The sequence below is a fragment of the Pongo abelii genome, chromosome 8, assembly GCF_028885655.2.
Source record: "Pongo abelii isolate AG06213 chromosome 8, NHGRI_mPonAbe1-v2.0_pri, whole genome shotgun sequence".
In the NCBI taxonomy this organism is placed as follows: domain Eukaryota; kingdom Metazoa; phylum Chordata; class Mammalia; order Primates; family Hominidae; genus Pongo; species Pongo abelii.
Window position 1 is genome coordinate 26,925,586 of NC_071993.2, and position 288,358 is coordinate 27,213,943.

Consider the following 288,358-nt stretch of genomic DNA (forward strand, 5'->3'; position numbering starts at 1 on the left):
ATCATGTCCTTTGCAGGGACATGGATGGAGTTGGAAGCCATTACCTTCAGCAAACTAACACAGGAACAGAAAACCAAACACTGCATCTTCTCAGTTATAAGTTGCAGCTGACTGAGAACACATGGATATGTCAGGGGGAACAACACACACTGGGCACCTGTAGGGGGGTTGGGGGGAAGGAGAGCATCAGCAAGAATAGCTAATGGATGCTGAGATTAATAACTGGGTGATGGGGGCTGGGCTCAATGGCTCATGCCCATTATCCTAGCATTTTGGGAGGCCAAAGCAGGCAGATCACTTGAGGTCAGGAGTTCAAAACCAGCCTGCCCAACATGGTGAAACCCCGTCTCTACTGAAAATACAAAAAAAAAAAAAAAAATTAGCCTGGCATTGTGGTGCGCGCCTGTAATCCCAGCTACTTGAGAGTTCAAGATAAGCCTGGGCAACATGGCAAAACCCTGTCTCTACAAAAATTAGCCAGGCATGGTGACACGTGCCTGTGGTCCCAGCCAATTGGGTGGCTAAAGCAGGAGGATCACCTGAACCCAGGAGGCAGAGGTTGCAGTGAGCCGAGATCGTGCCACTGCACTCCAGCATGGGTGACAGAGCAAAGCTCCATCTCAAAATAAATACATTAAATAAATAAATAAACAAATAACTGGGTGATGGGATGATCTGTGCAGTAAACCACCATGGCACACGTTTACCTATGTCACAAACTTGCACATCCTGCACATATACCCCTGAACTTAAAAGATGAAAAGAAAAAGAAATTATGTTCAAGTTTGTCACAGGTGACCCTTAAAGTCCTCCTAATGGCTTGATTACTTTGTCTTTTAGTCTACAGGACTTTGAAGAAGAAAGGATATAACTAACCCAGCAAACCAGAACCTGATGCTATAATAATTGTAATAGTTAACATGTTAAGCACTTTACATATATTTCCTAATTTAATCCTACACCAACCCTACGATACTTTACTATTTGTCTTAAAAATTGTTCCTGAGCAAACCAGCATTACCAAAAAGCTCCCAAACCACCAGAGAGTGTTAATTTTATCTAGCTTACAAGAAAGTCACAGTCACAACAATTGGTCCTATGTTCCCGTTTCCGTTTTTAATTAGTCAGATACCATACCCTGAATTTGTTGCTTAATTTCTTGCTTAACATCTTGCTTAATTTCCAGAATGTTCCTTAATTCCTTCCTGATTTCTGCAGCACAAATAACACCCCCAAGGAATCTTGATTTACTCCCATTCTAGTAGTTGTACATTGTTCTATGGCTATCTTGATATAATTATAATCTATTTGTCCTTCTTTTTATCTGTTTTATATTAATTTATTTTTTGAGACAGGGTCTCACTCTGTCACCCTGGCTGCAGTGTGGTGGCACAACTTCGGCTCACTGCAACCTCTGCCTCCCCGTCTCAAGCGATCCTCCCACTTTAGCCACCCAATTGGCTGGGACCACAGGCACGTGTCACCATGCCTGGCTAATTTTTGTAGAGACAGGGTTTCACCATGTTGCCCAGGCTGATCTTCAACTCCTATGCTCAAACGATCTCCCTGCCTCGGCCTCCCAAAGTGCTGGGATTATAGGTGTGAGCCACTGCACCCGGCTTGTCCTTTTATATTGACGCATTGTACTACTTCATTTTGCCAAAAATGCCAAAAGTGCACTGAATGAGTTCTCTAGCAATAATCCACAGAAATTTTATATTTATGCTGACCCAGTATTCTCAATTCCATTCAAAGAATTAGGCTCTAGCTTTAGCACAGCAAGAAATCACATCAGCTAATCTGTCAACATCTTCTGATGGCATATTCCTTTAGACATATCTTGTTGAACTCCCAATGCACTAATTTAAAACTTAATGCAAAATAATTTCTTTAGTAGGACAGCATTTCCATCAAATAATTCTATTTGCGTAAGGGAAGTTATGATGTTGCTACTCTTACCTGGTTGCCCCCATATCGGTGAGCCAGTGGAATGGATCCAAACACTATCTTTTTTCCACTTACAAGGTGGATAAAATCATCTGTTTCTGAAACAGATAAATCAAGGTCCAAAATGTTTTCTAGAACTTCCTGAGGCAGGAAAAACAAATTTACAAACCGACGTCATCTTTCAGTATTTTTTTTTTTTTTTTTTGAGACACAGGCTCACTCAGTTACCCAGGCTAGAGTGCAGAGGCACAATCATGGCTCACTGCAGCCTTAACCTCCTGGGCTCAAGTGATCCTCCCGCTTTGGCCTTCTAAAGTGCTACGATTACAGGATGGAGCTAGGGCACCCAACCTAATAATTTTTAAGAATAGAGACTTAATGGAAGAAAATTCAAAGAATAAACCTCTTCTGAAAATATATTATTAATTTTTTTTCATAAGAGATGTACCATACTGTCTATGTTTATGCTATTTGGGAAAAATTAGTTCTACTAGATGGTTCTAAAACTTTTATGGCTTTCTTATGATGCATGGTAAAACAATATTTTTCCTAGGACAAATTCACTTAAGAAACTACAAAAAAAAGTCCTATTTTTAGCCCAAATTCATTTATGTCATGAGAGAAAAATTTAGAATTTATTAGAGACCATTAGATAAAGGATATGTAAGATAACAATTTAACTCATTTTCCTCTTTTTCACAAAAGCATATTTTTCTTGTAAGACAACTTTAAGTTGAAACTGAGTAAGTATCAGTGTGATTTATAAGAACAACATCTCCAAGTATTTGAATTTTAAACACAGATAGTCATTTATAATTAGACTAATAATATTAACTCTAAAAAATTATTTTAAACAAATATTTTAGTGAGTTAAGTATTTTTGTTGTGAAAAACTAATGCCTAACCTTTGAAACTGCTACAAGACATACTCTTGATTTGAAAGGAGTTCAGAAAAAGATAGATAAAATATAGTTTTCCACTTTATGAACATAATTTTCTTTAACAGGATCAACAGGCAACATAGCTGATAACATAAAACATCCTTCTTAATGTTCTCATTTGTTGCATATACAGCACTAATATCCCTTAGAAAGTCTATGGTTCTTCAAGAAACTCAAGTCACTATTTTCTTCATTCTTTTCGAGATGAAGTTTCTCTCTTGTTGCACGGGCTAGAGTGCAATGGTGCGATCTCGGCTCATTGCAACCTCCGCCTCCCAGTTTCAAGCAATTCTCCTGCCTCAGCCTCCCACGTAGCTGGGATTACAGGCATGTGCCACCATGCCCGGCTAATTTTGCATTTTTAGTAAGGATGGGGTTTCATCATGTTGGTCAGGCTGGTCTCAAACTCCTGACCTCAGGTGATCCGCCCACCTCGGCCTCCCAAAGTGCGGGGATTACAGGCATGAGCCACCGCACCCAGCCAACAAATATATATTTTTAAATGGAGGTAAGCTGCATCATAGAATTACAAGTATTGTACTAGATAATTCAATGGAACCAAAATCCATTAGGCACATAATCACATGCATTCTCCCCTTTGGAAACACAATTAGCTAAAGGAAATAGATAGACAAGAGACAGAAATACCTTAAGACCAGGCAATACATGGCTTACTAGATGCACAAAACTGCTGTAGATCCCACATATGATAGATGCCCTCCCACAAAGCTAAAAGTTTAGAAATTGCCTCTGCAGAGACAAACTATGTCTCATAAAGTCCATACACTGAAACACATGTACCATATTTTAAAAGCTGTAGAGGAAAAGAAAGCTTTGAACACACTTTAGATTCTCAGAACATATTTACTCTTATTTTATAAACAACACCTAAACTCGTCATCTGTTTTTCCAATCCAAAGCAATTAAAACAAAAAAAAAAATAGAAGAGAGTAGGTGTATTAATAAAACTATAAGACTAAGGGACAAAAAAAGCTGTTTCTGGATACAGATTTATGGTCAAAATGTGTCACCAAATTATTTAATAAACATAATAGGAATCCAATTAATAGCCTAGCAGGATTTTTTTTGAAGAAATAGACAATCTTAGTCTGAAAAAATAAACAGATAAATCTTTTAAGAGAAACAAGTTTGCTTATATTAAAAATAAAAGAATACAATAACAAAAAATATTGCTATTCTAAAAATAGATGTAAAGATCAATAGAACTTAATAAAAAGTGCGGAAACAACCAAAAGCTATAAAAGAATTTCCTATATAGTGAAAATAACATTTCAAATCACTGGAGAGAGGTAGCATTAGGATAATTTGCTCCACTGTCTGGAGTAACGCCAATTTATTCCATCCAGGCTTAAGTGAACTAAATATCAGTTACAACAGCAATTTTCTATCTTATTCAAATGAGTAATAAAAACAGGATAATATGGGCCACATTTAGCCCTTTCTATGTTCCCTTAAGTCCATGATGTATTATAAGGTAGCATCCTGGGAGAATAAATGTGTAGTCAATCAAAAGTGGCAGATTTTAGCATTCACACCAGAAAACCAGACAATATGATTATAAGTGGAAGAACCAACAGTATATTTTCTGCTTTTGTGGGAGAGCTTCTGTGTGGAATGAACTAGATCATATAATTAACGCAATCTCCTTTATGATGCTCTCACATTGGTAGGGCAAGAGCAGCATATCACGTTCCATTAGTAGTTATAATTTTGTACCGCTTGATGCATGTCCCGGCAAGATAGCTGCTGGTCAATACATGTGATCACCAGCCATGGAACAAAAAAGGCTATTTCAGGCATAGTCAATCTTCACCCACTTGATGCTTTAACAGGCTAATAAGTCATAGACTAAAAACCCCAGAGAAAATTCCAAAAGCATACTAACCCCTTATCTTAAGATCTCAGGAAAATCAGTACTGGCAACATTAAATTCTTTAGAATTCAGTTTTGCATAAGACTATGAAATCCACAAAAACTAACAACAACGAAAAAAAGGTTAGTGAAACTAACCTTTCACTGCAAATGTTTGAACCTTTTCTCTCAATAAATGTGCTTACCAGAGTAGATAATTTGGATAATTCATTGATCATTTACTTAGTAACATCAGGATGAGATGTTTTACACAGTACTGTAAATCAAGACACAGTAATACATAGGATTATTTATTTATTTATTTATTTGGAGACAGTGTCCCACTCTTTCATCCACACTGGAGTGCAGTGGCATGATCACAACTCACTGCAGCCTCGAACTCTCGAAGTTCTGGGCTCAAGCAAACTTCCCCGCCTCAGGCTCCTGAGTAACTAGGGCTACAGGCACACATCACCACACCTGGCTAATTTTATTTTTTGTAGAGACAGGGTCTTGCTTATGTCGCCTAGGCTGTTCTTGACATCCCGACCTCAAGCAATCCTGCCTCCTCGGCCTCCCAAAGTGCTGTGGTAACAGGCATGACCCACTGTGTCTGGCCTGGTGCTATATTTACAATCTCTTTGGCTATAAAACCTGGTCCTATTGTAGATATTATGTTTTAAACAGTATCATCAATATGGCAAGAAAATGTCTTCGAGGGTACCTAACACTCCAACATCAATACGACAGCCTTGATCACTTTCAGTTACACATAGGCCATTTTGATCCATCTGTACTGGCTCTTTTCATTTGTCTAAGGGCAGCAAAATAGACTAAAGTTGTTTTCAGACTGCACAAGAGAAGTCTGTTCTTCAGCAGTTACCTGCACAACTCATATAATGTTTCTAACTTCCTCAACTCATGCTTGGCCTAGTTGGGTCAAAAGAACTACTTGTGAATTCCACATGTCCAGTTGGTAGGTTACTGTTTTTTCTCAAGAGTTTAGCTATACAGTAATGTTGGAAGTCTTGAGGAACTTCATCTGCTGTCCCTACTTAGCCTTGCAATACTACAGCATCTTTTTTTCTTTTTTTTTTTTAAAGACAGAGTCTCACTTTGTCACCTAGGCCAAAGTGCAGTGGCACAATCTCGGCTCACTGCAACCTCTGCCTCCCAGGTTCAAGTGATTCTCCTGCCTCAGCCTCCCAAGTAGCTGGGATTACAAAACAGACACCACCATACCCAACTGATTTTTGTATTTTTAGTAGAGACGGGTTTCACCATGTTGGCCAGGCTGGTCTCAAACTCCTGACCTCAAGTGATCCACCTGCCTCGGCCTCCCACAGTGCTGGGATTACAGGCTGAGCCACTGTGCCCGACCTACAGCATCTTTTTAAGAGCAATGTTTTCTGTTTTAATGTGGCCAAGCAATCTCTAAATGAACATGGTCTGACAAAATTGTGTAGTGCCATACTTGACAACTGGGTGAGCTTGAGTGTGATACTTATTTGACCATACGGTATTTCCTCTATGTTTCCTTAACTTTATATACAAAAAAGGGGAAATGATAATGTATTAGTCATAGGATCAAGTACAACCCAAGTGCTTAGTGCTACACTCTACTTGGCAAATTCTACCTGTTGAATGTTTCTTAATATACACGTCTAATCTAAACCAAGATAAACTACAGGTGTATATTAACAATCTTTACTAGTAAAGCACTTCGCATATTTTTACATACTATTCTTCAAGATGGAAAAAACACCATCAAACTGGCTTATTTTCATAGATGTCTTTATATAGTCTATGATGTCTTCATTCCATAAAAAACCCACACGATTAAATATGAAATTAATGTACCCAGCTATGAGGCTACCGCATTCTTTAACGCAAGAACAAGAAAATACATGAATCAGAAAACTGCAATTACCTACTTGCTGGTCTATTTCCTCATTAGAGTGAATTTTTTGAGGACTAAATTGCATTTCTGTATCTCTAATGCTTACCCTCTATCTCACTGGCTCTGTGTGTTTGAGTGCATGCGCTGAATGTTTATATCATTTAATTTCTGTTCGGAACACGCTGTCTCTTAGCACCAGTAGATCTGGCCTTAGAGCTAAGGAAAGAAGGCCTTTCTAACCCATAAGGGGTACTAATCCTGTACAGACTCCAATATCTCCCGGGCTGGGTACACGCAGGTTCACATCCAGGTGTGAGCAAGATTGCCAAACTATACCTATAAGGCGTTTGGAGGAGAGAGTCCAAAAGTCACGAGACCCGGCTAATTAAGCTCCTATTTCACAACAACCCTGATCGTGGTTGGACTTGTTCCTAGGAAGATGCGATGGGCTGGAACTTCCTTCAAGAACAGATTGCAAAAGGCAGCCGACCAGGGCGTGGCAGGTCACTGCCAAGGGAAGCAGCAGCGGAAACCGCCGCCTCCGGCTTAGGCTGCGGAGCGGGAACCAGATTCTCTTATGTTTCTGCCTAAACACGCAGAACAAAAGAGTTAGTGGCTGCAAGGGTGACGTGCGGTACTATTTCTTGCTAATAAAAGGTCCCCAGAGGGACATTTTTTGCTATGACTGCAGGCGTGGCCAGTACCCCTGCACAGCTTCCGGGAAGGGGTGGGGATAGGAGGCTCGCCCCGGGGAAGGTCACGCTCGGGGTCCCCAGACCAGGTCTCCGCACGCCCCTGCCCCGTCGCCTCCCGGGAGCTGCCGCCGTCCCCGTTGGCTGCGAACGGGCAGGCACCAGAAGTCTCCGCGCCCGGCAGCCGGACCGCACGCGGGGAAGAGCGAACCGCGCGCCCGGGCGTGGCCGAAGCGCTTCCTGTGCCAGGTTTCCGGCTCCGGGTCCCGGGAGGAGGCTCGCGGGCCAGAGGCGGAGCCGCCGCCCTGCCGCCACTTTCAGACTCCGACCATGGCCTCGCGCTGGTGGCGGTGGCGGCGCGGCTGCTCCTGGAGGCCGGCGGCGCGGAGCCCCGGGCCAGGCTCCCCCGGCCTTGCGGGACCGCCGGGGTCGCGTGCAGCTGCCGACGTCCGCGCGCAGGTGAGGTTGGGAGGCGCGCGTCCGGCGGGGCTCAGAGGTCACGGCTCCAATGACAGCAGTGGGCGGAATGAATGGGAGCGGGGAGCACGTGCGTCGCGACGCGGGGGCTCACGGGGTAGCTCCGGGGTGGGACTCCGGTGCGGAGGGGTGCCCGCAGTGGGACGGAGCCGCGCGTTGGACTGAAGTAGGGGCGTCCCCTACACGGGGTTGCAGAAAGCGGTGTCCTGGGGACCCCGGGAGCTTTTGTGGGGGTGGAGAAAGCGGTGGGAGCCGTGTCCTGGGGAAAGCGCAGGAGCGATCAGATTGACCACTACTATATGGACAAGGCTAAGCCTGGAGAGCGACTGCAGCTATTTACTTTGGAGTTGGAGGAAGACGGATCTTGCCTGAAATTTTAGAGCCAAAGGTGCTCAGAGCTCTCTCCGAGAAATGGAGGATCGAATCGTCCTCGGAATAGTCCGAAAAGGTCTTGTGGAGAATGCAGGGCTGGTGCTAGGGTGGACCGGACCTTAGTTGTCCAGCAGTGGCTTCGGGAGGAGAGCACACCTGGATGGGGCTGGAATGACAGTGGAAGGAGAAAGGCCCGAGGCTGTCAGGAGGAGAGAAACCCTGGAGTCATCTAAAGTCGGAATCTCAGCGATAGCCCATTCTTTCAGGGTCTCTTCTGCTGCCTTTGGGTTCCAATCTCCTTTTTCTCCCTTTCTGGTCGGTTTAGCCCCTGTAAATGGACACTGTGAGCCCTTCTGCGCTTTGTAATGATTCTCAGTGTGCCATGGGGTAGGCCCATGCTATTAGCATAACCGTGCAAAATCTATGGACTCACTGTTATTTAAGTTTATTTGAATTTAGTACTCTTTTAATTCAGATTTGGTATACTTTATGTGTCCGTGTTCTCATCAAACATCATTTCCCAGTATGAAATATATAACACTTATAAATATCTACTTTGTACCAAAGTGGATGCATATCACAAATTATCCAAAACAAGGCTTGGGCCAGGTGCAGTGGCTCACACCTGTAATCCCAGCACTTTGGGAGGCTGAGGTGGGAGAATCGGTTGAGGCCAGGAGTTTGGGACCAGCCTAGGCAACATAGCGAGACTCTGTCTCTACAAAAAATAGAAAAAATTCACCAGGTGGGGTGGTGCATGCCTGTAGTTCTAGCTACTCAGGAGGCTGAGGGAGGAGGATCGTTCGATTCCAGGAGTTCAAGATTACAGTGAGCTGTTTATTATGATAGTGCCAATGCACTCCAGCCTGGGCAACAGTGTGAGACCCTATCTCTAAAAAATCTAAAGCAAAAAAGACATTTGGAGACCAAATGGCAGCTGGGCAACTAGACAACGCTAGACAGTAAAGAGAACAGAATATGGGGGGTGAGGGGCACGTGGGAGAAGAGGCTTAGAGGAGGAAGGTGGGCTTTGCTGTGATCCATTTCAGGACTGTTCTCTCCAGACTTCAGATATTTCTAGTTCCACAGATGAAGCCAGTATTTGAAGAGATGGGTGCATCCACCCTCTTATGCCACTACATGCTTCTTCTTTTTTTTTTTTTTGACGCAGAGTCTCACTCTGTCACCCAGGCTGGAGTGCAGTGGCGGAATCTCGGCTCACTGCAACCTCCACCTCCCAGGTTCAAGCGATTCTCCTGCTGCATACTCCCAAGTAGCTGGGATTACAGGCGTACACCACCACGCCCAGCTAGTTTTTGTGTTTTTAGTAGAGACCGCGTTTCGCCATGTTGCCCAGGCTGGTCTGGAACTCCTGACCTCAAGTGATCCGCCCCCTCCTCGGCCTCCCAAAGTGCTGGGATTACAGGCATGAGCCACCACGCCTGGCCTGACACTTCTTTTTAAAAAAATTTCATGCCCACCAAGCAACCTTAGCCAGGGAAAGTGTGCTTTTCTGGAGAGAATATGCTTTATGGCCTCCCTGTCTGCCCGAATGACAACAAGGAGGGATTGTGTGGACTCATGATGCCAAGACCATGTATTTCTGATGTGTGTGTCAGTGATGCTTTTCACTATACATTAATATGTTAGCATTCTGGTGTCTGCCTCAAGCATGTGTGTTTTGGTTACTTCAAGTCTCTTAGGGCCTGATAGTCCTTGGGGATACAGAACTACAATAACTAAGCCACAGGGACAAAGAGCAGCAATAATTAAGCCACATCTTGCTCTCCACCAGAGTTGTACTACCTCGTAATGGATGTACATTCTTCTGACTTCACTAGTAGTGTGAACAAATATTGTAATAGGATAAAAACCAGTGTGCATGTGATTGTGCCAAATCACTTCTCAGTATATCTTTGATTTTTTTTTTTTAATTTTTTTTTTTAGAGACAGGGACTTTCTGTATTGGTCTTGAACTCTTGGACTCAAGCAATCCCCCCACCCCCTCACTTGAGGATTGGCACATGGCCATGTATTTGATTCTTACCCAGTGCTTTCTCTTTGGCTGAGCGTGGTGACTCACGCCTGTAATCCCAACACTTTGGGAGGCGGAGGCAGGAGAATCGCTTTAGCTCAGGAGTTCGAGACTAGCCTGGGCAACTTAGTGAGACCTCCTGATATGGTTTGGCTCTGTGTGCTCACCCACATCTATCTCAAATTGTAATCCCCAATTACATTTGGGACCAGGGAAGGTCAAGGGAGGGACCAGGTGGAGGTAATTGGATCATGGGGGTGGATTCCCCCATGCTGTTCTTATGATAGGGAGTTCTCACAAGATCTGATGGTTTTATAAGTGTTTGATAGTTCCTCCTGTGTTCATTCTCTCTCCTGTCACCTTGTGAAGAAGGTGCTTGTTTCTCCTTCTTCTTCCACCATGATTGTAAGTTTCTGAGGCCTCCCCAGCCATTCAGAACTGTGAGTCAATTAAACCTCTTTCCTATAATCATAAATTGCCCACTCATGGGTAATTTCTTTATAGCAATGTGAGAACGGACCAATACAGATAATTGGTACCAAAGTAGTTGGCATTGATATAAGATACCTGAGAATGTGGAAATTACTTTGGAACTGGGTAACAAGCAGAGGTTGGAATAGTTTGGAGGGCTCAGAAGAAGAAAGGAAGATGTAGGAAAGTTTGGAAATTCCTAGAGTCTTGTTGAATGGCTTTGACCAAAATGCTGAAAGTGATATGGACAATGAAGTCCAGGCTGAGGTGGTCTCAGATGGAGATGAGGAGCTTCCTGGGAACTGGACAAAGGTCACTCTTGCTATGCTTTAGCAAAGAGACTGGCGGCATTTTGCCCCACCCTAGAGATCTGTGGAACTTTGAGCCTGAGAGAGATGATCTGAAATTGGAACTTAAATTTAAAGGGGAAGCAGAGCATAAACGTTTGGAAAATTTGCAGCCTGAAGATGTGATAGAAAAGAATTTTCTGGGGAGGAATTCAAGCTGGCTGCAGACATTTGCATAAGTAACAAGGAGCCGAATGTTAATAGCCAAGAGAATGGGGAAAATGTCTCCAGAGCATGTCAGAGACCTTCTCTGCAGCCCCTCCCATCACAAGCCAGGAGGCCTAGGAGGGAAAAATGGATTCATGGGCTGGGCCCAGGGCCCTGCTGCTCTGTGCAAGAGCAGCCTTGGGACTTGGTGCCCTGCTTCCCAGCTGTAGCTAAAAGGGGCCAATGTACAGCTTGGGCCATTGCTTCAGAGGGTATAAGCCCCAAGCCTTGGTGGCTTCCATGTGCTGTTGAGCCTGCAAGGTGCACAGAAGACAACAATTTGGGAACCTCTGCCTAGATTTCACAGGATGTATGGAAACACCTCAATGCCCAGGCAGAAGTCTGCTGAAGGGGGGAGAACCCTCATGGAGAACCTCTGCTAGGCCAGTGCAGAAAGGAAATGTGGGGTTGCAGCCCACACACAGAGTCCCCGCTGGGGCACTGCCTAATGGAGCTGTGAAAAGAGGGCCACCATCCTCTAGACTCCAGAATGGTAGATCCACCAACAGCTTCCACCGTGCACCTGGAAAAGCTGCAGGCACTCAATGCCAGCCCATGAGAATAGCAGTGGGGGTTGAACCCTGCAAAGCCACAGAGGCAGAGCCACCCAAGTTCTTGGGAGCCCACCCTTTGCATCAGTGTGACCTAGATGTGAGACATGGAGTCAAAGATCATTTTGGAGCTTTAAGTAATGACTGCCCTGCTGGATTTGGACTTGCATGAGGCCTGTAAGCCCCTTCGTTTTGGCCAGTTTCTACCATTTGGAATGGGAACATTGAACCAACGCCTGTACCCCCCATTGTATCTTGGATGTAACTAACTTGTTTTTGATTTTACAGGTTCATAGGCGGAAGGGACTTGACTTGTCTCAGGTAAGACTTTGGACTTGGACTTTTGAGTTAATGCTACAATGAGTTAAGACTTTTGGGGACTGTTTGGAAGGAATGATTGGTTTTGAAAAATGAGGATATGAGATTTGGGAGGAGCAAGGGGCAGAACGATATGGTTGGTTCTGTGTCTCTACCCAAATCTCATCTCGAATTTTAATCCCCATGTGTCAAAGGAGGGCCTATGTGGAGGTAATTGGATCCTGGGGGTGGATTCCCCCATGCTGTTCTTGTTATAGTGAATTCTTATGAGATCTGATGGTTTTATAAGTGATTGGTAGTTCCTTCTGTGTTCATTCTCCTCCCTGCTGCCTAGTGAAGGAGGTGCCTTGCTTTCCCTTTTCCTTCTGCCATGATTGTAAGTTTCTTGAGGCCTCCCTAGCCGTTTAGAACTGTGAGTCAATTACACCTCTTTCTTTTATAAATTACCCAGTCTTGGGTATTTCTTTATAGCAATGTGAAAACGTACTAATACACCTCATTTCTAAAAATCAGCTACGCATTGTGGCATGTTCCTGTAGTCCCAGCTACTCAGTAGGCTGAGGTGGGAAGATAGCTTGAGCCCAGGAGATTGAGGCTGCAGTGAGCTATGATTGCACCACTGCACTCCAGCCTGGAAAAATAAAATAAAAGTAAATTCATGAGAGGCAAGGTTGACTTTCAGAGAGTGTGTGAGGGAAAGGTAAGGAACAAAATCGGAATTAGAAAATGACTGTTGCCCCTCTCTTTTCATTCTTCACTGCTTTTCTGAGCACCTCTAACCTCCCTTTGGAAAACTGCTCTAAAGTACTTTTAAAGCAGAAAATAGTAGCTTGATTGAATAGATACTATATTAAATGCGTACTGTGTACTAGGCTCTGAGCTAAGAGCTTTACATATGCTCTCTAAATTAATCTCCACCTCTCTCCATGAGTAGGTATTATCAGAAAGACATCACAAGGTAACACAAATGTTGAGATTTGAACTGAGATCTGTCTTCCAAAGTCCATGCTACTAATAATTGTTAGGCCACTTGGTGGTAAAAAGCGTCCCCTGTATTAATTAGCTATGTAATTTTAATCCTTCAACCCAGATTAGACGTCTCTAACTAAATAACTTTTTAGTTATTCAGTTAGAATAGTTCAGTTAGTTATTATAACTAATCATAGTTATTTGGTCAAGTGCAGTGACTCACACCTGTAATTCCAGCACTTGGGGAGGCTGCGGCAGGTGGATCACTTTTGCTCAGAATTTCTAATAATAGTAACTATTACTAGAGACCTGATAATAATTATTAAGTCTCTTACTGAAGAAGTTTTACTCTTCCATTAAGATGCCCTTATTTATAAGTATTATAATAAAATACTGAACTCATATGAATTAATTACCCATGTAGACTGAAAGACATAGGTTGTCATATAATGGTTGTCATATAAAGCATGAGGGAGGATTGTCACTTTGTTTTCTTGTTACATTGTAATTGCCTGGGACATGATGAAAGTTCTTACTGGTTTAATGAATATGTAATGCTGTGGGGGAAAGAATGAAACTCAGGCCAACTCCTTTGACTGGTGCCTGGCAAAGTCAACCTTCATTGTCATTTTAATATGGCTAGAGCGATACATGTTCATTAGAGAAGAATCAGAAAATATCTACCAAAAGAAGGAATAAAACAAAACACCCCCACAATCCGCTTCATTCCAGAATAACTACTTTTAACACCCTGATTTATGTGCTTTCAAACTCTGTTCTCCCATGTGTAATATCAAAATGTCCTGAGGTGGGTTGGTTTTTTTGACAATATTTATCCAAAAGTACCATTTCCAAAGTATGTTGAGGAACAAGAACTTAAAATAGACAGTGTTTGTATAAATATAAATTCCTTCCTTGCTACTGAAATCTTTTTCCTCTGACCAGTCTTAGTTAAATGGAAGGAAGTTGTTTAAAACGAATTTTCAGGTCTGGAAAGATAGATATGAATATGGAAATTGGCTTTCTTTGGGGGAAGGGATGGACTGAAGATGGTTTTTATTTTCTCCTTTTTTCTTGTGTTTTCTGCAATGACAAGTATTTTGTAATAACAAAAGGAAACTTTTTAAATTATTCTTCCTCTAAAGTTTGCAATCTACCTATAAATGGGTGATTAGAAGATAAAGATTATAATTATGGGGATTTTATCATCCATTGTTACAGTTTTTCAGGAATATTCTTACAGGTTTCTTGACATTTTTATTTTATAGATACCCTATATTAATCTTGTGAAGCATTTAACATCTGCCTGTCCAAATGTATATAGTATATCACGGTAAGTTTACAGTCCATACTGCAACTACTAAAATTATCCATTTTTAAATTTATTGTTATTTAAAAATTTTTTTTGTAGTGATGGGGAGCTCACTATGTTGCCCAGGCTGGTCTTGAACTGCTGGCCTCAAGCGATCCTCCCACCCTCAGCTTCCCAAAGTGCTGGGATTGCAGACATAAGCACCTGGCCTAAAATTATTAATTATATTGCCTGTAAATTTCTATTCTAAATTGTAGATCTCTGCCTGTTCAAAAAACAGGAATGTAATAAAGTTTGAGCTCAACCCAGAACACAATGAACATAGTTTAGTTTATCTTTGATTTTGTGGGTTCTCAAGGTCCTATTTATAAAAGTGATCTATTGATCTGTCATTTAGCAAGAACGGAATTCTGTATGTTTTTCCAAATTATAATGACCTTTTCAGATTCATGATTAATTTCTAGCAAATATTTGGGCTGAATTTTCCATATCTGAATCTACTAAATATATATGTATATAAAACTTACTTGAAAATGAAGTCATGTGCATTTTTGCATGTCCCAGGTTTCATCACACAACCTCAGACAGTAAAACACACAGTGGTGAAAAATACACCGATCCTTTCAAACTCGGTTGGAGAGACTTGAAAGGTCTGTATGAGGACATTAGAAAGGTGAGTTTTTTATTCTGCTGTGATGTAATGTTTTAGCTTACCAAAACTTACTAAAATTTTATTTTTTATTCTTATAATTATTATTTTTGTTTGAGCTGGAGTCTCACTCTGTCTCCCAGGCTTGAGTGCAGTGGTGCAATCTAAGCTCACTGCAACCCTCGCCTCCTGGGTTCATGCAATTCTCCTGCCTCAGCCTCCTGAGTAGCTGAGATTATAGGCGTGCGCCATCACACCTGGGTAATTTTTGTATTTTTAGTGGAGACGGGGTTTTGCCATGTTGGCCAGGCTGGTCTTGAACTCCTGACCTCAGGTGACCTACCCGCCTTGGCCTCCCAAAGTGCTGGGATTACAAAAAAACAATGCAGGTTTTCAGATCTGTACAATGCAGTTTGCAATCTTGATTCACGTATGGTCAAGTTTCAAATGTTTCTTGAGCAAGAATACATATGACCCAGTGCCAGGCAATATGAAGAATGCAATATGTATTTATGTCCAGAAAGAGGTTATGGCAGGGTTGGGAACCTGAAGAAAAAAAATAGTCCAGGTAGCTCATGCTTGTCCAATGAGTTATCTCACCTTTCTTCTTAAAACCCACCACCTCCCAGTGACTCCAGCTGTCTCTTCCTTATCTAATTCTGAATGTCATTGCCAGTCTGCCCCAAATATGGCTTTCTTCATTCAACTCTTTTTCCTGAAAACTTTCAGTAGTTCCCAACCTCACGTGGTTGGACACCATGGTCCGTGCCTGTAATCCCACCAATTTAGGAGGCCAAAGCAAGAGGACTGCTTAAGCCCGGGAGTTTGAGGCTGCAGTGAGCCATGATCCCGCCATTGCACTCCAGCCTGAGTGAGAGAGCAAGACATTTTTTCTGTCTTTAGAAAAAAATTGGCTGGGTGCGGTGGCTCACACCTATAATCCTAGCACTTTGGGAGGACACCACTTCCTGTTTCACAGACAGTAGGGGCTGTGGAGGAAGAACTCCTTCAGCTCCTGCTCTGTCGCAATTGGCCAGCTTGCCTGCGCCTTCTCTGGCGATTGCCTGCTCTCCTCCCACCCGTGGAAGTCATGTCCCTTCCCTCTTTAGGGGCAGTCCCTTAGCCAACCTCCCCAGTTCCTTAGGAACTCCCCCAGACATGGCCTCTCCCTCTGTCTGCAAACTTTCATTGGCATGGTCTCTTCCATATCCATTGGGTGTTCAGTTTCTTCACCTGCGTTTTTAAAAGGCCCGTCCACTGACCCAGTGCTTCACTCCCTCCCTTCCCTCACAGTATCCCCTGCCCTCTGCCTTTCTCCAGCACCTTCATGTTCCCTCCACTATTGCACTAGGGCCCCCTTTCCAGCCTCTCCTCTGAAGCTGGTTTTGCTTGGGTCACTGATAGCTTCCGTGTGCTAAATCCAATAGATGTGTTACTAGCAGCAATCTGTACAGGTCTGCAGCAACCTCAATTCTTGCCTCCTCAGAAGAAAGAATTCGACTGAGGGGCCTAAGGCAGAAGGAAAGACGGAGGCAAGTTTTAGAGCAGGAGAGAAAGTTTATTATAAAGTGTAGAGTAGGAAGGGAAGGAAGTAAAGTACACTTGGAAGAGGGCCAAGCTGGTGACCTGAGAGAAAGTGTGTGGTTTGACCTTGGAATTTGGGTTTTAGATGTTGGCATACTTCCAGGGACTTGCATCCCGTCTCCCTGGATTCTTTCCTTGGGGTGGGCTGCCCGCATGCACAGTGGCCCACCAGTGTTGAGGAGGGGAGCATGCTCAGTGTGTTTACCGGAGTTTTGCGCATGCTCATTTGAGGCATTCTTCCCATACCAGTCCCAGTGTTCCTAGAAAGACTTAATATACCAATTAAGCTCTGCCATTTTGCCTCTTAGTGTGCATGGTTGAGCCGACTCACCCAACTCTTGAGATCTTATTGGGAAGCTGATCACCAGTTTCAGGTTTTTGTATCTATTGAGAGACTGCTGTCCCTTGGCACCAGCTGTGACCAATTAGTATTTTAGCCACACAGTTAACAACTGCCTGACCATCACGTGATGGTCGCCTCCCTGTTGTGGGTGGGGGAGCCCTCTCCTGCCCTGCTCATGCCTGACTAGCTATCTACTGTAACAGACACTTCCTGGTTTTCTGACCATCGGGCACTATTGACTGTAACCCCTCCTTGAAACATGGTTCCCTTGACTCTGCACTTTCTTCCCCCTCCTTATCCTGAGGCTGTTCTTCGGTTCATCACCTCCAGCTCACTTCCTTTAATTTTGCCATTCCCTGGGGTTCTGTGGGCCCCCTCCTCTCTCTCTTCCTTATATACCTGTGTCCATACTTACGTCTCCCAAATAATATCACTACTCCAGGTTGAATCACATCTCCCACACCCAGGTAGCTAACTGCTCACCAGGAACGCCATGGGGCGGCCATGACGGTCTCAGGCTTAACTCAGCTGAGACTCTACTTTTCCCCCACGAGTTGTTTGTTCTGCTGTTTTCCTGTTCTTTGGGGAACCTGGGAAGAACCCAGGACTTGTCCCTCTCCTTCCCCTCTATGTCCTTCTAGTCTGCCTCTTGTCAGTCCCCACTGCCCCAGACCAGGCAATTCCATGCCCGTGGTCCTTTCATTCGTGCTCTTCTCCTGCCTGTCTCAGCTTTCGAGGTGATGGCTTACCTGGGTGACAGCACCACACCCATCACACTGTATTGTGTCAACGGCAATGATCGTTTTACTTCTCCCCATCTAGACCCTGAGCTCCTTGTAGGCAAGGCTTGTCTTACTTAACCTTTGTGACCTCTGTGTCTGTTACAGTACCTGGCACTAAGTCGGTAATTTACTGAATTAACGATGGGCCCACTTTGTTGTGTTCACTTGTGCCATGCTGAGGTTCATTGACTCCCACTGCGTCCAGGTGATAAACTCTGACTTAGTCCTGGAGTGGCAGATACAAGCGACACACACCCGTCAGCTGGAAGGCTCTCGTCCTCTTTGTGAATCAGAACCCTGTTTAGGCTTCTGATCCCACATCAAAGCCCATCTCCTCCATGAAATACTAGGTTTTTCTAGCCTGCACTGATCTCTTCCTTCCCTGAACTTTTAATGTATTTAATGTACAGCATTGTTCATGCTACCACTGTATTTGTCATTGATTGTTTCATATTTGCAAAATGTTTCTCTCTCCAGTTCAGTTGTAGGCGCCTTATAATCTGGCAGCCCATGCCTTATATGGGCTCTATGCGCTTACATGGGCGTCTGTGAACCCTCAAAATGTCTTTTGCCAAGTAAAGGCCAAGCCGGATGGACTGAGCCCTGCTTCTCCTCCTTGGCTGTGGTCTTACTATGTTCCTGCCCCTCGTAAACAGCTTTGCCCCTAGGAGTTTGAGGCTGCAGTGAGTTATGATCGTGCCACTGCCCTGAGGCCTGGGTGACAGAGCAAGACCTTGTCTCTAAAAAAATTAAAATAAAAAATTTAAAAAAACAACTTCGCCGCTCTACCCAGGACACCCCACCCCCGTGACCTGCTTCACAGGCTCCCGACGGCCACTGGCTTCCACCTTCCCCATCTTTCTCTTCCCACCTCCATCTTTCAAGCTGCGAACCAGCCCCTGTTCCTTTCGCTGTCCAGCTGTCAATGAGCCCAGAGTCCCTTAGCCACCTAGTGCTTTCTTCCCCCTCCTGCTGTCTCTTGGAGTCATCTGGTGTCTGATGCTGTCAGCGGGGGCAGGTGGGAGTGCCTGTTCTAGCACTGAGGCCACTCGGGGCTGATCCAAGCATTGTGTATGTTCTAGCCTTCAGGACAGCCAGGTAGATGGCCCTGCACTGTGGGAGCCTTGCCCACGGAGTGTTGAATTTCTCAATTGAAATGAATACACTTAAATCAAACCAAAGTTTTGTAGAAGAAATCCTGGCCAGGTGCGATGGCTCACGCCTGTAATCCCAACACTTTGGGAGGCCGAGGCAGGTAGATTACCTGATGTCAGGAGTTTGAGACCAGCCTGGCCAACATGGTAAAGCCCCGTCTCTACTAAAAATACAAAAAATTAGCCAGGCGTTGTGGCGGGTGCTTGTAATCCCTGCTACTTGGGAGGCTGAGGCAGGAGAATCGCATGAACCCGGGAGGCAGAGGTTGCAGTGAGCTGAGATTGTGCCATTGCACTCCAGTCTGGGAAACAAGAGCGAAACTCCGTCTCAAAAAAAAAAAAAAAAAAAAAAAAAAAGAAATCCTGTTGGCTTTCTGTGCAGTTTTGATGCCATTGTGACACAGAGAAACTTTATTTCAGGAACTGCTTATATCAACATCAGAACTTAAGGAAATGTCTGAGTACTACTTTGATGGAAAAGGGAAAGCCTTTCGACCAATTATCGTGGCGCTAATGGCCGGAGCATGCAATATTCATCATAACAACTCCCGGTGAGCTCTTTTTTTCATTCCTTTCTTGTTTTTATATTTGGGAAGTCTTTCTTCCCAAGGTTACTTACTGTTTCATTTCCCATTTAAGAATTAGCATATACTGGCTGGACGTGGTGGCTCATGCCTATAATCCCAGCATTCTGGGAGCCTGAGGCGGGCGGATCGTGAGATCAGGAGTTTGAGACCAGCCTGGCCAACGTGGTGAGACCCCGTCTCTACTAAAAATACAAAAAAAAATTAGCTGGGCGTGGTGGCAGGTGCCTGTAATTCCAGCTAGTTGGGAGGCTGAGGCAGGAGAATCGTTTGAATCTGGGAGGCGGAGGTTGCAGTGAGCTGAGATCACACCATTGCACTCCAGCCTGGGCGACAGAGCGAGACTCTTGTCTTAAAAAAAAAAAGTAGCATGTACCTAAAAATTCACTTTGTGATGTTTAGATTCTGACTTTAAGTCACTAAAGTCACTCTGGAATCTAGTCTGGCACCTTTTTTTTTTTGAGACGGAGTCTTGCTCTGTCGCCCAGGGTGGAGTGCAGTGGCGCGATCTCGGCTCACTGGAAGCTCTGCCTTCTGGGTTCACACCATTCTCCTGCCTCAGCCTCCTGAGTAGCTGGGACTACAGATGCCTGCCACTGTGCCCCGCTAATTTTTTGTATTTTTAGTAGAGACGGGATTTCACCGTGTTAGCCAGGTTGTGGTCTCAAGGTATGAGCCACCATGCCCAGCTAATTTTTTTTTTTTTTGTATTTTTCGTAGAGATGGGGTTTCACCATGTTGGCCAGGCAGGTCTCAAACTCCTGAACTCATGTGATCCACCCACCTTGGCCTCCCAAAGTGCTGGGATTACAGGCGTGAGCAACTGTGCCCAGCCCATAAAGCTCTTTTTTCATCTGGGTTCTTTAATAAAATGAGCTTGGGTTTTGCTGAGCTCTGTTGCAAGTTAGGTTCTCCAGGAGGCAGACTCTGAGATGAAGTTTAAAGGACAGGATGTTTATTCGGGATTATCCCTTGGGATTACTGACACCTGAGGGAGGGGGAGAGGAAACAGGACTGGGTAGCAGGGGAAGCTGAGCTGCAATCAACAGCCTGAAACGCCCTCTAGGGTGTGCAGGTAGAATGGCCCTTCATCTATCAGTCCCTGGATGTGGGTTGCCTCCCGAAGGGGCACAGCCTAAGGTGAGAGGACTCTTTGTAGCCAAGGCAATCCTTGAAGAGGCTAAGGAATGAAAGCCAACAGGTACCAACCATACCTGGTACAGCAGCTGAGGCAGAGTCGTGCACGGACGGGGGATCTGGGGACATGTCTCAGAATCCACCACAACTCTGTTTTCTGGACTTGTCAAGTCTGAGTTATCTGTTGCGTGGACTCAGTCTCAAAAAAAAAAGTTTTTAAAATAAATTAATGAAATGTCTTCACAATTACATCATATAATCTATTGATGGAAATTCCAGTAGACCGTAATATACTAATATATCTCCCTAGTGTTGAACATTTGTATTATGTTTCCCCTTCTCAGTAGATATTTAAGGAATGCCTAAGATTTGTTAGCACTGAATTTAATGACGCTGTAAGAATGAGTGTCAGATATTGCTTGTTAGTGGCTGCTCACCTCTGCCCTGCTGCTGGCCCTGCCTTGTCCAGCACATCCTGCCATGGCCAGGGCTGGCTGCCACTTTAGCTGGGCTTTTCAAAGAGCTCACAGTATATTTGTAGCAAGCAGTGAAATCTCTGGCATTGACCTTTAACCATCGTCAGGACCACTTTCACTTTACCGGAAGGCAGAGCAGCAAAAACGCTCCCTCTGAGCCAAACTTGAAATAACATCTCCTGCAGTCCAGAGCAGAGTTCCACAGCCTCGGGACTGTTGAAATTTTGGGCCAAATTGTTCTTTGTTGGGGGTCACTGGGGGCTGCCATGTGCATTACAGGATGTTTAGCAGCATCGCTGGCTCTACCCACTAGATGCCCCCAAGTTGGTAACAATCAAAAATGCCTCCAGACACTGCCAAATGTCCCATGGTCCCATGCAGTGCAGAATCGCCCCTGGTTGAGAATCACTGGTCTAGAGAATGTGTTTATATTTTTAATTTCTCTCTTAATATGTAATACAGTTCATTGCTCTCAGAAACAAACATGGGAAGGAAATTTTTTTTTTTTACTGCTCTAAGTACTATCACCCACTGTCCCCATAATTGGAAGTTTTTCTTTTTCTTTTTCTTTTTTTTTTTTTTGAGATGGAGTCTCGCTCTGTCGCCCAGGCTGGAATGCAATGGCACAATCTCAGCTCACTGCAACTTCCACCTCCTGGGTTCAAGCAATTCTCCTGCCTCAGCCTCCCAAGTAGCTGGGATTACAGACGCACGCTACCATGCCCAGCCAATTTTGTGTTTTTAGTAGAGATAGGGTTTCGCCATGTTGGCCAGGTTGGTCTCGAACACCTGGCCTCAGGTGATCCACCGGCCTTGGCCTCCCAAAGTGCTGGGATTACAGGTGTGAGCCACTGCGCCCGGCCAATTTGAAGTTTTTTCAGTCTGCCTTATGGAAACTATATAAATTGTTAGTTGCAGAAAACATGGGAGAATATAACAAAAGCCATTGCTAGTTTAAATAGTAAGGTCACTACTGCCCTCTCCAGGGAATGTCTGAGCTGCAGCCTCATTCTCCCTATGAGTGATTGGAGCAGGGCTTAGGAAAGTCACAGTGCAGAGACAGTGTCTGGCATGGGAACAAGTCTGGCATGGGGACAAGTGTCTGGCATGGGGACAGTGTCTGGCATGGGTTGTGGCGTGGGTTTGGGTGGTACAGTACCCTAGCAATTCTGCTCTCCAGGCCCCAACTTCCTGACAATACTTGCTTTCTGTGGACTCTTCTGGATCGGGCACTTAAAGGACTAAATATGTAGGTATTATTTCCATACCACTTAAGAAGAAGGGACGAGGCTTCTGGAGAGCTGGGCCATTTGTGATTTTGCTTTTGCTGAGAAAGGCTTAGGACAGTAGGGGGAAATGGCAGCTAAAGATTCAGGAGCAGCACCATCCATGTTCAGTGCCAAGAGAGCCTCTCCAGCTTCAGTAGCCCCAGATCAGTGAACCTGACAGTGAACCTGACAGGCTTGCTTGTTGGTGATGTCATAATGGAGGGAGACTATTTTAAACCTTTAAACCTTTGACAATCAAAGTTTAGTGGCTCTTAGGAGGCTTATCAGGTACTGTGTGTTTTTTTTTTTTTTTTCTTCTTCTGAGTTATGTATTAAATTGGGGATTTTTGCCAGGTGCAGTGGCTCATGCCTGTAATCCCAGCACTTTGGGAGGCTGAGGCAGGTGGGTCACAAGGTCAGGAGATCAAGACCATTCTGGCTAACACAGTGAAACCCTGTCTCTACTAAAAATACAAAAAATTAGCTGGGCGTGGTGGCACACACCTGTCATCCCAGCTATTCCGGAGGCTGGGGCAAGAGAATCGCTTGAACCCGGGAGGTGGAGGTTGCAGTGAGCCGAGATCATGCCATTGCACTCCAGCCTGGCAATAGAGCGAGACCCCGTCTCAAAAAAAAAACAAAACAAAAAAAATGGGGGATTTTTAAAACAAAACTTTGGAGGGGATTTTAATAAATGATAGAAGGTATATCTTAAGAAACAGAACAAGAGGGAGAAACTACTACTTACTGATTTTTATATTTTCCTTTATTAAGCTTTTCAGTTGTCCATTAAATGTTCCCTGCTAGATTACGGGGAGTTTTTAACTTGAGGTTCACGGGAGTTGTGGGGTGTCTGTAAACAACTTGACATTGTATGCAAAATTTTGTGTATATTTGGATTTTTCTGGGGAAGGATTTCTGTGGCTTACAGTTTATTCTCAAAGGGAAGTAGGGCCCTGAAAAGCTCAGGACCCCGTGTTTGTTTTCTGTCTGAATCTTGCTAACCATGGTGTCTGGGTAGAGAAAGTAGGAATCCACACAACAGATGACTCAGACTTGACAAGTCCAGAAAACAGAGTTGTGGTGGATCCTGAGACATGCCCCCAGATCCCCCGTCCGTGCACGACTCTGCCTCAGCTGCTGTACCAGGTATGGTTGGTACCTGTTGGCTTTCATTCCTTAGCCTCTTCAAGGATTGCCTTGGCTACAAAGAGTCCTCTCACCTTAGGCTGTGCCCCTTCAGGAGGCAACCCACATCCAGGGACTGACAGATGAAGGGCCATTCTACCTGCACACCCTAGAGGGCGTTTCAGGCTGTTGATTGCAGCTCAGCTTCCCCTGCTACCCAGTCCTGTTTCCTCTCCCCCTCCCTCAGGTGTCAGTAATCCCAAGGGATAATCCCGAATAAACATCCTGTCCTTTAAACTTCATCTCAGAGTCTGCCTCCTGGAGAACCTAACTTGCAACAGAGCTCAGCAAAACCCAAGCTCATTTTATTAAAGAACCCAGATGAAAAAAGCTTTATGGGCTGGGCACAGTTGCTCACGCCTGTAATCCCAGCACTTTGGGAGGCCAAGGTGGGTGGATCACATGAGTTCAGGAGTTTGAGACCTGCCTGGCCAACATGGTGAAACCCCATCTCTACGAAAAATACAAAATTAGCCAGTTGTGGTGACACACGCCTATAAATCCCAGCTACTCAGGAGGCTGGGGCAGGAGAATCGCTTGAACCCAGGAGGTGGAGGCTGCAGTGAGCCGAGATTGTGCCACTGCACTCCAGCCTGGGGGAGACTCTGTTTCAAAAAAAAAAAAAAAGAAAAGAAAAAGAGCTTTATGATAGATTTCTATAAAATTGCTTCACTCACTGAATGCAGCACAGTTATAATGTCTGCATGTTTCTCAGACAAGCCAAACCTACCTAGCCTGCTCAGCTGCCTCACTGAAGACACTGTTATCACTGGCACCTGGCTCTTGGCACCATCCATTCCCGTGTGAAACTCTTTTAGTTCTAGGAAGTGAATATCATTGCCAGCAATCAGGATAACAGACTACCCAAGTTGTGCTGTACAGAGATCTGTTGATATCAATTTTGCAAATAGACGATGGCATTGGATTACATTAGTCCAGTTTTCAAAGCTGAACTAGATGTTTAGAGGGTCAAATTATAAGACACAGTTTTCACAGTAGATAACAGGTTGAGAGTCCAGGTGTGATAACAATCCTATATTCAGAGGAGGTAACTTTTATAGCACTATAAAAAACTAAGGAAATTACCAAAGCCTATCCCTGGAAAGACTGTAATAAAACAGCCATTTAGCACTGATTGGCTCCAGTGATTCCAAAGGTCAGGCCATTAGCAACTGTAGAGCCATTCCTGGTTTCTGTGTGTTCTGTGTCATTGAGCCAGCCACTGCTGCTGCTGTTTATGGGATAGGCAAGAAGATTGCTACCAAAGGAAATGGTTTTGTCTTTGACCTAGGAGATGGCACTTTGGATATGTCCGTAATCACTATTAAAACGGATCTTTGAAGTACATTCTACAGTAAGGGACACCCACTAAGCTGGAGATTTTGATGAGCAGATGGTTATCATTTCATGCATGAGTGCAAGGTCAAGCATAAGAACCTCAGTGAGAGCAAGAGGGCTGCAGGGCTTGTGACTGTGGTGTGTGCACCTTCTTCAGCACCCTCCATGCCAGGATGAGGCTGATTCTGTCTGCAAAGGAATCAACTCCTAAACTTTTTTGTTGTTTTTGTTGTTGTTTTTTTTTTTTTGAGTCTTGCTCTGTCACCCAGGCTGGAGTGCAGTGGCACAATCTCAGCTCACTGCAACCTCTGCCTCCCAGGTTCAAGCGATTCTTCTGCCTCAGCCTCCCAAGTAGCTGGGATTACAGGCACGCACCATCATGCCCAGCTAATGTTTGTATTTTTAGTAGAGACGGGATTTCATCATGTTGGCCAGGCTAGTCTTAAACTCCTGACCTCAAGTGATCCACCTGTCTCCCCCTCCCAAAGTGCTGAGATTAAAGGCATGAGCCACTGCGCCTGGGCACTCCTACACTTTCCTTACCCATGCCCAATTTGAAAGAACTGAATGCTGGTTAGTCCATAGTACCCTGGACTCTATAGAGAAGCTCTGCACAGAGCAACCTGGATAAGTTGTAGATCCAGGTATCATAGGGGTCTCTCTCCACATATCCCAAGATTCAGAAGCTCTTGTAATTGCTTCTTCAGTGGCAAGCAAATAAGCAATAGTGTGAACCCTGCACCATTTATGATGCAATTTTGCAGACATCCATTATATCCACAGCTAAATCTGAAAATATTCAGGGGTTGCTGCTTTTAGATACCAATTATTTTCTCTTGACATTAAAATGCTAACAAATCTATGACTGTTATGATCAAGTTAAAAAAATTCCCACTGAAGAGAGACAGACTTTACTCTGAGCCTTATGTGTTTCTTTAGGTTTAGAAGGTGAATGAGCAGTGGCTGAGGAGGAAGTTGGAGCTCACAGGCTTCCTCCCTGCACTCTGCCATTCCTTAGATTGGAGGCACCCTTGATACAGATCCCTCCCTACACACTGGGGGTTTACTTGCAATTTAAGACTTCATATTTTATATTAGTATGAACAGGGAAAATATATTTTGTAAAACCACATGTAAACCTCGTAAAGGATTCACTGGTAGGGTCATTATATTTGTCTATCTATTTTTAGGTATGTTTGAAACTCTTCATTATTAAAAAAAAATGTTTTGGCCGGGTGCGGTGGCTCACGTAATCCCAGCACTCTGGGAGGCCAAGGCAGGTGGATCATGTGAGGTCATGAGTTTGAGACCAGCCTTGCCAACATGGCAAAACCCTGTCTCTACTAAAAATACAAAAATTAGCTGGGCGTGGTGGCACACGCATGTAATCTCAGCTACCTGGGAGGCTGAGGCAGAAGAATCACTGAAACAAGGAGGCGGAGGTTGCAGTGAGTCAAGATTGCGCCCCTGCACTCTAGCCTGGGCGAAAGAGCAAGACTCCATCTCAAAAAAAAAAAAAAAGATAATTTTTTAAATCTAATGAAGGAGGAAAGAAAAGTCCTGAGAGGCATGCTGAATCATAGCATACTCTTACAGGTGTGAAGTACAGAGGACGTAGCCAACTTTCAAGACCAGGGGCTTCGTTTTCCATGCTACCTTGCCTGGCACCTCTCCCAGATCCCAGGAAAATGTGACCACTATTTCACAGTAGGAAGTAGAAATGGTGCCCAGTTTTTTTAAGGCTTGATTCAGTTTGGCATTTTGGAGATGTCATCTTAAGGACAGCGTGAGGTTTTTCTGTAATCTGTGCATTTCGGCCATCTGTCCCACCCTCATGTTATGAATAAGCAGTGGCAGCATTTCCCAGATGTAAGCTGACACACACTAAAGCTGAACTGTATAAAAAATACATCAGGTAAAACTGTGGAACATCTGAAATACGATGTATATTCTACATAGAGGCTGTGTTACAGTACCAAATAACATTTCAGTTTCATCCTGATTTCATCAGTCAACAATTTAGCCATGCAAAGTGACATTTTTTATTCTATTTATTTGTTTATTTGGAGACAGAGTCTCACTCTGCCCCCTAGGCTGGAGTACAGTGGTGCAAGTCTCGGCTCACTGCAACCTCCACCTCCCAGGTTCAAGCGATTCTACCGCCTCAGCCTCCCGAGTAGCCGGGATTACAGGCACCCACTACCATGCCTGGCTAATTTTTGTATTTTTACTAGAGACGTGGTTTCGTCATGTTGGCCAGGCTGGTCTCGAACTCCTGACCTCAGGTGATCCTCCCGCCTCGGCTTCCCAAAGAGCTGGGATTACAGGCATGAGCCACCGCGCCAGGCGCAAAGTGACATTTTTAGATGGATATATAGTAGTCTATGAAATTTCAAAATATTTTAAGCAATCTTTGTTGTAATAATAGCTTCAGATTACCAAAACAACTCTAGTATCTTGGTGAGTGCTGCCAATTTCATTGCAACTTCTCAGCAGGAGCCCCGTCTGCTGATGTAATTTATGATAATGGAAGCGGTGTCCAACTTCTGAATGCATGAGAAAGGCTAGACCTTACCTGTTGTTTTAAGGTAAGGTCTACTGCTAACTAGTAGGAGGTATCTAATTTATTAGACTGAAATTCACTTGCAAAAGTATTCTAAAAGCCTTATATTTAAAAAAAAAAACGGTAAAAGTTTATATCTTTTCCTGTGCCTTCAACTCAAAGAAGATAGGGCCTAGTAAATTTACCTGAAAAATATTTGAGTATTCTAATATAAAAACTGAATCTCACTGAGGGATTCAGGTGGCTTAAAACTCACCTGAACCCTGAACCTCTATTTTCTCATTTACTGAAGTTTATTGGGGTTTTTGGTTTTTTTTTTTTTTTGAAACAGAGTGTCTGTCACCCAAGCTGGAGTGCAGTGGCGTAATCTCGGCTCACTGCAACCTCCGCCTCCCGGCTCAAGTGATTCTCCAGCATCAGCCTCTCAAGTAGCTGGGATTACATATGCACACCACCATGCCCAGCTAATCTTTGTATTTTAAGTAGAGACGGAGTTTCACCATGTTGTCCAGGCTGGTCTCCAACTCCTGACCTCAAGTGATCCGCCCACCTCAGCCTTCCAGAGTGCTGGGATTACAGGCAGGAACCTGTAACTGTGCCTAGACTACGGAAGTGGTTTTTATATGCTAATTTGTCCGTACCCTCCACTGCTTTTGTTTTAATACTCCCCCTTGGAAGACTCTATTGTGATCTAGACATATTAAGAAGTTGTAACTGAAATATTAATAAAGAATGAGGCCAGGCATGGTGGCTCAGACCTGTAATCCCAGCACTTCGGGAAGCCGAGGTGGGTGGATCACCTGACGTCAGGAATTCAAGACCAGCCTGGTCAACATGGTGAAACGCTGTCTCTATTAAAAATACAAACATTAGCTGGGTGTGGTGGCGTGCGCCTATAATCCAACCTACTCAGGAGGCTGAGGCAGGAGAATGGCTTGAACCCGGGAGGCAGAGGTTGTAGTGAGCCGAGATCACGCCATTGCACTCCAGCCTGGGCAATAAGAGCGAAACTCTGTATCAAAAAAAAAAAAAAAAAAGAATGAGTAACATTGTAGACACGATTTCCAGGCTGAGAGCAGTTGGAAGGGTCTAGTTCTAAGGCTGCTAGTAAGAGGAGCCAGCATGACATCATATTTTAAAATTATATGTAAAGCAAGATCAAAAGCTTTTCTCATGCTGATTTATTGTCGTTAGTTAAATTCCAGCACCTTTTATGTAGTTACACTTCAGTTTTCATTGCTTTCTGCTGGGTCTGAGGAATTGGAATGAGCATTACCTTGTACAGATGTTCAGATTTGATTTTTAAAGAAAAAGTCATATTTCAGAATCCCTCTCCCTTTTTTCCCCTCTAAGATGTTACCTGATGATATTTGAAAATAAGCATTTGGAATAAGTGCAACATTTGGTTAGTGTGTGTTTAAATGAGGCATATGTTTTAGGTTCCAAATGGTTATTTCCCCAGTTTGATTTTCTTGAAATTTAGTTTTTAAAAATTCCCATAGATGATGGTGGTAATAATGATTAAAATGAAATGGGGGATATTCCCTCTGAACTGTAAAATTCATATCTGTACTATCTTCTTGAGCCTACTTATCCTATAGTTTGTGTTAAACTTGGGAAATAAAAGTTTAAATTTCTAATGAGAAGGTTAAATGTGAGTTGGAAGAAAGTTTTACAAATATCTTCTGTTGGTTACTGAGGTTGTCATACTAGACGTTTAATTTAAGACATTACTACGCGGGGCGCGGTGGCTCACGCCTGTAATCCACACTTTGGGAGGCCAAGGCGGGCGGATCACTGGAGGTCAGGAGTTCGAGACCAGCCTGGCCAACATGGTGAAACCCCATCTCTACTAAAAATATAAAATTTAGCTGGGTGTGGTGGTGTATGCCTGTAGTCCCAGCTACTCATGGAGGCTGAGGTGGGAGAATCACTTGAACCTGGGAGGCGAAGGTTGTGGTGAGCCAAGATTGCCCCACTGCACTCCAGCCTGGGTGACAGAGCAAGACCCTGTCTCAAAAACAAAAAAGACAGTATTAAAAGCTTTGAACATTGAGACAGTTGAGTCTTTAAAATACTTTAAAAAAATGCTTCTCACCTATCTTCCCTATCCACCCCAAAATTTAATTGGAAACTTATAAACTTTAAACACCTGACCAAGAACACTGTTATAAAGATGATTCTTCAGCCCAGTAAGATCAGCCAGACTTCTGATCGTTTACTGTTTTTTTGGCTAATGGTACAATTTCTACTTCTTTAATGGGGAATTCATAAAATATAGTTGTGGCAGGGTTTCTCATACATTTGTAAATGTGTAGAAATGGCTGTGTTGTGAAGCCAGAGTTTTTATACCGTTTCTCTTAGAGAAATAACATTCTTTATCCTAGATCCGATGTCCAGTTTTCACAAGCTGATTGCTGAGAAGGTTCTAGGCGGCGTCTGTTAAAAAGCATTGCTTTCTGTTAATTAGACATGTGCAAGCCAGCCAGCGCACCATAGCCTTAATTGCAGAAATGATCCACACTGCTAGTCTGGTTCATGATGACGTTATTGACGATGCAAGTTCTCGAAGAGGAAAACACACAGTTAATAAGATCTGGGGTGAAAAGAAGGTATGGTTTTTTGGTTTTTTTAAAATCTCTCTTACTGAATCATACGCTTTTCGGACCACATTTGATTCTCAGATTTGTCTCATTAAAAATATGCTTGCTCAAATGTAATGTGGTCTTCTGAATTTCAAAAAAGTATTCATGTCTTGTCCAAATACAGATATTTGATAAATAAATAATAAAAAATACCATGGAAAAATAAACTTAGTATTTCTAATAGAATTCCTTTGGTTATAAGGAAAGGGATTTTCATGGGTGTCCAAAAAATGTATTTCATGAGGAATCATACGTTTTACTTTTGGGCTTAGATTACCCAGATTCAGTTTAATTTTTTAAACATTTGTATAATTGAGTGCTGCATATAAATGCCAAAGCAAACAAATAAAACTAATAAAAGAAGAAACCTCAGAGAGATACTGTTCTACCATGAAAATTCTATCTTTTGAAATAGAAGTTCTGTAATTGGGTTTGGTTCATATATGTATATATTAAAGCATATTTCTATATTATTAGCATTGGGAATATGGGAAACAGGGACTTTGGTTTGAGGATGCATAGCTCCTGTGTTGAAGGATGAGAATAAAGTTGAACAGATGAGAATGAAAATGCACAGGCATCCATCACCATCACCACACACGTACTCTACAAACAAAAAGTTTGTGTAGGCCAGGCACAGTGGCTCACGCCTGTAATCCCAGCACTTTGGGAGGCTGAGGTGGGTGGATCACCGGAGGTCAGGAGTTCGAGACCAGCCTGGCCAACAAGGCGAAACCCTGTCACTGCTAAAAAAGCACAAAAATTAGCCAGTGTGCACCTGTAATCTCAGCTACTCAGGAGGCTTAGGCAGGAGAATCACTTGAACCTGGGAGAGGGAGGTTGCAGTGAGCCAAGATCATACTACTGCACTCCAGCCTGGGCAACAGAGTGAGACTCCATTTAAAAAAAAAAAAAAAAAAGTTTGTGCAAACAACTACCCCACCCTCACCTCCTTTTCTCTCACAGATTTATAGTATTCCTCATTCATTCCTATTTAATTCTCCTTATTAAAAGAAGAGATATATGTATACACACACACACATACATATATATATATGTTTATTGTTATCTTCACATGCTGGTTATTTGAACATAAATGACTGTTTTGAAATCGAGTCTTGCAATTTCATTTATATGCCTTTTATTTCAAATTTTAGATTAAAAGGTTTTACATCCTGTTGACTAAATTCTGTACATCAGAATGTTGGCCAAAAAGCAGATGGCGTTTAGATTTGGAGAGGACGTGGGTAACTCTGTGACCCGTCCCTGCAGTCAGCTATGTCTGTTTTCAGGCAGGGCCAGTCCTAAAGCCTTATGTGGAGCCTTGGGCGGGGGGAGAGGATCAAGAGAACAAATGGTGGTCTCCATCTTGGCTAGCCCCTGTGTGTCTGCCTCTGCCATTGGGGGCCTCTTTCTGAGGGCAGGCCAAGGACACATGTGCTGCCCTCACCTGCCTCTTTCAGTTCTGACAGCCATCTGCTTAGCACGGGGCTACTTGCCAGTTCCTACCTGTTTCTGCCTCTGACCCACAACTGCTGTGTTACCGGTACAAAACCCCCCACACACAGTGCCCTCTCGGTGAGCCCTTGTCAGGCCTCCTAGCACTTCTTTCCTTTAACCCCCACCCCTGGCCATCAGAGTCCTGTGGCTTCCATGTCATATGCTGGACCTTTTGGTCTCTAGGATCTCCCCGGCCAGGTGAAGAAAGAAGTAAAGGCCAATGGATCCCAAGCCCTCAGCTGCTAATGACGTAGGGGCTGGGTTGGGGAATATAAGTGGGTACCTATAGATCATAATTTGTAAAATGACTTCATAAGCATATACTTAGATCAGGATATCTTACATAATATGTATATTATATAAAGTGGTGATTAATTGGTAAACACACTGAACATCACTATTTTAGATACTGAAGAACTAAGACAATAAGTACCTAAATAGTTACGTTGAAAATTCTGTGAACTCTAGCCTTTATGACTAATTACTACAGAATGTAACACCTACGGCCGGGTGTGGTGGCTCACGCCTGTAATCCTAGCACTTTGGGAGGCCGAGGCAGTTAGATCACTTAAGGCCAGGAGTTCGAGACCAGCCTGGCCAACATGGTGAAACCCCATCTCTAGTAAAATCACAAAAATACCTGGGCATGCTGGTGTACACCTGTAGTCCCAGCTACTCATGAGGCTGAGGTGAGAGGATCGCTTGAACCCGGGAGGCAGAGTCTGCAGTGAGCCGAGGTCATGCCACTGTACTCAAGCCTGGGCAACAGAGCAAGAATCTTTCTCAAAAAAAAAAAAAAAAAAAGAATGTAATATATATCTTTAAATATGCAAATTAATGTGATATATAGGGTGTATTTGATTATAGCATATAATTCAACTATTTATGCAGTAATTTATAACTAGCTGCTAATACAGTGTAGACATCCATCACGGTCTAAAGAAGACTGGAAATATGTTGATTGCTTAGTGTTCAATGGAAAAACTTTTTTTTTTTGTCTAGGAATGAGGGGCAGTGTCACATAGTACAAAAAGCATTTCACTTGGAGCCAACATTCTTTGGTTTAATTTTTATTGAAAATAACATGTATCGTGCCATGCTCTGGGGTGTGCTCAGTACTAGCTGAGATAATTCCTAGTCTGAGCTCCCACTCCACCCCACCCTCCCCACTGCCCTGGGAGCATAGAGACTAGAGCATCACTGACTGTATGCAAGGTGTGATGGTTGCAGCATGCACGGGTGTTGTACTCACACAAAAGGGAGGCATCTGACCAGACTGAGGGATCAGGGGGAACTTCTTAGAGGTGGCATCTGAACCAATTATGCAAATAAGTCCACTCAGTGAAGAAGGGGGCAGAACTTTTTGAGCAGAAGGAACAGTAAGTGGAAAGGCACAAGGGAAGAATGAACGTCCAGTGTAGTGAAACTGAAGGCAGCTGCATTTTGGTGGGGCTGGTGGGTGAAGCTGCTGTCCCTCTCCAGGCATTGATTTCTTCAGCTGTCAACTGGGGAGATGGACATGGTCATCTCTGAGAGCCAGTCCAGTTCAAGCACTGTCCCAAATCTGTAACCGATTATTACGAACTGGGAAGAGTGACATGGTCATCTCTGAGAGCCAGTCCAATTCAAACACTGTCCCAAATCTGTAACTGATTGTTACGAACCAGGAAGCGACATAGTCATCTCTGAGAGCCAATCCAGTTCAAACACTGTCCCAAATCTGGAACTGATTGTTACGGATTCCTGTTGAGGAAGAAGAAGGTAAAAAAACCTGCATCCAAGATGAACCCCCACTTCCACGAAGCTCCCTTCCAGTCAGTTTCATCATTGGCTCTACTGCTCTGATGCATTTTTCTGAACATTTTGTTTTCCCCCTGTCTTTTTCTAGGCTGTTCTTGCTGGAGATTTAATTCTTTCTGCAGCATCTATAGCTCTGGCACGAATTGGGAATACAACTGTTATATGTATTTTAACCCAAGTTATTGAAGATTTGGTGCGTGGTACGTTGATTCTGATTTTTGTTCTTTGTTATTCAATCCTGGTGTTTAGCCAGGCAATAAAACGGCCTCTCAAATGACTCCTTTCCTTCTTTATAGGTGAATTTCTTCAGCTCGGGTCAAAAGAAAATGAGAATGAAAGATTTGCACACTACCTTGAGAAGACCTTCAAGAAGACCGCCAGCCTGATAGCCAACAGTTGTAAAGCAGTATGTACGTTCTGTCTTTCTTCAAGTTAAAGCCTCATAGCTCTTTTTTGGGAGCTAATTTTCCTAGAAAATATTTCAGTGAAGAATCTTAAAATAGTATCCAAAAATCCCAAGAGGTTAATGAGGAAAAGAATGACATCCCCAAACAATAGAGGACTTCTGCTGTGTTTTCATTTTTGCCATCTTCTTTTGGTATGCAGGCGTTGACTTTTCATCTTTTCTTCCCAAGAATTGAATCAAAATAAGCTTTCCCACACCTTCCCCAATCTGATTGCCAAACTGTATCATTTTGAACAATTTATCATAATTTCTCTAATGATTGATATCATACACACTCTTTCTGACACTTCACCTTTTAGAAATGATGTGCTCGTTCTTTAATATAATATTTACCCAGGAAAAGATACCTATTAGATTGTACTAGCATTCTATGTACTTTTTTTTGTGTTTTTTTTTTGTTTTTTGTGTTTTTTTGAGACAGAGTCTTGCTGTGTGGCCCAGGCTACAAAGCAGTGGTGTGATCTTGGCTCACTACAACCTCCACCTCCCAGGTTCAGGCAATTCTCCTGCCTCAGCTTCCCTAGTAGCTAGGACCACAGGTGTGTGCCGTCACACCTGGCTAATTTTTGTATTTTTCGTAGGGATGGGGGTTTGCCATGTTGGCCGGGCTGGTCTCAAACTCCTGGCCTCAAATGATCCACCCACCTTGGCCCCACAAAGTGCTGGGATTACAGGCATGAGCCGTTGCACCTGGCCAATCCTTCTAATATTTTTACATGAAATATAAACAAGTCCTATTTCTTCAGAGTACAAATTGAGTATAAGCCATAACTGTTTTTCCCCTTGCTTTCTCCCTCCCTCTGCTGTGCATACACATGTATACATTTTTTTTTTTAATGAGTAATACCTTTAATCCGTAGACAAATGTGTGGTATTCGTTGTTAGTCCAAGAATGAGAAACAGTCTCTCCATAGAATTGTTTATCTGCCCATCTCTAAGCCTGACAGATACAGAGACAAAACCTGGACAAATGACATTCCCATGTAATTACAGCCACAAAATAAGGAAGACCTGTAAGGGTCGCATGTCAACTGCTGTCATGATAGACTCCTAACATAATTAACAGGTAAAGAGAGCTTTTGCTCAGACCTCTCCGATGAAAAAGTCTCTTGCTGTTAGTGTCTCTGTTTTGAAAAGTGTCAAGAAATGTATAATTGCAAGCCAGAAAAGAATGAGGATAATCTTTTCTTCCTAAAAAGACCTAATAGAAACTTTAAGGAATGTGAATTATGTAGAACATGCCAGCCACAGTCTCGACCACTTTTGTCTTTTTATTAAAAGGGCTATTATGTTTTTATTTCCAAGAAATTATGTGGGTTTTTTTTTTAAAGTGAGATGGAAGAAAGTATAGACACGAGATGCTAAATAAGAGAATAGCCTATTTTAAATGGGTGTGCTAACATTTTTACAGTAATTATATATTACTGCATATATATAATATATATAATATATATATAATATATAATTACAGTAATTATATATTATCATGCTCTTGATGGCCCAACTCTCCCTGAAGGTCAGGATCCATCCTCTTAACACATTAGGGTGCCTTAATATTACTTACTAATATTTATCCTTAAGAGGATGTGTTAAGTGAGGCTCATTGATAATTTCACAAGTTTGAGACTGCAGACTTAGAAGCATTAGCATGGTCAGGCAAGGTGGCTCACACCTGTAATCCCAGCATTTAGGGAGACTGAGGCGGAAGGTTTGCTTGTGACCAGAAGTTCAAGACCAACCTGGGCAACCTAGCAAGATCCCCATCTCTACTTAAAAATAATATTTAAAAAATAAAGTCTTAGAAGCATTAGTAGTAGTGAGACTATTGGAATTGGAAACACCAAGACTTACTGTGTGTACCACGCAGACATCCCGCAGGCACGGGGTGGGCGGCACCAAATTGGAGCTAGCACAGAAATTCACTCAGTGATGGAAGCTTACAAAGGGTCCAAAGAAATGGACCTGAGTCATGATAGAGAGGTTTCCTTGTGGTCACTGTTTTCTGTTTAAGAAGCCAAAGATAATGCACAGGAATTCTTTTATAAAGATATGCACATCATTCTTCAAAGATTAGCAGCTGAACAAACAGTGAACATGTTAACGTGGCTGGACCCTTATTAAAAATGAAATGTTTCATGCTGCCCACTAGGGGGCATGCTGGCATCGTCCCAGCACTACCTCCTTTTCATGTGATTTATTCCTAAACTCCAGAGCTCTTAGAATAATAAAGCAAAATGATAGTGTGAGCTATTTGAATAGAAGTTTCTATATTTAAGTGCCTATGGGTGGAAATATTCCAGAGGTGTTATGGATTCAAAATGGCTATTTTTATGTACTCTTGGTATTTAAAATGCAAAGCCATGCGAGCTCCAAAGAAATGCATGCAAAGCAAATTAGACACACCAAAAAGAGGGGAGGAGGAGAACTGAAAGAGCAGAATTATTACAGAAGAAGAACTAATGGGATTGCAAAATGTATTGAGAATTGGAGGGAAACTTACAAACTGCATTCTACTAAGGATACCATTTCTTCATCTCCCTTCCTTTTTTTTAGTGAAAATAATATTAAAATCTAAGAGAGAGCTGTCTAGGGGGATTGTTTTGTGATTGACTGATATTAAAATAGAATCCATTTTAGGCCGGGCACGGTGGCTCACACCTGTACTCCTAACACTTTAGGAGGCCGAGGCGAGTGGATCACTTTAGTCCAGGATTTCAGGACCAGCCTGGCCAACATGGCAAAACCCTGTCTCTACTGAAAATACAAAAATTAGCCGGGTGTGGTGGTGCACGCCTGTAATGCCAGCTACTTGGGAGGCTGAGGCAGGAGAACCACTTGAACCAGGGAGGTGGAAGTTGCAGTGAGCCAAGATCACTCCACTGCACTCCAGCCTGGGTGACAGAGCTAGACTCCTTCTCAAAAAAAAAAAAAAAAACAGAATTCATGTTATTATCAAAAGAAGACTTATTTATTTACATACTTACTCTTGCAAAATACATTTTGTAGCTTGCTAATGAACGCTGTGGCTTATTCCCCAGAAAATCTGGTGGGAATGAGACCTGAGAGGTCAGGGGGCCTGTCCAGTTGTTGTTTAGCCAGACAGTAGCTGAGCTGGGACTTGAACCCAGAGCTGGATATGGTAATCCTGCCTTGTTTCTCTCTTTCTCTCTCTCTCTTTTTTTTTTCTTCTGAATTTCTGTTCTCTCCAGGGCTGCTTGTGGCCTGGAATTAATGGGCTCTCTTCCTATTACTTGATTTTCAGAGCCTCAGAGTACCACTACAGAATTGCGTGTTGTGGGTCACATTAGCAGAACACTCTTTTTTTTTTTTTTTTTTTTTTTAAATTCAGTTTTTTGAGACAGAGTCTCGCTCTGTTGCCCAGGCTGGAGTGCAGTGGCACGATCTCAGCTCACTGCAACCTCCACCTCCCAGGTTCAAGTGATTCTCCCACCTCAGCCTCCCGAGTAGCTGGGATTACAGGTGCACACCACCACATGCCACACCCGGCCTCTTTTTTTACAATATTCATATCTATCTGTAGGCCTCATTCAGATCTTGCCAGTTGTGAACAGTTATAACAAAAGGGAAAACATATTTTTCTGTTCCAGCATCCAGTCCAGGATCTCACGTTGCATTTTGCTGTCATGACTCTGTAGTCTCTTGTCATCTAGAACAGTCTTTCTTTGCCTCTCATTACCTTGGTATTTGGAAGAGTGCAGGCCAGTTATGTTGTTGAGCCTCTCAGTTGGGCTTCTCTGATGCTTCTCAAGATTTGATCCAGGTTATGAATGTTTGGCAGGAATACCACAAGAGCGGTGCTGTCTTCAGCTCCTCACACCAGGAGGCACGTGCTATCTGTCCCGTTACCGGTGATGCGTGCCTGGATCACTTGATTAGGATACTGTCGGGCCGGGCACAGTGGTTCACGCCTGTAATCCCAGCACTTTGGGAGGCCAAGGTGAGCGGATCACCTGAGGTCAAGAGTTCAAGACCAGCCTGGCCAACATGGTAAAACCCTGTCTCTACTAAAAATATAAAAAATTAGCTGAGCATGGTGGTGGGCGCCTGTAATCTCAGCACTTTGGGAGGCTGAGGCAGGTGGATCACCTGAGGTCAAGAGTTCGAGACAAGCCTGGCTAACATGGTGAAACCCCGTCTCTACTAAAAATACAAAAATTAGCCGGGCGTGGTGGCAGGCACCTGTAATCCCAGCTACTCTGGAGGCTGATACAGGAGAATTGCTGGAACCAGGGAGCCGGAGGTTGCAGTGAGCCGAGATTGCACCATTGCACTCCAGCCTGGGCAACAAGGGTGAAACTCCATCTCAAAAAAAAAAAAAAAAAAGGATACTGTCTGCCAGGTTTCTTCAATCTAAAATTACTATTTTAACCTATTTTGGGCAAAGTATTTTCAGATTATGTAAATATTATTCTGATGGTTGTCAAATAGCTGTTTTTCTATTTTCATCATTTCTTCTATATCACTCTTCTACAAGACAGTTGGTATTCTATTTTTTTAAATTATTATTTCATTCTCAAAAGAGGTGAAGAGTTGGTATTACATTGTAAGGAAGCTCTTAACTGTATGGGCTCTTGGATTCTTATTTTATTCTGTATCTTTTTTTTTTTTTTTGAGATAGGGTATCACTCTGTCGCCCACGCTGGAGTGCAGTGGCGCAATCTCGGCTCACTGAAACCTTTACCTCCTGGGCTCAGGTGATCCTCCCACCTCAGCCTCCTGAGTAGCTGGGATTACATGTGCCTGCCACCATACCCGGCTGACTTTTTTGTATTTTTAGTAGAGACAGGTTTTTGTCATGTTGCCCAGGCTGGTCTCAAACTCCTGGCCTCAAGTGATCGCCCACCTCGGCCTCCCAAAGTGCTGGGATTACAGGCATGAGTCACCACACCCAGCCATCTTATTTTATTCTGTAGATTACAACACTGTCATTATTTATTTTAATACTCAATTATCTAACGTATGGCCAGTAGGGGAGGCCCTTTAACCTGGCTCTGTGCCCTCCATCGTTTTTTCAGCACCCCATTTCTGGCAGGAGATATTCAGCCCTGTTATTCACTGTTCTCCAAGGAGCCCACGTTCCTTTTGGTGGAAAATGGTGTAAAGAAACCAGAATTTGAGTACTGGGTGTCATCGTTTCTAGACCCACTCACTGGACAGAGCTAGGAAATGCATGTATGTATTATATGTAATGTAGGTAGACACATGTATATCTTTCTGTACCCATCCATACTTATGCAAAACCATGAGGTATCAAACAGATAGTTCTAAATCCATCTAACACCACAGGATTTGTGGTTTATTCCAGGATTCCATCTTTCCATATTTGTAACCCCCTTCCCAAACAGTGAGAGACCTGGCTCCTCTTCTCCACGGTGTATTTATTTGCACAATCCGAGAATATAACATAGGAGTTTACAAATTCATGACTCATATCTCTGTGAGAAACAAACCCCGTAGCTGGAGTTCAGTATTTGTTTAGCATTCCTTTTGTCTTGGGCCTGAGGATAATAGAATCAAAGCACTGTTCAAAAGTTACCTTTCTCTATGTATCAGTGTGGTTATGTTATTATTTGGAATATATTAACCCATTTATGCCTAGTGTTCCATTATTGGAATGCTAAGCTTGTGGAGTTATTTCTATCCTACTGCTCAAGGTCATTACCAAGGTCTGATTTTTCACAAAACAAATTTGCAACCTCCAGCATAAATGGGTTAATAGTTGGGTTCATTTTTTTTTTTTTTTTTTTTTTTTTTTTTTGAGACGGAGTCTTGCTCTTTCGCCCAGGCTGGAGTGCAGTGGCGCTGTCTCGGCTCACTGCAAGCTCCACCTCCCGGGTTCACGCCATTCTCCTGCCTCGGCCTCCCGAGTAGCTGGGACTACAGGCGCCCACCACCACGCCCGGCTAATTTTTTGTATTTTTAGTAGAGATGGGGTTTCACAGTGTTAGCCAGGATAGTCTCGATCTCCTGACCTCATGATCCACCCACCTCGGCCTCCCAAAGTGCTGGGATTACAGGCGTGAGCCACCGCACCCAGCCTAGTTGGGTTCATTTTTATTCAACTTTAGGGATTCCCTCTCATTCTTGCTGATTTGGTGTTTTGGTTTTGAGCGTTTTGTTATTGTTGCTGTTGTTTTGAATGTTTGAAACAATGTGGCTGGGCACAGTGTCTCATGCCTGTAATCCTAGCACTTTGGGAGGCCAAGGCAGATGGATTGCTTGAGCCCAGGAGTTTGAGACCAGCCTGGGCAACATGGCGAAATCTCTGTCTACAAGGAATACAAAAATTAGCTGGGTGTGATAGTGCACACCTGTAGTCCCAGCTACCTGGGAGGCTGAGGTGGGAGGATCACCTGAGCCCTGGGAGGTCGAGGCTGCAGTGAGCCGTGATCATCTCACTGCACTCCAGCCTGGCAACAGAGTGAGACCCTGTCTAAAAAATAAAAAAATAAAAAACATTAATTTAGTTCCAAAAGTCAGAACTATGCAATACAGTAACTCTCCCTTTTGCCCTGTTCTCTTCCCCTACCCCCTTGTAGGTAAGCAGTCTCGTTCGTTTCTGGTTCCTCCTTCCTGGGTTTCGTTTTGCACAAACAGGCAGACACAAGTATGCTATCTTCCCTTCTTTCTTACAGCAAGAAGTAGTACCCTAGACTACTCTGCTTGCCTTTTGCATTTCTTCAGTTAACAATTTATTAGGAAAATGATTCCACATTGGTTTGCAGGATCTTCCTCATTTTTAAAACCACTGTATCAGGGCTGGGCATGGTGACTCACGCTTGTAATCCCAGCACTTTGGGAGGCCGAGGCGGCCAAATGACGAGGTCAGGAGTTCGAGACCAGCCTGGCCAACATGGTGAAACCCCTTCTCCACTAAAAATACAAAAATTAGCTGGGCGTGGTGGCACACACCTGTAATCCCAGCACTTCGGGAGGCCAAAGCAGGCGGATCACTTGAGACCAGAGTTCAAGACCAGCCCGGCCAACATGGTGGAACCCCGTCTCTACTAAAAGTACAAAAATTAGCCAGGTATGGTGGTGTGTGCCTGTAATCCCAGCTACTTGGGAGGCTGAGGCACAAGAATAGCTTTAACCCGGGAGGTGGAGGTTGCAGTGAGCCGAGATCACATCACTGCACTCCAGCGTGGGCGACAGAGTGAGACTCCATCTCAAAAAAATTAATAAATAAATAATTTTAAAAATGTTTTAAAAGCCTCTGTATCAGATCCCATTGTGTGAACATAGCATGGTTTATTCAACCAATCTTCTACACATGGGCATTTAGGTTTCCAGTTTTACAATTACAAACACTACTGCAAGGGCTGACCTTGCAAAAACCTATTTTTGTGTTGTGAGAGGAGTGCCTGCAGGGTGAATTTAGGGGTAATTGCACATGTGATTTTGTTAGGCACCACCAAATTTCCCTCTGTTGGGTCTGTACCAGTATGTGTTTCCACCAGCAGCTTTTCAGAACCTCTTTTCCCACAGCCTTACTAACTAAATGTGCCATTACACGCTTGAGTTTTTGCCAGTCCAGTAGAGGAGAATGTATTGCAGTGGAGTTTTAATGTACATCTCTCCTTTCTGAGTGAGGTGGAACATTTTTCAGATGCTTAAGGGCCATTTATTTATTTGTTTATTTATCGGAGTCTCACTCTGTCACCCAGGCTGGAGTACAGTGGCGCGATCTCGGCTCACTGCAACCTCCGCCTCCCAGGTTCAAGCAATTCTCCTGCCTCAGCCTCCCAAGTAGCTGGGACTACAGGCGTGAGCCACTGCGCCCAGCCCTTCCCAGTCTCGTAAGGATGTGATGCAGGGTGTGAACCTTCCCCAGAAAGAAGTGCATCTGCGCAACACAGCCTGGCTGCAGCATCTGCTTCAAACAAAACAGTCAGCCGAGCTCCACTTTCTTTGACTTAATCATTCTTCATGCTCCACCCATTTCCGGAAAGATGTGAGGCATCTCTCTGATGCTGAGCGCAAGTCTGTGCACCTCTTTGCCTTCTTGTATGTTGTGCTATGTTGCATCTAATTTCCGGCAGTTTTCTGTTTTCCTGCCACAGATCTAGGCAGTCCTGACCTGGGATGGGGAAGCAGGACTCTCTGGCATGGTCTTTATGCTACCCCAGGGAAATCTGGGATAGTTGAAATCTGAGCAGTAATGTCCCTTTGCCATGTGTCAGGCAGAAGCTGCCCACTAAATAAGCTCTGTGTCTGCATGTGTGGCACAGAGGGGGCAGTGCAGACAGACTGCAGCTTTGTGCTTACTTGGACACATTCCTTGACCTCTTGGAGGTTCTATTTTGTTGCCCAGCATAGAAGCAGCACAGCAAAGTGATGAAGAGAGCAGTGTCTGGAGCCAGACCGTCTGGATGAAATTCAGATTCCAGCATGTTGGAGCCATGTAATGCCTGGTACTGTCTGTGCCTCAGTTTCTCGAACCTCATAAGTGACTTAAAATGTGAGAACTCTCAGAACAGTGCCTAGCACATAGTGGATGCTCAGGAATTGTTAGCTTTTATCATCACCAACCACATAATCCATATTTGTGGGATATTGTGAGGTTTAACTGAAATCATACAAAGTGCTCATCATATGTGCTCCACACATTTTAATCCATTAAAATGTTCACTAATAGATTTTTAGGCCAGGCACGGTGGCTCATGCCTGTAATCCCAGCACTTTGGGAGGCTGAGGCAGGCGGATCACCTGAGGTCAGGAGTTCAAGACCAGCCTGAAACCCCGTCTCTACTAAAAATACAAAAATTAGCTGGGCATGGTGGCACACGGAGGTTGAGGCAGGAGAATCGCTTGAACTTGGGAGGTGGAGATTACAGTGAGCCCAGATCGTGCTGCTGCACTCTAGCCTGGGTGACAGAGAGACTCCGTCTCCAAAAAAAGAAATAGATTTTTAGAAAATCTTTTCACTTTTCAGGAAGAAAGCTTATATTCTCTGGCTCTGTGTTGAGGAAACAGCATTAATCTCACTACAGGAGACTGCTTCACTATCAGTTATTTCTACCTAGGAATATCTTGATTCCCAGTATCATTCTGTCCTGAGCCCAGCACATCCCAGGCTGCCCAAGTCTTGCCATGCTCTCCTTTGAGCCAAGCTGATCTTAGCTTCTCTCAAAAGTTTCTGAATTGTCCCCCATGTGGTCTCCCAGACTCTTCAGTTGAAGAAAGGAGCCCTCCCTGACAGCCCAGAGGTCAATGCCTGCTCGGGGGAAGGTGTTTGCTGTTGAAAGCAGTTATGAGCTTACTGTTCACTCCACTCAGTGGCCACCTGACCCTTTATGGTGCATGCAATTTTACCATGTACTTATGGCCAAGCACTACACAGTCAGCAGACCTCATTAAGTTGTCAAAAAGCATTCTCAGGCTGAGAACATTATGCGACCTGGCTTTAGTTGGCAGAGGTGCGTGGACACTGCCAAGGCTCCTATTTCTGGTTCCAGTGGATGAGGAGGAGGAAGATTATTTGTAATAATGGCAAACAGCTGGGTGCGGTGGCACACACCTGATAGTCCCAACGCTTTGGGAGGCGGAGGTGGGAGGATCACGAGCCCAGGAGTTTGAGGCCAGCCTAGACAACATGGTGAGATGCCATCTCTACAAAAAAATTAAAAATTAGCTGGGTGTGGTTGTGCGTGCCTGTAGTCCCAGCTACTCAGGAGACTGAGGCGGAAGGAACCCTTGAGCCTGGGAGTTCAAGGTTACAGTGAGCTATGATCACACCACTGTACCCCAGCCTGGGCAACAGAGTGAGACCCTGTTTCTAAAAAGAGATAATAATAGCAGACACACATTGAATTCTAACCAGGCGCCAGGCATTATACTGAGGGCTTCAATGCAGCATCATGTCTGTTTCTCACAGCAACCCTACAAGGTAAGTGCTTGTGATTTCTACATTATACTGAGGGCTTCAATGCAGCATCATGTCTGTTTCTCACAGCAACCCTACAAGGTAAGTGCTTGTGATTTCTACATTATACTGAGGGCTTCAATGCAGCATCATGTCTGTTTCTCACAGCAACCCTACAAGGTAAGTGCTTGTGATTTCTACATTATACTGAGGGCTTCAATGCAGCATCATGTCTGTTTCTCACAGCAACCCTACAAGGTAAGTGCTTGTGATTTCTACATTATACTGAGGGCTTCAATGCAGCATCATGTCTGTTTCTCACAGCAACCCTACAAGGTAAGTGCTTGTGATTTCTACATTATACTGAGGGCTTCAATGCAGCATCATGTCTGTTTCTCACAGCAACCCTACAAGGTAAGTGCTTGTGATTTCTACATTATACTGAGGGCTTCAATGCAGCATCATGTCTGTTTCTCACAGCAACCCTACAAGGTAAGTGCTTGTGATTTCTACATTGTATAGATGAGGAAACTGAAGCGAGAGAGATTCAGTAACATGCCGAGGTCACGCGGTACTTGCAGAGGGCACAAATGCAGCCCCACAGTCTCACGGCAGAGCCCGCAGCACTGCACCACACTGACGCCTGAGCGAAGTTCGCTCCCTGACTGGAGAGTCACAGAGGCAGGACCGAAGGTCGGGGACAGGGTTTCCTAGCATCCGCGAGCCTTACAGAAAGGCAACTGTGCAGTGCTCCAGCTGGCTTTCTCATGGAGAGTCAACAGAGACATTTCCCCTCCAGTAGAACACAGACCATCTCTCCCCTCCCCCTTGTTGGTTTTACCCAGGCTTTGTTTTCTGAAAATGTGGCTGGGCCTGCTTAACATGCTTAGCAGGACACTGGGAAATGCACTTCAGTGGCTGGTGCCAGCTAGCTTTTCGGAGTTTTAAAAAGACTTTCAGAAGTCTTATTTCTCCCCAATTGAAAGGAGGGAAAAGGATTTTTATACAGTTACTTCTTTTGAGAGAAATGTGGAAACAGTGGGACCAGTGAAGTTCCTTTTGATAATAAAAGAGCGGTATCTGTGTCTGAAGCAGGAGGCTTGAGATGATTTTTATGGACATACCAAGAAATAACTGCATTCAGAAACAGGTGAAATTCCCAAAGATGATTAAAAGAAAGGACTACAGATGGGGAAATTGTGTGTGATTACATTAGTATCTCTTCCTGAAATGAGGGATACATTGATAGAGATGATTAAAGCCAACAGTAATCGGGCTAGCTTGCCGAGTGCTAGAAGTCAGTATTTCACAGATGGGAGTCTGTTTCTTTTGCATGTCAGGAAGGTTTACTTAGCATGTTACCAGCAGAACTAGTCCAGTTGTAGCTCAGTTTTTCCTAAGCAGTGGGAAAGGCTGCTTATCCTGTCTGAAAGCAGGGGTTGGAGAAGGAGAATTTTCTTAGAATTTAACAACACAATCTGAGACTGAAATTCTGTGATTGGAAATGCGGTTTTGTACATGCTTGGTGTCCCTCTGATGTCAGCGTCTCCTGACTGTGTATAATCTAGCCCCGCTGCCTCCTATTTTAAGGAATTCCTTCAGCCAGGGGTCAGCTGCTTTGTTGCTGCCTGGAAGCAGCTTATCTCAGAATGCTCTTTCTGTTTCAGGTCTCTGTTCTAGGATGTCCCGACCCAGTGGTACATGAGATCGCCTATCAGTACGGAAAAAATGTAGGAATAGCTTTTCAGGTTAGTATGCTTTTTATTTGTAAGAATGGTGGCGTAGTGATACAGTCAGCATTCTCCCCTAGTGTGTAATCGTCAAAATAGTAAGAACAATGGCAGCAATGTTGGCATGACGGTGCTCCTTACATCCCATTTTTCCTTTTGCCAGCTAATAGATGATGTATTGGACTTCACCTCATGTTCTGACCAGATGGGCAAACCAACATCAGCTGATCTGAAGCTCGGGTTAGCCACTGGTCCTGTCCTGTTTGCCTGTCAGCAGGTAGGTTTTACAAACTCCCTTTGACACATCACTGCATAGCCCCACAGAACTGATGTCCCGTGGCACAGCTGATGGGAAGATTGCATAAAGGAATAGATGGGAAGGCATTCAGATAAGAGATCACAGGTCTGCATTTGATCCTGGCTGAGTGAGATGTTGGGGCTGGTCATTTCACCTTGCTAAGACTGTTTCCTTATCTGTAAAATTGAGAAGATCACCTTTCTCCCAGGGTGGTTGTGAGGATTAGCTAAGATCCTATTTAAGATCTTTGTGTCTTGTGGTGTGCCGTAGGCATTTGAGGTAGCATCGTGATTATTTCCATATATTTTGGCCACTGGCAAAGTGAATGGTTTCTAAGTCTTGATTATAGGACTGGACTTTGGTGGTCCTCAGAGCCCCTTAAAAGGCATAGGAAGCATCAAGGTCCTCCAAGCATAAGGAATTCTCCAGTTGTAGAAGTTTAATGAGACTCTGCTGCTCTGAGAGGCTTTAGAACCTCGCCATTGCCTCAAAATGTCAGGAAGTCAGTGGAGTGCAGCAGACCCACATAGTTCCTTCTTTCTCCAGATTGAGGGACTGAGTCCCCCTTAATGTGAATGAAAGGCTTAGGAAGCTTCAAAGATGTTCCCTCGACTGACAAAGCAGACATTCTCACAGCCCCCTCCAGACCGTGGCCACATGGCTTGTGGCTGTACTGAATGTTACTTGAAATAAGTGAGACATGAGCTGGTGTTGGAACATCTTGTTAATAGATTTTCATCTTAGTAGTATTTAATTTGTTATGTTACCAAGCAGTAAGATGTTCATCACCATGCCATGAAATTCAACATTAGCTCTTTGGTCTAAAATTATAGTAACTTTTGGTCTTTCAGAGATTTTGCCTCTATTCTGTCCGCACGTTTACAAAGGTCAGTCATGTCCTCCATAAAATTCAGTGATTCCACTGTGATACAGAAACCACAGCCCTTGCTTTTGGTGGGTTTCTGATTGGAGAGAGGAAAGGTCATCTTTCACCCACTATCTAGCATAGCCATTGGCAGTGTGATTCTTCCCAGGAGGGGCTGATGTTCTGGGTGGCTGGGCCACGCTACTTTGCCAACTTGCTAGGGCTATGAATGGAGATGTTGGGGCACTCGGTAGGAACACCCGCCCTCATTATTACCAGGCTTCCATCCTCTCAGACTTTGGAGGCTGAGGTAAGAAGTGAAAGGTATGCTGTAAATAGGTCCTCTCTCCCAGTGAGATTTACTTGCCAGCTCAAAATCAAAGAGCATAACACATGTGCCCAGTTTTGACAAAAATTCATAAGACCTCCTTTTGTACATTAAGGCATGAGTGAGGAACATTTGAGCCGTGTAGATGTTATGCTGGGGATTAGAAAAATGAGGCACTGGCTACCACCACCTATATAACTGCGAACATTACTGCTCAGATACTTGTTAGTAAACATGAGTGAAGGACAGTAAGATGGACTGAGTGTGCTGAAATCCAGCTAGCTTGGTAAAGATTCCTTTACCTGGCTCAGATCATCGGCATAAAAGGAAAAAGCCTTTCCCTGGAGAAGTCTATGAGAAAGTTTTGGTTGCTCTATTTGTAAAAATCTTCAAATTGTTAAGTACTTGTTATGAACCCCAGGATACTAAGTTACTGGTTGAGTCCTACTTAAACCTTAAGGTGACTGGGTGAGAGGAGGCTGGCCTCTTTGGACTGTGTTTCAGTCTGAATATATTTCAGAAGAAACTAACTTACTTTCCCCTACACACACAACGGAGTAATGACTATCTCTGCTTTCATATATAGTGGGGGAAAGGGGAGATGGACCTCTTCTACGTAGTATCTGTCAGTAATCTACAAGAGACTGAAAAATGCTGGTTAAGGCCAGGCGCAGTGGCTCATGCCTGTAATCCCAGCACTTTGGGAGGCCGAGGTGGTTGGATCATGAGGTCAGGAGTTCAAGACCAGCCTGACCAATATGGTGGAAACCCCGTCTCTACTAAAAATACAAAAATTAGCCAGGCGTGGTGGCGCATGTCTGTAATCCCAGCTACTCAGGAGGCTAAGGAAGGAGAATCCTTGAACCCGGAAGGCAGAGCTTGCAGTGAGCCGAGATCGCACCACTTTACTCCAGCCCGGGCGACAGAGTGAGACTCCATCTCAAAAAAAAAAAAAAAAAGAAAAATGCTGGTTAAAAAAAGCAAGCAAAAGGAAGAAAAAAGATTACTGTACCCCAAGCCATGGTTTTATGTGTGCTTTGCTGGGAAATCCCAGTCATGAGGCACCTACTCATGCTCACCAGACAGCAGTGTTCTCATCTGCCCATAAGGCAGTGAGTTGAAAAGGCACATTGCAGCCTCAGAAAAGGGAACACAGGATGGAGTCCAAGCAGGAAGTGACTCTGGACAGGACTCATTTCAAAAGTAGACTGATGTTTCTGTCTTGTGGCACACGGGCCAGAAGTTAGCCAAATATGTATTTATAAGTTGCCTTCTAATCAAACAGCAAGGTTAAGCTCTTTTGTGGAATACACTGTAAAACAAGAGATTCTTAGCAAGAAATGTGTCAAAAGATGTATGGGACTAAGATTAATTCGGGTAAAAACAAGTTCCAAAAATAACATAAGAATGTGCAGTATCTCCACTTAATGAAAATGTGTTTTTAGTTTACAAAGGATTCCTTCATACATTATCTCTAATCTCACAACTCCTCTTTGTGGTAGATATCATGGTGTTTATTCTGCAAGTAAGAAACTGATGCTCAAACCTTGCCAAAATTAAACATCTGGTAAATGGCACAGCAGGGAACTGAACAAGTCTAAGACCAGTATTCATTTTATTACATCATACATAGTGTTATTGCCACTGGTAATGCTGAGAAGTTAGTAGCTATGATACCACACAGGCCTTCCCACAGAGCAGGTAACTAACCCACCTGGGCACTGATGATACTCAAAGAATCATCTCTGTGTCATGTCTTTGCTATTGTAAACAACATACCTACTTAGTGGAGTAGTTCTAAGACGTCTGTAATCCTTTCCCTTTGGTAGGTGAATTTTGTTTGCTGATGAGATGGTCTTTGAACTTTTCCATTTGTGAACACTGGACCAGCACAAGCATTCTTGGGAAACCACCTTTTCCTTTTTAACTTGGTGTAGTGGGTTGTCTTGGAGTTTAGTCCAGCCAGCACTTGACAGAAACTCCCTCTCTTTGGAATTCCTTTATTTTTAACATCTCTCTTAAGGGGTTTCCTGGTAACAGTTGGTTCAGAGGATTTAAGAAGAGTTTTGGGGATTTCTGGAGAAGTCCCGGGGGATGACAGCGTCCTCCCGTGTATGTACGCGCACATATTCTCTTTAAGAACAAAAACCTCATGTTAATTGGATTTTGAAAGCTTCAGAAACAAAATGGAAGTGTTTTACTTTCTCTGGTGAAACTTTATTAATTTTCAAATATCTTTTTTTAAAGAAACCAAATCTTTCCTTTCTTCTGCTTCTCTTCCTTGTTTGATAAGTCACTAGACCCAAATGTCAGCTGTAGCCATGTTTCCAAATGCCATCACCAGCCCCTGCACCAGCTGCACAGGCCTTATGCTATCGTGGTGACTAGTTGGTGCCTTAGAGTTACCCAGTTTTGTTTGGGTAGACTCATATACTGATCACCTTGGCGGTTTAGTTTATGGATAGGTTTCACAGAGTTACAACCCGATTTATTCACAGGTGGTTTTCCTAGTCTTAAAAACAGCACCTGAGCAAACAGAATTTTTATTTGTCACTAAATCTGCAGGCAACTGTTCTTCCTGTTGTGTTTCTCTTTTCTTTTCCACATACACATTAAGGGGACTGGGGAGTGCCCAGGGAAGAGTTTGATATTTTGCATATTAAAATTGCACACATGACATGTTTGGAAGGAAGGATGTAGTCACTCAATGCAAATATTTTTTTCAAATTTTGCTTTCTCGATGCTTTTTATAGTAAAAGCATCAGCGAAAACACCCAATCAGCATATCTTACCACACTTGCTGGTACTGTAGAAAAAGCTTATACATCATAAACAAGGTAATGTCACCAGATGCCTACGAGAGAATCACATCAGTGTTAACGATAAAACCTTCTAGATATCCAGTATTGGTGTGTGGTATTAAAAAACTAAAACAGGCTTTGTGTAGTGGCTCACGCCCATAATCCCAGCACTCTGGGAGGCCCAGGCGAGAGGATCACTTGAGGCCAGGAGTTTGACACCAGCCTAGGCAACAAGGCAAGACCCCATCTCTATAAAAAATTTAAAAATTGGCCAGGCGCGGTGGCTCATGCCTGTAATCCCAGCATTTTGGGAGGCCGAGGTGGGCGGATCACGAGGTTAGGAGATCAAGACCATCCTGGCTATGGTGAAACTCCATCTCTACTAAAAATACAAAAAATTAGCCGGGTGTGGTGGCATGCGCCTGTAGTCCCAACTACTCGGGAGGCTGAGGCAGAAGAATCATTTGAACCCGGGAGGCGGAGGTTGCAGTGAGCCAAGATCGTGCCACTGCACTCCAGCCTGGGTGACAGCGCGAGACTCCATCTCAAAAAAAAAAAAAATTTTTTTTTAAATTAGCCAGGTGCGTGCCTGTAGTCCCAGCTATTCAGGAGGCTGAGGCAGAGGATCACTTGAACCTGTAGGAGTTTGAGGCTGCAGTGAGCTATGATTGCACCACTGCACTCCAGCCTGGGCAACAGAACAAGTCTCAAAACAAAACTAAAACCTACTTGATTTGGCTTTTTTACCATAGAAGTTGATTTGGGCTTTCCTGATTTCTAGTAGCTTGTTTTCTTCTTAAAAGACCAGCAACTAAAGGAAATTACTGGTTTTCATAAGAGCTAACCAGTTGCTGGCTCTATAAATTCTGTAAACACATTAGCAGGCTCTACATGTTTAGAGCTTTGTTCTGACACATATTTTGGTCTGAAAAAATTCTTTCTTCGTCTGCGATCACTTGGCTGCGGCTTTTCTATGTATGCCCTATTTTTTCTTCTAGGATTACTAACACCATGGTCATGGTTACGGGATAACAACTTATTTCATCCTTCAGGTTCACTGCCAGGGAAAAACTGGCAACTGCCGTAAGCACCGACGTGGCCAAAATCAAACACATCTTACCTCTTCCGTGGAGCCATAGACTGTTAGAGCTCAAGGGCTTCCAGTCATGAAGATGAGAAGCCTAAGACCCCAGGGGCTAAGGAAGTCACTCAGCTGTGGCAGCTGGTAGCCAAACCAAGACTAGAGCTCGGATCTAGGAAGTGAAGTGATTTGGTGTCCTGGCTTTTGTATTCTGTTAATGGTGACACTTCTAAATAGTTGCTAAGTATTGTAGAATATCGATTTTACCTTCAGTTCCTTTTTTACCTATTTTTTTCCTCTCTTCTTGCTATCATCTTAATTCAGGTCTTTTTTATAACCTACTCTAGTAACCTGTTTGTTCTGTCTGCCTCTGACTCTTTTCATTCCATGGTTCTCAACCTTGGCTGCACATGAAAAATACCAGGGTGGGCGGGAGGGGGTTGAAAATCCTGGTGCCCAGGCTAAACCCCAAGCCAGTATAACCAAAGTCTCTGGGAACAGGATCTAGGCAACTGTATTTATACCTCCCCAGGCCAGGCGCGGTGGGTCACACCTGTAATCCCAGCACTTGGGGAGGCTGAGGTGGACAGATCACCTGAGGTCAGGAGTTTGAGACCAGCCTGGCCAATATGGCAAAACCCTGTCTCTACTAAAAGTACAAAATTAGCCGAGTGTGGCGGCGCACACCTGTAGTCCCAGCTACTCAGGAGGCTGAGACAGAGAATTGCTTGAACCCGGGAGGCAGAGGTTGTGGTGAGCCGAGATCGTGCTATTGCACCACTCCAGCCTGTGTGACGGAGCAAGACTCCATCTCAGGAGGAAAAAAAAAAACTCCCCAGCTGATCCCAGTATGCAGTCAATGTCACGCACCACTGCTCAGATCCACTCTACACACTGCTAAAGGCAGAGCTCTGCACATAATGCTCTCTGCTCAGAAACCTCAGTAGCTTTCAGTTGGTAATCAATTTAGTACTTAGAGTAGAATGCCTAATTCCCATCCTCATCCTAGGCCAGTGACTCTCAAAATGTTGGCAGAGACCAGAGACACTGGTGTCACCTGGGCATCTGTTAGAAATCCATGCCAAGGCTCCATCCCTACTCAATCAGAAACTGGAAGAGAGGCCCCACAAGCAGTACAGGTGATCCTGATACGATTTAAAGTTTAACAACCATGTTGTTTTTTATTTTTTATTTGAGATGGAGTTTCACTCGTTGCCCAAGGTAGAGTGCAATGGCGCAATCTCGGCTCACTGCAACTTCCACCTCCCCAGGTTCAAGCAATTCTCTTGCCTCAGCCTCCCGAGTAGCTGGGACTACAGGCGTGCACCATCATGCCTGGCTAATTTTTTGTATTTTTAGTAGAAACGGAGTTTCACCATATTGGCCAGGCTAGTCTCAAACTCCTGACCTCGGGTGATCTGCCCACCTCGGCCTCCCAAAGTGCTGGGATTACAGGCATGAGCCACCACGCCTGGCCAGAACCATGTTGTTTTAAAGATGTACTTTATTCCTCCTGCCTCTCTTACTCAATGTTGGACTAGGATAAAACATCAGAATAAACAAGGACTAATGTCTCCTCCTCCTGTACACCACCACAGTGCCTAGGCATAGACAGTGGATGTCTCTTAGCTCAGCTTTTGTTGCCACAGTTTACTGCTCCCCCACATCATCTAGACACTTAATTACATTTTTGTTGTTTCTTGTTATTTCCTATTGTTACAAACTAGTGTTAGAACACTTGTCTCTCCCAAGAGAAATAAACAGATTTTCTCTCTTTTTTTGTTAGTTCCCAGAAATGAATGCTATGATCATGCGACGGTTCAGTTTGCCGGGAGATGTAGACAGAGCTCGACAGTATGTATTACAGGTAAGACTGTTTTTAAAAGAAAGGCAGCAGCAGGAGCAACGTGGCAAAATCCTTTAATCCAAAAATGTAACATTAACTAAACATTAAATTATAGATACAAGACTGTTTGGTCAACTCTTGATGTGACAGAAACTGAGAAGGGAAAACTCATTTTTCTGATGTTTTATTTTCACTTCTCTTCTAGACTACTTACAAAATATTTTGTTTTAACTGGTCTTAGGTAAGGCACAGACATTAATATCTTTTAAAAGGTACCTAAGTGATTGTGGTGAACTGTTAGTGTTGAAACCCAGTGGTATGGAACCAGCCTTCCCTGTGTCCATCAACAGAATCACTGGGCCCCCAGTCACCCAGCCTCAGCTCCAGCCTCATCCATGTCCCCATCCACGACCCCATCCGGGCTGCAGCTGGACTGCTGCAATAGTCTACTCATAACTGGGCTTTCCTAGTGCATCCTACCTGTTATAAAAGTGTGACTAAAGAAATGATCACTGAAAACAATTAAACCAACATAGGCAAACTATACATTTATATAAATGTTTTTCTTTTAAAGGGAGAACCATTTAACCCTGTTCAGGGGCTAGTGGCTTGCTTTAAATATATTGCCACATATCTTCAGAACTTTTCTGTGGAAGCCAGATCTCTTTGCATGATGTGAGTTTTGGTGACTGACTCCTGTGAGAATGAGCCATTTCCAAGTTCACTGTCATTTGCAGCCAACAGATCTACTGGATGAGTCGGAGTGAGCAAAAAATTGTTACAAAGCAAGTGTGGCATGAGATCTGTACTTAGTGTAGTACCTGAAAGACTTCCAAATAATTAACTTTCAGATTCTTAAAAAATTTAAAAAGCAACCCCCAACCCCTAAAAGGTTATTTTTCTCTCTTAACTGACTATACTGTTAAGCCTCATTATTCACTATGGGTTACTGCCTTTTTTGGAGAATGGTTTAAAAGTACTATTAAAAACTATGGGAGGGAGCTGGAGCTGATAAAGAAGTCAATATTCCCTGGGAGAGGTTCTGGCTTCAGAAATAATGGTATTATTGAAAGCTAGAGTGGGAAGTGGAACTGAAAAGAGGGAAATTAATAGTAGCACCTATGGAAAATAGCAAAGTTCCAGCAATCCTAGCCAGAAACGCATTTAGAGAAAACAAAAATCCACGGGAATGTTCTCTGAACAAATTCTCCAAAATTCTAGCTCCCTGTTCACCCACAGAGCTTCTAGGCCTATTCCCTCATTAAATGTGAATAGACAACTCAGGGTTACAAATGAGTTGACTAAAGCTTGCTGAACAAAAGAGTGGGACCAAAATAACAGGGGGGAAAAAAAACTCAGGAAAAACATAAATAGGAGGATCCAAAAAGATACGACATTCACAAAACAATACAGGATCATACTTTTTAAATGAGTAAGAGCAAGTTTTAAGAAACTGAAAATGACTGAAGAACAAACTCCAAAGAAGGGCTGCAATGTGAAATTGTGGAAATCCTCCCAAGTGTAAAACAGAAAGGGGGAAATAGTGAAAAATAAGAAGAGCTACAAGGACTAGTACCATCATGTAACAAGTATTTCAGGAAGAAAATAAACAAAAAAGTGGTCACTTATGCTAGAAAATGGTGTCAAAACTGGCTTAATGAATAGCAAAAATACTGGATGCTAGAAGGCAGTGGAGGAAGGTCTTCCAAATGAGGATGAAACATTTTAAACCTAGGATCCATTAAATCTGAAGGCAAAAGAAAGTCACCACACATCAGGACTAAAACATTGACGGAGTCTTGCTCTGTTGCCAGGCTCAAGTTCAGTGGCACAATCTCGGCTCACTGCAACCTCCGCCTCCCGGGTTCAAGTGATTCTCCTGCCTCTGCCTCCCGAGTAGCTGGGACTACAGGCGCCCACCACCACGCCCAGCTGATTTTTGTATTTTTAGTAGAGACGGGGTTTCATCATGTTGGCCATTATGGTCTCGATCTCGACATCGTGATCCACCCACCTCAGCCTCCCAAAGTGCTGGGATTACAGGTGTGAGCCACCGCACTCAGCCCCCACGAACACTTTCTGGGTAGGTTATGTGCAGATGTACTTCGGGAAAATGTGTGGAAAACACTGAGAGAAGGCAGGCTTCTGTACAAAAAGGAACAACAAACTAAAATGTGTCATGTTTTGAGCAATTGGTATAGAAAATCAGATATATTTCAACCACAGTGTTAGGAATATTGCATTTCTAAATGTCAGAGGGGTCCGGGCGCAGTGGCTCACGCCTGTAATCCCAGCACTTTGGGAGGCCGAGGTGGGTGGATCACTTGAGGTCAGGAGTTTGAGACCAGCCTGGCCAACATGGTGAAACCCCGTCTCTACTAAAAATACAAACATTAGCCAGGCGTGGTAGTGCACGCCTGTAATCCTAGCTACTTAGGAGGCTGAGGCACGAGAATCCCTTGAGCCTGGGAGGCAGAGGTTGCAGTGAGCCAAGATCACGCCACTGCACTCCAGCCTGGGCGACAGAGCAAGATTCCATCTCAAAAAAAAATTAAAATAAATAAATAAATGTCAGAGGGATCATGAGCCATGGAGAAGGAAATAGAATTATAGTATAGGACTTGATTCTGCAGGAAATATTTTTAGATCATAGAAATGATACTTTATTAGTATTTGGCTTTTAGAAAGAACCAATATTTTAAAACATGGTTACAGAAGAGAATATAAACATCTATAGTCTAACAGTATAGTTCAAGGAAAGGACAGGAGCTCATACAAGATAAAATCTGAAGTTGATGCTACCTAACAGAAGTAATCAACAAAACAACTAAAGACAGCAGTGTAATGATGAGGCGGCACAATATGGGTGGGCTAAATCCTCATCTTAACAAAAAGGTAACAGATAATAACTAAAATTGGTAATCAAGAAATAAAAACTAGGCTGGGCATGGTGGCTCACACCTGTAATCCCAGCACTTTGGGAGGCCAAGGCAGGCGGATCATTTGAGGCCAGGAGTTCGAGACCAGCCTGGCCAACATGACAAAACCCCATCTCTACTAAAAATACAAAAATTAGCCGGGCATGGTGGCATGCGCCTGTAGTCCCAGCTACTTGGGAGGCTGAGGCAGGACAATCGCTTGAACCCGGGAGGTGAAGGTTGCAGTGAGCCAAGATCACGCCATGCACTCTAGCTTGGGTGACAGAGTGAGACCCTGTCTCAAAAAGAAAAGAAAAGAAAAGAAAAAAACTAATGGATAAAGTGAGTGCCTTTGGAAGAAAGGAAGCTGATTTTCATCATAAACCCTCTGTACTTTCATTTTGTTATGTCTTTATTCTTTATTTTTTAAGTTAAGTTTTACTTGTGTTTTTTTTACGTTTAAAAATGTTGTATAAAGATACTTTGTACGTAGAACTTTTGAGAAATTCTCGTAAGTAAAAATTAGGGGAAAACTGATGACTATGTAATATTGATGAGCTAGTTGCTTTGCATGCTAATAGAATAAAAATTTGCTTCAATATGAGAAAAAGGCCTAAAGGAAGTTAGCACTGGGGAAAAGAACATTAGAGATGTAGTTTGACTGTTAACTGTAACCCTCAGCTCATCTGATCTCAAAACTGTGTGTTCATTTATTATAGCAGGAAGTTAAAACGCTGATTCAGTCAGTGACAGGCATCTGTTCTGTTTTGTTCTGTATCTTGTAGAGTGATGGTGTGCAACAAACAACCTACCTCGCCCAGCAGTACTGCCATGAAGCAATAAGACAGATCAGTAAACTTCGACCATCCCCAGAAAGAGATGCCCTCATTCAGCTTTCAGAAACTGTACTCACAAGAGATAAATGACAACTCTTTCTGTTCTTTCTGGCAGCTATCTTACCAGACTGTGCCTAAAGAATTTTGTGGAATACACTTTGTTTGCTTCATGTGCAGATAACCAAAAATCATTTTAAAAGATATCAAACTTATTGATGGGCAATTTATTTTTTTTATTGCAAAAGTTTTTTCAGAAAACTTTTTAAATGTAATTAAACCATCTAGTCCTATAAATTCTAGTCCTATAAATTATAATCAAGGTATCTTGATGGTTATATGTGGTATTGTTTACACTGTTAATATCCACATGTAAGGCCATTACACAAATAAATAACCAATGTTAAAATTCAAATGGTTTGTCTTGATTTACCATAGGAGTAAAGGTCAGAAAAAATGTGAAGTCTGCATTGAAGTCCACATCAGTTATATTTTAACAGTATCCAAAATTTCATATAGGAGAATGGTTTATTATAAAAGACTGTACATAAAATTTAGACAACAGGTTATATACAAATTAAGAGAACAATCCACTTGAAAAATGGAAAGTAGAAGGTAGCTAGCTGATCACTAATGATAACTTTGTTTAAAATTAACAAAGGCAAAATGCATATGAAATAGTCACATTGATTTGGTAGCAATAATGGTCTTTAATTTTCAGAAGTAACTGTTTTGCACTAGTCTTACCATTCACTATGCTGTTATAAGCCTGTGGCATCCAGTACATAACTGTAATTTGAATTCCAAACAAATCCTCAATAACACAGAAACCCACACTTGAGTGCTCTACTTTAATATCCTAAGCAATAGAGAATTATACACAAGACAAGAAGAGAAAACATCCCTCAGCCCTCCCTTAAATTAAGAGGAGACACACAAAGTGCATGTGTTGCATTTCGATTATGTCAAAAGACAATACAAGTCCGTTGGTTAGGTAAATCTCTGTTCACTGATTAATACATGACCCACCTTCTTTCCCAATTATTTTATTTTAAAATTCTAATGTTGCTAGTGCCAGGTAAGGGATTAAAGAGTGGCTACTCACAAATCAACTGTATCCACTTTTACAATATGTAAAAGGTACTTTTAACTTCCTTTCATTGAACCAGTGTACAACAGTTCACTGTAAAACTGAAGGACTGACATAGCAATCCTTAAGAATTTTACCTACAGAATGAATGCACACAATTTGACACATTTTCTTAGCTTCAAAAGATTCTTTAAAAAAGGAATTCAGTAGATTGACTTGTAAATAACCATTGCAGATTTTGAATCTGCAAAAATCCGTCACATTGCTGTTGGGACAGATTAAGATAAGGCTAAAATTTTTTTCCAAGTTAACATATTGAGAAAATAGAACCATAATTCTGCAATAAATCATTATCTTTTATTTTTTTTTAAAGCAAACCAGTGAAGGAAAGGACAAAAACCTTTGGTTCACTTATGTATTTATGAATGGAAAAATTTTATAATGCAAATTTCACTCATTAAAAAACTTAGGTACAAATTACAACATTACAGATAATTCTCTTTTTGCTTCTTTTGTTTCACATGGAGACCTTGGAGACTCAATTCATGTTAAGACACCTAAGTACGAGTCCTCCAGGTAAATATTACACAAATGGGAAGCATCTTGAATTTTTAAGTATATTTCAATACATAAATTTTTATGCATGCTTTAAACAAACAGTATTTTTTTTAAATGAGAGAATCTAACAAAAAAAGTCTGACCAGCACCAGCATTTAAATTTTCTGATTTTAATATTAGTCTGACATAGCGTTAGTAACCATGCTGCACTGAAACATGTAATGGTACAATCTGAATCATGATTCGTTAAATATTATACCCCACTTCCCCCAGAATATTTAGGCTGGTCAGAAAGTTAAAAATGTGTAAGTAAGTACATAAGCATCATCAGTTATGGACAGCTTCTTGTATAAATTGCTATTCAGCAATACACGAACTGCCTCAAAGATTTATGCTTACAGGTAGACATTCAATTTACCAATAAAACAGCATGTTCTGAAAATATGGGCACATTTTAAAACATATTAAGACAGTTCTGTTAACCATAATAGTCCCACAGTATGACTGAGTAATAAGAATCTACTTCAAAAGCAAAAAAAAAAAAAATTAATCAGTATAGTGCATGATTGATTCAACATAGTTCCCAGGGAACAGACCAGTCACTCGATTGCAGACTCCTTCATACCAGCCATCATCATTCTTCTTTATAACATAAATGATTGCACCCTCCATAAATGACAGCTCATCATCCTTGTCTTTTGTATAATCATATATTGCAACAACTATGGAAAAAACAGTTGAAATATCACATGAGTGCACTATATCCAACATTTACTTGAATTTTAAGACAAAGCCAATTAAATATATAGCACAGCAAAACTAACTTTTTATGAAGATTTCTTAATTTTTGTATCTATCAATATAAGTAGGTCAGTGGCCAACCATGTACTTAAATCATTGGCTTAATCTTAGAGCCAAATGACAATCTGATTAGACTGAATAGGTCAATAGGTTCTGTCAATCACTTTAAGAAAGCTCTCTGAATTTTAGAATTTATTAGATGTTTCAATTCATTCAAATACCAAGTGCCTATCATATGCAAAGCACTGGCTTTTCAAAATAATTATCAGGCAAAGAAAGCTGCATAGCCATTCAGTAAACCAGGTAACAACCCAAGCTATCTAATTTGAAAAAAACACAGTTACTGGAAGGTAAATCACATCCTACTCATTCAAGAACCCATGCTAATTTAAGGGACTGTCCCCAGATCTTTTTTTAAAGAATATTTACTTGAAAGGATTTTAATTAATACTTAGAGAACTTTGCAATTCTGTGGTGTCTGTAATTTTCTCAGTTCAAGATGCAGGTTGAGTAGCCCTCATCTGAAATGCCTGGGATCAGAACTGCTTTGGATTTGGGATTTTCAGATTTTGGAATTTTACATATGCGTAATGAGATATCTTGGAGATGGGACCCAAGTCTAAACTCAAAACTCATTTTTGTTTCACATACACCTTATACACATAGCCTGAAGGTAATTTTATTTTTCCCTTGGGAACACTGAATAAACTGTGTCATGTGCCTGCATTTTGATTGTGACCCATCACGTGAGGTCAGGTGTGGAATTTCCCCCTTGCAGCATCATGTTGGAACTCATTTTGGATTTTGGAGCATTTTGAATTTGGGACTTTCAGATAGGGATGCTCAGCCTATATTCACTTCCTTTGCAAACTGCTATGGAAAGAGAAAGTAATCCAAAATGTATAAAACGGCCCATGGACAAATCCAAACCACCACATTTTTTGTAAATAAAGGTTTATTACAATATGGCCACATCTACTTACTCACGTATTGTCTATGTCTGCTTTTACGCTACAATAACAGGACTGAGTAGTTGTGACAGAGACTGTATAGCCAGCAAAGTTTAAAATATTTACTATCTGGCTTTATACCAAACAAAGTGTGCTCACCCCTAGTTCTTGGGAATATACTTTTTAATCCTCCTCTACTATCAAATATATTACCCAATATATCATGCCAAATTTGTCAACTTATATAAATATGGTCCCATTTTCATAGTTAATTTGCTTTACCAAGTAAGAAAATACGGGTAAAAACACAATTCAAGGCCACTCAAGTTTATCATCCTCCTAAGTAACAACAGCTCTCTACTTGAAGGTATATGGGAATCTAAAGTAGAATATTTAAGACTTTCTTAACAATATGTAAATTATTTACTGTTTAAAAATATAAGGCCACGCTTAGTGGCTCATGCCGGTAATCCCAGCACAGGGAGGCTGAGACGGGCAGATCACTTGAGGTCAGGAGTTCAAGACCAGCCTGGCCAACATGGCAAAACCCTGTCTCTACTAAAAATACAAAAGTTAGCTGGGCGTGGTGGCGGGCACCTGTAATCCCAGCTACTTAAGAGGCTGAGGCAGGGGAATTGCTTGAACCCGGGAGGCGGAAGTTGCAGTAAGCCGAGATTGCACCACTGCACTCCAGCCTGGGAGACAGAGCAAGACTCCGTCTCAAAAAATAAAAAAATATAAAAGGAAAACAAATTTACTTTTGCCACATATCCAAAACTTGGGCAGGAAAGAATGCTGCTGGTCTCAAGAGCTACAGCTACTTGCTTAAAGTCCGTTAACCCAGTAAAGTCAATAGAAGGAAATATATTTCAAAGGTAACCAAAAGTGTTCAACTAAATCACAAGCATTTTTCAGAACTCTATAGAAATACAGATTTTATTTTTAATTGATTCCCACTTCTGCAAGAAGAAATACAGATTTTAAAATAGCACAGAACTGGATGAAAAAAAAAACTAGAAACAGGATTTGTTTCTTCCCCACCTATATTTCTTAATAGATGATTATAGTGAATATCGGGTACTGTAGGTAAATTAGACTTTAGAGTAGTTCATAATTTCATGAAATACAATCCTGATAATTTGTCTTCTGTTTTATAAAATCACCTAATTGAAACCTTAATTGAGGCTTTTCTCATGATAGTACTAATATATTTTTAAAGACAGATGCTGCTCCACTTACATACAATGGGGTTATGTCCCAATAAACCCACTGTTTAGTGGAAAATATTGTAAATTGAAAGTACATTTTCAACTTATATTTTTTTACTTATAACAGTTTTATCCAGGCAAAGCTCCATCATAAGTTGAGAAGCATACTGAATGCATATCATTTTTGTACCATCATAAAGTTGAAAAGATCCTAAAGTGAACCATCATAAATCAGGGACCGTCTATATTTAGATATGAAAGGTAATCAATAGAGCTTGACAGAACTTTTAAAATCTTTACTAATTACATATAACTCCATTTTTGTGCCTTAGCTGTTTCATCTATAAAATGCCGTCCAGCAAGTTAATCTTCAGCTGAATGCTTACATAGTTTGAAAGCAAATCTAACACTGCAATTTTAATTTAAAATACAAAGAATCCGCCTGTACACTGGAAATAATACAAAACTTAGGAAGTAAGGTTTAAGTAAATCATCTTGGTTGGTAAGGCAGTTTAAAAGGTTGAGAAACATTGGATTAGATGTTCTTTATAGTTCTAAATTTCTACAATTAGTTTATTTTCCTTCACATCAACTCAATGACTGTAACTTACCTTTCTCAATATAATTCTTGGGGGCCCAAGCAGGATCCCCATCTGCATATGGATCATTATACTGAACTACTGCAGCTTCCTCATCTTCATAATCCACTGGAGGTGGTGGTGGGGGAGGTGGAGAGTCATCAAACATAGGAATGTCATCTGGTGGAGGTGGTGGCGGTGGAGTTGGACTATCAGCAACTAAAAAGATTCATATGATTGATTTGAATCAAAAATATGTCTAGATGGAAACTTATAAGTTAATAGAATTTAAGAAAGCTCTAACTTAAGTACAGCATGCACTATAATAAAACATGCAATGATTAGAAATAAAAGCTTGGTGTGTTAAAATTTATGCTACTCAAGAATCATTTAAAAATAACAAAATGAGCTAAAAATAAGGGTATCTGGAAGTACTACAAATTAATGAATGCAGGGTGTTAGGAGACAATGTCTCTTTTTATAAGGATTATAGGAGTAGTTTCCTTATTCCAAGGTTCAGATCGGGACAAATGTTAACAATCAACCTAAAATGAATCTATGTCACTTTTGTCATTTGGACTGCAGTAAATGATATGAGTAACATTACATTAATGGTTTGATCACTTTTCACTCTGCTCATTCATGCCCCTGATTTTGGCTTGAAACAGCTTTGGTTCCCTAAAAATTCAGTCTCCTGTGGACAGATTTTTGTTTCTTTGTTGATTATTGTTTGTTTTGATGGAGAGAAAAGTAAAGTTGGTGGTATTAGGTCTGCTTCTGTGTGCAGATTTTCTACTCTGTTATTTACATTTTACAAGTTGAAAAAATGGAAAAAGAATCCCCAACCAGTAGAAAATCTAATTATTTTCAAAAATGTTTATATTCATAATCAGTTTTTTAATGTAGAAAGCAAGCTAAAATTTTGCATTATTGCTAGTAAAACATAAGCACGGGATGAGGGAAAGCCTAGATCCTAAAGATTCGATTTTCTAAGAATACATCAACAATTAAGATTTAAACATAAAGTGTTGAAGATGTAATTAAAAAAACCAACAAAAAGGAACTTACAGTAAACAAAACAATAAAAATGACTCATACCTCAAACTCTAGATGGTCGTGGTCAGTATATATGTGTGTGCTTTACATAGTCAAAGGTGTAAACAGGGAAATGGGAAAATGTCAGGCTAGAGCTCTGTTCAATGAACTAGTATAATAGCAGGTAAAAATGCTCCTAATATTTAAAGAATTCAAAGCTGGAACCCAATTAATGCTTAACTTAAATTTCTGACCAATAAATTTCTTTAAAAGTTCAAAAGACATATGAAAATGTTTTCATACAAATTGATACAGGAATTATATAATTCCTGCAGGGGAGAAGTTCATAATACAAACATACTAAATCAAATGCCAATTTTTGGGGCTATTTACGTGACCAAAGAAATCAGCCATAATCTTTCTGTCATACAGGTTTAAACGTTTACTCTGCCCTCCTTGGAATAATGTGCTGAATATACAACCAAGGGATCCAGGTTTAAAATATTTGCAGATAATGACCCTATTTCCATAACCATTTCAATGCTGTGATTTCTATTTTATCCTCTTGAGGGATGAAAGGGCTATTAGAAAACAAACCCTATATGGTAATGCTCACTCTAACACCTATCAAACGGGTCTACAATTAATTTTTCTGCCTCATTCCTAGATCCATTTTATCTTTGCCCATAACTTCCTCTATAAAACTTCTTAATATTATTGAGGAGAGGAAAATGGGTACAGACCCCTCCTGACATCAAACAGCCATAGTTCATATCCTTAATTTGGCTTAATGTGTAAATTATGTATGTGGGTACCTTGCATTTACTCTTGATTTATCATACTAGTTTAATGTTTTCACGAAATTGTCTTTATGTCCAACTGCTGTAAATCTACATGTCTTATCTTCAAATTATGGCAGAAGTCTTGGTTAATCTAATTCTCTGCATAATCATAAAGAGATGTAAACACACTGCTGACTTTTTTAGAGGCTCATATCTTAAACTGAAACACTTATTAATAGGCTGCTACATGCATTCATTATCACCCACTTTGAGTGTCATAAGAAACTGGGTATTTAAGAGAACACATAAAATTTGTACTTCATAAAACATTTAAAGTACTGATACATATTTTAACACCAATCTTCCTAACACACTTTCAAAGAAAACAGAAACCAAATAAAGTTAGGGAATCTGTGGCACAAGGAGAATCACTGACTGACCCAAGTTCATATGTTTGGTAAAAAGAACTAATATAGTATCAAGAGCCTCTTTAGCAAAGACCACACATGCCTAGAATAATGTACACTAATACTGGATTTCTATATAAAGAAAAGATTTACCAAATAGCTAGTCAGTCACCTTTGGACCCACAAAACTGATGTTCATTATGGCTATTTTAAATTATTTCCTAATAATTCTTAGTGATATGGCAGTTCAAAAGTTCACACTGGCCTTGTTTTTAAACTCTGCAGCATTAATGACTAGCAGTTTACCCTTACTCATTTATTTTTAAAAATAAGATTCACATCTATCTATCCATCCATCCATGCATTTATTTATTTTTGCACTCTATTTATTTTTGCACTTCTAGGCTGGAGTGCAGTAGTGCGATCATGGCTCACTGCAGCCTTGATGGCCTGGACTCAAATGATGCCCCAGCCTCAGCCTCCCTAGTAGCTGGAACTACAGGCACATGCCACTACACCTGGCTAATTTTTTATTTTTTGTACAGACAGAGTCTTTTCGTGTTGCCCAGGCTGATTATTCATATCTTTTTAAATGTTTGCACACATTAGGGTTTTCAAACACATATTAACAGTAAGGATGGCTTACACTCAGAAATTTCAACATTACGAAACAACATTTTATAACAAGCCAATTGGATCACACATTTCCTGAAGGAAGAGGCTTTTGTCTTAAACTGCTGGTATTCTTCCCAGAGTCTGGCACGTAACATCGGGTACACAAATATTTGACTGGCAGAAGGGAGGGAATGGGGAGAGTAACACAACAGGGTCAGCAAAAGCTGAAGAATGGAATTTGCCACAATATATTCTCTTGGAGGATAGGCTGGGCAAGTGGGTTATTCATTTGTTCAAACCATCCTGAGATTTATTTTCATGGTGATGGTCCAAATAAAGTAAATTAAAAATAGACCATATTACCATCAACAGCTATTCTAGCGTATTATAATTCAGTAATAGTGGTATTTTTCACTTTATAGAACATTCACTGTGATCATGCAGTTAAGATTACACATCTTCTGGAATTTCAAAAGTAATCAGGCAGTAATATAAACTAGCCTATCCTGATTAAAACCATATATCCAAAATAACTTCCCAAAAAAAAAAAAAAAAAAAATCCCTGAACTTCATTCAAGAGAAGATCTAAAAAAGTTAACTGATTTTCATATTCAGAAACAATCTTCGTGGGCCTGGATGTAGCCAAAATGTGAAAAGAATGCTAAATTGCTTATCACTCACACTGAAATGGATAGCATGAATGTAATTTACTTATTCTTGGTCATTCAATCTTATCCTAACAATGAACCTTTACGTAGGTTCAATATCATGTATGTACGAAAATCTAAGGCTACAAAGCTTTCCCTAAAATTTTGAAATTAAGGGGGGAAAACCTGTTCCAATTTCATATTAAATTTAATCTTACAGTATATCTACCTATATCTTGATAAATTTATTAGAATAAAAAATGTCTTCTAACTCTAGTAACTGTTAGAAGCTAAAAGTTTCCATATAATTTGAATTTTTGTGTTTGATTATTCTTTCCTTAAGAATATGTAAAGATCAGATCTCCTGTTTTAGATCATGTAAAGACATAAGAAAATTGCAGCTTTCAAATTTATATGGGTCAGTAACCATGCACACAAAGAGAAAAAACTGAAGACCGTGCTCTTCAGTTTCAGTAACATATCTGCACCTATTTTCAAGATAAGATTAGCTTCTCAGTAAAAGTAAGGAAAACGACGACTCATCGTCAGCCATGCATGCTATAAGGAGACAGCCTCTACTCTTCCATAGCTCAGTTTTTCCAAACTTACTGTTTTCCTGCACCCTGGCCACGAAGCCTGTGAGAGGTATCTGTGGAGTCAACTGAGGCATAGGGGGAGGGGGTGGAGCAATAGAAACTGGTAGCAACAACACAGTATGGGGGAAGTAAAACAGATAAAGGAAAGAAAAGGAAACAAACAAAAAGCAGAAGTCAGTTACAAGGACCACAAACGTAAGTATGCAAAGAACAGTTTGCAAATGAAACAAAACAAAACAAAAAACAAAACAAAAACCTGCAGAACCTTGAGTACATTTCCCACAAGCAAACCTAAAGGCCAAGTTGTGCTTAGCCAATTAATTAATTTTATAAAAGAACAAATATACTTAATTTAATCCTAATGTTATATTGTTTGGGGAAGATTTAAATTTACCATCACATTCATTTTAGTAAAATAAAATTTTCAAATTCTAAGGAAAGACTTCTAAAATAGGTAACAATGAAATACCTACATAGGTTTCCAGAATATTGTGTCTTTGCCATAGCTATAACAGGTTTGTCTAGCTTTAAGGTAATGTTGTAAATTAGGACCCACATAAATAAAACAAATACATAATAGCTGTTTATTTCATATATCAATAAAAATATTAATCACAGGTTTCCTTTAAAGACAGTTCTTATTATATATCTAAATTCACACACAGCTCTCCAGGAAAAACTCTTGTTTGTAAAACAAGGTTGTTATTTTTTTAAGTTGGCAATTTTATTTTTAAAAATATCAGTCCTAAATTTACAAGGGAATATATCATGTTAATCATTCAGAGTTTCATGGGATATCTCAAAAGTGACCTTTTTATCACTGTTCTGAAAAAGGAAACCTGATCTCCAATAAGTTAAAATATGTAGTTCTTTGCATTAAAGCAATTTTTAACAACTCATTGGATAGCTTGAAACACATTCACATGTATTTGTGGAGATGACATAATTGACAGGAAATTAATACCAAATACTCATGTATTAAAAATTATAACATACACTAGAAGTAAACATTCATATGTTTGTGACTTTGTCTCACTTTAACAAGACAGTAATTGCCAAAGATTGCTTAGAAAAAGTCAGTAGGACTAGATAGCAAAATTTAGTCTATTGGTGGTCACCAAGTAGTAACACTAAATTGATAGAGAAAAACAATTTATTGGTTACCAAGGATTAATCAAAAGGTTGTTTCAATTAATCCAACATGCAAATTCTGTTGGTAAGCATAAAAATTTGAAAGAAGTTCAGTGTTCAAAGAAGTAACAAAGCAATTATGTGCATTAATATTCACTGTATAGCTAAAGATAACATTCAATTCACTATGAAAGCAATCCTATTTCATTCTAATACTCTATAGAAGGCTCCTAAATAAAAGGTTAGAGGTTTTGACTTAAAAAACAAAAAACTCTCACAAACCTAAAAAAGTGTTTAGAAACAACTCTTAGCAACTAGCCATGCTGGTTAGTATGTAATGAAAAAGAAACGCTATGCTGCGAAGATACTAATCATTACTACATTTAGACAGAAGGGAAAATGTGCACATCGAAACACTAAAAACATTCACATACTACTACTACTATTACAACACCAACAGTAACTCAGATTGAAGGATAATTAATTTGACAAAACATAATAATTTATTTAAAATCTGAGGCCAAATTTGCTTTCCAATATTCAAAAGAATGTGGTCATTAATTAAAGTATCCTGTTTGAAAATAATCCACACAAGCATTGCTAAAATAAAACTATGTATTATATAAAAAAGTCACCAAAAATCCTATTTGCAGAGTAAATTAAATGTCTAAGTGGGGAAAAGAAAAATAATAAACAAAAAGATGGGATCTAAAAATTCAGAATATGAAAAAAATAAAGTTGATAAAATAAGTGAATTATTAGATAATCTGGAATATTTAGACAGACACTGGCTACCTTTTGATACCAAATGTTAGGTAAAATCCTATTTAGTGAAGTTTAACACTTCTCAGTAGCTTTAATATTTTAGTCTGGAAAAAAAGCTATATAAATTTTGGGATTATTTGTGAATTTTGATTATTTCTGATAAAGTGGTTTTCAATTATTAGGAATTTTTGCTATAACATAATTTATCTTTCAAATTTAAACAAAAAACTAATGAGAACTTTCAGCTGGGAGCAGTGGCTCACGCCTGTAATCCCAGCTCTTTTGGAGGCTGAAGTGGGTGGATCCCCTGAGATCAGGAGTTCGAGACCAGCCTGGCCAACGTGGTGAAATGCTGTCCCTACTAAAAATACAAAAATTAGCTAGGTGTAGTGGCAGGCACCTGTAATCCCAGCTACTCAGGTGGCTAAGGCAGGAGAATCGCTTGAACCTGGGAGGGTGAGGTTGCAGTGGGCCGAGATCGCGCCACTGCACTCCAGCCTGGGCGACAAGAGCGAAACACCATCTCAAAAAAAAAAACAAAAAAAACTTTCCCCTAGCTCTGCTTTAAAATACATATACAGGTCATTCATTATAAATAAAAAGAACTTAAAGCAACCTCCTATGTAAATATGGAGAATTCACTGAGTATTAAGTGTTTTTACATAAACTAAAATAACATGTGGCTCTAGAAAGAGCCACAAAAGCCATGTAGGAAAGCTTGTCTCAGTCTATGCCCAGTGGGCACAACTTTTTAAGCTAAAAGCAAACAGTGGACAACAGGTTCATTTCTAATTTTGTTTTCTTTTTTTCCTTTTTGCATTGAACATCTTAATATGGAAAGTGATATTAATGACTACCTACACTATTCCAACTTCCTAACATTATATGCTAAAACTATTTTCTTCTCTTACCAGCTTTTAAACACTGACTGCAATTAGTGTTGAGATGTGCAATTTGAGGTAAACAGAAAGATACCAAGAGAAATTCCCACCATTAGAATTATTCAAAGACAGAGTAATTAAGCAGGCATCACAAACAGTTTTAATCGGTTTTGAACTCATTTCTGAATAAGTTAATGACCTTAAAAGTGATAGCCAGCAATTTCATTATATTAATTTAAAGGAAAACTTTGACAATGTTTGTGTCTTTTATTTTACCATTACTACGCTGTCTCAAACATGCCAATAAATTCAGTTTATTTCTGCAATGTTTTTGTTCTCTAGTTCTACTTACGTAATAAAATAGCATATTAAAGTTAAATTTTAGTATACTCAATATAGACATGTCTCGATAAATTTAGTTAAGTATACTTGGTAAGTCTAAATTTTGGAAGAGAAAGTGGTAAGCAATTACTCTTAAAATGGTATGATTCAAGGACTAATATCCTAAAACAAAAATAAACATGAAACAGCATGGTTTTCAATTGTTGTCTATCACTGGCAAGAATAACAGTTTCAAATAATTTCCTTCAAAAGGAGCTCCACTGTTGCTGTATGCCTGCAAAGCACAAGCTTACTTGAATTTTGAGAATAAAGTGGACCTCCATTAACATGAGGCTGAGCAGAAAATTGAGCAGTCACAGAGGGAGTTCGTCTGTATCCACCAGAAGATGTCGAAGAAGTAGTAGAGTTGTGTCGAGATATCTGCCTGGTCATTGTGCCATACTGGGAACCAGGAGCTGAGCCCGGGGCTGCTGAAAAGCATTAGTCAAAGGCAACCAACAAAGAGACTTGAGCATTGTAATCACCTTAGATGGGAGAACAAAGCGGGAGGGGGCCTCAGTAAGAAATATTTATTACTTTTTCAAGACCAAGGCACAAAATAAAGAGAAAAGTAAACATAAAAATCAGTAACTTTATCTCCAAAGTCAAAAACAGAGAGAAAAAAAACAGCTGCATGGAAAGCTGCAAAAGTAAGTAATATTCTCAAGCTTTTAAAAAACATAATCCCAAATGGTACTTTGCTAATATGATATATAAGTTGTTTGTGCATTTTCAAATATATAGCTTTTATATGTAAATTGTCTTTCCAATAAGTACCAAAAGACGGTGTGAGGTAGAAGGCATCAGTCTTTAGACATAAGTAGATTCATGTCTGGTTTACAAATTTCTTCCTTTCCACTGACAAAACTTTCAGAATTTTGATTTGGCTAGACAGAGTCTTATAATGATAAGTCTCTGTCTAGCCAAATCCAAGTTAAACAATAAATTTTTATTTACTAATATTTTTGAGTTTTTATTGAATTAGCAGTTATTAGTATCAATACATATTAAGTAAAATCATTTTTAAGAAAAGTGCCATTTCTAGTTTCAAAGCACTTTCATGTAATGTCAGATTTGTTGTAGATCTCCAAAGTTTTAAGATTAACATACATTTTCCCTATTAAATTTTTATAACTGACAAAAGCAGAAAATTTTTTGACTCTATAAAATATGGCATTTTAAGGTAGTTTTGTCTAGAAAATCTATTCTCTTTCTCCATGCTTGGAGGGCTTCTTTTCCATAGTACATCCAAAAAATCTGCTTTTTTAAAAAAAAAATTAGCATGCTCATATATATATTTTCATCAGTTAATATCAAAACTGATGAAAATATTAATACTTAACATTGTATTAAGTGTCATCTTTCCCAACATTTCAAAAGTTTCATATTTAAAACGTTAGTAGAGTTCAAAGCCTCTAAAGTTAACTATACTTTCCAAAGTTAACTTTGGGATTATTATTATTTTCCTTGCCCCATCTAAACAACAAACAATGACAGAGTAAGTAAAAAGCCAGCATCCTATTTATCTTCATTCAGTTGTCTAATCATTCTTAGAGGTCACACAAGGTATTAGATAAAACCATACAGCAGAGGTTGTTCATTAAGAGAAGTGCTGATCTAACATTTTGGAACTCCCAAGTCATAGGCAGTCACTAATTATTTGAATCATCCACATGCTCATTTTCTAAATAGAAACAGTTTAAAAATAATTGTCTATTCAAAAGCCTTTGTGAATAAGTAATTTTGGACAGCTAGGTTTTTCCAGAGAGCCAAGAAATAAGCCTTTAAGGGCCAGGTGCGGTGGCTCATGCCTGTAATCCCAGCACTTTGGGAGGCCGAGGCAGGCGGATCACCTGAGGTCAGGAGTTTGAGACCAGCCTGGCCAACATGGCAAAAACTCGTGTCTACTAAAAATACAACAATTAGCCGGGCATGGAAGCACGTGCCTGTAATCCCAGCTATTCGGGAGGTTGAGACAGGAGAATCACTTGAACCCGGGAGATGGAGGTTGCAGTGAGCCAAGACTGCACCACTGCATTCCAGCCTGAGTGACAGAGAAAGACTCCATCTCAAAAAAAAAAAAAAAAAGAGTAAGCCTTTAACTGTTTTTGTTTTATTTTTTTATTTTGGGTAAAGAGTCTGACTCTGTCGCCCAGGCTGGAGTGCAGTGGTGGGATCACAGCTCACTGCAGCCTCAACCTCCTGTACTCAAGCAATCCTCCTACCTCAGCCTCCTGAGTAGCTGGGGATATAGGAGTGCACCACCAAACCCAGCTAATTTTTTATGTTTTGTAGAGACAGAGTCTCACTATGTTGCCCAGGGTGGTCTTGTCCTGGGCTCAAGCAATCCTCCCACCTTGGCCTCCCAAAATGCTGGATTACAGGTGTGAGCCACCACTCCCAGCCAACCATTTTTAATAGAAATCTCTGTAAAAGGATTTTACATTTCTCTGGCTTGTATAAAAAAGTGTATAGAAATCGAGTTATTTTTATTGGTGATTCAAGAACAAAAGCCAATCATTTAGCAATTCTGAGCCTATTTTAGAATTTAACATTTTATCATAAAATAAATAATGCCAAAGGGTGTGTGACTTATACGCATAATTATATGTTATACATGTGAATTATACACAGACATGTGTGTATAAAAAAATTTAAATAATATACAGCTCAAGAAATCGAATATTAACAAGATCACTGAGGCTTCCTGTGTGCTCCTCTCCTGGATTCCAACCCCCACAAGGTGTATGTTAAACATACTCTTTCTTCTGTAAATAGTTTTTATCATATAGATATATATATACACACATACACATATATAACCTTAAACAATACACACAGTTTTTACAAATTTATAAACTTTTGTAATGGAATGAATCTGTACATATTGTTGAATTGCTCTTTTTCCTTGATAATATTTTCAAAAATTCATCCATGTGGCTATGCATATCAATGTCATTCATTTTTGCTATTTTATTTGTATGCAAATATATCATAATTTATTTATCCATTCTACCACTATTAGACATTTTGGTTTCATTGAGATTTGTGTTATCAATACTACTACTACGAACATTCCTAAATATAATTCCTGAATCTCTAGGACAGTGGTTCTCAAACTTCATAATTGATCAGTATTTCTTCTTGAGGCCTTGTATTTTGTTTAAGATGGGGTCTCACTCTGTCACCCAGGCTAGAGCGCAGTGGCACAATCTCAGCTCTCTGCAACCTCTACCTTCCAGGCTCAAGCCATCCTCCCACCTCAGCCTCCCAAGTAGCTGGGGCTACAGGCATGTATCACCATGCCCGGCTAAATTTTTTGTATTTTTTGCAGAGATGAGGTCTTGCTATGTTGCCCAGGCTGGTCTCAAACTCCTGGATCAAGCAATCCGCCTGCCTCAGCCTCCCAAAGTGCTAGGATTAGAGGTGTGAGCCACTGTGTCCGACCTGACAGCTTGTTATAATATAGACTGCTGTATTATAACAGCAGAAACTCTCATCCTCAGAGTTTCCAGATTGAAGTAGGTCTAGAAGGGACCTGAGAATTTGTATTTCTAACTAGTTCTCAGATACTGATTTTCTGGGGATGATACTCTGAAAACCACTGCTCTAGCACAGCAGTTTTCACACTTTTTGGTCTTAGGGTCCACTCTTAGACAACCCCAAAAGCCTTTTGTTGACTTGGGTTATAGCTGTAGATAATTACCATATTAGATACTAAAACTGATATATCTTTAAAACATATGACTACACAAGTACACATTTCATTAGGAGTCAAAGCAATGACTTTATCATACTTCATGCAGCTTCTAGAAAATTCTACCATATAGTTATAACAGAATGAGAATGAAAAGGACAAATAATGAATAGAGCTCTGACCTCAAAAACTTCATGAAAGGATCTTGGTAATCCTCAGGGGTCCCTTAACCATATTTTGAGAACTAGTGCTCTAGGGTAAATGTGTAGAAATGAAATCTAGGGTAGGTACATGTTCAACTTGACTAGGTAACAATAAATTACTTTCTGAAGTGAGTATATAAATTAATAAACTCCCACCAGCAATTTGCTTTCCTCACCAACACACATCCTCACCAACACTGGTACTAGCAAACTTCTACCTTTTCACCTGTCTGCTGGATATAAAATAGTATCTCACTGTGGTTTTAATTTTAATTCTTCTGGTTATTAATTGGGTTGAGGCCATTTTTTTCTCACAGATTTTCTACCAACAATTTCTATTCTTAGGGTCTTCATTTTATTACCTCCTTTCTCTCTTTTCCTTGGTATGTGCAAATGTTTGGAAAAGATGTTGTTAGACAGCTTTATTTCACTTAACCTGAAACTCAGCTCTCATTATTTGAAACACCTCATTATCCATTTCTACCCAGATTACTGCGATTGTGTATTTCTAGACTCAATGGTTTTTACATTGACATTTAAAAATATTTAAAATTCCTTATATGCTCAGTTCAGTCATCCCCAACTTGTGAACAATTTAAATGCATTTTATCGAGAAAACTATTTCATGGCATCCTGAGATGTCATAAAAACTGGGCCATATCAGAGTTTTTCAAACTATGGTCCACAGGAAAGCCTCAGAGTACCCCCATCCCACACATATCATTTGCCTTTCAATTTTTCTCCTCCTGTCCCCACCTTCACCCTGATCCTTTGACTGTTGTATATACCAGAGAGTTCCAAATTAAGTTTCACTTGTGCGGGGCAGGGGGGATTACACTAGAAAAATCTAAACAAACAACAAATTAAAAACACATTAAGTTGGTTATAAACCAAGCATTTCATATTACAGAAAAAGTTGTTTTATATTTGTTTACTGTATAAGTGCAGAAGCCTTTCACCAGAAGTTAGTGATATTAGATTTAATACTTTAATCTTTGTATTATCACCTGCAACCTAATAACTATAAAAGCCAGCACTCTACTAGCACAGAGGAGTTTATTATGATTATGTAAAGTGAGTTCAATGGCTCCAATGGCTATGCAATCTCACCTATCACAGTGCTCACTGGGAGAAGTGGTGCCAGAGGTGGTGCTGGTGGAGCTCCAGAAGGAGGAGGGACAGAAATGTTTTCTAATAAAATAGTTTGTAATTCAAGTCAGAGTACAAGAAAAGAAAACTCAACATTTTGAAACAGCAAGAAAGTACAATGTATCGGAAAAAAAAAGAAAAAAGATACCCACATGTAAAGCATGCTCAAATGAGTATGAATTTTGTAGGTAAAGAGGCTACCGAGTTTATACCTGCCTTAACTATCAAATATGCCTATGTTTATAAGTGGCTTTTTCTCCTTTTTTCAAAAATATGCTTTTTTTTCCTAACATTTTTCATTATCATACTTTAAAAATATACATTTTTAACAATATAAAAAGTCTCCATTTCATTTACTAAAAATCAAGGGGCTAATTTAATGCTCTCCAAGGATTTCTTAAATTTTCATACTTTCTAAAAGTAAAATAACTTTCCTATCTTAATTTTATTTTACATTTATTGCATTTTACTGAAATATATATTGAATATCATCGATAAATGTAGTAAAGGCACAAAATAAGCAAACACCAGAGTAGTTACTGGCCTGCAAAGCAACATTAAAACTCTTAGAAACATAATTCATCTTTATAGACACTGATTCTCCAGCTGGAGTATCGTACAACACTGGTTTGCTCTTGAAATAATAAATGTCATTCTTGACTAGCATGCGAGGCAAATACAGTCAGCCCTCCATATCCATGGGTTCCTCATCCCTGGATTCAATCAACCATAGATCAAAAATATTTCGGGGAAAAAAATGGATGGCTACATCTGTCCTGAACATGTGCAGACTTATTTTTCTTGTCACTATTCCCTAAACAATACAGCATAACTATTTAAGTAGCACTTATATTGTATTAGGTATTACAAGTAATCTAGAGATGATTTAAAGAATATGAGAGGATGTGTGTAGGTTATATGCAAATACTACACCAGTTTATAGAAAGGACTTGGGCATCCATGCATTTTGGTATCCGCAGGGGACCTTGGAACCAATCCCCCATGGACACTGAGGAATGAATATATTTCTAAAGCAAAATGGCCAACAAAAGTTATTTAACAAAACTACTTAATATGCAGTACATATAAGGAGAAACAGCTGGTGAAATCCTAAAGACTTTGTGAAAAGCAATCTAAAAATACTGTTAACTTTGTTATCAGCCTTTATTCTAGCAATGATCACAAATTTAATTAATAATTTTACTCAATATGACTAATTTATTTCAGCCTTCCACAATAAAGCTCATAAATATTATCATATATTAAACATAGATTAATAAATAACACACCTGGTCCAATAGTGGGTGGCGAAGGTGTAGGCACAGCAATGGGAATGCCAATACTACTGCTACCACTGTTTTCTCGACTTCCACTTCCTCCACTACTTCCACTGAAAAGAAAAAAAAAAAACTGTGAAAAACCAATTCTAGAGACATATTTTTAAAAAAACCGTAATCACCCAAGGCCACTAAATACTCCTTTTATGTCATATAGTCATCCCTCAGTATCCTTGGAGGATTGGTTTCAAGAACCCCCTTGGATACCAAAACCCATGGATGTTCAAGTCCTGCAGTTGGCCCTACAGAACCAGTGGATATGAAATGTTGATCTTCCATATCTATAGGTTCTGCATCCCATGAATACTGGATTTTCAACCCGAGGCTGCCTTACTCTGGGGATGCAGAACCTGAGGAAGAGGGGAAGGGAAGGAGGCAGGGAGGAAGGGAAAGGAGAGGGAGCGGGGGAGGGGGGGAGGGAGGGAGAGTGGGAGGAAAAGTGGAAGGCAATGGGAGGGTTGCTGGGTGGGGGTGGGTGGGGGTGTGTGTGTAACAAGAAATTTTTAAGTTATTCATCACAAATCTTAATCCTAATATTTGAAATGGTTTCCTCTACTTCTCAACCTATCTGGAACCAATATAATGATAACACAGTACTTAAAACCATCTCTGTTGAAATATTTATCACCAACAAAATCTTATAGTACGAGTCAACAATTGTTTATTCAAAACCTGCTATGAAGAGCAGTGAACAATGCAGTCATGAACCACACCATCTGAAGTCCATAATGGGAAAACTGACATGAAAAGGTAATGTAATAGATACAACAAAAGAGAAAGTACAAATGATGTGGAAGTAAACTAAAAGGGTAATCCGTTCTAGTCTAAAATTAATATGAAAACTTCCTCTCATCTCAAAGAAAGGCGATAACACAGGGAAATTTTCTGGAAAATAAGCATAATGACAAAGAAAGATAATAGTGAAGTTTCAGTCTGGACATTCTGGAATAGTTGCTACTGATAAACTCTAACCAACTCCTCGCTATTCTACTTCCTGTGGATGTACTGTCCTGTTAGCTCTAGGACCTGGCTCTCTCTAGTTGTTTCTAGTGAGGTATAAGATCTTGTGCCGTCCAGTTGTTTAGAGTAATGTGTGTACATGTGTAAAAACATATATTTGTGCACATGCAGCCTTAGGCTCCATATTATGTTTTAAAATCTACATCATTTGCTCAATAAGCCCAGAAATTCAAAGGGCAAAGATTTGCAATGCCTGGATAAGATTTTTATTTTCTTCTGCAATATGATCATTCTATAATTAGATCATATGTTAATGGAAGAAAAAGAAAAAAGCCATTTATATAACAGACATAGCTTAGATGTGAAGACCTCCCTAACTCCCTCAAGCCAGGTGAGCAATACTTAGCTTTGTGCCGTCACTGCATCATAGCCCTATGAGTATTTACGCTCTTATTATGCTCCTCTTCAATTACTGTCTTTTTTCCAACAAGGGGTTGGCAAATTATGGCCTGTGGGCTAAAACTGGTCCATTGCCCAATTTTTACTACCTGTGAGTTAAGAATGTTTTTTACATTTTTTAATAGTTAAAAAAATCAAAAGAGGAATAATATTTTGTAACACCTTAAAATTATATGAAATTAGAATGTCAGTGCTATAAATAAAGTTTTACTGGAACATAGCCACATTCATTTATGTATTGTCAATGGCTGCTTTTGTGCTACAATGACAGATCTCAGTAATTGCATCAGAAACCATATGGCCCACGAATCCTAAAATATTGACAATCTGGCCCTTTATAGAAAAAGTTTGCTGATCCCTGTTCTAACAGAATGAGCTCTTGAAAAAAGAACTATGCCTTATTGACAAATGCCTAATATCTAATGAAACAACACTTAATAACTGCTTGTTGAATATGATTAAACTATGCTTCCACTATAGAGAAAAACTATACTTTAATCCAAGAGTTCAATAACAACAAAGAGAACAATTTTGTTCCTCAAAGAACTTGACCTGATACAGTAACTGCAGATATCAACTTAACAATTTGTTTACTAACAGCAGCAATAGTAATAAATACCGCTTACCTAGCATCTCGCATCTTGATATACCCTATTTAGTGGAATTCCATAAATCATTTTGATAAGTTATCTCTCATTTACCAACCTAAGAGTAAAGGCAAAAGAGAGGGTCCCTGCCCACATTATTAAGTGAGAGAGAAAACTGAAGAATAAAACAAATTTGGTTATATAATAAATTTATCTGGTTTTATAAAGCACTCAAAAATTGAAGTTGCTATATTTTGGGGGAAGAAGGTCGAGGCGATAACCAGGAAGGAGCATGAGGGGCTTCTGGGTTGCTGGTAATGTTCCATTTTCTGATCTGGGCGATGGTTATATGTGTGTCCATTCATCAAGCTGTATACTTAATGAAGTGGATACTTTTCTGAATGCTTGTTATGCTCTGTAACTAAATTTTTAAAAATCCACTGGGTAATTGATTTTTAGGACATTTAAAAATAATAAATACAAGGCTGGGAGCGGTGGATCACGCCTGTAATCCCAACACTTTGGGAGGCCGATGTGGGCGGATCACCTGAGGTCAGGAGTTAGAGACCAGCCTGGGCAACATGGTGAAACCTCATCTCTACTAAAATACAAAAATTAGCCAGGCGTGGTGGCGTGCACTTGTAATCCCAGCTACTCTGGAGGCTGAGGCAGGAGAATTGCTTAAGCCTGGGTGGTAGAAGTTGCAGTGAGCCGAGATCACGTCACTGCACTCCAGCCTGGGTGACAGAGCTAGACTCCATCTCCAAAAAGATATTATTATTATTATTATTATTATAACATATTCTAGTATACTGATTCTCTTAAAAAAAGTCTCCCTCAGATTTAAGCTTAATCTTCTTTCCTTCAATCTCTGAAAGTTTAAATCACGTTGTATAATTCCTATGATATTTAATCTTTTCTCCGAAAGTATTTGAGTGGTTTGCCTTGAATTTTTTTAAAAGAGCATTTTAAAACATTCTTAGGGCCGGGCACAGTGACTCACACCTATAATCCCAGCATTTTGGGAGGCCGAGGCAGGAGGATCACCTGAGGTCGGGAGTTCGAAACCAGCCTGACCAACATGCAGAAACCCCGTCTCAACTCAAAATTAGCCAGGCGTGGTGGCTCAGGCCTGTAATCCCAGCTACTTGGGAGGCTGAGGCAGGAGAATTGCTTGAACCTGGGAGGCAGAGGTTGCAGTGAGCCGAGATCGCACCACTGCACTCCAGCCTGGGCAACAAGAGCAAAACTCTGTCACACACAAAAAAAGAAAAAAATTCTTTAGTCTTAACCCATAGAGTCTGATACAGTCTGTACCTCTATCAAAAGGAGGAAATACAAACAATCCATTAATAGTACAAACAGATGTTTTAAAAAGCTAAAAAAAAAAACAGAAACAGAAGTTATAACACAAACTTACAGGAACATATATAATATTATTCCCCCAACTTTTACATTTTATATTAGCATTAGAGTGGCACCTCACCTTTACTCAGCACCTCCATAGGAGTCTGTCGCCAGTTAGTTACACCCACTTTAGAGATGTTCAGATACTCAACCTAAAGGCTTACCTGTGTGTCCTTGGTCTCTGATTTAAAGATGCTGTCCTGCCTGGACTATGCTGACTTCCAAGCCTAGCAGGACTGGTCATATAGTCATTAGGAACTGTTGGGGGTTTAACAGGTTCCAGGGTTTTATAAGGAGTATTCCGTCTAAAGAAGCATAGTGGAGAAAGGAATAATGAATAAAAAGATAAAATTGTATTTTTCCCAAAAATATGTGAGTCTCCCTTTGTGACCATGTATACCAGGATTTAAAAATATATATGACAAAGTTTGTAATTTTAAAAAATATTCTTTACTGGGATATATGAATTTTGTTACTTTAACATGAAAACTAAAATTTGTCACCTTTTCCTAGGAAAAACATAGGAAAGGGTAATTTAAAGTCCTAACCTTATTTCTAAAAATTATGGTTATAATTTTTTAAATGCTCAGTAATAGCAAACTTTAAAATGTACATTATTCTCAGTCCAGTCACCCACAAGCCACTGTCCTTTAAACAGGAAGCTAAATTTATTTACATAGGAAGCTGCAATTTATTCCCACCTCAATATGGCAATAAATGGAGACATACATTCTAATCATTAATTTCTCAATAAATGATTTCGACTATCCTGTTTAATAACTTCATTTTTTTTTTCAGGGGCAGAGGGTTTAATGAATAAAAATGACAACTAAGACCTTCTTAAAAGAAGACTGAGCGTTGAACAACCCCTCCACCAAAAAATAAGAAATCCAATATAATATTTCCAGTGTTAAGAAAAACAACCTTAAAGAAATGTAATGCTTTGGCAAGTATTCACTATATTTAGTACACTGAGAACTAGGAAGGAAGAAGGCACTGTTATCTTTTCTACTTGCCCAACTGGCCTTCCCATGGAGCTACTCTAGTGTGAAGAGGCCTAAGATTACCAGCAGAAGCATAGTTACAAGTAAAGTGCATACTTTCCTAAAGTAAAGAGTCCCTAAGTCTCAGACACCAATAGGGGAAACAGAAGAGCTGTGGACTAAGCCATGCTACACAAAAGTAGACCACTAGTCAAAGTTCTACAATATAGATACTGTAAACACATGGAAAGGCACCATTTGGAACACTCTAATCATTCCATTTAAAACAAACAAGTCAGATTGATATTTTTTAAAAATTAGATGACAAAAAATAAATAATGCCATTTATACATACATAAAAACTTTCCTGGTACAGATTATAGAGAATATTACAAAGCTGGCAGATTCATTTGGGATTCTGTTCAGGAAAATAGGAATTAAAATGAATTTGTAAAAGGTAGCGTCACATAGAGAGGGTAGTGTGGCACGGATCCCATACACTTACTTAAGTCACAGAAACATCTTTTCCTTTAGCATATGAATTATTTTGCAAAATGTAGTTGAATTCTTACCCCAGTGTTCCCCGGCCTGACATGGGAGGACTTGGCGGTTTCTGAGTAGGAGGATTTGTTCTCGACAGTGTGCCAGTTCTTGCAGGCTGGTTATTTCCATGCTAAAATGTAGAAAGAAATGCTTTTATTTTTATATCAAATTGTTCTCCTGGTGTTTTAACACCATGTATTATTACTTTTTTTAATATCAGAATGTGAATTAAGGATTCCCAGACAGTTTGAATAAAGACTTTGGTACTACAGTTTAAAAAGTCAAGGAACCACTTGCACTTGGTTTTCCTATTATTTTATGCCATTCATATCACACTGTAGCCAAATACAGGTGAGATGACTGGATTTAATATCTTATTTTATTGTTAAACATGTTCACTGAGATCAAACTTATCTGCATTCAAACACTGGGTTTCCTAAAATTTTTGAAATGTGTGCATGAACATAAACTATAGATCTTACTTGTCAATTTGCTCAAATACCCATCTGAAAAATCATCTTCATCCCAACAATTCAGTAACAAAGTCACATATGATGTCTGGGAAACCTCCTAATTGTAAGTCAATGAAAGCAAGGCAACTATCGAAAAATGAGCAAAGCAATAAATGTTAGCAAAATTAATGTTCCTATATAAACATAGATGTCAATATATCTTTGATATATTAACACAGCCAAGCTAAATGTTGCTTATTTGAACTGAACTTGAGTATATTTAATCTACATAAATCCTACAGGGAAAAGCAGACAGACATAAGAAGAGTTTTCAAATTTTAGTGGCTCTGCAGCCTCTATCAATACAGAGGAAATACTGTGGATCAAATGATAAGTAATGGCTCTTACCTTGGCTTTTAGCCACTTTACGTTGGCAAGAAAAGGGGGGGAAAAAGTAGACATTAATGCTAGGTAAGTTATATCTGATAGGACAGGTTTACATTTACAGTTATTCAATTCATGTTAATAAGCTTTTTTCCAGCCATGTTTCAAATACTTTGTAAAGAAAAAGATATCCATATGTACTGGGGAAATACTCATGTGTTTCATGTATTTTTCAAAAGAATTATATTCATAAGGAAACCACTACTTAATTATTCCAATCTCACGCAGGCTCAATGATTTTTTAAGTCAGTATTTTGTCCTATGGAACTAATCCAACCGAATAACAGATGATTTCAAAAATACGCTCATTTAAATACAAACACCATAACACATTAGATGTGAAGCTATTTTAACATATCGGTGCACGAGACCTAACACTTTACTGGATAATGAATATCCAAGTATGAGTATTCATTACTTCAATGGCAGTATAGTTTAAAAAGTGATAAACTGCAAACATTAAAATTCAAAACCACAGATTGCTTTCAAAAATGAAAAAAGGACCTAGTATCTCGATGTTTAAAAACAAACTCATTATGCACAGTGATAACTTAGCCAGATTCTAACTAAGAAATAAACAAACAGGGTCTGGAAAACTCTCTCATTCCTAGCTTCTGAACCCCAATCCTGAGCAGGTCAACACTAATAGGAAGTTCTAAGTAGCTTTAGTTCTAAGTTTTCATCTGAGCCAGTTAAGTCAAAATTCAAAGTTGAAGAAAAGTTGTTTTGATCCTAAAGGCTACTTCTATTAAAGCTGACGAGCCTACACAACATGAAACAATGTGTAGTCCTAAAGCATCACTACTTGTACAATGCCACTAAAAAAAAAATACCCTCAGGTTTTAGAGTCTAATTTTTTATAGATTTGGGGGCTTCGAGCTTTTTTTTTTTTTTTTAATAACATCTGACATTCTCAACAAGGAACTACCATTTTTCAGGTGGCCACAAGGCAGTATCAAAGGAAATCATCCAAAGGAGAGATTTGGTGTCTCTTGGATACATTCTCATTTATAGAAACTGTGCCAGAAATTTGGTACACTTCAATGTTTGTTTAAAATGATACTGCTTACTTCTATCTGGAAACAACATCTGGTACCCTACCTAACCAAGACATTTCACATCTAGAGAATAAAATTTGAGTAACATTATTAGGATCCTTGAAGATAAAATATACTAATGTATACTTTAGTATCTGTATTATGATATATACTATACATGTATAGTATATACTTACATACCAATGTATATCTTATAATGTATATACATAATACACTAAATACTATCCTAAAATAACCAAGAAAATATTCTAAATATGTCCACATATCTTCCTTCATTTGTCATTTCAAGTGGATAAGAAACAAAAAATTAGCATTCAAGTATAAGTTGGTCCCAAATGGAAAGAATAAAAGAAGAATTAGATTGGGAATGAAAATTCTACTTGAACTCTGTGCTACTATGCAATGGTATAAGCTTTAACCTCTCATGAAGTTCAGCCTCCTCTATTAAGTGTTATTACACATGCAGATGTGTCAATGTTGGCAAGTGTTAGTAGGAAATAACCTCTACCTCTTACAACTCAAAATACTAATATTTTTGTTAGAAATCTATAAAATTTTTTATTTAAATATCCCCAAAACATATCCAAAATGAAACTTTTTTATTTCCTTAAGATCTCATTTCAGGCTAGGCATGGTGGCTCACGCCTGTAACTCCCAATACTTTGGGAGGCCAAGGCAGGTGGACTGCTTGAGCCCAAGAGTTTGAGACCAGCCTGGGCAACACGGCGAAACCCCTTCTCCTAAAAAAAAATAAAAAATTAGCCAGGCATAGTGGCGCACACCTGTAGCCCCAGCTACTTGGATGGCTGAGGAGGGAGGATCACTTGAGCCTAGAAAGTTGTGAGCTGTGATTGAGCTATTGCACTTCAGTGAGACGCTGTCTCTTTTTAAAAAAAATCTCACTTTGTTTCCTTAACATTTACCTTTATGGATGAGTAATTCTACCATTTGCCTGGAATCTGTCTGAAATTCCCTTTGATTCCTCCCTATCTTCTAAGTACATCATAGTTTTGTATGTCATAGGCACTAAATGTCTAATGCTAATTCTTTTTTTTTTTTTTTGCTGGCTCTGTTGCCCAGGATGGAGTGCAGTGGCACAATCTTGGCTCACTGCAACCTCTGCCTCCCGGGTTCAAGCGATTCTCCTGCCTCAGCCTCCCAAGTAGCTGTAATTAAAACTGTGTGCCACCACGCTTGGCTAAATTTTTTATTTTTAGGAGACGGGGTTTCACCACGTTGGCCAGGCTGGTCTTGAACTCCTGGCCTCAAGTGATCCTCCCACCTGAGACTACCAAAGTGCCAAGATTACAGGCATGAGCCACTGCACCCAGCCAAGGCCAATTCTTTCTTTGAAATGATTCTTAACTCAGTCCTCTGCTTTATACAATTAAAATTAAAAAAAAAAACATTCCTATGTAAATATTATAAAGCTTTATAGTTTCTACACTGTTTAAAAAAAATTAATCAGAAAGCCATTAGGCTAAGACCATTAGGCTGAGATGGCTCCAGCCTTCTGGGTTCCTACTTAGGCAAACCAAAACACAACTGAGAGAAACTTAATCAGAAACCTCCAACTAACCTCTAACTAGGAACTTCACTAATCAGAAACCACAATTAACTTCTAACCAATCAAATATTTTGCTTATCTTGCTTTCTTGAACTTCCCCCTGCTTCATGTCTCCTGTGGTCTGAAGCTGCCCGACTCATGAATCACTGTAAACTCAAACTCCAAAAAAAGTAACGTATCTAAGTTCATCTTTTAAGACCAATAATAAAATCTAACAACTCCTAGATCACATAATCTTTTGAAGCTTAAAAACAAGCACACAAACACACAGTAATCCAGTCATCCCTTGCTATCAAGGAGGCTTGGTTCCAGGACCACCATGAATACCAAAATCCAAGGATGCTCAAATCCCTCATATAAACTGGTGTAGTATTTGCATATAACCAACACTACCCTCCAGTATACTTTACATCATCTCTAAATTACTTATAATACCTAATACAAGGTAAATGGTGTGTAAATAGTAGTTATATTGTATTTATTTGTATTATTTTTTATTCTTGTATTGTCCTTGTGTTTTTTACTTTTTCTTTCTGGAATTTTTTTATCCAAGGTTGGCTGAATCCACAGATGCAAAGCTAGAGATACAAAGGGCCATCTACATATGAAAAGTCTTTTGTAAATTATGATCCAGGCTGTTATTACTAGTGTTCATCAAAATAAATGTAAATTTCTTGCTAAGTATTCAAGCCTTCTCTATTCTAGCTTCCTCTCAAACCTTGTGCTCACTTACAAAGATCATCTTCTTTTCATTCTCCTTTATGAATAGGTTCTGGTAGTTTCTCTATGCTGGGATTCTCTTATACATATCTTATTATTATTCCCAAAAATCAAACCAGATTTACTTTGGGAAATTTTGCATATTTTTAAATTCCTATTAAACTAACATGTACCATTTATTTCATAGCATAAAACGCATTAACACAGTAAATATTATTTAAATAAAACCCAGGTATATTTAAATACAATACCAAAACACTAAAATTTACATCACAAAATAAGAAAATGCAATGGAATATTAATCTTGGAGTATGGCAATCGTAAGCATGAAGCCTAGTAGCGATAAGAAAAATATTAATATATTTGGATATAATTTTAAAAATTCTGTATGTATATTTCTTAAATACCAAAAAACATCAAAGTCAAAAGCCAAATAGCAATATGAGTAAATATTTGCCAATATATGAGGGGCTACTCTCTTCAAACAGAAAACAAAGGACTCTTACGAGTCAGTAAGAAAAGAAACTTCTAAATAGAAAAGTGGGCAAAAGATACAAAAATAATTCAAAAGCTGTAAGCAGTGTCTCACTATCCTCAAAACACTAATTTTAAAATAAACTTAAACTTTTCCTTCTAATAATTTTGGCCTGGCATGTGTTCATTAACTACTACCAAAATTTCTACCTTCACACATCTCTACAATGCTCTGGAAATATTTAAGCCAACAATGATCCTTTAGAGAGAACACAAAACTAAGAAAATAAAGCAGCATTAAGACTACTGGGGAAAAGTAATTGTATGTATGAGTGTATTTTTCAGTCACAGAAACAAACTATAGACTAATATGCCAAATAATCAACTTCTAAAATATATTCTTCTCACAGACCATGTACCTTCATTCCTCGCCAAAAATATATTTTAAAATAGCCTGCACAACAATGTGAATGTACTTAATGTCACAGAACTATACACCTAAAAAGAGTTAGTCATTTTATGTTATAAGTATCTCACCACAATAAAAAAATCTAAAAAAAAAAACCAAACCCCCCGACCCTTGTGTCTAATGTATCCATATTATGGCTAGAAAGCAGATTTCCAAAATTCACATTCATATACTTTCAGCATATATTATGCTGTTTATACCTCCCACTTACACATATACGATGAAATAGTTAAATTTTCTCACCCAAAACTTCCTTGTAAAATTTGGATTCATCTTATACTCAGCTAAGTACTATGTTTTGAAATGTTAAACACAATTACTCATTGAGGGATAAGGTAATGGCGGATATTCACTACTAAGACAATGACAGAAAAAATTTTTTAATAAATGTGTATTGCTTTGGTAGGAAGAATAATCAAGATGAGGCAAAATGGGGAGAAGTGAGTGTGAGTGTGTGTGTGTGCATGTGTGTGTGTACATGTATACAGGTATGTATGTATACATACATGCATGCATGAATATATCCTTTTTCTTTAAATCCCAAGGTGGATAGTAACACAAAAGACATTTTCCCCAGCTTCTCAAAACTCCAACCCCAGAGATCAGTCTAGTTTAAAGCACCTTGAATTAAAACTGAATTTCAGCTCTTATACAATCCTAGCCACATCCCTGGATAAAAACACAAGAAATAAACAAGCAGTCTCCTCTGCATTTGCAATGTGTTCCAATTTTACATACAATTTCCAGACATAAAAAGTGAAGAGGAGATTCCAATAGTCTCAGAGAGGAGCAGAATAAAGGTCAATGCTGTCAGCTATACTCTCTTGACCAGGAACCCCAGAAAATCCAGAATGTAACAGATCTAGCAAAAGCACCAGTCAGATCAATCAGCTAGGACAAGCTTCAAGATTCTAGCTGACCCCTTAAAAACTTACAAAATATTCTGAAGACCAGAATCCAAATCAAATAGTCCTCTTGGAAAGGAACTACCAAATTTCAAAGGAATAGTTTATCCTGAGCAGAGACAGTGAAAGAATTTAGGTCATTCCAAATGCTTGCAAAATGACCCATAAATACCAAAAAGCTGATACACTACAGGTATCCTTCAAGATCAGCTTATTTTCCATGCTTAGAAATGAACACAGGCAACACATCATATCTCTCCTGAAAATCTGTTGTGGGTTTTTTTTGTGGGGGAGAGTGGGGGGCATTAAGACAAAATTACATACAATTTTCATTTTTTAATAAGTTGCTGGCATTATATATACACACACAGATATATAAATATATATACATATTTAGAAATGAAACGATACAAGTATTTATATTTTCTAAAGCAATTTTGAAAAGCATGTAGATTTTTATTTTTAAATGTTCAGTAGTGAAAGAAAGACAGAATTCACAACACATATGGGTAATATTTGTCTAGGATTTATGGCTTAATAACCATTTCTAATTTTAATATCTTTTTAATACAGCCTATTGAACTGATAAAATTGCACCCCAACCTTAGTAAAATGTGTTTTAAATATTGTATGAAAATTATAATGCTAGCTGCTAAAGAGACTCTATTAATTAAAATCATCTTTATCACAATATTTCCTATCCAAAATATTTACTGGATATGCAAATTAGTTTGTTAATGTAACATAAAATGCTTACCTTGACACCATGGCCCACATCATCCAGAACTGTGTAATCGATAGGTTTCCGAATATACCTTACAGGGCGCTCCATATTCGCAGGTGCTATTATTTTGTGAGTTCTTGATGTATTCTTATTTGTTGTCAAAATACCAATCTCTCTTCGAGCCACTTTCTCTTTATGAATATCCACAGTCTATATTTTAATTTGAACAAAACAAGAAAATATTATTTGACATAATAATATGTTTGCTATCCATATACATTGGACCATATTTAGGATGGACCACAGGACTGTACACCACATGTCTATTTTCCAGTGAATACTATTAAATTATACTAGGCTAAAAGCAGAGAATATTTAGTGGTGGTTTAAAGCACCAACTAATGTAATGGATTTGATTCTAAAATAATTCTCTGGAAAGCAGTTTTCTTTCCTAACAATTTGGTATGTGGGCCGTGCATGGTGGCTCATGCCTGTAATATCAGCACTTTAGGCCAAGACAGGTGGATTGCTTGAGTTCAGGAGTTCAAGATCAGCCTGGGCAACATGGCAAAACCCTGTCTCTACAAAAAGTACAAAACAGCCAGGCATGGTGGCATGCGCCTGTGGTCCCAGCTACTGGGGACGTGAAGTGAGAGGATTGCTTCAACCGGGGAGGTCGAGGCTGCAGTGAGCTGTAATTGTGCCACTGCACTCCAGCCTGGGCAATAGAGGGAGACGCTGTCTCAAAAATAGAGAGATTTGGTATGTGTAGAAAGGGAAAGTTGTCCTGGTATGAGTAGCTGACACTTTATTTATTCAGTGTGATGCAGAACCTCCCCACACACCCCCCCAAAAAAGTAATTACAACACAATGAAGCAAGTGCTATAATGACATATGCACAGTTCATTCAAAATTACTATAAAGGTGCTGAGAACAAGACAACTAACTAGGTTGAAAAGGGTTCATTTAATGGCTTTACAGAGTAGGTAGGTTTCAAAGGATAAACAGGAGTCAAGAGGTAGATATGAAAAATATTAAAGGCAGAGAGAATAATATCCTGCAGACACAGGTTTAAGAGAGAAAAATGGTAAGAGCAGACATAAACTGTCAGCAAGCAGCCTACATACCTGTTTGGTAGAGCCTACCTAGGACTGGTCTACAAGGCTTTTTAAAAATATATTTTTTTATTTAGTTGCCAACTTAAAACTGGATAGTAACCAGCACATGAGAAATAATTATACAACTGCTCAACAACTTAAAATCTGGCTTAATACGGAACTGATGACAAATTTAAATTGAGTGACATGATCACCTCTGCATTTTAAGAAGATCCCACTAGCAGAGGTATTGAAGATAGAACAAGACTACAGAGAGTGAAACCAATTAAGGGATAATTGTGGCAGTCTAGGTGAGACGAGGCCAGGATATGAACTGAAGTAGGAAAAAGAAAAAAAAAAAGGTACTCCCAGGGAAAAGAACAGCACAATGTTATGCTTGAATCAAATCTATTATGATTCTATCTTATTTCATCAGAATTTTTTAATCGAGAAAGAACTTCTAATCAAAAATGCTATCCCAATTCCAAACCAAGATAGATAGAGACACCTCTCCATGAGTATCTATCATTTCTGTACATCTTGTGAGAAGATGCACGAACTCCCTTTGTTCTGGATGTTTATAGAGTAAACAGCCTTAGAAAATATAGCATCTCCTTAGAAAGCAAAGGCAGATTTGCTTACCGTCCAATATAATAAAGTTAATGTAGACCTCCAGGAGAAAGGTTTTCTGCCCATTATAAAAGATGTAGTCCCCTAAGTTGAGAGTCCTGTTTCTCTAATGTACACAACTGTGTATGCAGGCATCACCTGGCTCTTTGCAGTACCCTATGGAAACTGGGGCTGTTTTCTAGCACAAATGCTGACACTCTGGCTACTACTATTGCCATGAGTAATGATGTCCTTTGTCTCTGACCCAGGAGTCTCATGTCTTCCAACAGAATCCATGAAATTGTGGTAGGCTAACTCATTAGTTAACAAGGATAAATCTCAGGACCGTCACAATTTTCGATAGTTTTGGCAATTAAAATAGAATGCTGATGGGGACAAAGCTTTCTAGAAATGGAAGGAAAGACCAGTTAGTAGAAATTGAGAAAAGTTCATGAGAATCATTAACCAACATGTTGTCCAAATTGTATGGTCAACCAGGCAATGAATGATCCTCCACTTTAGTGCCTGTGAACGAGGCTGAAATGAAGAGGAAGTTTCAGGATAAGTACCAGGAAGTAGGCAGATTCAAAGACAACAGCCTGAATGATGCCCTGGTTATTGTCAACACTCCTGAAGATGGCAGGACTTCCTTATCAAGCTGACAGTCAGCCTCAGCAGGTCTGCTTCATGAAATCTTCCAGACTAAGATTTGTCTAGAAGAGGGATACAGGGGCACATAAGGTTCTGTTTCCCTTGGACAACAGTTACAGAGACATGCATCTACACCGAGTTCGAAAGTAAGAAAACGTGCAACCATTGTAGGCAGAGCCAAACAAATCTTTAGAACTTTGGCAAGTTTGCTTGGAAGATGAGGGGCATGTAGTTACATTGCTCAGGCATGTCATGGTTGTTAAAGAAGAATGCATTTTGCTGGCTATCTCAGCGTTCAGCTCCTACTGCAGTCTACCTTGTCAACATTAAATCCTTTCAAGATGACTGGAAAGGGCCTCAGCATTTTCTGGTGGTATAACCTGTCCACTATAAGAAACCTTTGAAACTCTCAGGGAAATTTCCCTGAGACAAACTCCCTTGGACACCAACCAGTCTACAGACTCCTACTGTACTAGATTGGGTTTAAAATGCGGATCAAGGTGATTCACTGAAGAATCAGAAATTAGCTCAAAGAATCTAGATAATTCTTGCTGTTAGTCCTGCAGCCTTAGAAAACTCCAGTAGTCCTAGTACTGAAATCGAGCAAGAATTTAAGAGATCTTATCTTGACATTGTCTTAACAATGGAGCAGCAAAGAGCCTACATTAAGGTAGACTTCTAAAAAATGATGCCATTGTGCAGATCAAGGCTGTCAGCCAAAGGGTACAAAACCCATTTGCCCCACCAGAAAGCAACAAAGCTATAGTTGTTCGATCAAGGTGTTCCCAAAAAGAAATGGATACCGTCCATAATGATGACCTTTTGTGTGTGTGTGTAAGACAAGGTCTCACTCTGTCACCCAGGCTGGAGTGCAGTGGAACAATCACGGCTCACTGCAATCTTCAAATTCTTGCACTCAAGCAATCCTCTGACCTCAGCTTCCTGAGCAGCTGGGATAACAGGTGCATCCCACCATGACAGGCTAATTTTTAAAATATAATATTTAGTAGAGATGAGGTCTCACAATGTTGCCCAGGCTGGTCTCGAACTCCTGGGCTCAAGCAATAATGATCTTGCACAGAATACAGGGTTTTGGTAGGAGCAAAATTACTGCAGGTTTATTGGACTGATCAGCACACAGCTATAGCAGCACTCAAAACTGAAAGTAAATGTCTCTTGCTCATTGGTGCAAAGCTACTCTCTCCCAGCCTCCCTCATCCCTCAACCTCAGCTGCTTTATGAAGAAAGATGATTAGGAGTGGGGCCAACTTCTCCAAGTTCCCAAAGGAGACTGAAGACCACATACACCTGGGTAGGCTACATAACTTTGGGGAGAGCACAGACTCAACATTTTACGGCTCTGTTGGATACAGGAGCCCAAGGCACCTTCATACCCATCCTGTGGAAGAATAAGTTACCAGCTTCCAACTGCTGAGGTCTGGGTAGGGTTCAAAGTAGGGAAGGGAAGCTACTGTGACCTTTTGGGTGGGGCTCTTTGGACCATTCAATGTACTACTGTTTGTGGCTTCCACTGCTGAGTGTATAGTGGTATTGATATTTTACATGCCTGGACTGTGAGTGCTCATAAGCTCCAGGGAGATTATGCTCACTGCGAAGAGCCCATGTAGAAAGGCATTAGTAGGTTTGGGGCCCCACAATCCTTATGACCTGTTTGAGTACAAGTCTGTGCACAGATGACTTCCCTGACTAGACCCTCTGGCAAGAGGAACAACCTCTTCTGGAGGTGACTCTTGGGTTTGGATTCAATGCCTCCCTGACGTAGCTACTAGGTATGCCTCTTTTGAAAAGATTCCCATTTGGGGGATGAGTCAACTCAAATGCAATGACTAATAAGGTGGGAAAGGCCCAACAAGCCTCTCTCATCACATGGAACTGGTAATATTCAAGAATGCAGCCAGTCTGGCCCCTAGGGCATCTCAGCTTTACATGAAAAAGTAGCAGCTTCTCCCTTTGAGAACGTCTGATCTTACATTCTGCCACCTAAACCAAATCTGCTAGCTCAGTGAGGCCCTTGATTCACAGAGGTTCCCTAAATGCCTGGGCCTGTTTCACTGATGATTCAACTAAGCTGAGACCCTGTGGTGCCTAGTGGGCTGTAAACTCCAGTGCCCATGATACAGAACTGAAAATGGGTGTGGTTGCTTTGTTCCACGGGCAAAACTCAAGGACATTCTCACAGATCTGGCCAATATTCCCCTTGAAAACCTTGTTATATTTTTACTGACTATCAGGCTATTACCAACTGCCTAGCTATTTAGTCAGCCACTTGGAAAACTACAGAATGACATATTTAAGACTGTCCAAAAACCATGGAGATCAACTGTAGTTGCTGATCAAACCATCTGGGTCACTAATATAGATGTTTACGGTAAGGGTTCATTGTCTGATAAGACCAATTTTAATCAAGCCTCTGATCAAGCTGCATGGTTAAGACTGCTACCTATGCTGCTGGATCCATCATCATACCAGACACAGCAACATATCTATCATCATAGAGTGGATACAAAGTAAAAGACTCTATGTTCCTGATGCAGAGGCTGCCACCTCTGGAAAAGGACTCATTTGTCTCATGGTGAGAGGAACCACATCACATGCTACTGGCAGATTGGTTGCATCAGACAACCTTCTTCAGGCTATCAGTGGGGTCTCACTATTGATGACACTTTTCCAGGGTCTGGTACTGCTATTCCAGTTCAATCAGCTGACTCCAGCCACAGTATCATGGTCCTTGACACTAATCTGTGTCCTATTTTTACTTTCCACATCATTTGCATTCTGACAATAGGTATGCTTTTTATCACAAAAGTCACTCAACAATGAGCTGTTAGTCAAGGTAGGTGACACTCTACCATCTACAAGCCTCTTATATCGCTTAGTGCTGCAACAGCCTTATCAAAAATCAACTCAAAAAACCTCAATAACAACAAAAAAAACCCAACTCAAAAATGGGCAAAAGACTTGACTAGACATTTCTCCAAAGAAGACAGGCAAATAGAGGCCGAGCACAGTGGCTCACGCCTGTTAATCCCAACACTTTGGGAGGCCAAGGTGGGCAGATCACAAGGTCAGGAGATGGAGACCATCCTGGCCAACATGGTGAAACCCTGTCTCTACCAAAAATACAAAAATTAGCTGGGCATGGTGGTGTGTGCCTGTAGTCCCAGCTACTCGGGAGGCTGAGGCAGGAGACTCACTTGAACCAGGGAGTCAGAGGCTGCAGTGAGCTGAGATTATGCCACTGCACTCCAGCCTGGCAACAGAGTGAGACTCTGTCTCAAAAAAAAAAAAAGACAGGCAAATGGCAAATAAGCACATGAAAAGACACTCAATACCACTTATCATTAGGGCAATGCAAATCAAAACCACAATGTGACACAACCTCACATCCATAATGATGGTTACTATCAAAAAAATCAGGATGTGGAGAAACTGGAGCCCTTGTGCACTTGCAGTCACTGTGAAACATAGTATAGTGATTCCTCACAAAATTAAAAACAGAATTAGCACATAACCCAGCAATTCCAATTATAGGTATATACCCAAAAGAACTGAAAGCAGGGTCACCTAGGAGCTTTATTCACAACAGCCAAAAGATGAAAGTAACCCAACAATCCATCAACAGATCAATGGATGCACAAAATGTGATATATACATACAATAGAATAGTATTTAGACTTAACAATGAAGGAACTTCTGACATATGCTACAATATGGATGAACCTTGAGGACATTATTGAGTGAAATACGCCAGTCACAAAAAGACAAATATTGTATGATTCCATTTATATGAGGTACTAGAGTAGTCAAATTCATAAAGACAGAAAATGGAGATAGTGGTTGCCTGGGGGAGGAAAGCTCGAAGGACACTTGTTTAATGGGTATAGGGTTTAATTTCTACAAGATAAAAAGAGTCCTAGAGATTATTGGTTGATCAACATTGTAACTATACCTAACATCACTGAACTGTACACTTAAAATGGTTAAGATGGTAATCATATATGTATTTTGCCACAATTTAAAAAAAAATTTTAATCAACTCAAAAGATTTCTGAGTATACCTCCGCCACCTCCTCCTGGTCTACACAGGAGTACAGCAGTTTGGTCACTGAATGTGGCTGTCTCCAGAAAGAGAACATCTCCTGGCCACTTGGGATTCCACCCTGACCATTCCTAAGCATGATGCTTCTTCTTTCCTCTAATGGAAATCCCAGGCTGGCTTGATTGGTCTACTCTCTGGGTGGCAACCCAGCCAAAAGGAGGTCTTTGGTATAAACTTAATTCAGGTTCAGCCACCTGGAATTGACGATCTGGATTTTCTTGCTGGATTTCTTTGGTCTTAAATAATAATGACCACTTAGTTAAGTACACTGCTTCCCCTAGAGTGGCTCATGTGGACAAAAGTAGGAGACATAAAAGGGTCTCTGTAAGTTTAATAAAAAGGCCCTTTGTCGCTCTTGCACCTGGCCCTTCCAGACAAAAGGTCTGGGTTTGAGTCAGAGATGACTGGAAAAAAGGTAAAGCTAGCTACTGGAATGGGACACACTGATTTTGTGGCAGTCAAAGGGGTACAACAACCCTGTCTGGCACCTGTGGGGAAAACACCTTAGATGTTGGGAAGTAAGGAAAAAGGAGCGACATTAGTGATCCGTCTTTTAGAATCATCCCTCACAAAGGACATTTCTCTGCAAATGTGCAAAACCTCACATTTAACTGACTACTGGGTCTGCCCCTACCCCGCCACACAACTTTGATCACTACTCAATCATCATTCTCCTTAACCACACAGTCTCTCAGAAGCAGCAGAGGATGGTCCAAGCTCCCAAATCTCCCACACGAAACACCTGTCCATAACTTTAGGCGTCTTTTCAAGGGACAGTCATTTCAAGGGACAGATGAATGCCATCGAGTTGGTGGCACAGATGATAAACAGGACAGATTGGACTGATTGCCTTCAGGCCATCTCTCCACAAACCAGTACTAGAGAAGTATTCATACTGAACTCGGAACCCTAAGGCTTACCAGCCATCAGGGAGGCCACATTGGAGAAACTGTCAGCCTGTGCCGTCTGACTTAAAAGTAGGTCCCACATAACTAGGGAGGTGGGGAAATGGGGGGGGGGGCGGAGAGAAGTAGGACAATATAAACAACACATTCTTTATAGGCACACACAGTCCTTGGGAGTATTTCTTGTTTGGAAGTCGGGCATTGCCTCCCTTCAGAAAATGTGATGACTTGCACACCAAGGGAATAATCACTATAATGGGAGTCATCCAATTAGAAAACTTTATTTGAAATTTGTTCCCGACTTTAGCTGAAGCAATCAATGACATCACCTTGGGCCTAGAGGCATTCAGGACAGTCTAAAATCACTATCCAGACTGTTACAGATAGAAGAAAAGCCCTACGCTTCCTCTTTGTAGACCACAGCCAAATCTGTGCTCTATATTCTGTAGTAACTAGATTAATGCCTTGGGCCAAGAGTAAAGTCAGCACAGAAACAAAGAGAAAGCCACCTGGCTCTCTTAGGTAGACCCTAAAGGTTTATTGCATTTGTTCTGTTGGCTGGGTCTTGGACACTGGGGAGCATAATTGAAGTCAATATTGCAGTCTGGCCTCATCTTGCTATCCTGTTGATAGTAACTTTAATGAAATGTGTTATAAGAAAAACTGAATGGATGTGGTCCCAGCCTCTGTTGGTAAGATTAATCAGAGTGACCAATGAAGTTGCATAATCATGGGAAGGAAATCTTACCAGAAGCCAAGAAGGTATAGAAACGAAGGGTGAATACTGTTGGAAGGCAATTATACTTGAGTCTTTCATGTTTCTGTACCTGTTGTGAGTAGAGGGACTGATTCCTTTTGCTCCATACCAACTTGTTACATATGTTTGTATTATATAAGGAATGGTCTTGAGGGATCAAGAAACAGTGTCTCCCTCAGGAGTAAAAGGCAGGTTTGTTTGCTGTCTAGTACAATAAAGATATCAGCTCCAGCTGAGCGTGGTGGCTCACGCCTGTAATCCCAGCACTTTGGGAGGCCGAGTAGGGCAGATCACCTGAGGTCAGGAGTTCGAGACCAGCCTGGCCAACATGGTGAAATTCTGTCTCTACTAGAAATACAAAAATTAGCCGGGCACGGTGGCGCATGCCTGTAGTCTCAGCTACTTGCGGGGGTGCTGAGGCATGAGAATCGCTTGAACCTGGGAGATGGAGGTTGCAGTGAACCAAGATCACACCACTGCACTCTAGCCTGGGCGACACAGTCAGACTCTGTCTGGAGAATCGCTTGAACCTGGGAGATGGAGGTTGCAGTGAACCAAGATCACACCACTGCACTCTAGCCTGGGCGACACAGTCAGACTCTGTCTGGAAAAAAAAAAAAAAAAAGTCATCTGCCTCCAGGGTGAAGGTCAGGTAGGCTTACAAGGCTTACTACCTATTATCAAAGTTTGGGTTCCCTAAACTGGTGGTCCCTCTCCTGTAACAGAGTGCAGTGCATTACAGGAGAGGCATCACCACATGCCATCACTCGTCCCCTTTCACCTTCCTCCATGGAGCAGTGGGCTTGGCAAACTGGCACAAATGCTAACACTCTGCCTCCAGTTATTCTCATCAGTAATAAAGTCCTATGTCTCTGGTCCAGAAGTCTTCTGTCTTCTACCAGCATCTAGGAAAGATGTTAGCTTGCATGGAGGGCAAAATCTGACTCTTCACAGTTCTTGAAAAAACTGTTTTTATAGTGAAACAATTCACATATTCTGACCACCCCCATCCCCAAGTAATTCTGATTATCTGATACAATCATTGATTCATTGATGTTACAAAACGTAAAGAGCCCCATTTTTGTAGAATGCCTCTCTACACATTTTTTTTTTTTTTTTTTTTTGACAGGGTCTTGCTCTGTCGCCCAGGCTGGAGTTCAGTGGTGTGATCTCGGCTCACTGCGCCCTCTGCCTGCCGGGTTCAAGTGATTCTCATGTCTCATGACTCCCGAGTAGCTGGGACTACAGGCATGTGCCCCCACACCCGGCTTATTTTTGTACGTTTTGTAGAGACAGGGCTTCACCATGTTGGCCAGGCTGGTCTCAAACTCCTGACTGACCTCAAGTGATTTGCCCGCCTCGGCCTCCTAAAGTGCTGGGATTACAGGCATAAGCCACCATGCCCCGCCTCTCTAAACATCTTTTTAAACTCCTTCCTTTTCTAATAGGTCCAGCGCTAGTACAAATTTTAGCTCAATTCTGCTCAGCACAGAATTAAGGTGAGGAATCCCTAACTCCATAGAAGGGAAAATATTGAGATTTCAATGGGAGTTGGAAAAGATGGACCAGTATTTACCTAGGTTTGTTTCTACCTCTCCCAAACACTCATTCTCTGTCTCCTTTCTAAGGTCACGTTACAGACAGTGTCTCCAGGTTCATTTTCCTCTTTATAACCCCTTGGCAAACTCATCCACATTCAGGCTTAAATTACCATATATACACACAAACTTTTCTTCATCTATTCAAGAACCCTCCTCTAAGCTATAGGTTCGTGTATAAAACTGACATTCTCTCAGATATTTCAATGGTACCTTGAAGTGAACGTGTTCAAAATCTAACACACAGGCTCTTCAATCCTATTTCAATGCTCCTACTTCAATTCTCTATTGGTTTATGTAAGTCAGACATCTAGCATTTACTTCATGTTTAATTTTACTAAATCCTGTCACATTTACCTTTAAATACCAGAAATCTGTTTCTAACAGTTTAATCCTACTCAATCTACTATCATCTGTCACCTTGGTTATTGCAACAGCCTTCTAATTGGTCCACTTGTACCCAATCTGGCCTTTTTCCAGTCTGCTCTCTATGGTGTAACCATGGAGATCTTTACAAAAGAAGTAAACTTGAGAAAACAAAATGAAAAATGTGTACATCTCACCTGTTTAAACCCTATTAAAAGAGCATCCCACATGGTCCCCAGTCCTCAAGGGAAAAATTAATTCAAAATGTCTTGTTCTTTCCCTATTTTTCTCAAACATCATGGAATCCACAACTCTCCTCCCTAAAATCGTCCTTTTTTCACCCTTCCTACTTCACTCACACACTGCAGAATTATTCAGGACACGATTTCAAATTACTTGAAAAATTCTACTCTGGTCTACTCCCTCTCCATTCTCTCAATTCTGAATCATAAAAGTCCAAAACACAACACGTCCAGCAAAGCACAACCCTCCATATGGCAGGGTGAGCAGATAAAGCGGGTAGGAAGAAGGGAACAGATTTGGAACATTTGTATAACAACAGCATGCATATGTTCACCAAGCGAGAGTTAGCTTTTTCAGCGAGACTAATTCTTTCTCATACTTGAATTTCCTTACTTTCACACATTTTTCTTCAACTTTACATAGCAAAAGCAGCAGTCTGACATTAAAAAACAATAAGCTTTTGGTCTTAATATATGAGAGTCAAAATCAGAGTAACCCCAGTTGAGAAGAACTAGATGGCCCAGGAGATTACCCTATAGCAATCCTTAGACCCACTGGTTAAAAAAAAAAAAAAAAGCATGCAATCTTGAAATTAGAAAATTATGTTTGAATACTAACTCTTTTGCTTATTGGATATAACATTTTATGCAAGTTTTAATTAACTAAAATTTCATTTTGCTTATGATAAGGTTTGGCTCTGTGTCCCCACCCAAATCTCATCTTGAATTGTACTCCCATAATTCCCATGTGTTGTGTGGGGGACACAGCGGGAGATAATTTTAATCACGGAGTCGGTTTCCCTCATACTGTTCTCGTGGTAGTGAGTAAGTCTCACGAGATCTGATGGTTTTATCAGGGGTTTCCACTTTTGCATCCTTCTCATTTTCTCTTGCTGCCGTCATGTAAGAAGTGCCTTTTGCCTCCCGGCATGATTCTTAGGCATCCCCAGCCATGTGGAACTGTAAGCCCAATTGAACCTCTTTTTCTTCCCAGTTTCACGTATGTCTTTATCAGCAATGTGAAAACGGACTAACACAGCTTATATAAAATGGGAATAGCATATGAGAAACTATAACATTGCTTGATACAAAAAAGTACTAAAAAATAATAAATCTGAATCTTATTTATCAAACTACCCAATCTACAACTCTGCAATTAAGATAAAGCATTTCTAAAATATTAATATGAAAACATGAATGTATCACATTATGTATTTGAAATATGATGAATGTGATTTAGGTTCAAATCTCCAGTTTTGCCACTGGCAATACAATTTTTAAGACCTCCTCAAAGCCAGTCTAATAAACATTAATATACCAGCAGTTTGAGGCCAGGCGCAGTGGCTCACGCCTGTAATCCCAGCACTTTGGGAGGCCGAGGCGGGTGGATCACAAGGTCAGGAGATTGAGACTATCCTGGCTGACACAGTGAAACCCCGTCTCTACTAAAAATACAAAAAATTAGCTGGGCGTGGTTGGCGGGCGCCTGTAGTCCCAGCTACTCGGGAGGCTGAGGCAGGAGAATGGCATGAACCTGGGAGGCAGAGCTTGCAGTGAGCCAAGATCACGCCACTGCACTCCAGCCTGGGCAACAGGGCGAGACTCCGTTTCAAAAAAAAAAAAAAAAAAAAGATACCAGCGGTTTTGAAAACTCAACTGATCCCAAGGTAAACAAATGCTAAAATTCATTTGAAAAAAAAAAAAAAAAAAGTGGATCCTCATTTTTTTGGCAGGAACTTGTAGTCCCACTCCCTGTTATGTAGAGAGGCAAAGGGAAGAGCTCTGGCCCCCGTGGCATGTCTTTGGAGCCATGCAGCTTCCTGTCTGCCAGTTCTATCCTCAAGCACCAGGACACCAGGGAAAAGGAAAAAGAAAAAAGAAAGTGGATCTTAGAGGTAGGGGTATCAAAAGTACTAACTAGAGAAAAGAGAAAAACCCAAAGACAAGTTCTCAATAAATGAAGACCATGCTTGATGCATCAGCACCTGAAGGAGAAGAGACAAAATCAAAATAGAATATACATGGAACAAATTTGGAAGTAACCAAAAAAATGAACATGTACAGGGGGAATCACCTTTTAAAGCATGAATACATACACACATTTGAATTACATATGTTTTATATAATTCAAAGCTCACAAAATTCAAGACGTATAACAAATGATGGTGTTTCCTTTTCCTGGCTAAACTTCAAATGACAATAAAAGAAATTGTTTAACTAATCCCCTTTTCAGTTTTGAAATTATGCAGTGGTTCACAAAATTTTTAATGTGAAGGAAATCTTCACATTTTAAAAGGGATTTTCTGTATTTTATTAATATTTTATGTTTTTATTTAACTTTTAAGTTCAGGGGTACATATGTAAGATGTGTTAGTTTGTTGCATAAGTAAACGTGTCATGGGTGTTTGTTGTACAGATTATTTCATCACCCAGGTATTAAGCCTAGTATCCATTAGGTTTTTCCTGGTCCTCTCCCTCTTCCCACCCTTCACCCTCCAGTAGGCCCCAGTGTGCACTGTTCCCCTCTATGTGTCCATGTGTTCTCATCATTTAGCTCCTACATATAAGTGAGAACATGCAGTATTTGGTTTTCTGTTCCTGCATTACTTTGCTAAGGATAATGGCCTCCAGCTCCATCCATGTCCCTGCAAAAGACATGATCTCATTCTTTTTTGATGGCTGCATAGTATTCCATGGTGTATATGTACCACATTTTCTTTATCCAGTCTATCACTGATAGGACATTTAGATTGATTCCGTCTTTGCTATTGTGAATAGTGCTACAGTGAACATACATGTGCACGTGTCTTTGTAACAGAACAATTTATATTCCTTTGAGTATACACCCAGTAATGGGATTGCTGGGTCAAATGGTATTTCTGTCTCTAGGTCTTTGAGGATTCACCACACTGTCTTCTACAATGGTTGAACTAATTTACATTCCCACCAACAGTGTAAAAGCATTCCTTTTTCTCCACAACCTTGCCAGCATCTGTTATTTTTTTCGACTTTTTAATAATAGCCATTCTGACTGGTATGAGATGGTATCTCATTGTGGTTTTTATTTGCATTTATTTAATGGTCAGTGATGTTGAATTTTTTTTCAAATGATTGTTGGCCGCGCATGTATGTCTTCTGAGAAGTGTCTGTTCTCTGCTCAAGTCCTTTGCCCACTTTTTAATGGGGTTGTTTTTTTTTCTTTTAAGTTTAAGTTCCTTATAGAAGCTGGATATTAGACCTTTGTCAGAAAAATGTGGAACACTTCATGAATTTGCATGTCATCCTTGCACAGGGGCCATGCTAATCCTCTCTATATTGTTCCAATTTTAGTGTACATGCTGAAGAAGTGACCACTTATGTTGTATTTTTATCACATAAAATGAAATTGTACTGCAATGGGCTGGTAAAAATGACATAGTTGTAGTTAGTCCAATACAAAGCAAACAAGGCCTCTGAATTTGGTTAATGCAAGAGGCATAATATACAGCTAATACTGGCTGTGCTCAGTGACTTACACCTATAATCCCAGCCCTTTGGGAGGCCAAGGAGGATGGATCATTTGAGTCCAGGAGTTTGAGACTAGCCTAGGCAACACGGTGAAACCCCATCTCTACAAAAAATGCAAAAAAATTTGCTGGGCATGGTGGCACACACTTGCAGTCCCAGCTACTCAGGAGTCTGAGGTGGGAGGATCACCTGAGCCCAAGAGGTCAAGGCTGCAGTGAGCCACAATCACACCACTGCACTACCGCCTAGGTAAGAGTAAGACTCCGTCTCAAAACAAAACAAAACAAAACAAAACAAAAAAACAGAGCGAATATAATACAAGTGGAAAACTCTTTTGGCAGACTCAATATGACAAGCAAAAATCATATCAAGAGTTGTGAGAGAGACTAACGGCAATATGGAACATAAGATAATCAACAGAAACATTCAAAGTAAAAATTACTAGAACACCCTGAATAAAACCCTAAAAGCCCTCTCCCCTATCCAATTGTATTTTACTTCTAGTTATAAATAAGAAACAAGGAAACAGTGAGATAGGAGTTTGAAAGAAAAACCTAGAAAAAAAATTAAATGGTCTTCAAAGCCAGATACAACACACCCCCATCTACTCACAACCACACATACACCCGATTGTCCCCCTCTATCCCATGTTACCTTGATGCCAAGTCTTTCCAAACTGATCTACAGCTTCAATGCATTCCAATAAAAATGCCAACAGAGATTTTAAAGGTTCTAAATTTATATGGGAGGGCAAAGGGGAAAGAATGGCTAAGACATGGTCTAGAAGAAAAACTAGAAGGGAGGAGGGTAACTTGCCTATTGAGATATGAAGCCATAGTAAAGAAGATAGTAGGGTTCTTACAGGGTTAAATAAATGGACCAATACAACAGAAGAGAGAATTCAGAAAAAAAAATCATGCTTATAAGGAAACTTGGTATCTTACAGTGATAGCACAGTAAGAAAGAATGTATTATTTGAGTAGAGCAACTATTTTGCCATATAGAAAAAAACACTGAAAATGGATCCCTACTCAAACTATAGGAAAAAACTAATTCCAGATCCTTTACATTTAAATGCAAATAAATGGCATATTTATATTTGAAATATTATGCACTATATAATGAGAATGAACAAACTACTAATGAATGAACTATGTATACATAATACAGATAAATCTTAGAAATTATAATGCTGAATAAAAAAAGCAAGCCATGCTAGACTACATACAGGATGAATCCATTGTTATAAGCCCAAATACAAACAAAATTAAACAATAATTGTTTAGTGATACACATACACGCGATTTAAAAAAATGTTAAGTGCAAGGGAACGATAAACATCCCTTTTGTGGTTGGTGAGAAGTATACAGAGAAAAGAAACAGAATTGGTCATTTTCTAGTTTTTAGTTTTAACGATGGATTCAGAGATGTTTGATTTATTATTATATATGCATAACATATATTACATTTATTCTTTTGAATAAGTATAATTTGTCTTTAATTACACACAAATAGCACACAGAAAAGAATGATTAATATTCCTGAAGCAACATCAAAAGACTCCATGAAAGAAACCTCATTTTTGCCAGCCATAACTGGCAGGTGAAAGAGAAAAAATGAGAGTGGGGAAAAAGGTCAAAATCCAAGCACAGGGGACAGCATAAGCCAGGGAAAAGAGGCATGAAAACACAACACCTTCTCCGAGATGAGAGAAAAGCTAAAATAGTATGAATAAAAGTAAGTTGAACTCTACTCTAATTAAGAGTTGAAGAAAAGATTATGGAAATTAGGAGACCAAATTTGAAAACTTCTTTTTAAATGGTCAAGCAAGGCTTTTATAAAAATAAGTAGATTGGGAATTGAATAAATAAAATTAATTGTGTGGCAAACAAATGTTCTAAAGGAAACATTAAAATATTCTAAAAGCAATTATATTTAGAGAGGAAAACATTTTCTAAAATGTAGAAATAAAATGACAAACTCCATAAGCAGACAAGATTTTAAAATTATCTTTTAAGATATGATTATTTTAAACTGCTGTATAGAAATAGGTTTTCATTTTGTTCTTTTTCCTCTCCCTTGTCACTCTGGAGGAAATAAAAATAATACATATGCTTCTTTTAAAGATCTTCCAGAAAAATCCTTCTTAATCATCAAAAGACAGAAAGGCAGGCAGGAAAGAAGTATGACATAGCAACACTACTTAATGTTCCATGGATTTTCTACAATATCATCTCAGAAGGCCTACTATCATCCTCACAACTGCCACTGCTACTACAGGAAAGGCATTATAGGTTTTAAGCAAAGAACCTTGTACATAAGTAAAAACACAATAAATGTTTGCTAAAAAATAACTACAGAATGAAAATCGAAATATTTTTGCCCTGAATAGAGAAAGGAGAGGGGTATAAAAAGGGCAGAAGAAGAGAGTCCTGAGACAAGCTGCACAGAGGAAGCCTTCAGCCAAGAAAGAGACAATCTTTGTCTGTTATTGCTTATTTGGACCAGACTCTGGAAATGGCCTTATGCCCAAAATTCTGTGTTACAGATCTTTGTTCAATAAGCTTGAAACAAGGTCCCAATCAACTTCGAAGTTAACTTGATTCAGAATGACCAATATACACACCATAAAATAGATCTATTTAGAAAAGATGAGCTGCAAAATCAGACTCTGGTGGAAAAACAAAAACCACTTGGATCAGAATTATTCTGAAATATTTTGGCCTGGGAAAAACTGAATCTGTCACTAACATTCTGGCCCATGCCTAATTTTTTAGTACTTCCCATGACATTTTTCTGTCTCCTCCTCGCCTGCTTAATTATATAAGACAAACTACAAAATACTCTATGTGGTAATTACATACCCGCCTCAAAAAGGAAACTTTTTTGCCTAATTTAGTGATAATCATTTTTTATCCAAACTATAATCTAAGCTAAATATGAGCTTTTAATAGAACATTAGATCACAGTTGATCTTCTAAGCACCAGGTCATGAATTTGTACTTAATTCTTCAACCTACTACTTCTTACCTAACAACTAACATTTGTTTTAATATTTCATGAGTGTCTCTCCCTTCTTAAAAAGATGATATGTTTAAAATTCACCAGCCTGGGCAACATAGTGAGACCCTGTGTTTACAAAAAATAAATTGTTTATAATTAGCCAGGCGAGGGCCGGGTGCAGTGGTTCACGCCTATAATCCCACCACTTTGGGAGGCCAAGGTGGGTGGATCACTTGAGGTCAGGAGTTCAAGACCAGCCTGGCCAACGTGGTGAAACGCCATCTCTACCAAAAAATATAAAAATTAGCCGGGCGTGACATGTGCGCCTGTAGCCCCAGCTACTCGGGAGGCTAAGGCAGGAGAATCCCTTGAACCCGGGATGCAGAGGTTGCATTGAGCCAAGATCGTGCCACTATACTCCAGCCTGAGTAACCTTGTCTCCAAAATAAATAAAAATAAAAATAATAAAAATAAATACATTAGCCAGGCATGGTGGCTCACGCCTGTAGTTCCAGCTACACATGAGGCAGGAGAATTGCTTAAGCCTAGGAGGTTGAAGCTGCAGTAAACAGTGATCATGCCACTACATTCCAAACTGGGTGACACAACAAGACCATGTCTCAATAAATAAAAAATAAGTAAAATAAAATTCTCTACATATGTCAGGCAGTACAGTCTAATGACTAAGAGTTGAGTTCAGGAACCAAACCGCGTGGATTTAATAGGTGGCTGCAGCATTTACTAACTGTGTGAACATGGGTAAGTTACTTAACCATCCTATGCCCTCAGTTTCCTTACCATACATATGAGATGTAAAAACAAGCAAAAAAACAGTTATCAACTTCACACAGTTATTGTAAGGATTAAATGAAGTAATATATAGAATGGATTTTCAACAGTGTCTGGCATGTAGAAAAATCAATATATGTTAGCTTTTTATTATTATTATTGTTTCCCAGTCCTCATTCAAGTTTTTAACTGAGTTTACTTGATGATATGAAACCAGAAAAAGCTTATAGCCAATAATAAATACAACTAATCTTAGCAATCTTAGACATCAAAAGTTGTTACTTAGGGCCAGGCGTGGTGGCTCACGCCTGTAATCCCAGCACTTTGGGAGGCCGAGGTGGACAGACTGCTTGAGGCCAGGAGTTTGAGACCAGCCTGGCCAACATGGCAAAATCTTGTCGCTACTAAAAATACAAAACTTAGCCAGGCATGGTGGCGCATGCCTGTAATCCCAGCTATTCGGGAGGCAGAGGTTGCAGTGAGCTGAGATTGCACGACTGCACTCCAGCCTGGGCAACAGAATGAGAATCTGTCTCAAAAAAAAGAAAAAGAAATTGTTACTTAGTCCATTTAAGATACCCCACGTATATTACATGCATAACAAGCAGTATATTACATGCATAACAAGCAGTGCAAATCAGTATTATCAAAAAAAGAAGATTCAAATAATAAAACTTCGAAAGGATTTGGATTCACTTAGTAGTAGCCCTTTCTAGGCATCCTTATTTCTTTCTTCATTATAGGAATATTTTTGGTCCTATAATTCTTCTTACAAGCAATGACCACATTTGGAGATATTTATACTGAAAGGATATTTAAAAAGTACAAGTTGGTACTTCAGTTTAAATTTTGAGGATGGATTTACACACTGATGTCTCTCCCTCCTGTAATGTCACCAAAATGACTGCCAAAGAATTCATTTATATACACACACATACACAAATACACACTTTTTAGAGGGATAAGGGACAAGTATTTCCAACAAATCTCTGAATATCAGAAAACAAATCAAGGCAAGGCAGCTAACTCATCCGAGTAAAAGCAGTAGAACTTAAAACACCTGCCACAGCAAGGCAATTTACCCTGAAAGAAACAAACAGCCTCTGGAAGCCAGGTTCTTTAAGTGAGGAACCACAATAAGATACCACTTCATGCTCACTAGGATAGCTATAATCAAAAAAAGAGAGCCAGGTGCAGTGGCACATGCCTCTAGTACAAGATATTCAGGAGGCTGAGGGAGGAGGATCAACTGAGCCCAGGAGTTTGAAGCCAGCCTGGACAACATAGGAAGGCCCTATTTCAAAAAAATAACACTAGACAAAACAAGTTTGTAAGGATGTGAAGACAAAACAAGTGTTTCTCTGCAATGCTCATACACTGCTGATGGGAATATAAATGGGACAGCCATTTGGGGAAACAGTCAGCAGTTTCTCAAATAGTTAAACACAGAGTTACCATACGATCCAGCGATTCCACTTCTAGGTATACAACCAGTATAACTGAAAACATATGTCCATGCAAAACTTGTACACAATTGTTCACAGCAGCATTATTCATAACAGTCAAAAAGTGGAAACAACCCAAATGTCTATCAAATAAAATGATGAACAGATAAAGAAAAGGTAGTCTATCCATACAACAGAATATTATTTGGAAATAAAAAGGAATAAAGTACTAATGCATGCTACAACATGCATGGACCTTGAAAATATCACACTAAGAAGCCCAAAGGATCACATATTGCTTGAATCTATTTACATGAAATGTCCATGGTAGGCAAACCTATACAGACAAAAAACAGATGACTAATTGTTAGGACTGGGAGGAGAGGGGACGCTATGATTGGGAATGATTAGCTGAGGGGTATGGGGTTTCTTTTTGGGGTAATTAAAATGTTCTAAAATTGATTGTGGTAACGTATGCATAACTTTGTGAACATAGCAAAAGCTAATGCACTGTATACTTTAAATAGATGAATTACATGATGTTAATTATACTTCAATAGAACTTTCTTTTAAAAGCTAGAAACAACAAAAAGCCGAATTGAGTATCTGCAAATGGAACAATGAATTTCCCAGTCTTTCCACTCACCATGTTCTCCTTTAAGAATGTGACTCTCATGAAGGAAATTAGAAGATTCTCCACTGCAGATATAGAATGGCACAAGAGAAAAGACTTCCATACATTGAAAGTTGGAGGTGCCCCATTCTTTAAGTATATGACAAAAGCTATCAATTGGTGGTGTGACTCAGCCACCAACATGATACGGCCACCAACTGCCAGAGGCTATCAATTGGTGGCCATATCAAACCACCAATTGATAGACTCTGTCACACACTTAAAGAGTTTCTACTTAAGCATTTTAGTCTCCTATTCTTAAATATAAACAGAAAGCCAAGAATCACCAGACTACCTGGGGGCAACATTTCATAAAGGAGGAGACCCTAAAACAAAACAGAAAAAAAAACCTGGAAAAAAATAGATTTTGCAGGGAATAGAAGAATACTTTAAAAAATAAAAATAAGAGGCCAGGCATGGCGGCTCACGCCTGTAATCTCAGCACTTCGGAAAGCCAAGGCCGGTGGATCACCTGAGGTCAGGAGTTCAAGACCAGCCTGACCAACATGGTGAAACCCCGTCTCTACTAAATACAAAAAATTAGCCAGGCGTGGTGGCACATGCCTGTAATCCCAGCTACTTGGGAGGCTGAGGCAGGAGAATCGGTTGAACCCGGGAGGCAGTGGTTGCAGTGAGCCGAGATCGTGCCATTGCACTCCAGCCTGGGCAACAAGAGCAAAATTCCATCTCAAAAAAATAAAAATAAAAAAAAGAAAAGGAACTGAAGTGCAGAATAAAAACTAATCATTAAGTTTCAGTTTACAAAAAAGGAACTAAGGACAAGAAAACCCTTAAAAAGTTTAAAAAAAAAAAAAACTAACAACAGACTGGAATTTAAAGTTTAGGAAGTCTCCCAAAGAGGTGAAAATTAGGAAGGAAAATAATACTAAAATATTAATACAAAAAATGTAGTATCTTAATGGAACACCTAGAAAAAAAAAAAGAACTCAGAATACAGTGGAAAAGAAATCATTAAACAAAGAATATTATCTTCCAAAAATACAGTAGCATATCTCCAGATTAAAAAGAGCTCACTAAGTGCTGGCACAATGTACTTTTAAAAGACCAATACCACATGGTGGCTTAGCCCTGTAAATCCCAGCACTTTGGGAAGCCAAGGTGGGACGATGGCTTAAGGCCAGAGTTTGATACAAGCCTGGGCAACATAGCACGAGCTTTCCTGTATTTGAAAAAAAAAAAAAAAAAAAAAAGCTAAGTGTGGTGGCATATACCTGTAGTCCTAGTTACTCAGGAGGCTGAGGCAGGACAGATCACTTGAGCCCAGGAGTTCAAGGCTGCAGTGAGCTATGACTGCACCACTGCATTCCAGCCTGGGCAACAGAACAAGAGCCTGTCTGTCAATCAATCAGTCAATACAATAAAAATTTAAAAATTAAATAAATGAATGACCAATACCTGCCAAGTACAGTGGTATGCACATCCCAGTTACTCAGAAGGCTGGGGCAGGAGAATCACTTGAGCCCAGGAGTTCAAAGCCAGCCTGGGCAACACAGGAAGACCCCATCTTTTTACAGACTTTTAGTAAAAAAAAAAATGTTAAAGACCATAACCAGCCAGGCACCCATGCCTGTAATCCTAGCACTTTGGGAGGCTGAGGCGAGTGGATCACCTGAAGTCAGGAGTTTGAGACCAGCCTGGCCAACATGGCAAAACCCTGTCTCTACTAAAAATACAAAAATTAGCCAGGCGTGGTGGCACATGTCTGTAATCCCAGCTACTCGGGAGGCTGAGGCACAAGAATTGCTTGAACCAAGGAGGCGGAGATTGCAGTGAGCCAAGATCGCACCACTGCACTCCAGCCTGGGCGACACAGTGAGACTCTGTCTCAAAAAAACAAACAAACAAAAAAAACACCATACCAAGTTACATAACTGTGAAATTTCAAAGCACCACAGTAAAGAGATTAAATATGCCAAAAGTTTCCAGAGAGAAAAAGATAAGAATATACAAAGGATCTGGAATCAGTGAAACATAAGACATCTCAATGACAATACTGGAAGCGAGAAGAAATGAACTATTTCCTTTAAAATATGTTGACTTCTAAAATAAAAAATTTTATTTAACACAGTACTGGAAGTACTAGCAAGAGCCATCAAACAAGAAAAAGAAATAAACAGGCATTTAAATCAGAAAGGAAGTAGTAAAATTATCTCTATTTGCAAATGACATGTTCCTAAATACAGAAAACCCCAAAGATTCCACAGAAAAAATAAAAACACTGCTAGAACTAATGAATTCAGTAAAGAATACAAAATCAACATACAAAAATCAGTAACATTTCTATACACAATAACCCAGCTGAAAAAGAAATTAAGAAAACAATTCCATTTATGATAGCATCAAAAAAAAATACTTAGGAGTAAATTTAAATGAGAAAGTTAAAGATTTGTACACTGAAAACTGTAATACACTGATGAAAGAAACTGAAGAAGACTCAAGTAAATGGACAGATATCCTATGTTCATAGATAGGAATAATTAATATTGTTAAAACAGCCATACTACCCAAGGCAATACACAGATTTAACCCAATCCCTATCAAAATTCTAATGGCATCCTCCACAGAAATAGAAAAAACAATCCTAAAATCCATATAGAGCCACAAAAATCCTAAATAACCAAGGCAATACGGAGAAACTCCAGCCTGGTGACAGAGTGAGACCCAGTCTCAAAAAATAAAATAAAAGAGCTCAAAAGCTTGGGAGGTCTAAGCTGCAATGAGCCATGATTGTGTCACTGCACTCCAGACTGGGTGACGGAGTGAGACCCAGTCTCAAAAAATAAAATAAAAGAGCTCAAATACACAGAAATAGAGAATGAAACAGTGGTTACCATGGTTATTTTGGGGGGGAAAGGAGGGGCAGCTGTGGGTCAAAAGATACAAAATAGCAGATATTCAGAATAAGTTTAGAGATCCACGTACAACATGAGGACTACTGTTAATAAAACTGTATTGTACAGTCATATGTCACATAACATTTTGGTCAACAATGGACCACATATATATCACACCACATAATAACAATAGTTCCATAAGATTATAATACTGTATTTTTATTGTACCTTTTCTATGTTTAGATATGCTTGGATACACAAATACCATTGTGTTCCAATTGCCTACAGGACTGAGGACAGTAACATGCTGTACAGGTTTGTAGCCTAGGAGCAATAGGCTGTACCATAGGGCCTAGGTATACAGTAGGCTGTACTATCTAGGTTTGCATAAGTACACTCTATGATGTTCACACAACAAAATGGCCTAGGAATACATTTCTCAGAACATTTCCCTGTCATTAAGCAAGGCATGACTGTATTAAGGATTTTCATTAAATAAGTAGATTTTAGGTGCTCACCACTTAACAAAAGTAACTATGTGAAATGACAGATGTGTTTATCTGCTTCACTATAGTAACTAATTTACTATCTATATGTATTCCATAACACAGAAGTCCCCTTTTTGGCACCAGGGACTGGTTTTGTGGAAGACAATTTTCCATGCACTGGGGAGACAGGGGAATGGTTTTGGGATTAAACTGTTCTACCTCAGATCATTAGGCATTAGATTCTCATAAGGGGCGTGCAACTTAGGTCCCTTGGGCATAAGGTTCACAATAGGGTTTGCGCTCCTATGAGAATCTAATGCCACAGCTAATCTGACAGGAGGCAGCAATGTTCGCTGGCCCTCTGCTCACCTCCTGCTGTGCAGCACGGTTCCTAACAAGCCACAGACTAGTACAGGCTAGTAGCCCAGGGGTTGGGGACCCCTGCCATAACGTCATGTTGTAAACCTCAAATATACACAGTAAAATTTATTTTTTTAAGTCTAAAGGAAAGTAATTTTTAGTCTAAAACTAAGGACAGTATAGCACAGTGATAACAAGTAGATTCTAAAACCAGACTGCCTGGTTCAAATGATGCCATTTAATAGATGTATTATCCTGAACAAGTTGCCTAAGCTCTTTGTGTATCAATTTCTTCATCTGTAAAATGAGGTTGTTATAAGAATGAATTAATTCATAGGTGTTCATTTATGTAAAAAGCCTGGTATATAATATGCACTCTATAAGTGCTCTAGAAAGCACGACTAGGGATAGGAAGGGATTGCATTGAATTCCGCTTGTCATTATAATCCCTTAGGTAGTATGTGACTGGTTTTTAATCACATTCACATATTATCACAGGGAGGAAGGGAGGGAGTTGTAAAATGAAGTTCAAAGGTAACAGCTTGGTACAGAAGAGTATCTATATGCCTTTAGCTTAAATGAGATAAGCAGAAACACAGAAAATGTAAAAATGAGGGAGAATCTCAGCAGACAGTCAAGAAGGGAGGCAAGGCATGGTAGGAAAAACCTGGTCTGGCTGAATAGTGGGGTCAGAGCTGTAAACCAAGACATGCTGATTCAGATTAAAGAAAAAAAGCATGGCTTGTTGATATCAGAGTAGAACGGAATGTTCATATGAAGAAACTGAGTTTTAATCACAATTAACTGACTTTTCAAAGATGAGATTCACTGAGGGGTTTTGATTGACATTAAAAGCATTTTAAATTAAAGGATAATAGGAAAACAAAGTAACAGACTTTACGTCTTGTTAAAGTCATTATTACCTTACTAATATAAGCAATGCCAACTGGAGCAATATGGCACATTAGATAACCTGAAATCTCTCCCACTAGAAACTACCTAAAAATGCTTGATTTAAAGATGCTATGAAAGCATCTTTTTAAAATTCACAGTCCAAAACTAAAGAGAGTAAAGAAAATCCAGGGAGACTAGGAAAAAGAGAGGACAAAAATTCAGAGCAGAAAACATGAACGAGGCTGCAGCTACTCTGTAGTAGCTTTTTGGCCTCTAGCAAAGGAAGAGAGTAAAGAAAATCCAGGGAGACTAGGAAAAAGAGAGGACAGAAATTCAGAGCAGAAAACATGAACGAGGCTAAAGCTACTCTGTAATAGCTTTTTGGCCTCTAGCAAAGGAGCTTGTACTTTTATGCCACATGGGGACAAAATTAAAATACCCTTTGGGCTTGCTGAAGGTGGGAAGTTAGAACTGATATAGCAAAAGGGACTTTGCAGATGTGATTAAGAATCTTGAGATGGGGTGCTATCCAGTATTGGGGGGGTGAATCAAATGAAATCACGAGGGTCCTTATAAGCCAAAGAGGGAGGCCAGAGGGTCAGTACTGATCAGTGATGCCATATGAAAAAGACTCAACTGGCCATTGGTGACTTAAAGACGGACGAAGGGGTCATGTGCCAAAAGTGCAGGTGGCTTCTGGAAGCTGAAAAAAAGGCAACGGAACAGATGTTCCCCTAGTGCTTCTAGAAGGAACACAGCCCTATCCACATATTAATTTTAGCTCAGTGAAACCCATTTCAAACTTCTGACCTCCAGAACTGTAAGATAATAAAGATGTGTTATAAGCCACTAAATTTGCGGTGATTTGTTACAGCAACTATAGGAAACTAAGGCGCACACACTGAGGTGGGGTTGGGGAATGTTCTAGAAAGTATACACATTTCCATGAAGTTTTCAGGTTCAAAAAGTATAAATAGTCCTGGACTGACGGCATCCTAGAACACTTAGCAGAACAGGGAATATACCTTCAGCTTAGCTTATCAATGGTATATCCCTTAGGTGGCACAGAGATCTCAACATATGAGATCTTAAAATAAGCTTACAACACAAATTTACAAAACACATAAGGAAAAAAATTCACCACAAGCAGGAGTCAGCATGTACACATGTAACAAATCTCCGAAGGAAGTTAATCCAAAAGAAAGTAAGAAAGGAGAAAAAAGAGACAGAACAGATGACATAAGTAGAAAACACAAAATGATGTTGTTTCATTTGAATTCAAATATATCATTAACTACATGAAATGTAAATTCAATAGTACTCCTATTAAAATAAGTATCACTGTATTTTTGTGAATCCAGTTATATGATTAGAAGAGGCAATTTTTTTAGCTTTTTTCCAGTTCCATCTCCCAAAACTCTGTCATCCAGACAAATCTTTAAAAACAGAAAAAAACTGCAAGAATAAAAAAGATATATTCTGCATATTAATATATAGTATATTAATATAATATTGAGAACTATAATCAGAAAAGATTCTTAGAGGCAGAGTGTCCTGTATTCCATAATTATGCTGCATTTTCTCAAAAATATTTTAAAATACATTTAAATACTCAGTGAAGGCTTTATAATTTACACTGTGCTCTTCAAAAAGAACAAACCAAAAGCAATAAAGAAGCTGCTTGCCAAGCTTCGGGGGAGGGGGGAAATTAGAAAAAATGAGCACGTGCAACTGCACATAAAACTGCAGGTGGCTAGAAAGGAAACCAACTGAAGGGGAAAAAATCTAAAAATAGGCTTAGAACAGTGATTCTGACTGCCTTCGTTTGGATTTTCAAATTATTTCAGAGCTAAAACTGTGAGATGAAATGTGTACAATTTGTTTTAACCAAGAAGGCTATTTTAGAAATAAGTTCTGCCATAATTAAATATACTTATTTATGCGTTAGAAGTTCAAGTACCATTTGCAATTCAAAAGCCAAAGAATTTTTCAATTAGAAATGATCTTAATGACAAATTATAGCAAAATCAATTATTCCCAATTAATTGAAAAAAATTCCTCTGACAGTACATTTTGCTGCTCTCTTTCAAAATATTTTTAGGGACATCACATCTTGATGGGCATGCCAAGTTCTCTACAGGCTTCCTCTAGATTTCAAGATTATCACAGATTCTAAAGACACAAAACTAAAAACACTTGGAAAAAAACTTTTACAATATAAACCACAAAAACATTAAAAAAAAAAAAAAAAAAAAACTAAGACAGTGGGAGCAGCTTTTAAATAGGAAACTACTGCCTTCAAAAAGTCATCTTTAATATATCACCTGAATCGGGTAGGGCACAGTGGCTCACGCCTGTAATCCCAACTCTTTGGGAGGCCAACCTAGGTGGATCACCTGAGGTCAGGAGTTGAAGACCAGTCTGACCAACATGGTGAATGAAACCCCGTCTCTACTAAAAATACAAAAAATTAGCCGGGCATGGTGGCGTGTGCCTCTAGTCCCCAGCTACTCAGGAGGCTGAGGCAGGAGAATTGATTGAACCCTGGAGGCAGAGGTTGCAGTGGGCCAAGATCGCCCCACTGCACTCCAGCCTGGGGGAAAGAGTGAGACTCTGTCTCAAAAACAAAAACAAAACACCTGAATCTAATCACAAGGAAGCATTACACATACCCATATGGAGACACATTCTACAAAACAACTGGCTATAAATTTTCCAAAGTATCAAGGTCAGCCGCGCACGGTGGCTCACACCTATAACTCTAGTACTTTGGTAGGCCAAGGCGGGAGGATGGTTGAACCCTCGAGTTTGAGACCAGCCTGGGAAACATAGTGAGAACTCATCTCTATAAAACAAAACAAAAAAATAAGGCAGGAGAATCATTTGAGCCCAGGAGGTGGAGGCTGCAACGAGCCATGACAGGACCATCACACTGCTGCCTGGGTGACAGACCAGGACCTTGCCTCAAAAAAATCAAGGGGCCAGGCGCAGTGGCTGATGCCTGTCATCCCAGCACTTTGGGAGGTCAGGAGTTCGAGACCAGCCTGACCAACATGGAGAAACCCCATCTCTACTAAAAATACAAAATTAGCCGGACATGGTGACACACACCTGCAATCCCAGCTACTGGGGAGGCTGAGTGGGAGAATCACTTGAACCCAGGAGGTAGAGGTTGCGGTGAGCCGAGATCACGCCATTGCACTCTAGCCTGGGCAACAAGAGTGAAACTCCGTCTCAAAAAAAAAAGGATCAAGGTCAGATGAGGTCAAGAGAAGACTGAGGAACTGTGCCAGACTGAGGAAGATGAAGGAAACATAACATTTAAATGTTTCTGAACTGGATCCTTTCCTGTGAAACTACTGGAACAACTGGCATACTTGAATGGAATTTGTTGATTAGATGGTAGCAATGTATCAGTGGTAATCACCCGACTTTGATGAGCATAATACGGTGATGCAGTAAAATGTATTTGTTTCTAGAAAATACACCATCGCGGCCGGGCACGGTGGCTCATACCTATAATCCCAGCACTTTGGAGGCCAAGGCAGGTGGATCGCTTGAGCTCACAAGTTTGAGACCAGCCTGGGCAATATGGCAAAACCCTTTCTCTACAAAAAATACAAAAATTAGCCAGGCGTGGTGGTACCCACCTGTAGTCCCAACTACTTAGGAGGCTGAGGTGGCAGGATGACTTGAGCCCGGGACGCGGAGGTTGCAGTGAGCCAAGATCACGCCACTGCACTCCAGCCTAGGCGATAGGACCAGACCTTGTCTCAAAAAAAAAAGGAAAAAAGAAAATACACACTACAGTATTTAGGGGCAATGAGAGCATCATACCAGCAAGTTATTCTCAAACTGTTCAAAATAAAAAGCTCTTTGTCCTATGCCTGTAACTTGCAATCCAATAAAATTTCTCTAAAAAGATACACTGATTTTTCATTAACTGAAGTGAAGAATTCTAATGGCCCTAAATTCTGCATCATACTCCTCCAAAGAGATGATGTGATTATCCTTCCACTCTAACATCCTTCCCTGTTATTTGTTGGATAAATGCATGCATGCATGCTAGACAACAGGAGTAGAGCAATGACCATAACAGACCTCCTGTGGAAGGCACATACCGAACAATCGGACAAATAGCTGTATAATTCAAATAATAAATGCTATGAAGGGAAAGTATAGGATGCCACAAAAATAGTTAACAGAGACTCCTAATAGCATGTTTGCTGGCAGGAAACAGGTCAAAAAGGAGAAACAGGGAAAAACCACCCTTTTAAAAAAGTTAGGTTAATAAGAACTAAACGAAGAGTGGGCATTACCTAGGTGATGCATGTCTGTAATAACATACGTCAAGACACTAACACGGGAGAGAACATTTGTTATCCCTGGAAGTTAAAAGTCCAAGAAGAGTTAGGAAAAGGCAAAAAATTAAGGCAGGCGCCAGATGCCAGACCTTTAAAGAACCTTTAAATGCCATTAAAAGTAATTTAGGATTTTTTCCCTTGTAGTCACTAATTTTCAAACCTTTTTTACTGTTCAACCCTAATTTCAAATCAAGTCTTACAGAGAATCTCAATATATAATATAAACTAAAACAGCACTGTCCTATCTAAAGTGGGTAGAGTGCTTTAGAATTTCACTGACTGAGGCTCCTGTTTACCTAAAATGAGGGCAAAGGCAAAAACAGGCAATTGTTTGAGAGAGAGAAGGCGGTATCACAAATAATATATGTTGGGGATATACTAGCTAGACTTCCAATCAAAAACTAATACAATAAATCAATGACGATCATTTACATACAAAGGAAGTAAACACAATGGAGTGATGAGGGGAAAGGGGAAAACATAGGAAATATAGGAAGTAGCGCTAACAGCAGGAGCAGTACTTCTAAATCCAAATGGCAAGGGGTGGGAGAGATTACAACAATGCGGAACAGAAAGTCACACAGAGAAGGACACCTAGAGGGGGTAATACCTGTGTCAGGACACTGCCAACCCAAGGTAACCTCACAGCGAAGAAACTAGGGAAATAAATATTCTGAATTGGCCTTTCTTACTGCTTCCAATCTACCTGTTTTCTACACTAGCTGAACTGTGATCCAAGTCACAGATACTGATTGACAAAATCCATACAAGTAAGCCTACCGGGCAAAGAACAGGAGAAAAAAAGGAAAGCATAGATCAGGAAGATCAAACAGAAGCTATCTGTCATGCAGGAGTATATACAGAAGTACTAGGAAAAATCAAACCTAGTGTTCTGGGAGCAAAGAAAAGGTTTCCATTAGGCAGAGACAATTAAGACGAAGCCTAAAGAATGAGCAAGAGTTAGGCAGAAGAAATAGGGGAGACAGACATTCCAGGCAAAGGGACTAGCACCACAAACATACACTTCCGGAAGAGTAAATAAATTAGGCTATTTGAAGCACAGAATATGAGGGAAAAAAGGGAAAAGAAGAAAACTAGAGCAGCAAGGGGAAATAAGATCAATCTTTTATACCACGCTTCCCTTTACCTTTAGCCTAAAGGCAAAGTTTAAGGATTGACATGACCTCATCTGACAGAAATGGGTGTGGGTTTTTAATAAAAGTAACAGGCACAGGGATTTTTTAATGACTGAAGTCCATTTGCTCTCCTATTTCTTGGTTAAATAGCTCTTGCTTGGTCATTTCACAAGAATTGCAAGGCACAGTGGAAATGTAGAGAACAATGCAAACACCAGTAATACTAAATTATTATACAAATTCTAATCTATGTTATCCTTTTTAATTTCCCAAATTTCGACTTTTTCAGGAAACAGGCAGGCAAAAATGTTTAGTGATCACATTAAGTCATCTGTTTAACATTCTGAACCTAATAATTGATAACTGAAATTTTATACTAGAGTGTATCCATTCTGCTTCAAAATGTAGAACCTTTCTAAAAATAAAATTGACACCGTGCCCTATTTGCGAAGAACTACAGATTTTCTAAAGTGACACACTGAAAATTTAGAGATTTGAGGATCAACTCCTTGCCAGGCCCTATTGAAGATACTAGGGATACAGTGACATACAAAACAGATAAGGTTCCTGTCATCATTAAACTAAATCTCAAAAGAAAGAATAGCCATTAAATAAGTAAGCATACAAATAAACATAATTACAAACCTGGTATGTAGTACAAAGGATGAAGTAAAAAAAAAAAAAAATTCTGGTATGTAGTACAAAGGATGAAGTAAAAAAAAAAATTCTATTATATTAAGAACAAAGATATAATTGATGACTCTGCAAAAGCAATGTCCAGGGAGTGGAAGGAAACAAAGTCAAATACAATAGATTGGCTGGGCGTGGTGGCTCACGTCTGTAATCCCAGCACTTTGGGAGGCTGAGGCAGGCAGATCACCTGAGGTCAGGAGTTTGAGACCAGCCTGGCCAACATGGCAAAACCCTGTCTTTACTAAAAATACAAAAATTAGCCAGTCGTCGTGGTGCATGTCTGTAGTCCCAGCTACTTGGGAGGCTGAGGCACAAGAATCTCTTGAAGATTCTTGAAGAGACAGAGGTTGCAGTGAGCTTAGATCGCGCCACTGCGCTCCAGCCTGGGTGACAGAGCAAGGCTCTGTATTAAAAAAAAAAAAAAATCACAATGGATTGAGGCATACATATGTTCGAAGGAAGAAGCTGCCAGGAAATAGCAGATTCAAGAACTTGGTTGTAAACTGACAACAGAGAAAGGTAATATATCAAAAGGCATGGTTAGGAAAACTTAAGATGGGAAGACATACACATGTTAAATGTTTATTGGAAGTGGGAACACAAGAGAGATTGAATATAAGAGAAAAAAGGGATGACAGATATGATGACTAATAATGCCAACACTATGTAAAGGTAAATGCTTTATAAGCAATTCCTTATTTAATCTCCAAGGTTAGCATTATTGTCCAAATTCTGCATATGAGATAACTAAACTCAAAAAGTTAGGTAGGTAGGAAAAATCACACAGTGACAGAACATGGCTTCAAACACAGGTCTTTATGACTCCAAAGTACACCACACTGCCTTATTCTTTCAACATATCCTTATCAAACTATGTAAGTGCCAGTTACTATGTAATAAAGATACAGAGATGAATAAAACGTGGTCCTTATCTTTAAAGAGTAAGGTAAGGAACACAAACATATACCCAAAAATCAATGTAAAAGAAGGAATACATTAGAAGGTATAAAACAAAGAGAGGGCCAGTAACTCTATCCTGAGCTGATTAGTGAAGACCTCAGATGGTGTTCCTATTAGGCAGAACAGAAACAGGACAAACTGAATTCCAGGTAAAACAAACACATAATTGGAAAAACAAAGACGCACAAATTTACAGCTGTGTCTGCAACACTTCAAGAAGCTGGGCATGGCAGAAATACAAGAGTTAAAGAGACCACATCAATGAGACTTTTATGCCATGCTATGGTATCTGAACTATAGGAAGTAAAAATCCATTTCCAGACTTTAAAGCAAGATTAGGCTACTGTGAAGACTCAGACTCCAGAGGTCTGAGCAGTAGCCTGGTGAATGAATGGCTTACAGACAACCAAAAGAACATGAAATTTGGAAGGAGACTCCCAAACTAGCTGTTTATACTCAGCTCAGGGACAGTTTCAAAGTCACTTTTTATTAAAAAAAAAAAAAAAAAAAAAAAAAAGTAGTTTTTATCCTAAGTGAAATGAGAACACTCCGTTGTCATATTTTAGGACACAACAAAGAAATGGTTTCACCCACACTTTGTGATCAACAGGGAGGGATTGAAGGTTTGCTTCCTTAACCCCACAAATATAGATTATTTGAGGCAGAGTGCAGGCTTAGGTGATTCATTTCTCCAAAAAGCATATTGAACAGAAGCAGGATTGCCAGCTGTTTACCCTAAAAGCAAAGAACAGAGTCTCCAATTTCCAAAAGATACTGCCTTTCCTTTGATTCAGGGCATATCACGTCAGTCTGCCATCTGATGGTTCAGGAAGATTAATGCTTACTTCTGCTAAGCATATTGCTCTGACTCAGGAGCTGTCTAATTCCAGCACCTAGCAGATACAAGAAGCAGAGAAGAAGCCAAAGGATACCAGCTACTCCCCTAGCACAACACAATTAGCCTCAGCAATGAAATCAAATCAAAGGAAAATAAGCTATAATTTAGAACTTTAGGTTTTTGCCAACTGATCTCCAGGTACTTTCCTCATTGCAGAAATCATACCCTACATTCTAATCACCCTGAAAAAACCATGCATGTCTTTCTCTAATGCCATTACCTCAGACTGGAATGCATCTATATTCCGTATCAACATGATAAAGGAACAGGCTTCCTTTAAGACCCAATTCAACTGTTATTCCTTCAAGCCATGCTGTAAAACCAGCTCATTCAATCTTCATTCTACCCTCCTGATCCTCACCCCAAGAGTATCTGCTTGCACTGCAGAAGCTAAAAAGCTAAAATCAACATTGTCCAGTTGTTCTCACCACCAGGCTTCTGGATACAATTTCTGATCTATCAATAAAATACTTTCACGGGATTTGGAAACTGAAAGTGAAGTGAAGATCTCTTATTACCACTTTACATTTCCTATTGGCAAAGTAAGTCAAGATATAAGGTTTTTTTTTTTTTCCCAAATTGATGCTCCAGTGTCCATTCTCCAACTGTCTGGATGTTTACAGGCAACTGCACTGGAAACAACGGCTGGACTCCAAGTTCAATGCCCAGTCACCAGGTTTGTGGGTGTCAAGAGGCAGTTGAGGCAGCAACAATGGCAGCAGCTTTCTAAGCCATGGCCTGAAACCCTTGCATAAGTTTCTTAAACTCAGTAATTCCTGTGGCACCATCAGTGGTTACAGCTTCCCCAGCAGATCAGTTTTTGAGTTCTGGAACTTATTTGTGGAGAGCAAACTTATATTTAAGATAGTTAGAATGGTTTCTATCTCCTGGTCCTTGACTTATATACGCTAAACAAGTTAACACCTTACAGGGGAAGAAGCACACCAAGAAGGAAAGAAAATGAGTAATATCAGTGCAAGAGGCTAACAAACTGGTAAGTGCCAGTTAGACCTTAGATACATGAGAAAAACAATGAATTAGACTAGAATCAGTATCCTAAATTCCCTTTGACTATAAAAAGTTTTAAGTCCCTGAATCCACAAGTTGTCACACATAAGAAATCATCATTTGTCCAACATGCATGTAATTGCAAGTTTTATCTCAATTGATTATCTTTTTTTCTTGAATATTGGCCATGTTTTCATGGTTCTTCCTAAGTATGGTAATTTTAGATTACATTTTATATGTGGTAAATGATATCTTACAGAAACTCTAGATTCTGCTATAGTCCTTTAAAAAATGTTTTGATTTTCAAGGGCAGAAAAAATAAAAAGATAAAGAAGTAGAAAAGAAAAAACAAACAAAAAATGTTTACAGTAGGCTGGGCACAGTGGCTCACGCCTGTAATCCCAGCACTTTTGGAGGCAGAAGGTGATGGATCGCTTGAGCCCAGGAATTTGACACGAGCCTGGGCAACATGGTGAAACCCCATCGCTACAAAAAATACAAAAAATTAGCCAGGTGTGGTGGTGCATGCCTGTAGTCCCAGCCACTTGGGAGGCTGAGGTGGGAGGAGGAGGCTTCACCTGAGCCTAGGAAGACAAGGCTGCAGTGAACCATAATCACACCACTGCATTCCAGCTTGGGCAACAAGAGTGAGACCCGGCCTCAAAAAAAAAAGTTTATACTAAACTTAGCTTGACTTAAACTGCAAACTTTCTCCTCCAAGATGGGCAGCAGCTGAAATCTTTGTTCAGTTCTTTTATCCTTGGCTGAGTTGCATGCAGTTTGCTCCACACACAGCTCAGCCTGTAATACAGGCAAAGTTTTAATGCAAAATTTGGGGCTCTTTCCCTTCAGGTCTCTCTTTCTACTCACTTTCCAGCTGTTGTGGTCACCATGAACTCTGCCCTCTGGGTCACAAGCTATATGCAGTTTCCTAACTGAGTTTTAGCTGTCTAGCATGGTGCAAAACTAGCTACAAAAATAGCAAACCCAGCCGGGCATGGTGGCTCACGTCTGTAATCCCAGCACTTTGGGAGGCTGAGGTGGATAGATCACTTGAGGTCAGGAGTTCAAGGCCAGCCTGGCCAAAATGGTGAAACCCCGCCTCTATTAAAAATACAAAAATTAGCTGGGCGTGGTGGTGCATGCCTGTAGTCCCAGCTACTCGGGAGGCTGAGGCAGAAGAACTGCTTGAACCCAGGAGGCAGAGGTTGCAGTGAGCTGAGATCGCACCATTGCACTCCAGCCTCGGCGTCACGAGACTCTGTTCAAAAAAACACAAAAAAATAGCAAACCAACCAGGGCTGTTTCATTTTTAAAAGTGTATAATAACAATCTCTTCTCTGTAGTTTCTGTCTGCTATTAGTTGTTCTTCAGGTACTCTTTGTTTTTTATATTTTGTTCAGACTTTAAGTTATCTGTAAGAAGATTGATTTGACAGGAACTATTCTGTTATTACCACAGGAAGAATGTTTGGTTGGTTTACTCCTGGAACAGAAACTAAATTCATAGCATTGCCCCTATTCTCTATCCTAAAAATAAATAATATTCTGACGCCATAAGGGTGATGGTTCAAGTTTCATTCTTTGTTCACTCAGGGGTGGGATGGTGGGTTGGTGTGTATGCATGTGTTAAAAGAACGTAACTGGGTCCCAGCACTTTGTGAGGCCGAGGCAGGTAGATCACCTGAGGTCAGGAGTTCGAGACCAGCCTGGCCAACATGGTGAGCCCCCATTTCTGCAAAAAATACAAAAAATTAGCCGGGCATGGTGGCACGTGCCTGTAATCTCAGCTACTCGGGAGGTTGAGGCAGGAGAATCACTTGAACGCAGGAGGCAGAGGTTGCAGTGAGCCGAGATCACACCACTGCACTCCAGCCTGGGTGACAAAATGAGACCCTGTCTCAAAAAAAAAAAAAAAAAAAAAGGTAACTGGGAGATGGAACAGTCTGGGTTATTCTAACTATGGATTTCACAGATTAATAAATTGTTTTTAAAAGATTCCAGAAGAAAGGGGGAGGGGACAGGGAGGGGAGGCAGACAGACAAAGAAAAGGAGTAGGGGAGAAGGGGGAAAGGTAATAAAGGACAGGGAGAGAGACAGACAGACACAGAAAGAGAAGTACAAAGTATTGCTGCCAACTTTATTGGCCAATAAGGACATTTAAAAAAACAACTGGCTGGGCACGGTGGCTCACGCCTGTAATCCCAGCACTTTGGGAGGCCGAGGCAGGCGGATCACCTGAGGTCAGGAGTTTGAGACCAGCCTGGCCAACATGGCAAAACCTCGTCTCTACCAAAAATACAAAAATTAGCCGAGCATGGTGGCGGGCGCCTTTAATCCTAGCTACTCGGGAGGCTGAGCACGAGAATCACTTGAACCCGGGAGGCGGAGGTTGCAGTGAGCTGAGATCGTGCCACTGCACTCCAGCCTGGGTGACAGAGTGAGACTTGTCTCAAAAAAAAAAAAAATACTAGTCCTCACAGTAATCCCTCCACTTTGGGACACCAAGATAGAAGGATCACTTGAACCTAAGAGTTCGAGACCACCCTGGGAAACATAGTGAGACCCCATCTCTACAAAAAGATGAAAAAATCAGCCAAGCATGGTGGCATGCATCTGCAGTCCTAGCTACCCGGGAGGCTGGGTGGGTGGATCCCTTGAGCCACGGAGTTTGAGGATACAGTGAGCTATGATCACACCATTGCACACCAGTCTAGGTGACAGAGCGAGACCCTATGTCCAAATAAATAAATAAATAAGTAAAATAAAAATAAAACAAAAATATTACTATAAACTTCCATTTTCACATAAAAAGGGGGGAAATATTAGAATCAATATATAAGCCTTACCGACAACAATTCATTAACTTATAATACATATGGACACTAATTAATCTTACTTTTCTTTCTGCATAAACCAAAAACTGTGAGAAAACAGCACAAGCCCTGATAAAACTCTAGACACTGAAGCCTGGTGGAGCTTGCCTGGTGGAGATCCCTGGATGGTGAACACACTGATGAGCAAGGAAGGTAGCATGCCCTGATTCCACAAGAAAAGGGCATGGAAGCTCTACGTTTGGAAACTCCCAGACCTTGCCCTGTGCGTCTCTTCATTTGGCTGGTCCTGATCTGTATCCGTTAAATAAAATTGTAATCATACGGGTAGTGTTTCCCTGAAATCTTCGAATCGTTCCAGTAAATTATCAACCCTGAGAGAGGTTGTGGGAAACTCCCCAGATTTGTAGCTAGTTGGCCATAAGTATGGGTAGAATGGGGACCCTACTTGCCACTAGCACCTGAAATGAAGGCAGACTTCTGGAACTGAGCCCTTCCCTTGTGTGGTCTGCACTAACTCTGTGTGATCAGTGTCAGAACAGTACTGCAGTACCCCACTGGTGTCAGAATACCAAACCCCTAACAGAACTTCTTCCATCATACCTTACGCACGCTAACCCTATATGCTGGGGATATAGTAGGAATGAAGCCATAAACATGTACAACTTGTATCATCATGCAATCTGCACCAGCCCCACTCTTCAAAATTTCTGGCTCCTTAAGGAATTTCAGCAAATCCACCTCCAGAAAAATTATCTTAAAAAAAATGTTACTTACTATAAATAGAGAAACCGGTGTTAAATCCCAAGAACACTTTTTAAATTTTTTGAAGTAAATATTTGTATAACACATCAGGGATCAGCAAACTTTTTCTGGACACAATCAGAGAGTACATCTTTAAGACTTTGCAGGCCATATGGCTTCTGTCATAACGACTCAACTTTGCCATGTGTCAGCAAAAGCAGCCATAACAATATGTAAACAAAGGAACACAGCTATGTTCCAATAAAACTTTATTTATAAAAATGGAGGGGGAAGGACTAGATTTGGCTCATGGATCACAGTTTACGGACCCCTGCACTAGATTATTTATTCAATAAACATGAAGTATGTAACTCTTCTGATGGCAAGAAGGTCTGGTTACCACACCAATAACTAACAGTCTGGGAGAGTTTAGTACACCTGTTCTTAAAAAAAAAAAAAAATTAACTGATACAAATTATATTTTAGCCAAAATGTGTTTCCTTGGCAGGAAATGTTAAGGAAGGAAAAAAGGAAGGGGGAAGGGAAAGAAAGAAAAAGGGGAAGAGGGAGAAGGGAGGAAGGAGAAGGAAAGAAAATACAAAGGAAGAAAACCTAATGCTATCAGAAATCACTGGTATATTTTAGATTATTTTTTATTTAATTTCAAAAATTTCAGATATCTAAAATATATTAAAGTTCATAAATTTCTGCCATTAACATGAAGTAACTTACTATAAGTAAGGTTATAAGTAAGCTCACAGTAGTACCAGGCTCTCTGCTAGGTGCTACTAAGAATCCCTGTAGAATAATTTTGAAACAAATGTTTATCAGTATAATAATTAAGAAAATTTTATTTTAGATAATACTGAGATAAAGTTTAGTGCCAAGATAAGGCTTCATCCCTCTAGCCCCCAAATAAGAATGTATGTGTTCTGTAGCATGTATTTACATTCAGAGAAGAATCTATAGTCTGTATTAGTGTATCTCTACTATGGCTTGCTCCTCTATAAATTTACCATGTTAATAACCACAATTAAAGCAAGCATGCTTAATTAATCTGAAATAATAAAAGGTGTCCTCCTTCCAAAGAAGGGGAGTTGGGAATTTGCTCTAAATCATTTTACTATTGGTCCTCAATATTTACAACAGGAAAATTAGCAACTGTTTTGGTTAGATATCAGTCTTAAAACAATAAAGCTGAAGATAAAAAATACTATTTCGTAATAGGACTTTGGCAGGAAACTTGAGAAATTTTTCGTGTTTTCCTTATGATGTTAAGAATATTATACAATTTTATAACATCCTTTTAAGATTCCAATTTTAATCTATTTCATGAAGAACCAATCTCTGACAAAGATGTGTATAAATTTGTACAAATTCATGCAAAGATTTGTGTAAATTTTTTAGCAGAAATTTATCCTCTTAACAGTTCTGGTGGCCAGAAATCTGAACAAAATCTTACAGGATCAAATCCAAGAGTTAGCAGGGACAGGTTGCCTGAGAAGGCTCAGGAGGGGGTGTTCACTTGCCTCTTCCAGATTATGGTGACTACCAGCATTCCTTGACTTATGACCACATCATTCTAATCTCTGCTCCTGTTTCCACACCACCTTCTGCTCTTCTATGTCAAATCCTCCTCTGCCTCCCTCTTATCAGGACATCTGTGATTATATTTATGGCCCACTGCATAATCCAGGATAATCTTCCCATCTCAAGATCTTTAATTTATACTTACAAAAAGCCCCTTCTGCCAGAAGGTAACACCCACATTCCCAGGGATTAGGGATATCTTTTGGGGGCATTACTCAACACAGCATAGCATGGTTCCTCTTAGAAATACTAGATGTGCATACAAACCCACCAGAGTACTGACTAGTACCATTAACACACTCTTCTCACAGTAAATCAGCCATATCAAGTGAGTGCTAATGAATGCTCCTTAGCCACTGGGCAAGGACTGAACATGTCATGCTTTTCTGATTTTGAATGACAAATGACACTTATCAATCTACATTATATCTTTCTGTCCATATTGAAGGTTCTGGTGAAAGTTTATATCCATAATAGCTGGAAAAAAGTATAAAAGTGATAGTGCTAATGACAACATAAGAGGGCTGTATTAGTTTGCTAGGACTGCTATAACAAAGTACCACAGGTGAGTGGCCAGGAAATTACTTTCACACGACTCAGGAAGCTACAAGTCCAAGATCAACATGTTACCAGGACTGAATTCTTCTCAGGGCCTTTCTCCTTGACTTACAGATGGCCATCTTATCTTTGCATCTTCACCTTCTTTCAAGAATACCAGTCATACTGGACTAAGGCCTACTCTGTAACCTCATTTTAACTTAATTGCCTCTTCAAAGACCCCATCTCCAAATACAGTCACACTCTGAGGGACTGGGAGTTATGACTTCAAAATATAAATCCGTTGGGGGGGGACACACAACTCAACCAGTAAGTGCCAAAGAAGAGTAGCATGCTTGATGTTAAAATTCATGAAATGGCCAGACGTGGTGGCTCATGCCTGTAATCTCAGCACTTTGGGAGGCCGAGGCAGGTGGATCACTTGAGGTCAGGAGTTCTAGACCAAGCTGGTCAACATGGTGAAACCCCGTCTCTAAGAAAAATACAAAAATGACCTAGGTGTGGTGGCGCACACCTGTAATCCCAGCTACTTGGGAGGCTGAGGCAGGAGAATCGCCTGAATCCAGGAGGCGGAGGTTGCAATGGGCCAAGATCACAACACTGCACTCCAGCCTGGGCCACAGAGCAAGATTCCATACCAAAAAAAGAAAACAAAAAATTCATGAAACACCTTTAAGAAACTGGCTGAAGAAATCTAAGATAAATACCAACAATCCATTAGGAATCTGAAGAAGCCCCTTCATAGCGGTGATAATGGCGCCAAAAATATCACCCAGTAGTCAGTAAGGATGAAACAAAAAATGTGTGACAGAGAGCCAAAAGAAACTACAGGTGGGGATTTATTATCAAATTGGGTGATTCTTTTAAAATGGGAGCATGATGGCCTGCATATAATATTCGCAATACATATCTATAGGGACTAAACTGTAATAACCACATAAAGCAATAGTTCTCTGACTGATCTAAAGACTCCTGAAGTCCCCAACATCCTGTCTTTTCTAACTACATATTTTTGTGAAGCAAAATTTCTTCACATACTTCAACCCAAACAACAAATCACAACAGTGAATGAAGAAGCAGACATGAGAACCCAGTGATCGTCTACTAAACATTTTAAAGACATTTTCAGAAACGTAAAACAATGCCACCCTTCTCATAAATTTATTTGTTTTGGATAACAGTTTTTTTCATTAAAATGTTATTTGTACTAACTAACAGTAACTTCTTTTATTGTTAAATGAGTTAAATACTTTTTAAATTTGTTTGAATATCTGATATGATAAATACTGGAAGATCTACCCAATGAATCCAAAGCCCATGTGGATCCTCAATAATTTAAGATGTAAAAGGATCCTAACAAAACATTTGAGAAACCAGAGCACTGACTCAGTTAGCGTTTCCATTCTAGGTACCCACCCTACCTCCCCAGTGCCCACAGTAACTAGGTTTTTGCCTATATAAAACTAAACAGTCCCCTAAAAGATGCAGTTACTTTGAAGGTTTGTTATATAAGGTTTTGTGAGCCCACTGTAGAAATAGACTGGATGGGGCAATTCATCCAATTCCTAAGTTTTGAAGACTCTGATTACAAATTGGAGGCATTGTAGTACAGAAGAGAAAATGAGTGGATCATCTATGAGTCAAGATGCCCATCTTTTGATTTCTAATGTTATACTAGCTACCTACAACTTCAGACAAATCATTTATTTTTTTGGGCCTCAGTGTCACGAACTATAAAATCAGAGAATAAACCAAATGATCTAATGTCCCTTCCAGTTCTAAGTGCCATGATCTGAGGGAAGCCCAAAATTGCCAATGGAAAAAAGAAATCACAATGAACATTGCTAAGCACTCTACAAAGCAAATACTTTAATTGTGAAAAACTTGGTGATGTGAAAGAATTTAACAGTTGCATACTTTCTCCTAGTATTACTTCCTATATTTTCCAGGAAAAGTGACTGGCACCTTTAGATGACTACTGTTTCATAAGAAATATCACTGTAAGAATCTTTTAAAAACTTACAAAATAAGAAGTGAATATAGGTTACAGAAAGGACTTACCAGTAATTACTTTACCAAAGAAAGCTACTAATATTTGGTAACTATTAATCTAAGACAGGAAAAATAGGGGATAAAATTGTTAAAGTAGAAAACTTTATAAATCTAAAACATGTCAACACACAAACAGAAAGTTAAAAGCTCCACACTGAAAGGAAAGGGATTCTTTCCTGAAATAATTAAGATTTAGTTTATCCAAGTCCTGATAGAATTGGAGATTTTTTTTTTTTTAGTTTAAAAATTTTTTGAAACTGAAAACTCAAGCTCTGAATTCTAAATTTTGAGATTATGTCCCAATTGGCACATAATCTATGCTATATTAAGAGATTATAAAGCAGAATTTTAACTAAAAACACACCACTCAACAGGCAAGGTATGACAGATGTAAATCCCTCATAAAGCTCTGAGAGATTTAAAAAAAAATTTCTTTCACTACAATGCATTTACTTAAGCAATGTTTTAAGAATAGCAATTTGGAAGAGCAAGGAAATATTCTTTTTACTTCCCCAATTAAGAATAAATGCCCCCCAAAAAACCTGTTTTTAAGTAAATTTAGCCAATTAGATTTCAGCTGCATTTAAGAGTTTCAAGTAATTCAATGTAATTTACAGAATTACAAAAGCTTCATTTACCTAGTCACCTTAATTTTTTTATGATTCAGTAAGTCAATTGATAGTATTAACAGCTTTATTTTTAAATCTACTGAAATAACTACATCTGTATGAATTAAGACATCTTCCAAAGAATGAGAATTGAATTCAGTAAGCTCAGCAGAACACAGAGAATGTTCATAATTAAATAAAGAAGAAAAATAATTTGAAAATGTTTTATTACTGAAGAAACAAAATATAGGCAGTTGCTTTGCACAGTTCTGATATGCATGAATTTCAGTTACCATATTTTAGTTAACACCAGTCCTCCAACTACACAATTTAAATTTCACTTACATTCAGGTAAAGTGGTTCACACCTGTAGTGCCAGCACTTTGGAAGGCCAAGGTGGGAAGATCACTTGAAGCAAGGAATTTAAGACCAGCCTGGACAACATAGCAAGATCCCATCTCTACCTTACCACCCAAAAAAGTTAGCTGGGTATGGTGGTGTGCACCTGTGGTCCCAGCTACTCAGGAGGCTGAGGCGGGAGGATCACTTGAGCCCAGGAGTTCAAAGCTGCAGTGAACTATGACTGTGCCACTGCACTCCAGCCTGAGCAACAGAACAGGCTTCTGTCTCATAAAAACATAAAAATAAATAAATTTCAGTTACCATTAAGAACTATAAATAATCACACAAAGTAGAAACTTTGCTGCTAGGTCTGAAGTCCACATAAGTAACAGATGAGCATCATTACTGGTTACCAATCGTGTCTTTGTTTCCAAGTTTATTGGTGAATGGTCTCTGTACATTTGACATTAAGTTTATCCACAGACTACAAAGTACATAGTTGTGCTGCTTCCTTGTCCCCTAAATGATAAGCCATTGTGACATTTTACAAAACTGGGTATCAAAGAGAGAACTGGCCAACAAAGATGAAACTGCAGCAAAGACATGAAAAGTGATAATGCTAGAGGTGAAATTCGAATTGAATGTAAATGGGATTAAAACAGAAATAATGCATACAGGAATGCTGACATTGCTGCCATTCAGGAGACTAGAGATATGCAGCCAGAAGAATATCATGATGGCAAATGTGTTAACATAAATGAACAAAGTGGCTGAGAAGAAAGGGAAGAAGATACTACAGATAACATGATACCCATAAAAACTTTACGTTAAAGAAACTCTACAAGATATTTCACAACATTTAAAATCCAAAGGATAAAATGTTGAGAGGAGCTGATCCACACAGAGAAAGGAGAATGACAATTTGCCAAGGCACAGAAAAAAATGTGTGCTTCATAACAACTTATACAGTGAGAAGGTAGCAAGCACTATTCAAACTACTTTTTTAAGAAATAAAACCCTTTAATTCTCAATATCTTGAATATTTTACATTATGGTATACTAAACATTAGCATAACTTTTTTTCATTTCTCTATTCATTTATAACAAAAAGAGAGATTTTAATGTTTTGACAAAAAATTTTACAGATCACAGAACAACCATCATTTTACCCATTGACTAGTAGGATTGTTTTGTATACCTTGAGCATGCATCACCATTTTTTATAATCTCTAATAACCATGCAAAATAATGACTGCCTATACATAAAATGTAAGTGATCCTCTGGTTATAATCCATGTATAAGAATCAACTAAAAACTAGGTTCTATTATATTTTTCCTAAGTAATTTTGCAAAGACTTTGTGTGTGTGTGTGTGTGTGTGTGTGTGTGTATGTGTGTGTGTGTGACGGAGTTTTATTCTGTCGCCCAGGCTGAGGTACACTGGTGGGATCTCAGCTCACTGCAACTTCTGCCTCCCGAGTTGAGGCAATTCTCCTGCCTTAGGCTCCGGAGTAGGTGGGATTACAGGTGCCTGCTAACACACCCGACTAATTTTTGTATTTTTAGTAGAGACGGGGTTTCACCATGTTGGCCAGGCTGGTCTCAAACTCCTGACCTCAAGTGATCCACTCACCTCAGCCTCCCAAAGTGCTGAGATTACAGGCCACCATGTCCGGCCAAGAGATTTATTTTAATTCAGTAAACACTGCAAACCAATCATTTGCCAGACATTGTGCAAGTCCTCAAGAACCAGCATGAATCACTCTATACTAGATTCTGTTCTACAAAAAAAATTATTTTAGCAAAGTTCCAATCTATATCAATTTTGTCCTAAAATCTAAAAATGCAATAGGATACCACCAAACATGAAAATAAGCTGGGCACAATGGCGCATGTCCTTAGTCCCAGCTACTCAAGAAGCTGAGGTGGGAGGATCACTTGTGGATGGAGAGTTAGTGCTTAACAGGTACATTGTTTCAGTTTGGAAAAAGGAAAGAAGTTTTGGAGATGAATGGTGGTGATAATTACAAAACAATGTGAAGGTACTTAATGCCACTGTACACTTAAAAATGGTTGAATGATCAATTTTATCTTATGCATATTCTGCCACAATAATAAACAGGGATAAAAAGCAAAAATCTCTTTTAGATATACAAAAGCTGAAAGAACTCATCACCAGCAGAATAGAGCAACACTTCATGCTAAAGTATTCCAAGGGAATAAAAACCACCAAAACTGTGGGCTATAAAAAAATTCCCAGCCGGGTGCGGTGGCTCATGTCTGTAATCCCAGCACGTTGGGAGGCTGAGGCGGGCAGATCACTTGAGGTCAGGAGTTTGAGACCAGCCTGGCCAGCATGGTGAAATCCCATCCCTAATAAAACTACAAAAAAAAAGCTGAGCATGGTGGCGCATGCCCGTAGTCCCAGCTACCCGGGAGGCTGAGGCAGGAGAATGGCTTGAACCCAGGAGGCAGAGGTTGCAGTGAGCCAAGACAGCGCCACTGCACTCCAGCTTGGGAGACAGAGCAAGACTCCACCTCAAAAAAAAAAAAAAAAAAAAAAAAATTCCCAACAAATTTGAAAGGACTCAAATCATATAATGTATATTTTCTGATCAGAAATAATAACTACGGGTAAATATAAAGGAATTACTTTCCTCATATTAAATCTCATTCAAAGCTGGTTGCTTTTCAAAACAAAAATAACGGCTAGGCACAGTGGCTCATGTCTGTAATCCCAGCACTTTAGGAGGCTGAGGCAGGCAGATCACTTGAGGTCAGGAGTTTGAAAACAACCCGGCCAACATGGTGAAACCCCGTCTCTACTAAAAATATAAAAATTAGCCGGCATGCACCTGTAATCCTAGCTACTCGGTAGGCTGAGACATAAGAATCACTTGAAATTGGGAAGGCGGGGTGGGGGAAGGCAGGGCAAAGGTTGCAGTGAGGCAAGATCACGCCACTGCACTCCAGCCTGGACAACAAAGCAAGACCCCGTCTCAAAAAAAAAAAGAGCAAAGCATTGTGGGGTTTAAAACATACACAAAAAGAAAATGCATGACACAAGCCAGGCGTGGTGACTTACACCTGTAATCTGTAATCCCAGTACTTTGGGAGACCGAGGTGGGTGGATCACGAGGTCAAGGGTTCAAGACCAGCTTGGCCAAGACGGTGAAACCCTGTCTCTACTAAAAATACAAAAATTAGCCAGGCGTGGTGGCGGGCACCCGTAATCCCAGCTACTCACTCGGGAGGCTGAGGCTGAGAACTGCTTGCACATGGGAGGCAGAGGTTGCAGTGAGCCGAGATCGCGCCACTGTACTCCAGCCTGGGTGACACAGCGAGACTCTGTCTCAATAAAAGAAAAAAGAAAGTTGCATGATACCAACAGCCCTAAGACAGAAGAGAAGTGGAATCAACTATTACAAAGTCTTAAACATACTCCTGAAGTAATAGCATAGTCTACCTTCAAGTGATATTAAAAAGTTTAAAGATGTTTACCAGAAGCCCTAAAGGCAAATATGAATGAAATAATAAAAGAGAAGCAGAACAAAGTGTTACAGCAAATCAGCACCCCCTCCCCCAAAAAAATCACTCCATTAACACACAAGGAGGCAGAAAAAGAGGATAAAAGGAAAGCTGGAATGATTGTATTCATATCAGACAAAGCAGATTTCTGAAGAATACTACCCAAGATAAAAAGAGTCTTTACAAAGATAAAGGGTCCATTCATCAAGTGGACCTAACAAGCCAAAGCATTTGTGTACCTAATATAATATCATTTCAAAATACACAAAACAGAAAACAGACTAAAATGCAAAGAAAAACAGACATTCAGAATTATAGTTGGAGATTTCAATTCACCTTCCTTAATAATTGATAAAACAATTAGAATCAGTAAAGACACAGAAGAATTGAATATTATCAACCAGCTTGACTTAATGAGATTTATAGACATTCCACCTGACCAGAGAAAAATACACATTCTTCTCAAATGCACACAAAACATTTACCAAGACAGAGCATACTCTGGGATATATAACAATTCTTAATAAATATGAAAGGACTCACAGCATATAAAGTATTATTCAGAATAGCCAAGACACAGCATCAATCTAGGTGTCTATCAATGGATGAATAGGAAAATATGGGGGGGGATATACATATATATTTATTTAAACAGACTACGATTCCTATTATTCAGCCTTAAAAAAGAAAATTCTGTTATTTGCAACATGACACAACAGATGAACCTGTAGGACCTTATGGTAAGTGAAATAAGCTAAGCGCAGACAGACAAACACTGAATGATCTCCCTTTTTCAGATGTGGAATCTAAAAAAATCAAAGCTCACTGAAGCAGAGAGTAGAATGGTAGTTGTCAGAGATGAGGGGGTAAGGGAAATGGGGAGCTGTTGCTCAAAGGGTACAAAGTTTCAGCTATGCAGGATGAATAAGTTCTGGAGATCTAATGCACAGCATGATGACTATAGTTAATAATACAGTGTTGTAGACTTGAAATTTGCTAAAAGAGGAGATCTTAAATGCTCTCGCCACACACAAAAAATGTAGCTGTGTGAGGTGATAGATATGCTAGTCAGCTTGATAGTGGTAATCATTTCACAATGTATATGTATATCAAAACATCACATTGTACATCTTAAATATATATGATTTTTATGTCAATTATACCTCAATAAAGCTGCGGGGGAAAGCTACTTAATGAAAAAAAAAATCAAATGAGGTGTATTTTTCTGACCAGTAAGAAATTAAATTAGAAATCAACAGCAGAAATATTCTTGCAAAACTCCAAAATACTCGCAAACTAAGCAACACAGTTCCAATAACCCCTGGGTCAAAAAGAAATAAAAAAGCAAACTTAGAAATTATCTTCAGCTAAATGAAAATGAAAGCATAACATATCTAAATGGATGAGATACAGCTAATGCTTTTTTTTTTTTTTTTTGAGATAGAGTCTCGCTCTGTCACCCAGGCTGGAGTACAGTGGCGCGATCTTGGCTCACTGCAACCTCCGCCTCGCAGGTTGAAGTAATTCGCCTCAGCCTCCTGAGTGAGTAGCTGGGATTACAGGTGCCCGCCACCACGCCCGGCTAATTTTTGTATTTTTAGTAGAGACAGGGTTTCACCATCTTGGTTAGGCTGGTCTTGAACTCCTGACCTCATGATCCACCCATCTCGGCCTCCCAATAATACACTATTTAGAGGGACATTTACAGACCTGAACACCTATGTTAGAAAAGATTAAGGGTCTCAAGTAAATTAAATGACCTTGGCTTTCACCTTAATAAAGTATAAAATAAGGCTGGGTGTGGTGGCTCACACCTGCCATCCTAGCACTTCGGGAGGCCAAGGCAGGCAGATCACTTGAGCCCAGGAGTTTGAGACCAGCCTGGCCAACGTGGTGAAACCCTGCCTCTACTAAAAATACAAAAAAGTTCGCTGGGCATGGTGGGGTGCACCTGTAATCCCAGCTACTCAGAAAGGTAAGGCACAAGAAAGGCTTGAACCTGGAAGATGGAGGTTGCAGTGAGCTGAGATCATGCCACTGCACTCCAGCCTGGGCATCAAAGCAAGACTCCATCTAAAAAAAAAACAGTATAAAATAAGAGCAAATCAATCCCAAGGTAAGGAAAAGAAAAGGAAATAATAAAGATCAGAATGGAAATCAATGCAACAGAAAACAAAAAAACAGAAAATTAATAAGGCCAAAGATGTTTTTTAATATCGATAAAGCTGGTAAACTAGCCATAATGATTAGTTTAAAAAAGAAAGATGACACCAATTACCAATATAAAAAATGAGCAATGTGAAATTATTATAGATTCTACAGATATTTTTAAAATAAGAGATTAGGCAGGGTGCCGTGGCTCAAGCCTGTAATCCCAACAATTTGGGAGGCCAAGATGGGTGGATCACTTGAGGTCAGGAATTCAAGGCCAGCCTGGCCAACATGGCAAAACCCTGTCTCTACTAAAAATACAAAAAATTAGCCGGGCATGGTGGCGAGCACCTGTAATTCTAGCTACTTGGGAGGCTGAGGCAGGGGAATTGCTTGAACCCAGGAGGCGAAGGATGCAGAGAGCCAAGATCACGCCATTGCACTCCAGCCTGGGCAACAGAGCAAGACTCTTGTCTCAAAAAAAAAAAAAAAAAGCGGGAGGATTATTATAAAAGTTTTATGCAAATAAATCTGTCAACTTAGGTGAAATAGCTAAATTCCTAGAAAGACAAAAAGCTCACTCAAGGAAAAACAAATAAACAGAATAGGCTTGTATCCACAAAGGAAATTAAATATGTAGTTAAAATCCTTTTCACTAAGAATACTCCAGGTCCAGATGGAGTACTGCCCATTACGGACAATAAAGCCAGCATTACACTGACACCAAAACCAGACAAATGCATTACAAGAAAACCACAGCCCAACAGCACTCAAGAGTACAGAAGCAAAAATTCCTAATACACACACAAACCAATGTAATTCACCATATTAATAGACATATATATATACACACACATATATATGATCATTTCAACAAACGCAAAGAAGCGTTTGATAAAATTCATCACCCATTCCTGATAAGAACACTCAGCAAACTAAGACTAAGTGGTATAACTACTTTGAAAAACAATTTGGTAGGTTCTTCTAAAGTGCAACAGACACCTACCACATGACCTCTCCATTCCGCACAGAGGTACTTACCCAAAAGAAATAAAAGCATATGACCACACAAAGATTTGCATACAAATGTTTTCATAGGATTTGTAATAGCCAAAACCTAAAAACAACCCAGATTTCCATCAACATGTGAACACATAAACAAAATGTGTAACAATAGAAACTACTCAGCAATAAAAAAGAGTGAACTACTTTTACATGCAAAAACATGAATGAATCTCAAAACAATTATGCATAGTAAAACATGCCAGACCAAAAAAAAAATAGTAAATACTACACAATTCCATTCATATAAAAATTTAGAAAATGTAAACTAATCTCTAGGGACAGAAACCCTAAGGACAAGCGACAGGAGGGAGGGATTACGTAGGAGAATGAAGAAATTTGGCAGGGGGAAAGCGGATGGTTCATTATCTTGAATGTGTTGATGGTCACATGGGTATACATGTGTCAAAACTTATAAAAATTCTGTTCTTTATGTACAAATAACTTTACGTCAGAAAAGCTCTTAAGAGTAGGACAGTGGTGACAGTTGTACAATGTGAATGTACTTAATGCTACTGAATTATACACTTAAAAATGGTTAAAGTGGTCAATTTTATGTTATGTTTACTTTATCATGATAAAAAAAGGACTAAAAGAAAAACAGCAGGTTTACCAAACTAAAACAGTGTTAATGATTATCACCAGTAAGATGAGTCAGAAAATCCATACATGCAGGCTATTTACTTCTTTGGCATATGCTGTAGTTTAATTAAATTGAATTCAAAGCATTTTATAAGCTGTTACCTGTGAGATATGATTGATGGAAGACTCCATTCTCCGAAGCTGAGAGGCTTGGATATCCAGCAACTGGAGTACATTGTTGGCCAATGCATTTATTTGATAAGCAACACTAGCTAGAGATTGGGTTGTATAGGCTTTGGTCTCTTCTAAAGCTTTTCTCTTGTCTGTAGCCTGAAATAAGAACAAAAACAACAAATACTTATTTAGATTAACATTCATTAAGTATATATTCTATAGAAAGGCAAAGTTATATTATTTTAATAGAAAAATTCAACAAAAAAAAAACTCACTGTACCAATATGATAGTCTCAGGATACTACTGAATTAAGCCATGGCAGAAATCCCTATGTGCCAGCTGGGAACCACTCTCTCCTGAGTAGCTCATCCACTAAAGGGGTCACTAACTGTAGTCACAGTATCAGAGACACACTGCACCAATTGGTTCTCCTTGCCTAGACCCTTTCCATCACCAATTCACTGCATTACATCATAAGGACTTTACTGTCAGCCTCAAGCTCCCAATCCACTTACAATGAAATGGACTAAATCCAATCTGCCTTATATTCCTGTGTCCACTAACCACTATCAGAAATCCAACTTCCTTGTTATCTATGATGATTCAAGCCTATCATGCCCCACAAAAACTACTGTGAATCTTATGTGCTCCAATTCCTTACCCACCCCTTCTTCCCAAACTCCTATAGATAACTCAGAAGGCAAGAACTCCTCAAAGAGGAGCAAAGTTAAAAGGTGACAAACTGTATGTGGGTAAGAAGGGGAATCAACAACTTATACCACAAAGAGTAAATATCACTAACATATAAACTAAAAATGAAAAAAAAAAAGGCTATCCTAGCTACCTACAACTTCAGGAAAATCATTTATTTCTCCAGGTATCAGTGTCATGAACTCAGATACTAAACAAAATGGTCTCATGTCCCTTCCAGTTCTACACAGAAAAAAAAAAGAACAGAGATCTAACAGAAAGCTCACCAAAAAAGCAATGGAACCACTCTTAACCACTGAAAAGATGTTCAACCTCACTCATTATAGGAAAGAAATGCAATTGCAAACCAATATGAGATACTATTTCTCACTCGCCCAAATGACAAATATACAAAAGTCTGATAAGACATTCAGCAAAGCTGTGAGAAAAAAACTCTGATGCACTGCTAAGTGATATCCAGCAATATTATACATAGATTTACTTTCTGACCCAGTAAGCTCACTTTTAGGAATGTATCTCAAAAAACCACTGGCAAAAATACAAAAAGAAATGTACACAGTTATTCACTGCAGCACTACCTATAATAGCAGAAGACTGGAAACAACCCATATAACTATCAATAGGGGGCTGTTTGAATAAACTATGATATCTCCACACAATAGAGTATTATACTGCCGTAATAAGGACAAGGAATTCAAGGAATATCTCTGTTACCATGACTCCATGATCTCCAGAATATTGCTAAGGTGAAAAAAAAATGTGGGAAAAAATGTGTATAATATGCTACTTCTTAACAGAGGGAAATATGAAAATGCATGCTTATTTTTTTAAAGGAAAAACAAACCTTGATATTTAAAAAAAAAATCACATACAGGAGGAGAGGTAATAAAAAGGATAGAGAAAACATGGATAGTAGATAGAATCCCTTAAGCATATCTTGTTTCACAGATTTCTCTTTGGAACTACATACAGTCACACTGCAAAGATACTGCGGTTTTGGCTAGAGACAGTGTATATATAAAAGTTATGTTTATATTATGCTGTAGTCTATTAAATGTGCGATAGTACTATGTCTAAAAAAACTAGGTACATGCCTTAATTAAAAATACTTTATTGCTTAAAAAAGAATGCTAACCATCTTCAGAGCCTTCAGAGAGTCCTAATATTTGTGTGCTGGTGGAGGGCTTTGCCTCCATGTTGATGGCTACTGACTGATCAGGGTGAGATTTTTGAAGGCTGGGGTAGCTGGGGCAATTTCTTAAAATAAGACAACAATGAAATTTGCTGCATCTATTGACTTTCGTTTTAACAAGATTTCTCTATGGCATGCGATATTTGATAGCATTTTACCCTCAGTAGAACTTCTTTCAAAACTGAAATCAAGCCTGGGTGTGGTGGCGGCTTATACCTGTAATCCTGGCCAGTTGGGAGACTGAGGCAGGAGAATTGCTTAAGCCCAAGAGTTTGAGGACAGCCTGGGCAACACAGTGAGACCCTGTCTCTGAAAAAAAAATTTTTTTTTGCCAGGTGCCGTGGCTCACGCCTGTAATCCCAGCACTTTGGAAGGACACGGCAAGAGGATTACCTGAGGTCAGGAGTTTGAGACCAGCCTGGTCAACATGGTGAAACCCTGTCTCTACTAAAAATACAAAAAATAGCTTGGCATGGTGGTATGTGCCTGTAATCCCAGCTACTTGGGAGGCTGAGGCAGGAGAATCGCTTGAGCCCAGGAGCCAGAGGTGACAGTGAGCTGAGATCGTGCCACCGTACTCCAACCTGGGCAACAAGAGCAAAACTCTGTCTCAAAACAAAATAAATAAATAAAATAAAATTTTAATGAGTCAATCCTTTCAAGCCCTACCGATGCTTTATCAACTAAGTTTATGTAATATTCCAAATCCTTTGTTGTCATTTCAACAAGGTTCACAGCGTCTTCAGCAGGAGTAGATTCTATCTCAAGAAACTATTTCCTTTGTTCACCTATAAGGAACAACTCATCCATTCAAGTTTTCTTGTGAGATTGCAGCCACTTCTTCGGGCTCCAATTCTAATTCTCGTTAGTTCTCTTGCTGTTCCCACCATATCTGCAGTTACTTCCTCCACTGAAGTCTTGAACCCCTCAGCATCATCCATGAGGGTTGGAATCAACTTCTTCCAAAATCCTGTTAATGTTGATATTCTGACCTCCTCCCATGAATTACTAATGTTCCTAATGGCATCCAGAATGGTGAATCCTTTCCAGAAAGTTTTCAATTTTCTTTTCCCAAGTTCATCAGAGGAATCACTATCTAAGGCAGCTATAGCCTTACGAAATGTATTTCTTAAATAGTAAGATTGGAAAGTCAAAATTACTCTATGGGGCTGCAAAATAAGTATGTGTTAGCAGGCATGAAAACAACATTAATCTCCTTATACATCACCATCAGAGCTCTTAGATGACTAGGTACACTGTCAATGAGCAGTAATATTTTGAATGGAATCTTTTTATCTGAGCAGGTCTCAATAGTTGGCTTAAAAGATTCCATAAACCATGCTGTAAACAGATATGCTGTCATCCAGGCTTGGTTGTTCTGGTTAAAGAGCACAAGCAGAGCAGATTTAGCATAATTCTAAAGGGCCCTAGGATTTTCAGAATGGCAAATGAGCACTGGCTTCAACCTAAAGTCACCAGCTGCATTAGCCCCTAACAAGAGTCAGCCTAGCCTTTGAAGGCCAGGCGTGGGTTTCTCCTCTCTCCCTGTAAAAGCCCTAGACGGCATCTTCTCCCAATAGAAGACTGTTTCGTCTACATGGAAAATCTGATATTAAGTGTAGCAACCTTCGATAATCTTAGCTAGATCTTCTGGGTAACTTGCTGCAGCTTCTACATCAGCACTTGCTGCTTTACCGTGCACTTTCACGTTATAGAGATGGCTGCCTTCCTTAAACCTCATGAACCCACTGGCTTCCAACTTTTCTTCTATAGCTTTCTCACCTCACCTCTCTCAGCCTTCACAGAACTGAACAGAGTTAGGGCCTTGTTCTGAATTAGGCTTTGACTTAAGGGAATATTGTGGCTATTTTGACTTTTTTTTTTTTTTTTTTTTTTTTGAGACGGAGTCTCGCTCTGTTGCTCAGGCTAGAGTGCAGTGGCACAATCTTGGCTCACTGCAACTTCCACCTCCCAGGTTCAAGAGATTCTCCTGCCTCAGCCTCCCAAGTAGCTGGGACTACAGGCACAAGCCACCATGTCTGGCTAATTTTTTGTATTTTTAGTAGAGACAGGATTTCATCATGTTGTCCAGGCTGGTCTTGATCTCCTGACCTCAAGATCTACCAGCCTCAGCCTCCCAAAGTGCAAGGATTACAGGCATGAGCCACCGTGCCCGGCCTGGTTTGACCTTCTTTTTTTCTTTCTTTTGAGACAGAATCTCGCTCTGTCGCCCAGGCTGGAGTGCAGTGGCGTGATCTCAGCTCACCGCAAGCTCCGCCTCCCAGGTTCATGTCATTCTCCTGCCTCAGGCTCCCAAGCAGCTGGGACTATAGGTGCCTGCCACCACACCCGGATAATTATTTGTATTTTTAGTAGAGATAGGGTTTCACCGTGTTAGCCAGGATGGTCTCGATCTCCTGACCTTGTGATCCGTCCACCTCAGCCTCCCAAAATTCAGGGGAATTACAGGTGTGAGCCACCGCGCCCAGCCTGATTTGACCTTCTATCCAGACCACTAAAACTTTCTCCCTATCAGCAATAAGGCTTTTCACTTTCTTTTTTTTTTTTTTTTTTTTTTTTTTTTGAGATGGAATCTTGCTCTGTCACTCAGGCTGGAGTGCAATGGAGTGATCTCAGCTCACTGCAAACTCTGCCTGCTGGGTTCAAGCAATTCTCCTGCCTCAGCTTCCCAAGTAGCTGGGACTACAAGCATAAGCCACCATGCCCAGCTATTTTTTGTATTTTTAGTAGAGACAGGGTTTTGCCATGCTGGCTAGGCTGGTCTTGAACTCCTGTCCCTTGTGATTCCACCCGCCTCAGCCTCCCAAAGTGCTGGGATTACAGGCATGAGCCACCGCACCCGGCCGGCTTTTCTCTTTCTTATGATTCATGTGTTCAGTGGACTAGCCCTTTTAATGTCCTTCAAGAACTTTTCCTTTGCATTCACAACTTAGCAAATGTTTGCAGCAAGAGGCTTAACGTTTGGCCTGTCTCAGCTTTTGACTTGCCTTCCTCGCTAAGCTCCCATTAGTAGTTTTTGATTTTAAATGAGAAACATGCAATTCTTTCACTTGAACACTTAGAGGCCAACATAGGGTTATGAATTGGCCCAATTTCAATATTGTTGCATCTCAGGCAATAGGGAGGCCCAAAGAGAGGGAGAGACAGAAGGAATGGTCAGTTGGTGGTACAGTCAGAACATACAATTACTAAGTTCACCATTTCACATGAGTGCAGTTTGTGTTGCCTCAAAACAATTACAGTAGTAACATCAAATATCACCATAACAGATATAGCAATAATAAAAAGGTTTGAAATATTTTAAGAATTACCAAAATATGACAGAGACATACAAAGTAAGCACATGCCCTTAGAAAAACGGCACCAACACTTGCTCGATGCAAGGCTGCCAAAAACCTTCAATTTGTAAAACACGCAGTCTGCAAAGCGCAGTAAAGCAAAGCACAATAAAGAGAAGCATGCCTGTAAATAATTCACACAATTATAAAATAAAATTTAAATTTAAAAATGAATTACCCCAAAGTAAAGGTAAATTAATCAAATGAGCCTAACTGTGCATCCAATTAGTGGCCTTAACCAGAGAGAAACCACTCTACAAGTGGCTTCAAAGCACAGTAATTCGATTGTACATTCTTAATAGAATTTACCATTAGAATAAACGTAATTGAAAGAGGGGAAGGAAAAACTGAAATTGTTTTTAGTCTCTTTATTGCTGGTGTTAGTACTGAAATTATTACCGATACTGTTATTTGCATAGGGTGGGATATAGCAAATCATTAATTATGTCATTGAGAACTGAGATTTGGGGCATGGTTCAAAATAGATTTTGACATAAGAAAATCCAGGTTAAGAAAGAATCCTATAGTTCTAGATTTAAACTAAAAGCACCAGTTTAGCCAGGCACGGTGGCTCACACCTGTAATCCCAGCACTTTGGGAGGCTGAGGCAGGCGGATCACAAGGTCAGGAGATCGAGACCATCCTGGCTAACACGGTGAAACCCCATCTCTACTAAAAATACAAAAAATTAGCCAGGCGTGGTGGCAGGCGCCTGTAGTCCTAGCTACTCGGGAGGCTGAGACAGGAGAATGGCGTGAACCTGGGAGACGGAGCTTGCAGTGAGCCCAGGTCGCGCCACTGCACTCCAACCTAGGTGACAAAGCGAGACTCCGTCTCAAAAAAAAAAAAAAAAAAAAGCACCAGTTTAAACCTAAAATGTATTTATCACATCATAATATCCCAGCTCTGTCCAGTGAAAAGATCTAAGAATAAAGACTGTCTAGTAGCCATGGAGCACCACCTATTATCCGTATAGTGATGCACCTAAAACAGGCTGTGTATCAAAAGGTACCTGGTTACAATTTGGTGACTATAGTTAATAATAACATATTGTATACTTGAAAATTGCTGAGAGTAAATTTTAAGGTTCTCACCACAAAAAGAAAGTATGTGAGGCAACTTATGTTAATTAGCTTAACTTAGACATTCCACAATGTATGCACATTTCAAAAAATATTGTACACCATAAATATACACAATTTTTATATGTCAATTTTAATAAATAAACAACAAAACAAAAAAGCCACCGAGGAATTTTCCAGGGTCATGTCAAAACGACTCAACGTAAGGATCAATGAGGATCATAACTGCAATGGAATGAAACACACAAAATGTTTACATTTAAGACTTCATAACAATATTAAAAAGTTAAAAACAAACCAAAAAGTCACTAGCGACTTTTGTAGGATGCTATGGATCACCTCATTTTTTTCTTGGATGAGGAAGGGAGGTCAGCATTAATATTAAGTACGAAATGCATATATTAACATTTTAAAATTTTCAGTGTACAATTCAATGTGCTTTGATAAATGGGTACAGTAGTATAACCACCATGATAAAGAACATTTCCCTCATAACTCCCTCCCCATCCTCCAGACCCTGGAAACCACTGACTTCCTTTCTGTCACAACAGTTTTGCCTTTTCTAGAGTTTCATATAAATAGAATTGAAAGCTACAGTCTTCTGTATCTGGCTTCTTCCACTTAGCAGAATGCCCTTAAGATTCATCCTTGTTACCGCTAATAGTATTCTATTGTATGGATCTATCATAATTTGTTTCTCCATTTATCAGCTGATGGACATTTGGGTTGTTTCCAGTTCTGGGCTATTATGAATATTTGAGTAGAAGGTCTTGTGTGGAGGTACGTTTTCATTTCTTTTGGGTAATACCTAAACATACAACTGCTGAGTCACATGGTAAGTTAAGTGTATATTTAACACTGTAAGAAACTACCAGTTGGGCATGGTGGCTCATGACTGTAATCTCAGCATTTTGGGAGGTCATGGCGAGAGGACAGCTTAAGCTCAGGAGTTCGAGACCAGCCTAAGCAACATAGTGACACCCTGTCTCTACAAAAATAAAAAATCAGATAGGCCTGGTGGCTTGTGCCTGTGGTCCCAGCTACTTGGGAGCTTGAGGTGGGAGGATCAGTTGGGCCAGGGAGGTTGAGGCCGCAATGAGCTGTGATTGCACCACTACACTCCAAGCCTGAGCAACAGAACAAGACCCTGTCTCCTTTAAAAAGAAAAAGAAAGAAAGAAAGAAAAGAAAAGAAAAAGAAACTACCAAACTATTTTACAAAGAAACAAAAACAATATTATTTGGCATTCTCACTAGAAACTTATGAAAATTCTAGTGCTCCACATCCTTGCCAACACTTGGTATGGTCAGTCTTTTTAATTTTAAATATTCTAGTAGGTATATAGTGATATCTCATTATGGTTTTAATTTCCATTTTGCTATCAAATCATAATGTTTTCAAGTGCTTGTGCGGCATCCATTTCTTCACTGATAAAATGTTCAAATATTTTGCCCATTTTTTAATTTTAAAGTCAGCGTCTTTCTCTGTACCCAAGGCTGGAGTGCAGTGGCACAATCATAGCTTACTGTAGCCTTGATCTCCTGGGTTCAACTGATCCTCCCACCTCAGCCTCCTGAGTTGCTAGGACTGATAACAGTCTAATAACCCCACTTAGATAACAAAACAAGGGTCTCATGTGCATTTTTTAAAGTTTTCTACCATTTTGTTTCCATGTCTTTAACTCTCCTCCCATTCCTTCTAGAAATGTCACATCTGTCACACCATATTTGTCTTTTATAGCTTTTAACTTATCTCTAATCCAAACCTATACCCAAATTTCTCCAACTTCCAAAAAAAAAAAAAAATACAAAACATGTGGCTGGGCATGGTGGTTCACATCTGTAATCCCAGCAGTTTGGGAGGCCCAGGCAGGTGGATGGCTTAAGGTCAGGAGTTCAAGACCAGCCTGGCCAGCATGGTGAAACCCCATCTCTACTAAAAATACAAAAATTAGCCAGGAGTAGTGGCAGGTGCCTGTAATCCCAGCTACTCGGGAGGCTGAGGCATGAGAATCACTTGAACCCAGGAGGCGGAGGTTGCAGTGAGCCGAGATAGTGCCACTGCACTCCAGCCTGGGCGACAAAGCGAGACTCTGTCTCAAAGGAAAAAAAAAACCTCTTTACGTATGTTTTATTTTATTCCATATGATCTAAGATCTAATCAAAGATTGTTCACAGCTGTTAACAGTCATATTTCTATTTCATATCCTTAAATACAGAACACACTCCCAACCCTGACCCTTTTTTCCTTTCAAAACATAGAAATTATTTTTTAAATCCAGGTATCTTGTAAAAAAATCCTACAACCTGGATTTATCTGATTGTTTCCTCATGATTAGATTCAGATTGAACATTGTGTCAAGAATACTACATATTAATAGCTGATGCTGTGAACTTCCCCTTACAAATAATGGAACATCTAAAATAACGTTGCACAGCTATTTCCAGAGTTTTCTTCCCATGATTTTCTTCCAAGCTGCCAACACCAATTCTGCAAATGCTGATGAAGCTAATTTATTGATTTTACCAGAAGATGTCAAAAAAATGTTTTACGACAAGAACTTGGCTTCTATCCTATCCTCAAATGGTCCTTAAATGGTTTGTTGTTCAAAAGGTTAAGGGTGCAATAATCCAGTTAAGACACAAGGAAAAACAACCAAATTCACATAAGCACAAACAATGACAAATATGCCATGACTGCTGACTGGCTGATGACTTTTTAAGGACATGATTACTTGTAAAATGTTTCCCAATTTCAGAGATACTAAGTAGGGGAGGCACAGTTACTAGGATTCATGAAATACAGTACATAAGAAACACTTCTCAATTTAAGGGCCTTTTAAAAAATAAAGTATGTTGGCCGGGCGCAGTGGCTCACTCCTATAATCCCAGCACTTTGGGAGGCCAAGGCGGGCGGATCACGAGGTCAGGAGATCAAGACCATCCTGGCTAACACAGTGAAACTCCGTCTCTATTAAAAAATACAAAAAAATTAGCTGGGAATGGTGGTGGGCACCTGTAGTCCCAACTACCTGGGAGGCTGAGGCAGCAGAATGGCATGAACCCAGGAGGCGGAGCCTGCAGTGAACCGAGATCACACCACTGCACTCCAGCCTGGGCGACAAAGCGAGACTCCATCTCAAAAAATAAAATAAAATAAAATAAATAAATAAATAATGTATGTTAACACCAATGGAAAGGATTTTAAATCTCAGGTTTTAATACCTGTTGCAGGAATAATTTTATACACTATAAAGTACACAAAAACTAACATCTACTTTGCTGAAGGCCAACAAACGGGCTGGTTGGTTAGAGACCTGAGAAACCTTCTAGGAAGAATCCATAATCACTTTGTGGAGAGAGATGAGAGGATCAGGGAAAAAAGAGCACACGGGCCAAACGCTGGTTCATTACTGACAAATAATCTATTAAGTACAGAATCATGGGGACTAGGGCATACATATATGCAATGCCTAGCTACCACTAAAAGGATCTAATTTTCTCCAACAGAATGCCTATTCCAGTAAAAGTGAAAACTAAAAAGAAATCCTACCAGGTTATGGCAAGTATCCAGAAAAAAAAAAAATTTTTCTGCATGACAATTCAGGTTGAGACCTTTCATTATAAGCTTTAACACAGCCCCTCCCTACCACCTCCCACTTAAGCAACTGCTAAGAGGTCTGGAAGCCCATTCATTCCCAGCAACATCTAGGGAAGCCTCTGCTGCCTGTGGTGTCACACAGTTGTGACTGACAGGAATGCCAGTTGGGGCATACTCTCTTCTTTAACGGGAGAGCTACACAGAACAATCAACTGCTAGCATACATACTCAGTATACAGAATTCCAAGTTTAACCATAATGTAGAATATTTTTAAACCTTTTCAATTCAATCTGTATCCCCAGGGTATTCCCAATAACTAGATAATTAGCCTCTGAAATTTTAAGTTTTACCACAGCTATAGCCTAAGACAATGATGCTTTCCCCAAACTAACTCTTTTACCATCCTACACCATACTACAAGGCTTATATTTCAAAAACAGTCTTAATGCAAAACCTGAAAAGCCCCAGCTCTAGAAAGAACTACATTTCAACACATAATCTGTTACATACTTAAGTATTACTAATAGAAAATAGCTCTATTAGTCCAAAACATTCGCTTCCTTCCATTAACTCCTTCCATGTTAACAAGTTATCTTCTCACATAATTTTAATTCTTCTTAAAAGGAATTATATAGCAAGAGCCATGATGATCAAGAATATAGCTTGGGCAAATACTCTCACGTACTACTAAAAAAATACAATCAGATAATGTATATCACAATATTTATATATACACACACACACACACACTTCAAGAAATTCACCCAAAAGAAATAAATGGCCAAATGCAAAAAAATCTGTACATTCAAGGATGTTCATGCCACCTTTATTTGCAACACCAAAAAAACTAGAAGAGATCTAAATAGCCAATGACAAATTATTAAAAAATTAATATACTGAGGCCGGGCACAGTGGCTCATGCCTGTAATCTAGCACTTTGGAAGGCCAAAGTGGGTGGATCACCTGAGGTCAGGAGTTTGAGACCAGCCTGGCCAACATGGTGAAACCCCGGCTCTGCTAAAAAAACAAAAATTAGCCGGGCGTGGTGGCACACGCCTGTAGTCCCAGCTACTCAGGAGGGTGAGGCAGGAGAATCACTTGAACCCGGAAGGTCAAGGTTGCAGTGAGCTGAGATCACGCCACTGCACTCCAGCCTGGGTGACAGAGCGAGACTCCATCTCAAAACTACAAAAAAGAAAAAAAATTAATATACTGGAATATCATCTAGTCAATAAAAATGACAACCTCAAAAGCACAGGCAACAAAGCAAAGTCAAATGGAATTACATAAAGCTAAAAAGCTTCTGCACAAGAAAGGAAACAATCAGCAAAGTAAAACGACAATCCATAGATGGGAGAAAATATTTGCAAACTATCCATCTGACACAGGACCAATAACCAGAATATATAAGGAGCTCATACAATGCAATGGCAAAAAATAAATAATCCAAAAGGAAAATGGCAAAAGATGTGGACAGATACTTCTCAAGACATATAAAACACACACACACACAAGAAGACATACAAATGGCAAACAGGTATGTGAAAAAATACTCAACATCATTAACCAGAGAAACACAAAACAAAACCACAATGCAACAGACCAGGCACGGTGGCTCACGCCTGTAATCTCAGCACTTTGGGAGGCCAAGGCAGGCGGATCACCTGAGGTCAGGAGTTCGAGACCAGCCTAGGTAACATAGTGAAACCCTGTCTCTACTAAAAACACAAAAATTAAGACAGGCACAGTAGCTCACGCCTGTAATCCCAGCACTTTGGGAGGCCGAGGCGGGCAAATCACTTGAGGTCAGGACTTCGAAAACAGCCTGGCCAACATGGTGAAACCCCATCTCTACTAAAAATACAAAAATTAGTCAGGTGTGGTGGCACTCACCTGTAATCCCAGCTACTCAAGAGGCTGAGGCACGACAATCACCTGAACTGAGAGGTAGAGGCTGCAGTGCTACTGCACTCCAATGTGAGCGACTGAGCAAGATTCCACCTCAAAAAAAAAAAAAAAAAAAAAACCCCACAATGCAATATCATCTCACCCCCAGTTAAAATGGCTTATATCAAAAAGACAGGCAATAAAAGATGCTAGAGAGGACATGGAGAAAGGGGAACACCCATACCCTGTTGGTTGAAATGTAAATTAGTACAGCCATTATGAAGAACAGTATGAAGATTCCTCAAAAAACTAAAATTAGTCAGGCACAATGGCGCACACCTGTAATTCCAGCAATCTGTGAGGCCCAAGTGGGAGGATCACTTGAGTTCAGGAGTTCAAGACCAGCCTGAGCAACACAGCAAGACCTCGTCTCTACAAAAAATTTAAAAATTAGCAGGGTGTGGTGGTACACACCTGTGGTCCCAGCTACTTGGGAGGCTAAGATGGAAGGATCACTTAAGCCCAGAAGGTTGAGGCTGCAATGAGCCATGATCACACCACTGCATTCCAGCCTCGGTGAAAGAGTTAGACCCTGTCTCCAAAGGAAAAAAAAAAATTACTCTATACCTAATTTAAATACACACACACACAAATGTTCTAAAAGGAAATATATTGATACATGAGTGGTTATTTCTGCGTTGTGAGATATGGGTAATTTTTAATATTCTATTTTTCTGTATCCAACTTTTTCAACAACTATTACTTGAAGGGAAAAAAATATTTTTACTAAGAATTTTTTTTTTTTTTTGAGACTGGGTCCAGGCTAGAGTGCAGTGGCTCGATTATGGCTCACTGCAGCCTTGAAATCCTAGGCTCAAGGGATCCTCCCAAGTAGCTGGCACTACAGGCGCACGCCACCATGGCTGGCTAACTTTTTTTGCATTTTTTGTAAAGATGAGGTCTCACCATGTTGCCCAGGCTGGTCTCGAACTCCTGAACTCAAAGAATCCTCCTGCCTCAGCCTCCTAAACTGCTAGGATTACAAGCATGAGCCACTGTGCCCAGCCTATTCTTACTGAGAATTTTAATGACATGGATAATTCTCTTGATAGTATCTTTTTTTGTTGTTTGTTTTTTGTTTTTTTGAGACAGAGTCTTGCTCTGTCACCCAGGCTGCAGTGTAGTGGTGCAATCTCAGCTCACTGCAACCTCCACCTCCCGGATTCAAGCGATTCTCCTGCCTCAGCCTCCCGAGTAGCTGGGTCTACAGACGTGCGCCACCACACCTGGCTATTTTTTGTATATTTAGTAGAGACAGAGTTTCACCATGTTAGCCAGCCTGGTCTCGAACTCCTGACTTCAGGCAATCCACCTGCCTCAGCCTCGCAAAGTGCTGGGATTACAGACGTGAGCCACTGCGCCCGGCCTCTTGATAGTATCTTAGTGGAAAAGGACAACATGTATTTGTGTAAACAGTGTGACCTAATTTTGTCTGATATAATTAGTACCTGTACAAACTAATATGCCAGACAATGAGAAGATAGGCATGTAAATAGTTGGATTATGAGTGATTTATGTTTTCTCCTTTCCCTCTTGTGACATTTTCCAAATGATCCACAATAACCACGTAACATTTCTGTTGCAACCATCTTGCAGATACCAGGAAAGTAAGAATAAGGCTAATAGTACCTCCCTACCACCCCACCAAAACTGAGGGTGAAAATGTAAAGAATGTGAATCCTTGATGATACTGAGCTGAAGAATTAACCCTAACTCTAACCCTAAATTCCTACCTTGGAATTTGTTACATGAAATAAGAAATGTTCCTTACTGTTTAAGTTAACTGAGTTGTATTACTTATAGCCAAATGCATCCTAAATGATTTAACTTTTATATGGGAGGAGAAAGTACCTTCATAAAAAGGGTCTTGGCTGAACCAGAAAGTAACAATTTATAATAATACCCCATAGTTACATAGACAAAAGATCTACTAAAGTAATTCTCAAATTACTGAGGCTGTTTTCTAAACTAGTCCAGTAATTTACAGCTGGTTATGTTACTCATTAAAATGTTACCTGAGAAATCACTCTGGTTTGCCTTTCCCACAAGGCAATTATATTTTAAACTGTATTAAATATACAGTCGGCTTGGGCTGCCATTAACAAAATACCACAGACTGCATGGCTTCAACAAGAGAAATGTATTTTCTCACAGTTCTGAAGGCCAGGAAGTCCACAATCAAGGTTCCAGTAGGTTCTGGTTCTAGGAGGGATTTCTTCCTGGCTTGCAGACAGCTACCTTCTCGCTGTGTCCTCACATGGCAGAGAGAGACCAATCTCTGTTGTCATTTCCTCTTTTATAAGTACCCTAGTTCTACGGGATCAGGGCTCCAGCCTTATGACCTCATTTAACCATATTCACCTCCTTAAAGGCCCCAGCTCCAATACAGTCACATGGTGGGGGAGACGGGTTTGAGGCTTCAACATAAGCATGGCAGGGGGACACAATTCTATTCACAATTAGAATAATCTTTAACTTCAAACATTAGGAAATGATGTCTTCTTACAAATACCCAAAATACATACTTGACAGCAATACTGTTAACAGTTACATATAATTAGTATTTAATTTTCTTTTTCTGATGTTTTTGTTTTTGAAACAGAGTCTCACTCTGCTGCCCAGGCTAGAGTGCAGTGGTGCAATCCATCTCAGCTTACTGCAACTCTGCCTCCCAGATTCAAGTGATTCACATGCCTCAGCCTCTTCAGTAGCTGGGATTACAGGTGTGTGCCACCACACCCAGCTAATTTTTGTATCTTTAGTAGAGACAGGGTTTCCTCATGTTGCCCAGGCTGGTCTCAAATTCCAGGCCTCAAGTGATCCACCTGCCTTGGCCTCCCAAAGTGCTGGGATTAGAGGCATGAGCCACCACACCCAGCTTAGTTTTCAAAGCATTTTCACATAGTAACCTAAGCAGGTATCTTGGTTTCACAGATGAAGGCACTAATGAAAGCTCACTGATACTAATCTTTACACAGCTCTTAATCTTATTACTTTTTTTTTTTTTTTTTTTTTGAGACAGTCTTGCTTTGTCACCCAGGCTAGAGTACAGTAGCACAGTCTCAGCTCACTGCAACCTCCACTTCCTGGGTTCAAGCGATTCTCCTGCCTCAGCCTCCTGAGTAGCTAGGATTACAGGTGACCGCCACCACACCCAGCTAATTTTTGTATTTTTAGTAGAGACAGGGTTTCACCATCTTGGCCAGGCTGGTCTCGAACTCCTGACCTCGTGATCCACCCACCTTGGCCTCCCAAAGTGCTTGGGATTACAGGCATGAGCCACCGTGCCTGGCCAACTCTTAATCTTTCACATGCACCTGAGGTATGGGAACTTCATTTTACCTAATGTTCTAAACAGTAGAATCAGTTTAGGGAAAGGGAAGAGGAAGGAGCAGAGGATAGGGTTCCAAGCAGAATGAAATGAACAGTATCTGTTTAAAGGTGAGTAAGCCTACGACAGTAGACCCAATGGGGGAATATACCACAAGGCTCCAGAAATACTATAGGCCCTTGAGAGCATTTTAGGGAATGTGGATTTCATCGTAAGGCTAGTGGGGAAACACTAAAGAAATTTTAGGAAGAAAAAATATGACTAGTTTCAGGCTTTAGAAACATCACTTCAGCTGCAGTTTTATAAACTAGATTGTGGAAATCAGAGGACACAAAAAAGGAGACAAGGATTCTGTTGCAATATGTATTCTGTGACAAGTAAACAAGAAAGACATCTTTAAGTGAAATATCCCACTTAGACTAACAAACAATGAGGAAAAAGAAATGTGTAGTGGTTAAGTAACTTGCCCAAGATAACACTGCTAGGAAGAATAGAACCACTACATCTCCCAAAGACCACGGTCTGCCACTATGCCACACTGCCTCCATTTATAATTCTAAAAATGAACAAAGTATAACTCTAATGTGACCTCTATGACGAACCACTCCAAGTCATCATTAACTACTCTGCATACATGAATTTTAATTCACTGGGAGGGTAAAGAGAGGAGACTGAGAAAGTAAATGTTCTCAGGGTAACTGAGAATGTTTTTCATCTATGAAACAATTGATGTTCTACACATAGGGTTCTATAAATGGAAGAAACAAAAATTAAACACTTAACACGTTTCTAGGTTATCCTTCACTGATGTGACAAAATCACATCTTTAATTCATGCCCAAATAAATTTAACTAGCCAGGCATGGTGGCAGACGCCTATAATCCCAGCACTTTGGGAAGCTGAGGAAAGTGGATTGCTTGAGCTAAGGAGTTCGAGACTAGCCTAGAGAACATGGCAAAACCCCATCTCTACAAAAATATAAAAATTAGCCAGTCATGGTGGCATGAGCCTATAGTCCTAGCTACTGGGGAGGCTGAGGTGGGAGGACTGCTTGAGCCCAGGAGGTTGAGGCTGCAGTGAGCCGAGATCACGCCACTGCACTCCAGCCTGGGCGACAGAGCAGGACCCCGTCTCAAAAACAAAAATAAGGGGAAAAAAAAGGTAACTTTACTAGGAAATTACTTAAGCAATATAATGCATCTTTTAACAAACTACTAGGTAGGGTGGTAGTTAACACTGTCACAATCAGCACCACCCTTAACTGACTTGAGAAAAAGAAGTACTTCTGTTTTAAAAAAAAAAAAAAAAAAAAAACATCGTGCCAGGCTTGGTGGCTCACACCTGTAATCCCAATGCTTTGGGAGATCAAGGTAGGAGGATCACTTGAGTCCAGGAGTTTGAGTGCAGACACAGCAACACAGCAAAATCATGTCTCTACAAAAAAATAAAAATAAAAAAATCTTTAAAGTTAGCACTTTAAAGATGGTAAAGATGGCAAAAATGGTAGCACGTGCCTGTAGTCCCAACTACTTGGAAGGCTAAGGCAACAGGACTGCTGGAACCCAGGACTTTGGGGCCACAATGAGCTAGGATCACACCACTGCACTCCAGCCAGGGTGACATAGAGAGATCCTGTATCAAAACAAAAACAAAAACAAAAACAAAAAAACAAATTCAAGATTCTATGAATACTAGCAAAAGTACCTTGTTCTTCCATCGATTGTATTTCCTCACTGCTGTAGTTTAGATGTTTGTCCCCTCAAACCTCATGTTGAAATATGATCCCCAGTGCTGGAGGTGGATCCTAATGGGAGGTGTCTGGGTCACGGGGGAGGACCCCTCATGAATGGCTTGGGGTCCTCAGGTAAATTCTTGCTCTACTACTTCCAAAGGGCTGGTTGTTAAAAAGTGTCTAGCACCTCCCCACCTTGCTTCTTGCCAAGTGATCTCTGCAAATGTCAGCTCCCTTCCCTTCAGCTACAAGTGGAAGCAACTTGAAGCACTCGTCAGAAGCAGATGTTGGCACCATGCTTCTCATACGGCCTGCAGAACCAAGAGTCAAATAAATTACCCAGCCTGAAGTATTCCTTTGTAGCAACACAAACAGACTAAGACACTCACTTAAACCAGCTTACAACACAGTTTCACAGAATAGTCTTAGCTATCTCCAGCCTAGTGATTCATTAATCACATTTTCCAAACCAAAAATCAGGACCAGTATGACACTACCTGACAAATTACGTGTATCCTAATTTCTTAATCTGTTCTGGAAGAGTATAAAAATTACAAAACTGTAAGTATCAATTAATCTGTACTGTAATCAATTGAATTTTCTATACTACTGCTATTCCAAAAAATCTGAGACGTGAACAGAGAGATATTCTGTTCACACATGCATATTATAAAATAGAAATAAGAGACAAAAAACATAATTTATTAATAAATTATCACATCAGATCCCAGGCAAATAGATAATTTAATTACTTAGAAATCTAAACACCAATTAACAGGATACAAAAGCATTTTTAAAAAAGCATTCATCTCAGTATATGGGCCATACCAATACAGTTTTGGTCCATCATCAACCACTACCATTAGATTCTAGCATAGTAATTAAAATTCAGGCTGTATAACAAAGGTCAAGAAACTATGTCCCTGCTCAGGCCAAATACTTCTCCCCATTTTTGCAAATAACGTTTTACTAAAACATAGTCACATCCATTCCTTACATATCATCTATGGTTTTCTTACTACAATAGCAGAGTTGAGTAATTGTGTCAGACCATATGGCATGCAAAGCCTAAAATATTTACTATCTGGCCCTTTACAGGAAACACCTGCCCACTCTTGCTGTAGAAAAGTGATTCTCAACTCTAGGTGGACATCAGCACTACCTGGTGAGCTTTTATTCTTTTTATATCAACCATATATTTTATTTCATTTTTTAAATAAATTTTATTGTATATATTTAAAGCATAGAACATGATGTTATAGGATTCATATAGAAAGCAAAATGGTTACTGCAGCGAAGCAAATTAACATATATATCATCCCACATAGTTACTTTTTTTTTTTTTTTGGTTTGTTTTTGTGGCAAGAACAGCTAAAAATCTATTCATTTAGCACGAATTCCAAATATAGTACAATTTTATTAGCTACAGTCCTCTTATTAGCTACATGTTACACATTAGATCTCTAGGCTCTTTCATCCTACATACTTGCTATTTTCTTACCCCTCACCTACATTTCCCATCCCCCACCCACTTGCTCCTGGTAACCCACTCTTTTACTCACTCTGTATATTTGACTCTTTTTTTAATTTATTTTAAGATTCCACATATGAGATCATGCAATATTTTTCTTCCTATGTCTGGCTTATTTCACGCAGCATACTGCCTCCAGGTCATCCACGTTGTGGCAAATGGCAGCATTTGCATTTTAAGGCTGAATAATATTCCATGATATATACATATCACGTGTTCTTTATCCATTCATCTATCAGTGGACATTCAGGTTGTTTCCACAGCTTGGCTAATGTAAATAACGCTGCAATGAACATGGGAGTGCAGATATCTTTATAAGGTGATTTCACTTCCTTTGGGTATATGCCCAGATAACGAATTGCTGGGTCATACGGTACTTCTATTTTTCATTTCTTTAGCAACCTCCATACTATTTTCCATCAGGGCTGTACCAATCCACACTCCCACCAACAGTGTACAAGGGGTCCATTTTCTCCACACCCTCGCCAACATTTGTTATCACTTCACTTTTTTATGATAGCCACCCTAAGGGGTGTGAGGTGACAACGCCCACAGAGGTTTTGATCTGCATTTCCGCATGGCTAATGCTGTTGAGTACCTTTTCATATACCTGTCAGCCATCCTTATGTCTTCTTTGAAAAAATGTTCAAGTCTTTTGCCCATTTTCTAATCAGATTATTTTTCTATTATTGAATTGTATGAGTTCTTCATGAATTTTAGATATTAATCCCTTATCAGATAAATGGTTTGCAAATATGTTTTCCCAGACCATAGGTTGTTACATTTTGTTTATTGTTTCCCTTTGTTTTGCAGAAGCTTTTCAATTTGACGTCATTCCATTTATTTATTTTTGCTTTTATGGCCTAAGCTTTTGGTGTGGAATCCAAAAAGAAATTCTAGCTGGACACCAGCACTATCTGGTGAGCTTTTAAAAAATTCCAGAGCCTGAGACCCAATCTAACCCTCTCCCCCTAAAAAGATGCCAATTTCATTGGTCTGGGGAAAGGCCATTAGCTATTGCTATACCAGTACAAAAATGTGTCCAATTAAACAAGAAAATTCAAAATACAAAAATCAGGGTTTTATCATATAATATAAAAGATAAAGGCAAGATGTTAATATACAGACCACAGAGTACTACATAATAAATTAGAGCCACAAGAGGCTAGGCGCGGTGGCTCACGCCTGTAATCCCAGCACTTTAGGAGGCCGAGGAGGGTGGATCACAAGGTCAGGAGATCAAACTATCCTGGCCAACATGGTGAAATCCCACCTCTACTAAAAATACAAAAATTAGCTGGGCATGGTGGTGTGCACCTATAGTCCCAGCTACTCGGGAAGCTGAGGCAGGAGAACTGCTTGAACCCAGGAGGAGGAGGCTGCAGTGAACCAAGATCCAGCCACTGCACTCCAGCCTGGACGACAGAGCAAGACTCCATCTCAAAAAATAATAATAATAATAATAAATTAGAGCCACAAGTTTGGCTCTGGCTTTTGCATGAATCCACAAAGATAAAGGAAAAAAGATTATGTGATTTATAGTATCCATAAGGTCAAAATATCCTGGTGGGGTCCGGCATGGTGGCTTACACCTATAATCCCAGCACTCTGGGAGGCTGAGGTGGGCAGATCACCTGAGGTCAGGAGTTCGAGACCAGCCTGGCCAACACAGTGAAACCCTGTCTCCACTATAAATACAAAAATTAGCTGGGTGTGGTGGCATGCACCTGTAGTCCCAGCTACTTGGGAGGCTGAGGCAGGAGAATCGCTTGAACCTTGGAGGCGGAGGTTGTAGTGAGCTGAGATCGTGCCACCGCACTCCAGCCTGTACGACACAGCAAGACTCCGTCTCAAAAAAAAAAAAAAAAAAAAATATATATATATATAGGTAGAAGCAAAGCTTTTCCTAAAACTTCCATCTGACTATAAAAGGAATGTATTGCAATTCTCCTCAGTGATGTAAATATTAATATATCACACATTCTTCCCACCTTGCAGCACCGTACCTCCTCACCCAAAAAACAAAAATGAGACTGGCAGGATTTTCATAGAGATAGTGCCATGCTGCCTTTCTTCTTCTTTGTGGTAGTGGGGCAAGGTAGGAGAGGTAGGGTGGGTGGAAGAAATACCCAACTGAGTTGAAAAAAAAACTAGTTCTATATACCACAAGACATTAATAAACACTAACAATAAAGCCACTCGTACAAGCAGTCCCCAAGTTATGACAATTAGCTCATACAAAAGTGATTGATTCAGACCTATAACTCATTTATCTTCTATTTAACCACTCATCCAGTGGTTTCAGTTGATCATGCCAAACGTGTCTAGACAAATGAACAGAATATGTCAGGACACAGCAAAAGCACAATTTCATCTTACTAGTGTTAAATTTAAAACACAGTTTCTGTTTTCAAATCTGGGAAACACTGATCTGATCTTCTACAGTTTAGTGACAGCAGTTCAAGTATGTTTCTGACTAAGACTTCATCTCCTCCACCTTCCCTGGCACTTGACACTACTCACAGCTCTCCCAAACATGCCTTGCTATCTTTCCGTTCCTACTACCTACACATATCCCTTACCTCCCAATCCCCCTTCCCCTCAACTCTTTAAATTAATGACTCGGCTAAATTCATTCTTTAGGAGAAACTTTCCCTGAGAACCCCCAAACACTACTGTTCCTTAGAATTCTCTCTAAAAGTTCCTTTCAAATAGAGATCATTTTCAATCCACATGTCATATGTATTTGAAATTTATAAAGACTCTACACATATAAAAATACCAACAATCTATAATGCAGAAGGTTATGATAAAACATCAAAAGACATGCACCTCATGCAACAACAGTATATAGCCAGAGAAATTGGAATCCCTTTCCTCTCCTCTTCCCCCCTTCCCTTCCCTGTTCTGCCCACGCAGCCAGCTAGCAGTCAAGCTTTATTCCTATTCTCCAACCCACTGCTCTGCCAATCAATTCAATTGTGGAGGAGTAAAAGCTGGAAAGTGTCAGAAACCAACTGTGTACTAACAGCTGAAAAAGAGGGGGTCTATAGATTCACTTCTGTGACTGCAAATTACCTTCTGTAGGCGCATTAGCTTTATGCTGGGGGAAAATAGATACTGTTAAATAAGCCTTCTTTGGGTTCTCCTTTTCCCGCAGCCACCCATATCTCCTTCACCAAGGCTTGCTGATTCTTACCTTCCTTTTCAATCTTACTATAGCTATCTCAATTCATGAAATACTCTTTTTTTTTTTTTTGAGATGGAGTCTCGCTCTGTTGCCCAGGCTGGAGTGCAGTGGCGCGATCTCGGCTCACTGCAAGCTCCGCCTCCCGGGTTCACGCCATTCTCCTGCCTCAGCCTCCCAATTAGCTGGGACTACAGGCGCCCGCCACCACGCCTGGCTAATTTTTTGTATTTTTAGTAGAGATGGGGTTTCACCGTGTTAGCCAAGATGGTCTTGATCTCCTGACCTCGTGATCCGCCCACCTCAGCCTCCCAAAGTGCTGGGATTACAGGCGTGAGCCACTGCGCCCGGCCCATGAAATACTCTTTACAGCGAGACAAATGTGACAGTCCTCTAACTGGTCACTGTCCATCCAGTCTCTCCCTTCTCCAATCCATCCCATACCAATGCAAGATGAATCTTCCCAAAGCACATCCTTTGTACAAAAACTGGAAAGGCAGAAAACAAGCATACAGTTTGAGGGGAGAGGATAATAGCAGTATGGGGAGAAGAAGAGACATTTTAGGTTTGACTTTTAATACAACTGTATTGACCCTTTTATAGGAACATATTACCTAAATGCTTTTTAAAAAACAACAACAAAAAAAGCTGCTTGACATATTCTCTTTCCATAAGCAAACTTCTGACTGCCCAAACTAAAATCAAAAACCTTTCAAAAATAACAATTATTTTTCTTCCATACAGAACATTTCCTCATTTAACTATACATACTATAGACCAATTTTCCTTTTCTTAGATTTAAGGCTTTTCAATGATTTCTACATAGCTTATAAATAATATAGACACAAGGCAAGGCATGATGGCTCACACCTACAATCGCAGCACTTTGGGAAGCTGAGGCGGGCAGATCACCTGAGGTCAGGAGTTCGAGACCAGCCTGACCAATATGATGAAACCCCATCTCTACTAAAGCTACAGATACTAGCTGGGTACGGTGGCATGCACCTGTAATCCCAGCTACTTGGGAGGCTGAGACAGGAAAATCACTTGAACCCGGGAGGTAGAGGTTGCAGTGAACCAAGATCACACCATTGCACTCCAGCCTGGACAACAAGAGCGAAACTCTGTCTCAAAAATAATAATAATAATAATAATAATAATATAGACATCATACCACCACATCATAATACCTAGCAGGCAGTCTTCCATAGAGTAGGCAATTAACTATTTGTTGAATGAATCTTTCTCTATTTCAGTTCAACAAATCCCAATAGCCTCAAACACTCCTCTTTTTAGAAAAGAAAAACAATAAAGAGTCACAGTCTACCATGATGAGTTCAGGCACTAAAGATTTTAGAAAAAATGGATAGGCACGGTGGCTCATGCCTGTAATCCCAGCACTTTGGGAGGCCGAGGCAGGCAGAGCACCTGAGGTCAGGAGTTCAATACCAGCCTGGCCAACATGGTGAAACCCCGTCTCTACAAAAAAATACAAAAAGTAGCCAGGCACAGTGGTGGGCACCTGTAATCCTAGCTACTGAGGCTGAGGCAGAGAGACTTGCTTGAACCTGGGAGGTAGAGGTTGCAGTGAGCTGAGATCACACCACTGCACTCCAGTCTGGGCGACAGAGCGAGACTCCATCTCAAAAAAAAAAAAATTTTAGAAAAACCACCACCATTTGCTACCATCACCTCTAGACTAGCCTCCTTCCAATCTGTTCTGAACTCCTTCCAATCTGTAGTCAATCCTCTTCCAATCTGTTCTCCACTCTAAACAAGAGTAACCTTCATAACAAGTAAAAATGATATCATCCCATTGCTTAAAACTTTTTTTTTTTTTTCCTTGAGGCAGAGTCTCGCTCTGTTGCCCAGGCTGGAGTGCAGTGGCACGCTCTCAGCTCACTGCAACCTCCGCCTCCCGGGTTCAAGTGATTCTCCTGCCTCAGCCTCCTGAGTGGCTGGGACTACAGGCAAGCACCACCATGCCTGGCTAATGTCTGTATTTTTAGTAGAGACAGGGTTTCACCATGTTGGCCAGACTGGTCTCGAATTCCTGACCTCAGGAGATGGGCCCACCTTGGCCTCCCAAAGTGCTGGGATTACAGGCAGGAGCCACTGCGCCCAGCCTTGCTTAAAACTTTCAATGCCTTCTCATCAGCCTCAGAAAAAAAAAAAGATCAAAATCCTTATCTGGTACCTACCTACCTCTTCACAGACGACTCTGTTTACTCTGAAGTACACAAGTGTGTAACTTGTTCAAAATCACTCTGCCTTCACTCTCACCTTTGAGCCTGTACACATGCTGCTCCCCTCTCCACAGAGACACTGTTTTCCCTTCCCCCAAATGTTCTCAGTTAACATATATTCACCCTTCAGATCTCAACTCCAACATTACTTCTATGACACACCAAGCTAGGTGGCAGCACCTGATGTATACTTTCATGTCACATGTACCTTCCCTAGATGTAATTTATTATAGTCTGAGTTATTTGATTAATGGAGGAGGCCAACTATAAATCACCTGAGGGTAGAAACTGTATCTGATTGACAAAACAGTCTGACACATAATACGTGTAAAAAGTCACAGAATAACTGAGTATGTGACAAACTAATATATTCTGTCATACTAAGAAGCACAATACATACAATTATAAATATATTTCATTTTACTGTGCATTCCTTTTGGAACTCCTATGGCTCCAACTTGGGAGCCTATACAATTTTGCCAGTTTTCTTTGGGATCTTTATGGTATTATCTGATTATTCTAAAAGAATAAGAGTTATCACCCATTTGTCTTCCCACTATTCAAAGCAAACTCTGAGGACCAGGCACGGTGGCTCACGCCGGTAATCTTAACTCTTTGGGAGGTCAAGGTAGGCAGATCCCTTGACCCCAGGAGTTCAAGACCAGCCTGGAAAACATGTTGAAACCCTGTCCTTACCAAAAAAATAACAAAAATTAGCCAAGCATGGTGGTGCACACCTGTAGTCCCAGCTACTTGGGAGGCTGAGGTGGGAGGATTACTTGAGCCCAGGAGGTTGAGGCTGCAGTGAGCTGAGATCGCACCACTGTACTACAGCCTGGGCACAGAGAGAGACCCTGTCTTTAAAAAAAAAAAAAAAAAAAAAGAGCAAAATTTGATTATTATTAATTTTAAGGGAAGATGGAACTGAAAAAAAATAGGCTTCTCAAACCTTTTAAAAGAGATATTATTTAACAGAGGAAAAGATAAATGCAAAGCCTTTTTTCATGGAAAACATAAAATGTATATAATAAAAGGGGGAAAATGCCAGAGAAACAACTAAAACAAAAAGTGTACCCTCCGTTTTTTGTCCTTTTCTCCCACTTCAGTTGGGTTATTCTTATTTTTTAAGATGTTGGGCCAGACCTGGTGGCTCACACCTGGGAGGCTCACATGTTGGGAGGCCGAGTCAGGAGGATTGCTTGAGCTCAGGAGTTCAAGACCAGACTGGACCACATGGCAAAACCCTGTCTCTACAAAAAATATCCAAAAAATTAGCTGGGCACGGTGGCACACCTGTAATTCCAGCTATTTGGGAGGCTGAGGTGGGAGGATGACCTAAGCCTAGGATTTCAAGGCTGCAGTGAACAGTAATCAGGCCACTGCACTCCAGAACCTGGGCAACAGAGTGAGACCCTGTCTCAAAAAAAAAGAAGATGTAAATATATTAGTACCAAAATGATACATGCCATGGATAATAACAAGAGATCTCTTCACATCTAATTTGGAACATACTCAAATTAGAAATGAATGATTGTTATATCATTTTAAAATTAAAATTATTATTTCTCACTACTTCCTAAAAATAATTTAATTTTAACAACTGCCTATGAATCAAATAAATTCATATCAACAAATTACTAAATTTTTGGTATGAAATTTGAAGATAACAGATTTATGAAACTTTTACCAGCAAATCAGTTTCAAAATCAGTGCTAGTGAAAGGTGAATTGTACAGAGCAATAAGACCCAAATATTAAGAACCAAAATAATTAGCACAGTATGCAATATAAGAAGAGACTTTTTTTTTTTTTTTTTTGAGACGGAGTCTCACTCTATCACCCAGGCTGGAGTGCAATGGTACGATCTCAGGTCACTGCAACCTCTGCCTCCCAGGTTCAAGCGATTCTCCTGCCTCAGTCTCCCAAGTAGCTGGGATTACAGGCATGTGCCACCACGCCCAGCTAATTTTTGTATTTTTAGTAGAGACAGGATTTCACCATGTTGGCCAGGCTGGTCTTGAACTCCTGACCTCAGGTGACCCACTCACCTTGGCCTCCCAAAGTGCTGGGATTATAGGCGTGAGCCACCATGCTCGGCCAAGACTTTCTACATAAGAAACTTTACGTTTTTTATTTTAATGGTAACTACATTAGTCAGCGATGCTCAATATACATAGTAGTATACAATGATATTTAAAATTCAGACTCACATTACCACAAAAGGAAGGTATTAAGTCTACTGAACCAATCACCTATCCCAAATGTTGTCTAGTGTGTTCTGCAGACCCCTGAGGATTCCTAAGACCTTTACAGGGGGTCCACGAGGTCAAAATTATTTTTATAATACTACTAATGTTATTTGCTTTCTTTCCTGAGTTGACATTTGAAGGTACAAAAACAAAGGTAAATAAAATTACAATAACCTCTTAGAGGTAATCAAGGCAATGTCACCAACGATACTAGTAGTCATTGTGTTCTTTACTGCCAACCATCCACAGAAAAAAAAAGAGAAAGGTTTAAAAAAGCCAGTTTCACTTTAAAATGTTCTTGATGAAGCAAGAAAATTTATTAATTCTATTAAATCTTGACCCTTGAGAAAATGTATTTTAATATTGTGTATGACAAAATGGAAGTACACACACAGTACTTCTGCTACATACAAAGTATGACGGCTCCTGTTAGGAAAAAGCACTTGTGCAGTTTATTTGCAAGCTGAATAAGCCAATTGTTCATGGAACACCATTATTACTTCAAAAACAACTGACAGGTAAACTAAGATTATTTAGACTTGAGCATTTGGCAGACATTTTCCTAAAAATGAATAAAGTAAGCCTAATACTTCAAGGAAAATAACTGGTAATGTTTGTTGCCAAAAATAAAATTCGAGCTTTCAAGCAAAAACTGGGATCTTGGAAAACTTGAATCCATCAATGTGAACTTGAAAGCTTTGCAATACTCGAAAATTCTTCTAGTGAGATCTGTGTTAATATTACTGATTGCAATTTTTTCACATTGTATAATGAAATGTGTCAACATTCAGAAGGTCTGCATAACTCAGTGAAAAATATTTTCCAAATGGCCTATGCAATGTATTTTAAAGTAATGGAGTATAAAATACTTATTGATATAGTTTCAGAGTCCACACTGTAACTAACCTTTAAGAAACTACCATCTACCAAGTTTTGTTGTAGTATCAAAGAAAATCATCCACAATTATGTGCACAGCCTATTACAATAGTCCCCCTTTTCCACTACATAACTGTGTGAGGACAGATTTCCTTCATATACTTCAACCAAAATAAAATGAACGGATTAACTGCAGAAGCAGATATAAGAATTTTGTTGCCATCTATTTTTCACTGAGATGTGCAATAATGTAAAATAATGTTACTCTTGCCCTAAACATTTTTGTTTTGGAAAACTAAGGTTACATTTTTCATAAAACATTATTTATGTTAATAATAAACACATTAGATATCCCTTTAAACGAATAAATGTTTTAAACTGCTCAGTTTTAGTTTTAGTACAGTAAATGCTAACAGATAGAACCCGCCTAAGAAAAGTTCTCGGCCAGGCGTGGTGGCTCACACCTGTAATCCCAGCACTTTGGGAGACCAAGGCAGGCGGATCACGAGGTCAGGAGTTCAAGACCAGCCTGGCCAACATGGTGAAACCCTGTCTCTACCAAAAATACAAAAATTAGCCAGGTGTGGTGGCACACGCCTGTAGTCCCAACTACTCAAGAGGCTAAGGCAGAAGAATTGCCTGAACCTGGGAGGCAGAGGTTGCAGTGTGCCAAGACCGTGCTATTGCACTCCAGCCTGGGCAACAGAGTGAGACTCCGTCTCAAGAAAAAAAAAAACAAAAGAAAAGAATGATGCCCAGGTTTTCAGTGAGTGGGTGGTTGGTAGTAATAGGTTTAGAGGAAAGTGTTGAGTTCAGTTGCTAGCATCTTATGTCTGAGGCACCTGTGATTCAAACAAGCGGAGGGGTCAAGTAGGTTATTAGATATATGAATCTAAACCTCAACAGAAGAAAGATCTAATCTAGAGATTTAGATGGGAATAAATAAAACAGCTTGAGGTGAGATGTGTAGAAGAGAGCCCAAACGAAGCCACTTTAATACTTAATAGTAACAGAGAATAATGGGCCAGAGAGTAATAGGAAAAGCATGAAAGAAAGGTCTATCAGAGAAGCCAAAGGATTAACTTCTCAAAAAAAGTAGGAAAAATCAACCATGCAAAATGATGCAGAGAAAACAAGCACGATGAGAACTAAAATGGGAAAGAATTTTGCAACATGGAGGTTATTAGCATTCAGAGAGCAGTGGAAATAGAACAGGTTAAAGAGTGAATGAAAAGTGGGAGATGGAGGAAGATGCTTGGTTTTTTGTTTTTATTTTAAAAGACAGGGTTTCACTGTTGCCCAGGCTGGAGTGCAGTGGCATGACCAAAGCTCACTGCAGCCTTAAACTCCTGGGCTCAAGTGATCCTCCCACCTCAGTCTGCCAAGTAGCTGGGACTACAGACTAAGCTAATTTTTTTTTTGAGACAGGGTCTTGCTATGTTACCCAAGCTGATCTCAAACTCCTGGGCTCAAGCAATCCTCCCACCTCAACCTCCCAAGTAACTGGGATTACAGACTTGAGCCACTGCAGCTAGCTGACAATAGTGTAATAAAACTAGTTAATCCATAAAAGAGAGATAGGTCAGTTACTAGACGGGTATATGAAGTCAAAAGAGTTTTCAAGTATGACAGAGAGCTGAAATGTTTCAATTGTGAAAACACAAATTCAGTAAAGAGAGGAGGTATAAATTTATCAGGAGCATAAGGTTTACAAAAAGGCAGGAGAGGATGTGACCCAGAGTTAGGACTTTAGCTAGGAGGAAGAATGTCTCTCTTCCATTACAAAAAGGAAGTAGAATAGGGTGAGCGAGGATAGCAGGTTTGGAGATGCAGTGGTAAGAAATTATAGGTCTTATATGATGAAGTCTATTTTCTCTATGAACCAAAAGAAAGGAAAGGGTCAGGTTTCAAAAGGGGAGAAAAAAATTAAAATAGTTTGTGGTAAGTGGAAGAATAAACTGGCGAGGTTATCCAGTGGGATTGCCTAACTATCTATGTTGAAGGCCCACTTTTGAGTAATAATCAATTTTAAAATGACACCTATGAGCTAAGCATGGTGGGAGGGGTTTGGGGGGGAATGTCTGTAGACCCAGCTACTCAGGAGGCTGAGATGGGAGGATTGCTTGACCCCTGAATTACGAGGACAGCTGGGGATCACAGGAGACCCCAACCTTCATAAAAATTAAAAATAAAATGGCACCCATGTACTCTTTTCTCTATATTACCTTATTAAAATATGCAGCTGGGCCGAGCACGGTGGCTCACGCCTGTAATCCCAACACTTTGGGAGGCTGAGGTGGGTGGATCACCTGAGGTTGGGAGTTCGAGACCAGCCTGACCAACATGGAGAAACCCTGTCTCTGCTAAAAATACAAAATTAGCCGGGCGTGGTGGCACATCCCTGTAATCCCAGCTACTTGGGATGCTGAGGCAGGAGAATTGATTGAACCCAGGAGGCAGAAGTTGAGGTGAGCAGAGATTGTGCCATTATACTCTAGCCTGGGCAACAAGAGCGAAACTCTGTCTCAAAAAAATAAAATAAAATAAGCATCTGTTGTTACAACTCTTAAGTTGCTAATATTTGACATAGTAGGAAGCATCTTTTTCTATATGATATAATATATACATTTCTGATGTTTAAGTGGAGGGCATTAATTTCCCATGGGTTCTGAAAAAGTGCCACACTTGCCTTTCCACAGAAGGAAAAATAAAATGTACCAAATACAATTTTGTCAAAGAATGTAGAAATTATTAATAAAAATTAATTATAAAGCATTCAGGAAATGAGTGAATTAAAGGTAAATTGAAGTTTTTCAAAAATGTGTTTTTGCTGGTCGGGCATGGTGGCTCACGCCTGTAATCCCAACACTTTGGGAGGCCAAGGCAGGAGGATCACTTGAGTCCAGGAGTTCAGGACAAACCTGGGCAACACGCGAAATCCCATCTCTACAAAAATTACAAAAAATTAGCTAGCTGTGGTCCCTCATTAACAGATTTGCTTCATAAACACAGGTTCACTACCAACTATGTCTGAGAAAGTTTTATTTTGTAAATGGAGAAAATTAGTAGATCCAAAGTTAAAAGTACTTATTTGGGTTGACACACAGTAGTCAAATCTCAAGTCTCCATTCTAAGGGATGGATATTTACTGTTAAAATGACCAAGTCAACTATTTCCTTCAAAAACAAAATCGATGGCGTGAACCCGGGAGGCGGAGCTTGCAGTGAGCCGAGATCACACCACTGCACTCCAGCCTGGGCGACAAAGCGAGACTCCATCTCAAAAAAAAAAAAAAAAAATCCAATAATTGCTACTTTCCTATTGTCTTATTTCTCAACGATGTCCTTTTTTTAAAAAAATTCCTTTTTTCTAACATGATGTCTTAGTAAATATCAAGATCTATAAAGTTTGTAGTTCTGGGGTTTGACTATTATTTCTCTACAATCAAACCATAATTTCAATAAATATTACAATCAACACAAGATAATATTAGGAAAAATATACAACCTCCCAATCAAAACTTTTTAAATGCTTCAAAATTAGCATTAACTATCATTTTTACCTTAATTTTATTTTATTTATTTTATTTTTTTGAGATGGAGTCTCACTCTGTCACCCAGGCTGCCAGGCTGGAGTTCAGTGGCACAATCTCAGCTCACTGCAGGCTCCACCTCCGGGTTCACGCCATTCAGACCCCTCAGCCTCCCGGGTAGCTGGGACTACAGACGCCCGCCACCACACCTGGCTAACTTTGTTTTTGTATTTTTAGTAGAGACGGGGTTTCACTGTGTTAGCCAGGATGGTCTCGATCTCCTGACCTCATGATCCGCCCGCCTCATTCTCCCAAAGTGCTGGGACTACAGGCGTGAGCCACCGCGCCCAGCCTTTATCTTACTTTTCATGCCAACACTATTTTCATGGGTTTTATAGATTTATATCTGCACAATATCCTAGAGTTTGATCCAACCTCTTGTCCCAATATGAACACTCTTCCTTTCTAGCTAACATATTTTTGACTGTTAACTGTCTTAATTCTTAGGACATAATTTCACTGAATATAAATAAGGTTAGTGTAAATGGTCACACAGCAGATCCCCAATTGCCTAAATATCTCCTTTCCACAAGGACTATTAGCATTCCTGAGCTATCAGAATCAACTGGAGAAAGCAGAAGCACATAAGAAAAATTTGAAAGTATCGTAAGGGATTATTTCAATAATTTTCTAAGAAAACTCTTCAAAAGACAGAAGCATGCTAAAATTGAGGTTCTAAACAGACCAGGACTAGTCAGAAGAACTACATATAAAGCTGTTATTAGTATTAAAGCTACAAAAGAAAAAAGAGAAGACATTAGTTTTAATACAAATTTTCAGATATTATATAGCCCTAAAAATATGCAGTATTCACCTTGAGAGTATTAACAAGAACTGATATATGTGATATGGACTTTCATAAGAACTGATATGCTGGGTTCACAGACTTGGTGTGAAAGGAAAGAAAAAGAAAGAACTGATATGCTAGGTCAGATCCTGCTCTACCCAGCCCTGTATCACCTTCACACAACAGCATGAACAAACATGTAATGACATGGTATGGGTCGATTTAACAATTAACTGACGATCTTCTATAAAATTATCTAACCTTCTGTTAAATACATCCAACCTACATCTCTAACTTTGCTAGCCACTGTTTTACTCACACTTCAAAGTGCAATTCTAAGAATTCTAACCATTCCAGTCTATCCTAATCTCCTGAATCACTTCGACTGTCTTTCCCCAAACCTGGTTTGTATAGAAATCACATCTACCCAGAATATTTCAACATATTTTTTGTTAATCTCTGACACATGCTTCTTCAAAATTTCTTAGCACAATTGCAACACTGAATAAGAATAGAAAAAAGACAGGCAAGGATGCAGGAAAAGAAAAAGGATCCAGGGAGCTCAGTGAAAAGCTAGCCTGTAATTCCTATACAGGTTCAGTATCCCTAATCTGGAAATCCAAAACCCAAAACTTCTTAAGCATCAACATGACACTAAAAAAAATGTTCATTAGACTATTCTGGATTTCAGATTTTCAGATTAGGGAGGCTCAACCAGTAAGTATACAATGCAAATATTCCAAAATTCAAAAAAAAATCTGAAACATTTCTGGTCCCAAGCATTTTGAATAAAGGATACTTAATCTGTAGTTGAACACTTCAAATGCCAAAGTTACCATCTTTTGGTGATATAGGCAAGTCCCTAAATTACAAACATACCTCTTCTTATATTCACAACCTGGAAATAATGGTAAAGAGTTGTTAGGTTCCCAGGCTTGCCCAATACCAGTCTATTCTGTTTATTCCACGGTATTCCTGAACCAGTCTTGAGTTCTAGATTCTTTCATGTGAAAACAGTATGATATGAAAAGAGCACAGCCTATGGAGTCTGCCAGAGTCAGAAGGAAGTCCTGACTGCCAATTACGAACTCTATGACTAAACAAAACTTAACTTTTATGAGTCCGAATTTCCTCATATGTAAGACAGCACTGTCTGTCGTGGTGAGTTTTTAAGGATTAAAGATAATATAAAACCAACCAGCAGAGACTGCAATGGAGTACGTATTCAATAAATAGAGGCAATTATATTACCCTCTACCCTTCTCTATTACCGTCTACGCACACTGTTTTTATCCCCTATGTTGCCATAAGAACCCCGTTCAGGGCCAGGCGCGGTGGCTCACACCTGTAATCCCAGCACTTTGGGAGGCCGAGGCGGGTGGATCACCCGAGGTCAGGAGTTTGAGACCAGCCTGGCCAACATGGTGAAACGCCGTCTCTACTAAAAATACAAAAATTAGCCAGGCATGGTGGTGGGCACCTGTAATCTCAACTACTCGGGAGGCTGGGGCAGAAAAATCACTTGAACCCAGGAGGCGGAGATTGCAGTGAGCTGAGATCGTGCCACCACACTCCAGCCTGGGCGACAGAGCAAGACTCCATCTCAAAAAAAAAAAAAAAAAAGAACCCCATTCCGGGCTGGGCATGGTGGCTCACACCTGTAATCCCAACTCCATGTGAGACTGAGGACAGTGGATCACCTGAGGCCAGGAGTTTGAGACCAGCCTGGCCAACATGGTGAGACCCTGTCTCTACTAAAAATGTGAAAATTAGCTGGGTGCAGTGGCATGCACCTGTATTCCCAGCTACTCAGGAAGCTGAGGCAGGAGAATCACTTGGAGGTTGAAGCGAGCTGAGATTGTGCCACTGCACTCCAGCCTGGGTGACAGGGTAAGGCTCTGTCTAAAGAAAAAAAAAAAAACCCATTCAGGATTTATTAGATGGAATTTGGGATTTGGAATTGAGAAAATCTGGGTTTGATTCCAGGCCCCACCTCATACAAACTACTGAACTTTAGGTTGGGTATTTAATACCTCTGAACCTCTAATTGTCCATCTGTTACTCAAAAAAAAAAAAAAAAAAAAAAAAAAAAAACTGACACAGTTCGTAAACTGGCATAAAGTGTATAGTATCAGAAATGTTAGCTTTTACCTACTCCAAAGGGATCCTGCTCAAAAATTACCCACCTTCTGAGATTAAATGCGCTAATGAAGCAAATGTCACAGGAGGAGGAAAGCAAGCTGAAGTGAGTAGCTCACAGTAACATACTGGGATGATATCCCCTTCATACTCCTAGACTTTAGAACATACTTGTTAACCCAAATAAAGCTCCTGGTAGAATTCCAGACAAAAAATAAAATTAAATTTTAAAGTTAAGCTGTATGAAGACTTTTCTATCCTTACCCCCAACCTACCAATCTGCATCCTGACAAACCTTCTTAAGCAGTTTCTACTCCTTTTCACTCAGCTTTCCTTCCTATTTCCCAGAATAGTTCCCATAACAAAGGCAGTATGAACTAACTCTAAGGTAGAGCACAGAGAACTGGCTAAACATGTGTGTTCAAATTAAGCACTGTCCTTGGCATGAAAAATTCAATCTGGTCATATTAAAGGAAAATGGAAAAGTCTCTTCTGTATGTCTACATAAATGACTATATAAAAACACTTTCAGCCAGGCACGGTAGCTCACACCTGTAATCCCAACACTTTGGGAGGCCGAGGAGGGCAGATCACCTGAGGTCAGGAGTTCGAGACCAGCCTGGCCAACATGATGAAACCCTGCCTCTGCTAAAAACACAAAAAATTAGCCAAGCGTGGTGGTGGGCACCTGTAATCCCAGCTACTTGAGAGGCTGAGGCAGGAGAATCGCTTGAACCCAGGAGGTGGAGGTTGCAGTGAGCCAAGATCGCGCCATTGCACTCCAGCCCGGGCAATAGAGCGAGACTCCATCTCAAAAAAAAAAACAAAACAAAACAAAAAAAACCACTTTCTGGCAAGGTGCAGTGGCCTATGTCTGTAATACTGGCACACTGGGAGGCCAAGGCAGGCAGATCACTTGAGCCCAGGAGTTTGAGACCAGCCTAGGCAACATGGCAAAACCCCATCTCTACAAAACAAATACAGAAATTAGCTGGGAATGGTGGTGCGCACCTGTAGTCCCAGCTACCTGGGGGGGCTGAGGTGGGAGGATCTCCAAAGCCCAGGAGGTTGAGGCTGCAGTAAGCCATGATGGCATCACTGCACTCCAGCCTGAGCAACACAGCAAGACTGTGTCTCAAAAAAAAAAAAAAAAAAAAACTTTCTATTTTTAATATTATTTACCCCATGGCAACTTTTAAAACCCTGTCCTTGCATACACCTGTGGTCTCAGCTACATGGGAGGCTGAGGTGGGAGGACTGCTTGAGCCCAGGAGGTCGAGGCTGCAGTGAGTGGTGTTCACACACCACTGCACTCCAGCCTGGGAGACAGAGCAAGTCTCTGTCTCAGAAAAAAAAAAAAAAAAAAAAGAAAGAAAAAAACTGTCCTTTTTAACGTAGTAGAATCTTTTCAGATGTTTTGCTATTAATAATACAACCTACTAGTTAAAAGTCAACAGAACCAAAGAACTAATAAACTGCTGCAAGAACTTAAATGCACCACAGCCAAAAGAGTTTCTCAGCTACACACCTTAGCTAAACTGGACTGCACTTTCAAACTGTAGAAAAACGAAATGAAAAGTGAATCTCAGAACAAAAATCACCCAAGCAATAACTTAGCTCATCTTATTTAAAAATTCTCAAAGCACACGTGAACTGCATACTTTCACTGAGAAGAGGTATATATTTAGGAAGAGTATTAGTTATAAATAACCCAATCAGGTCACAGGAAGGATACAGAGAGACCTCAACAGACACCCTAATGGATATTTCTAATATTATTCATTCCCCATTCTTAGCACCAAAGTCAGCAGCACCACCTACCACAACAACTTCCACATCACTTTCTGAGCCTGACCCTGTCTGAGTCCCTTAGGGAGGCAACTAGTGGCCTGGATCATGCAGCCCAATGTATAAAGGCTACTAAGGTATTTAGATAATCATTGCTTTGTGTGAATTCTTTTTTTTTTCCCAGTATGAACAAAACACCTCACTGGTGTCAGATTTAGGATTATACCCCAACCCACCCCCACAAAAAAAGAAAAAAAAAAAAACGAGGCCACTGACTGTGGTTCTATTAGTGCACCATGGCACTAACATTTTATAAAGTGAGAGACTGTATGAAAAATAACATGACTTAATTAGAGATATTAGCAATGAAGTTTTAAAGTGCTTCAAAGTTACATGACTGTAGCAAGAGGAGTAAAGGAAAGGGGTCAGAGAGGGGTAAAAAAAAAGCACTACAGCATACAACTACCTGAAAAAGAAATAGTACACAGACAGGTTAAAACACGTTTACAGTTACTAACAGTTGCCAACACATAGTTACCACACTATATACTTGTCAGATTTCCCAACATGCAAAACAAAAAGGAGCCACCCCTGTATGAAGCACTTATCTACTGACTTCTACAGAGAAGACATAACTTTTCTGGAAAAGGAGCAATTAAACTTACTGTGCTCTCCTTTTGGCTTTCAAAAATCTTTAAAACTTTCAGCAAATTAAGCTTCTCCTCAATTTCAAGGCTTTTCATGTTAAGTTGAATAAAAGTTGCCTATTTTTAATATCGATAAACTACAAGATCACTTTTATATTTGCAAACTATATCCACATCTCTACTAGATTTTTAAAAGTTTTTCGAAGGGCTAAATATAAAGTTTGCACAAAGTGATACAGTAGATGTGGCAGGCATTCAACAAGTTCACTTATCAGGAGAATTCCTAAAGTAAAAGCTTGAAAAAAAAATTGTGAAGATAAATTCCGAGTAGTGCTACTGAAGATACAATGTTACTAACATGAAAACTGAGAAATATTCAAAACATTCTGAAAACAGCATCTCCCTCTAAAAATAAAGAGGGGAAGCATTTGCCAACACAGAAACATCGGTTCTTAAAAATTATAATCACATGGGAGGCATTTCTATAAATAATTTAGTTCTGAATTGCAATAACCCTAACCTTTCAAAGCACGTTTTGGCCTTGCCTTACCAAAAGCAAGAGCATTCGTGGTGCCTTTATATTTATACAAAGGACTGTGCTACTTTGTTTCTAGCGCAAACTGTTGGTTTACACAGTTAAAGATCTTCAAAACAAACTACCACACACAATTTACTTCCAATCATCCAAAGAGAAACGAACAAACAAGCATCTGTCACAAAGTCCCAAGAGTTTTCTAATTTACAATAACAGATATTTTTACGTTGTAGTTCAGAGGCTACCTCTGTTCGTTTTGTATTTGGATTCATATGCTATACATTTACTTAGCTTGTTAAGAGAGAAACCTCAGAAAATAAGCAACCGGCGATGACACCAGTCTAATTTAAGTTACTTATGAAGCCTACAGCTCAAGAACTTTTGGGAGAAGAGAGGATAAGCCGTTTTTCCAAGAAGTTAAGAACAATTCGTGTTTGATAATTAATGATAGCAGCCCTAACAACCTCTTAGAATACATTATGGTAGGGCGGAAGTGAAAACGGTGAGAGGGGGGAAAAAAACCCCGACTTGAAAATGGACAAGCAGGCAGATTTACAAACCTTCAATTAAAGGAATTTTAAGATGAACTTCTCTCAAACGCCCTCCCTCACTCCCCACACCCGCTTCCTCCTCTCCTCCGGGAGGTCGGTGTAATGTGACTCATGACAAATTTTTTTAAAATAAATAAATAAATAAAAGACACACCCTCTGGGGGCTGAAACTGACATAATCGCCCCCACCCCACCCTCCGCCGACACACAACACACACCCCGCTGGTCCTCTCCCTTCTGCGGCTTCAGCCTCGTCCCTGCCCTCTCCTCTCCCCTCTCCCGTCCTGGACCTCCTCTCCGGGCGCAGAGAGGCAGCGCGGCGGCAGCTCGGGGGTATTCCGGGACGCCAGCCCTGCGGACTGGAGGCTACCTGGGGGGCGCGCGACCCCGGTGGCCGGCCCTGGGGGAAGCGGACGCGAGGGGGGCGCCGGGCTGCGGCAGCGGCGGGCTCCCGGCTCCCTCGCCCATTTTCTCTCTCCCCTTCTATCGGTTTCCACCACCACAGCCACTTCCTGTATCGCAGCCCGACTCCCTCAGCCCGGCCACTCGCTCTGTCCCCGGTTGGGGCTGGGGTTGGGGCTGCGGTAGGGGCTCGGGTTGGTGGCAGCCGCTGAGGTCAGGGCAGTTCCCCACCCCGCCCAGTGGGCTGGTCACTCCGGCGGGTCCTCGACCCGGCCAGCGCCCGCCGGCCGCCAGCGCGCCTCACCTGTATGTAGTTGTTTTCACAGTAGTCCGCCACCCGAGTCAGGTTCTGGTAACTCTCGATCAGCGCCCTCTTGCCAGACGGGATCTCCTCCTCTAGTAACATCTGCAGCTCTGCCATTTTCCACCCCTCTGCATCGCTTCCTCTCGCGTTAAAGAGACAGAGGCAGCAAGGTCCGCCGAGGCTCCGAGCACCTCACAGCCCGGATACGAACCGCCTACCCGCCCTCCCGCCTGGTATTGTGGGACTGCACCTCCTCCCCTTCCTCCTCACTCTCTCCGGCACCCCTCCACCCACTTCGCGCAGCCGCCTGAACCTCGTTCTCTCGCGAGCGTTTATTTCTCCCACCCAACGGGCCGCGGGATTTTTTTTTTCTTTCGCACTGTCTTCTGGGAATTGTAGTCTCTCCTAGGCTAGGCTGCCCGACCAAAGCGCATGCGCCCAGACACCTCCGAAAACCAACGCGGCAAGAGCGCAGAAAGCGGAGAGCGAGGGTAGAGGGAGGGGGCGGTGTTGGGGAGAAGTCCGGAGTTTCCTCACAGCTCCGGAAGGTGGCGCCACAGGGTGATTCTGGGGTAATGAAATCGGTTCCCCAAGTTTCATGTGAAACTTGGCAGAACTTGGTTAATTAGGAAATGTCGGTGAATCAGGGACACCCATTCAGAGAAGGATTAAAAAGGGACAGAGTACGGAAAACTAGATTTTTACTTCCTCTGCATTCTTAGAAATAACGCGAGTCGGGCTTTACTTTCTGAACTTCCGCCCCCATCAATTCATTTAAAATTTAGCAAACATTTCTTGATTGCCAGCTGTTTACCAAGCAGTGTACTAGACACTGGGGGTACAAGTTGAGTACGAATACTCCGTACCCTTAAAGACTCAATTATAAAATAAACATACATAGCTTGTAGTGCTTTCCTGTCCTAATTTCTCTTTTCTCTGACTCTCCTTATCATGTAATCTTCCTACACTTTTAAGGTCATGTGCGCGTTTTATTAGGGGTGGGGGTTGTTCCTTTGTTTGAGACAGGATCTCACTGTTACCCAGCCTGGAGTACAGGGGCACAATCACGGGTCTCTGCAGCCTAGACCTCCTAGAGTCAAGCGATCCTCCTGCCTCAGCCTCCAGAGTAACTGGGACTGCAAGCGTCGGTCAGTACACCGGGCTGAGCTTTTTAATTTTTTTGTAGCGACAGGGATCGAATTATGTTGCCCTCGCTCGTCTCGAACCCCTGGCCTCAAGCAGTCCTTCTGCCTCAACCTCCCAAACTGCTAGGATTACAATCATGAGCTACCCACCCTGACCCTTCGTTTTTTGCTCCTGGATTTTTGTTTTGTTTTGTTTTTATCACCTGCTTTGGAATAGTCTCCAAAGGCCCTATATTTCAAGCTCTTCACTTCAACAGGAACATTAAATGCTTCAGATATAATCAGCTATGAAAAGTGTTGTCCAAAGGCCGAAGAGGAAACTAAAGATCATTGTAAAATCCATATGTTCATGTATCTCCATAAAGTCATTTAGAATCAAAATAACTAGGAGTAAAAACATCACTCAACCAAATTAAAAATTGCCAGCACCAGGTATTTATTGAATATCGCCTTTACTGGGGCCTTATTCAGGGTCCCAGGGAACCAGTTTCCCTCTTCGACCTCTGAAAGGAAAAACTCAGTTTCCTACTAAAAACATTAACTTCCCCTTGCCACCAGATTCTCCATCAAGGATTCTATCAAAAGATAACTATTATACCTATTCCAGATATTATGGAAAGTAATACATTTATTATCTGGAATAGGTGTAATAGTTTTCTTTTGATATTTATCATTAACCCAAACGACTTAATCCAAGTTATTAAAATTTAATGTATTATTGATCTTGGTCTCTACTTGAGGTTTAACTGTAGAAATCACTCAGTTTGCATATATTCAAATATTGACACATTTTAACAACATTGGGGAAGTGATTAGGGAGGTGATACTAATTTACTGTTTCCAACGTACTGTCCATGCAGTTGAGCTATGAATGAATAATAATGATGATGATGATAAATACAAATAAAAAGTACTGTCAGATTTCTTCTCACAACTCTGAGAGATAGATACTATAAATATTATTTTCCTTCCTTATCAAATAAGGAAATTTAAGCTTAGATAGGTTAAGGAGTTTAGCTAAGGGCACTGAAAATGCCGTCAAGTGTCGTAGGTTACGGATTGATATGGTTTGGATCTGCATCCCTGCCAAATCTCATGTTGAATTGTAATCCCTAATGTTGGAGTTGGGACCTGGGGGAAGGGGGAGTGGATCATGGAGCAGATTTCTCATGAATGGTTATGCAGCATCCTGTTGGAACTCTCCTTATGATCTCGAGTGAGTTCTCCTGAGATCTGGTCATTTAAAAGTGTATGACAGCCCAGTGCAGTGGCTTGTGCCTGTAATCCCAGCACTTTGGAAGACCAAGGTGGGAGAATCCACTTGACTCCCAAAATGGGAGACCAACATGACAAACTACTCCCGCTTGAGTTCCAGACCACCCCGAGCAACATGGCAAAAACCCGTCTCTACAAAACACACGAAAAATTAGCCAGGTGTGGTAGTGAGCACCTGTAGACTCAGCTACTTGGGAGGCTGAAGTAGGAGGATTGCTTGAACCTGGGAGGCAGAGATTGCAGTGAGCCAAGATCACACCACTGCACTCTAGCCTGGGTGACAGAGGGAGACCATGTCTAAAAATTAAAATAAATGTATATGACACCTCTTCACCTGCCTCCTGCTCCCCTCCTGCCACATGAGACACTTCTCTTCCCCTTTGCCTTCCCGCCATTTTGGAAGCTTCCTGAAGCCTCCCAGAAGCAGAAGCCGCTATGCTTCTGGTACAGCCTGCATAGCCATGAACCAATTAAACCTCTTTTCTTTATAAATTACCCAGTCTCAGATAGTTCTTTATAGCAGTGCTAGAATGGACTAATACAGTGATCTTTCCAAAATCCAGTGGATAGTGCAAACTTGTACAAATATTTGTGGCTCATGTAAAGTTCACTAAAAGAACTTATCCCTCATGTCTTAAAGGTGAGGAGGAACAGGAGTAGGAGGAAGGGGAGGAGAAAGGGGTGGAAGAGGAGGGGGTGGATGAGGAGGAGGAAGGAGAAGGAGGAGAAGGGAGAAGGAGGAGGAGGAGAAAAGAAAAAGGAGAAGGGAGAGAGGGAGCGGGGGTGGGGGGGGGGGGGAGGAGGAGGAGGGGAAGAAGAAAGACGGAAGACGAGGAAAACCAAAACCTGGGAGAAAATATCTGCAAAACAAATATCTTGATAAAGGAGTTGTACCCTAATATATAAACAACTCTTAGAATTCAGTAATATGATGACAAACCGGTCTTTTAAAACAAGCCAAAAGGCTGGGCACAGTGGCTCACACCTGTAATCCCAGCATTTTGGGAGGCTGAACCAGGAGGATCACTTGGGCCTAGGAGTTTGAGACCAGCCTAGGCAACAGGCTGTCTCTACAAAATGTATATTTTTTTCAAGTAGCCAGGCACGGACTGGGCACAGTGGCTCATATCTGTAATCCCAGCACTTTGGGAGGTCAATGTGGGCCGACCACCTGAGGCCAGAAGTTCGACACCAGCCTGGCCAACACGGGGAAACCCTATCTCTACTAAAAATAAAATACAAAAATTAGCCGGGCGTGGTACTTAGGCGGCTGAGGCAGGAGAATTGCTTGAACCCAAGAGGCAGAGGTTGCAGTGAGCTGAGATCATGCCACTGCAGTCCAGCCTGGGGGACAGAGGGAGACTCTTATCTCAAAAAAAGAAAGCAAACAAACAAAAAAAAAATGGCGCGGTGGCTCACACCTGTAATCCCAGCACTTCAGGAGGCTGAGGCGGGCAGATCACCTGAGGCTGGGAGTTCGTGACCAGCCTGACCAACATGGAGAAACCCCATCTCTACTAAAAATACAAAATTAGCTGGGCGTGGTGGCACGCACCTGTAGTCCCAGCTACTCGGGAGGCTGAGGCGGGAGAATTGCTTGAACCCACGAGGCGGAGGTTGCGGTGAGCCAAGATTGAGCCGTTGCACTCCAGCCTGGGAAACAAGAGCAAAACTCTGTCTCAAAAAAAAATAAAACTAAAAAATAAAATTAAAAAAAACCGACTGTATGATTCCTCTTCTAAGAAATTTTAGAAAAGGCAAAATTACAGTGATAGAAATCAGATCAGACTTTGCCAAAGGCTGGAGTAGTGGTGGGGTGACACCAAAGGGATGCAAGTGAACTTTTAGAGGTAAAGGAAATGTTCAATATCATCACTGTACTGGGGGTTACATAACTACATACATTTGTCAAATCACATTGAATTGCACACTTAAAATCTGTGCCTTTTGCCAGGCGTGGTGGCTCATGCCTGTAATCCCAGCACTTTGGGAGGCCCAGGCATGTGGGTCACATGAGGTCACAAGTTTAAGACCAGCCTGGCCAACGTGGTGAAACCCCGTCTCTATTAAAAATAGAAAAATTAGCCGGGTGTGGTGGCACACACCTGTAATCCCAGCTACTCAAGTGGCTGAGGCAAGAGAATCACTTGAACCTGGGAGGCGGAGGTTTCAGTGAGCCGAGATCATGCACTCCAGCCTGGACTACAGAGTGAGACTCCACCTAAAAAAAAAAAATCTGTGCCTTTTATTGCAACTAAATTATACCTCTGAGCCGGGCATGGTGGCGTCCCTAGCTATTCGGAAGGCTAAAGCGGGAGAAGCCCAGGAGGCTGAGGTTGCAGTGAGCTATGATGGCTACCCTTCACTCAAGTCTGGGTGACAAAGCAAGATCCTGTCTCAAAATAAATAAATAACTAAAGTGTATCTCAATGAAACTGGACAAAGAAAATGCAAGCAGGGAAACAGTTCCTTGCTTCAAATAATAAAAAAGGAAAAACTACATATTTTTGTTGTATGTGATGTATGATGAAAAGTATAAGTGACTGAAAGTTCAAGAGTTAACATTAAGAATTGCAGGTAGGGCTGGGTGCGGTGACTCACGCCTGTAATCCCAGCACTTTGGGAGGCCAAGGCAGGCGGATCACCTGAGGTCAGGAATTCAAGACCAGCCTGGCCAACATGGTGCAACCCTGTCTCTACTAAAAATACAAAAATTAGCCGGACATGGTGCTGGGTGCCTGTAATCCCCGCTACTCAGGAGGCTGAGGCAAGAGAATCACTTGAACCGGGAGACGGAGGTTGTGGTGAGCTGAGATCACGCCATTGCACTCCAGCCTGGGCAACAAGAGCGAGACTCCATCTCAAAAAAAAAAAAAAAAAAAAAGAATTGCAGGTAGACACTGTGACACTGAATTAAGGGCATCATGCTAACTTTTTAAGTCTAACTTCTCTCTCATAATGTGCACCTTTATATTCTTTATTGAGTTTGTATTTTTCTGTGGATTTTGTGCAAATAAATTATAATGAAATGCCTTTCAAAGAAATCCCAACAGAATAAGGAAAAACAGAATAAGGAAAAAAAAATATACCTAATGATGTATTCCTAGGGCTAAATCAGACCTTGCACATTTCATTTCATGGATGTCTAGTCAGACTAATCAATTTGGTCATGAAAAACCGTGTGTAACTGAAAATTCGGCACATATGCATGAAGAGAAATTGAAATTTCATGTATCTCACTCAGAAATAGCAGATCACCGACGATCATAAAGATTCACTTCAGAAGAATTAAGAGATGTTCCAGGCGAAATCATAATTTGGATTATTTTGGTACATAATTGCTGATCTTATTATCTAGCACACCACATACTGAGAGAACTTCAGAATCCTGCAAAGTTAATTCACGATATGGCATCCTAGGACATTACATTGGAAGTGAGTGGTCCACAGACCAGAATGTAGAGCAGCAGTGAGAACTAGTGGAAAGAAACCAGGGGTCAGGCAATCAAGGTTTTCCCCCTAAACCTGCCTGCCTCCCCAATCCCTGCCACCCAACACACCCGCCACCGCCACCACCACTATATGACATGACCACCTCCTCCATGAAAACAGGGTAGGGAGGAGTATATTACTCTACTAGGGCTGCCGTAACAAAATACCACAGACTTGGTGGCTTAAACAACAGAAATTTATTTCGCACAGCTTTGGAGGCTGCAGGCCTAAGATCAAGAAGTTGGCAGGGTTGGTTTCCCTGAACTCTCTCTTCTTGGCTTGTAGATAGTTGCCTTCTTGCTGTGCCCTCACCTGCACCCACATATTTGGTGTCTCTTCTTCTTCTTATAGGGACACCACTTATATTGAATTAGGGCCCCACCCTAAAGACCTTATCTTAGTCATATCTTTAAAGGTGCTGGGGGTTAGGACTTCCACACGTGAATTTCGAATGGACAAAATTCAGTCCATAGCAGTGAGTTGACTGACATGCTAGGGTTTTACAACAACACTCAATTATTTCCTCTCATTGCTTGTTTTTCTTTTCTTTTTTCTTTTTTTTTTTTTTTTTTTTTTTTGTGAGACAGAGCCTTGCTCTGTTGCCCAGGCTGGAGGGCAGTGGCGTGATCTTGGCTCACTGCACCTCCACCTCCCGAGTTCAAGTGAATCTCACACCTCAGCCTCCCAAGTAGCTGGGATTCCAGCCACGTGCCACCACAACCAGCTAATTTTTGTATGTTTTGGTAGAGACAGGGTTTCACCATGTTGGCCAGGCTGGTCTCAAACTCCTGATCTCAAGTGATCCACCCACCTCGGCCTCCCAAAGTGCTGGGATTACAAGCATGAGTCACTGTGCCCAGCTGTGGTTTTTTTGTTTGTTTGTTTTTTGAGACTGTGTCTTGCTCTGTTGTCCAGGCTGGAGTGCAGTGGCACGGTCTTGGTTCACTGCAAACTCCACCTCCCGGGTTCAAGCGATTCTCCTGCCTCAGCCACCCAAGTAGCTGGGATTACAGGTGCCTGCCACCACGTCAGGCTAATTTTTGTATTTTTAGTAGAGACGGAGTTTCACCATGTTGGCCAGGCTGGTCTCGAACTCCTGACCTAGTGATCTGCCCACCTCAGCCTCCCAAAGCACTGGGATTACAAGCATGAGCCACTGTGCCCATCCAGTATGGTTTTTAGATGAGTAAATCGCTTGCTAATTTTGGAAGCTGCTGAACCAACATCTCCTCCTCCACCTCCCTTTTGAACTTCAGTAAGATATTGTAAGCACTTGTAACAGAGCAGTTTCTGGAGCAATTAACCTGGCCAGTTATAACAAGTACCTCATTCTCTGAGCCTACTGGTAAACTGGGAGCTAGTGATGGTCTTCCCTGAACTTTGAGCCTCAAACTCTTCCAATGGTTTTTTAAATCCCCCACTGCTTGAAATATCTATAGTAATTTTTGTTTCCTGACTGAACTCTGATACAACTAAAACATAAAACACATTTAAAAGTTCTGATCCTTTCATAGTTCATAAGCATGATGATTGAGTTTTCACGCTATGTGTAAGATGTGCCTCCATCAATCCTTGTTAGGATGTTGGCATATTACCCACTTGATGTGGGGGGAAAATAAAAGTTCAATGTAGTCCCAGCTACTCAGGAGACTGAGCCAAGAGGACCACCTGAGCCCAGGAGTTCGGGCTGCTGTGGGAAATGACTGAACTTGTGAATATCACTGCATTCCAGCCTGGGCAACACTGCGAGACCTAGTCTCTGAAAAAATAGTTCTAGAGACAAATGACAATCCACATAAAGTTAGTATTTCTTTCCTTGGAAGTTACAGAAAACGACTCAAGCTAGCATCAGTTGAGGGTGGGAGAAAAAAATTTTATTATAAAAATTCAGGCTTACAGAACTCAAAAATAGAAATGCAATCAGTAATAAGTCCTAAGAAAGTACTAGAATGAATCCTTTGGAAGGACAGAAGGAACCTAGGCAGCGTTCTCAATAAATGTCTTATTTCTTTGCCTAAAGGTTTTCTTCGCTGCCCTTTCTAAGTGGTGGAGAGCATGTAAATTCAAATCCCAAGTTTTCCCTTCTACTGCATTCAAGAAGCCCAATCTGAGATTGAAATCCTTCTGTTCCAAACCCATATCTTGCAAAAAGAAAATCTGATTAGTCCAAGTTCAATTTCTTTTTTTAGTTTATTTTTATTTTATTTATTTTTTTGAGACGGAGCCTCGCTCTGTTGCCCACGCTGGAGTGCGGCGGCCAGATCTCGGCTCACTACAACCTCCACCTCCTGGGTTCAAGTGATTCTCCTGCCTCAGCCTCCTAAGTAGCTGGGACTACAGGCACGTGCCACCATGCCTGGTTCATTTTTGTATTTTTAGTAGAGACGGGGTTTCACTATGTTGGCGAGGCTGATCTCGAACTCCTGACTTTGTGATCCGCCCACGTCGGCCTCCCAAAGTGCTGGGATAAAGGCGTGAGCCACGGCCCCCAGCCGCCGCCGCCGCCGCCGCCGCCGCCTCCTCCTCCGCCTCCTCCTCCTCCTCCTCCTCCTCCTCCTCCTCCTCCTCCTCCTTCTTCCTCTTTCTTTTGAGACAAGAGTGTCTCTCTGTTGCTTAGGCTAGAGTGCAGTGGCGTGGTCACAGCTCATTGTGGCTTACTGCAGCCTCAACGTCCCATCTCAGCCTTCCAAGTAGCTGGGACTACAGGCTCACACCACCATACCTGATTTTTTTGTTGTTGTTAAGAAATGGGGTCTCGCTCTGTTGCCCAGGCTGGTCTTGAACTCCTGGGCTCAAGTGATGCTCTTGCCTCAGCCTCCCAAATTTCTGGGATTACAGGCGTGAGCCACTATGCCCAGCCATCAGCTTCAATTTCATCTTCTTTCCACTTATCACCTTTGGCAGTAGGGGCATGTTCAAACAGCAGCAGCGAAACTATTTGAACCACCCTGAGGTTGGCGTGGGAAGTTTCCCGAGAGAAGAGATAATCAAGAAAACAACAGTGTCAGGTGTCTACTGAGGAAAATTGTGCAATACATATACGTGTTACCTGGGCGCTATCCAGGACTACCATGTGTGGTTATGCAGGTTACTCACATGCCGCACCATACTTGGCTGAGGATAAGTAGGACCTGAGCTTGGTGCCCCAAGCTGAAAGCTCTGGTGTGGGCTGCATTCACTCAGAGGAAGAGGTTCCCTTTTAAAATTAGCACAAGAGTGCTTCACCAGCTTTCAGGAAGTAGCTCTAGTAATCGTTTTAAAAATATATTAATATGCTTTTCCTAGTGATGGAATGAGATTTTTGATTTTTTTTTTTTTTATTCTGAGGCAACCATTTGCTCTGGAGAGATTGTGGACTGTTAGGTCACAAATGGAAAACAGAATGAAAAAGTCAATTTTCAGATTTTATAAAGCAAACTAGGATCTTAAAACCAGTCATGAGAAAATGGCCTGGCAAATCAGACTTTATAAAAAGAAAAGGATTTCAGAATTTTAAAAGCATCCTTTCATATATCAAAAGCAAGGCTTAGATGTTGGGAAATTGAGTTTTATTATAAAGCCATGTATAGAGAAGATCCAAATCATGAAAAGGAATTAGAGAGCCCAAGACTCAGGGAAAGAGGAGAAAGAAAAGCAAGAAAGGGGGAAAAGGCCAAGCACAATGGCTCACGCCTGTAATCCCAGCACTTTCGGAGGCCGAGGCAGGTGGATCATCTGAGGTCAGGAGTTCGAGACCACCCTGGCCAAAGTGGTGAAACCCTGTGTCTACTAAAATTACAAAAATTAGGTGGACGTAGTGTTGAGTGCCTGTAGTCGCAGCTACTTGAGAGGCTCAGGCAGGAGAATAGGTCGAACCCAGGAGGCGGAGGTTGCGGTGAGCAGAGATTGCACTACTGCACTCCAGCCTGGGCGACAGAACAAGACTCCATCTCAAAAAAAAAAGAAAGAAAATAAAAGAAAGAAAGTGGGGGAAAAGGTTTAGGTTCACGCTCTGGGAAGAAACATCCAAATAAATTTTTGGGACTCAGTCTAGGGGTGCTTTCTCCTGACTTCTCAGTGCATAATCCAAGAAATCAAAAGCCCCTTTGAAAACACTCTCCATTCAGTAAAGGCGAGAGACACATGACTGCATCCAAGTGCTAATTTCGAAATGGTTGAGGAGGTTTCTAGGCAAATGGGCCCAAGATAGTGCCTGCATTCCCTAATAACTGCAGATCTTTGTAAAAAATCAAAAGTTCACACAAGCCTCCGTGGGGCACGTGGAAAAGCTAAGAGAACTGAAATTCCAAAGAAGACCTGGGGTCAGAATATAAAAGCTGCTTGTTACAGGGACTTTACAACTGGAGACCAGGGCAGGAAAAGGAACCTTAGAATTTAGTAGCTGATGTTGACAGAGTGCCTAAAGTAATCATGTGGGACAAGCTACACATCCATGATCTCCAGCACTGATGTCCAGGCCAGAGCAGCCAAGCCACATTGCACTGTCTCTTCTCCACACCTGCATTTTTTTTTTTTTCTTGAGATAGGGTCTCATTCTGTTGCCTAGGCTGGAGTGCAGTGGTGCCATCATAGCTCACTGTAGCCTCAAATTCCTGGGCTCAAGTGACCATTTTGCCTCAGCCTCCCAAGTAGCTGGGGCTACAGGTGAGAGCTACCACACTCAGCTAATTTCTTTAAAAAAAAATTGTAGGCTGGGCACTGGCTCAGGCTTGTAATTCCAGCACTTTGGGAAGCCAAGGCGGGTGGATCACCTGAGGTCAGGAGTTTGAGACCATCCTGGCCAACATGGAGAAACCCTGTCTCTACTAAAAATACAAAAATTAGCTGGGCGTGGTGGTGCAGACCTGTGATCCCAGCCACTAGGGAGGCTGAGGCAGGAGAATCGTCTGAACCCGGGAGGTGGAGGTTGCAGGGAGCCGAAATCACACCACTGCACTTCAGCCTGGGCAATAGAGTGAGATTCCATCTCAAAAAAAAAAATTTTTTTTTTTGTAGAGATGAGGTCTTCCATGTTGGCCAGACTGGTCTTGAACTCCTAGGCTCAAAGGATCCTCCCACCTCAGCCTCCCAAACTGCGAGGATTACAGGCATGAGCCACAGTGCCCAGCCCCTGCTTTGATGATACATGAATTTCCCCTCAACCAATGCCATTTGATAAGGAGGACTGAGAGGGGAGGCATTTTCAAGGTAGAAAGGCAGCCTGGTAGAAGTCTAGGAATAGATTGATTATCTAACAAAAGGAACTGGTATGGACTGAAAGAGACTGTGCTTAAACAGGAGAAGGCTGATTTGCTTTTCCCTGGCCATACAAAGATTTTTCTTGCACTTTCACTTGGACTGGGGCTTGAGAACAAGATGAGTTATAAATAATACAACTTTTTTTTGTATCTGATACACAGTTTGTAAGTTTTTACCTTACTACATATGAGAGAGAAAGGGTTATTATTCCTTTGTGGAAGCTGTATATCATAATAGTCCAAAATATTGTGCTAATGTGGTGATTACTAACCACATGCAACTATTTTATTTTATTATTTATTTCTTCTTTTTTTTTTTTTTTTGAGACAGGGTCTCCCTCTGCAGCCCAGGCTGGAGGGCAGTGGTGCAATCTCGGCTCAATGCAACTTCTGCCTCCCAGGTTCAAGCAATTCTCCTGCCTCAGCCTCCCGAGTAGCTGGGATTACAGGTGCCACCACGCCTAGCATAATTTTGTATTTTTAGTAGAGACGGGGTTTCATCATGTTGGTCAGGCTGGTCTCGAACTCCCAACCTCAGGTGATCCACCAGCCTTGGCCTCCCAAAGTTCTGGGATTACAGGCATGAGCCACTGTGCCCAGCCCACATGCAACTATTTTAATTGAAATTAAATAAAATTAAAATTTCTATTTATACTTCAACTTTCAGGTGCTCATTTCAGGCAGTACTCATATGGTTAGCAGTCACCATACTGGCAATGCAATACAGATTTACAGAATATTTCCATCATCACAGAAATTCTTATTTGACAGTGTCTGATTACCCTGCCAACACTCTCTCCTCCACATGTTTGCCAGTACTTGTTATTGTCTTTTTGAATATAGCCATCATAGTGGGTATGAAGTTGTATCTCACTGTGGCTTTGATTTGCATTTCCCTAATCACTAATATGTTCAATATCTTTTCATGTGCTTCTTGGCTAGTTGTATATCTTCTTTAGAAAGTTATCTATTCAGATCCTTTGGACATCTTCTATTGGGTTGTCTTTTTATTTTTTATTTTTTATTTATTTTTTTGAGCTGGAGTCTCGCTCTGTCTCCCAGGCTGGAGTGCAGTGGCGCGATCTCGGCTCACTGCAAGCTCTGCCTCCCATGTTCACGCCATTCTCCTGCCTCAGCCTCCCGAGTAGCTGGGACTACAGGTGCCCACCACCACTCCTGGCTAATTTTTTGTGTTTTTAGTAAAGGCGGGGTTTCACTAGGTTGGCCAGGCTGGTCTTGAACTCCTGACCTTGTGATCCGCCCGCCTCAGCCTCCCAAAGTGCTGGGATTACAGGCGTGAGCCACCACGCCTGGCCTGTTTTTTTGTTTTTTGAGATGGATCTAGCATTACCAGTATTAGAGGCACTGAATGCCCAGTGACATATGTTCAACAACTGCTCTATCCTGACCGTGCAAAGGTAGCATAATCACTTGTGTCCTAAATAGGGACTTGTATGAATGGCCACACAAGGGTTTAGCTGTCTCACTCTGTCACCCAGGCTGGAGTGCAGTGTCACAATCTTGGCTCACTGAAACCTCTGCCTCCCAGGTTCAAGCAATCCTCCCACCTCTGCCTTCCAAGTAGCTGGGATTCCAAGCTTGAGCCACCATGCCTGGCTAATTTTTTTTTTTTTTTTTTCCAGACGGAGTCTTGCTCTGTTGCCAGGCTGGAGTGCAGCGGCGTGATCTCGGCCCACTGCAACCTCCGCCTCCTAGGTTCAGGTGATTCCTCTGCCTCAGCCTCCCGAGTAGCTGGGATTACAGGTGTGAGCCACTGCGCCCGGCCATGTTTTTGTATTTGTAGTAGAGACAGGGTTTCACCATGTTGGCCAACCTTGAACTCCTGGTCTCAAGTGATCCGCCCCCTTTGGCCTTCCAAAGTGCTGGGATTACAGGCCTGAGCCACCGTGCCCCACCCCTTTATATATTTTGGATACAACTCTCCTATCACATCTATGAGTTGTAGTATTTGCTCCCATTCTGTAGATGTTCTTTTCACTTTGTTAATGATATCCTTAGGAGCACAAAAGGTTTTAATTTCAATTAAGTTCAAAGTATATGTTTTTCTCTTGTCATTTGTGCTTTTGGTGTCCTAAGAAACCATGGCATAATTGAGGGAACAATGGTTTATGCCTAAGCTTTCTTCTGAGAGTTTTATAGTTTTAGCCCTTACATTTGTGTCTATGATTTATTTTGAGTTAATTTTTATATACGGTGTGAGGTGGAGGTCCAAATGTATTCTTTTGCATGTGGTTATTCAGTTGTCCCAGCATCATTTATTGAAAAGACTGTTCTTTCCCCAGTGATTTGTTTTGGCACCCTTGATGAAAATGAATGGAACAAAAGTGTAAGGATTTATTTCTGAGTTCTCAATTTCATTCCATTAATCTGTAGGTGTAGCCTAGTGCCAGTGCCACACAGTTTTGATTAGTGTAGCTTTGTAGTAAGTTTTGAAATTATTAAATGTGAATACTCCAATTTGGCTCCTCAAGATTGTTTTGGCTCTGCTGGGTCCTCTGCATTTCCATATGAACTTTAGGATTGGCTTGTCAATTTCTGCAAAAAGCCAGTTGGTAGTTTGTTAATCTTATTAAATATCTCTTGTATGTGATTATATCAATCTGTAGGTCAAATTGGGGAGTGTTGCCACCTTAACAATATTGTCTTCTGGTCCATGAACATGGGATGTATTTTGTATTTTCACTTTTATTTACATCTTCTTTTACTTCATTCAGCAGTATTTTGTCACTTTTCAGTGTACAAGCTTTTTGTTAAATTTACTCCTGAGTATTTAATTTTTTGATGCTAATATGAAAGTAACTTTTCTTAATTTCACTTTTAGATTATTCAATGCTAGTGTATAGAAATACAATTGATTTTTTTTTTTTTTTTTTTTTTTTTTTGAGACAGGGTCTCACTCTGTCACCCAGGCTGGAGTACAGTGGCTCGATCTTAGCTCACTGCAACCTTCACCTCCCCAGCTCAAGCAATTCTCTCACCTCAGCCTTCGGAGTAGCTGGGACTACAGGTACACACCACCACCACTGGCTAATTTTTTTTTTTTTTTTTGAGATGGAGTCTCACTCTGTCGCCAGGCTGGAGTGCAGTGGGACAATGTTGGCTCACTGCAACATCAGCCTTCCGGGTTCAAGCGATTCTCCTGCCTCAGCCTCCCGAGTAGCTAGGACTATAGTTGCTCGCCACCATGCCCAGCTAATTTTTGTATTTTTAGTAGAGACAGGGTTGTTGGCCAGGATGGTCTCCGTCTCTTGACCTTGTGATCTGCCCTCCTTGGCCTCCCAAAGTGCTGGGATTACAGGCATGAGCCATCGCGCCTGGCCTTTTCTTTTTTTCGGTAGGGACAGACTTTCACCATGTTGCCCACGTTGATCTTGAACTCCTGGGCTCAAGCGATCCACTAGCCTCAGCCTTCCAAAGTTCTGGGATTACAGGCTGGTCTTGAACTCCTGACCTCAGATGATCTGTCCACCTCAGCCTCCCAAAGTGCTAGTCCATTTACATTTACATTCAATTATTGATAAAGTAAAACATGTTTACATTTTTTTCTATTTATTTTCTAGGTGGCTTATTCCTTTTTTGTTCTATTCCATGAGTAGTACCTTTTTTCATGTTAAATACATGTTTTCTACTGTACTATTTTAATTCTCTTATTGTTTCTTTTTCTGTATATTTTTGTGTTATTTTGTTACTGGCTGCCCTAGGGGGTTACAACGAACATTTTTAAACAACCTAGTTCCAAATAGTACCAAGTTAACTTCAATACTATACCAAGACTTTGCTCCAATATAGCTCCTTTCCCTCTCCCACTTTGTGCTATTATTGTCACAAATTACATCTTTAAACATTATAAACCCATAAACACAGCTTTATAATTATTGCTGTCTGCAGTTGTCTTTTAAATCAGTTAGAAGAAAGAGTTACAAACAAAATACATTTATATTGGTTTTATATTGAACTACATAGTTAGTGCTCTTTCTTTCTTCACGTGGATTCAAGTAACTGTGTAGTATCTCTCATTTCAACCTGAAGGACTTCATTTTATTTTTAATTTTAAACTTATTTATTTATTTCTAAAATACACAGGGTCTCACTGTGTTGCCCAGGCTGATCTCAAATTCCTGGGCTCAAGCAGTTCTCCTGCGTGGCCTCCCAAAGTGCTGAGATTTCAGGCGTGAGCCACTCCTCCCATCCCCTTTTAGTATTTCTTGAGAACAAGTCTCCTAATGACAAAATTTTCTCAGTGGTTTTGTTGTTGTTGTTTTTAAAGCTAGGAAAGTCTTAATTTCACCTTTGTTTGTGAAGGATAGTATTGGTGAAATTGTATACAATTCTTGGTTGATGGTATTTTTCTTTAAAGACTTTTAATATGATATTCGTTGCCTCTTGATCAAGAGTATGTTACTGCATTTCTTTTCTGCTCTTCCCTTTTGTGTGTGTGTTTGTGTATGTTTGTTACTGCATTTCAAAGCCTTCTAGAGAGGTCTCATTCCCCAGATTTTCACTTTTTCTATCTTTCTTTCTTTTTTTAGAGATGAGGGTCTCACTATGTTGCCCTGGCTGGCCTCAACCCTTGGGCTCAAGCAATCTTCCCCCATCAGCCTCCCAAAGAGTTTGGATGACAGGTGCATGTCACTACTCTGAGCCTCTTTTAAGTTTTTTGTTAGTTTGTTTGTTTGAGACAAGGTCTTGCTCTGTCAACCAGGCTGGAGTGCAGTGGTGTGAACATGGCTACTGTAGCCTCGAACTCCTAGGCTCAAGCCCTGCCTCAGCCTCCTGAATAGAATAGCTGGGACTACAGGTGCATGCCACAACACCCAGCTTTTTTTTTTTTTTTTTTTTTTTAGAGACAGGATCTCACCATGTTGTCCAGGCTGGTCTCCTTTTAAGTTTCTGGTTCAGCTTTTTATTTGCCCAATTGGTATCACTGCCTCAGTCACTTCAATGGTAAATCATTGCCACTGATTGGTTTTGACAAATGCCCTGAGGATAGGAATGTATTGGTCAAATAAAGGTAAGTCCTGAGAATGGGATCTTTCCCAGGAGCCTTCAGGTAAAATAGTGACAATTCTCTTTAGATTAGAGTTTGGGGGTTTACACCAAACCTCTTCCTCCCTCTCAAATAACTGTTATGCTGCTGCTTTTCATAGCTACCACGATTGTCAAGTTCATCTTCAGGGCTACTGTGAAGCTGGGGAGAGGATTAAGAGTAAGACAAGTTAAAATATTAAAAGCTTCCTGTTTTTACTGAGATTCAGATGTTTTTCTTGAATCAATACTGCTCAGATTATTGCAAGCCTTAATTTCCAACATTTTGAAAAAGATGACTTTTGCAATTTTTGCCAGTGTTCTAATTGCTTTCATGGTCTTTGAAGGTGTCTACTCCACTGTTCTGGAAGTGCCATCCCTTATTTGCTCTTTTTTCGTATGTTTGTTTTTTGAGACAGGGTCTCCCTCTGTCACACGGGGTAGACTGCAGTGATCCAATCATAGCTCACTGCAGCCTCAACCTCCTGGACTCAAGCAATCCTCCCACCTCAGCCTTTTTAGTATCTAGGACCATAGGCTAGAGTCACTGCACCCAGCTAATTTTTAAATTGTTTGTAAAGACAGAGTCTCGCTGTGTTGCCCAGGCTGGTCTCGAACTCCTGGGCTCAAGAGATCCTCCCTCCCTGGCCTTCCAAAATGCTGGGATTCTAGGCATGAGCCACCACACCTGACTCGCTCATTTCTTTTAAATCTAAGCTTAACTATTCACACCTGTGTGACCCTGGGCAAGGTGTATAATTTTGCCAGGACCTACCTATGTTTTGTAAACAATAAATGAAATAATATAGATAATACCGTAAAGTAGTTAGCACAACACTCATTTAGGCCAGGCGAGATGGCTCATGCCTGTAATCCCAGCACTTTGGGAGGCCAAGGTGGGGGGATCCCCTGAGGTTGGACGTTCGAGACCAGCCTGGCCAACACAGCGAAACCCTGTCTCTACTAAAAATACAAAAATTAGCCGGGCATGGTGGCAGGCAACTGCAATCCCAGCTACTTGGGAGGCTGAGGCAGGACAATCGCTTGAACCTGGGGGATGGAGGTTGCAGTGAGCTGAGATGGTACCAATGCACTCAGCCTGGATGACGGAGCAAGACTCCATCTCAAAAATAAATAAATATAAAAAATCCAAATAAATAAATTAAAATAAATACATTTTAAAAAGTGAGTGCTCAGAGGCTGGGCTCAGTGGCTTATGCCTGTAATCCCGGCACTTTGGGAAGTTGAGGCAGGTAGATCACTTGAGCCCAGAAGTTCAAGACCAGCCTAGGCAACATTGTGACACCCCAGTCTAAAAAAAAAAAAGGTGAGTGTTCAACAAATGTAAGCACTTCTGATGGAAAGTGTTTTTTTTTTTTTAGATGGAGTCTCACTCTGTCACCCAGGCTGGGATGCAATGGCTTGATCTTGGCTCATTGCAACCTCTGCCTCCTGGGTTCAAGCAATTCTCTTGCCTTAGCCTCCAGAGTAGCTGGGATTACACGTGCACGCCACCATGCCTGGCTAATTTTTCTATTTTTAGTAGAGACAGGGATTTCACCATGTTGGCCAAGCTGGTCTCGAACTCCCAACCTCAGGTGATCACCCGGCTTGGCCTCCCAAAGTGCTGGGATTATAGGCATGAGCCACTGTACCCAGCCGCTTTTTTGTTCATTTAACAATATATTCTGGAGATCATTTTATATCAAACATTAAAAACTTCCCCATTATTTTTTGTGCTATTCCACTGGTCATAATTATTGTCAGTCTCATGTTGAAAGACATTTAAATTGTTTTTAATCTTTGACTATCACCACAATATTGCAATAAATAGTTTTTATTTTACACAAGGAAATCTAGCCCTATGTGTTATTAAAACAATTTAAGTGCTACTATAATTAAAATGGATTGGTAATGGTACACAAATAGATAAAGAGATAAGAACAAAAGAATAGAAAATTCAGAAACAGGCCCTAAAATATATACAAACCAGTATTTTCTGGTTTTGAGGATAATTCCATTATTATTTGGAACACATCAGCCTATTGCAGGCAAGAAAAACATTCAGTTTCTGAAGGAAAACAGTCCAACCTTTTAGTTCTGACTAATCCTGGCTGAAAATAGTTTACTGGATTTGGCTTTATTGAAATAAACAAAAGCTTGAGTTAGCAAAAAAAGATCTGCATTGCAAAATTAATTTTTATGTAATAGAATTTCCCCCTTTTCCCACTGTTTCCAGAGTTTCCAACAGCATATAACTTTATAAAGTTAATTTTTGCTGTTATGGTAAAATATATATAACACAAAAATGAAAATGACCATTTTAACATTTTATAAGTATCCATTCCAGTGGTATTGAGTATATTCATACTGTTATTACAACCATCACCACCTTTTTCCCAAAGTGAAACTTGGTACCCATTAAAAAATAGCTCCAGGCCAGGCATGGTGGGAGGCTGAGGCGGGGGATCACTTGAGCTCAGGAGGTTGAGTCCAGCCTGGGGAGCAATCAGGTGGACAATAACTAGAGCCAACGAGAATTTATCCATGTAGTGTATTGGCAAACACCAGGTCTAATTTATTTTGAAGATGCGTAACAGAATAAAAATAATTAAAATAACACAATCTAAAACAACTTTTGAAGGTTTAGAAGCACCCTAGAGCATAAATGGAAAGGAATAATTCAGAAGAAAAATATATTTTTAGTATAAAACAAAAAGGAAAATTTCAGTTCAAGAAATATAATTAAATTTCAAAAAGCGTGAGTTTTTTGTTTAAGAAAAATCAAGAAAACATTGACTCTGTTGACAAAAGGGATGAACAATATGAGAAGCCAACTGAAGGAGCTGCAAAAGGACGTGACTGACGAGTGTGTGTATCAGCAAAGTCTCAGGATACAAAATCAATGTGCAAAAATCACAAGCATTCTTATACATCAATAACAGACAAACAGAGAGCCAAATCATGAGTGAACTCCCATTCACAATTGCTTCAAAGAGAATAAAATACCTAGGAATCCAACTTACAAGGGATGTGAAAGACCTCTTCAAGGAGAACTACAAACCACTGCTCAAGGAAATAAAAGAGGATACAAACAAATGGAAGAACATTCCATGCTCATGGGTAGGAAGAATCAATATCATGAAAATGGCCATCCTTCCCAAGGTAATTTACAGATTCAATGCCATCCCCATCAAGCTACCAATGACTTTCTTCACAGAATTGGAAAAAACTACTTTAAAGTTCATATGGAACCAAAAAAGAGCCCGCATCGCCAAGTCAATCCTAAGCCAAAAGAACAAAGCTGGAGGCATCACGCTACCTGACTTCAAACTATACTACAAGGCTACAGTAACCAAAACAGCATGGTACTGGTACCAAAACAGAGATATAGATCAATGGAACAGAACAGAGCCGTCAGAAATAATGCCACATATCTACAACCATCTGATCTTTGACAAACCTGAGAAAAACAAGAAATGGGGAAAGGATTCCCTATTTAATAAATGGTGCTGGGAAAACTGGCTAGCCATATGTAGAAAGCTGAAACTGGATCCCTTCCTTACACCTTATACAAAAATCAATTCAAGATGGATTAAAGACTTAAATGTTAAACCTAAAACCATAAAAACCCTAGAAGAAAACCTAGGCAATACCATTCAGGACATAGGCATGGGCAAGGACTTCATGTCTAAAACACCAAAAGCAATGGCAACAAAAGCCAAAATTGACAAATGGGATCTAATTAAACTAAAGAGCTTCTGCACAGCAAAGGAAACTACCATCAGAGTGAACAGGCAACCTACAAAATGGGAGAAAATTTTCGCAACCTACTCATCTGACAAAGGGCTAATATCCAGAATCTACAATGAACTCCAACAAATTTACAAGAAAAAAACAAACAACCCCATCAAAAAGTGGGCAAAGGACATGAACAGACACTTCTCAAAAGAAGACATTTATGCAGCCAAAAGACACATGAAAAAATGCTCACCATCACTGGCCATCAGAGAAATGCAAATCAAAACCACAATGAGATACCATCTCACACCAGTTAGAATGGCAATCATTAAAAAGTCAGGAAACAACAGGTGCTGGAGAGGATGTGGAGAAAGAGGAACACTTTTACACTGTTGGTGGGACTGTAAACTAGTTCAACCATTGTGGAAGTCAGTGTGGCGATTCCTCAGGGATCTAGAACTAGAAATTCCATTCGACCCAGCCATCCCATTACTGGGTATATACCCAAAGGACTATAAATCATGCTGCTATAAAGACACATGCACACGTATGTTTATTGCGGCATTATTCACAATAGCAAAGACTTGGAACCAACCCAAATGTCCAACAATGATAGACTGGATTAAGAAAATGTGGCACATCTACACCATGGAATACTATGCAGCCATAAGAAATGATGAGTTCATGTCCTTTGTAGGGACATGGATGAAATTGGAAATCATCATTCTCAGTAAACTATCGCAAGAACAAAAAACCAAACACCGCATATTCTCACTCATAGGTGGGAATTGAACAATGAGAACACATGGACACAGGAAGGGGAACATCACACTTCAGGGACTGTTGTGGGTCGGGGGGAGGGGGGAGGGATAACATTGGGAGATATACCTAATGCTAGATGACGAGTTGGTGGGTGCAGTGCACCAGCATGGCACATGTATACATATGTAACTAACTGCACATTGGGCACATGTACCATAAAACCTAAAGTATAATAATAATAATAATAATAATTACAATAAAAGAAAAAAAAAAAGAAAAAAAAAAAAAAAAAAAAAAAAAAAAAGAAAAATCAAGAAAACATTGACTCTGTTGACAAAAGGGATGAACAATATGAGAAGCCAACTGAAGGAGCTGCAAAAGGACGTGACTGACGAGTGTGCCCATGGAAAGAGAGGAGCCAGCTGACCTGCCCGTGGGCACTTGTGCCAGAGCCCCGGAAGTGTTGACTTAGAGGCCAGTCCTACAGAGGAAAGACTGGCACAGAGTAGGCTGTCAATCAATACTAAGTAGTATACTTTAAGTAAAGCTGTTAGGAAAGAGAACGGATGGTGCAGAAGTACACAAAAAAGAAAAACCCAAGGAAATGAAACAAACAAAACTGCAATGAAATGATGTGTTTATTGGAGTAGAAAGCAGAATTCACATTGCAAAAATTGAATCAGTGACATTGGAACACATGTAAATAAAAGTATATCCATTTAATAGGTAAAAAGAACAGAGTTATGCCTTTTATATTGTTAAAAGATATACACCGCACTCAAAAATAACTTTATGCATTAAATAGAAAAACTGTAAAATGTATATAATGGACACTCGTAGAAATACAGGTAGAAGTTAAGAGACACCAGTTCATGGGTGGAGACTTCCCAAATGCTTTCATAAAAACACTTAAATAAACCACACACACCCACAGTTGAAAACATTTTCTAATAATGAAAACATATATTCCAAAATTTAGTATTTTAATGATGAAATTGTGTTTCACATACTCATGTGCACTCTAAACATTTTGTAAGATAAAAATGTGACTTTTAAAACTGGAAAATATAATTTGTTACACATTTTCAAACATAAAGTTTTAAATGGACCAGCAGCACAATGTAACTTGGAGTCTCTCTCCTAATGTCTAAATGTAATGTGATGTTCTAAATTGTATCCTGCAACAGAAAATGGACATTAAATAAACTGAGGAATTCTGAACAAGTATGATTTTTATATATCAATAATTCATCAATATTGATTCATTAATTGTATCAAATATACCATACTAAGATATTAATAATAGAGAAAACTGGGTTTGGGGCTTTACAGGAACACCATACTATCGTCACAAGTTTTCTGTAAATCTAAAATAGTTCTAAAATTAAAATTCTATTTAAATCAATGGCAATATATAAAATTAATTAAATCTGAATTGTGGAAAATATAGCTTTTATTATAATTTTCCTTGACAGCTTCTGAAGACAAAGCTTTTATTTTCTATTTTTAGGTGAAATTGCACACGTTTTCAGTCAAACTGTTTATTGTAACAATATTTGCAATACTAAAAGTTTTATAACATAGATTCATAATAATGGAAAGCAAAGCATACTGTTGGTTTTATTTTTGGAATGCTATATGAAACACATAACCTCTTACTTAAGATTTATAAAACAATTCTATGGTATTCCATAAGGGAATATAATTTCCATAAAATATAAGTTAATTTTATCTCAATGATTGTGAAAAGGTTAACAAATATCCAAGCTAAAATAAGAATCTGTTTCTAGATTAGAAAGAAATGTAAACTATATAATTCTTTACTTTTAAAATATTATAGACATGACTAGCATTGTAATAATAACAAAAACAGTATCAAACATTTTACATATATTCTGTAATCTGCCCTTAACAAGATTCTTTAACTTAACCTTTTTCAGAGGAGCTACCTATGAAGTCTAAAAACGTTTAATTCAAATTTGTTTTAATATCGGCAACTCTTCAACCTTTTCCTGACCCTGCCAAGAAATTTATCTTCCTAATATCTCTTACTCTGTAAATTTCTATTTCTTTGAGAGAGAGAGACAGACTAAGACAGAAAGAGAGAATTTATAGGAAAATAAGATAGGAAGTGTTATAATAACAGCTTCCTTTGATTTATCCATCCTGAAGTCCCCATTTTTGTCTCTGAGAGCTGATCTGGAATAGCGTAGGCTACAGGAACAGAGAAAATCAGAGTGCTAGAAAGAGCTAGAAAGGGAAGAGGTGACCTGAAGACCAAATACTGAAGAAGGGGCTAATAGATGGGAAGGAAAGTGGTGAGCACGGCATGCAGGTACATGGGGTTCTAGTTAGTGAAGACCCACAGGGTGAAGGGTAATCCCATGCAAGGGTCAAGTGTAATTCAGTGACAACACAGGCAGCATGGGAGACCTACCACAGTGAAACAGCGATTGGCACGTTTGTAAGGACTGTGTTCAGATTGTGGGTTTTTTTTTTTTAAAGATTAAGTGATCTTGAATTGACTTTCCATGTCATTTTAAAAGGTAAATGGTAAAGCAAATGTTTCATTCACGTGTCTTTATTTCTCCCCTCCACACTTTTCCCTCCACTCTTCTTTTTTTAATGTGGAAGTTTAAAATCCCATTTCACATTCATTTTTTTAGAAGTAGAAATAATGGGAAAACTTCACTTGGATAGGGAACCCTTGAGTAGAGCTGCGTCATTATTTAGTCTTTACTGCCGCTTAGTGGTAAGGAAGAGACAAAAGTTGACTGAGAGGATCAGTTGAGCAAGTCAGCGAATGATAGCGATGCAACTCAGATTTATTGAAGAGTAATTGCAATTACTTTTTATATTTTGCAGGCAAAGAGCTCTTACTGCTTTACACGCAAGGTCTATTGAATATACTTTTGTGTGTGTGTGTGTGTGTGTGTGTGTGGCGCAGACTCGCTCTGTCTCCCAGGCTGGAGTGCAGTGGCGCGATCTTGGCTCACTGCAACCTCTGCCTCCCGAGTTCACGCCATTCTCTTGCCTCAGTCTCCCGAGTAGCTGGGACTACAGGCGCCTGCCACCACGCCCAGCTAATTTTTGTATTTTTAGTAGAGAAGGGGTTTCACCATGTTGACCAGGATGGTCTCAGTCTTTTGACCTCGTGATCCGCCCGCCTCGGCCTCCCAAAGTGCTCGGATTACAGACGTGAGCCACCGCGCCCGGCCGAATATACTTTATACGACAAAGTTTTATGTTATAAGCATTGTATGACTTTTAGTATTACCTGAAACGTAATGAAGTTTGGGCAAGTGTTGTTGGTTGTTTTTGTATTCTGATTACAGAACTGCATTTTGAGAGGCTGAATATAAACAAAATACATCCTTAGCTGCTGGCCTAGAAACTTACGTCCCCTGAATGAAGCTGCACATTGGGAATTGTGGGTGGTAGAACATGTTTATTAAAATAGTTTGTCCTCTTGTTTTATTATATTATGCCTTAATTTGTAGTAATTTATTAATATGTCATATTTCCCTTAAGCTTCCTAATGTCAAAACTATTATCATTTTTTGTGTTTCATAATGTCTTGTCCGTAATTGCTGCTCAATAAATGTTTGCTCAGTTAATCTCATTGAATAAGACAAAACAACGGCATTTTCAATATTAATTAAGACTGGCTCTGCATTAGCAGAGCAGGGACTCTGAAGTATGTGTCTCAAAAGCACTTTTTATCCCAAAATCATTAGGCAACTGTAGAACTAGAGATCACAGAAAAGGTGTTGGAGTGAAGTCATTGAATAACCTTGGCTTTACTTGTACGTGCTCTAACCAAATGGATACAGATCAGAGAGTCTTAGCGTTAAAACAGGCCATAGACATCACCGAAACCAATAGTTAAACCAGAAAAAATATTCCAAGGAACACTTGGAAGGTGTATTGAACTGTTAAAAACCTAAAAGTTAAGAGAACTAAGAATCTAAATGGTGATTGCTTGAAAAAAAAAAATGCTAGCAGGACACCATGGCTCAGTCTTGTAATCCCAGCACTTTGGGAACCCGAGGCAGGAGGGTTGTTTTAGGCTAGGAGTTCCAGACCAGCCTGGGCAACAGGTAAGACCATGTCTCTACAAAAAATGAATAAGTAAATAGCTAGATGGGGTGGTGTGTCCTTGTAGTCTCAGCTACTTGGGAGGATTACTTGAGCCCAGGAGTTAGAGGCTGCAATGAGCTATGATCGTACCACTGCACTTCAGCCTGGGTAACACAGTAAGACCCTGTATCAAAAAAAAAAAAAAAAAAAAGCCATCTCACAAAAGAATACTACCAACCACTACTGCAAATAACATATACTTTTAACAAAAGTAGCTTCATGTGGTTTGTGTGCATTTTTAAATATTTAAAAGTGATCCACACTTTATATATGGTTCTAAATGCTTCTGTAAGATCTCGGATTTATTTTACTTTGAACCTTTAATGTATTGCTTAAGCAAGTGGGTGAGGGAACTGTGAACCCTGCCTGCCTTCTCTCAGCTCTCCCTCACTGAAGATGGGAATGAAGCCCTCCTCAGTGGCACCTGGGACCCCTGGCTGCAGTGCCCAGGTGACATTCCTGTGGAGAAAAGCACTTTAGGACCAGCCTGCAGATGCCCTAGCATTAATATTCTGCTTTACCATGAAGCCTGGGAGAAAACAAAGGGGAAAAATGTGAGAAAAACTACACTGCCCTTCCCGAATAGAAACCTGCTGTGCAGAGGCACATGCAGCTGAGGACTGCTCAGCATTTTACGTTAAATGAGCTCAGGATTTTACGTTAAATTTGCACATAGTTTCTGTGACTTCATTTGACAGACTGTTTTTGAGCTCCCTGTTGCCAATGTGTCTATTTTCCTGTTCACTCAAACCTAAGGGAATACTCACATCAGCTGCAAGAGGTGACTCTGTTGCGCCGTTGCTCCTGTATCCTCTTACGGCTATCACAATGATACTGATACCACACAGTGACATGAACCTTGATGTATGGTACATGCAGAAGAAGAATGTGCCATCGTTAGCCCAGCAGTCATTAAATGAGCTAAAATTGTGATAAGGGAAAAAGAAACACGTGTCAAACACTACATTCAAGGTACCCAGAAGTGAAAACGGAATAATCTTGACCGATTCATGATGGCAAAGCCACATTGCCTGTGTCACTCATGATCCTTCTCTATGATCTGTGTTTATGGAGTAGATCTACGTATAGCCTCTCTTACATAGAATAAGGTTCAATTGAAGGTGACATAAAATCCCCAAAATAACAGTCCCTTAGAGAAGTTAGCATACTTCTTGCTCATGTAAAATCAGGCAGAGGCTTGGCCATCCAGGTTTGGCGTGGCAGCTCCGCTTCATGAGCCATCAGAATTCCGCACTCTCCAGCTGTGCCCAGGGCACAGCTCACTTCCTCATAGGCACATACGGCTGCTGGAGCTCCAGGAAACACAAGTGCATCCCAAGCTGCAGTCATGAAAAAGGAGTAGAAAAAACAAAAGACCTCCTCCCATAAGGAAAGTCCCTGGAAGTCACAGACAAACAATTCCGCCTCTACCTCACTTTCCCGACTTTAGTTCCATGGCCACACTGACCAGCAAGGGAGGCTAAGAAGTGTAGTATCTACATGGATGATGATGTTATCAACTGAATATGTGGGGCTGTAGTTACTAAGAAAAAATGGGAGAAAAAATATCGGGAAGAAACTAGGATTTTTAGATGCACAGAACACTCATTCTATAATCGTAATGATTTTAAGAAACTATTTTACATTAACAAGAAAAGACTTGTGAAATCCAACAGAACACTGAGAAGCATATGAATAGGTAAATCATAGTAGGAAAAACTTTAATAGGTTGAAAAGATGTGAAGGGAAACTCAGAAAAATTAGTGATCAGATAAATGACACAAAAGAGCACTTTAGGCCAGGCATGGTGGCTCACGCCTGTAATCCCAGCATTTTGGGAAGCCGAGGCGGGTGGTTCACCTGAGGTCAGGAGTTCAAGACCAGCCTGGCCAACATGGTGAAAGCTCGTCTCTACTAAAAACACACAAAATTAGCTGGGCGAGGTGGCAGGTGCCTGTAATTCCAGCTACTTGGGAGGCTGAGGCAGGAGAATCACTTGACCCCGGGAGGCAGAGTTTGCAGTGAGCAGAGATTGCACCATTGCACTCCAGCCTGGGCAACAAGAGTAAAACTCCATCTCAAAAAAAAAAAAAGAAAAAAAAAGCATTTTATATCAATTTATTAATTTTAGAAATTTGGATTATGCCAAAATTAGTGGAAATGTACGTGGACATGTTCATGTTTTATCTCAAGGATTCAGACACACTTGGAGATTTTCTTTGTACTTAGTGAAAATAATTATGCATATACTTTATGTCCCCAACCATCAAATCCTGGGAATATTCCCCTGACAAGAAGCCATAGAGGACATTTTCAAAGATCTTATTTGCAACATTTATTGTACTGCAAAGTATACTAAATTTAGATGCCTTTTACTTGGAAATTTTATGCATAAGACATGGTTGTGTTTATTGTATACATTTATATTGATATACATATATATTTCTCTCTATATATATCATAGCTTCTACACACAATTTCATATAAATGTATTTGCAGGTGGCAAGAGGGCCCAATGGTCCCTAGTATAAATGTATTTGCATCTGTTTTTTGCTTGTGTGTGTTTATTTTCTGATTGTGTTTATTTTATACATTTATATTTATAGATGTATATATTTTTCTTTATATATATTATAGCAATTACACACAATTCATCATGATGCAATATATATATTCTATATATATATTCTATATATATTATTCTATATATATTCTATATATATTATTGTATATATATTCTATATATATTATTTCTATATATATTCTATATATATTATTAGAATTAGAATACATTAACTATATATTCTATAGAAAATAGATATTTGTGCACATATATGCATACATACGTAGATACAAATAAAGCACTATTAGGCCTCAAAAACAGTGTTGTGTGAATACAGTGAGCATATTCTAAGAAGAGGATAGCTGTCTATAAATGACTTAAGCATGCTATTTCTCCCACTCCTACACTTACCAAGATGAAAGGGTTTTCCCAGCTTTTCACTTGAATAAACTCTTGGAAATGGGATTCTCTTTCTTTGATTATTTCAGGTTGACAAATTTATACCAAAATCGTGGGCTTTTATAATCAATATCTTTATGATTGTTTTTCCTAAATATTATTATTTTTTTAAATGTTAAGTTGTATCCCGTCCAGGAGCGGTGGCTCACGCCTGTAATCCCAGCACTTTGGGAGGCCGAGGTGGGTGGATCATGAGGTCAAGAGACTGAGACTAGCCTGGCCAACATGGTGAAACCCCGTCTCTACTAAAAATACAAAAATTAGCCGGGCATGGTGGCGGGCACCTGTAGTCCCAGCTACTTGGGAGGCTGAGGTAGGAGAATCACCTGAACCTGGGAGGTGGAGGTTGCAGTGAGCCGAGATTGCGCCACTGCACTCCAGCCTGGTGATAAAGCGAGACTCCGTCTCAAGAGAAAAAACAACAACAAAAAAATAAGTTGTCAAAAGAAGAAAAAATTAAGTTGTACCCCTTGCTTGCCTTTTATTTTCCACAAGCAGATGAAAGTCCTCCCCCACAAGCAGATGGAAGAGCCTGTGCAGTGTCACTTCAGGGAAGCTACATGGCAGAGTGAAAGTAGAATGGACCTGCACATTTTTAAAGCATTTTTTTACTTTGGTTCTTGGAGGACCCAAGGGGCTTGTAAAGAAGAAGAAGGGGGTGGACTGTGGGTTCATAGCTAAAAGAAGGAGAGAGATGACCCAGCAACCTAGAAAAGCAGGAAGAAAGTGTGTGTTCCACCTTCCTGTCCTCTCCAGAATTCTGCAGGGTCTGGAGAAGAACAGAGGGGTCTCCGGCCCCCAGGAGAGGGCCTAGGCCAGACCCTGCTGAATGCAGAGAGCTATCTGCAGGGTGAGTGTCCAGGCAGACAGGACATGGGGCGGCTTCACATAAGATTCCCCCAGTACAGTGAGATGTAGAAGCAGCAGCAAGCCAGCACTTCTGAAAGAGACGCCTGAGCTCAACTCTTCTTTCCTGAAGCGGCTTTGCTCCTGTGGAGTTCCTGTACTTCTCTTTCTGCCAGAGTAAACCCAGCTCCCACACACTTACTGTCAAGGCACATGATGACTCTATAGCATCCCCAGGAATCATCAAAATCGGAACTAAAGACCCAGAGCATAGGCGGTTGGCTGCTGAGTGACCCCCAACAAAGGCAAGATGGTAGGGTCCTTGCAGACCTCAGGTCTTGTTATTCTTCGGTGAGGAAGGAGGAGACTCCAAATGGTTGCTATCACCCAGACCTCCTCCCCACAATGCTCATGCAGAGGGGATGAGGCAGAAGAGCCACTGGCTGCGTGGCCACTCACCTCTGATACTTGGCTGTATCCTCTGTGTCTCACTCTAGGACTGTTTATTCACTTCCTGGTGCTCTGGGACACAGCAGAGAGGGCTGACTGGCTGTTCTGGGATGAATGGAGATGCCAAAAGCCTGTGGAACCGGGTAATATCAGGTGATCTTCCATTTAAGTCCTATCTGGTTGGTACCTCCGTGAGATTTTAAAAGTAGAAAAGATGGGCTTTCTGGAGGTCCACGCACTTCAGCCTGGCCTTTGGATGCAGAGGCCAGCTGGGAAGCTAGCAGTGCTTCTGGCCAAGACTAGATCCCTAGCCCAGGGCCTCAGGGCTCTCTGTAGCTTCCCAGCTTGTGCATGCACAGTTCATATCTGACATGACAGACTCTCATCACTGCACAAGCTAGGCTTTAGTTTGATGACAGACACTATCCACTCACTGAGTCGGCAGTGTCCAACAGACTTTTTCTGACGTGGTTTTCTTTGCCTGCCACCTATTTTGGAGTCTAGAAAGCCAGAACCCTGTTTTCCATGTGTTTTATTCTTATGAAAGAAACCTCATGCACCTGACTCCTCAAGTACCTCAAGAACAACTGCAGAGTTTTCTCAATCCAGATGAAACTGGCTGGAACAAACTTCCTCAGAACTGAGTAGCCTTCAGAGTCTGACACATTCTCCTGGTTCCTGAAAGCTGTCAATGGTCCTCAGCAGAGACCTTCCCTGGCCTCACTGTCCCTGCAACCTTTTACCATCTTGCTCCTCCCGCACTCGCACTGCCCCCAGCACACTCTGAAGGCTCAGACCTGGCCTTTCTTTGTCTCTGCACAAAGACTCTTCTCTACCCACTTATACAGGACACCACATATGCACTTAAGGCGTTCAAAAGGAGAGCACCGATCCTGATTGCCAGGTTCTGGGGATGTGGACAACTTTTGCACTGGAGGGTGACAGCACCTGGGCTGTGTCTGGTTAAAGGGTGATGGGCTGGGCCGGGCGTGGTGGCTCACGCCTGTAATCCCAGCACTTTGGGAGGCCAAGGCTGGTGGATCATGAGGTCAGGAGATCCAGACCATCCTGGCTAACACAGTGAAACCCCGCCTCTACTAAAAATACAAAATTAGCCAGGCATGGTGGTGGGCACCTATAGTCCCAGCTACTCGGGAGGCTGAGGCAGGAGAATGGTGTGAACCCAGGAGGCGGAGCTTGCAGTGAGCCGAGATCGTGCCACTGCACTCCAACCTGGGCGACAGAGCGAGACTCCGTCTCAGAAAGAAAAAAAAAAAGAATGATGGGCTGGTGTTTGCCATCAGTGTAGGGTTACTTGGAAGTGACGGGGTAAAACTCCTGTGGTCAAGCTGGGCACAGTGGCTCCCGCCTGTAATCCCAGCACTTTGGGCAGCCAAGGAGGGTGGATCACCTGAGGTCAGGAGTTCGAGACCAGCCTGGCCAACATGATGAAACCCCGTCTCTACTAAAAATACAAAGTTATCCAGGCGTGGTTGCCCATACCTGTAACCCAGCTACTCGGGAGGCTGAGGCAGGATAATTGCTTGAACCTGGGAGGCAGAGGTTGCAGTGAGCCAAGATCGCACCACTGCACCCCAGCCTGGGTGGCAGAGTGAGACCACATCTCAAAAAAAAAAAAAAAATCACAAAACAAAACAAAAAAACCTCCTGTAGCCTTTGTGGCACCCTTCACAGTTAGCAGGTAGCAAGATGGCCCAGTGCCCCCTAGTATAAACGTATTCGCATTTGTTTTTGTGTTTGTGTGTGTTTATTTTCTGGTTGTATGTATTTTATATATTTACATTTATATATGTCTATATGTTTATCTCTATATATTATACACATATGTCTCTATATATGATATCTATGTTTACTGAGGTATAAATATATTGTACAGGCCAAGGACAAACTTCTCCTTTTCCCTCTAGAGTTTCTCTTAAGTAACATCTGACCAAAGGCAGATTAATCTGAGAAAAAGCATGCAAATGTATTAACATGCACATGAATTGTACATGCACAGAATATAGAAACTGAAAGAGAAGCAAAGGGTTGATATTTTATGACATCTTCAGGTAACACAAAGAATAGGGGCATGGATATGGCAAAACAGGGAATGGTGGCAAAACCAGTTATCAGAGGAGACAGAAAGGCCTGGCTAGGAAAGGTGGTCTTGTTATTTACAAGAATCCTCACAGATAGTAGCCCTCAGAGAAAGAGACGGTAAATGTTTTTTTTTCCAGACCTCTAAAGGTATCAGACTCTCAGTTCATCTTTCTTACATCTAGACAAGGAAGGGCCTCAGAGCTTCAATTATGACTCTATCAATGCAGCTTTTCTATAAAGTTGCAAATCTCACCTGCAAAAGACAACTTTGCAGGGCTCCTTCTGATTGCAGGCCCTCTGAAGGGCCATCTCAAAATGTGTCAAATAAGTGTATTTTGGGTACAATATTACAGTTTCCGTGTGTGTGTATGTGTGTGTGTGTGTGTATTTGTGCGTAGATGATTTTTACTCTTTTGCATAGAGAAACAGCACCACAGTCTGGTAAACAGCACTACGATGTTGTACACACAAATATCTGTATATCAATATTTAATTATTTCCATGTTGATGCATATATTCACGTGTTACATATTTCACGATACATTTTAAATATTCATATTTGTGTGTATATTTATTTCTAGTTTTATCTTTGCTTGTGTCTTCTTTTTTTTTTTTTTTTTGAGACAGGGTCTTGCTCTGTCGCCCAGGCTGGAGTGCAGTGGTGCGATCTCGGCTCACTGCAAGCTCCACCTCCCGGGTTCATGCCATCCTCCTGCCTCAGCCTCCTGAGTAGCTGGGACTACAGGCGCATGCCGCCATGCCTGGCTAATTTTTTATATTTTTAGTAGAGATGGGGTTTCACTGTGTTAGCCAGGATGGTCTCGATCTCCTGACCTTGTGATCCATCCGCCTCGGCCTCCCGAAGTGTTGGGATTACAGGCGTGAGCCACCGCGCCTGGCCTGCTTGTGTCTTCTATGTGTGAAACACTCCAGACTCACGGATTGCCCCACACTGTTTTTTAAGAGCAGAAATACCAAATTCCTGAGTCCCCACCGAGTGCGTTTCCTCTGGTGGGCTGGGAGGATGCAGCTGTGCTGAGAAAGCCTCACCTGTTCCTGCGTAGTTCAATCAGCCAGGAAAGACACCCTCGAATGCAACCACCTAAGAGTACCTCTGATGATTGACAGGTTCTGGCGATGTGGACAGCTTTTAAGCTAGGGGATGATGGCCTTTGGACTGGCCCTGGTTCAAGGGGATGGCTGGGTATTTATCATCTGCAAAGGGGTCATGTAATGTGGCTTTTTGGCTCTCTGCCAGTAGGTGGCAGCATTGCCTAACGGCCAGGAGTGTAAAAGAACGTGCATCTGTGTGGGGATGTGTGTCTTTGTATGAGATTTTTGGGTTATATTTAGTTTATACGTGTGTGTGTGTGTGCATACCCACATGGTTGAGGGTTTGTGATTTATATATGAATATACATACATATATTTATGAATATATGTACATACACACATGCATATTTATATATAAATCTATGTGATTATATATGTTTACTAAGTAATACATGTTTTTATGTATTAATTTACATATGTAGGCTTTCTTGTTCCTGCCTGGAGGCACACCACCACAAAGGGAAACAGCTCTAAAAAGTTCCATGCATAAATATCTATGTTTTAATTTGTATTTATGTATATGTTGATGCATATATTTATATGTTATCTATTCGTATATTAAAAATATAGACATGGATTTGTGTATGTGTTTGTTTGAGTTATGCCTTAGCTGGTGTCCTGTATGTGTGAAGCACTCCAGACCGGCAGACTGCACTGCTTCATTCTCCAGAGCAGCAGTTTCCACACACTGAGCCCCACCAATTATTTATCCCCTAGGAGAGTAGAAGGCACAGCTGTTCCATCTGGTTGCTACCTCCCTGAGCTTCAAAAAACAGAAGAGATAGGGCTTTCTTTTGGGTGTAAGGCAATAAGTTTTTCGGCCTACACTTGGTGACCCGAAGTCTGTGCAGAAAGCTAGCACTGCTGCTGTCCCAAGGCCAGATGCCAGGCCCGGAACCTCAGGGCTCCCCGGGGACTCTCCACTTGTGCGCATGCAGTTCAGCCTCTTGGGACGGAACTGCCTCACCCACAACCTGGACCCGAGTTTTCTGAAAGGTGTCATCCATCCCCGGTGGATGGCCATAACCAGCATCTGCCTCTGACCTGGTTTTCCTCATTTGCCACCTACACTGTGGACCAGAAAGTTTTGTGAAGCCAGACCCGTTTCCATGATTCTCAAAGTTTTGGACAAAGCCTCAAGCCTGTGGGTTCCCAGGTGTCTTTTTTTTTTTTTTTTTTTTTGATTATTATTTTAGATGGAGTCTCACTCTGTCGCCCAGGCTGGAGTGCAGTGGCGCGATCTTGGCACACTGGAACCTCCGTCCTCTGGGTTCAAGCAATTCTCCTGCCTCAGCCTCCCGAGTAGCTGGGATTACAGGCACCCACCACCATACCTGGCTAATTTTTATATTTTTAGTAGAGATGGATTTTCCCCATGTTGGCCAGGCTGGTCTCGAACTCCTGACCTCAAGTGATCCACCTGCCTCAGCCTCCCTCCCAGGTGTCTTCAATCCAGGTGTTCTCTGGGTCTGCCCTGGTTTCTCGAGATGCAGCTGGAGCCTGCCATAACAGCTCACACAGGTCTGTGCAGTCTTCAGAATAAATTGGCGGTCACTTTCCTGGTCCCCAAATGCCCTCAGGAGCACTCAGAGCCATCCTGTTCTGGCCTTGCTGTCCCTCTGACCTGACATCCCCTTACCCCACCCAGATTGATGCTGCACCCAGTGCCTCCTGTGTGTTCAGACCTAGCCTGTTTTCATCCTCCTGGAAAACCACCCAAACCAGGATGCCTCTCTATGTCCCCAGCTCAATTATCAAAAGAGGAGCCCCTGTCCTGACTGACAGCTTCTGGATAAGTGGGCAGCTTTCCCACTGGAAGACGATGACCCTTGGCTGGATCTGGTCAAAGGGCCATGTTCAGGTGTTTGTCACTTGTGGAGGCTCACACAGAACCGGCAGAAAGGAGCCTTCGGGCCTGTTTGCTTCACTCCACTTCCAGTCTGTGGTAAGGGGGCCCAACGGCTTCTAGTATAAGTGCAAGTGCAAGTGCATCTGTGTGGACTTGGGGTAACATGTTTGGGTTATGTTTATTTTATACATAGAGACTTGTACATACATACCTATATTTATATATTTGTTCACATACATTTTTCTATATATATAGATAATTATACAGAATATTTACATTCACTCATGTATATGAATATGTATATATTTATGTGTGTGTGGATAGACAGATAGATAGATAGGGGGCATAGATTTTCTTCTTGCCTTAATGGAGAAACACCACCATGGACAGGCAGAAAGTGCTACACAGTTTCCTGTACAAATGTATATATGTATAAATATGAATCTTTATTTATATGCTGATATATATGTTCACATGTTACATATGCCCTTAAATCTTTAACAAACACACATTTCTGTGTGTGGATATATCTATTTCTTGCTGTGTCTTAGCTGGGCCCCTGCATGTGTGAAACACTCCAGACCGACAGCCTGGGGCTCCCTGTTTCTCCAGATCAGTGATTCCCAAAGCTCAGGCCCCATCCAGTGTTGATTCTCTGGCCCAGTGGGAAGGTGCAGCTGTGCATTTGACTTCAGGTGTCAGGGCCATTGCTTCCCTAGGTGTTTGGGGGGAAGTCACGCTGCTGCTCTTGGTCCCCAAATGCTATCAAGGGCACTCAGTGCAGTCTCACTGTGGCCTGCTTGTCCCTCCACTCTGCGCCATCTTTCTGCACCTGCCTTTCTCTGCTCCCAGTGCATCCTGAGAGCTCAGATACTTCTTTCTCTCCATGCAAAGCCTCTTCTCTCCTCACCAAACTAATTGTATTGCCCCCACCTGAAGTGTTCCAAAGAAGCCCAGCTAACCTGATGCGCAAGTTCTGGGAAACTGGCTATTTTTCCCAATGGAGGGTGATGGCCCTTGGACTGCCTCTTGTTAAAGGGCGATGGCCAGGTGTTTCCCATCCATGACCAGTGACATGGACCTGGCAGGAAAGGACTCCCGCTGGCTTTAGGGTTACCTAGGCTGCTAGTAGGTGGCATGAAGGCCACAGGGGACCAATGGCCCCTAATATTCATGCAGGTGCATCTGTTTGTAGTACGTGTAGGTTTTTCAGTGAGTTTTGGATAACGTTTATTTTATACATATGTGTTTGTATTTATATGTTTATTTTAAATATATTGCTTGTATTTATACGTTTATTTTAAATATATGTATTTATATATAAATCTATATAATTATACCAAATATCCAAATTTATTCCTTCATAAGAATATGTATATTTTATGTTTTCTAATCACCTGCATGGAGAAACACCAAGGTAGACTGGCGGAGAGTGCAGCAAAGATCTACGTCGACACATGCATATTTCAATTTATATGTGGATACAGGTGTTTACATGCTACATACTTCCTTATACCTTTACATGCAAACACATTTATGTGTGTGAATATATTTATTTCTAGTTATATCTTAGGTGGTGCCCTTTATGTATGAAACACTCCAGACTAGCAGACTGGGCTGCACTGTTTCTGCAGATCAGTGATTTTAAAACACTGAGACCCACTGAGTGTTGATCGTCTGGTCACGTGAGAAGACGCAGCTTCACGTTGGACGTCCAGATCAGAGACATTATTTCCCTTGGTGTTTGGGCCAGCTTGCACTCACAGTTTTGGAGATCAACAGAGAGTGCTGACCAGCTGTGTTGGCATGAATGGGAGCGTCCAAAGCCTACGATAGCTGGTCACATTAGGTGTTCTTCCATTCAAGTTCCACCTGGTCACTGTCTCCCTGAGGGTCTAATAACAGAAGAGATCATCCATTTCTTTGGCTCGTGCAGCTGTGCATTTTCCAGCCTTGTTTTGGCAAGCGCAAGCCAGACAAGAAGCTAACAGCGTTCGCGGACCAAGGCCTGAGGGTTGTCGGTAGCATCCCCACTTGAGCAAGCGCACTTGAATCCACCACAATGGACCGCCTCAACCACAAGCTGGGCCCTGGCTTGGCGACAGGCATTATTCATCCAGCTGGGAAGGCAGTGCCCAGCACTCTGCCACTGAACTGTTCTTCCTTGTCAACCACCTGTATTGCAGTCCAGGGGGTTTTGTTAAGCCAGACTCCTGTTTCCCTGCTGCTCACACTGGTGTGAGGTCTCAGGCTCATGGCTCTCCTGCTGCCTTTCATCCAGGTATTCCTCAGGCCCATGAGACACTGTCCTAACAGGCCCTCTCAGTCTGCGTAGGCTTAGGCATCCAGAAGCACTCAGGGGCACCCTGTATGGTCTTCCTCTGCCCCTCTGGCCATGTACCACCGTAACCCCCCACAACTGCCCTGCCCCCAGCGCATTCTGCAAGCTCAGACCCAGCATTTTCTCTTCTCCCAGGAAAGCCTCTTCTTCACCCACCGGATGTGGGACACCATTGGATGCACCCACCTTACTCAAAACACGGGCGCCTAGTCTCATTGAGAGGTTCTGGAGGTGGGGGCAGCTTTTCCAACAGAGGGCAACGGCCACTGTCCTTGCTCTGGTTAAAGGCCAATGGCCAGGTATTTGCCAACTATAAAATGTCTTATAAAACTGGCAGAAAAAGACTCTTGTGGACTTTTTGGCTCCCTGTGCTGCCACAAGGTGGCAGAAAAGCACAGTATCTCACAGGAAACATGGAAGTACATCTGTGTGCGTGTGTGTGTGTGCATGCACGCGCATGTGTGTGTGTTATGTGCGATCCTCCAGGGGACTTGGACGTGCATCTGTGTATGTGTGTGTATGTGCATGTGTGTGTGAGTGTGTGTGTGTTTATGTGAGATCCTCCAGTAAACATGGAAGAGTGTGTGTGTGTGTGTGTGTGTGTGTGTGTGTTTATGTGAGATCCTCCAGGGAATGTGGAATTGCATCTGCGGTGGGGGGGGGGACATGTGTGATTATATGAGATTTGGGGATTATGTTTTTTTAATAAATAAATATTTGTCTTTATATATACGGAGAAATACATGTTCATACATGTAATTACATGTAGTCTCTCTAGTTATATGTACATAAGTTGCTGCTACCCTACATGAAGAAACACCACCTCAGAATAAAAGACAGCATCACATAGTTTATGTGTAAACATCTCTATTTTATTTATTTACTTATATGTTTACCATATATTTACATATGGTATATATTACTTTATATAGTAAAAAAATACACATTATCCTTGAGGAATAATGTGTATATTTTTAACTATGCAGCCATAAAAAGGATGAATTCATGTCCTCTGCAGGGACATGGATGAAGCTGGAAACCATCATTCTCAGCAAACTAACACAAGAACAGAAAACCAAACACCGCATGCTCTCACTCGTAAGTGGGAGTTGAACAATGAGAACACATGGACACAGGGAGGGGAACATCACACACCGGGGCCTGTCAGGGGCTGGGCTGCTAGAGGAGGGATAGCATTAGGAGAAATACCTAATGTAGACGGTGGGTTGATGGATGCAGCAAACCTCCATGGCACGTGTATAACTACGTAAGAAACCTGCATGTTCTGCACATGTACTCCAGAACTTTAAGCATAATTCTATATCTATGTATATATACACACATTAACGCGTGGGTATATCGGTTTATTTCTAGTTATATTTTGGCTGGCGCCCTCTATGTGTAAAACACTCTGATTGACAGACTGAGCCACACTGTTTCTCCAGATCAGTGATTTTAAAACCCTGGGACCCCACCCAGTGTTGATCTTCCGGTCCATCAGGAAGATGCAGCTGCACACTGGACTTCGAACACCAGGACCATTTCCTCCCTTCGTGGTTGGGAGAAGTCAGTCTCCCACCAAAGGAGAGGTCAGAGAGAGTTGCCTGGCTATTTTAGGGAAAATAGAGATTTCAAAAGACTGCAGGACCCAGTACATTTCATTAGTATTTCATTCCAGTCCTATCTAGCTGAGCTTCTAAGAAGAGATGAGGATACTATTGGCTAGCACAGTGAAGTAAATACAAATATTTCACCCCACTTTTAAAGGAACCTCTACTATCTACCCTCTCTGAGGGCTGTTGACTGTAAAGTATCATCTATATAATAAGACCTCATTTGCAAGCCGGGCCTTCTCTTCTCCCTTATAGCCTGCCTTGCCACTATAACCTGATCTTGCCATCACTTGTTTCTGGCCATGCTCTGAGCCCCCATTGTTTCCGTGGCCTCTAGGTGGTGGCTGTGCTGCTAAGCGCTATTGGAGGTTGGGGTCATCACTTTGTGGTTCTCCCTTGTGCACATCAATAATCCTGCATGCCATTTCTCCTATTAATCTGCACTTGGCCGGTTGATTTTTCAGTGAAACTTTGGAGTGCAAAGGGGAAGTATTCCCCTGTGCTCTATCATTTTGTGGCTGTGAGCAGAATACCGAAGCCCTGCTCTTCCGGAAGGTGCAGCCAAAGGAACCCGGGACCAGAGCAGCTGGCAGAAGAGTAAGAAATCCTTATCAGCCAGGCTGCCGGCCTCTGTGTGGAATCTGTTTGAGCAGATGGTGAAAATTGTTGTCTTTTATTTCTCCATAAAATCTTCATTAGTGGAAGAAAAAGATTTGTGTGACTAGTCATGCATGTAGCCACTCTTGTGTAGTCTTTGGCATGAATAATCATGTTGTTTGATCGCTTTTCCTCCTAGAAATAGTCTCTCACTCTCTGTCTCTCTGGGTTCTACTGTCATAAAGAAGGGCACCTCAGAATAGAACAGGGGTCCAGAACCCCTAGAAACATGATTTCGAGCCACCTCTGAAGACTGGTCAGATTTATGGCTCTGATCAGACTGGTGTCTATTCAGGCAAACTTTACTATTTGTTCCCCAAATAAAACCACATGAAGTTCCCATCCAATCTTGTTTCATGTCCTTGAGAGCTTGGCTTTTAACCAAGTGGGAGCACTCTTGGTCTCTACCATCTGAGAAGTGTGATTTTTGGGTCACATCCAGTGGCCAGTCTAAAATTGGCTGGGGACCTCAAACGTGTAAGATTTTAGGCAGCACATTTTTTATTCCAAATATGTCAAGCTCTCAGGAGAATTTGTCTTAAGAAGTCCTACCCCTATGGGGCTTTTCTCATATGAACCCTTGTTGCCCAGTTAGTCCTAGGAAAGTACACTTTCAGGAGGGCCTCCCTGGTATCGCAGATTAAGGCATCCGTGATTGGCAGTCCCCCAGTAATTTGTGGGTTACTGGAGGTACTGTATGCACAAACACCATCCTTAACCATCTGTGGCAACAAGAGCTCTTGCCATCTTAAGCCTGTTTCTGATAATAAATTTTTTGAGGCTCATTGGGGCTGCCTCATCTACACTGTCTCCAGGAATACCTTTTGCTTATATAGTTATATGTGGTTAAAGTTTTTCTAAACCTGTAGAATTGCCTTGTAGGCTGTTCATGAACAGGCTTGTTAGACTGAGTCACTATTGAAATAAGTTCACCATTGGAAATTCTAATCATTAGTGGTTAGAAAACCCATCCTATATGTCAGAAAGACTCCTAAATTTAGAAAAACAGATCTCTATTCTAAACAATTGCCTCATTTGTATTTATGGAAAGATTAATTTAAAATAAAGACTCATGGTGGTTTCATGGCTAGCCTTAGAAATTCTTTTGACAAAATTAAAGAATGAAAATCTGGCCCAAAGCAAAGTTTACAGTTTTCATATGCTCAAAGTGCCTGCTGTGAATCTCCTGCAGAATTTGCAGTGCTGGCCACTGCATCTTGCGGCCTGGTTAAAATTCCATCCTTTCACTGCCGTAGCCTGGGTTTGATTCCTGGTGGGGAATTAGTCACTTTGGTTGGATATTTATGTGATTTTTATCTTTTGGGGGACCATTTGTTATCCATCCTTTTCCCTCCAATGGACATATATATTTTTTTACTTTGATTTCAGGTTCAGTGTGTACATGTGCTGTTTTGCTACATGGGTGAATTGTATGTCACTGGTGTTTGGTGTACAAACGATTTCATCACCCAGGAAGTGAGCATAGTAGTTTTTTTAACCTTCACCATTCTCCTCCCCTCCCTTTTCAAGTGGATCCCAGTGTCTGTTGTTCCCATCTTTTTATTTCTCATCTTTTTCTGTCTGTGGGGGCACACAGAGATTTAGGGCCTTTGTGTGTAGATGGTCAGCTGAGAAGTTGACACCCTAGAGAATATGGCTGAACAGATGTGAGTTGTATCCTATATGCAGGTAGTGAAACTTTCCTTTCCTTGGGCTGTCTTTGGGGTGGTTCTGGATCTTATGAGGACTGGTCTGCACGTCTTTGGAGACTCCACGTGCAACCTCGATTAAGCCATAACCTTGGTTAAGGCTTACTGAATTTGGTGAGTCACTTGAAAGAGTACCATTGGCTTAAAAGTTCAAAGCCAGGAATATTAGCTGCTTGCCCTGGCTAAAAAGACAGGCAGTAACAAATGCTGGCGAGGATGTGGAGGACAGGGAACCCTTAGACACTGTTGGTGGGAATGTAGTTTAGTACAACCACTGTGGAGAACAGTTTGGAGGTTCCTCAAAAAACAAAAAATTGAGCTACCATATGAATCAGCAATCCCACTGCTGGGTATACATCTAAAAGAAAGGAAACCAGTATATCAAAAAGATATCTGTACTCCTATGTTTGTTGTAGGACTGTTTACAATAGCTAAGATTTAAAAACAACCTAAGTGTCCATCAGCAGATGAATGGATTAAAAAAAGTGGTACTTATGCAAAACAGAGTACCATTCAGCCTTAAAAAGAATGAGATCCTGTCATGTGCAGCAACATAGTTGGACCTGGAAATAATAAGTGAAATAAGCCAGGCACAGAAAGACAAACATCACATATTCTCACTTAATTGTGGGATTTAAAAATCAAAACAACTGAACTCATGAACAGAGAGCATAGAAGGGTGGTTACCAGAGACTGGGAACGGCAGTGGAGAGCTTGGGAGGTGGGCATGGTTAGTGGGTAAAAAATAAAGTTCAGAAAAATAAATAAGACTTACTATTTGATAGCACATCAGGGTGACTATAGTCAATAATAACTTAGTTGTACATTTTAAAATCACTTAAAGAGTGTGACTGAATTATTCGTAACCCAAAGGATAAATGCTTGAGGGAAAGGATACCCCATTCTCCATGATGTGCTCATTTCACATTGCACATCATCAAAACATCTCATGAATCTTATAAATATATACACCTACTGTGTACCCACAAAAGTTAAAAATGAAAAATAATAAAAGAAAAATAGTCTAATCATAATTTGCAGACAACAGTTGTTTTCTGACACCACTAAATCACTGTCTCAACTAAATACAAAATATACACAAAGTAGGTATAAAGCTTATACGTATTTGCTATTTCTGAATACAACAAAATCAATCAATTAGCAACATCTTATACATTATTACAGGGATGGAAGTATTTTAGAAATACCTCTACTAATCCTAGAAATGTTCCAACTCTTGCAGAAAAGATAGAGCAGCTATCAGATTAATTTTCGAATTATACTACAGAACCTTCAGAAAACAATTTTTTTTTTTTTTGAGATGGAGTCTCACTCTGTCACCCAGGCTGGAGTGCAATGGCGTGATCTCAGCTCACTGCAACCTCCACCTCCCGGGTTCACACGATTCTCTGGCCTCAGCCTCCTGAGTAGCTTGGATTACAGGCACACACCACCACATCCGGCTAACATTTTGTATTTTTAGTAGAGACGGGGTTTCACTATGTTAGCCAGACTGGTCTCAAACTCCTGACCTCGTGATCCACCCCCCTCGGCCTCCCAGATTGTTGGGCTTACAGGCGTGAGCCCTGCGCCCAGCCAGAAAACAAATTTTATGGCTTCATACGTCAAAATTCAACAATGATGAACAGTGAGAATTACATACAATTAATTTAGGAACACTTATGGATTGATTTATGGTCTTGGACATTCATTATTTTCCCACAATTTAAGCTCATGACTCAGTAATTAACTTCCTTTTTCATGCATGGATTTGGCCCTGGTCAGTTTGTGACCCAGAATTTTTTTTTTTTTTTTCCAGGAAAGAGCACATATTCTGCCTCCTGATCCAGAGACAATAGACTCTGCCCACAGATTGAAATATAAACTACTCGTCTGATTTCCTTCTGCTGCTGGGACAATGGGCTCAGGTTTATGTTCACAACAGCAAATGAGTGCAAAGAGGTCTGAGTTATGGGCTTGTGATCCTGTGACTTTACTTCCCCAGAGAACTGCAATTGTCATCTCACCTGTAGATACAAGGACCAGTACATATTTGATGAGTTAAAGTTTAAATAACGTTGTCTCAGTTTCCAATTACCAAAAAAATGACAACTTTCTACCAAGCACCTTCAAAGACATGAAAATGGGAGAGGCTCTGTTTTTCCATGATCCCTGGAGGCAGACAGGGGCTCACATGGAGAGAACGGGACGTGCCGAGTCTGAGACACGAGATACTGACAGCAAAGCACATGTGTCTTACCGGATTCTGTGCTTCCCTGAGATCCGCCTCTGCTGAAAATCTGACTTGCAGTTAACCCCCAAATTCCTGAGCCAAACTATTAGTGAATTGTAAATAGATGGGACCACACAAAGAGCTTGAGAAGGAGGTGTCAACAGGTTACAGTGCAGAGAAGAACTTAAAGACAAATATTAAAATGAAAAATAGGGACAAAATTGTGTGATTCGATGCAAATTAACATTAAACGGTGGCTCCTATATAGTCTAGGAATATGTATTTTAAGATCCTTTACCTCATAGAGATAGAGATGCTAAATTAAGTAATATTCCTAGAAGAAACAGAACATTTATTAAATATTTGTTTTCCACACAAGAAAGCACCAAATTTATATTGTCCAGAAGAAAATTTTACTCATGAACTTATTAATATACCAATATGCTTAAACTATTTAATAGTTATAAAGTAACCAATTTTCCCAATAGTTTTTAGAAAGGATATATAAAAGTGATATAACTTTGTTTGACGCTGTATAGAATATTCTAGATAATTAGAGCATATTAATATGTAAGTAAAATTTTTGAATGTTAAAAACCATTGTGCCAACCCATTAAAATATTAGATCATTAGGAAGTCCATTTATTCCTGAAACGCAAGTGAGAGTCATCGCATTAGGAAATTCACTAACACAATAAATTATGTTAATTGAATTAATGAGAATGTCTTGTGTTCATGTTCATAGACGGAAAGAGATAATGCCAAAATTTAAAAGAAAATTATTTTAAATGATTCAATCAGTATAGAATTGGTGCAAAATATTTCTTAAAAACATAAAAATAGATTTGTATTTGTATAAATGAAAATTATGACATTACATGATTAGGCAGGTCAACATTTTTAAGACATCAAAGGTCTTTTAATTAATAAGTTGATTTTATGGTTGCATAGTATTCCGTGGTGTATATGTACCTTTTCAAGGGCATGGATGGAGGTGGAGACCCTTATCCTTAGCAAAGGAATTCAGGAACAGAAAACCAAATATGGCACGTTCTCACTTTTAAGTGGGAGCTAAATGATGAGAACATGTGGACACACGAAGGAAAACAACACACACTGGGGCCTATTGGAGGGTGAAAGTTGGGAGGAGAGAGACGATCAGGAAAAATAACTAATGGACACCAGGCTTAACACCTGGGTAACAAAATAATCCGTACAACCCTGCCCTGCTGGCAGACATTTACCTATGTAACAAACCTGCACATCCTGCACATGTATCACTGAGATTAAAATAAAAGTTAAAAAAAAAAAGTTGATTTTAACTCCAATTAACTTGCAATTTTATTGTAAAGAAGAGCAAAAAAAAATTAAAATATCCATGAAAATTCTGAAAATTAGAAGAGAGTGACTTCTCCTTTAAGATATTGTAGAGACTTGGAAATTAAAATTGTGTTGTGTTGGGAGGCCAAGGTGGGCGGATCACGAGGTCAGGAGATCGAGACCATCCTGGCTAACACAGTGAAACCCCGTCTCTACTAAAAATACAAAAAAAATTAGCCGGGCGTTGTGGTGGGTGCCTGTAGTCCGAGCTACCTGGGAGGCTGAGGCAGGAGAACAACGTGAACCCGGGAGGCAGAGCTTGCAGTGAGTCGAGATGGTGCCCCTGCACTCCAGCCTGGAGTGAGACTCCATCTCAAAAAAAAAAAAAATGAAAATAAAAATAAAAATAAATAAAGAAAATACATTTCCAACTTTAGAAATACCAAAGACATATCACTATAAATCCTGTACATGATGAAAAATAATGAGCAACTACTATGAAAAATTCTTGCCAATAATTTTGACAATCTAGATTAAATGGAAAAATTACTTTTAAAAGGTTAAATTATTAGAATCAACTCTAGAAGAAAAAGAAAATTGAACTGAAATAGCTCTCTAATGAGTTAAAACAAATATATAATCTAATAATTTTTCTATGAAAAACAAAGATGGAATTAATTTTTCTATGAAAAACAAAGATGGAAAGAAAACCCCAAAGACGAGATTTGTCTTCACTTGTTGTTTGTCCATTTTGTCCATTTTGTGCTTCTGTAACCGAATACCAGGGACTGGGTAATTTATAAAAACCAGAAGTTTATTCCCTATAGTTCTGGAAGCTGGGAAGTCCAACATCAAGGTGCCAGCAGGTTTGGTGTCTGGTAAGAGCCGGGTCTCCACTTGTAAGATGGTGCCTTACGGGCTGCATCCTTCAGAAGGGAGAAACAATCTTCCTTACATGACAGAGGAGTGGAAGAGAAAAGAGAATCCACTCCGGAAAGCCCCTTTTAAAAGGCATTACCCTCGCCCATGAAGATGGAGCACGCATGGCCTAACCACCTCTTAAAGGTCCCAGCTCCCAATACCATTACATTAGCAAAGAAATTTTGACACACGTTTTGGAGGAGACAAACATTTAAACTATATCATTGGTGAAGTCTAGTAAATATTAAAATAAATAATCCTAATCTCACATCAGCTACTTCAAAAACAGAGAATAAGGGAACATTTCTCAACTTATTTTATGAAGCTAGTGGTATCCAATCAAATCCTAAGAGGATTTTGGAAGAAACTGACAAGTTTCAATTTCTTGTGTGAAAACGTACATGGAAAAATGATATAGAACAGCCAAAACAATTTCAAAATAGACAAACAGCTGGAGGGTTTGTTATATTTGAATTCAAAACCTACTTTAAAGTTTTAATAATGAAGATGGTAGGGATAGACATTTAGATAGTGATAAAGTGCAGTAGAACAATGTAAGCAATAGAGACAGTTTATTTCTATGAGAAATAGACTCATAATTATATGAGCTATTGATTTTCAAAAATGTACCAAGATAATTAAACTGGTGAACATTAAATTAAAAGGTGGAGATTTTTGTGGGAAGATGAAATTTAAAACTTGGTGGTGAGTCTTATCAAGAGGGTGACAACTGAGCAAAGGCTTGAAGAAGGTGTAACAGTTAACAGTACAGATGCCTGGGGGAAGAGCGTTCTATAAAGAGGGAGTACCCGGGAAGGCATCCCATGCAAGGTATGTACCTGGTGTTCAGAGAACCACAGGGAGGACCGTGAACTTAAGTGGTGTGAGCAGGGCAAGGTATTATGCACAAAGTCAGAGATATCGGGCTCCAGATCATGTACATCTTACACACTGGGTTCAAGTGATCCTCCAGCCATGATACTGAGAAACAAGGGGAGTCAGTTCCAGCCTTTAGCTTTGATACTGACAGAACAGGGAAATCAGTTCCAGTCTCAATTATGAACTTGAGCTTCATGAACTTGCACAAAATGGGTAATTAAATGTGTCATCATATCTTCTAATATAAAATCAGGAAATTTTACCATAGAACTTCTAAGATTCCCACAGACTGTGATTCTAAGATATTTAAAATCCAAACAAAGACAGTTTCTTTTGCTGTGCAGAAGCTCTGTAGTTTCATTAGATGCCATTTGTCAATTTTGGCTTTTCTTGCAATTGCTTTTGGTGTTTTAGTCATGAAGTCTTTGTCCATGCCTATGTCCTAATGGTGTTGCCTAGGTTTTCTTCTAGGGTTTTGATGGTTTTGGGTTTTCCATTTATTTACTTATTTTTGAGATGGAGTCTCGCTCTGTCGCCAGGCTGGAATGCAGTGGCGTGATCTCGGCTCACTGCAACCTCTGCCTCCCTGGTTCAAGCGATTCTCCTGCCTCAGCCTCCTGAGTAGCTGGGAATACAGGCGCACCCCACCACGTCCAGCTACTTTAGTAGAGATGGGGTTTCACCATGTTGGTTAGGCTGGTCTCAAATTCCCCACCCACCTCGGCCTCCCAAAGTGCTGGGATTACAGGTGTGAGCCACCGCACCCAGCCGGGTTTTACATTTAAGTCTTTAATCCATCTTGAGTTAATTTTTGTATAAGGTGTAAGGAGGGGGGTCCATTTTTTGCTTTCTGCGTATCATCAGAGTGAACAGGCAACCTATAGAATGGGAGAAAATTTTTGCAATCTCTCCATGTGACAAAGATCTAATATCCAGAATCTACAAGAAACTTAAACAAATTTACAATAAAAAACAAATAACCCCATCAAAAGGTGGGCAAAGGATATGAACAGACACTTCTCAAAATAAGACATTTATGCGGCCAACAAACCTATGAAAAAAATAGCTCATCTTCACTGGTCACTAGACAAATGCAAATCAAAACCACAATGAGATATCATCTCAAGCCAGTTAGAATGGCGATTATTAAAAAGTAGGAAACAACAGATACTGATGAGACTGTGGAGAAACAGGAATGCTTTTACACTGTTGGTGGGAGTGTAAATTAGTTCAACCATCGTGGAAGACAGTGTGGCGATTCTTCAAGGATCTAGAACCAGAAATACCATTTGACCCAGCAATCCCATTACTGGGTATATACCCAGAGGATTACAAATTACTCTACTATAAAGACACATGCACACATATGTTTATTGCAGCACTGTTTACAACACCAAAGACTTGGAACCAACCCAAATGCCCATAAATGATAGATTGCATAAAGAAAATGTGGCACATATAGGTTGGGCACGGTGGCTTATGCCTGTAATCCCAGCACTTTGGGAGGCTGAGGCGGGCGGATCACGAGGTCAGGAGATCGAGACCATCCTGGCTAACACGGTGAAACCTCGTCTCTACTAAAAATACAAAAAATTAGCCAGGAGTGGTGGCAGGCACCTGTAGTCCCAGCTACTTGGGAGGCTGAGGCAGGAGAATGGCATGACCCGGGAGGCGGAGCTTGCAGTGAGCCGAGATTGTGCCACTGCACTCCAGCCTGGTCGACAGAGCAAGACTCCATCTCTTAAAAAACAAAAAAGAAAATGTGGCACATATACACCATGGAATACTATGCAGCCATAAAAAAGAAAGAGTTCATGTCCTTTGCAGGGACATGAATGAAGCTAGAAGCCATCATTCTCAGCAAACTAACACGGGAAAAGAAAAACCAAACACCACATGTTCTCACTCATAACTGGGAGTTGAAGAATGAGAACACATGGACACAGGGAGGGAAACATCACACAGTGGGGTCTATTGAGGGTTGTGGGGCAAGGGTAAGGAGATAATTAGGACAAATACCTAATGCATGTGGGGCTTAAAATCTATATGACCGGTTGATAGGTGCAGCAAACCACCATGGTACATATATATCTATGGAACAAACCTGCACATTCTGCACATGTATCCCAGAACTTAAAGTAGAATTAAAAAAAAGAATATATATATATGTATAATATATATATAAATAGAATAAAATGCAAACAAAGAAATACAGAACAAACAAAAGCTACTATTAAATTAGAAAACTGATATTTCAGTGAGGATGTATTTAAAAGAGGATAGATATTTTTAAGTGTGAAAATCACAGAGACATAAAGTTGGCAAGTGATGGCACTGGAATTTAAATAGATAAAAAAATAAAGCCTAGTCTCTAAGGAAATAAACAAAAAACAATGACATAACGGAGATGAATCTCAGAACACTGGATAATTTTGGTTCGGAAAAGTGTTTCTGTTTGGGACAAGACCTTCTTTGTCTGGTTAAAGTTACTGATGAGGCTATCAGGACACATATGCTATTTATTTATTTTTACTATAGGCAGAAGATTATGTCTTAGTCTTGTATCTTCAAAGAAACTAATAGCTGTGTAATATGGGGGGAATTTACAAGACGTATTTAGAGGCATGTTTATCTGTTAAGACTTAACTGGCCTACAAAATAGTGGATTGTTGGCAAACTATCAAGTTTTTAGCGGGGAATTTAGACAAGTCTATTGGGTCACAGAAGAGGGTCTATAAATTGGAGGATTGAAAGTGGATTTCGAGTTCCTGATCAGTCTAGTAACTCATCCTTGCTTTTAGATGCCTTGGCTTAAAGACCTCAGCTCATGAGGATATATTATCACACTGGCTTCAGAAAAGGCTTGAGGAGCTCTCCTTTCAAAGAACTGGCCTACGCCAGTGCTTTTCTGTTCAGTTTTTCTGGTGATTACTTAAGGATTAAGGGATAAAGGATGCTATTTAGTGTCCTTGCCTCTCCTGGTCCAGTTTCAAAGAATTCTAAAGCCAGAATCCAAGAGTCAGTGCTACCTCAAAAGAAAGGGAAGGTTACTCAGTGTCCGGGGTGTCCGGGTACCAGATGCAGTGAAAGAAGTGTGCCTCATGGCCAGGAAACTCAGGTCAGCGTCCTGGAAGGGATGGTTCACACTCAGGGCTGGAGTCAAAGCAGAATCCACTGGGCTGTCAACCAAATGCCCAGCAATCATTACTGGGCCCATTTAACTCTCACTAGCATGCTTCTGTTTTCATGTGCTTCTAGAAGTGTCATTGGACAGGATGATTTTGGCCCAGATCAGCGCTCCTGTTTGAGACAAGAACTTCTCTGCAAGGCTAAAGCTACTCATAGATTCTCACTGACCTCATTGCCTTCAAATAACTAAAGATAAGTTTAATTCAACATATTTTTTATACTGACTATCTCTTATGTGCCAAATGTTACTCATGGTACTACAGAAGATTCTAAAAATAATAAGGTACATTGTAGAGAAATAAGTGCTAGAGCGTTTCTGTTCAAACCAGTAGCCACTTACCTATGTGTAGCTATTGAACATTTGATATGTGGTTAGTCCAAGCTGAGATGTACCTGAACTATATAATGCACAATGGATTTCAAAGACTCAGTATGAAAAATATGTAATATTTCATTCATAACTTTATATTGGTTATATGTTGAAATAATTATATTTTAGATAAAATTAAAACATTACTAAACTTGATATCCCTACATTTTTTACCTTTTCAAATATGGCTACTAGAAAATTTTAAATGACATAAGTCACTCACATTATATTTCTGCTGGATACCATTGCTCTAGAGGGAAAAGACTATCATAAATTTTTAGGTGGGATTACTAACTAGATTGTGCAAAATGCTGTAACTGAGACCTTTTTCAATGCACTAGAAGAATAGGAAGAAGTTCATAAGTCATGGACAGGAAAAGAAGGGATTTGCTCTGTGCTCTAAAGCATGGGTAAATCTGAATATTACACAAGTATAAAAACTCTGAAAACTTAAATAATTTATCTCAGTCTTCCTTACACATGACACCTGCTGTCCTTCACGAAACTTTTCTCCTGCCAATACATCATACACTTTTCTCTTATGATTTGGAAAATTCTATTGCTGATTGAATTCTATTTTTATTATTACAAGGGATCATACGCCTTATGGTTTTATTTTTAAAACTTTTTTCAGTAATATTGTCACCTATACTAATATGGTCATCACACTGTTTCATCATCATCAGTTTTGTTTTTTTGTTTGTTTGTCTTTTTGAGACAGAGCCTAGCTCTGTCTCCTAGGCTGGAGTGCAGTCTCAGGATCTTGGCTCATTGCAACCTCCATCTCCTGGGTTCAAGCAATTCTCATGCTTCAGCCTCCCTAGTAGCTAAGACTACAGGTGCACCCCACCACACCCAACTAATTTTTATATTTTTAGGAGATATGAGGTTTCACCATGTTAGCCAGGCTGGTCTCCAACTCCTGGCCTCATGTGATCCACCCACCTTGGCCTCCCAAAGTGCTGGTGAGAGGTGACAGCATGCTGGCAGCCCTCGCAGCCCTCGCAGCCCTTGCTTGCTCTCGGCGCCTCCTGGCCTCGGTGCCCACTCTGGCCCGCTTGAGGAGCCCTTCAGCTCACCGCCACACTGTGGGAGCCCCTCTCTGGGGTGGCCGAGGACGGAGCTGGCTCCCTCTGCTTGCAGGGAGGTGTGGAGGGAGAGGTGTGGCAGCAACTAGGGCTCCAGGCAGCAATCGCTGGCGAGCACGAGTTCCGGGTGGGTGTGGGCTCGGTGGGCCCCGCACTCGGATCGGCCGGCCGGCACCACCGGCCTCGGGCAGTGAGGGGCTTAGTACCTGGGCCAGCAGCTGTGGAGGGTGCACCAGGATCCCCAGCAGTGCCAGACCACGGACGCTGTGCTGGAATTCTCACGGGGCCTCAGCTGCCTCCCCGCGGGGCAGGGCTCGGGACCTGCAGCCCACCATGCCTGAGCCTCCCCCCGAGCTGTGGGCTCCTGTGGTGCCCAAGCCTCCCCTACAAGCGCCGCCCCCTGCTCTGCCATGCCCGGTCCCATCAACCACCCAAGAGCTGAGGAGTGCGGGTGCATGGTGAGGGACTGGTGGGCAGCTCCGCCTGCAGCCCCAGTGCGGGATCCACTAAGTGATGCTAGCTGGGCCCCTGAGTCTAGTGGGGACTTAGAGAACTTTTATGTCTAGCTGGAGGCTTGTATACACACGAATCAGCACCATGTCTAGCTCAAGGTTTGTAAATGCACCAATCAGTGCTCTGTATCTAGCTAATCTGGTGGGGACTTGGAGAACCGTTATGTCTAGCTAAGGGATTGTAAATACACCAATCAGTACTCTGTGTCTAGCTCAAGGTTTGTAAATGCACCAATCAGGGCTCTGTGTCTAACTAATCTAGTGGGGACTTGCAGAACTTTTATGTCTAGCTGGAGGATTGTAAATGCACCAATCAGCACTCTGTGTCTAGCTCGGGGTTCCTGGACGCACCTATCAGCACCCTGTGTCTAGCTCAAGATTTGTAAATGCCAATCAGCACTCTGTATCTAGCTAATCTGGTGGGGACTTGGAGAACTTTTATGTCTAGCTAAAGGATTGTAAACACACCAATCAGCACTCTGTGTCTAGCTCAAGGTTTGTAAATGCACCAATCAGCACCCTGTGTCTAGCTCAAGGTTTGTAAATGCACCAATCAATGCTCTGTGTCTAGCTAATCTAGTGGGGACTTGAAGAACTTTTAGGTCTAGCTGGAGGATTGTAAATACACCAATCAGCTCTAATCAGCACTCTGTGTCTAGCTCAGGGATTGTAAATGCACCAATCAGCACTGTGTCAAAACGGACCAATCAGCTCTCTATAAAATGGACCAATCAACTTTCTGTAAAATGGACCAATCAGCAGGATGTGGGTGGTTCCAGATAAGGGAATAAAAGCAGGCTGCTGGATCCAGCACTGGCAATCCTCTGGGTTAGCCTTCCATATTGTGGGATGTTTGTTATTTTGCTATTTTCAATAAATTTTGCTGCTGCTTACTACTTGGGTCCACACTGTCTTTATGAGCTGTAACACTCACTGTGAACGTCTGCAGCTTCAATCCTGAGGCCAGCGAGACCACGGGGAGGAATGAACAACTCCGGACGGGAGGAACGAATAACTCCAGGCACGCCACTTTCAGAGCTGTAACACTCACCGCGAGGGTCTGCAGGTTGATTCTTGAAGTCAGTGAGACCATGAACCCACCAATTCCGGACACACTGGGATTATAGGCATGAGCCATGGCCCCCAGCCATCTTTGGAATTTAATACATATCAACTTGTCTTGGATACTCAGTATCAATTGAATACAAGCATTGTCTTGCTAAATTAAAGAGAAACTCATTTAGTTAACAATCTAGAAATAGAATTTGTGATGCTATTTATAATAGATATCCGAGCTCCTTTCCTGTGTAAGGATCACTGGGATCTAAAATTAACCACCATCTGCAGCAGAGACCACTCACTCTTAAATCCTACTCTAGGGCACCAATAAACCTTGAAATCAAAATGCTGTTCCTCATTTTCATTTTCTAAAACATATATTTTGATCCTCATAAATTAAACAATTTGCTGAAAATTGCTACTTTTGACTGTGAAGGAGCTAGAAGAGAGTCAAGATCTTCCTTTTTTTAAATCTTCTCCCCATCCGCCCTGATACCCTCACCAGGCCCTGAAACCAATCAAAGCCAATACCTGGCAAGTTTATACAAGTAAATTAAAAACAGACACACACACACAAAAACACTAAAATGGCTGGGCGAGGTGGCTCATGCCTGTAATCCCAGCACTTTGGGAGGCCGAGGTGGGTGGATCATGAGGTCAGGAGTTTGTAACCATCCTGACCAATATGGTGAAACTCTGACTCTACTAAAAATACAAAAATTAACTGGGCATGATGGCATATGCCTGTAATTCCAGCTACTCAGGAGGCTGAGGCAGGAGAATTGTTTGAACCCGGGAGGCAGTGGTTGCAGTGAGCTGAGATCGTGCCATTGCACGCCAGTCTGGGTGACAGAGCAAGACTTCATCTAAAAAAAACAAAAAATGAAAAAAAAACCCACCTAAAATTTTGTGATGTATCAAATGATCTCTAATTTCATTGAAATAGGAAGGGTCTTCCTCTAAACCACATGTTTAATACAGGTATACTGATGTGTGCTCTTGTCCAAGACATGGTTCTTCATGTATAAAACTTTTAAGTCTTTCATGGTAGTCCACTTTTGTGGTCAGGACTTCTTTCAGTATGGACCTTCTGATTAATCTCTAGTTGGAGGTGGTAATCCATAATTCCTTTTTTGCTTCAGTCTCATTAGAAGAGGGCACCAGACTGCTTTTCAATGTAGAAGCAAGAGGCAGCATAGGAAGGAGAGGGGCAACACTTTCTGAGAGCTTTGCTTCATGTCAGAAGCTGCCACTGCACAAAGCTCTATTTTATCAATTTGGAAATGAAATCTCAGAAAGATCAAGTATGTGTCAGAGAGCAAGTAAGTGGAAATGGGCTTCAAGCATGGCTCCATGTAGCTCTTAACCACCCTCTTTTCTTTTATCATCTATTAATATATGAAAGCACATATTTGTGTGTTTTTTGAAAGTGTTTTCAGAATCAGTGATAGGAGGAAATTTGTTGAAATGGTAAATAAAGAACCTAGGCATCCCTGGGACTTTGCATCCCCAGGCCTGGTGCTGAGATCCGGAGGTGATTTTCCCCATTTCACAGCAGCCCTTGGAAATGCAGGTGATGACATCCTGGACGCCGCCCATCTCCAGGCTCTGCTTTGAATTTGTTTCCATTTGAGGCTAATATTAGGTCAAATTTCCAATCTTCAGACTTTCAATTTTTAGCAATAAAAACCAAGTTTTACAATATCTGTTTTGTTCAAACTCTTCTCTGAGGTGATTCAATACCTAGCATATCTGGAAAACTAAAATTGCTTTAACTGATTAAATGAAACAAAAAAACCTCATAATTTTTAGGCACCACCTGTTAATTTACTGGTTTGGATGTCTTAGTGTTGTTCTAATAAACGATCTGTTATGTCTTGGTATGTGGTTAAGTTGGAATACAAGTAAGATACCTCCACATCAAAGGTCTAAAATGTTCAGCAGATGGGTTCTTGGCTATTTTCCAAAACAACACAGTAGTGTGAACACATCAATAAATGTAACTTTTGAAAACCTTTTGAGCATACATGGCATCCATGTAAATGGCACTTTTGGCACTGTCTAAAGTCATCATGTTGTAATAGTGTGGTACCAGCTGTGCACATACATTTGTATCAGGGGATTACTAATGTCAGATTAGAATTCTTGCTTATTAATAAGATTTAGGGTAGAATAGAATGTGAATTATAGAAAGGGAAGCGCAAATATACAAACTTTTGAGAAAATACCTTCACCGTTTCTAAATTAAATTTAATTTTCTTGTTTCACAGATGAGAAAATCAAAGCCCATATCATCTGCTTCACATCCTGCATTTACTTACGCTGTAAGCGTAGAACGTTGTTCCCAGGGACTACCCTCTACCCCAGGTTCTGTGATTTCAGAGACAGTCGTGGTGTCCTTGAGTGCAGACAGTAGTGATATCCTTGAGGGTGGGAATTTTTTTTTTTTTACAGTATTTAGCTTATTCCTAGTAGAGAGCAGTCAATGGATACGTTTTCCAAATTGAATTGACTTCAAGTAAGTGAATTTTTTAATAAACACAGCAAATTTATGCAGTGAATATTACCTTTTCATAATGTGTTTATTATATTAATATTAATTTCTCAACATTATACCTCTATTAAAAACTCTTTGTAAATGAAGGGTTTTGACATTAAAAAATAAACTAATATATAGCATAACACTGAAGTTTAAGAAAATTATTGTATGTAACATCCAGTAAAAGCAAGCACTTACTACCCTGTCAGTCCAAAATGTAATATTGTGCAATAGCCTTTAAATTGTATTGTTATAAAAATGTTGCTTAACTGGTCCCTTAGGAATTAATAACGGTTCTGAAAATAAACTAAATGGATTATTTTCCTTGGCCTCCATTTTATGTCCTAAATGGTATTTCTGTGTTCAGTCATCTTTTTGATTGTGAAAATTTGTCTAACATCTAGGAATTGCTTTGGGAAAAGACATTCTACCCATAAAGTTGAATTTCTTTTTTTTTCTCAGAAGAGAAGAAATTAGGTTACCCACACCACCACCATTCTCATTCCAGACTGAACTTGCTTTTTCTTGAAGTGCTCTTTGAGCCTATGTGGTTCCAACATGAGTCTCCATGTGGGGTATGTTAAGGGATGCTGTCAGAACAATGACTTCTATAGAAGCCCAACGAACTGGCAGAAACATGTAACCCGAAAGATGATCGACTCAGATACTGCTGCAGTGCAAAAAGATAGGCAAGAAGAAAGTGTGAGTTATATACATGGTTCAGGCCAGCCAGCTCAGGGTAATTTGAGTCTATCCATGCGAATACTAGCCACTTGCATTTTCACATAGTCCAAGAGTTGATCTGGGCTAGCAAAATTAAGCTTATTTACTACAAGGAGAAATCCACTTTCTTAAAATCCATTTTGAATAAAAGTTTGAGTATAGCCAGGTTGGAATGTACTCTTCAAGAGCAAGTATTAAGCCTTTTTTTTTTTTTTGAGACGGAGTCTTGCTCTGTCGCCCAGGCTGGAGTGCAGTGGCATGATCTTAGCTCACTGCAAGTTCCGCCTCCCGGGTTCACGCCATTCTCCTGCCTCAGCCTCCTGAGTAGCTGGGACTACAGGTGCCAGCCACCATGCCCAGCTAATTTTTGTGTATTTTAGTAGAGATGGGGTTTCACCGTGTTAGCCAGAATGGTCTCGATCTCCTGACCTCATGTTCCGCCAGCCTTGGCCTCCCAAAGTGCTGGTATTACAGGTGTGAGCCACCATGCCCGGCCTTTTTAAGTTTATTAGGCCATAAAAAAGACAGCACAATGTTTTCACATTAAATTCTACTGAGTTTTACTAGAATGCTTTTTCTGACATTAAATTCGTAAATATGTTTTAAAGGTAAAAATGTTGTTTGCTATTTTAAAGAATAAATTATTTTTAGAAATTTTAAAGGCTGTATTTTCATGTTAGTAATTTACAGTTAAATCTCACCTCATTATCCTCATCTTTAAGATGGGATAATAATAAATTTTGGTTGTAAGAATATGAGGACTAAATGGTTGATGCCATTAGCACTTACTTAGAACAGTGACTTGCAATGTATCTTCTTACTCCAGCTCCCCACACCCTGCCAGTCACTGGAACTTTAATTTCCCTGGCCTATCAGGGGCTCTCAAGGGACTCAGGAACCCCCCCAAAAAAACTACCTGAGGCTTCAAAGGAAAAAGGCTGATTTGAAACAAACTGGATATTTTATCCACTGAGATGAGCTCTGGAGACATCCCAGCAGCTTCTTGATGTCCCCTCAGTCTCTTGTCTCCATAAGATTACATATCAGGACAAAAGAAAATCTCCAAAGTCTCCTTCAAATATGCTGGTAAAACGCACTAACCTTACATTCAGTAGGTAAGCTTAACTACGCTATAATTTTTTAAATGAAAACCATAAGATCTTTATTTGCATCTGTCTTTCCGTTCAAGAGTACACATATATATATACACATAATACACATATATTATATATATAATAATTCCCTGTGATACAGTACTACTTCCCATGTTATCATGTTATATGACAATGCCTGAATAGAATTACCAATCAATTTATAGTAATAAAATTACTTTTTAAAGTTCTGTCCTAATTGGCTTAGAAAGAAATAAGCACACACGTAAATTAAATCTTCCTAAATTTCCACTCAACTGTCTTTCACGTTCACATGGGTTGGATAAATCTTTGATAAAATGCCTGCCTAAGAAAACTCAGGGCTGCAAAAATAACCCATTGTTTGTTCTAGCCAACACCTGAAGATAGGGCCCCTATCTTCCAGTCTCTGTGGGAGAGTAGGAGCCTAGTTAACTTCAGTAAGTGCTGGTTAACCCAGATGGCTGTCACATTTCACTTTCACTGACAATTTTCACTTCCCTGATTCCACTGAGCCCCACTCATTCCCCTCATAATTCCTTCATTCTCCCTTTAAAACACCCACTCACCTCTGTACAAATTATAGTTGGGGTCAGTTCATGCTGGACTCTTGCTCAACCTTCAGGAGTCAGAGAAAAAACATCTAAAGGGGGTGGGAGAAAAATCAGAGAAAGTTGTGTCAATAAAGTCAGTAGCAGAAGAAAGTGCTTGAGGAAGGAGAAGTGTTCATTCTATTAAATGACAAGGAGGTCACTGGTGACCCTGGGGTAGGGTGATGAAGGTGAAAGCCAGATTGGAAGAGGGCAATGAGGCAGGAGGCTGTTAGGAATACATTGTCCAGGGCCTTACTTGTTTCACTAGGAAGACTGGAATTGGTCCAATCAGCATTGGGAGCTAACAGATTTCCACCTACCAGGGGGATATAATTGTTTTTGTAATACAGAGACTTAACTTGGCAGCAGTGTGTGAGGGAGATGGGCCGTGTTCGGAACAAGACTGGCAATAGGAATGCAATTTAGAGGTCTGTGGCCATAATCCAGTTAATAGAGCGCCATCACTGAATAGCATTTAAGCAAGATATATAAAGGAAACTGATCCAGCCTCTTTCTCTCATGCTTCACCCCCCACGTGTACACTAAATCATCATCTTTCTTCATTTCCACTTTATATAAGGTACCACATTTTAAGAAACATCCCTTTAGAGGAGAAGTTTCCCTCCACCCTCAGTGGCTTCTAAAATAAAATATAATGTTCCCAGTAAAATAATTGTGGAAAGAAGTCTAGCTATTTTAAAAAGAACTACTAGGAAATAAAAACATTCAACTTTTCAAAACTCAAGGCAGGCAAACAACTGACAAGTTCACAATCTACTCAGTATTGAAGTTCATTTCCTATTAATAAGACATTTACTGAAGAAACACAATTATGATGCATTTTAATATATTCCAAAATTAATTTTATCATGCAATTAATTAGGACAGTAAAATGCTTTAATTGACATAGGAAGTAAATGAGGGCCCTTAGGATGCTTCACATATTACTCATTTGAAAAAGGAGTGGAGCAACTGAAACCGTAGACCAGATAAAATCATGGTTTCCTGTTGGATGAAAGTGTTAAAACTTTGAAATGATTAATGGTAATAAGTAATAAAAATATCCATTCCAGTATGTTTTTTGGTTTTTTTTTAGCTTTTCCCCTAAACACTTTTCTAAAACAAGAGGACACGTCAAAAACACTTTTGAAAATTGATAGTGCTTTAGAATTAATGAACAACATTCCAGAAATATAAATTTGACTTGGTTAAAGGGCATAAAAATAAAACTTTCAAGACAAGCCTAAATGATCTATAATGTTGTTAAAACAAAAGCAGATAGACACTCTTACTCCAGCAGGAGCTGGAGTAAGATCAAGACCATCCTGGCCAACATGGTGAAACCCCATCTCTACTAAAAATACAAAAACTAGCTGGCTGCGGTGGTGCATGCCTGTAATCCCAGCTACTCAGGAGGCTGAAGGAGGAGAATTGCTTGAACCAGGGAGTTGGAAGTTGCAGTGAGCCGAGATCGGGCTACTGCACTCCAGCCTGGAGACAGAGCGAGACTCCATCTCAAGAAAAAAAAGGCCAGGCGCGATGGCTCACGCCTGTAATCCCAGCACTTTGGGAGGCCAAGGCGGGCGGATCAAGAGGTCAGGAGATCGAGACCATCCTGGCTAACACGGTGAAACCCCGTCTCTACTAAAAAAAATACAAAAAAAATTAGCAGGGCACGGTGGCAGGCGCCTGTAGTCCCAGCTACTTCGGAGGCTGAGGCAGGAGAATGGCGTGAACCCGGGAGGCGGAGCTTGCAGTGAGCCGATATAGCACCATTGCACTCCAGCCTGGGTGACAGAGCGAGACTCCACCTTAAAAAAAAAAAAAAAAGAGTCAGATCTAAGTCAAAACTTCTATCTCTTTGTAAAAGTTAGTTCTTTTACAAAGAGATTTTTATTAAGATTTATTAACTTTTACAAAGTTAATTCATAATAAAAGATCTTAATAAAAATCTCTTTGTAAAAGAATTTTTACATTTTTGTAAAAAGTTAATTCATAATATGCCATTGCCAATAACTGAAGATGGTATCAGTGTTCTCTAGATGTTTAAAATATTGTAAGACATTTGTTCATATAAAAATTGTTAATTATCTTGTTTGCTTTTCGGCTTTTTTTTTTGTCTTTTTAGACGGAGGCTCGCTCTGTCGCCCAGGCTGGAGTGCAGTGGCGCGATCTCCGTTCACTGCAAGCTCCGCCTCCCGGGTTCACGCCATTCTCCTGCCTCAGCCTCCCGAGGAGCTGGGACTACAGGCACCCGCCACCACGCCCAGCTAAGTTTTCTGTATTTTTAGTAGAGACAGGGTTTCACCGTGTTAGCCAGGATGGTCTCGATCTCCTGACCCTGTGATCCACCGGCCTCGATCTTTCAAATTGCTGGGATTACAGGCGTGAACCACCACGCCCAGCAGCTTTTGGGCTTTTTAAAAAGAATTAAGGGCTACTCCTTTTAGTAAACATGTACACTCTCTGTATTGAAAAAAATCAGATTGTGAATTGACTTGCTATCCTTTCCTTCAATCCAAACTTTAGCCTTGAATGCAGAAGTGGCATGGGATTCGGAGTAAATTAAGTGAAAATAGAAATGTTCAGTAGCAACAGAAGAAAATTAATGCTAATAACTCATTTTTAAAAAGCAACATATTGGCCAGGCATGGTGGCTCATGCCTGTAATCCCAGCATTTTGGGAGGCAGAGGCGGGTGGATCACATAAGGTCAGAAGTTCAAGACCAGCCTGGACAACATGGTGAAACCCCGTTTCTATTAAAAATACAAAAAACGAGCCGGGCCTGGCTGGTGCTCACCTGTGATCCCAGATACTCGGGAGGCTGAGGCAGGAGAATAGCTTGAACCCAGGAGGCAGGGGTTGCAGTGAGTCAGTATGGCGCCACTGCACTCCAGCCTGGGGCACAGAGCGACACTCTGTCTCAGAAAAAAGGAAAAGAAAAAAGAATGCTTATGCTTAGCATTTAGGCTGAACTACCATTTAAATAATTGTCTTTATTGTATCCTTTCATTCTTCCTTTCCTAAGATTCCACATAGATTTTGTAGAGAAGTCCAAACTCAGCACCATTTGTTTACATTACTAAGGTCTTTAAAATTTTAATAGATTTAAGTATTTACTTTAACCAAAACTAAATGCCCAGAGACTTACTTGTCTCCACAGAAAATGAGCTTAATTCATATTTTTCTCAAACACTTGCCAAAACCTTAAGCTTAAACCCATTTTACAATGCAAGTAGTGGTTAACTATTTTGTGCATGTCTTTTTGCCTTTTTTGCCATTTTCTTAGCCAGATGTGCCAATATTTTTAAAAGATCAAAGGTTTATCCAAAATAAAGAGAAACTACAGGATTTTTTTCTCAGATTCAGTCAAGACCTGGTAAGATAGATCATTTAGGGCAAGCTTTGATCTTCTCAATGTTTATATCAGCTGAAAGGAACACCTGCACACTCAGAGTCTTTCCTAGTGATTAAATAATTTGATTTTAATTAAAAATTCACAGTAAGGAATTGGAAGAAAATGCTGGATTTCAATATACCATTTTCTCCTTCCTTTTGTTGTTTTAATGGCATAATATGCTATGTATAAGGTCAACACAAGTAGAGACGAAAAGAACAAGTTTGGCGAGGTGCGGTGGCTCACGCCTGTAATCCCAGCACTTTGGGAGGCCGAGGCGTGCGGATCACGAGGTCAGGAGATTGAAACCATCCTGGCTAACATGGTGAAACCCCGTCTCTACTAAAAATACAAAAAAAAAAAAAAAAAAAAAAAATGAGCCGTGCGTGGTGGCAGGTGCCTGTAGTTCCAGCTACTTGGGAGGCTGAGGCAGGAGAATTGCTTGAACCCAGGAGGTGGAGGTTGCAGTGAGCCGAGATTGCACCACTGCACTCCAGCCTAGGCGACAGAGCGAGACTCCATCTCAAAAAAAAAAAAAAAGAACGTTTATAATTGTGGTTATATTGTCTCCTAACCTAGGAAAAAATGACAATATTGACATTAAAATTGTGCATTGTATATAATTTCCTGTACTTTTAGTCATACTATTTATCTGAGATCTTTTGTGCTTCTGGCTTTCATGGGATTTTTTTTTGTTGTTTTGAGACAGAGTCTCACTCTGTCACCAGGCTGGAGTACAGTGGCGCGATCTCAGCTAACTGCAACCTCTGCCTCCCGGGATCAAGCAATTCCCCTGCCTCAGCCTCCCAAGTAGCTGGGATTACAGGCATGCACCACCATGCCCGGCTAATTTTTTGTATTTTAGTAGAGATGGGGTTTCATCGTGTTGGCCAAGATGGTCTCGATCTCCTGACCTTGTGATCTGCCCGCCTTGGCCTCCCAAAGTGCAGGGATTACAGGCGTGAGAGCCACGGCGCCCAGTCTATTTTTTTTTTTTTTTTTTTGAGACGAAGTCTCGCTTTGCCTCCCAGGCTGGAGTGCAGTGGTGCCATCTCGGCTCACTGCAACATCCGCCTCCCGGGTTCAAGCAATTCTTCGTCCCAGCCTCCTGAGTAGCTGGAATTACAGGCGCCCGCCACCATGCCCGGCTAATTTTTTTGTATTTTTAGTAGAGACAGGGTTTCGCCATCTTGGCCAGGCTGGTCTTGAACTCCTGACCTTGTGATCCACCCGCCTCAGCCTCCCAAAGTGCTAGGGTTACAGGTGTGAGCCACTGCCCCAGGCCTAGTGTGTGCTTTTTAATGTTACCCATAACCAGCCTTAGAATTGTGTGGGAGTTTTTGTTTCTTTTGTTTTGAAAGATGTGATTCTAAAAATCAAATTAATTTTTTTAGAACATAAAATTTATCAAGGCAAGGACATTTCTAAAAGAAATACTTGAAAAGAACAGTTGATCAGTGAATTCACCAGTAAGTTTAAGTCAATTTAAAATTAACTTAGCAAATGATATGTTCATAGCACTCTGAGGACCAGTAGGGAATACAAAAATGAAAAAATCCTGACACTATTTTATCAGTGGAGAGAGACAGGTCATTAACTTACTAAAATGTAAGGTAGGATAATGTAAATGCTAAATTATAACATATACAATAAAGGCTGTGGGAATCACAGGATACGTCAATGAGTTTCAATAAAGGTTCAGGGACATCTTCAGGGAGGACAGAACACTGGAAATTTTTTAATTTAAATTTTATGGGGGATGGTAGGAAATTCCAGATGGCCAGATGGTTTGAGTAAATGCATGGCAGTTAAAATGTGTTGACTCTATTCATGAAACAATGAATTCCATATGCCTGGGACATTGGGTACTGGTGTGAACATGGAAGAAAAAATGTGGGGGCAAAGGAGAAAATGGAGAAATGGGGGAATTTCTTTTTTTTTTTTTGAGATGGAGTTTCACTCTTGCTGCCCAGGCTGGAGTGCAATGGCACAATCTTGGCTCACTGCAACCTCTGCCTCCCAGGTTCAAGTGATTTCCTGCCTCAGCCTCCCGAGTAGCTGGGATTACAGGCATGTGCAACCATGCCTGGCTAATTTTTTTTTTTTTTTGTATTTTTAGTAGAGACAAGGTTTCTCCATGTTGGTCAGGCTGGTCTCAAACTCCTGACCTCATGTGATCTGCCTGCCTGGGCCTCCCAAAGTGCTGGGATTACAGGCATGAGCCACTGCGCCCAGTCTTACAAGGATCCTATAATGTGAGCAATGTATGTACAAAGCATCTTGTTATAGCCTGGGCCATAATACTCATACAGTAAATTAGATCTGTAAAAATCAATCACATCTATGTATTGATTTTCTTTTCCTTTTTTTTGAGACAGAGTTTCACTCTGTCTTCCAGGTTGGAGTGCAGTGGTGCAATCACTGCTCACTACAGCCTCGACTTCCCAGGCTCAAGTGATCCTCCCATCTCAGCCTCTCGAGTAGCTGGGACTACAGGCATGTGCCACTATGCCTGGTTAATGTTTTTGTACTTTTAGTAGAGATGAGGTCTCACTATGTTGCCCAGGCTGGTCTCGAATTCCTAAGCTCCAGCCATTCTTTTACTTCAAACTCCAAAGTGTTGGGATTACAAGTGTGAGCGACCATACTTGGCCTTGATTTTCAGTTTACTGTGTTGACTTCACACTTGGCTTGGAGAAGGGAAAAAACAGGGCTGGTGTGGTGGCTCATGCCTATAATCCCAGCAATTTGGAGCCTGAGGCAGGAGGATCGCTTGAGCCCAGGGGTTCAAGACTAGCCTGGGCAACATAGGGGGATGCCCCTCTCTATAAAAAATTTAAAAATTAGTTGGGAGTGGTGTCATATGCCTGTATTCCCAGCTGCTCGGGAGGCTGAGGTGGGAAGATCACTTGGGCCTGGGAGGTCGAGGCTGCGGTGAGCCATGATTGTGCCAGTGCACTCCAGTGTGGGTGACAGAGTGAGACCCTGTCTCCAAAGAAACAAACAAACAAACAAACAAAAAACAACAGAAAAAGGAAGGTAATTCTTTTTGCAGTGCAGGTTCTAGCAAGATCAAAGAAGTTAAGGCAGAAGGATCTGAAGAAGGATCTGAGCCTTTGAGTGCTTCTGCCTTAGGACTTGTATAGAGAGCATGTGTGTGTCATCAGGGTGGCTGATTCCTGTCCATGAAAGAAGGATGACACTAGCATTCCATGTTAGGTTAGGGAATGAAATTGCTTCTTGAACTCAGGACACTATTGTAGACATAAAAGCAAGTTTAGTTCTTACAGTGAAGTGGGTGAGCTCTTTGGGGTTCATTTCCTTGCCAGCCATTTATGCCCATTTGGGCAATCATACAGAACTTCCAGGCCAGCTCAGAATGTGCGCAGTCCCGGCAGTTGAGAGGAAGAAGTCTAAAATAGTTTTAAATGCCGTGTGGTGGCCGCCCTTAGTATTTGGGTTTACTTGGTTAGGATAGACTGGATGAAATGGCAAAATGAAAGAAATGAAGTGGGTTCGCAGCTGTAGCTTTGCTTCTGTGATTTTAGAGAAGTAATAAATGCTAAACTGTGTGCTCTCAAAGAAGGGAAGAAATCAATTTCCATGAAGAACAATGGTATAATAAGAGTTTATATTGATACTTTTTAAAGATACACTTCCATATAGTCTTATAGATTTAATTGATCTGTAAATGGAAATATATAAAATACTGGTTGCACATGTTTATGTAACAATATATAGCAGAGATGTAGAGTTAAAGAATTATACAGACAGGAAGAAATAAACATCTAAGCAGGAGACAGCTGAGTAAAGTCTGATCCTCGTTTCCCACATGGAATCTTTTTATTTCCATGTAGCTCCTTTCTCTGGAGCAACAGCTGTGCGTGGGTCCAGAGTTAGACCAGCTATGCTTGAGTTCTGGTTGACCGAACATTTCCTAGATGACAGTAAGCCTGTCACTTGATGCCCCACTTCTTTCTTTCTCTCTGGTGTGTAATTTGTAACAGCTTTATTGACATATAATTTACATACCATAAAATTCATTCAAGTATAGAATTTTTTTTACTAAACTTAATTGTGCAATCACAGAAGTCCAATTTTAAAACATTTTTATCCACTTAATCTATCCTAACTTTTATGTCCTCATTTATACTATACAGTGCATATGTATAATGGGTTGTTGCACAAACTCAATAAGATAGTGGTTGGCTGGCTCGCAACTGTAATTCCAGCACTTTGGGAGGCCAAGGTGGGTGACTCACCAGGTCAGGAGTTGGAGACAAGCCTGACCAACATGGTGAAACCCTGTTTCTACTAAAAATAGAAAAATTAGCCCGGCGTGGTGGCACGCGCCTGTAATCCCAGATACTCAGGAGGTTGAGGCAGGAGAATCGCTTGAACCTGTGAGGTGGAGGTTGCAGTGAGCTGAGATCGTGCCACTGCACTCCAGCCTGGGTGATGGAGCGAGACTCTGTCTCAAAAAAATAAAGAAATAAAAAAAGATAGTGGTTGGCACATGGTAAGTACTCAGTAAATACCAGCTATTGTATTATTATGGAGTGCATTGAATATCCTTTTCATGTTGCAAACACTGGGATGAATATAATGTTTTTTAGAAACCAGAATACTAAAAAAAAAATTTTATATATATGACATATATACATATATATAACATATTTATATTTATTTACATAAAACGTATATATATGTTTTACATAGTTTCAAAACATATTTTTTGTTTGTTTGTTTGTTTTGTGACGGAGTCTCGCATTGTCGCCCAGGCTGCAGTGCAGTGGCGCGAGCACAGCTCACAGCAAGCTCCGCCTCCCGGGTTCGCTCCATTCTCCGGCCTCAGCCTCCCTAGTAGCTGGGACTACAGGCGCCCGCCACAATGCCCGGCTAATTTTTTGTATTTTTAGTGAGACTGGGTTTCACCGTGTTAGCCAGGATGGTCTCCATCTCCTGACCTTGTGATCCACCCGTCTTGGCCTCCCAAAATGCTGGGATTACAGGCGTGAGCCACCGCCACCGGCCTCAAAACATGTTTTAAAAACTCAATAGAAAATCAGAAGATTTTCTATTAAAAGTTTTTAGAAATGATCTAGTTGCAAGCAATGGGAACGTCAAAGATGAGTGTTTTACAGGTCTTAGAAATATTTTTTAAATGCTCAATATTTGTTATTGTTACACCTCCAAATAACTCTAAGGAAGATCATAAACCACCAGCAGGCATCGGTCATTTCTTTTTCATGCTAAGCAGTGCCCATCCCAGAATCGTTAAAACTATGTTTAAGACATGCATCATGGTCAGGCGCGGTGGCTCACGCCTGTAATCCCAGCAGTTTGGGAGGCTGAGGCGGGCAGATCACCTGAGGTGAGGAGTTTGAGACCAGCCTGGCCAACATGGTGAAACCGCGTATCTACTAAAAATACAAAAATTAGCCGGGCTTGATGGCGGGCACCTGGAATCCCAGCTACTGAGGAGGCTAAGGCAGCAAAATTGCTTGAACCCGGGAGGCGGAGGTTGCAGTGAGCCGAGATCGGGCCATTGCACTCCAGTCTGGGAGACAAGAGTGAAACTCCATCTCAAAAAAAAAAAACAAATTTCTTTTCTTTACTATGATTCTCGAGACAGGCATTGTAGATTTTATATTTCAAGAAGATGATTTTTTAAATGGTGTTTTGCCCTGTAACTATAAAGATTGATAGGGAAGTAGTCATTTCTATCATTTCCTTCTCTTGTTTCTTTTCTTTTTTTTTGAGATGGAGTATCGCCCTGTCGCCCAGGTTGGAGTGCAATGGCGCGATCCTGGCTCACTGCAATCTATGCCTCGCGGGTTCAAACAATTCTCCTGCCTCAGCCTCCCAAGTAGCTGGGATTACAGGTGCCTGCCACCATGCCCAGCAATTTTTTTGTGTTTTTAGTAGAGATGGGCTTTCAGCATGTTGGCCAGGCTAGTCTTGAACTCCTGACCTCGTGATCCACCTGCCTCAGCTTCCCAAAGTGCTGGGATTACAAGAGTGAGCCACCGCACCCACCCTCCATTTCTATAGTTTCTTTGGAAAGAATAAGATCATCAGGCTACTAAAAGAAAACAACTGATGCCCCAAAATGAAATTTTTCCATGTATTTAAGTATGTTACCCTAGATAGCTCTAGCGTTGTATGATTGGGTTTATATTGCAAAGGAGATTTTTGTAAGCCCTGAAATATCTGTATCTGCAATAAAATTAGGTTGGCCATAATTCTCTTCCCAGTACTAACTAAATTAAGTTATTTAGCAAAAACATAACAAGTCCCTTTTATGTGTATTTTTCTATAGTCAAATGGTTAAAGCTAGGGCCACAAAGATGAATTTCATTCCTGCCATTAAAAAGCCTATGATCAGGAAGGGCGTGGTGGCTCACGCCTGTATTCCCAGCACTTTGGGATGCCAAGGTGGGCGGATCACCTTAGGTCAGGAGTTCGAGACCAGCCTGACCAACATGGCGAAACGTTGCATCTACTGAAAATACAAAAATTAGCTGGGCATGGTGGTGTGCACCTATAGTCCCAGCTACTTGGGAGGCTGAGGCAAGAGAATCAAGAGAACCAAGAAGGCAGAAATTGCAGTGAACCAAGATAGCGCCACTGCACTCCAGACTGGGCAACAGAGCAAGACTCTGTCTCAAAAAAAAAAAAAAAAAAAAAAGCCTATGATCAGCTAGGCAAGGTGGCTCATACCTGTAATTTCAGCCCTTTGGGAGGCAGAGGCAGGCAGATCACATGAGGCCAGGAGTTTGGAACCAGCCTGGCCAACATGCCGAAATTCTATCTCTACTAAAAATACAAAAAAATTTAGCTGAGCATGGTGGCACACACCTGTAATCCCAGCTACTAGGGAGACTGAGGCAAGAGAATCTCTTGAACCTGGGAGGTGGAGGTTGCAGTGAGCCAAGGTCATGCCACTGCACTTCAGTCTGACTGATGGAGTGAGACTCTGTCTCAAAAAATTTTTTTAAAAAATTAATAAAACCTATGATCTAGTGCATCAGTGATTAACATATTATATGAAACTTTGGTTGAACTTTTGTTTGGACATAATCTTCATTAACCACTGCTTAAAATTTTTTTGCCAAAAGACATACAAACAGAAAATTTCAAACTGGATAAAAATGTACAGAATCAGATAACGAATCTTATATAGAGATCTAGAATGTGCTCGTTTCCAAGTAGTTTATATTTTTATAATTTGATTTAGGCCGGGCGTGGTGGCTCACACCTGTAATCCCAGCACTTTGGGAGGCCGAGGCGGGCGGATCACGAGGTCAGGAGATCGAGACCATCCTGGCTAACATGGTGAAACCCCGTCTCTACTAAAAATATAACTACATTTATGTTCTATTTGAATTTCACTTTGTGTTATCACTTTTTTTCTGTTGCAGTTTTAGCCCTGTTTAATTTCCACTTTTGATTATTCCTTTTTGTAAAATGTCACGTGGGCTTCTCACTGGGAAACAAGCAGGCAAGACAAGGTTATGCTTTGCTCTCTGTATAAACTCAGTAACAAATATGCAGTGATTGGCAACAACATACTTTGAAAGAAGTGATGGGTCACTGATCATGATTCATCTGTTATTTAGGCTGTGATTTGTGGACTGAAGAACTAACAAGAAGTTTACACTTTATGTAATTACAGGTAAAATACCATGATAACTGAAATTAGAACCATGTTGGGGAACTCATGTCATTTAATTGAATCGTGGTTATTGGAACTAGGTAGAGTGGTGATGGCCTATACCTCTTACCTTCCAGATGTTTTCTTTTTTATCTGCAATAAACGTTTACATCTTTCCTTATATAGACTTTGAAATTGTCTATCAATTCTAGACATGTAGTTCTTGTTGCTATTGTGAATCACTTTTTATACTACATTTTATAATTGAGCATCACTGGTGTATAGCGTATAGGACAGTTTTTGGTTTCTATAATTAATAGGTTGACTTTATTACAGTATTAAGTAGATACATCATCTGAGAATTTAAAAGTCTGTCTTTTTCATTCAAATAGTTGTTCATTCTATTTTTTTTGTTGTTGTTTGTATCCTAGAGGCTTCAGGATAATGTTGAATAATATTAATGATAATATTGACTTTAATGGTGTATTAGTGATGTCTCTTATTTTCTGAATTCGATGCTTTGACATCCAGGGCCTTGTTGCCCCTGGAGGGACTGCCCCTCTCAGGATAAGCTAATTCCTGGACGTAAGCAACTTGCCTGCATGTATGTCTTCATATATAAACCAACCAATCCAGAGCTCATACCCCCTTCTTTATCCTTTCTTTATCACCCTCTATTCTTCTTTATCTGTCTTTATCCTTCTTTATCACTCTCATGTCCCGGGCCACTATCCGCCTGCCCTAATTGCCTCAGGGCCAGGTAGCAGACAACTAGGGACAGCCTCTCCTCCCCAGGACCCCATGAAATTATTCAAACTAGCCAATCCTAAGACTGGTTGCCCTGCCTTGCTTGTTCCTTCCTGTGGAAAGTGCAGTAAAGATTCTTACTTGTGCTTTCCCCCGTCCCCTCTGCCTCCTGACTGACCTTGATGTTTTCCTGTTTTGCCTCTTGTGGTGTGAAGTGCCTACAGCTTCTAGGGAACCCTGAGTTGCAAAATAAACTCCTTCCCTCATGACACTCATTTCTGTGTTCATGTGTCTTACCATACTGATTAAAACAAATCCTGGGTACCATGAAAATAAATGACATTTCTATTCATGCTTTATTATTAAATATGCCTTTTGCTGTAGGTTTCTGATAACTTTTATCAATATAAAAAATCTTCTTCAATTGCTAGCTTCTTAAGAAGTTTTAATTTTTTTAACAAGGAGTGGTGTTGAATTTTATCAAGAGCCTTTTTACATTTATTGAAATAATTGTTTTTTCTCCTATGAATTTTTCTAATAAAAACTATACTGATTGAACAATAGGCTAAAATTAAAGTTTCATCAAAGACTCCCAAGATATAATAGCTGTGAAAGTCTAAATCACCATATGTAGGTTTTCATAGCAAATATTTGAGAACCTGCTCCACAAGTATTAATTCCCCTCACCTGCTTTAACCATATGAAAGGATGTGGAGTGGAGAAGACTGCAGGGAGCTATTGCCTTGCACTCTCCCCTACCTTGCCTTTGATAGTCATATGTATGGAGAGGAACATAATGCACACTCTTAACCCTGGGTCTAGAGGAGGACTCTTCAGGAGGCCACCAAGACAACTGACCAACAAACTCCTGGAACTAATAAGCAGTTATAGCAAGGATGCATACAGGATTAGTATAGAAAAACCCACTGCAATTGCTCTCCTGCACACCAACAATGAGCAACTGGAATTTGAAATTAAAAACACAATGCCATTTATGTTAACATTCCCACCACAATGAAATAATTAGGTCTGAATCTAACAAAGTATATAAAAGATCTATGAGGAAAACTATGAAATTTTGATTAAAGAAATCAAAGAAGGACTAAATAAATAGAGAGATATTCCATGTCCATGGATAGGAAGGCCTAGCATTAACAAAATGTCAGTTCTTCCCAACTTGCTCTCTAGATTCAATGCAATCCCCATCAAAATCCCAGAAATATATCACTTGGATATTGACAAATTGATTCCAAAGTTTATATGGAGAGGCTAAAACAAAAACAAAAACATAAACAAAAACCAAAAAAAAAAAAACAAGAATAGACAACACAGTATTAGAAAAGGAGAAAAATGGGAGTAACACTACCCAATTTCAAGATTTACAAGAAAGCTACAGCAATGAAGACAGTGTGGTAGTGGCAAAAGAACAGATGAATAGATCAATGGAACAGTATAGAAAGTCCCAAAATAGAGCTATACAAATATTTGACAAAGGGGCAAAGGCAATACAATGAGGAAAAGATAGTCTTTTCAACAAATGGCGCTGGAACAACTTAATATCCACATGCAAAATCAAAAATCTAGACACAGATCTTACATCTTCCCCCAAATTTAGCTGAAAATGGATCATAGACCTAAATGTAATACACAAAATTATAAAATTTCTGGAATATAGGAGAAAACCTAGATGACCTTGGGCATGGCAATGACTTTTTAAATACAACACCACCAATGGCATGATCCATGAAAAAAGTAATTGATAAGCTGGACCTCATTCAAATTAAAAACTTCTGTGTAATGCACAGTCAAGAGAATTAGAAGACAAGCCACAGACTGGGAAAAAACATTTGTGAAAGACATATCTGATAAAGTACTGTTATCAAAATATGTGAAGAACTCTTAAAACAACAATAAGCTGGGAAAACTGGCCAGCCATATGTAGAAAGCTGAAACTGGATCCCTTCCTTACACCTTATACAAAAATTAACTCAAGATGGATTAAAGACTTAAACGTTAGACCTAAAACCATAAAAACCCTAGAAGAAAACCTAGGCATTACCATTCAGGACATAGGCATGGGCAAGGACTTCATGTCTAAAACACCAAAAGCAATGGCGACAAAAGCCAAAATTCACAAATGGGATCTAATTAAACTAAAGAGCTTCTGCACAGCAAAAGAAACTACCATCAGAGTGAACAGGCAACCTACAAAATGGGAGAAAATTTTCACAACCTACTCATCTGACAAAGGGCTAATATCCAGAATCTACAATGAATTCAAACAAATTTACAAGAAAAAAACAAACAACCCCATCAAAAAGTGGGCAAAGGACATGAACAGACACTTCTTAAAAGAAGACATTTATGCAGCCAACAAACACGTGGCTCACCATCACTGGCCGTCAGAGAAATGCAAATCAAAACCACAATGAGATACCATCTCACACCAGTTAGAACGGCGATCATTAAAAAGTCAGGAAACAACAGGTGCTGGAGAGGATGTGGAGAAACAGGAACACTTTTACACTGTTGGTGGGACTGTAAACTAGTTCAACCATTGTGGAAGTCAGTGTGGCGATTCCTCAGGGATCTCCAACTAGAAATACCATTTGACCCAGCCATCCCATTACTGGGTATATACCCAAAGGACTATAAATCATGCTGCTATAAAGACACAAGCACACGTATGTTTATTGTGGCACTATTCACAATAGCAAAGACTTGGAACCAACCCAAATGTCCATCAATGATAGACTGGATTAAGAAAATGTGGCACATATACCCCATGGAATACTATGCAGCCATGAAAAATGATGAGTTCATGTCCTTTGTAGGGACGTGGATGAAATTGGAAATCATCATTGTCAGTAAACTATCGCAAGGACAAAAAACCAAACACCGCATGTTCTCACTCATAGGTGGGAATTGAACAATGAGAACACATGGACACAGGAAGGGGGACATCACACTCTGGGGACTGTTGTGGGGTGGGGGGAGGGGGGGATAGCATTAGGAGATATACCTAATGCTAAATGATGAGTTAATGGGTGCAGCACACCAGCATGGCACATGTATACATATGTAACTAACCTGCACATTGTGCACATGTACCCTAAAACCTAAAGTATAATAATAATAAAAAAAGAAAAAAAACCAAAACCAAAAACAAAAAAAAACTAATCTAAAAAAAAAAATAAGAAAAGGAATAACCCAGTTAAAAAGTTGACAAAAGATCTGAACACACACCTCACCAAAGAAGATGTACAGTTGGCTAATAGGCATATGAAAAAATTGCTCAACATCATATGTCATTAGGAAATAGCAAATTAAAATTGATACCACTACCTACCTATTGAAATGCTTAAATACAAAACACTGACAATACCAAACAGTGACAAGGATGGGGAGCAATAAGAAATCTCATTTATTCTTGGAGGGAAAGCAAAATGAAACAGCCACTTTAGAAGACAGGTTGGCAGTTTCTTACACAACTAAACACAGCTTTTTCCATATGATCCTGCAATTGCACTCCTATTTGCTTAAGTGAGTTGAAAACTGATATTCACACAAGTGTCTGCACACGAGTTTCTAGCAGCTTTATCCATAATTGCTAAAATTTGGTGGCAACCAAGATGTCCAGCAATAGGGGAATTAATAAATGAACTATGGTCCATCCAGACAATGGAATATTATTCAGTGATAAGAAGAAATGAAGCCAAGATCACGCCACTGCATTCCAACCTGGATGATAGAATGAGACCCCATCTCAAAAAAAAAAAAGTTAAATAAAGGAGAAATGAATTATCAAGGCATGAAAAGATAATGGAGTGCTATGGTTTGACTATGGATTGGCCCTTCCAAAACTCATGTTTAGGCTTGGTCCCCAAAGTGGCAGTGGTGGGAGGTGCTTTAAGAGTCATTAAGATGGATTAATCTCTTTCAGGTTCTATGGGGTTAGTTCTCATGGGAATGCATTAGTTCCCACGAGATTGGGTTGTTATGAGCAAGGTTGCCTCTCCTGGTTTGTCCCCCTTTTTCATGCAGCCACTTCTCCTTCCACTTATCTGCCACGATATGATACAGTCAGTGGGCCTTCCCCAGACACTGGCACCATGCTCTTTGGACTTCCCAGGCTCCAGAAGCATGATCCAAAATACATCTCTTTTTAAAATAAACTACCCATGTATTCTGCTGTAGGAACAGAAAATAGACTAAGACATGGAGGAACCATAAATGCGTATTATTAAGGAAAAGAAATCAATTAGAAATGGCTACATACTGTGATTCTAACTATATATTTTGGAAATGGTATAATTACAGAGACAGTAAAAAAGACCAGTGGTTTCCAGGGTTTAAAGGGGAGGGAGAGATTAATAGGCAGAACATAGGATTTTTAAGACAGGGAAACTAATCTATATGATTCTATAATGGTGGATACATGTCATTGTACATTTCTGAAAACCCATAGATTGTTCAACATCAAGAGTAAACCTGAAGTAAACTGTGGACTTTGGGTACTAATGATGTGTCAATGTAGGTTCCTCAATTGTTTCAGTATGATTTTTGTAGCATTTTGATAGTGGAGGAGGCTGTGCATGTGTGGGGACAGGGGACAAATGGGAACTCCCAGTACTTTTTGCTGAATTTTGCTGTGAATCTAATACTGCTCTAAAACGTAAAGTCTATTTCAAAAAACAGAAACCAGAAATGGATGGCTTTAAGGTAGATTACATTGTGCTGAAGAAAAGAATTAGTGAATAGAAGTTAATGTCTGATTAATATACCCAGAATTGATAAAGAAATGGAAAATATACACAATTAAGAGATAGGGAGGCTAGTGTTAGAAGATCTAACATATATTTCATTAGAGTTTTAGAAGAAGCGAATAAGGACAGGCAATGTTTGAAAACAATATAAATTACATTTTTCTGGAATAGTGAAAGACAGATATTTCTAGATTCAGAAACCTCAGTAAAATATCAGGCAACTTAAGTAAAAAGAAACCCACAGTTATACCTACTGTGTGCACCAAAGACGAAGAAAAGGTCTTAAAATCATGCAGAGGGGAAACAAAGAGATGACCTAATAGAAACAATAATTTGACAGCTGACTTCTCAACAGCAAGAGTGAAAGGGAGAAGACAGTGGGGACAATTCCCTCAAAAAGCTGAGTTTTTACTGTCAATTGGAATTTTACACCCACTGAAACCATCTTTGAAGAATGAGGTAAAATAAAGATACTCTAGGAAAAAAAGAAGTCAGCTATAACTCAACTACTAGGCAATAATTGTGTGTGTGTGTGTGTGTGTGTGTGTTTGAAACCAAAGTGTTCCAAAGTCCCTGTATTTCCTAGGTTAAAGTTGTTTAACTTGGGACTTTATTGAGTATGGATATTATCATTATAACTAGCCATTAAAAGAAATAAATATACTTTAGGAAAAAAGAAGTCAGCCATAACTCAACTACTAGGCAATAATGTGTGTGTGTGTGTGTGTGTGTGTGTGTGTGTTTGAAACCAAAGTGTTCCAAACTCCGTGTGTTTCCTAGGTTAAAGTTGTTTAACTTGGGACATTATTGAGTGTGGATATTATCATTATAACTAGCCATTAAAAGAATTGACACAGTATATAACTTTTCAACAAGAAGCTTAAAAAGGGGAGTAAGAGAAAAATCCTAATCACGTGAAGTAGACAAAAAAGGAAGATAAAAACCCCAGAAAAATCCAGGGTAATAGGAAGTACAAAATAAGATGTTAAAAACAAATGCAAATACAGTACGAGTCATAAGAAGAGGCCATTCGTGGTGGCTCATACCTGTAATTCCAACACTTTGGGAGGCCAGGGCAGAAGGATTGCTTGAGGCCAGGAGTTAGGGACCAGCCTAGATGACATGGTGAGACTCCTATCTCTACAAAAAATAAGAATTAGCCAGGCATGATGGCATAAGCCTGTAGTACCAGCTACTCGGGAGCCTGAGGCAAGAGGATGGCTTGAGCCCAGAATGTTGAGGCTGCAGTGAGCTATGATCGCACCACTGCACTCCAGCCTGGGTGACAGAATGAGACACTGTCTCTTAAAAAAAAAAAAAAAAAAAAAGGAAAGAAAGAAAATTTAAAAAGTAAAAAGAATAAAATTGCAGTTAAAAGATAATAATTCCTGAACTAGATATAAACACAACAAAATCCGCCATATGTCATTAAAAGTGGCAAACATAGAACATAGAGAGTTTGAAAGTCCATGAATAGACGTGTCAGGCAGAAACCTGAAAAAAGATGATAGAGCTGCATGAGTACAAGATAAAAAGCAGAAAACATTGCATGGTGATAGATGGTTCAATTCGCCAGGAAGTCATATACATAATTTTTGTTTACACTTAATAATAAACAGTGTCAGAATATATAAGGCACAATTCACCAGAACAATGAAAAGATACTGACAAATCTGCCCTCAGAAGATTTTAAAACATCCTTCTTAGTAATTGATGGATGCAACAGACCAGATAACAGGCTGCAGGCAGAAGATTTGTGGAACATGCTAAACAAGCTTGTTCTAAGGAACAGGTATACTACATTGTACCCAAGCACACATAAACTGTTGGTAAAAATGGATCAAACATCAAGCCATAAGTCTCAAGCACACTTCAAAGGCTCAATTATCATGGACTTGGGTCATTTCAGTATCATACCAGCCAAGATTTCTATGATCAAAAAACAATGTGGCTTAAATGTTCATTCTCCTCTTTGAGGACCCACTGTAAAATCTAAGTTCATATTCCATCATGTGACAGGTTAAATCATATTTTCTGTAAACTCTTCCAAACCCTGTGGTTTTTGTTGCAGTTGGCCTATTACATGGGTCTTTCCCCAGTGGCAGCACTATCAAAGAAATTATGGAGTTTTCATAAGCTGTAATGTAGCATTACTGCCCTATACTATTAATTATATATTGTTCATAATATATTATTATCCTTGCACTTCCTCTCTAATGTCCAATTTCACCCCAGCTTTTGCACTCCCCCCGCCTCCAGTATCTCACTAAAATTTTCATAAAGGAACAAAGTTTGCTGCATTTTCGGGATCAATCTAAATAACCCCACTCAGGTATAGCTGGTACTTGTGAAGACCTCTCAGTCAGACACCAAAGATGGTGTTCCACTTGAGTGAAAATCACAGAGTTGACGATCCTCATGAGAACCCTCTATTCATGGACTTGCCTGGTTCTATTTGTCAGCGTTTTCTTAACATGAGTGACTCCATTTTGATTCTGACAACTTTCACAGCTCTCTTTGTTGAACCTTTCCTGTATTGTCCCAGAGATCTGCATAATGACCATTATGTAGTCAGGTATCAGAAAAGCTGTGTTTTTCACATGGGCACAAAGAGGGGAACAACATACACTGGGGCCTGTTGTGGGGGATTGAGGGGAAGGAGAGCATCAGGACAGATAGCTAACGCATGCTGGGCTTAATATTTAGGTGATGGGTTGATAGGTTCAGCAAACCACCATGACACACGTTTACCTATGTAACAAATCTGCACATTCTGCATATGTATCCTGGAACTTAAAGTAAAACAAAATTTAAAAAAAATTTTTTAAAAAGAAAAGCCATATTATTACTGTATCTGACATCAAAAGAACATAATATACTACAACTGGAGAGTTACTGTTCCTGAGATAAAATTTAATATAAAGCAAATTTACCTTCTATCCTATTTCAAGCATATACTCAAAAAACTTAAGAACACCTTGCCAGTTTTAATTCATAAATATTTTGGTTTTAAAACTAAATTCGCTTCATTTTAAATTTCCATTTAGCCTGCAGGGGTGTCCAATCTTTTAGCTTCCCTGGGACACACATATGATGCACCAACACTAGCAATAGCTGATCAGCTAAAAAAAAAAAATTGCAAAAAGAGTTCATAATTTTTTAAAGAGAAAGTCTTGCCCTGTCGTCCAGGATTGAGTGCAGTAGCAAGATCTCAGCTCACTGCAGCCTCCACCTCCTGGGTTCAAAGGATTCTCCCACCTCAGCCTCTGGAGTTGCTGGGATTACAGGCATGTGTCACCACACTTGGCTAATTTTTGTATTTTTAGTACGGATAAGGTTTTGCCATGTTGGCCAAGCTGGTCTCGAACTCCTGACCTCAAGTGATCTGCCAGCCTTGGCCTCCCAATAGTGCTGGGATTACAGGTGTGAGTCACCGCGCCCTGCAAAGAGCTTATAATGTTTTAATATTTGTTGGGCAGCATTCAAAGTTGTCCTGGGCCGTGGAAGCCCATGGGTTGAGACAGCATGATCTACAGCTTACTCTTCTCCAAATATTAAAACATACCATTAACTACCTTCCTTAATTTTAAGAAAATAGCCTTTTAGCCCATCAGAAGCCAATTTGAAAGAGAAGAGATACAGGTAACAAGAGCCTAGGATAAATTGGGCATTAAATGTATCCCTGAGGGAAAACATTCCAGACTGAAATATACATCGGTAAGATTGCTTTTACCTGCCCCTACATTCTTATTTACAGGATACTTACAGCATTGTAATAATAGAGAATTCAAAAACTATCTGAATAACTATTTTTTAAATTACTGTTATTCAAGCATTAAAAAAGCGAAACCAGGCCGGGCGCGGTTGCTCACGCCTGTAATCCCAGCACTTTGGCAGGCCGAGGCGGGCGGCTCACGAGGTCAGGAGATCAAGACCACATCCTGGCTAACACGGTGAAACCCCGTCTCTACTAAAAATACAAAAAATTAGCCGGGCGCTGTGGCGGGCGCCTGTAGTCCCAGCTACTCGGGAGGCTGAGGCAGGAGAATGGCGTGAACCCGGGAGGCGGAGCTTGCAGTGAGCCGAGATCGCGCCACTGCACTCCAGCCTGGGCGACAGAGCAAGACTCCGTCTCAAAAAAAAAAAAAAAACACCAAAAAAAAAAAAAAAAAGGCAAAACAGCCTGTGTCCAGGGCCCCAAGCAATGGGAATCTCAGAGAAAGAGATTGTCATGTTTTTTCGTTTTCCTCTATTTTCCTGAAAATTCTGAAGGTCGCAGAGGTAGAGATGAAAATCTAAGGTCACCAAGACTTAAGAAGGCATGGGATGGTGAAAGCTAGTTTTAATTATAGTGTTGACCTCAAGATCGACTGACCCAATAATCCTTATAGAAATACAGTAGGAAGAACGTTTAACTTTTATTCATTTGCTGCTTGTGAACCTTGATGCTTCCTGCCTGTTGGGGGGGTGGGGCATAGGAGGCCTCTTGGCGACAGCGAGGGGAGGGAGCACGAAGTCCAGGGGCGTCTCCATGAAGTCTGGGGGAGGCGGCGAGAGCTCTGGGTACTCCAGGGGCTGCATTGGTGGCTGCTGTGGCGGCAGGAAGCAGTCGGGCGGGGCGGGGAAGCCCCCGCTGCCTGTGCCCTTGGCCTTGGGGGGTGTGGAGGGGCTGCCACGGGTGTCCCAGGACCTCTGCACCGGAGCGGGTGGGGCAGGCTGGACTTGGGGCCTTGTGGGGCCCGGGGTGCTCCTGGCTCCTGGCGGTTCCCGAGGGCTGGCTTCTGATCCTGCAACCAAGCGACAGCAGCATTTATTATTTTAAAATTTTTGAAATTTTAATTTATTGTTATTAATTAATGGGGACAGGGTCTCACTCTGTCACCCAGGCTGAGTGCATGGCGCGATCTGGGCTCACCACAACCTCGACCTCCTGAGCGATCCTCCCGCCTCAGTCTCCTGAGTAGCATTCTTTATTCTTGACAAAACAGCCCCAGTGGACAAGACCATGCCATAGATATGTGAGGTCTCTGTCTGCCGCCTGGGGGGCCCCCGTCCCTCAGTCACTGAGAACCCTAGTTGTTCATGAGCTCATCTTTGCTCTGGAATAGGGAAATGACTCTAATTGGCCTTTATTATTATTATTATTATTATTGAGAAAGAGTTTTGCTGTGTCGCCCGGGCTGGAGTGCAGTGGCACCATCTTGGCTCACCGCAACCTCCGCCTCCTGGGTTTAAGCGATTCTCCTGCCTCAGCCTCCCGAGTAGCTGGGACTACAGGCGCTGGCTACCACCTCCAGCTAAGTTTGTATTTTTAGTGGAGATGGGGTTTCACCATGTTGGTCAGGCTGGTCTTGAACTCCTGACCTCATGATCTGCCCTGCCTCTGCCTCCCAAAGTGCTGGGATTACAGGCATGAGCCACCGCACCTGGTCTTTTTTTTTTTTTTTTTTTTTTTTTTTTTTTTTTTTTTGTGACAGGATCTTGCTGTGTCACCCAGGCTGGAGTGCAGTGGTGCAAGCTCGACTCACTGCAACCTCTGCCTCTAGGGCTCAGTGATCCTTATGCCTCAGCCTCCCAAGTGGCTGGGATGACAAGCATGTGCCACCATGCCCAGCTAATTTTTGTATTTTTTGTAGAGATGGCTTTTTGCCATGTTGCCCAGGCTGGTCTCCAACTCCTGGGCTCAAGTGATCTGTCCACCTTGGCCTCCCAAAATGCTGGAATTACAGGTGTGAGCCACCTCACCTGGACAGTTTACTTTTTCTCAACTGCATGAAAGTTGGCTGGTTCACCGGGTATAAAATGTGCCCTCTAGTCCCTATTATGACCTGTGTCTCAGATCGTGATGAGATCAAATGAGATACATATATGAGTTCTGAAAAGAAAAATCACCAGTGTGCTACTGGTAGAAACCAGAATGCCAAATATGGCTAAAGTCTATTAGAGGCATAGCCCTTCCCCTGCCAATACTGGCATAGATAATAATAATTTGTATTTATATAATGAAATGTCCCAAGGCAGCTGGAGTGCATCCCTCTGTTTTAGTGATAATTATCATTCCAATTTACATTTCATCAGGGTTCCAGTTTATTTCTTCCTCTGCTTAATAGCCTGTTACCACTGAAGATTAAATTTGGAAGTTTTTTTTTCTAATGAAGTGCCTTCTGATTTAGTTTCTATTTTATTTAGTTTATTTACTTAGGATGATAAGCTAATTAACTGGCAATGTACTTTTTCCTTTTTAAAAAATTTCTGAACAGGCAACTTGGGTATTGATGTTCACATATAGTTAAGTGATTTCTATTCTGGGATTCTTTTATTTCTTTCAGCATTTTTAAATGCTTTCCTTCGATTGGCATTATAGAAATAATGAAAATAATAACAGCTGAAAGTACATTGCATGAGAAGCACAGGCTTGAGAAGATAATGAGAACATTAAAGAAATACAACTTTTACAGGCCTGCAGTGGTTGTCAGAATTATACGAAGTTCAATAAATACCAAGATTTAGTTGTTTTCACCACTGACTGATGGACAACATGAAGGGGTGAAAGAAGTGAAAAATTGCTAAAGTGAAGCACCCTGCCTGTCCTAGCTGGGTGATATGCTATTGTCACAGTTATTTAAGGTTGTTTTGAATCACATATGAGAAATATTCAGCAGAATTTATACAGTCAACTGAGAGGTTTTGAACTAGATTAGTAACTAAATCATGATTATTAGCTATGATTTTAAGATAGATTTAAGTGAATCCTCATTGATCTATTTGGTTGAAAAAATGTTATGGAGGATGTCATACCTATTGGCTATTATTTTACAATGTATTTTCTCCTCCATCACCCTGGGGATGTATGTAGGACATTAATGGGGAAAATAGAAAATGCAACCCATTTTTATCTTTTTTTCTTTTTTTATGACAAGGTATTTATCTATCACGTAGGCTGGAGTGCAGTGGTGTGATCACAGCTCACCACAGCCTTGAAATCCTGGGCTCAAGCAATTCAAACACCTCAGCCACCCAAGTAGCTAGGACCACAGGTGCACGCCACCATGCCTGGCTAATTTTTTGATTTCTAGTAGAGATGAGCCCTTGTTCTGTTGTCCAGGCTGGTCTGGAACTCTGAAGCTCAAGCACTTCTCCTGTTTCGGCCTCCCAAAGTACTGCGATTACAGGCGTGAGCCACCACGTGTTTTCTCTTTTTAAAAGAGCAGTTATTGGAACAATGCAAATGGTTGAGAACATGGGCTTTGGGGGACGGCTGGATGGAATGTATGTCAGCTGCTTGCTGATTTTACCTTACATGTTTCAGCATGTGCCTGGGCCTCTTCAAGAACAGCACTGACAGAATGCGCAGCCTGGGGCATCTGTCCATTGGGCTGGGTGGTGCCATTTATAGGTCCTGAGAGGGAGGAAGCGAGAAAAGATGAGTGAACAAAGAATTTTCAACATTCTTGAAAGTTAATCTGAAAATACAAAGCAGTTTACATCTATAAAGCAAAAAAAGATACTTCCTGGCTACTTCTTACAAAAAAATAAAAATAAAAACAAAGCAAAGAAAACAATTCACAGGCATGACATGGTACACAAAACCTTATGAAAAATCTGAGGTTCTGTGACAAAACTTCATATGAGATTCAGCAAAAGATTCAGGAAGGTGAGTACGGTATTTGATAAAGCCCACCAAGGAGGGTCTGGATTAACTGGGATTGTGGAGAGGAATAGTATGTTTTACTTTTGAAAACCTTTGATAATTGAAGAATAAACCTTGAAAACCAATTTTCTTTCAAAAAAATTCTATTGTTGATTTCCCTAAAATGTATTTATCTAGTTTCATACCGTGCTGAGTACAGGAACAACTTTTGAACATTGTCCTCAACAAAGAGTATATTGGGCTGGGCGGGGTGGCCCCTGCCTGTAAACCCCACAATTTGGAAGGCCAAGGTGGGCAGATTATGAGGTCAAGAGATTAAGACCATCCTGGCAAACATGGTGAAACCGTGTCTCTACTAAAAATACAAAAATTAGCTGGGCGTGATGGTGCATGCCTGTAGTCCCAGCTACTCGGGAGGCTGAGGCAGGAGTATCGCTTGAACCCGGGAGGTAGAGGTTGTAGTGAGCTGAGATCACGCCACTGCTCTCCAGCCTGGCGACAGAGCGAGACTTAGTCTCAACAAAAACAACAACAACAAAAAACAAAAAACAGATAAACACCACCACCAACAACCAAGAGTACATTGGACACAGAAACAACAGACAGAGATTTGGGCAAAATGTGCGGGTCCCTGAAATAATCTGGAATTAGATGTGTGGTTTTTTTTTTCCCCCAAAAGTCCTGGTATTACGATTTTATTTTCTTGCCTTTTAATTTGTCCTTTTGACAGAAAGCTTGACTCATGGAAGGTTTACAGTTGTTAGAGAATCAGATAGAGGAAGCTCTACATTGATTTCTCGGCTCCTTAGAAAGGATCCCGCCAAGGATGGCCACCTCTCCACACCCGGGCTGTTTCTCCTGCAAGTGAATTGCTGCCCAGCCCACACCAGAAGGTCTTCTGCTCCTCTCCCTGTGAATGCAGAGATGCTTTAGCCATGCTCAGCACCACTGTTCTAATATTCACAAACTGCCTGTTTATTTCTTCAACTAGTTTTCTAGTAGTTTGAGAAACCCATTAATCTACATGACAACTCAAAGAATGACTTCAGGAAATTAGAAAAAAAACAACAAAAAAGGGGAAGTTTGGCTGGGTTCTGGTGGCTGATTCCTGTAATCCCTGCCTGAGGGAATGCCAAGACAGGCAGACCTCTTGAATTCAGGAGTTCGAGAACAGACTGGCCAATTTGGTGAAAGCCAGTCACTACTAAAAATACAAAAAATTTAGTCGGGTATCGTGACATGCGCCTCTAATCCCAGCTACTCGGGAGGCTGAAGCAGGAGGATCACATGAACTCAGGAAGCAAGGGTTGCAGCGAGCTGACATCGTGACATAGCATTCCAGCCTGGGTGACAGAATGACACTCAGTCTCAAAGAAAAGAATGATACTCAGGGCAAAACCGTGGGAAGGGGGAGAAAGATAAGAGACTACAAATTGGATTCCGTGTGCACTGCTTGGGTGGTGGGTGCACCAAAATCTCACAAATCTCCACTAAAGGAGTTACTCAATAACTAAATACTACCTGTGCCAAAAATTTATGAAAAGAAAAATTAAATTTTTTTCATTGTGAAAATTGAGTGTCGTACTTTCAAGTTACAAAGGCACGTCTATTATGAGGCTTAATTATTCTAATGTTTAAAGAAATGAAGAGAACAACCAGAGTTTAAATAGAAAAGCTGTCAGACATTTCGTCTACAGCAATGAAATCTGTAGTATGCATTTTGTATTTTGCAACTTAGTTTTCAGCCAGCCTGGGGGAGGAAGAGGAGGAAACAGAACTGGGCATTGGGGTAGGTAGGAGGAAAGTAAGAAACTGGCTGGACACAGCAGGGAAAGAAGAAGGGATGAAGACTCGAGGCAGAGCCAATCCTCCTGCTTGGGGCCTGGGCATAGGAAAGCAAACTCTAGGCAGGAGGAAGGAGCCCCAGGCTGTGGATGACTCTGGGGGAATTTTGGGTCAGCAACGGCCAGAGGAGCTCCTGAACTTAAGCAGTATCTGCCACCTCCCTACCTTTGGGCGTCTTCTGGTGTCCAATGTGCTGCTGTGAGGACCCTCACTGGCTCCCAAATTCGACTTGGCAGCCTCCAAAGCAGTGGAGTTGGTGCTACTGCTACCTCCACTTTGTGGATCTCAGAGCTGCAGGACGGCTTCTCCCACCGCACCCTTAGCTGGCCCCATTTGTGGTTGGCATTGTGGGACAGCATGTTCCAGGCACCTCTGTTCCTGTATCTTGCGGGCTGCATCTTTGCTGTCTGCACACTCATAGACATCAGAGCCACAGGCTGGCTGTGCAGAACCCTCGTGCTGGACCTGATTGGGGCTGGCTTTGGTGCACATGCGACAGTTCAGTGTGGTCCACATGGGGCACTCCTGCTCTTCTCGGGCAGCTTGGGCCTTTGCTTGCCCCCAAGTCTGCAGAGCTCAACACCTATCGCCTCTTGCTGGCAAAAGCATTGCTGGCACGAGCAGTCCTGGGCCATGGGGTGGCACTGCGCTAGCAGCATGCACCCCATATCACCCCCGTACTCTGAGCTGACTTGTCTGCTAAAAAATCCTGCCAACCTGTCCAGTTTATTTTAGAAGGGCCTGGATGCAAAAGCCTGAGAGCTGTGACTGGGGGAGAAGAGAGCACAAATGGATTCATCCTCCTTCCACCACTGCCCAACAATTGAGGACCACCAACTGAACAGAAACAACTGAGGGTACCAACCGAGGGCACTAACCGAAGGCAACCAATGAGGACACCCACTGAAGGCCACCAAGTGAAGGCCAGTTGTCCTGCCAACCAGACCGTATCCTGGTTCAGAGGAAACAATCAGGCCCAGGATCCCCTGCATGCATCCCCACAATCCTGGAACTTGAGAGCACAGGCACATGGCTCACAAGGCCCCGCCCTGCCAGTGTCCCCGCCCCACCTTTAGTTCATTGCTGGCTGCTAGGACCTTTCAGGTTTCTCACTGTGATGAAGTTCCTAGGGATCACCACCTTACAATGAATGATGCTAAAATTACTGAAACTAAATCTGCCTGATGCACTGTCTGAGATTCATAAAAACCCCTTTCCCCCATAATCTCTGAAAGATTAACAAACTAGAAATAAGAGACATTTCTGTGGGTGCTTTCAGAAAAAACCATTGCCATAAGCTAAGCCTAGTCTATAATATCAAGTCATATTTCATATATACACATATATATCCAATCCACGTATGTTCCATTTACATTTTTGAAAATAACACACATGTTCAAATTAACAAGACTAACAAAAGAAATGTTCTAAGATTTACACACTAAGTACATCACATTTTTCTTTTCTTTTCTTTTCTTTTTTTTTTTTTTTGGGATGAAGTCTTGCTCTGTCGCCCAGGCTGGAGTGCAGTGGCACAATCTCGGCTCACTGCAAGCTCCGCCTCCCAGGTTCACACCATTTTCCTACCTCAGCCTCCTGAGTAGCTGGGACTACAGGCGCCCGCCACCCGGCCCAGCTAATTTTTTGTATTTGTAATAGAGACGGGGTTTCACAGTGTTAACCACGATGGTCTCGATCTCCTGACCTTGTGATCCACCTGTCTCGGCCTCCCAAAGTGCTGGGATCACAGGCGTGAGCCACCGCGCCCGGCCAAGTACATCACATTTTTCTAATGATCGCTTTGATTGAGCAACTTAGAATCTGTGGTTTCATAACACCAAGAGGATTATGGAAGAGAAAACCACAACATAATACAAAATTTTCAATGTGATCATCACTGCTACTTTTAACTAAAAATTACCCAATGAATGCATTGTGAACTGCTTTGTGACTTTGGTGATCTATTTATTCTGATCATTGGTTTAATTGTCTAAGATATATGAGTATCACCAATCTTATAAACTCATTCTAAAAATTAGATGAGAAAAAATAATCCTCCTTCTGCATATATTGAACCCTTTAAAAATTATAGGTATTGTGTCCAGATTTTTACACACTTACCTTATAGAAGCCTCATAGAAATGGTCTCTTTTAAGTTACCATCATTTTGCCATGGTTTGTACACACTTACCTTATGGAAGCCTCATAACAATCACATCTTTTATAGGTGAGAAAACTGAGGCTTTAGATACCTCTGGGGGAATCTTGGGCCAGCAATGACCAGAGGATCTGCTGAACTATAGCAGTATCCATTGCCTCCCTATCTTTGGGTGTCTTCTGGTGGCCAATATACTGCTGTCAGGTACCTCGCTGGCTCCCAAATTCGATTGGGCAGGCTCCAAAGCAGTGGAGTCCAGCGCTACTGCCACCTCCACCTTGTGGATCCCAGAGCTGCAGGAAGGCTTCACTCACCATGCCCTGAGCTGGCCCCACTTGCGGCTGGCATTGGGGGACAGCATGTTTAGGGTGCCTCTGCTCCTGTACATCACAGCCTGCCCCTTTGCTGTCAGCTCACTCATAGACCTCAGAGCCACAGGCTGGCTCTGCAGATCCCTTGTGCTGGCCCTGACTGGGGCTGCCTTTGGTGCACATGTGACAGGTCAGTGTGGTCCCCATGGGGCACCTCTGCTCTTTTCGGGGAGCTTCGGCCTTCGCTTGCCCCCAGGTCTGCAGAGCTCAACACCTATCACCTCTTCCTTGCAAAGCCACGGCTGGCACGGGCAGCCCTGGGCCATGGGGTGGCACTGTGCTAGCGGCCCACACCCCGCATAACCCCCGTACCCTGAGCTGACTTGTCTGCTAAGAAAAACCTGCCAACATCTCTGGCTTATTTTAGAAGGGGCTGGAGGCAACAAGCTTGAGAGCTGTGACTGGGGGAGGAGAGAGCACAAACGGATTCATCCTCCTTCCAACACTGCCCAACAACTGAAGACCACCAACTGAGGACTACCAACTGAAGAGCACCAACTGAAGGCACCAACCGAAGGCAAGCAATGAGGGCACCCATGAAGGCCACCAAGTGAAGGCCAGTTGCCCTGCCAACCAGACCACATCCTGGTTAGAGGAAACAATCTGGTTCAGAATCCCCTGCATGCATCCCCACAAACTTGGAACTTGAGAGCACAGGCACATGGCTCACAATGCCCTGCCCTGCCAGTGGCCCCGACCCACCTTTCATTCATGCCGGCTGCTAGGACTTTTCAGGTTTCTCAACATGAAGAAGTTCCTAGGGATCACTGCCTTACAATGAATGATGCTAAAATTACTGAAACCAAATCTGCCTCATGTACTATCTGGTATTCATAGAACCCCCTTTGCTCCATAATCTCTGAAACATTAAAAAACTAGAAATAAGAAATATTTCTGAAGGTGCTTTCAGAAAAAACATTGCCATGAGCTAAGTCTGCTCTATAATGTCAAGTCATATTTCATATATGTACATATATATCCAATCCACATATATTCGTTTTACATTTTTGAAAATAACACATATGTTCAATCAAATTAACAAGAGTAATACAAGAAATTTTCTAACATTTACACACTAAGTACATCACATTTTTCTAATGAACGCTTTGATAGAGCAACTTAGAATCTATGGTTTCAAAACACCAAGAGGACTATGTAAGAGAAAACCACAACAGAATACAACATTTTCAATGTGAAAATCATTGGTGCTTTTAACTAGAAATTACCCAGTGAATGCATTGTGAATTGCTTTGTGACCTTGGTTATCTATTTATTCTTTCCGATCATTGGTTAGATTGTCTAAGAAATATGAGTATCACCAATTTTATAAACTTGCTCTGAAAATTAGATGAGAAAAAATAATCCTCCTCCATATACTGAACGCTTAAAAAATTATAGGTATTGTGTCCAGACTTTTACATACTTACCATATAGAAGCCTCATAGAAACCCTGTCTTTCAAATTACAAACATTTTGCTATGGTTTTTACACACTTACCTTATGGAAATCTCAAAACAATCATGTCTTTTATAGATGAGAAAACTGAGGTTTGGATGCTTCTAGGGGAATCTTGGGCAAGCAACGGACAGAAGAGCTCCTGAATTTAAGCAGTATCTGTCACCTCCCTACCTTTTGGTGTCTTCTGGTGGCCAGTGTGCTGCTGTCAGGTCCCTCGCTGGCTCCCAGATTTGATTGGGCAGGCTCCAAAGCAGTGGAGTTCAGCGCTACTGCCACCTCCACCTCGTGGATCCCAGAGCTGCAGGATGGCTTTACCCACCACACCCTGAGCTGGCCCCACTTGTGGCTGGCTTTGGGGGACAGCACATTCCAGGCGCCTCTGCTACTGTATATCCTGGCCTGCACCTTCGCTGTCTGCACACTCTTAGATGTAAGAGGCACAGGCTGCCTCTGCAGAATCCTTGTGCCGGCCCTCACTGGGGTAGCTTTGGTGCACATGCGACAGGTCAGTGTGGTCCCCATGGGGCACCCCTGCTCTTCTCCAGCAGCTTGGGCCTTCGTTTGCCCCCAAGTTTGCAGGGCTCAACACTTATCACCTCTTCCTTCCAAAAGCATGGCTGGCATGGGCAGCCCTGGGCCATGGGGTGGCACTGCACTAGCATCCCACACCCTGCATAACCCCTGTACTCTGAGCTGACTTGTCTGCCAAAAAAAAAAAACCTGCCAACCTGTCCAGTTTATTTTAGAGGGTCCTAGATGCAATAAGCCTGAGAGCTGTGACTGGGGGAGGAGAGGGAAGAACGGATTCCTCCTCCTTCCACCACTGCCGAACAACTGAAGAGAAACAATTGAGGACCACCAATTGAAGAGCACCAACTGAGGGTACCAACTGGGGGTACCAACTGGGGGCGCTAACCGAAGGCAACCAATGAGGGCACCCACTGAAGGCCACCAAGTGAAGGCCAGTTGTCCTGCCAACCAGACCGCATCCTGGTTCAGAGGAAACAATCAGGTCCAGAATCCCCTGCATGCATCCCCACAAACCTGGAACTTGAGAGCACAAGCACGTGGCTCACAAGGCCCCGTCCTGCCAGCGGGGCCACCCCACCTTTCATTCATTGCTGGCTGTTAGGACCTTTCAGGTTTCCCACTGAGAAGAAGTTCCTAGGGATCATCACCTTACAATGCATGATGCTAAAATTGCTGAAACCAAATCTGCCTCACACAGTGTCTGGGATTCATAGAATCCCCTTTCCCTCATAACCTCTGAAACATTAACAAACTAGAAATAAGAGTGATTTCTGCAGGTGCTTTCAGAAAAAAACATTGCCATGAGCTAAGCCTACTCTATAATGTCAAGTTATATTTCATATATACACGTATATGTCCAATCAATATATATTCCATTTACATTTTTGAAAATAACACACATGTTCAATCAAATTAACAAGACTAACAGAAGAAATTTTCTAAAATTTACACACTAAGTACATCACATTTTTCTAATGATCACTTTGATAGAACAACTTAGAATCTGTTGTTTCAAAAGACCAAGAGGATTATGTAAGTGAAAACCACCGCATAATAGAAAATTTTCAATGTGATCATCTTTGCTACTGTTAACTAGAAATTACCCAGTGAATGCATTGTGAACCGCTTTGTGACTTTGGTGATCTATTTATTTTTTTCTTATCATTGGTTAGATTGTCTAAGAAATATGAGTATCACCAATTTTATAAACTTGCTCTGAAAATTATATGAAAATAAATAATCCTCCTTCTCCATACATTGAACACTTAAAAAATTATAGATATTGTGTCCAGATTTTTACACACTTACCTTATAGAAGCCTCATAGAAGCCCTCTCTTTTAAGTTACAAGCATTTTGCTATGGTTTTTACACACTTACCTTATGGAAGCCTCATAACAATCATATCTTTTATAGATGAGAAAACTGAGGCTTTGGATGCCTCTGGGGGAACCTTGGGCCAACAACGGCCAGAGGAGCTCCTGAACTTAAGCAGTATCAGTCACCGCCCTACCTTCTGGGGTCTCCTGGTGTCCAGTGTGCTGCTGTCAAGTCCCTCGCTGGCTCCCAAATTTGATTGGGCAGGCTCCATAACAGTGGAGTCTGGAGCTAGGGCCACCACCACCTCATGGATCTCAGAGCTTCAGGATGGCTTCACCCACTGCGCCCTGAGCTGGCCCCGTTTGCAGCTGGCAGTGGGGGACAGCGTGTTTCGGGTGCCTCTGCTCCTCTATATCGCAGCCTGCGCCTTCGCTGTCTGCACCTTCATAGATGTCAGAGCCACAGGTTGGCTCTGCAGAACCCTTGTGCTGGCCCTGACTGGGGCTGGCTTTGGTGCACATGCGACAGGTCAGTGTGGTCCCCATGGGACACCCCTGCTCTTCTTGGGCAGCTTGGGCCTTCGCTTGCCCCCAAGTCTGCAGAGCTCAACACCTATCGCCTCTTCCTGGCAAAAGCATGGCTGGCACGGGCAGCCCTGGGCCATGGGGCGGCACTGCACTGGCAGCCTACATCCCGCATAACCCCCGTACCCTGAGCTGACTTGTCTACTAAGAAAAACCTGCCAACATCTCTGGTTGATTTTAGGAGGGCCTGGAGGCAACAAGCCTGAGAGCTGTGACTGGGGGAGGAGAGAGCACAAACGGATTCATCCTCCTTCCAACACTGCCCAACAACTGAAGACCACCAACTGAAGAGAAACAACTGAGGGTAGCAACTAAGGGCACTAACCGAAGGCAACCAATGTGGGCATCCACTGAAGGCCACCAAGTGAAGGCCAGTTGCCCTGCCAACCAGAACACATCCTGGTTAGAGGAAACAATCAGGTCCAGAATCCCCTGCATGCATCCCCACAAACTTGGAACTTGAGAGCACAGGCACATGGCTCACAAAGCCCCACCCTGCCAGCAGCCCCACCCCACCTTTCATTCATTGCTGGCTGCTAGGACCTTTCAGCTTTCTCACTGTGAAGACGTTACTAGGGATCACTGCCTTACAATGAATGATGCTAAAATTATTGAAACCAAATCTGCCTTATGCAGTGTCTGAGATTCATAGAACCACTATTTCTCCATAATCTCTGAAACATTAACAAACTAGAAATGAGAAATTTCTGCAGGTGCTTTCAGAAAAACCATTGCCATGAGCTAAGCCTACTCTCTAATTCAAGTTATATTTCATATGTACACATATATGTCCCATCCACATATATTCGATTTACATTTTTGAAAATGACACACATGTTCAATCAAATTAACAAGACTAACAGGATAAATTTTCTAACATTTACACACTACACATTTTTCTAATGATCAATTTGATAGAGCAGCTTAGAATCTATGGTTTCAACAAAGAAAGAAGCTTAGGTGACAGAAAACCACCACAAAATACAAGATTTTCAATGTGATCATCATTGCTACTGTTAACTAGAAATTACCCAGTAAATGTATTGTGAACTGTTTTGTGACTATGGTGATTTATTTAGTCTGTCTGATCATTGGTTTGATTGTCTAAAAAATAAGAGTATCCCCAATTTTATAAACTTGGTCTAAAAATTTATGGTCTAAAAAGGAGAGAAAGATAATCCTCCTTATCCACATATTGAACACTTACAAAATAGTAGACATTTTGTCCAGACTTTTACACACTTACCTTATAGAAGCCTCATAACAACCCTCTCTTTTAAATTACAAGGATTTTGCCATGGTTTTTACACACTAACCTTATGAAAGCCTTACAACAATCACATCTTCTATAGATGAGCAAACTGAGGCTCAGACGAGTTAAAAACACATTCAGCATCACATCATAAACAGTGATGGAAGAGGTATTAAAATCCACTTTTCTCTGATGCCAAAAATGGTGCAATTTAAGGAGGACCAAATTATACCAAGAACATGGAGAGATCAGAACATGTGGATTCTCTTTTCTGTCCCCTCCTGTGTGAATTTCAATGGCTTGCACTGCCTCAGAACAATCCTAAACTCCCTCCCAGGTTGCCTTGCAGTGGTTGCCTTTTCCTTGAGGATGATGAGGAAGCTACATATATGGACCACAAGCATCACCTTTTAACAGGTGTGTTGATCAATAAATGAAATTTGCTAAACCCAATGTTACTAAGGGTGAATTGTCCAGCTTCAATAAATAAAGGGGCTATTCTACATAAAAAATCACAGCATCCACTGAATTTTTGCAGAAAGCTTTGGAACTATGCTACAGGAGCATCTTACTGAGAGTTGTGCAGGAAGACCAGCCAAAACACACAAAGCAGGAGCACCTCCCAAGGCCAGGTGTGGTGGTTCTTGCTTGTCATCCCAACAAAGTGGGAGGCCAACATGGGTGAATCACTCGAGGCCAGGGGTTTGAGACCAGCCTGGGCAACACAGTGAGACCCTGTCTCTACAAGAAATCATTTTTTATTATTACAATCAAGAAGAGTACCTCTAACCCTCAGCCATTACTTTAGGAGAGAGAGCTCTGCTCTACAACGAAAAATATGAAATTGGGGGTCCCAATATGGCTACTTAAGTTTAAATACAAGAGCTGTTGCATATTTCCTCTACCGTAATGAAATCTGTAGCATACATTTTGTAATCTGAAATCTTAGTTTTGACCAGCCTAAGAAAGAAGAAGAGGGCCCAGAAGTGGGCATTTGGACAGGGCAAGGGAAAGTAACCGGCTGGATGCAACAGGGAAAGAAGAAGGGGTGGGGAGTCGAGTCAGAGAAAGTCCTCCTGCTTGGGGCCTGGGCCTAGGAAAGCGAACTAGGGGCAGGAGGGAGGAGCCCTAGGCTGTGGATGCCTCTGGGGGGAACCATGGGTGAGCAACTGCCAAAGGAGCTCCTAAGGCCAAGCGGTATCTGTAGTCTCCCTACCTTTTGGCATCTTCTGGTCGTCATGACTCCTGAATGAGACTGGGCAGGCTCCAAATCAGTGGAGTCTGGCGCTACTCCCACCGCCACCTCGTGGATCTCAGAGCTTCAGGACTGCTCCAAGCACCGCATCCTGAGCTGGCCCCGCTTGGGGCTGGCATTAAGGGACAGCTTGTTCCGGGTGCCTCTGCTCCTCTGTGCTGGGGCCTGCACCTTTCCTGGCTGCCCACTCATAGATGTCAGAGCCGCAAGACGGCTCCGCAGAAGCCCTGTGGGGGCCCTGCCTGGGGCTGGCTTTGGTGCACACGCGACAAGTCAGTGTGGTCCCCATGGGGCACCTCTGTTCTTCTCGGAAAGCTTGGGCCTTCGCTTGCCCCCACGCCTGCAGAGCTGAGCACCTGCCACCTCTCCCCAGGAAAGGCAACCAAATGCCACCAACTGAAGGCACCCACTGAAGGCACTAACTGAAGGCCGGTTGCTCTGCCAACCAGATCGCGTCCTGCTTAGGAGGAACCAATCAGGCCTTGAGTTCCCCTCATGCGCAGCCCTTCCATTTGTGATGCGGGAGTGCAGGCACTGGCTCACAAGGCCCCGCCCCCACAGCGGCCCCGCCCCACCTTTCATTTATTAGTAGCTGGTAGCAAGTTTCAGGTTTCCTCACTGTGAAGTATGAATATGAATTATGCGGAAATTACTGTATACTAATGTGCCTCATACCGTATCTGACATTCAAACATCCCCTTTGCCCCGTCGCGACTCATTTTTTTTGGAAACTGGAAAAAATACAAATTTCGGCAGGTATTTTCAGAAGAAAACATTGCCATGAGCTAAGATTACTCTATGATGTCAAGTCTTATTTCATATATCAATACATATTCATATTCATAATCCAAAACGCACATATTCAATCAAATTAACAAGACTAACAGTGGAAATTTTCTAAAATTTATACACTGAGTACATCACATTTTTCTAAATGAACACTTTGATAGAGCAACTTAGACTCTATGGTTTCCACAAATGAAGAGGCACATGGAAGAGAAAACCGCCACATAATACAAGATTTTCAATCATTGCTACTTTTAAGTAGCAATTACCCAGTAAATATATTGTGAACTGCTTTGTGAGTGTGGTGATTTATTTAAACTTATTGGTCTTTTGATTACCTTAAAAATATGAATAATGCCAATTGTATAAACTTGTTCTAAAAATAAAAGGAGAGAAAACCCTCCTGCTTCATATATTGTACAATTACAAAATCAAAGGCATTGTGTCCAGATTTTTACACACTTACCTTATTGAAGCCTCATAACAACCCCGTCTTTTAAATTACAGGCATTATTCCCTGATTTTTGCACACTAATATTATGGAAGCCTCGTAAGAATCCCTACTTTTATAGATGAGAAAACTGAGGCTCAGAGGATTTAAAAACTCATTCACCATCACGTTGTAATCAGAGATGGAACTGGGATACAAATCCATTTCTCTCTGACACCAAAGGTGGTGCACCTTCATGAAGACCATCTTATACCCCACACATGGAGGGACCAAAACATGTGGATTCCCTTTCTCTGCCTTCTTATGGGTGAATTTCAATGGCTTTCAGGGCCTCAGAACAATTCTAAACTCCCTCTCTGGTTGCCTGTAGTGGCCATCACTTCTTCCTTTTCATGATTAGGAATCTGCATCTTTGGACCACAAGCATCTATAAACAGTTGTTTTGTTCAAGAAACAAAATTTTCTAGGCCTTAGGTTACTAACTGTGAATTGTCTAGCTTCTCTGCAATAAACAAAAGGGCTCTTCCATGTAAAAATATCACAGGATCCACTGAATTTGTGCAAAAAGGTTTGGAACCATACTGCAGTAGCATCTTACTGACAGATTTGCAGGAAGATTAGCCAAAACACACAAAGATAGAGCACCTCCAAAGGCCAGGTGTGGTGGTTCTTGCTTATCATGCCAGCAAAGTGGGAGGCCAAGGTGGGTGGATCATTGAGGCCAGGAGTTTGAGACCAGCCTGGGCAACACAGTGAGACCCTGTCTCTACAAAAAATCCTTTTTTATTATTAGAATCAAGAAGAGTACCTCTGACCCTCTGACATTGCCTTAGGAGGGAGGGCTCTGGCCTAGAACTCAAGATATGAAGTTGTGAGTCCCAATGAGGCTACTTAAGTTTAAATACAAGAGCTGTCAGACATTTCCTCTACAGCAATGAAATCTGTGGCATAAATTTTGTGTTCTAAAAATGTAGTTTTTGGTCAGCCTAGGAGAAGAAGAATGCCCAGAACTGGGCATTGGAGTAGGTAGGTAGGAGGAAAGAAACCGGCTGGACACAGCAGGGAAAAAAGAAGTGGTGGGGAGGCGAGGCAGAGCCAGTCCTCCTGCTTGAGGCCTGGGCTTAGGATAGCAAACTAGGGGCAGGAGGGAGGAGCCCCAGGCTTTGGATGCTTCTGGGGAAACTTTGGGCCAGCAGCAGCCAGAGGAGCTTCTAAACTTAGGTGGTATCTGAAGCCTCCTTACCTTTGGGCGTCTTCTGGTCGCCAATGTGCTGCAGTCAGGACCCTTGCTGGCTCCCAAATTCAACTGGGCAGGCTCGAAAGCAGTGGGGTCTGGCGCTACTGCCACCTCCACCTTGTGGATCTCAGAGCTGCAGGTCGGCTTCACCCACCCCACCGTGAGCTGGCCCCGCTTGAGGCTGGCATTGGGGGACAGCGCCTCTGCTCCTGTATATCGCGGCCTGTGTCTTCGCTGTCTGCATACTCGTAGACATCAGAGCCACAGGCTGGCTCTGCAGAACCCTTGTGCTGGCCCTGATTGGGGCTGGCTTTGGTGCACATGCGACAGTTCAGTGTGGTCCCCATGGGGCACCCATGCTCTTCTCAGACAGCTTGGGCCTTCGCTTTGGTCCCCATGGGGCACCCATGCTCTTCTGAGACAGCTTGGGCCTTCGCTTTCACCCAAGTCTGCAGAGCTCAACACCTATCGCCTCTTCCTGGCAAATGCATGTCTGGCATGGGCAGCCCTGGGCCATGGGGTAGCACTGCGCTAGCAGCCTGTACCCTGTGTTGCCCCCATACTCTGAGCTGACTTGTCTGCTAAAAAAAAACTACCAACCTGTCTGGTTTATTTTAGAAGGGACTGGATGCAACAAGCCTGAGAGCGTGGCCTGGGGAGGAGAAAGCACAAACGGATTCATCCTCCTTCCACCACTGCTGAACAACTGAAGACCACGAACTGCAGACCACCAACTGAAGAGAAACAACTGAGGGTACCAAGTGAGGGCACTAAGCGAAGGCAACCAATGAGGACACCCACTGAAGGCCACCAAGTGAAGGCCAGTTGCCCTGCCAACCAGAATGCATCCTGGTTAGAGGAAACAATCAGGCCCAGAATCCTTTGCATGTGTCCCCCCAACTTGGAATTCAGAGCTTAAGCACCAGGTTCACAAGGCCCCGCCCTGCCAGTGGACCCGCCCCTCCTTTCATCCATTGTTGGCTGCTGGGAGCTTTCAAGTTGCTCGCTGTGATGAAGTTCCTAGGGATCATCACGTTACAATGAATGATGCTAAAATTACTGAACCCAAATCTGCCTCATATATTCATAGAGCCCCTTTCCCCCATAACCTCTGAGGTTTTTCAACCTGAAAAATGACAGAGTTCTGCAGCTGCTTTCAGAAAAACACATTGCCATGAGCGACGTCTACACTATAATGTCAAATCATATTTCATATATATATACACATATATATTCAATCCACATATACTCCCTTTACATATTTTAAAATAACACACATATTCAATCAAATTAACAAGAGTAATAGAGGACATTTTCTGAAATGTATACACTAAGTATATCACAGTTTTCTAGTGATCACTTTGATACAACAACTTAGAATCTATGGCTTCAACACACAAAGAGGCTTACGTAAGAGAAAAGCACCACATAATACAAGATTTTAAACGTGATCATCATTGCTACTTTTAACTGGCAATCACCCAGGACATGTATTGTGAACTGCTTTGTGACTATGGCGACTCATTTAATCTTTGTGATTCTTGATTTGATTATCTCAAAAATATGAGTAACACCATTTTATAAACTTGCTCTAAAAATTAAATGAGAGAAAAATAATCCTTCTCTGTATATTGAACACTAACAAAATTACAGAACTTGTGTCCAGATTTTTACACACTTACCTTATCGAAGCCTCATAACAACCCTATCTTTTAAATTAAAGGCATTTTGTCCACCCAAATTTTTACTTATTTACCTTACAGAAGCCTCGTAAGAATCCCCTCTTTTATAGATAAGCAAAATGAGGCTCAGAGGAGTTAAAAACACATTCACCATCACATCCTAATGAGTGTTGGAACTTGAATTCAAATCCAGTTCTCTCTGATGCCAAAGGTGGTGCAACTTAATGAAGAACAAGTTATACCCGGTACATGGAGGGATCAGACATGTGGATTCCCTTTCTCTATCCTCTTATATGTGAATTTCAATGGCTTTCACAACCTCAGAACAATCCTAAACTCCCTCCCAGTTTGCCTTGCCGTCATTCCCTTCTTCTTGGAAATGACTGGGAATCTGCATATTTAGACCACAAGCATCTCCTTAGAAAAAGGGTTGTTGATCAATAAATGAAATTTTTAGCCAGGGATGGTGGCTCATGCCTGTAATCCCACTACTTAGGGAAGCCAAGGTGAGTGGATCACATGAGGTCAGGACTTCAAGATCAGCTTGATCAACATGGTGAATCCCCATCGCTCTTGAAAATGATAAAATTAGTCCAGCCTGATGGCGCATGCCTGTAATCCCAGCTACTCAGGAGGCTAAGGCAAGAGAATGGCTTGAACCCAGGAGACAGAGGTTACAGTGACCTAAATTACAGGTATTGTGTCCAGATTTTTACACATTTACCTTATAAAAGCCTCATAGAAACCCTCTCTTTTACATTACAAACATTTTGCCATGGTTTATGCACTTACCTTATGGAAACCGCATAACAATCACATCTTTTATAGATGAGAAAACTGAGGCTTTGGATGCCTCTTGGGGAACCTTAGGCCATCAGCAGCCAGAGGAGCTCCTGAACTTAAGTGGTATCCATTGCCTCCCTACCTTTTGGCGTCTTCTGGTGTCCAATGTGCTGCTGTCAGGACCCTTGCTGGCTCCCAAATTCAATCGGGCTGCCTCAAAAGCAGTGGAGTCCTGCGCTACAGCCACCTCCACCTCGTGGATCTCAGAGCTGCAGGACAGCTTCAGCCACCACACCCTGAGCTCGCCCGGCTTGTGGCTGTCATTGGGGGACAGCATGTTCCGGGTGCCTCTGCTCCTGTATATCGCGTCCTGCGTCTTCGCTGTCTATACACTGGTAGATGTCAGAGCCACGGGCTGGCTCTGCAGAACCCTTGTGCCAGCGTTGATTCAGGCTGGCTTTGGTGCACATGCGACAGTTCAGTGTGGACTCCATGGGGCACCCCTGCTCTTCTCGGGCAGATTGGGCCTTCGCTTGCCCCCAAGTCTGCAGAGCTGAATACCTTTCGCCTCCTCCTGGCAAAAGCATTGCTGGCATGGGCAGCCCTGGGCCATGGGGTGGCACTGCACTAGCAGCCCTCACCCTGTGTCACCCCCGTACCATGAGCTGAATTGTCTGCTAAAAAAACCTTGCCAACCTCTCTGGCTTATTTTAGAAGGGCCTGGAGGCAACAAGCCTGAGAGCTGTGACTGGGACAGAGAGAGCACAGATTCATCCTCCCTCCACAACTGCCCAACAACTGAAGACCACCAACTGAGGACCACCAATGGAAGAGCACCAACTGAGGGTACCAACTGAGGGCACTAACCAAAGGTAACCAATGAGGGCACCCACTGAAGGCCACCGAGTGAAGGCCAGTTATCATGCCAACCAGACCACATCCTGGTTCAGGAGAAACAATCAGGTCCAGAATCCCCTGCATGCATCCCCACAAACTTGGAACTCGAGAGCACAGGCACATGGCTCATAAGACCCGCCCTGCCAGCAGCCCCACCCTGCCTTTCATTCATTGCTGGCTGCTAGGACCTTTCAGGTTTCTCACTGTGAAGAACTTCCTAGGGATCATCACCTTACAATGAATGATGCTAAAATTACTGAAACAAAATCTACCTCACACAGTGTCTGAGATTCATAGAACCCCCTTTTCCCCCATAATCTCTGAAATATTGAGAAATTAGAAATAAGACTGATTTCTGCAGGTGCTTTTGGAAAAAAACATTGCCATGAGCTAAGCCTACTCTATAATGCCAAGTCATATTTCGTATATACGCATATATCCCCAATCCACATATGTTCCATTTACATTTTTGAAAATAACACACATGTTCAATGAAATTAACAAGACTAACAGAAGAAATTTTCTAAAATGTACACGTGAAGTACATCACATTTTCCTAATGATCACTTTGATGGGGCAACTTAGAATCTGTGGTTTCATAACACCAAGAGGATTATGTAAGAGAAAACTACCAGATAATACACGGTTTTCAATGTAATAATCATTGCTACTTTTAACTAGAAATTACCCAGTGAATGCATTGTGAACCGCTTTGTGACTTTGGTGATCTATTTATTTTTTCTGATCATTGGTTTGATTGTCAAAGATACATGAGTATCACCAATCTTATAAACTCATTCTAAAAATTAGATGAAAAAAATAATCCTCCTTCTCCATACACTGAACACTTAAAAAATTATAGGTATTGTGTCCAGATCTTTACACACTTACCTTATAGAAGCCTCATAGAAACCCTCTCTTTTAAGTTACAAGCATCTTGCCATGGTTTTTATGCACTTACCTTATGGAAGCTTCATAACAATCACATCTTTTATAGATGAGAAAACTGAGGCTTTGGATGTCTCTGGGGGAAACTTGGGCCAGCAATGGCCAGAGGATCTTCCAAACTTAAGCAGTATCCATTGCCTCCCTACCTTTGGGCATCTTCTGGTTGCCAGTGTACTGTGGTCAGGTCCCTCGCTGGCTCCGAAATTCGACTGGGCAGGCTCCAAAGCAGTGGAGTCCAGTGCTACTGCCACCTGCGCCTCATGGATCCCAGAGCTGCAGGACGGCTTCACCCACTGCACCCTGAGCTAGCCCTGCTTGCAGCTGGCATTGGGGGACAGCATGTTCAGGGTGCCTCTTGTCCTGTATATCACAGCATGTGCCTTTGCTGTCTGCACACTCATTGATGTGAGAGCTACAGGCTGGCTCTGCAGAACCCTTGTGCTGGCCCTGATTGGGGCTGCCTTTGGTGCACATGCGAAAGTTTAGTGTGGTCCACGTGGGGCACTCCTGCTCTTCTCAGGCAGCTGGGCCTTCACTTGCCACCTATCATCTCTTCCTAGCAAAGGCATGGCTGCCACAGGCAGCCCTGAGCCGTGGGGCAGCAATGCGCTAGTAGCTGACACCCCGCATCACCCCCATACCCTGACCTGACATGTCTGCTAAGAACACCCTGCCAATCTGTCTGGTTTATTTTAAAAGGGCCTGGATACAACAAGCCTAAGAGCTGTGACTGGGGAAGGAGAGAGCACAAACGGATTCATCCTCCTTCCACCACTGCCCAACAACTGAAGACCACCAACTGAAGAGAAACAACTGAGGACCACCAACTGAAGAGCTCCAACTGAGGGTACCAACTGAAGAGCAGCAAGTGAGGGTACCAACTGAAGGCAACCAATGAGGGCACCCACTGAAGGCCACCAAGAGAAGGCCAGTTGCCGTGCCAACCAGACCGCATCCTGGTTCAGAGGAAACAATCAGGTTCAGAATACCCTGCATGCATCCCCACAAACTTGGAATTTGAGAGCACAAGCACCTGGCTCACAAGGCCCCGCCCTTTCAGAGGCCCTGCCCCACCTTTCATTCATTGCTGCCTGCTAGAACCTTTCAAGTTTCTCACTGTGAAGAAGTTCCTAGGGATCATCACATTACAATGACTTATGCTAAAATTACTGAAACCAAATCTGTCTCACACAGTGTCTGGGATTCACAGAATCACCTTTCCCCCATAATCTCTGAAACATTAACAAACTAAAAGTAAGAGAGATTTCTGCAGATGCTTTCAGAAAAAAACATTGCCATGAGCTAAGCCTACTCCATAATGTCAAGTCATATTTCATATATGCATATATATATCCAAACCACATATATTCGATTTACATTTTTCAAAATAACACATATGTTCAATTGAACTAACAAGAGTAACACAAGAAATTTTCTAACATTTACACCCTAAGTACATCACATTTTTCTAATGATCACTTTAATAGAGCAACTTAGAATCTGTGGTTTCAAAACACCAAGAGGATTATGTAAGAGAAAACCACCACATAACACAAAATTTTCAATGTGAAAATCATTGCTACTTTTATCTAGAAATTACCCAGTGAATGCATTGTGAATTGCTCTGTGACCTTGGTTATCTATTTATTCTTTCTGATCATTGGTTGGATTGTCTAAGAAATATGAGTATCACCAATTTTATAAAGTTGCTCTGAAAATTAGATGAGAAAAAATAATCCTCCTTCACCATATACTGAACACTTAAAAAATTTTAGGTATTGTGTCCAGATTTTTACACACTTACCTTAAAGAAGCCTCATAGGAACCCTCTCTTTTAAGTTACAAGCATTTTGCCATGGTTTTTACACACTTACCTTATGGAAACCTCAAAACAGTCACATCTTTTATAGATGAGAAAACTGAGGCTTTGGATGCCTCAGGGGGAACATTTGGCCAGCAACAATGAGAGGATCTTCTGAACTTAAACAGTATGTGTTTCCTCCCTACCTTTGGGCGTCTTCTGGTGGCCAACCTGCTGCTGTCAGGTCCCTCGCTGGATCCCAAATTTGACTGGGCAGGCTCCAAAGCAGTGGAGTCCGGTGCTACTGCCACCTCCACCTTTTGGATCCCAGAGGTGCAGAACAGCTTCACCCTCTGCACCCTGAGATAGCCCCACTTGTGGCTGGCATTGGGGGACAGCATGTTCAGGGCGCCTCTGCTCCAGTATATTGCAGTCTGCGCCTTCACTGTCTGCACACTCGTAGATGTCTGAGCCACAGCCTGTCTCTGGAGAACCCTTGTGCTGGCCCTGACTGGGGCAGGTTTGGGTGCACATGCAACAGTTCAGTGTGCTCCCCATGGGGCACCCTTGCTCTTCTTGGTCAGCATGGGCCTTCACTTGCCCCTAAGTCTGCAGATCCAAAGACCTATCGCCTCTTCCTTCCAAAAGCATGGCTGGCATGTGCAGCCCTGGACCATGCGGTTGCATTGCACTAGCATCCCTCACCCCGTGTCACCCCTGTACCCTGAGCTGACTTGTCTGCTAAGAAAAACCTGCCAACCTGTCTGGCTTATTTTAGAAGGACCTGGATGCAACAAGCCTGAGAGCTGTGACTGGGGGAGGAGAAAGCAGTTTCATCCTCTTTCCACCACTGCCCTACAACTGAAGACCACCAACTGAGGACCACCAACTGAAGAGAAACAACTGAGGGTACCAACTGAGGGCACTAAATGAAGACAACCAATGAGGGCACCCACTGAAGACCACCAAGTGAAGGCCAGTTGTCCTGCCACCCAGACCGCATCCTGGTTCAGAGGAAACAATCAGGTTCAGAATACCCTGCATGCATCCCCACAAACTTGGAACTTGAGAGCACAGGCACATGGTTCACAAGGCCCTGCCCTGAAGGGGCCCCACCCCACCTTTCATTCATTGCTGGCTGCTAGGAACTTTCAGGTTTCCCACTGAGAAGAAGTGCCTAGGGATCATCACCTTACAATGAATGACGCTAAAATTACCGAAACCAAATCTGTCTCACGCAGTGTCAGTGATTCATAGAATCCCTTTTCCCCCATAATCTCTAAAACATTAACGAACTAAAAGTAAGAGAGATTTCTGCAGGTGCTTTCAGAAAAAACCATTGCCATGAGATAGGCCTACTCTATAATGACAAGTCATATTTCACATATGCATATATATATCCAATCCACGTATATCCGATTTACATTTTTGAGAATAACACATATGTTCAAATTAACAAGAGTAACACAAAAAATTTTCTAACATTTACACAGTAAGTACATCACATTTTTCTGATGATCACTTTGACAGAGCAACTTAGAATATATGGTTTCAAAACACCAAGAGAATTACTAAGAGAAAACCACAACATAATACAACATTTTCAATGTGAAAATCATTGCTACCTTTAACTAGAAATTACCCAGTGAATGCATTGTGAATTGCTGTGTGACCTTGATTATCTATTTATTCTTTCTCAACATTGGTTGGATTGTCTAAGAAATATGAGTATCATCAATTTTATAAAGTTGCTCTGAAAATTAGATGAGAAAAAATAATCCTCCTTCCGCATATACTGAACATTTAAAAAATTATAGGTATTGCATCCAGATTTTTATACACTTACCTTATAGAAGACTCATAGAAATGTTCTCTTTCAAATTACAAGCATTTTGCAATGGTTTTTACACACTTACCTTATGGAAATTTCAAGACAATCACATCTTTTATAGATGAGATAACTGAGTCTTTGGATGCCTTTGGGGGAAACTTGGGCCAGCAACGGACAGAGGAGGTCCTGAATTTAAGCAGTATCTGTCACCTCCCTACCTTTGGGCGTCTTCTGGCGGCCAGTGTGCTGCTGTCAGGTCCCTCATTGGCTCGCAAATTCGATGGGCAGGCTCCATAGCAGTGGAGTCCGGCACTACTGCCATCACCACCTCGTGGATCTCAGAGCTTCAGGACGGCTTCATCCACAGCACCCTGAGCTGGCCCCGCTTGCAGCTGGCATTGGGAGACAGTGTGTTCAGGGCGTCTCTGCTCCTGTATATCGCAGCCTGTGCCTTCACTGTCTGCACACTTGTAGACGTCAGAGCCACAGGTTGGCTCTGCAGAACACTTGTGCCAGCCCTGACTGGGGCTGGTTTTGGTGCACATGGGACAGGTCTGTGTGGTCCCCGTGGGGCACCCCTGCTCTTCTCCGGCAGTTGGGCCTTCACTTGCCCCCAAGTCTGCAGACCTCAACACCTATCGCCTCTTCCTTCCAAAAGCATGGCTGGCACGGGCAGCCCTGAGCCATGGGGCGGCACTGAACTAGCAGCCCACATCCCGCATAACCCCCATACCCTGAGCTGACTTGTCTACTAAGAAAAACCTGCCAACCTGTCTGGTTTATTTTAGAAGGGCCTGGAGGCAACAAGCCTGAGAGCTGTGACTGGGGGAGGAGAGAGCACAAACGGATTCATCCTCCTTCCACCACTGCTCAACAACTGAAAACCACCAACTGAAGAGAAACAATTGAGGGTACCAACCGAGGGCACTAACCGAAGGCAACCAATGAGGGCACCCACTGAAGGCCACCAAGTGAAGGTCAGTTGCCCTGCCAACCAGAGCACATCCTGGTCCAGAGGAAACAATCAGGTCCAGAATCCCCTGCATGCATCCCCACAAACTTGGAACTTGAGAGCACAGGCACAGGGCTCACAAGGCCCCACCCTTTCAGCGCCCCCCCCCCCAACCTTTCATTCATTGCTGGCTGCTAGGACCTTACAGGTTTCTCACTGTGAAGAAGTTCCGAGGGATCATTGCCTTACAATGAATGACGCTAAAATTACTGAAACCAAATCTACCTCACGCAGTGTCTGACATTCATAGAACCCTCTTTCCCCCATAATCTCTGAAACATTAACAAACTAGAAATAAAAGTGATTTCTGCAGGTGCTTTCAGAGAAAAGCATTGCCATGAGCTAAGCCTACTCTATAATGTCAAGTTATATTTTATATATATGCATATAAATCCAATCAATATATATTCCATTTACATTTTTGAAAATAACACACATATTCAATCAAATTAACAAGACTAAGAGAAGAAATTTTCTAAAATTTACACATGAAGTACATCACATAATCCTCCTCCTCCACATGTTGAACATTTACAAAGTGGTAGACATTGTGTCCAGTCTTTTACACACTTACCTTATAGAAGCCTCCTAGCAACCCTGTCTTTTAAATTACAAGGATTTTGCCGTGGTTTCTACACACTTACCTTATCGAAGCCTTATAACAATCACATCTTCTATAGATGAGCAAACTGAGGCTCAGATGAGTTAAAAACACATTCACCATCACATCATAAAGAGTGATAGAAATGGGATTCAAATCCAGTTTTCTCTGACGCCAAAAATGGTGCAAATCAAGGAGGACCAAGTTATACCCAAAACATGGAGGGATCAGAACATGTGGATTCTCTTTTCTGTCCCCTCCTGTGTGAATTTCAATGGCTTGCACTGCCTCAGAACAATCCTAAACTCCCTCCCAGGTTGCCTTGCAGTGGTTCCCTTTTCCTTGAGGATGATGAGGAATCTACATATTTAGACCACAAGCATCACCTTTTAACAGGTGTGTTGATCAATAAATGAAATTTGCTAAGCCCAATGTTACTAAGGGTAAATTGTCCAGCTTCTCTGCAATAAATAAAGGGGCTATTCCATGTAAAAAATCATAATATCCACTGAATTTGTGCAGAAAGCTTTGGGACTATGCTGCAGGAGCGTCTTACTCACAGTTGTGCAGGAAAACCAGCCAAAATATACAAAGCAGGAACACCTTCAAAGGCCAGGTGTGGTGGTTCTTGCCTGTCATCCCAACAAAGTGGGAGGCCAACATGGGTGAATCACTTGAGACCATGGGTTTGAGACCAGCCTGGGCAACACAGTGAGACCCTGTCTCTACAAGAAATCATTTTTATTATTAGAATCAAGAAGAGTACCTCTAACCCTCAGCCATTACTTTAGGAGAGAGAGCTCTGCTCTAGCACTCAAGATATGAAATTGGGAGTCCCAGTGTGGCTACTTAAGCTTAAATACAAGAGCTGTCAGACATTTCCTCTACCGTAATGAAATCTGTAGCATCCATTTTGTATTTTGAAAACTTAGTTTTGACCAGCCTAAGAAAAGAAGAAGAGGGCCCAGAAGTGAGCATTTGGGCAGAGCAATGAAAAGTAACCGGCTGGACGCAACAGGGAAAGAAGAAGGGGTGGGGAGTGGAATCAGAGCAAGTCCTCCTGCTTGGGGCCTGGGCCTAGGAAAGTGAACTAGGGGCAGGAGGTAGGAGCCCTAGGCTGTGGATGCCTCTGGGGGAACCATGGGTGAGCAACTGCCAAAGGAGCTCCTAAGGCCAAGCGGTATCTGTAGTCTCCCTACCTTTTGGCGTCTTCGGGTCGCGAATGTGCTGCTAGTCAAGGCTCCTGAATCAGACTGGGCAGGCTCCAAATCAGTGGAGTCTGGCGCTTTTCCCACCGCCACCTCATGGATCTCAGAGCTGGAGGATGGCTCCAAACACCGCACCCTGAGCTGGCCCCGCTTGGGGCTGGCATTAAGGAACAGCTTGTTCCGGGTGCCTCTGCTCCTCTGTGCTGGGGCCTGCGCCTTTCCTGGCTGCCCATTCATAGATGTCAGAGCCGCAAGACGGCTCTGCAGAAGCCCTGTGGGGGCCCTGCCTGGGGCTGGCTTTGGTGCACACGCGACAAGTCAGTGTGGTCCCCATGGGGCACCTCTGCTCTTTTCGGAAAGCTTGGGCCTTCGCTTGCCCCCACGCCTGCAGAGCTGAGCACCTGCCACCTCTCCCCAGGAAAGGCAACCAAATGCCACCAACTGAAGGCACCCACTGAAGGCACTAACTGAAGGCCGGTTGCCCTGCCAACCAGATCGCGTCCTGCTTAGGAGGAACCAATCAGGCCTTGAGTTCCCCTCATGCGCAGCCCTTCCATTTGTGATGTGGGAGTCCAGGCACTGGCTCACAAGGCCCTGCCCCACAGCGGCCCCGCCCCACCTTTCATTTATTAGTAGCTGGTAGCAACTTTCAGGTTTCCTCACTGTGAAGTATGAATATGAATTATGCGGAAAATACTGTACACTAATGTGCCTCATGCAGTAACTGACATTCAAACACTCCCTTTGCCCCGTCGCGACTGATTTTTTTGGAAACTGGAAAAAATACAAATTTCGGCAGGTATTTTCAGAAGAAAGCATTGCCATGAGCTAAGATTACTCTATGATGTCAAGTCTTATTTCATATATCAATACATATTCATATTCATAATCCAAAACGCACATATTCAATCAAATTAACAAGACTACAGTGGAAATTTTCTAAAATTTATACACTGAGTACATCACATTTGTCTAATGAACACTTTGATAGAGCAACTTAGACTCTATGGTTTCCACAAATGAAGAGGCTCATGGAAGAGAAAACCGCCACATAATACAAGATTTTCAATGTGATCATCATTGCTACTTTTAAGTAGCAATTACCCAGTAAATATATTGTGAACTGCTTTGTGAGTATGGTGATTTATTTAAACTTGTTAGTCCTTTGATTATCTTAAAAATATGAATAATGCCAATTGTATAAATTTGTTCTAAAAATAAAAGGAGAGAAAAATAATCCTGCTTCTTCATATATTGTACAATTACAAAATTAAAGGCATTGTGTTCAGATTTTTACACACTTACCTTATTGAAGCCTCATAACAACCCCGTCTTTTAAATTACAGGCATTATTCCCAGATTTTTACACACTAAGCTAATACAAGCCTCATAAGAGTCCCTTCTTTTAGAGATGAGCAAACTGACGCTCAGAAGATTTAAAAACTCATTCACCATCACTTCGTAGTGAGTGTTGGAACTGGGATTCAAATCCAATTCTCTCTGACCCCAAAGGTGGTGCACCTTCATGAAGATCCAATTATATCCTCCACATGGAGGGATCAAAACATGTGGATTCCCTTTTTCTGCCCTCTTATGGGTGAATTTCAATGGCTTTCACGGCCTCAGAACAATCCTAAACTCCCTCCCTGGTTGCCTGCAGTGGACATCACTTCCTCTTTTTCATGATTAGGAATCTGCATCTTTGGACCACAAGCATCTATAAACAGTTGTTTTGATCAAGAAACAAAATTTTCTAGGCCTTAGGTTACTAACTGTGAATTGTCTAGCTTCTCTGCAATAAACAAAAGGGCTCTTCCATGTAAAAATATCAGAGGATCCACTGCATTTGTGCAGAAAGGTTGGGAACCATACTGCAGGAGCATCTTACTGACAGCTATGTAGGAAGATTAGCCCAAAACACACAAAGCTACAGCACCTCCAAAGGCCAGGTGTGGTGGTTCTTGCTTATCATGCCAGCAAAGTGGGAGGCCAAGGTGGGTGGATCAGTTGAGGCCAGGAGTTCGAGACCAGCCTGGGCAACACAGTGAGATCCTGTCTCTACAAAAAATCATTTTTTATTATTAGAATACAGAAGAATACCTCTGACCCTCTGACTTTGCTTTAGGAGAGAGGGCTCTGGTCTAGAACTCACGATATGAAATTGTGAGTCCCAATGTGGCTACTTAAGTTTAAATACAAGAGCTGTCAGACATTTCCTCTACAGCAATGAAATCTACAGCATACATTTTGTATCCTAAAAATGTTGTTTTCAGACAGCCTAGGGGAAGAAGGAAAGTGCCCAGAACTGGGCATTGGGGAAGGTAGGAGGAAAGAAACTGGCTGGACACAGCAGGGAAAAAAGAAGGGGTAGGGAGGTGAGCCAGAGCCAGTCCTCCTTCTTGAGGCCTGGGCTTAGGATAGCAAACTAGGGGCAGGAGGCAGGAGCCCCAGGCTTTGAATGCCTCTGGAGGAACTTTGGGTCAGCAGCAGACAGAGGAGCTCCTAAAGTTAAGTGGTATCTGAAGCCTCCCTACCTTTGGGTGTCTTTGTTCTGTTTAAAGTGTCTTTGCCTTTGAGACTCCCCCATCCCCCACTTGGAGTCACTTCTCTGCTCACCACCATACTTTTTCATTGGTTCCATCTTAAAGTCTGTCTTGTTTACTTTCTTAAGTATTTTCCCCAAACAGGGTGGATAGGTGATATATTCTCTGAATCTTTGCATAACTGTTAGTACAGTTTTTATTTAACTCCAACAGATGATTGATATTCATTTGCATGTAACATATCATCTTGCCTCTTTATCTTCTGCCTGAGCCATATTCTCCAGGCTAGCTTTTATCAGTAGTAAGCAGATATTTTAATCTCCATCTATCTACTGTGTGGTCTCTTATTCTGAATTTAGATTGAAGAGAAAAAGGACATGGTTGCCTTTATTATGCAGCAATAAATAATAAATAGAAAAATTTGCAATGTTTATAATTGCTCAAATGGAAATATCATATGTATGTATATAAATAAGTGTGAAAGATATTGAGTATATTAGTATTATATCAAATGTTAAATATTGATTGATTCTACTACTAGACATTGAGCTCCTGGAGGCCAGGGACCACATTTTAATCATTTCTGTGTCTCTAACGTATTTGCTAGAAGACAAAATGTATTTGTCTTCCTACCCTTCCTCTCCCCCAACTCCTCCAATCTAAAATTGAGCCTGTTTTCAGTACAACAGTACAACAAGATTCCAGATGGAAGTCAAGGCGTATAGTGATTTTATTAACCCTGGTAGCAAAAATATTGTTTCAATAAAGATAAAAATTTTACATTCCATCTGTGATTTTCTTAATTTAAAAATATATTGGTACTACAGTCACCTAGTTCAAAATCGAAATGATATAAGATGATATTCATTAAGCCATCTTGCTCCCACACTTGTCTCCATCAGTTTTGTACCTGCTTTTCCCTGAGAGTTAATTCATTCAACAAATATTTATTGAGTATTTAGGTGCTTAGTGTGTGCCAGACACTGTTCTAAGTGCTAAGGGCACAGTGATGAAAAAAAAAAAAAAAAAAAAAACAAGAAAAATAATTGTGCCCGCATGATTCTTACTTCTGGTAGGAGAGACAAATTAACAAAACAAATAAGTTATAGCGAGTATTAGGAGATAAGTGCTACAGAGGGAAAGAAAACAAGTGTGCACCTCCATGCCTGGCTAATTTTTTTTTATTTTTTGTAGAGATGAGGTCTTGCTATGCTGCCCAACCTAGCCTCAAACTCCTGTGATCCAGCGATCCTCCCCGCTTTGCCTCCAAAGTACTGAGATTACAGGCGTGAGCCATGTGCCCAGCCAAGATTTTTTTTTTTTTTCCTTTTGAGACAAGGTCTGGCTCAGTCGCCCAGACTGGAGTGCAGCAGCTCACTGCAACCTCTGCCTCCGAGGCTCAAGGGATCCTCCCACTTCAGCCTCCTGAGTAGCTGGGACTACAGGTGCATGCCACCACACCTGGCTTAGTTTTGAATTTTTTTTGTAGAAACAGGGTTTTGCCACATTACCCAGGCTGGTCTCAAATCCTGGGCTCAAGAGATCCAGCCACCTTGGCCTGCTAACGTGCTGGGATTACAGGTGAGAGCCACCACACTGGCCCAAGATTTTTTTTAATTGGTTAATAAAAAAGAAGGTTTGGTATTGCCTAAAATAACTAAAGAAAGAGGTATTTTATACACTGTTTAGTCAAACTGAGTATTTTCTGTCTTCCTTTCAAACCAATGTGATTTTTTAACGGGTTTTTCTCATTATTTGTCTTGTGAAAGAATTCCCTCCTATTTGAAGAAAAGATATAGTTGGAGGAGACAAGTAGTTAATTTTGTCTTTTGTTTTATTCACTGTTAGTAACATGAATGACTCAGATTCTGAAGGAAGAAAAAGAATGACAAGTAAGTAATCCTTTTGATTTTCTCAACTTTAAGGATTATCACATAAAAGCAATGGTTTTTGAAAACCAAAAGTGACGACTTATGGCTTTGAGGCTGAGTTGCTTTGTTTTTAACTAGGATTTTCCTTTCTTCTTTCCTTCCTTCCTTCCTTCCTTCCTTCCTTCCCTCCCTTCCTCCCTTCTTTCTCTCTTTCTTTCTCTTTCTTTTCTTTCTTTCCTTCCTTCCTTCCTTCTTTCTTTCTTTCTCCTTCCTTCCTTCTTTCCTTCCTTCCTTCCTTCCTTCCTTCTTTCCTTCCTTCCTTCCTTCCTTCTTTCTTTCTTTCTCTCTCTCTCTCTCTCTCTCTTTCTTTTTTGAGATAGAGTCTCAGTCTGTCACCCAGCCTGGAGTGCAGTGGCATGATCTCGGCCCACTGCAAGCTCTGCCTCCCAGGTTCACACCATTCTCCTGCTTCAGCCTCCGGAGTAGCTGTGACTACAGGTGCCCGCCACCACGCCTGGCCTTAACTAGGATTTTCTAGGTGATTATATTTTAGTTGAGTTAAAGTTTCTAATTTTAGCCAATGGCTTTTAGCGTGGAGTATGATCACTCTGCTTTCAGTAAGTTTGCATAGTAATGTTAAAATACTATTATCTTAAAAGATGGTGGAGCGAGAAGGAAGGTGGTGTGGCATATGGTGGAAAGAACATGGGTTTTGGAATCTGGCAGAAAAATCTCACCTCTGCCAGTTTTTAGCTGTATGATCTGAAAGTTATTTAACTCTCTGAATCTTCAAGTGCTTAGCTGTAGTAAAATGGGAATGTTTTGCAAGAATCTTATTTATTTATACATTTTTTTGAGACAGAGTTTCACCCTTGTCACCCAGCCTGGAGTGCAATGGTGGGATGTTGGCTTACTGCAAACTTCGCCTCCTGGGTTCAATCGATTCTCCTGCCTCAGCTTCCTGAGTAGATGGGATTACAGGCGACTGCCACCAAGCCTATCTAATTTTTGTATTATTATTAGAGATGGGGTTTCACCATGTTGGCAAGGCTGGTCTCAAACTCCTGACCTCAGGTGATCTGCCTGCCTTGGCCTCCCAAAGTGCTGGGATTGCAGACATGAGCCACTACACCCAGCCTTGCAAGGATCTTATAATGTGAGCAATATATGTATAAAGCATCTTATTATAGCCTGGGCCATGATACTCATACAGTAAATTAGAGCTGTAGAAGTCAATCACTGGGCTGTAATAGTCATACAGTAAATTAAAGCTGTAAAAATCCATCACTTCTATGTATTGATTTTCTTTTCCTTTTTTTTTTTTTTTTTTTGAGCCAGAGTTTCACTCTGTCTTCCAGGCTGGAGTGCAGTGGTGCAATCACTGCTCACTACAGCCTTCACCTCCCAGGCCCAAGTGATCCTCCCATCTCAGCCTCTTGAGTAGCTGGGACTAGAGGCATGTGCCACTATGCCTGGCTAATGTTTTTGTACTTTTAGTAGAGATGAGGTCTCACTATGTTGCACAGGCTGGCCTCGAATTCCTAAGCTCAAGCCATTCTTCTACTTTCATCTCCAAAATGTTGGAATTGCAAGTGTGAGCCACCATACCTGGCTTTAATTTTCAGTTTACTGTGTTGACTTCACACTTGGCTTGGAGAAGGGAGAAAACAGGGCTGGGCCTGGTGGCTCATGCCTATAATCCCAGCAATTTGGAGCCTGAGGCGGGAGGATTGCTTGAGTGCAGGAGTTCAGGACTAGCCTGGGCAACATAGGGGGATGCCCCTCTCTATGAAAAATTTAAAAATTAGTTGGGAGTCGTGTCACGTGCCTGTAGTTCCAGCTACTTGGGAGGCTGAGGTGGGAAGATCACTTGGGCCTGGGAGGTCGAGGCTGCAGTGAGCCATGATTGAGCCAGTGCACTCCAGTGTGGGTGACAGAACGAGACCCTGTCTCCAAACAAAGAAACAAACAAACAAAAAACAACAAAAAAGGAAGGTAATTCTTTTTGCAGTTCAGGTTCTAGCAAGATGAAAGAAGTTAAGGCAGAAGGATCTGAGCCTTTGAGTGCTTCCGCATTAGGACTTGTGTAGAGAGCGTATGTGTGTATCAGGGTGGCTGGTTCCGGTCCATGAAAGAATGATGACACTAACATTCCATGTTAGGTTATGGAATTAAATTGCTTCTTGAACTTGGGACATTATTGTAGACATAAAAGCAAGTTTAGTTCTTACAGTGAAGTGGGTGAGCTCTTTGGGGTTCATTTCATTGCCACCCATTTATGCCCGTTTGGGCAATCATACAGAACTTCCAGGCCAGCTCAGAATGTGCGCAGTCCCGGCAGTTGAGAGGAAGAAGTCTAAAATATTTTTAAATGCCATGCGGTGGCCATCCTTAGTATTTGGATTACCTGGTTCGGATAGACTGGATGAAAGGCAAAATGAAAGAAATGAAGTGGGTTCATGGCTGCAGCTTTGCTTCTGTGATTTTAGAGAAATAGTAAATGCTAAACTGTGTGCTCTCAAAGAAGGGAAGAAATCAATTTCCATGAAGAACAATGGTATAATAAGAGTTTATAATGATAGTTCTTTTATTTTTTAAATGTACACTTCCATATATTCTTATATATTTAATTGATCTGTAAATGGAAATATATAAAATATTGGTTGCACATGTTTATGTAACAATGTATAGCAGGGATGTGGAGTTGAAGAATTATACAGACATGAAGAAATAAACATCTAAGCAGGAGACAGCTGAGTAAAGTCTGATCCTTGTTTCCCTCACGGAATCTTTTTATTTCCGTGTAGCTCCTTTCTCTGGAGCAACAGCTGTTCATGGGTCCAGAGTTAGACCAGCTATGCTTGAGTTCTGGTTGACCGAACATTTCCTAGATGACAGTAAGCCTGTCACTTGATGCCCCACTTCCTTCTTTCTCTCTGGTGTGTAATTTTTAACAGCTTTATTGACATATAATTTACATACCATAAAGTTCATTCAAGAATAGATTTTTTCTTTTTGCTAAACTTAAGAAATTGTGCAATCACAGCAGTCCAATTTTAAAACATTTTTATTCACTTAACCAGTCCTAACTTTTGTGCCCTCATTAATACTATGCAGTGCATATATATAATGGGTTGTTGCACAGACTCAATAAGATAGTGGTTGGCTGGCTCGCGCCTGTAATCCCAGCACTTTGGGAGGCCGAGGCAAGTGGATCACCAGGTCAGGAGTTTGAGACAAGCCTGACCAATGTGGTGAAACCCTGTCTACTAAAAATAGAAAAATTAGCTGGGCGTGGTGGCACGTGCCTGTAATCCCAGCTACTCAGGAGGTTGAGGCAGGAGAATCGCTTGAACCCGGGAGGTAGAGGTTGCAGTGAGCTGAGACTGTGCCACTGCACTCCAGCCTGGGCAACAGAGTGAGACTCCATCTCAAAAAAATAAAAAAATAAAAAAAGATAGTGGTTGGCACATAATAAGTACTCTATAAATACCAGCTATTGTATTATTATGGAGTGCATTAAATATCCTTGTCATATTGCAAACACTGGGATGAATGTAATGTTTTTTAGAAACCAGAAGATTAAAATATATATATATTTATATACATACAACATACATATATATAACATATTTATATTTATTTACATAAAACTATATATATGTTTTGCATAGTTCCAAAACATGTTTTAAAAACTCAGGAGTAGATTGGGGAAGATTTGCTATTAAAAATTTTTAGAAACGCTCTAGTTGCAAGCAATGGGAACATCAAAGATGAGAGTTTTACAGGTCTTAGAAATATTTTTTAAATGCTCAATATTTATTATTCTTACACCTCCAAATAACTCTAAGGAAGATCATAAACCACCAGCAGGCATTGGTCATTTCTTTTTCATGCTACACAGTGCCCATCCCAGAATAGTTAAAACTACGTTTAAGAAATGCATCATGGCTGGTCGTCGTGGCTCACACCTGTAATCCCAGCACTTTGGGAGGCTGAGGTGGGCGGATCAACTGAGGTCAGGAGTTTGAGACCAGCCTGGCCAACATGGTGAAACCCCGTCTCTACTAAAAATAAAAAAATTAGCTGGGCTTGGTGGCGGGCATCTGTAATCTTGGCTACTCGGGAGGCTGAGGCAGGAGAATTGCT

At 41.0% G+C, this 288,358-nt stretch overlaps 3 protein-coding genes, 1 long non-coding RNA gene and 3 other non-coding genes across 26 annotated transcripts; 3 read left to right on the top strand and 4 right to left on the bottom strand.

Moving 5' to 3' along the window:
- Positions 1-6,550: 6,550 nt before the first annotated feature.
- On the top strand, positions 6,551-56,889 carry PDSS1 (decaprenyl diphosphate synthase subunit 1). 8 transcript variants are annotated; one of them, XM_002820609.5, is made up of 12 exons: positions 6,551-7,811; positions 12,101-12,133; positions 14,368-14,432; positions 14,976-15,084; positions 19,344-19,474; positions 29,948-30,089; positions 33,511-33,622; positions 33,719-33,828; positions 45,442-45,522; positions 45,668-45,781; positions 52,664-52,744; positions 56,427-56,889. In XM_002820609.5, the coding sequence occupies exons 1-12, from the start codon at positions 7,683-7,685 to the stop codon at positions 56,565-56,567; spliced, it is 1,248 nt and encodes a 415-aa protein (XP_002820655.2). In that variant the 5' UTR covers positions 6,551-7,682; the 3' UTR covers positions 56,568-56,889. The 8 variants fall into 8 exon arrangements, 6 of the variants coding, with proteins under 6 accessions (XP_002820655.2, XP_024109008.2, XP_054379123.1 ...); XR_008510754.2 differs by lacking the exon at positions 56,427-56,889 and adding an exon at positions 50,849-51,056 and having other exon boundaries at positions 7,595-7,811; XM_054523148.2 differs by lacking the exon at positions 6,551-7,811 and adding an exon at positions 7,940-11,989.
- On the bottom strand, positions 16,602-22,563 carry LOC129048415 (uncharacterized). The gene is made up of 4 exons (XR_008510755.1): positions 22,389-22,563; positions 20,722-20,837; positions 19,543-19,692; positions 16,602-17,995 (listed from the first exon to the last, which is right to left on the bottom strand). It is a non-coding gene; the product is annotated as an uncharacterized LOC129048415 (long non-coding RNA).
- Positions 56,890-56,983: 94 nt separating the features above from the next.
- Positions 56,984-174,799, bottom strand: ABI1 (abl interactor 1). 12 transcript variants are annotated; one of them, XM_054521653.2, is made up of 12 exons: positions 174,471-174,762; positions 136,669-136,836; positions 87,071-87,247; positions 81,085-81,099; positions 80,254-80,354; positions 78,863-79,003; positions 75,238-75,338; positions 73,910-73,990; positions 69,154-69,330; positions 65,755-65,841; positions 61,693-61,878; positions 56,984-58,844 (listed from the first exon to the last, which is right to left on the bottom strand). In XM_054521653.2, exons 1-12 carry the CDS (start codon positions 174,585-174,587, stop codon positions 58,669-58,671), a joined length of 1,527 nt encoding a protein of 508 aa, XP_054377628.1. In that variant the 5' UTR covers positions 174,588-174,762; the 3' UTR covers positions 56,984-58,668.
- Positions 99,100-99,240, top strand: LOC112135324 (small nucleolar RNA SNORA57). The gene has a single exon (XR_002916622.1). It is a non-coding gene; the product is annotated as a small nucleolar RNA SNORA57 (small nucleolar RNA).
- LOC112135390 (U6 spliceosomal RNA) lies at positions 100,631-100,737 on the bottom strand. Its single transcript, XR_002916671.1, has one exon. It is a non-coding gene; the product is annotated as a U6 spliceosomal RNA (small nuclear RNA).
- Positions 174,800-181,884: 7,085 nt separating the features above from the next.
- Positions 181,885-181,987, top strand: LOC112135343 (small nucleolar RNA U13). Its single transcript, XR_002916639.1, has one exon. It is a non-coding gene; the product is annotated as a small nucleolar RNA U13 (small nucleolar RNA).
- A 70,542-nt stretch (positions 181,988-252,529) lies between these two features.
- On the bottom strand, positions 252,530-266,993 carry LOC129048417 (amyloid beta A4 precursor protein-binding family B member 1-interacting protein-like). 2 transcript variants are annotated; one of them, XM_054523158.1, is made up of 4 exons: positions 266,520-266,993; positions 256,494-256,696; positions 255,431-255,534; positions 252,530-252,922 (listed from the first exon to the last, which is right to left on the bottom strand). In XM_054523158.1, the coding sequence occupies exons 2-4, from the start codon at positions 256,528-256,530 to the stop codon at positions 252,554-252,556; spliced, it is 510 nt and encodes a 169-aa protein (XP_054379133.1). In that variant the 5' UTR covers positions 256,531-256,696; positions 266,520-266,993; the 3' UTR covers positions 252,530-252,553. The 2 variants fall into 2 exon arrangements, with proteins under 2 accessions (XP_054379133.1, XP_054379134.1); XM_054523159.2 differs by lacking the exons at positions 256,494-256,696; positions 266,520-266,993 and adding an exon at positions 257,026-258,675.
- Between the last annotated feature and the right edge of the window lie 21,365 nt (positions 266,994-288,358).

Excerpts from the sequence above, each read along its gene's own strand:
- PDSS1 (XM_002820609.5), top strand. The coding sequence starts at position 7,683 with ATGGCCTCGCGCTGGTGGCGGTGGCGGCGCGGCTGCTCCTGGAGGCCG. Across the intron at positions 12,134-14,367 it reads AGGGACTTGACTTGTCTCAG|ATACCCTATATTAATCTTGT; the intron begins GTAAGACTTTGG and ends TTTATTTTATAG. Across the intron at positions 45,782-52,663 it reads TCCTGTTTGCCTGTCAGCAG|TTCCCAGAAATGAATGCTAT; the intron begins GTAGGTTTTACA and ends TTTTTTTGTTAG.
- ABI1 (XM_054521653.2), bottom strand. The coding sequence starts at position 174,587 with ATGGCAGAGCTGCAGATGTTACTAGAGGAGGAGATCCCGTCTGGCAAG. Across the intron at positions 75,339-78,862 it reads CAGAGACCAAGGACACACAG|TGGAAGTAGTGGAGGAAGTG; the intron begins GTAAGCCTTTAG and ends TTTTCTTTTCAG. Across the intron at positions 65,842-69,153 it reads ACTTTATTCTCAAAATTCAA|TTTCTATTGCTCCACCCCCT; the intron begins GTAAGCTTGTGC and ends TGTTGCTACCAG.
- LOC129048417 (XM_054523158.1), bottom strand. The coding sequence starts at position 256,530 with ATGAGTCAAGCTTTCTGTCAAAAGGACAAATTAAAAG. Across the intron at positions 255,535-256,493 it reads TCAAAAGGACAAATTAAAAG|GACCTATAAATGGCACCACC; the intron begins GCAAGAAAATAA and ends CCTCCCTCTCAG. Across the intron at positions 252,923-255,430 it reads CACATGCTGAAACATGTAAG|GATCAGAAGCCAGCCCTCGG; the intron begins GTAAAATCAGCA and ends GCTTGGTTGCAG.